Source organism: Schistocerca piceifrons, chromosome X (genome assembly GCF_021461385.2).
Source record: "Schistocerca piceifrons isolate TAMUIC-IGC-003096 chromosome X, iqSchPice1.1, whole genome shotgun sequence".
NCBI classification, from domain to species: domain Eukaryota; kingdom Metazoa; phylum Arthropoda; class Insecta; order Orthoptera; family Acrididae; genus Schistocerca; species Schistocerca piceifrons.
The window spans coordinates 532,252,340-532,524,077 of NC_060149.1; the positions used below are offsets into that span (position 1 = coordinate 532,252,340).

A 271,738-nucleotide genomic window follows, 5' to 3' on the forward strand; every position below is an offset into this window, starting at 1 on the left:
CTGTCCCCCCTCCCAGGATACTTACCACACACATTAGGAAGTTGTACAAGTAATATTCAAGGTCACCCTGGGGAAGCCCCACATCTGATGTGGTACAGAACATAATCCAATACTGGTCACGTGGTCATCTGACACTTGTGTGACTAAATATTGGTGGGAAACCCCTGTCCCTTTAAATCAATGGCAACAGATTAAAATGGCCTCTCTCTCCCCCCCCCCCCCCCACACACACACACAAACCAATAAGATTCAAGCCTCTCCCCCCTCTGTCACTTCTCATCTTTTACAATTAATTCATTTTCACAGACCCCTTCATTCGAGGTCTGTGTACCATAGAGAGAGGTTCAGGTCAGGTTGGGGTCGGGGTGTTGGGTATTTGTTATAAATAAAAAATAACACATTAATTATATTATGATTCGAATTACGTGAGTTTCGTGATTTTAGGCTCCATAGGGAGAGGCCCATCGTGTGCGTATTTGTTATAAATAATTACAAAATAAGTGCGTTGTTATTCCAATTACGCGAGTTTCGCCATTCGATGTATGTGCTCGTAGGGATTGGACCAGGATGTGGTTAATTGTTATAAATATCTAATTAATTCCAATTCAGATTAATTCCAATCACGCAATTTTCGTCATTCGATATGCCAGCAGAGACTAGCCACCACCCTCAAGCACAATAAGAAGATGTGTAAGTAATCTTATAATTAATTGCTATTTTGAGTAAATTAGTCGCAATTTTTACCCATTTTCTCCAAATACAAACATCTCTGTCCCAACTTCTATGTTGACAAATCACTGCAGCACATAATTTAATAACAAATACGCTCTTTCAAAGTCTTTAAACGTTAAAGAAATATCAAAGTGCGATACACAAACCAATAAACTCCTGCTAAGTCATCCGTACATTGCTATTGTGAGTATTTGTGTGTGTGTGTGTGTGTGTGTGTGTGTGTGACGCCACAGCATATGTATTAAAACGAGCATATTTTCCTATTTGCAGAAAAAAAATGATGTCACAGTATATTCCGCAAAATCCCAGTAAATGTCAACAAAATGTATGATGTCAGACAATAGTGTGCGTCGTCATACAAAAATTCTGTAAGTACTACATTTTTACCGATTTCGAAGACTGTCAGCCAAAGACGCACGTGAATACGATATGTATAAGAATTATCACAGTTATACATATACATACAGAAGCTGCTAGTGACAAGTGAAATATTTGTAAACTAGGCTACACTTCACACAGTCTAAAGTGTGCTGATTTTGGCCACAGCGACAGAATCAAATCGAGCAGCTTACGCCACGCTAGCCCACACTGCCATCAATGATAAGGAAATTTGCAATATTTAAGCAACAGATGTGTAATCGTTTCCGACGCGCCCGACCCGATTGCTGGCAAAAAATACACTGCTACTAAATCAGGCATTCAGGGAGTGCCATCCAGCCAACGCTAAAAACAGAAAACCTGTCCTAACCTGCCGGCGCCTACGTGTTCGCCAACGGATATCTTTGTACAGGTTTGCTAACACTTTAAGAGCCAAGCTCTTCCCTCCCCTCATGCTTTTCTCTCGGGACCAATAACTAACAAACTCCCCCTCCTCCCCAACTCCCCGCTTTTAATACTAGAGCTTATGCGTGGACAACGTTATTTTTGGTGAAACAGAGCTCCCAGGTAGAATAAAAGGACACCTAATTAGAATTAACTGTCGCTATTTACCAAATCCACATCACTCCTAACGTGTGACTCATAGCGTGTGTTAAAAAACGAGATTTGCTATATTTTAACGATATCACTACGTTTTCTGTTTGCACTACAAATTATGACCCACAATCAACATTCCAAAACACGTATGAGATGCTTGAATGTTTAATAAATTACGTAATGTATTGTTTAACAACAAGTACCCAGGTGCCAAATACCAAACATACATTTACCAGTCAGTTGAAGACGTCAAAAATAACATTGTTAATTACTGCACAAACAGCTCTGTCCATGACCATGTAACAAGAGCTAGACTCAACTTACATTTACCAAGAAAAAATAAACACAAAACTCAAAACAGCATTTTCTACCAAGGAATAAAACTGTACAATAAATTAACAAAAGAGATGAAAGAAATTACAAAAATACACTTATTTAAAGAGGCAGCTATAAAGTATCTGTTATGCAATACATTTTATACATTGAAGGATTACTTAGATAAAATAGAGTAGGGGTTTGGTAAAAAAAATTATACAAATAAATAATAATAATGCTTATAAAACATCCAAAATTCCACGTAACATCTTCACACTATGCTTTTTTCCTTGTTTTTTCCTTTTCCAGAAATACTCACCCCCAAGCTATGCATAGCACGATACTAACATCTCTTCCTCTATCTGAGCTCAACATTTCACTCATTATAGAGGGATGCTGACTCAGTTTTTCAGGATAGCAAAGGGGAAGTTGCGGTACCGAAAATGGCCCAGAGATCACCAGTGTGTGTGTGTTGGTATGTGCAGTGAGTGAAGTGCTATGAAACAATGTTTGTATAGTGTGTGCAGTGACTGATAGTGAGATATGAGTGAACAGTGTGACATTACGTTATTTAATAAGTTCTTTGTAAAAAAAAGTATTGTGTACCAGGAGTAAGTCTAATGATTGTCTCTATCTAGAAGCCTGTAAATGTATGTGTATACAAATTACCTTATTTTAAATTGGTCTAAACTTGTAAATATTTTCACATGTCCTATATCCATGTAAAAATAGATCTACGGATGAATAAAGCTACTGCAGCTACTACTACATCATCCCTGCAGTAACTGCTGGGGTACTCGTTATTCATAGTGCTTTAATGTTTCTCTTAATACAGATCGATAAAACGAATGTTGCACTAGACTAATAAGGGACTCCTATATCGAAAGGATACGTAAAATTCCGCTTTGAAAATCGTTTTGCTTGTAACCGGAACAAACCAACGTTTTCCGTTGACACTGGGCGGCACATGAAAAAAAAAAAAAAAAACAACCTAAAACTCAAATATCTGCTGAAACGTCAGAGGAAAAGTCCCTGTTAACTCTTTGGAGGGAACCCTGTATATAAAGTGCACATCAGCCTAATTTGGGAATATGTGAATAGCCTTCTCTCGTGGGAGCGAGTTTTGTACAGGGCCAGTGAAAAATTACCTATTTGCTGAGCTATACTGAGTATCTTGTCAGTACAAATACCACAAGGCAGCAGGAGCCAAGGTATCACGTTCCTGTGATAAAAGTAGATATGTGCTATTTGTTATCGGTTTATTGCGCTTTATCAGCGTCTCTTCGCGTAGTGCTCATAAGCTAAGAATACCGCAGGAAGTCACGCTGCCCAATAAGGAGTGGATGCTAAGAATCTTATCATTAGCAAGTTCTCTCGGTCTGCCATAGGAGGAAAAATATGGCTCCTGTATCATTAGATTTTCCAAATTCACATGGGCTAATGCTGGTGTTGTTTCTGTCTCCGCCTCAGAAACGTAACACACAAAAAGTTCAAACACGAATTCGCTTACACAGTCACGTACCCGATTTGTGAATCGATTGAAGGCTACGAAGCAAGTAGAATTCAGTACTTCATTGTTAACGGGCATAAATTTTCAGATATGAAAGTGAAGGTATAAGGCCGATGCTGTTCACGACATACATGGATGATATTTTGAATGACACTATGAGTTCTTGATACTGTTGACAGACGATGTTTTTCACATAAGTAAGCCTAACACATGAAAATTCGAGCAATATGCACGAATATTTGACTGTTTGACGCTTGGTATTCGGACTGACATTGATCCTTGCTATAAACAAATTAAATGTGTTGTGCTGAATAGGCAAAGATACGTTGGTATTGGATCATACAATTTGCGATCAATCACTGTTAGGAGCCATAAACTTTGAATAGCAAGAGTATGGATCCCTAACAGTTTAAATTGTAACAACTGTACAAAAATAGTTGTAGGAATAACAGATGACAGGTTCAGATTTATGGGATGAATCTTATGAAACTGTAATTCACTCATGTAAGTAGTAGTTCACAGAACTCTTTTTGAATGCTTCCTAACTTTCGTTCGTCAGTCTGTACTGTTTCGTTAGTAAGTACGAGTGCGTCATGGAGATGTGCATTCATCACTAGTGTCAAATGCTACAAGAGAGACGTCAAGTATGACAGAGAACTTACTTGTAACATTCTAAGAGCGTACGCCCCAAGAAGGGAAAAGTAACGTATTCCCTCTCACATCTCGTGAAATGACCATGACGTAGAATCAAAGCATATACAAAAAAAAGTCCTTCTTCCTGCGCACCTTTCGCGAGTAGAACAAGAAAGGTGGGAAATGTTGCGCACGAAATACTCTCCACCACACACCGTATAGCGACTTGTGCAGAATTGATGTAACTGTGATTGTAGAACAAAGTTTAAACTTTTCACACACAGACAGCGATCACGACTTTCATCATTTAGGAAAACTGATCTCTGTGGCTACAAGTAAGGTATAAAAATAGATGACGGCTGCTCATGATAGGCGAATCTTGTGACAGGTGGAATAAACAATCAATTGTGAGATGAAGAATGGAAGTGGGTGCAGGGAGAATTTGTCATTGTTTTTGTTCTGGTCATCAGTCCAAAGCCTGATTTGATGCAGCTTTCAACTCTTCTCTGTCCTGAGCGAACCTCATCATCTCTGCCGTACTGCTGCAACCTACATCTATTTGCACCTGATTACTGTAATCAAGTCTTAGTCTCCTTCCACAGTTTTTAGCCCACGCACTTCCCTCTGTTACCAATCCGACGTTTCCTTGATGCCTCAGGATATGTCCTATCAACCGGTCCCTATTTTCATTCAAGGTTTGCTGTAAATTTCTTTCTCCTCCAGTCGATTCAATATCTCCTCATTAGATCCATCCATCTAGTCTTCAGTATTCGTCTGTAATTGTACATTTCAAAAGATTCTATTCCCTTCTTGTCTGGACTGCTTATCTTGCACGTATAAGGCAACACCTCTCATCCAAAAAGTTCAGAGGCTGATTTTTTCTGTCGTACAAGCAACGTCAGCGCAGCGTCTACGGTGGCAGCTTGGACTAACAACTGTAAACAACAGATGTGCATCCCGTCAGTCAGTTGTGAACATACAGTGGTAAAAGCAGTAGACCCGCTGCCGTAGTATGTCAGTGTTCTTGTGTCACAAATTGCAATGGAGCAACATTTTTAAATCAAGTGTTCAACACATTCTCCAGAAATGTGTGGTAAGTTTGTCCCGCACACCTTGCCACCCCGAACAAAAACAATGATGCTTGGATGCTTTCGGCGACATGATTGAAATACAAAACGCGAATAGTTCTTTCCGGAAAAAACCATCACAGATGACGATCCTTGGTGTTATCAGTAAGAACCCACCAAGAAACGTCAAAACGCAGAAATTCGTATGAGGGGTGAGAAAACCCTATATTCAAACCAATGTCACGTGCGAGCTGAACAACATCCCAGAGATGTATTTTCGTGACCGTTTCACGTGGTTGTATGAATTTTCTGTGCTTTGGCAGGGGGGGAGGGGGCTATGTAGAAAACCTGAAGCAATAAAACCGCTATCCTAACTTTTCTCTATTTTTTTTAATTCAATTTTTGGGCTGACGGGTACACTCCAGACATTTCAGAAAATACTGATTCCTGTTTGTCAGAAACGTTTTCTTGCCGTAGCAGTCTGTATTTTACATCCTCTGTACTTCGGCCGTCATCAGTTGTTTCCGGCCCAAATAGCATAACTCTTCTATTGCTTTTTAGTGTCTCGTTTCCTAACCTAGTTCCCTCAGCATCGCCCGATTTAATTCGACTACACACAACTGCTAAAAGCGAGCAAACTAGGGTTACTAGTCAACGACGAGAGAACAAAGTATATGGTAGTCTCTCGTTGATAAAATTATATGGACGCCATTAGTACAGGCAGCAATAATTTAAAAAAAAATCGAAATATTCAAACAGCTGGGATCAATATTGGCGGATAAAAGTGAGACAGAGAAGGAAATTCGACAAAGAATAATAACTGGGAACCGGATGTATTACAGTTTAAACCACCTATACATTTCACGCATTGTATCCCAGGAAAGCAAGATACAGCTGTATATGCCATTAGTGAAACCAGTTGTATTGTATGGTTTTGAGACATGGACTGGTACATAGACAATGAAAGAGTCCGTCCTTGCATTTGAGAGGAAGATTTTAAGGAATATTTATGACCCGGTATACAGTACAGAAACTGGAAGACGGGAAAGAAGGCACAACGAAGATCTCTATCGGTGGTTTAAGAAATCTAATACTGGGACACTGACTGCAAAAAGAATACTACAATGAGCAGGGCATGTTCTCCGAGCAGAGGGTACTGTATCTAGCAAAGTATTAGCACTTTAGCCATTCGTATACGTCCAAGGCATTGTCCGCGAATGAGGTGGAAAGACAGAACAGAAGATGCTGGAAGAGGCAGATCCAACAGCATACGTGCAGGATGCCCGAGACAGAATTAAATGGCCAGACATATGTAATCAGTGTTTGTGATATTACAATTATATTTAGTCATGATTCATGGACTGGATGTGTTGAACATTTCATTCTGTTTCATGGCCGCGCGGGATTAGCCGGGCGGTCTCAGGCGCTGCAGTCATGGGGTGTCGTGGGGTTTCCTACCGTGGGGTTTGCTACTGGTGGCGCGCTAAACCTGCCAGAGGCCCGGGCTGGCAAGACAAATTGAGGCTCCCCTTTCTTCCCCCTCCCACCCTCCTCGTCATACAGGAGTTCTCCGAGAGTTTCAAACTTAAACGGAAGGAAGTCCCACATTGCTTATCATCTTCATTTTGTGTCGTGATAATTTACAAGGTATAATGTTATTTTCCGTAACACTGAAAGTGACTGCTCTCGTAATCTCGTTGCTGTTATTCAATAGCTATGTTGCCTCTTATACGACAGAAATCATTACATGATTTCTGTTGCTCGAATCTATTATTTATGTTTCGCAAGTAAGTCATGGACTGTGCGGCTGGTCCCGGCGGAGGTTCGAGTCCTCCCTCGGGCATGGATGTGTGTTTGTCCTTAGGATGATTTAGGTTAAGTAGTGTGTAAGCTTAGGGACTGATGACCTTAGCAGTTAAGTCCCGTAAGATTTCACACACATTTATTTATTTTATTTATCTGTTTCATGTTTATGTATTCGTATATTTTTGTCTTCTGCCATGGGCCTAAATGGTCTATTCATATGCAATAAACGATGATGACACTCATTTGCCCTTGTTTTATTTTTGTTGGTATTCACATAAAATCTCTTTTCGGGACGCTGTCCATTCCTTTCAGCTGCTCTTCTAAGTCCTTTGCCATCTCTGACAGAATTACGATATCATAGGCAAAGCGTAAAGCTTTTATTTCTTCTACACGAACTCTTTCGCCATATCGCGTGTGAACTGGTGCGTGCGCCTACTGGGTGTGGCGCTGCGGCTCTTTGTCACGGCAGTCACGTAACTACGGGCATCTGCCCCACAGCCGTCGCTTTGTCTGCTGTTTAGGTATTATATCACGACATCTATCCTGCATATCGCGTGCTTTTACAACTACTTCTGCTCAAGGATGTCTCTCTACGCTAACTTCTCTTATACATCGCAACTATCGTAAAACGAGTAGCTGTGTCGAGAACAGTTTCTCAAATAGTCTGTGACAACAGCGCAGCATCACGGTCACCTACTTAATAGCTTCATCTGTCTGACACATGGATCTTTTGTTTTTGAACGGCGACTAGGTGGTTACTGTCATCTGAGCTTGCGTTCAACAACATCCCAGACTTCTTCAATAAAATTATTGTTTGACGAAACCGGTTCTCTGAACATTTGAAATTCTTAACCGTTCTCTTCAAGACACGGTAACAGGATTGAAGAATGTGTCAAGTATAGTCTCATAACTAACTGCCCTGATGATATTCGGCTAAACCAGTAACTTACTTCATTTTCTACACAAGAACTGGACCAAATAATTTATCTGTATCGCCGGAACGAGGCAGGGTATTTACATGATGATGAGACACTCTTTCAGGAGAGCATGAATGTCTTCATTTTATTTAGGGACCCCTGGCGCTGAGATCTGATAACGATCCAAGCAACGTTTCTTACCAGTGCAACTTGTCCTGCTCGATTTACGTTCTCTCGTAATTGTTCAAAACAACCACCGTGTTGTACGAACATGGCCGTAGACAGCGGGAATTCCTGCTAGGATATAATCTTCATTATCGAAGTACTATTTAGATTTAACAATACGCGGCCAAAGAATATGTAAATAAGTACAAAAATAGACGTCTGAAAAGCTTTTTCATGATACTTATTTTAACAGTGGAGTAGTCAGTTCCATTAGGAAGAAAAGCATATCTTTGTGTTATTCGGCAGTAAGGAATGATGGCAAAAGCTAAAGACAGACGGTGAATATGTACTTTGTTCTAAGTCTTGTTGTTCTGCAAGATCTTTGATAAGCGTTGCTCCACAGCGGTGATATATTGAAAATTCATGTAACTGAAGATGGTCATACAAACTGAAACTGGTAATGGATAAAGTTGTTTAATTCAGCGCCTGAGGGCATTACTCACAATGTCATTCCTGTTGTTGTTCTGTTTGTACGAGGGCGTGCTGAAAAGTAGCTTATGTTCTCTTAAGCTTTTTAAATGAAACGGTCGTTATTAACAAACTAATCCTTTATTTATTTATTGCTTATTTGGCCTGACCAGATCAAGGTCTTTAGGGCCTCTCTTACATATGACAACACATACCAAAAATTACATAATAGTCATAATAATATTAATTTGCATTATTAACAAAAATAATATCTGGGAATAATAATAATAACAATAATAATATTACCACTAATGATGATGATAAAATAATGAAGGAATTAAGAATAATGTTAATTAGTTATCACACAACAAACTCAATAATAATAAGAATTTGCTTTATTAACATAATGATAATAATAATAATAAAATAAAGGTGTTGAGAATGATAGTGATTAGTTTAGCGCTTCTGAAGCCTTATTTCACATTAGAAGAAGTAAAATGGATAGTGGAAGTGTAGAGGACTGACAGAGTGACAATGGTTGCAAGGAAAGAAGAGAATTTCAATACAGAACTCCGCAGACAAGAGGAGGGAAAAGTGTTGGTAGAGGGATGGTTGGCGAGACTGAGCTGCAAGAAGAAATAGCTGTTTTGATATTTAGACCATTAACTGTCTTTTGCAGTTTGAAAGGATTTTAATGTCTCTAATATTTTGATGAAAATTTTTCCAAAGTCGGGTTCCTGATACAGAAAATGATTTAGAGAACATGGCAGTGTTGTGTAATGGGATACAGAGATTTCACTCTGTTGGGAACGAGTATTTCTGCTGTGTTTAGACGGTAGTGTAAGGTAAGGGGTGAAGATAAATAGAAAGGAGTGTAATGATTGAGAAGACGATACAGCAAATACAGGTGCGCTCATCGGCACGTACCATGATAACTGTTCATAGGCAGGAGTAACATGGTCGAAATAGCGTACATCACAAATGTATCGCACACAAGCATTCATCGCCAGTTCCAGTCGACGTGAGCTCTCACACGATAGTCCTTAAGAATAGGACCACCATAATCAAGGATGGGAAGTGTTTGTGACTCTACGAGTTTCTTTTTAAGCTCGAAGGAAATACTTTTTCCATATTTCTGTTATGAATGAAATAATGCTGACACCTTCTTACAGACTACAGTTGTGCGTTTAGTTCAGTCTAGGTGATGATTCAGAATTATCCCCAAATTCTTTACAGAAGAAGAAAAGGTGTTTTCTGTGCTGTCTAGGATTAAGAGTGGAAGAGATTCTCTGCATTGAGGAGTAATAAGTCTTTCGTGGGCCCCTAAGATTGCTCGCTTTTTAGATGGGTTCAGTTTCAAACCTATGTTCTGCGCCCATTCCGATCTAGCAAGTACCACAGCATTTACGTTCTGAATGGCTGTACGCAGATTTGTTGGGCTTGCACTTAGGTAAAAATGAAAGTCATCAGCGTACAAATGATTTTGCAATGGGAGATAATAGTCGACACATCATTAACATATCCTTCTGGGAATCCTGATACTACATTTTTCCATTGTGACCGCTTTGTTTCGAAAATTACACATTGTTGGCGGTATGAATGGTATGAGTGAAACCACTGTACAGCACTTGAAGAAAAGTTTTGACTTTTGAGTTCAGTAAGAATATCAATTGCTGAAACCTACAGAGTACTAATAATCGCCTCTTCTTTGCCCATAGGTTGTTTCATTTCTTAAGTCACTATCATAAGAGCAGTCGTCGTGCTGCGATTATTCCGGACGCCAGATTTGTATTCACGCAGAAGGTTATTTGAGGTTAAGTATATGGTAAGCTGATGGTGAACTACGTATTCTAAAGTCTTAGATAATGCTGGTAGAATGCAGATGGACCTGTAGTCAGAAGGTTCTTTGGCAGATTTGGAGAGAGATAAAATGAGTTCCTTTTTCCAGACCATTGGGAAGATGCTGGAGGTCAGAGAATGGTTAAAAATATACGTTATTATCGGCAGTAATGGATCGACGATGGAGCTGATCATTTGTATTATAATACTGTCATCTTCTGCAGCTGCAGAATAAATTTTCGCAGTTGAATTGGTGATTGTATTAAGGCTTAACGGCTGCAGAAAAAAATTTTCGTTTGTACCGACCTCATAGATTGAAAGGGATTCGATGCTTTGTGTCCTTGTGCCTTGGTCAAGAAGAGATTGTGGCGAAATACTCTTTTAGATTCTCAATAGAAACGAGAGGTTCAGCTGCAGATTGGGATTTGCCTACTCCTAGCCTTCGTAGACTTTTCCACACGACGGAAAACCTGTGACAGTCCTGAGTTAACGAGTGGGCGTACCTGGGTTTTACATTTCTCGCTGACTGGCTAACTCGTTGCATAGTCGCTTGTAGGCGAGACGATTCTTGAAGGTCAGGTAACGTTTTTATTTCGTGTGTGCTGCGACTCTGATTCTCATAAGGTGTTTGAGCTGATCGGTAAGCCATGGTGCAAGTTTTCTCCTGACTCTTGTAGTTTTTATGGGCGTGTGTTTATAGTAAAAATTATACGTTTAGAGTCTCTGAGTGAAATTAGATACTTCATAAATTATGTCAAAATTAATTCCCTGCGAAGAGATATCATAGACGCCAGCTGTCAGCTCAGACATATTCAAGCGCTTAAAATCTCTAAAAGTGGCCACTTGTAGTTTGTTCTATGGACATAACAACAAATAATTCGTGAATATTACATCATGAGCGGATAAGTCAGGTGCGGAAATTTGATCAGTACGAATTACTCTGTTTGGAGACTTGGTTGCAAAAATATCATAGTGTATTTTGTAGAACAAAGTAATATTTACGCTTTTAAAATGTTTCACGACACTTTTCCACTTGTCTCAATTCCCAAAAACGTATAAAATTTACGACATGATCTTGGTGAAGGCAGTCGTTGTTAATTTTGCTTTACCCCTTCGTAAGTTTGAAACATTTCGTCTCGCTAGATCACGAGCTAGATCACGGAGCTTCCATGACGTTGAGCAAAGTCACTCTTGTGTCCGTGGCCAGAATCTAAGTACTCTTGGCGATGTGCAAGCACGAGACCAATGTCTCTACGTATTGCTCCGTAGACTTCCTCAAAAACGTTTGTTGGCAGACCCGAATGTGACCAGATGAAACAACACTGAAGGAAAAAAATCGCAACACCAAGGAGGAGTTGTGCGACATAAACGAAAGCTGGTAGGCGTGTTTCTACATATGAAAGATGATGTCTGCTAACATTTCGCGCCAGTAGCATAATGTTGGCGCTAGTAGCGCCACTATGAGAATGCAAATCAGATTTGCTTTAAATACACGCAGTTACGGTTGTGAGCTTTAGTTACATTTCAGACTGCAGGTGGTGACTTTATGTTAATTAAGAATGCCTTTGAGGCGACAAAGACGCCATTTTCAACACCTCATTGAGTTTGAACGACGTCGAGTAATAGGGCTACGACAAGTGGATGTTCCTTCTGCAATACTGCAGAAAGACTTGGCAGGGCTGTAGCCACTGTACATGATTGCTGGTGGCGGTGGTAGCAAGAAGACCGGACCTCGGACGGCCACGTGGCAATACCGAGAGGGAAGACGACCGTGTTCGGCATATGGCTCTGGCGCACCGTACTGCATATGCAGGAGAAACCGGAGCAGCAGATGGAACCATAGTGACACAATAAACTGTTACAAATCGGTTACTTCAAGGACACATCAGAGCCAGACGCCCTATATCGTGCATTCCACTGACCCCAAACCACCCCCATTTGCGACTTCAGTGGTGTCAAGCGGGAGTTCAGTGGAGGTGATGGTGAAGATCAGTTGTGTTTTCTGATGAAAGCTGGTTCTCCTTCGGCGTCCGTCATGACCGTGTTGGTTAGGAGGCCAGTTGGGAGGGCCTGCACCCAACCTATCTTCGTGCTACGCACACCTGGAGTTGTCGTCTGGGGTGCGATTTCGTATGACAGCGGGAGTGTCATACACTCAGCCTGACTGCAAATTTGTACGTCAGTCTAGTGATTTCACCTGTTGTGCTGCCATTCATGAACAGTATTCCAACTAGTGTTTTCGAACAGGATAACGCTCGCCCACATACCACTGTGTAACCCAACATGCTCTACAGAGTGTCGACATATTGCCTTGGTCTGCTCCATCACCAGATCTGTCTCCAGTCGGGCACATATGGTCCATCATCCGACGGAAACTCCAGGTCATCCACAAAACAGCGTTAACCGTCTCTGTATTGTCCGACCAAGTGCAACAGGCGTGGAACTTCATCCCACAAACTGTACAACACAGGTCTCTCACGTTTGCATGCTCGTGTTCAACGTTCTGTCGATTACACCGGTTATTAATGTACCAGCGTTTCACATTTGCAATGGCTTATTTCGCGCTTACATTAAGCTGTGATCTTGCAGTGTTAATCACTTACATATGTTACCTACAGAAATGTATTCTCGAAATTTCATTACTCCTTTTTAATTATTTTTTGGTGTTGCGATCATTTTTCCGGAAGTGTACTTTCGTCCGGCCACAGCTGTGAGTTCTCTGACTGCTCTAGGAGAAGACGCATCAGACTAGAACACATGAAATATTAGTTCACTTTATTACACAAATGAATGGGAAATTTACTTAACTTTGACAAACATCTATGGCTCAGGAGTACTGAATAATTTACAACTGTCGTGGACTAGCAAAGCATCACTTATTGGACTAATTAACTGGCTGTTCCCTTGAGATACAATGTTCAACATTAATAAAGCGATAAGTTCATCTGAAACTTTAACGACTCATTGGTCGTACGTTATAATGTCTACTACTGTAGCTGAGGTCTAGAATTGGGCAAAGGTCTTACATCCTCTTCACTATATTGGCTTCAGCATAAGGGTGCTGCTGTTGCTTAAAGCGAGGGGATGTCTTCTTGAGTGCCCCCCATACATCGCTACGAATGGCAGCAAGCTCTTACTAATGCCTGTGGTATCGATTCACGTTGCCGACTTTGCTGTGGCACCACGATCTCTAGACGATACCACACCAGATTATTTCTGTGCACTGCTACACATACACTATCAAGCTAAATAAGGGTCGCCAGCCTCACTTCGTTCCTTGAGGCGGTGTCGAAATAGTCACTTCTCTGCCCCTTCTCACAAAACAGGAAAACAGCTGAGCTCTTCATACGCTTGCACCGGATGTGAACTGGCCAACTCTTAGTTTTCCATAGCAGAACATGTCCACTGATTACTAAGGATCACTCACTCTCGACTTCATACAAGCAACACATTCAAAACCACAATTCGTTTTCAAGCATTTTATACATGTTTTCAGCGTCTTTGAGCTTCCTACTCCACGAACTAGTACCAGGGGAAGTTGCAGAACATTCGCTGGGGTTCTGTGGATCAGCTACGATGGCACATCTTGGATCTTCCATCGCTGAAGACATTGAAACAATGTCTCCTACTGAGTGTAACCTGTTCTTCACTTCTGTCTACCAATTCACACGGTTTTTGGACACTATTCCACTAGCCCTTGCCATCTTTACATAAAAACACAAACAATATGCGAGAATTTTCTTAGTGTGTTCACCACACGCAAATAAACACTGAAGTCAGATATAAGCGGAAAACAAGGGAGCATCTTTTCCAAGCTGGCAAACAGTGAAGCTGCGAATATTTCACATAACACAAATTAACCACTGGAAACTAGCAGTCTTGAAATCACGATGAATGACTGGCATATCTCCAGTCGGCCATGGCAGGGAGAAAAAGTAAGCGCACCACTTCGGAAAACTGGTAAATGAAAATGGTTATGAATGGAGTACAACAACGTGCAAGACATCATTTGAAAGAGGAAGTCCCGTAGAATATTTTAAGACAATAAACAGATTCTCTGTTTTCATCGAAAATAGGATTCCATGTCCCCTCTCTGGACGATACCACACCATATTATTTCTGTGCACTGCTACACGTATACTATCAAGCTAAATACGGGTCACCAGCCTCACTTCGATCCTCAAGGCAGGGTTAAAATAGTTCTACATTAACAGTCAGTGCCCTGTTGTACTTTAGCTACGTCCAAAAGACTGTCAGATCCGACAATTGTATTGGAAAATAAGCAGAACATAGAGTTATTTCACCGTATTCAACTGGTTTATAGCATTTCCCCATCAAAACAAAAAAGCAGGTAAACAGTCTAAAATTAATAGGAAGATGGTCACACACAAAATCACCCCGAGTTTCCACTGGAACAAACGCAACTTATTGCCCTCTACAAGACCTCGCAAAGCGCAACTCGTTATTATCAAACTACCTCTTGTTAGCTGGTCTCCACGTCCTGATACGAGACCTCTATCCACCTATCTAGTGTTCGCTGACTGAGTCGCACCCTTTCTCAAAAAAACAGGAAAACAGCTGGGCCCTTCACAACTATGCACCAGAAATGCACTTTGCCAACTCTTTCAGTTTTCCGCAGAAGAACAACATCTCCACTGATTACTAAGGATCACAAGCTCTCGACTTCATACAAGCAACACATTCAAAACCACAATTCCGCCCCACAGAGTCAGTAACTTACATGTTACAAGTTCTGTCAGTTCTTCAATCGATCGAGTACCAGTGGTTTTCGCCTGAAACCATCATTTTATTATTATTATTATTATTATTATTATTATTATTGAAACACCACTACCTTTCGCATGAAACCACCGATTCTACTGCAAGCTAAGGACTTCTAGTGGTACACTGAGGTACTTCTACGAATGTAGTGCACTGTAGCAGTCACGGCGCTGAAAGCAACAGCCGGCGAGGAGATTGTGCTACGTGATTGTAGGAGATTCTAGCATGTGTTTTCCTATAGATGGCATATTGAGGAGATCATTGACAGTGAAAGTAAGTATATCTGAAGTTGCTGTAACGTGAATTTGAGTTTGTACCAATGCTTTTTTGAGCGGCTTCGAAATGAAACCACTGAGGCAGTACGTAATTTTGATACAAATTTGTTATATTTTAGACCCATTTTTGCTTGTTCTTTAGGACTATAATCTGTTTTAGACATTAAGAGTTCATGGAAGTTTCGAGATGTGGGATTATGCCTAGGAAAAATGCGAAATTGTCTTCAAATACACTCCAAGACAAAAAAAAAGAGGCTCAAAGAAGTAGTTATCCGAATGGGACGGAAATTGGTAGATGAGATGCACACGTACAGAGAAAATGATCACGATTTCCGAATAATTGGATGACTTATTCAATAGAAAGAGCTTCACAAATTGAGCAAGTCTGTAATAACTCGTTGGTCTACCTCTGGCCCTTACGCAAGCAGTTATTCGACTTGGCATTAATTGACAGAGTTGTTGGATGTCCTCCTGGGGAATATAATGGCAAATTCTATCCAATTGTAGCGTTAGATAGTCAGAATCCAGAGCTTGTTGGAGGGCTCTGCCTACAATGCTCCAAACGTTCTCGTTTAGGAGGAGATCGAGCGACCTTGCTGGGCAGGATAGGGTTTGGAAACCACGAAAACATGCAGTAGAAACTCTTGCCCTGTCCAGGCGGATACTATCTTGCTAAAAATGTAAGACTAGAATGGCTTTCTATGAAGGACAACAAATCGGGGGCTGGAATCTCATTTACTGGAGTAGAATTGTCTTTAGGTATGTGTCCCGTTTCGAATTGAGGTGTGTCTGGTGGGGCCCTGGACAGCGGGGGGATACTAAACTGACTGTTGCCCTGCCATACGGCCCGAAAACCGCGGGTGATGGTCTCGGGTGGCATTTGTTTTCATGGCAGCACTCCTTTGGTTGTCATCCGTGGCACCTTATAGCATATTGTTCGTTGACGATATTCTACGACCCGTTTTGTTTCCCTTCATGGTAAGCCATTTTGGGCTTGCATTTCGGTGAGATAATGCCAGCTCACACATGTCGAGAGTCTCTACTGCTTGTCTGCGTGCTTACCAAACACTACATTGGCCAGAAAAGTCGCCGGATCAATCCCCAGTTGAGAACGTCTGGAGCATAATGGGCAGGACCCTCCAAGCAGCTCGGGATTTTGACGACTTAATGTGTCAATTGGACAGAATCTGGAATGATATCCCTCAGCAGGACATCAGAGAACTCTATCAATCAATGTCATGTAGAATAACTGCTTGTATAAGGGCCAGATGAGGCCCAATGCGTTAGTGACTCACTCAGTATATGAAGCTCTATCTTTTGACCACCACATCCAGCTTTTCTGAACTTGTAATCGTTGGTTTGTCTGCACATGTACATTACATCTATCGATTTCCATCCCATTTGGATAATTTCTTCGCAGTGCGTGGAATTTTTTGTCTTAGTGTATATCTCATGAAATGATGAGTGGTTGAAAACACTATGTCGAAGTGGCTGAAAAGTGAAACCACCTCTTTAAAACAACTGACTGTTTTCTTTTTGCGAATTTTTTCTTCTATTCGTTGCTTACTATGATGCTGAAGATCAATTTAGTGAAAAATTTTAAAAATTAAAATTTTCTTTATGTTATTGGGACAAAAAACGGTTCAAATGGCTCTGAGCACTATGGGACTTAACATCTGAGGTCATCAGTCCCCTAGAACTTAGAACTACTTAAACCTAACTAACCTTAGGACATCACACAGATCCATGCCCGAGGCAGGATTCGAACCTGCGACCGTAGCGGTCGGACGGTTCCAGACTGAAGCGCCTAGAACCGCTCGGTCACACCGGGCGGCTATTATTGGGACACCAACCTTCAATTCTTACACCATTTTCCAAATTTCTGCCGGCCGCAGTGGCCGAGCGGTTCTAGGCGCTTCAGTATGGAGCTTGGCGACCGCTACGGTTCCAGGTTCGAATCCTGCCTCGGGCATGGATGTGTGTGATATCCTTAGGTTACTTAGGTTTCAGTAGTTCTAAGTTCTAGGGAACTGAAGACCTCCGATGTTAAGTCCCACAGTGCTCACAGCCATTTCAACCATTTGAACCAAATTTCTGAAAGATGGACGGTCCCTCTTAACCTCTCTTTCACGATTCAGTAGTGGGCTGCGCGAAGTTAGTGCTGTTGACGTAACATATAATCTGAACACAGCACCATTTTACTTCACCTGACGTTCCGTTGACGACTAGTGTGAATCGGCTTTAAACCATTGCCTTTATCATCAGTTTTGACCTCATATTAACGATGAATTTGCAGTTGACCCACAACGTAAATAAATGTAACATATTGGGCATAAATAGACGTAAACGGATCTGTCAGATCCATTGCTGTTTGATTATGCTATTGGTGATACATCACTGGAAATGGTACTACCGAAAAATACCTAGGAGTAACCATCTGGAACGACCAACAGCACTATTAACACTTAAAATTAGTTTTACGAATAGCAGATATCGGACGGAGATTCACTGGAACAATCCTAAACAAATTTTATTCATCCATGATAGAAGTGGCGTACAAAACACTCGTCCGATCACTCCTTGAGTACTACTATCCAATCTCAGACCCTTACCAGGTTGGATCAGTAGAAGATGAACTTCCAACCGAGAGTGACACGTTTCACTACGAGACCGTCTAGAAAGAATGAGAGCGTTACAGAAATGTTTATCAAATTCCAGTGGCAGACTCCACGGGAGACACGTTGCGCTTAGGGAAGAAATTTACTGTTACAATTGCGTAAGCAGACGTTCCGAGGACAGTCAGGAAATGAATTATTTTTCTCCTGCAAAAAATTGACGAAATTACACTTTTAGAAAATCAGAGAAATAAGAGCTCATGCGAAGGCCGAAAAGAAGTCTACCTGTATCAAACATCGGGCTTAATTTGAGCAAAAGAGTACTGAGAATGTACGTCTGGAGCGCATCATTGAGTGGAAGTGAACCACGGACTATGAGAAAACCAGGAACAAAGAAAATCAAAGAGTTTTAGATGTAATGCTACAGCAGGATGTTGAAATTTAAATGGAATTATAAGATAAAAATGAAGATGTTCTCCACACAACGTCGAGGAAAATAATATGTGGAAAATGCTGACAAGAAGAAGGGACACTCTGCTTTAGGCTTTGAGCCAGTCCTCATCAAAAGGACAGGATTATAGCACATGTGTTAAGTCATTATAATAATGCCTTTCATAGTAATAGAGAGAGTTGTAGAGGGTGAAAACTGTCGGGGAAGACCGAGATTTGTAATATATCCAAGAAATAATAGAGGAAGTCTTCGCGGGCGGCACCAGACTAGTCGTAAGACCGATGAAAAATTTGAAGGCTGTTGACAGTACTCTCTGCCACACACCGTACATGTGCATGTAGACGCTGTAACTTCGAATACCTCATAGTCTCCTCGAATAATTATCATACGGACTCACAAACGGCATCACTTCCTTGAAAATTTTTATATGTATCCCAAGTCTCTGCAAGCTCATTGGAATTCATATAGTTCTGCATAAAAGCCATGCTGCACCTTTATATCATGTAGCACGCGCTGGGAAAGACAACAATCTCTCTGTTCTTATCAAACACACGAGTGCATGGATTCGTGACTTTACCAGCTGTGAAGCGCGTGCTGCGCCAAGCAAAGACGTAAGCGCGCTGTGTGCCAGATGTTACGCCTCGCTGGCAGAGGTTACCGCAACCCATGTGCTTGGCAGGGCGCGCTTGTTGCGAGGAGAGAAAATAGTTTGCTGACTTCATTCAGAAGGACAGAGGGGCGCAGCTTCTGCATCACTGACCACACTTCTTCTCGCAGTGTTGATTTCAGCACGGCGTCTGGCCCAAGTCCTGGCAAGTGTTTAGGAAAATGAAAGACGAGCAGCCTTGACCACTGTTTATTCGTTAACTTCACTCTGAGCTTTCCTGCCAGTTTATTAGTGACGAAATACGCTACAGAATCGGCATGACTTTCCGAACCGCCCGTCTACATTTTTAACACAAACATTACTAAAATGTTTTTTCATCAGTTTGTCAATAATAATTATATAAAATGAATAACTTCCCAATATACATGGTACGTTCTCAAATATGTGACTACTTCGAACTCCGTACGTTGTCCCGGGAGGTGAGTGTTCACGACAGGTAAGGGTAATGCCAAGAGTGCCCCAGAGAAGCGTAATAGGAGCGATCCTGTTCCCCATGTACATATACGATTTATTGGATAGCGTGGGCAGTAATCCGAGTCTCTGTGATTTAGATCATTGCAAGAGTGTTATGGAAATGTTCCGAGAGCTTAGATGGGCATCCTTGGAGGAAAGAAAATAAACTTTTTGAGAAAAACTAAGAAGAGAGTTTAGAAAAGCAGTGTTTTCTAGGAATTGCAGAGCGATTCACTGTATGCACCATTAACCTTACGTAAGGGTCGTAAGGACAAAATAATGGGGATTAAGGCTGATACAGGGGCGTATAGGCAACCATTTTTCCCTTGGGCCATTTACAGAGTACTCTCCGCAATGCGACGGATGGTGGCTTGCGAAATCTGTGTGTAGACAGAGAAAATAGAATAATATGTGATCAAAAGCGTCTGGAAACCTATTCCTGAACATTAATGTCGGGGAACTCCACCCTTCACCTTTTGAGCTGTGTTGGGAATGCTTTCGTTGAGGTATCTGAATGCCTGTGGAGGAATAACAGCTCATTCTTACTCAAGAGCCGAAACAAGAGATGTTAGTGATGTTGAGGACTGTGGTCTGGAGCGAAGTCGATATTCTATCTCATCCCAAAGATCTTTTATTGGGGCAGACCAGTCCATTTCAAGGATATTATTGTCCATAGAAATTGCGTCACAGATGCTGCTTTATGACAGGAAGCATTGCCATGCTAACGCAAACAATAATTGTCTCCAAACTGTTCCTCTACTGTATACAGTACTCAACGCTGTGATGATGATGATGATGTTTGGTTTGTGGTGCGCTCAACTGCGCGGTCATCAGCGGCCGCACAAAGTCCCAATTGTTACACAATCAATTTTTTTTCAAAGTCCGATCTAGCAACTGTCACAAATGGTGATGAGGAGGACAACACAAACACCCAGTCCCCGAGCAGAGAAAATCCCCAACCCGGTTGGGAATCGAACTTCAGACCCCATGATCCAGAGGCACCAAGCTGCGGACATACACAACACTGTAGAATATTTTCATATTCTTCTGCATTTAGCGTTTTCCACACCCTAGCCACGGAAAACAGCCCCACACCTTAACACAACCTCCTCTGTACTTCACTCTATCAGAGCAATCAGAGCATGAGATCTGTTTGGTCTCGCTGTAGCTACAATTGTTCCTTCACCTCTCCACTTCACAATCACATTACCAACATTCGTCTTGGACAGCTTTAGAAGGGCTGCAATGTCCCTGATCACTTTGTTACTCAGGTGGTATCCAGTCAGTACGCTCACCTTGTAAGGTTTTGGGTTCAGAACAACATCTGTGTAATCTGTAAATATCTTCGGTTTAATGTTGCAATCTTATCACTGAAATACACTCATTTACACAGTTAACAATGTGACAATGCTACGACAGTTGTCAGACGAATGCATCTCATCCTCAGAAAGTGAAATAATCCTAAACAAAACAATAGTAAATTTTAACTAGCAGTTTCTTTACAAAATTATTCTTACGACTACATCATGATGTTGGCCAGTACTACGATAAATCATCCGATTCTGGGCCGGCCGTGGCGGCCGAGCGGTACTAGGCCCTACAGTCTGGAACCGCGCGACCGCTACGGTCGCAGGTTCGAATCCTGCCTCGGGCATGGATGTGTGTGATGTTCTTAGGTTAGTTAGGTTTAAGTAGTTCTAAGTTCTAGGGGACTGATGCCCTCGGATGTTGAGTACCATAGTGCTCAGAGACATTTGAACCATCCGATTCTGGTTTAAAGTTCGGTACTATTTAGGATGACAACCAAGTCTATGGAGAATGGTTAGTTTTGTGACAAGTTGAGCAAAAGATTACCCAAGGTCGCTCGAGTTTCCAGTGGATGCGCCGGCCGGAGTAGCCATGCGGCTCTAGGAGCTACTGTCTGGAACCGAGAGACCGCTACGGTCGCAGGTTCGAATCCTGCCTCGGGCATGGATGTGTGTGATGTCCTTAGTTAGGTTTAATTAGTTCTAAGTTCTAGGCGACTGATGACCACAGAAGTTAAGTCGCGTAGTGCTCAGAGCCATTTGAACCATTTCGAACAGTGGATGCAAGCTGGTGGACCAACAAGTTTACAACTCTGCCCTCGGTATTTACCTTAGCTGCGATGAGCTGTTGTCTGCATGGCTGCTATCGCCCACTGAAATTCCTATAAAAACTAATTAAGCCTTTGTTGATTTTTCCAGCAGAAGCTCTCCCTATGTTTCTCGTTATGCGATAAAACATGTTCTCAGTCCTAGTCTTGGAATATGGCGATATGCACAGACATGACAAGCAGTGTGCATATTAAAATGCCCTCTCAGTCCTCTCAAGGACAATTAACTAACTGGCTTGTTCGTTTCTCCACAGTTGGAGCTAAATGGCGCTACAGCTAATATCTAGCTGAATGTCAGCCGCAGAGAACGCAGTGTTCACTCAAATTTGTCCTCCGCGTCATACTTGACGCCAGTTCAGAGAAGAGTCCTCGAAAATTTTCCTCTCGTCTTTCTCGTAGCTGAACTGTCTCATCACCTGGATTCTTTCATTCTCCATGTCACGACTTTTTTCGACTAATAGGAGCGTTCCTCTTATTTTGTGAAAACTCTCTCTGCCAATCGCTAAGGCCCTACCATTGACTTGCGTCGAAATCTCGGCACTTTACTCCTTCCTAGTTCGTTTCCGCCAATCGGACGTTTTGTGCCCACTCCAGCCACCTAAAAGTTACATGCATACATCACATGTGTACCATTCGCTGTCACGCGATCAACTGCATCACTAGTTTTGTTCGTATCCATTTGGAATTCCGAAATGCAGTTTTCTAGAGCTTTCTTCTGTCCCACTTCTGGTGGCCCATTACTTGCTCTCAAGCATGCGTCACCTGTGGCTGACTCCCGCCGTGGGACGTCCCCTAAGAGCTTTTCGTGGTGCCTCCCGTGGTGCGGCGTCTGCTTCTGCCCGCGCCCGTTTCCACACAAAACGTTTCCTCTCGCTACTTGTTTGACCTTCTGCTCATTAACATGCATTGTATAGGAGCAGTGTGTTAACACCATCGATTGAGTGTCATCCCTTTTGCATTACGAGGGTAATCCCAAAAGTAAAGTCTCCTATTTTTTATAAGTACATAGACCTGTTTATTTCTACAGTTATTTACATCAGTTTACAGCTTGAACATTTAGCTAGTTTTCGACATAATCGCCATTTCAGTCGATGCATTTTTGTAGACGCTGTGGCAGTTTTTGTATGCCCATGTCATACCAGCTCGCCGCCATGCTGTTCAGAAAGTTATGAACCTCTTCTTTCACCTCGTCGTCGGAGCTGAATCGCTTTCTGGTCAAATGTTTTTTTAACCTAGAAAGCAGGTGATAGTCACTGGGCGCCAAGTCAGGACTATAGGGTGGGTGGGTGATTATGCTCCACTGAAACTACTGCAGGAGAGCAAAGGTTTCCCGAGCGATGTGTTGGCGAGCGTTGTTATGGAGAATGTGTACGCTCTTGCTCAAAATTCCTCTTCTCCGGTTCTGAATAGCGGTTTGAGTTTTTTCAGAGTCTCACAGCACCTGTAAACGTTAATTGTGGTCCCAGCGATTCAGCTCCGACGACGAGGTGAAAGAAGAAGTTCATAACTTTCTGAACAGCATAGCGGCGAGTATTACATGGGCATACAAAAACTGCCACAGCTTCTACAACAATGCATCGACAGAAATGGTGATTATGTCGAAAAATAGCTAAATGCTCAGGCTGTAAACTGATGTAAACCATTGTAGAAATAGTTGGGTCTACTTACTTATAAAAAATAGGAGACCTTATTTTTGGGATTACCCTCGTACATACTTATAGGCAAATCTGCTCATTACCGCTGAAGTAAGTTATGCGTCATATTCACCATCCCGTTACGATGTATAAAACTCTTACGTAAGATGCGAAATTCGCCTTCATTTATTCTGCCACCTTACAACCTGGCCGTGCGGTTCTGACGCTGCAGTCCGGAACCGCGGGACTGCTACGGTCGCAGGTTCGAATCCTGCCTCGGGCACGGGTGTGTGTGATGTCTTTAGGTTAGTTAGGTTTAAGTAGTTCTAAGTTCTAGGGGACTTATGACCTAAGATGTTGAGTCCCATAGTGCTCAGAGCCATTTGAACCATTTGAACCTTACAACCTGACCGACCCATTCTGCTGTTACTGGTTCTCTAGTGACAACAGAATACTGCCCGCCTCCATTTAAACAGGCGTGTAATGGTCAATTCCATATTACGTAAGGGTGTCCGGGTACTTCTGAGCGGATAGTGTAGTCATTACGGTTACTTGCGATGATTTAACGAAGAATGGCTGCAACTTCATGACAGAAAATACAAAATCATAATTAACAAAGTAAGACGTACTACTGAAATTTCAAAAAATGTTAATTTCAAATGTACAAAGGTGACTTAGAAGAGGGTTTTGACAGTTATGTGTCGTGGATTTAAATGCAATTTCACAAGGATCTTGTTCATCATTATTTACAACAACACATACAAGGGAATGGTTCAGATTTGTGTCGAAACCTGCCGTAATTTTTTGCCACTCGTAGTTATTGTCACATAAAATCCACCTTCAGAATTTCAGATTGCGACATGAACCGGAAGTTACTGAAAAACAACTACAAACTATGGCGTTTTTGTCATAATTCGTGCCCTTGACACTGCCTGGTGTAGAGTCTAGAATTCTATCGCTGCTTCCAATGGTTTACGATGCGAACGCTGAATCAGCGATTGAAGCAATCGTGATATAATTAAATATTCGCAGAGAAATACAAATAATTTATCCTTAACGCTCCTTCCGAGTTGGTATAGAGGATTCACAAATAAATGTAAGATTTCCAGTACGTCTACATTAATTTTATTCCTTGTAACGATATCAGAAATGTAAAATACTGGTGAAATATCACACACATATATTTTTGTGCAACATGGACGTACAATTAAAGACGACATCTGTCAATCCTTCGAGAAGCAGATAGTCGTTTTTAGACGAAACTGGACAGGAGTTAGGAGTAAATCCTGTCTAATATCGCTATATTTTGATTAGCGATATTCATTTTTAAATAGTTTCTGAAACCGCGAGGAAAATTCATACAGTACTAGTGACTACTTCTTGAGAATACTATCACGGTGGCAGATTGGAAATTGCGGTGGTTAGTCCATGATAATTTTGTCTCTCAATTATCATTAAAATGCCTCCTACTGATGAAAAATTCTCTGTCTAACGGTCAGTACATTCGTCGCACGCTATGGAATCTGAAGTATCGCTACTTCCTTGTGAGGGTGAATTCTAATTGCGGCTGTTGTGAATATGAACTTTTACGACCCGACCAGTAATTCAGAAAAACGGATTTGCTCCCACAAAACGGAAGAGAACGTGACGCATGAAAAATATAACGCTTTCATTTCCAATTTTTCCATATGCTGTCTGATGTGTATCTCCACAGCAAGCAGCAGAACATTCATAAAGGTCCCCATCGCTTGCGAGGTGAGACTAAACATGCGAAATATTTTTTGAAACTCCAACTAAGGACACAAAGACGTGTTTCCAAATACCTACAGACATTAGGAGAAAGAACCACAAAAAATGAATATTAGTTTCCCTTTCTTACAAAACCGTGAAGTGATAATACGATGGCCGCACTTCCCCGATCATGAACACAACGCCCCTAAAATATTAACTAGCGACATTTCTTAGTTGCAAGCACCAAGCAACGAACTACCCGTTTTCGTAATTTTTTAAAGTAACTTCGAGTTCATTTCGGGAGCATGTGGATTTTTACAACGTTAACTACAAGCTGAAAAAAAAACACACACACCGCAAAATTTCGACATGAAGCGTTTGATCATTCTTATGTTAGGCATATTGGCCTGTTCAGTCTCTTCACAATTAATGTCGCCACATTGTCTCAATGCTTTCCAAAGTTCCAAAGATCGTTTTCATTTGGTCTGCAGAGTGGTTACAGTCAAACTTTCGCTGTTTGAGCCATTGTAGACGGAAAACTGTGTCCCGTATGAGTACCAAACTTCATAGGAACCATATCCAGACTGTGCGATGCATCATTCCCGTTCTTAGTAGTGTTAGCCTCATGACTTACGTTAACCACCTGTACATTATTGAACCCTGCCCTCCTGAAGGGTAGGGTTTATCAATCGGACACCAAAACCCGTTGAGATGAGCATCAAGGGAGGTAGCCAATATCTCACCTGAGACTTTTCGGACAGCAGTGGAACAATCTCTAGTGCGGTTCCAGGCTGTCGTGGAAACAAACGGTCACAGCACTGAACAACGTTTGTAACCTGAAACGTAAACATGGTACACAATTAACAAATATTGCCCTGTCATATGGAACTTAGAATGTGTTTCTTTTTATTCAAAAATGGTTGAAATGGCTCTGAGCACTATGGGACTTAAAATCTGAGGTCATTAGTCCCCTAGAACTTAGAACTACTTAAACCTAACTAACCTAAGGACATCACACACATCCATGCTCGAGGCAGGATTCGAACCTGCGACCGTAGCAGTTGCCCGGTTCCGGACTGAAGCGCCTAGAACCGCTCGGCCACCGCGGCCGGCTTTCTTTTTATTATTTGTTGTTTCTCTTCCGCACGTCCTTACAAATGTTTCCGCAAAATTTCATTGTCCTACGACCATTCGTTTTTTATGGCTCGCTCACGTAGCGAAAGTTTAATTATAACCACCCTGCATATTGAGCTATGGCTTCAATTATTATCGCGTTTCCCATTTCGTTTAGTGTTCTTTCAATTATATTCAGTATTCCGATTTTATTTCCATAGTAGCCTAAATTATGTGTTATGAATGAATGTTTTCGTACTTTAAGTATCGTTTCTTCGTCTCATCTCCTGAAAACTCAATTTCACCGACAGATAGTCAAACTGGTAATGCCGTTACTTTATGAAATTTCAGTAGTATTCTGTTCTCCCCTATGTTACTTGTACAGTTGCTAAGAAATAATTAAAATAATTCAGGTTGTGGAGGTACACCTAACCTGTAAACCATTTGCTCTAGCAAGATGAACCTAAGGAAAGAGATCCCACTCCGTATAAACTCAGAAGTACCATAGTCGAACCTACTTACAGACATGAATCAAGCATTGATTAATGGATGTTAGTAATGAAGATACGGTGAACAGGAAGAGCCATACCACAATAATAACAAGGTAAAGAAACAAAATTTGACTCCATAACTGAAATATATCGTGCGTCAAAGATGTATGTTTACTTATACAAACAAATATTTTTTACCAATATTAGAGACAAGGTGTGTGTTAGCAACAATCATAAAGTTTCGCTGATTACCAAAGCATCAAATTAAAAAAGTTGCCAAATGGATATCTTTTGGTTATTTGGTTCCATTATCAATTATACGCCTCTATAATTTCACTTTGGTCAAGGAGCAACGATTTATAACCGGTGTCGCGCACTTTTTCTCCAAAAATGTAACCACGAAAAGACCTAGTCCGAAAAACGGGCTCGTTTAAATAACTTTCGGGGACCGACTGACAAGATAAGGTATGTTCAATTTTTGAGTGGCTGCTGGAGTTCTGAGGATCATCACATATTAATTAGCTTAGGAGGTGATGACAAGAACAGATATGAGAGCAATATGGCGCATCAGCTTTCTGGGTAAAGTTAATGTGGTTTCTTGTGCCGCAATTTGGAGTCTACGTGTGTGCCGCTATAACAACCTAACAGGTGGACCGAAAACTCACGTAAATTTGTTGAATATCACTCCCTAGCCGCGCCTGTGTGCTCGTCCTATCTCTTTTGTATATGTTACAGGGCCATTTTGCAATAGCTGGGAGAAGACCATTTTGCTCAACTCCGATTTGATGAGACTGTCTGTCTCTAATCTTCCTAAATTGGTAGTGGCCTGGGAATACAATACCGGGTCAAGGTCAAATGATCTGCCCACGGTACATGATGTTTTCCAAAACCTGTTGTAGACAAATTTCTAAAAGTCCCAGCAAGAAGCGCTGTAAGTGGGAGCAAGAAATGATCGATGAAAATGTTTACATTCCGTTCCTGACTCTGATCAACTGAAAGGCCTAAATGTGAAATAATTTCGTGGATCAGTTTGGAGCTTGCGAAACAGAGCAGTCGGCCGGCAGCCCTAGTGGGCTTGAGGTGGCAAGTCGCGGATCATGTGGGGTGGAGTTTGTGTTTTAAAGTGTTTATCATTTCAGAAGTCGAGGGTTAGTAATCCTGTGACCCCGAGGCTACTTTACCACTATGGAAAACATATTGACGAGTCTGCATCTGTGTGATTATGGATATATTAGATGGCGCTACGGCTGTAACTAATTTTGAATTACGAAACACCTTTTGATCTTATAATATTTTGTAACATTGATAAAACATATTTTCTCAGTGTGAGTTTACTGGTTTATTTCCATGTTTGTGGACCCATAGTTCTTATGTCATGTTTATTTATCTTCGTTTAATCTGAATACCTATGGCTTTTTATTTTCGACTTACTACTGAGAACATTGATTATCGTATGTAATTAATCTTATTTCCACTTGTTAGTCATCGAGAGAGAATTTTGATCTTAACAACATATAAAGCTGTTAAAAAAAACCTATAATTTATTGTTTCCAAAACTAATCGAGTATCCAAATTTAACATTGACGCTGTAAATTATTCTACATAGGCCTATACGTGATCTGCGAAGAACTATCAATATAAATCATATTCTGTGAACTATAGATGTAAAACTTTTGTATCTTTAGTTTATGTTACCTAACTGTAAGGAGTTCGTAGAGAATTGTGCAGGAGAGGAGTCGAAAATGTAATGCGGACTATATTGTCGATGTGACAAGAAATGTGGAAATATTGTTTTTTGGTTATTTGAAAGTGAAGAATAAATATTATATTAACTTCAATTGGTGTTTCATTTTAATAGAGTTACAGTTATATCTGATTACATAATTCTGAGGATACAACTGATCTGCACTATTGATGATTTTGTTGGATGAATTAATTACACCATAATACTGAGGGCACGAGGAAGATTAACATAGTGTTCTTAAACACTTTCAAGATCCATGCACTCTTCGGCGAAACCATACCCTATTTATTTTCAGGACAACGAGCAACAACAATAACTGCAGCAAGAATCAAAATATGAAGATTATTTTCTAGCATTGATCTTTCAAAACGTTAAGTGTGAACGAAATAGTTCTTGCACCCTTGCCCTGCAGTTAACTTAATCAATTCTATGTCTAGTGCCCACCGACAGAATTTAGACCGTTCTTTTATTACATCTTTTATTCAACAATATATTTATTATAGACAAGACAGGGTAGCATTAAACCCTACAAAGCATTCGACGGTGCGTTCTTGTGCGCCCTCACAGAATTCTGCTTGTGCCCTTTCGTGTTTTATAGACGAATTTTGTGGATTAAGAAGTGTGGTCTTATCCGTAGGAAGACACATCACAGGAAAGCATGGCGTCACTAGTTAAATGAAGTGGTACTAGATAAAAGTAACGGATTTGTCTAGGGTTAGCCAATGCCAACAAATTTCGTTTGTAAATTTTGAGAGTGATATTTTTATGCGACTGTCTTTTATCGACATGGAACTGGTTTTTTTTGTAGAGATTATCAGCGGACATTGTTAAGAGCTAGCTGGAGGCACTGTCGGATATGTAATGGTGTACGTGTTACAGTCCAATGTATCTGGAAATCTTTCTGAGAGTAGTTGGATTTAATTATTGACATTAAGCTGAGAAGCTTAAACACCTCTAGCGGAAAGTGAGGATGGTGAATCTTCTTTATACTGATTTTGTAAGTGCGGAATGGAGAAAATTGGTCAGGGTCAGGATTCCTGACTAAATGCGCGGAGCAGCACGATGCATAAATTTGTCGCACGCCCCGCACATGGCTGTTGTCAGTAGCCACGAGGGTCATTTCGCGCGATGCAATGGAAACACCGAAGTACAGGCGGCAGTAATGTTTCAAGGTCAAGCAAGAGAATGACAGTTGTCTGCAAAATCCTTTAAGATTAATTCAAAGCCTAATTTGTAGCGTGAAAAGACGGTCACTACAATTTTCTATCTTTCCGAAATTGTCTCAGTTATTCAGCACAACTTTTCGCATTCTGTTTGTCATGTATGATTAAAACTAGGTAGAAAATTTTAGTGACTGGAGTAAAATCAAAAAGGAAGTCACACAAGGTTCCATTTTGGGTCCACTATTATTCCTTATATATGTAAATGAACTTCCACTTAACATTAACAAGCAAATTTGGTACTTTTTGCAGGGGATATTACAGTTATAGCAAATCATATTAGAGAGAAAGCAACAGAAGAGTTAGTAAATGATTTTTCCGAAGAATTATTTAGTAGTTCTCTGAAAATCGACTCTCCCTAAATTAAGAAAAAATCTACATTCAGTTGTGTGCAACTAATAGAGTCATACCAACAATAGAGTCAGTCAATAGGGTATGATGCTCCAGAATTTTGGATATACATACTGATGAATCTTTGAAGTGGAAGAAGCATATTACAGTGCTTCTCAAACTGTTAAGTTCATCTACTTTTGCTCTTCGTATAATAGCTAATCTGGGAAATAAACGTATCAGCCTCCTGTCATATTTTGCATATTTTCACTCAATAATGTCGTACGAAATAATTTGCTGGGGTAAAAAAGCATTGACTGCACAAAAGCGAGCAGTAAGAATAATAAGTGATGATCACCCACGGTATCTCTTCAAGGAGCTAGGCATTTTAACTGCGCCGTCACAATACATATTTTCGCTAGTGAAATTCATCATAAATAATCCATCAAAATTTGCGAAGAACAGTGATGTATATACCTAGAACACTATATGAAAAAATGACCTTTATTATCCATTGTTAAAGCTATCATTGGGTCACAGTGGAGTTTAATGTGCAGCATAAAAAATTTTTGATCATTTGCCCGGTAACATAAAATGTCTGATAGGTCTCGAAGCAAGTCTTAAATCTAATTTAAAGTCGTTTATTCTGGACAACTCCAGCTATTGCATTGACGAATTTCTACTTAAAAACTGGTAGCTAGTTAAAAAAACTTTTTTAAAGTGCAGTTGCATGAGCAGGAATAAAGTGATTATGTGTTCATTAATGTTAACACTAACTGTGTATAAATATCTTGCACACTCACTCGTTCCAAATGACTTTGATTAAAAAAATCGTTCAAATGATCTATGGAACATTTTACTAACTAACTAACTATTCCAATTCTACGCTCGTCACAACGAGCGACATTAATCAGCACGCGTGCGTTTTTTTAAATACGAACCCCAATTTTTTATTACATATTCGTGTAGTAGGTAAAGAAATATGAATGTTTTAGTTGGACCACTTTTTTCGCTTTGTGATAGATGGCGCTGTAATAGTCACAAACGTATAAGTACGTGGTACCACGTAACATTCCGCCAATGCGGACGGTATTTGCCTTGTGATACATTACCAGTGTTATAATGGACCGTTTCATTTCTATTCCATTACATATGGAAACATTTCTATATGTCTTTCTTGCATTCACAGTGCCAAATTTGCATTTGGCCGTCAGAATTGGAAGTAATTTTTTTTCCAGTGTCAATCAAGTCCCACATTAACACATTAGAGTATGTACCAAATTTGGCTTCCATACGATAATTACAGCCCACACTGGACACCTGTGATTAGCTCCACAATACTTACAACAATCCGGTAGTAGGATAGCATAGGAGCATTCATTTATCTTAACAATCAAGACCACCCACAGATACTACATCAGTCCTCACATTTATATGAGGACACTGCGTCAGTGGGCCAGATGACAGCCACTGGCTGGCTGCTCAGAGTTCGCCATCAAACTTGAGCGCTTCAGCAGTGTGTTTGCAATTGCTGACCAGCCCTGGTATCCAACAGCCTAGGAACAACTTATGTCATACAAGGGACCGCCAGATGGCACATGAGCTGTTTTTATCGCCAGGAATGTGCTCTCATATCCTGGGAGTCGGGCAGCTCTTAGCAGGTCCAAAACAGAGCAGGAGCGAGTAACGTCGCAGTCCCGTGTTTGCTGCATCAAGGCTACTACGACCACACGATTCCAGTCACTAGCATCTCTAGTCTGCAGGATATGGCGATGCCATTTATAGTATACTACAACACAGGAAACCACTTAGACGGTTTTTCCATGACGGAGTTTCTATAATAGGCACAATCTACTATGCTGGAAGACTGCTAAATAAAATGAACTTAATGATCTGTTTTCAGCTGTTGTGGGAACTGTTTTTAACAATACACAGTGCCAAGCAGTCGATGACAACTGTCAAGCGAGGCGCAACGATTCTGCAGACTGCTATTCAGCTTTCACTCGGTGCACACATGATGTGAACGAAACGAAGTATGGTTCGATACTGTATATCCAGAAAGCATTCTAGAGCGATTAGAGTGATACAATTGTTTGTTAAGTTTTTGCAATGTAAACTGTAAGGAAAGAAGACGGAAAATGACAAAATCTGATGGATCAAACTGTATTTTTTACATTTACTGCCATGTTAAACATAGCGCAATGGACACTTTATTACTTCGACAGACATTGTCAACAAATGTAGCAAAGTTTCTGTCCCTTTTAATGAAATGTTTTCTACAAATAGCAGGTACAAATTCTAAAATATTCATTGTCTGACTAATGACTTACTGACACTCAAAATCTTCACGAAGCTTGTGGGCAAACTTTACTTTGTACAACAGTCATGTGATTTTGGAGACAGCTGGAGAATCTAAAATTGTGGCTGATTAACATGCAGTCAGACTTCAAGGGTATCAACACAGACGAGCGAAAACTCTATAATTACATGCTTAATAGGTAAATTTACGTGACACAGGCCTTTAGTGGGACTGCTGAACTCTGAGACATCAAATGATTACGAAACTTTCGTTCGATTCTGGTGCGAGTTTCCTTTATTTTGACAGAATGCTTGACAAACTCGAAGAGTTGGGAATGGTCGTCAGTGAAATGTGCTTCTTGGAGAGCAACACACGTTGCAGAATAGGAGGAACTTTGTAGAAATTTGTGTAAAAAATTATTGAATTTTGTGTTGAAATCTGAGGTCTTTATGAGAAAATTGGCTCATGTAAAAAGTCTCCATTGTGGCGTCAAGTCATTAGTGTATGCTGAGGCATCGACGCAACATGTATTTTTAATCGTGTGTTATATTATTTGAGAGCTGCTGATGATCGGTGCCACGTTTTATTTGACGGAACATCACTATGTGATTTTCAGTATTTTAACAATCCTGTACATCTAATAATGTTACAAGTTCCGATGATGACAGCGTAGATCTGTCGGAACCAATCACAGTAATAAAAATAGTTGCTAGCGATCTCGGCTAACTTGATTATTCATGAATAATATAACTTTCAGATGGCCCCAAACTGACACAATGTCAAACGAGTATAAGTATATATATGGTTATGATGGAAAGTCCAGGAGACAGATTTTCTGGTACACCTTCTCGCGTTTTCATACAACAGTAGACCATTACTGATCTCTTCTCTGGAGCATAATTTCTGATTACCTGTTAGGCACAGACTTGGTACTGTAGTTGTCATTACGTCTGCTATGTTATTGTGGTACTAATAAACAGTAATATCAGACTTTCAAAAAAGGCACATAGCAGACACTCATCACAAATCTACTAGTGGTATATAGTGGCGATACTGCTCCAAGTGTTATGGCAGTTACGTGGTTCATGGGGAAACTTCAGTTGCTAAATGTAAAATATGAAGAAAAAATTAGTTATAGACATAGAACTGAGTTATAGAAGACATGACTGACCTATGCCATGAAGGTTTGACTAGGTTTGATATGAATCTAGAGTATGACGTCAATGAAAACAATGGAACTGGAACTACAGAAAGCTTGAAGAAATGTATAGGGCAGTTTGTTGCAATTTTGCTCTAAGATAGCGACGTATGGAGCATTTTGTTACACTTTTGCTGTAACATGACAATATGTGAGGGAATCTGATACAATTTTGCTATCACACCACGACATATATGGCAATGTTTTACTAGTGTGGTCTAACATGGTGATGTATGGGGCAATTTGTTACAATTGTGCAGTTACATGCTGGTAACAGGGCAATCTGTTATAATTTTGCTGAAATGGTGTAATTTGTTACAATTTTGCTGTTACATGTCAGTGTATGGGGCAGTTTGTAACAATTTTGTTTTAACATAGCAATGTATCGATCACTACGTTACAACTTTACTTAACATGGTGATGCATATTGGAAATTTGATACAGTTTTAGTACAAAATGGCGATGTATGGGTAAAGTATCATGTAGTCTCCATTGGGAAACAATTATCATAAATCTGCTAGAGGTGTGTAGTGATATTGCATCTAGTGTTATGGCAGCATCTGTGATTCATGGGGAAACTTCTCATGTTATTTGAAATGAAACCAGTGAGACATTAACTGCAGAAATCACACATTAAGGATGAAAGAAAGTTGGTGTGCTAAAACTGGAGTAGTAGTTACACAAATGTATAAGTCTGTGTATGTGTGTTATATTTAAATTTGTTAGTATTGCTCCTGTAAACAGATGCACGTTGAGTTTAAAGCATATAAAAACAGTTATTGGTCAAATGTTGCAGAGTGGTGATTGCAGTTCACGTACAAAAAATAATGGCATTGTTTTGACAAAAGTGATTTATTTTCCACAGTGAGCAAAGTACAAAAATGTATGCTAACAGTTCATTTTATATGTCACAACTATTCCTTGATACCGAATTTATAGCAACAAAGATGCTCTTACTGCAGCCAGTATAGGATTCTGATATACAGCATGTGACAAAAGGGATGGTGCACATTCAACTTAATCAGCAATGTGTCTGTGTGAAAAGAATAGTATTCCCATGTCCTCATAAACACAAACAGGTGAGCATTATCGATAGCCCTCACAGTCATCCGCTGTTCAAATGACAAAGCACTTGCTGCTTTTGGGCTAACAGCTGTTGCATCTTCCAGATGATATCAACGAATTCTAATATTAGTTGGAACCTTTGGTATAATCAATACTTCTTTGTTATGGTATATAGTATCTACAAAATCTTTACCGTTCACAAGACCCACAAACAAACACTTGGAAAACCAAACAGTATGTTCAACCTATGGCTGGTGCATTCCATCCCAATCCTTCAAGCCTCAACAGTTTGAACTCTGTTACCAGCACAAAAGTATCAAGCTTCACTGAGTTTGTCAGGATGCTACTTCATAGCTAAAGACTAGCAACTGAAGAAAGCTAGCGTACCTCACATGTGCTGTGTTTGGGTTGAGCTAACCCTATGTAGGTGAAGAAGTTTCACACATCAAGATTTAAACTGCGCAGTGGTGTTGGTTCAGAAGATGAATGCAGACATATTTCTGTTCGGTACAGGCCACAAGTAACGTACGAAAACAGTTCAAAGTGTAACATTTGACTCACCAGATATAGTTGCTAGTCCTTCTCTAGCTCACCCCCAGACCTACCATACTTCCAAGTGTTTTCTCCCCCACCCTTTGGCATTCCAGCCCGAAATAACCCAACTGTACTAAGGTTAAAATGGCGGGAAAGTCAAAACAATCCACATCCCCTCTAAAATCATAGTTCACTCGTGCGAAAAATGGTGCAGGTTGCTTTGATGCCCCATTTCACATGCCATACTTCTGTCATAAAGTGTTGTCAGATTTCACCGAAGTTTTAAATGATGGAAAATCCAAGAAAGCAGTTCCGATTTGTGCTATTTGTGATGTCACTGCGGTCGGTACCCCACTGCTCTGAGATCCTGGCTAACTTGCGTGTAATTTCGATGCATGATTTTTATGTTGAAATCAATTAATTTTGTGTCAAAATAAGTAAATTTTGTATCTAATGCAGTGTATTTCGCGTTGAAAAAAGTGATTTTGTATTGAAATCATTGAATTTTGTGTCAAAATCGGTTTGTATAAAAGGTGCTTTTAGGATTTTCGATGGAGCATCCGTGTCTGAAATTCTAAGAAAAAATAAACATAGGCTATGGGGAAAGATGTGTAATAAACAGCATATATGAGTATCTACAGGGAATAATAAGAATATATTAGCAAGGGAGAAGTACACAGATTGAAAAAGGCGAAGGCAAATGACAGAGTTTGTTTATAAACAAAATATCTGCTACGAGTCACGATTTTCTTTTATTCATATTTTACAGGTCACGTTTTGGGAAATGACTCCCATTGTTTTCACATCGCCGGCTTTCATAGGATCATTTACAATGGACAAAATCAGAAGAGAGTCTTATGCTTTTACACCTATTATGCAGTAATCGTTGTTTCTAAGTTTCCTTACGATGGCTGTATACCATGGAGGAACCCTTCTATTACGAACTGTTCTACAGGTGCACGCATATCGACTGTAAACTCAACTATTCATTTTAAGTTGAAATGATGGAAGAAAGGTTGGGGAACATCCATACTAATGTTTTGTGTAACGTTTTCGGTTACATATGGGGAGCGAGTCTGGGGTGTTCCGATGCCGTTCGAACTTCGTAATGAACACATCGTGACAACAAACTGATACATAAAAACATTGTGTTTAGTTTCGGAACTCAGTCAGTTCTGTGTCGAAATAAATCAATTTTGTGTCTAAATTACCGAATTTTGTTTCGGAATCAGTAAATTTTATGTCGAAATTATTGAATTTTGTGTCGAAATCTGCGAACTTCGTATCGAACTCATAGAGTTAGAGTTCCATGAGAGCTATAGAGCTGAGCTCATACCTACCGTGACAGGTCCGTACAAGTTATGAGTCACTCACATACTGATTATCCTGATATGGGGCGATTAATAGTTGCAAAATTATAGCTTTCACCAATCTGTCAGTCACAGCACCCAACCATACCAATGCAGGACAGAATGCTAAAGTAAAATTAATCCCAACAACGCTGTCAGACTGACAATAATGATATACAAGGAAGTGAAAATCCATCTCTTCCTGTAGAAAAGATGCATGCAATGCAGGCGTGGATAAAATCTATGATCAAATGGACCGTGAAGAAAAATTAGTGAATGGAAAATCTCTAATGTAGAAGAAAGAAATTTCTGGTGTATTTAACAGTTATCTATGTGGTAAACTCTCGAAGTTCACCTCTGCGAGACACAGCGTCAAGACAAGAGTATCATTTCTCCTACACGGTCTTTACATCAAGAGAAGAACTAGAAAAAATCGGTAAGGAAGCATATAAGAATCCTATGCCTATATCATACAAAGCTGAACTGACTGGCGTTAAAATGGGTGTTCTGATGGGCCAACTATAGGTAATATTGCAGCAGACCTTTGTAGACAACTATTAACTTGTGGACCTGGATACTGTGTTAAGATTTTGCTGGTGTCTTTAACAAAATGGAGATATGTGATTACCCAGCATCAAACCACGATTGTGAATGCAATGGTACAGTCAAGGAAACAGCAGTGTTGTTATGCATTCCAGTCTGTTTAATTCTGTGGAATACCGTCTAACTGTATTAAATGCGGGGCAAACAGAATTTACAATGAGCTAGTCGCTTCTTTGGGGTGCAAACTACAGAACAGCTTTTGTGTTGTGTTTACCACATACAAAGTGCAGTCACATCTGCATTGCAAGAATATTTTCTACGAGAAGAGACGTATTTTCACTTCCGCTTATTTCATTAACAGCAGCCTGACAGCGTTGTTGGGTTGAATTTTACTGGAACATTCTTTTCTATATTTGTGCGGCTGTGAGTTCTGAAAGAGTAACAGCTGTTAATCGACTCGTATTAGCATTAAAAGTATGAGAGTCATGTGCAACTTGTACAGCGCTGTCGTAGTTGGTTTGTGGTCTGCCCTATAGCTCTCGTGGAACTTTACTTTTGTGTTTCCGTCTCAAAATTCACTGGCTTCAACATGAAATTCAATGATTCTGACCCAAAATTAAATATTCTCGACGCAAAATTCGCTGATTCCGTGGCTGTCTCTGTCACCCTTCGGAACTACAGCTACTAACTTCCTCCTGTTTTGCGATATGCGTTGGTCTCCAAGAATCATTTCATTGACGACTGCTCCTCGTCTCTTCGAGGTTGTCACGGATTCTGTCAAACTCATGGAAAACTGCAACTACTGTTCCGGAATCGGACGATAATTTCAGTATCATTTAATCCCCCCGAGCTCAGGAATACTACCAAAGGGCCCCTGTCACGTCGAATTGAAGCTGCATCGGGTGAAAAACATATACCAACATGCTATTATGTATGTAGTTATAAAGATTTGACTCGTCTATGTTGACACCCTTCAAGTGTGCTCTTTAATCTTGACTGCATGTTAACCATCCACATTTTTAGATTCCTCAACTGTCTCCAAAAACACATGACTATTGTAGAAGGTAAAGTTTCCCCTTAAGCGTCGTGAAGTTTTAAGTGTCATTATCCACAGGTTCAGACAGTCGGTAACTTAGAAATTGTATCTGATATTAGCAGGAAAACGTGCTATTTGCAGTAGATATTAATATAAAAGGGGTAGAAACTTCGCTATGTTTATTGACCATACCTCTTGAAGTAATAAAGCGTCTACAATCTGGGCCGTCACATTTTGTCAATTCTCGCCTTTTTTCCCGGAGAACTTCCATTGTAAAACCATTAACAAACAATTATATTACTGCAAATGCTCTAGAATATGTAGAAGAGTTCTAGTATCGAACAATATTTCATTTCGCTCACATCAAATGCACATACACTGAAAGTTGCAAAAGAGTCTGCACTTCACACTTGTCATCGACTGCTTGGCACTGTGTGTTGCTAAAAATAGTCCCACAACAATTAGAGACACATAATCGCATACAATTTATTTTACAATCGTCCAGCACAGTAGACTGCTGTCAACCATAGAAATAGTGTTATGCTAAAACTGTGCAGTGGTTTTCTATGTTGACATGTGCATAAACAGCATAAAAATACCCTGCAGAGTTAGATAAAATGGTTCAAATGGCTCTGAGCACTATGGGACTCAACGTCTGAGGTCATCAGTCCCCTAGAACTTAGAACTACTTAAACCTAACTAACCTAAGGACATCACACACATCTATGGCCGAGGCATAATTCGAACCTGCGACCGTAGCGGTCGTGCGGTTCCAGACTAAAGCGCCTAGAACCGCTCGGTCACACCGCCCGGCAGAATTAGTTATCCCAGTCGCTGTAATCATGTGGTCGTAGTGACTTTGACGTGGCGAACAGCGGGAAGTGCAACCAATGTGATGTCACAATGGCTCCTACACTGGGCTGGAGCTGCTAAGAGCTGCCCAACTCGCATGATACGTCAGCGCATACCGGACATTATAAACCGCTCCATTCGCCTTCATCTAACAGTGCATTGTACACTGAGTTGACAGAAGTCATGGGATAGTGATATGCCCATGAACAGATGACGGTAGCATGGCGCACACAAGGTATAAGTGCAGTGCATTAGCGGGGCTGTCATTTGTACTCAGGTGGTGCATGTGAAAACGAGTCCGACGTGATTGTGGGCGCACGACGGGAATTAAAAAGACTTTGAACTCGGAATGGTAGTTGGAGATAGATGCATGGGACGTTCCATTTCGGAAATCGTTAGGTAATTCAATATTCCGAGGTCTACAGTGTCAAGAGAATGCCGAGACTACCAAATTTCAGGCATTAACTCTCAACACGGACAGTACAGTGGTCGATGGCCTTCACTTAACGACCGAGAGCGTTTGCGTAGAGTTGTCAGGGCTAACAGACAAGCAACAGTGCATGAAGTAACTGCAGATATCAATATGGGAGTGCGACAAACGTGTCTGTTAGGACACTGATGCCAAATTCGGCGTTAATGGGCTATGGCAGCAGACGACCAACGCGAGTGCCTTTCCTAACTGCAAGACATCCCCTACAGCGCCTCTCGTGGGCTCGTTGCCATATCGGTTGGACCCTAGACGATTGGAAAACCTTGGCCTGGTCAGATGAGTCCAGATTTCAGTTGCTAAGAGCTGATTGTATGGTTCGAGTGTTGTACAGACCCCACGAAATCTTGGACCCAATTTGTCAACAAGGCACTGTGCAAGATGGTGGTGGCTCTACAATGGTGTGGGCTGTATTTGCATGGACTGGGTCTCCTGGTCCAACTGAATCGACCGTTGACTGGAAATGGTTATGTTCGGGTACCTTGAGACCTCTTCAGCCATTCATGGACTTTAAGCTCCCAAACAACAATTGAATTTTTATGGACGACGATGCGCCATGTCACTGGTCCACAGCAACTGATTTGAAGAACATTCTGGACAATTCGAGCGATCGATTTGGCCACCCACATCGCACGACGTGAATCCCACTGAACATTTATGGGGCATAATCGAGAGGCCAGTTTGTGCACAAAATCGTGCACTGGCAGCGCTTTTGCAGTTATGGACTGCTGTGGCAGTATGGCAGTATGGCAGTATGGCCCAAAATTTCTGCAGGAGACTTCTAACAACTTGTTGAGTCCATGCCACATACAGTTGTTGCACTATGCCGGGCACAAAGATGGTCCGACACGATGTCAGAAGGTATCCCATGACCTTTGTCACCTCAGTGTATGATATCAGTGGCTCGAAGGAGGCTGAGAGCCAGAGCTGGACGGCAGTTGCAGAAGCGCTCGGGTGTCGTGACGAGTTCTAAGTAACCATCCAGAGAATGGCATCTGGCGCCACGACCACGGTAGCCTTACATGAATGTTTCGACAAATAACCGTCCCTGTCTTATCCTACTACACGCACAAAGCAATGGCAATTGTTTTGGTTACACAGTTTTAAACTTAGGACAAATGGTCTTGTTCTGACAAACATGCAGATGCATCAGCGAGTTTTCTGCCATTTTAAACTTACGGTAAGTGGTCTTTTGATTGTTTGACTATTCCTAGATTTTAAGCTTAGATAACGGGGGATGAATCACCCATCTTGGATTCGAAACCTTAGCCCAGGTGATCTACTTCTGCTTAACTGTTTAATGTCTCTATCCTACCCTCACAGAGGTAATTGTTTAAACATTAAACAGCACAAGTGGGCGTTAAACTTATGGCAAAAAAGTTGTGGAAAACTGTTAAAACATTAAATATCAGCATAGTACGAGGGGGCTGGCAACTGAGGGGGGGGGGGGGGGGGGGAGGAATCTGGCAGTGTTGCGCGATGTCATTGGGTGATGTCGTGGCGACCTTCCCCATGCTTGTTGAAGTATGTAATGATTGTATTCCTGCAGCTATGCTTATCTCTGTGCAGTGAGCAGACATGATTTCTGTGTCTGTAGCGTGGAAGTGATTCATAAGGCTGCGCACTGGCCTTAGTTGTTAGCATTGGACTGGCGAATGATTTGTGGCACTAAGGCATGTCTATTGCTGCTGCAATCAACGGCTATTATCTGTGGTGTTCATCGGTAACAGCTGTCATCGACACCCGTATCGAGACGCTCATACTACACCCTTGACACGGTGGCAAGTGTGACGTACAGTGGCTACAAGAACTTGGAGATACGGGTGCGATCAAATGCGCTGACAGCGCCGACATTCTAGTCCTCCAACAAATAGTTCTATCGCATCTGCCGTCGCTGCATACATCTGCTCTCCCCAACTCAGCAACTACATGTAATACGATCGCTAATGAATGCAAGTAGTCATTACAGTGACTAATGACCATCATATAATTTTCCGGAAAGCTGAGTGAAATAACAGGATAGTCTTTAGGTGTGGAATAGCCATCCTCAAACAAAAACAATTGGATAAACAGAAATTTATGTCAAGTAATATGACCTGGAGGAGGGTGGAAATCTACGGGGCTATGTTACCAACATGATGGGATGCCGCGTGGTCTGGGGCGCCTTGTGAAAGTTCACGCGGCTCCCACCGTCGGAGGTTCGAGTCCTCCCTCGGGCATGGTTGTGTGCGTTGTCCTTAGCGTAAGTTAGATTAAGTAGTGTGTAAGCCTAAGGACCGATGACCTCAGCAGTTTGGTCCCATACGAACTTGCCACAAATTTCCAGTTTCAAACTTGATGGGCATTTTGGGAGCTGAGAACTCGGATGCAACTCATAATTTTCAGATGATCTCTCGATCTGTCACTGATGTTTCTTCCTTCAAGATGACGTGAAAGCTGATGACGTTAACTCAAGCTGAACGCGCTGAGATCATACTGATGATTGGAAAGACAAGCACCCTTGCTACCACAGGGGATTTCAGACCAACTATTACGCAAAGTGCTGTGCTGCAGCGAACAGTCTAAACTGACCACGGCTGAAGCAACATAAATGGCCATTCTGGCATCGTTCAGTAAGAGCCCAGATTGCAGTAGTTGTCGCATCACACATGCAAGTGGGGTCAGCCTTGTATGTGATCTGTGGTTACACAGAATGTGACAAAAAAAATGGTTCAAATGGTTCTGAGCACTATGCGACTTAACTTCTGAGGTCATCAGTCGCCTAGAACTTAGAACTAATTAAACCTAACTAACCTAAGGACATCACACACATCCATGCCCGAGGCAGGATTCGAACCTGCGACCGTAGCGGTCGCTCGGCTCCAGACTGCAGCGCCCAGAACCGCACGGCCACTCCGGCCGGCACAGAATGTGACACATCTCTAAACTGAATAAGACTATGCACAAAAGAAAGACACAGTTATTTAAATTGTGTAATTCTCTACCTATTTGATGTGTCACCATCCAAGATGGAGGTTTCCAAAACGGCCACCATGTTCGTAACACAGGCTCATAAGTTCATACCCTCTCCAATAGTATCAGACTTAAATTTCTGTTTACTCACCTGTTTATGTCATAGAAGGGTGGTTCTTTACCAGTGGACTACCCTGTACATCTAAAGAACTCAGCTCGAGTTCTCCGTTCGTTTTGCAGTCATCAGTAAAGATGTAACAGGCGAGTAATAAATGGAAGTGTCGAATGACTAAAACTGCCTCTAGTAATTTTGTTCAAAGTTTTTGTTTTAAGGAAGTCTGGCTCTTGTTTAAATGTTCAGTCATATGACCTGCTGTCCTAGTAAGAGACTACAAAACCTAGTGACGTGAAGGGTCCTGTATACAAACAGTTGGTTCGAAACTCACAGGTACAAGAAATTTTCACATCTGAGGTGAGAGGGCATAATACCCGATGGCTAGATGGTCCGCTAATGCCTTGATGAATGCCATGCCTCACATCAGTGTCACTTGTAAAGAGTGCATCTGTCCGTTAGACATAAAGGTTGCATTGCTGTTTGTCGAGTGGGCAGATTGTATTCCTTCCTAGGTATGATGGTTTCGTCTGATACAGAATAAAACGTGGTACTAAACATTGCCCGAGCAAGTATTGAAGTCCTTTATAGATACAGCTAAAAATCGTTCTCGGATCTAGTGAATCCCATGGCAAACTTTCTACACTAGCTCTTTCCTCTGAACAGCAAAACACGGAAAGTCTAAGTACTCTGTAAATGTAGGGTATAAAACTTTGCTTGATTGCTAGCAAGTCTATGATTATTTTTTTAAACTGTTGAGTTTTTAGCAAAAAATAGCTCATATTAGGATTAGTTTTTTGTGTTTGCAAAAGCTTGCAGTAATACTGCGTATGAGGCAAAAGATTCACGATATTCATACATCGCAACGCGTTTAAGTGTTTAATTTCCTACCTGCCGTCTCTGCCTATCACAAATAATACAACGTGACGACCGTCATCTAATGAGGTGTTGTTTGTAATTGAAACTGAATGTCCGACGTCATTAACCCTTCCTTTACTGATCTGCGAAGGACACATCCGCTACAAAGAATGCTCTGCAGAAGAAAAACAGGCTTATACAGTAAACAATAGGGGCTAAACTACGTACGACATACAGGATGGAATGTCAGCGTTTTATATAGATAGTTATAAAAATAACTGATACACATTTGTAGCTACCACACTCGTTGTTATCGGCATGAGAGCTTGTAAAACAATAGGGAAAGTGTTGTGAATCTGGCCGGGCAATTGGCCAGCTGCAGGTGTGACAAATGGGAGTGTCTTCTGACCTGTAAGGAAGACAAAGTGTTGCAGCGAGCCAAATTGGAGCAAGTATATCGAATACTGCCAGTCTGCTAGGAGTTCCAAAAGAAACTGCGTCAAGGTGTTGACAGCACGCTGATGCGTTGCCAGATATTGTCAATGAAGAGTAATGTTGAACGAAAATCGTTCTTCAATAACCAAAGTAGTGGATAACTGAAAATGATGGATGCCATAAAGCATGGAACTAAACCGTAACAGGTAACATCAGCATCTTGGTAGGACGGCTGTTTCAAAATGTCCACTGTCGATTTCCTACCCTGTACCTGTCTGGTCCGATTCAGTGCTCGTATCTAATGAAGTCGTCGTCGACAGCACGTCTATGAACACAATCCGATACGAGCAGAACAAACTGAGGAAAGGAAAGGAGATGACAAGGTCATTAGAGGGGAAACACAAGTTCAAATAGGACACGGACAGAAAAGGGAATCGGCGGTGTACTTCTCAAAAGAAACATGCAGACATTCGCCGTAGAGGATTTATGGAAACCAAGAGAATCTTAAATCTGGATGGCCGGCAGGAGATTTGAAGTACACGCCTCCTGAATGCGAATCCAGTGACTTAACCGTCGTGTACCCCGCACAGTTACAAGTTGAGGTTCTTATCACCACCATGAAATAAAAGGGTCCAAGACTACTCAGTATGGACAAAAGATGATTACAAGAGTGAAACATGGTTCACTGAATAATCCTTCGCCACGTTTCCAACCGACAGACGGGGGTCTATAAAGTGCATAACCGACTTTGAATGGAACCTGAACTATATTCTTCCTCTCGTTTAACATGGAGGTAGCTATGTGACTGTCTAGTCCGCTTGCAAGCTCCTTCCAGTTTTAAATCTTACTCATTACACATCATTGGATGATTTAGTGCCACAGAAGGAAGTCGTGCTTGAGGAAGAACCGTTAGATCTTCCTCACTGAGCCGGTGCACAAACTCTTTCTTTCCTCTTACCGGGCCGGCCGGTGTGGCCGAGCGATTCTAGGCGCTTCAGTCTGGAACCGCTGACCGCTACGGTCGCAGGTTCGAATCCTACCTCTGTCATGGATGTGTGTGATGTCCTTAGGTAAGTTAGTTCTAAGTTCTAGGGGACTAATAACCTCAGATGTTAAGTCCCATAGTGCTCAGAGCCATTTGAACCATTCCTCTTACCGGACGGTATCAGCTTTGTCGCTCTGGGCAGCTGCGCTGATCACAGGAAAAAACAAATTTGTGGCCTTAGCCAGAGCAGCGGTAAGCTATCACACGAATCATGTATATTGATCAGTGACAACTGCAATTACTCAGCACCAGATCCTGAGAGAATCTCCATAAAGTCCAAACACTGGCATTCCCACTCATTCACAATTAACTGTTCATTCAGACCTGACTCTGACATTTGAATCGTTACTTACTTGAGCACTAACTGTTAGGTCTTCTCTGAATGGCACTGTAATGTAAAGCTCTCCTTGTCGCGGTCGAGTTGTCAGGACCATCTCTCTGCAAAGGTGGTTAACCTTGTCAGTACCTCACACTTTGAACAACAGTTCGCACATCTTCGTTTACATTCGGTGATGGTCGCTCCCTATTACTAACGTCAGTTCTTTTCATTATCAGCGGTGTGTTAATGTTAACATTATACTGTGGCGTGGAAATTAGATAACAGACTTTCTGTGAGCTCTGTATCTAGTTCTCACACCTCCAGTTAGGCCTGAATCGATTAAGGATACTCAGAGGCTTTTGGACCATCTGTTGTTATCCGACGTGTGAACTGGATTTCAGAAACAGAGCGAGCTTCCTTCCTTGCCACTGTAGTTCCACGAGTTTGTATCAGAACGGAGGCGCTGAGGTTGTCTTCCTACTCATCGACCCGTTCTCTCTTATTGCAGCGTGCGTGAGTGTAAGGCTAGCCGTAACTTAGTACTGAAGTTCGAACGCACATTCTTAGTGTCGTAGTTGCGACATTACCTAATGGATATTCTACTGTGTAATACACTCCTGGAAATTGAAATAAGAACACCGTGAATTCATTGTCCCAGGAAGGGGAAACTTTATTGACACATTCCTGGGGTCAGATACATCACATGATCACACTGACAGAACCACAGGCACATAGACACAGGCAACAGAGCATGCACAATGTCGGCACTAGTACAGTGTATATCCACCTTTCGCAGCAATGCAGGCTGCTATTCTCCCATGGAGACGATCGTAGAGATGCTGGATGTAGTCCTGTGGAACGGCTTGCCATGCCATTTCCACCTGGCGCCTCAGATGGACCAGCGTTCGTGCTGGACGTGCAGATCGCGTGAGACGACGCTTCATCCAGTCCCAAACATGCTCAATGGGGGACAGATCCGGAGATCTTGCTGGCCAGGGTAGTTGACTTACACCTTCTAGAGCACGTTGGGTGGCACGGGATACATGCGGACGTGCATTGTCCTGTTGGAACAGCAAGTTCCCTTGCCGGTCTAGGAATGGTAGAACGATGGGTTCGATGACGGTTTGGATGTACCGTGCACTATTCAGTGCCCCCTCGACGATGACCAGTGGTGTACGGCCAGTGTAGGAGATCGCTCCCCACACCATGATGCCGGGTGTTGGCCCTGTGTGCCTCGGTCATATGCAGTCCTGATTGTGGCGCTCACCTGCACGGCGCCAAACACGCATACGACCATCATTGGCACCAAGGCAGAAGCGACTCTCATCGCTGAAGACGACACGTCTCCATTCGTCCCTCCATTCACGCCTGTCGCGACACCACTGGAGGCGGGCTGCACGATGTTGGGGCGTGAGCGGAAGACGGCCTAACGGTGTGCGGGACCGTAGCCCAGCTTCATGGAGACGGTTGCGAATGGTCCTCGCCGATACCCCAGGAGCAACAGTGTCCCTAATTTGCTGGGAAGTGGCAGTGCGGTCCCCTACGGCACTGCGTAGGATCCTACGGTCTTGGCGTGCATCCGTGCGTCGCTGCGGTCTGGTCCCAGGTCGACGGGCACGTGCACCTTCCGCCGACCACTGGCGACAACATCGATGTACTGTGGAGACCTCACGCCCCACGTGTTGAGCAATTCGGCGGTACGTCCACCCGGCCTCCCGCATGCCCACTATACGCCCTCGCTCAAAGTCCGTCAACTGCACATACGGTTCACGTCCACGCTGTCGCGGCATGCTACCAGTGTTAAAGACTGCGATGGAGCTCCGTATGCCACGGCAAACTGGCTGACACTGACGGCGGCGGTGCACAAATGCTGCGCAGCTAGCGCCATTCGGCGGCCAACACCGCGGTTCCTGGTGTGTCCGCTGTGCCGTGCGTGTGCTCATACCTTAAGTAACCAGGCTATGCACGGCTTTGTTTTAAAAAAGTAGCTCGATGATGTCGTAGACCCGAGCTGCGCATTTCTACAGTCACGCCCAGCAGCTAACTCGATGCAATTAATAACCTACAGTCAAATAGTCTACACGCTGGCTAGAAATGCGAATTAATAAAATAAATAGAAATAGTAAATAAAAGTTCGATGAATAATTATTAAAAATGATTCTACTCTAAAGTTTTTAATGATGTAGACGACACGAGAAAATTATATTGAATAGTGTTTATTCAAAAAGTAATCTTAAACAAACGGAATGCGGTCCTACGATGACCACCTGATATACGGACAGAATGACGACCTTATAAAATGCAATAAAGTTGCTTCGAAAGTGTTACAGGAATTCTGGCAGAATCTCCAAGCTAAACAGTTATCCAAGACGCGCGAAAACGAAATGCATTTCGTGATCACAATACACAAAATATCCGCCAGTTCAAATAATTCAGAGTTCAGTATGACAATCTACACAATAACATACGAGTGACAACGAGTAGAAAAAATGGTTCAAATGGCTCTGAGTACTATGAGACTTAACATCTGAGGTCATCAGTCCCCTAGAACTTAGAACTACTTAAACCTAACTAACCTAAGGACATCACAGACATCCATGCCCGAGGCAGGATTCGAACCTGCGACCGTAGCGGTCGCGCGGCTCCAGACTGAAGCGCCTAGAACCGCTCGGCCACACCGGCCGGCGATAACGAGTAGAATCTCATACTCTGTCTATTCACAGTTCCATAATGCAAGCAGGAAGTTTAAGCTCTGCAATGGATCACATCCAGACCTCACGAAAGTTAAAGTCCCTGCAAAAATTAAAGTATTGTAGCGGCCATTCACTGCCCAGAATCAGTCACCCACACAACTGAATAATTCTCATTACCTGAGATAGGTCTGACTTCCACCAGATCTCAACGTAAAGTGCCCAGAATCGCTCCCTTGAGCACACCACTCCAAAAATGTCTGTCTCCACTTGACTCCAACAGTATTCTGCCACTGCCTACTTCTTGATTGGCTGAAGTCCGTCCCCACCAAAAACACATCGTTCTTATGTACTACAGATATGATTCTGACTCAACATTACCACTTCCCGCACTAAACTAATATATTTTACCAAAATTTAAATTAAGAAATAAAAATCCTGTCACACTAAGGCCATTTACGATATATATAAATAAAGGTTTATTCATAAATACGAGGGTTGAACTTTAATAGTGGCAAATATTTATTTATAGCTCGTACAAAATAGATACGTGTTTCAAAGCTTTACTGACTGTCAAAGTAGTTTCTGCAGGACCTAACCATCATTTTGCAGGAAACTGCTCAAGCACGTACAGTGCAAGCTGTTACTCATTTGTTTGACTGATGTGGCTGCGAAGTGCTATACCACCTACTGCACTCCCCTGACTTGAGCCCTCGTGAGTTTAATACGATTTCTAAACTGAAGGAAACACTTCCCGGCATTCGCTTCAGAACTGCTACAAATTCGTCGGGAAATAGACCGCGCCACTCGAACTGTCAACACAACTGGCACTGCTAAGAGTATCCTACGACTTCCACATCGCTGGCAACGGGTTAAACACAATGCTGGTGACTACCTTGAAGGCCAGTAAAACTTTGAAACGCGTATCTATTTTGTACGAGCTGTAAATAAATATTTGCCACTATTAAAGTTCCAACCTTCGTAAATAAGCCATCATTTTTGTGCAAGCGTGTTCATATTAAATGGCAACAGAGCGTCGTTAAATATTGTGTAATAATTATTTAGGGCCGGCCGGTGTGGCCGAGCGGTTCTAGGCGCTTCATTTTGGAACCGCGCGACTGCTACGGTCGCAGGTTCGAATCCTGCCTCGGGCATGGTTGTGTGTGATGTCCTTAGGTTAGTTAGGTTTAAGTAGTTCTACGTTATAGGGGACTGATGACCTCAGATGTTAAGTCCCATAGTGCTCAGAGCCATCTGAACCAATTATTTAGGCCTGCTCAACAGAAGAGTCCTTTGACACTCTTTTCAGTAGTGGTGTCAGCTAACACATGCAATTCACCACTTCTTCAATCACCATGGCTTTTTAACATTGATTTTTAACATTTATAAATAATGTTACTGGCGAAATAGAAAAATATCCATCATATAACTCCATCAGGATGATAAGATATGAAATTTTTATGTTTCATTCAATTGCTGTGTTATTGTGGAGGATGCAATGTTCTGACAAACATTTGCATTGTGAAAAGGAAATAAAAATGTAAGAAATCTATAGATAAAAGCCAGCCATTGTGGCCGAGCGGTTCTAGGCGCTTCAGTCTGGAACCGTGCGACCGCTACGGTCGCACGTTCGAATCTTGCCTCGGGCATGGATGTGTGTTTTGTCCTTAGGTTAGTTAGGTTTAAGTAGTTTTAGGTTCTAGGGGACTGATGACCTCAGATGTTAAGTCCCACAGTGCTCAGAGCCATTTGAACCATAGTTAAAATAGTTACAGATACAGAACTTTCAGGGATGATAGTTGTAGTGCAATGCTATCATCTAACATATCGTTTTTTGAAACTGCATAAAGCCTTAATAAGTTGTTAATTATGAGGTTCATTGTGAAAATATTTAAGCACTGTAAAATATTAACTTCTGTAGTTTGTAAGATATTGAAATTATCATTGTTTCGTTAGATGGCTCTCATTTTTCTAAGATCACAGATGTATTCACAGTTTCTAAGAACTGTAAGTAGCCATATTTCAGACACCCTTACACTCCACAATTTCTGGCCTATCATGTATTCTTTTACAAAGTGAGCAATTGTTGTCCAAATTCCTTGCGCCGGGTTTTACCTGTTTATGCCCAAGCACTGCCTGACTTCGCACGTGGCCGGGACTGTATCTGTCGCTTCGGCTGGGCCAGGCCACGCCGACTAGTGTTTAGCTGCACAAACAAATATTCCCCTTACCTTCTACCAATTCTAGATAGTCGAATAACTCTCCTACATATGCTTAACATTAGTTAGTGTAGCAGTGACAGCGTGAAAATGACTGACTCGCGGGAACAGATGGGCTCTAACGAAGCAGTGTTTTGTGAAACTGTGGAGTGGTGATGAATACAACTGCAAATATGTTCCAAAAGGGGGAGAGTGATGTTTGGCAAAAGTTCACTACAGTTCATCCTCATGTCCTATTTTCTTATTCCATCGTCACGTATTTAGTAACATGTCGAAAGTGTGTGTGTGTTAACATAATTGTTAGACATTCCATGAATAGTTTTAAATATTAAAATAAATATACAGCAGACTTCGAAAAAGTTACAGAAATTTATTCTGCTAGTCATTGTATAGGTAAGTAGCAATCGATGTATCCAGTAGTTATGTTTACACGGTAATGCCATGAGGCCTCGGTTATGCTCGGTTTACTCACTCTCCTTGCTAAGCTGGTAGAGTCTACTTGTGCAGAACAACTGGAGCCATGAGTTTTTAGTTTAACTGACAGTGGCGGAGACTGGTACATCTACATCTACATCATCTGCAAGCCACCGTATGGAGCGTGGTGGAGGGTACCCTGTACCACTACTTCTCACTTCCTTTCCTGTTCCACTATCAAATAGAGCTAGGGAAAAACGACTGCCTATATGTCTCCACATGAGCCCTAATTTCTCATATCTTATCTTCGTGGGCCTTACGTGTCGTGTATGTTGGTGGCAGTAGAATCATTTGGCAGTCAGTTCCAAATGCCGGTTCTCTAAATTTCTCAATAGTGTATCTCGAAAAGAAAGTCGCCTTCCCTCCAGGGAGTCCCATTTGAGTCCACAAAGCATCTCTGTAACACTTACGTGATGTGCAAATCTTCCGGATCATATGGAGAAGGCAAGTTTGCAGATGACATCGTGAGTTTAAAGCGAGTATACAAAACTCAAATCTTTTGTTTAGCCTGGATACGCCATTATCCAGGAGAACGACTGCTCGAAACATTCACCACGCTATGAACACGGTCCGGTGGAGGCAGTATTATGTGATTGGAAACATTCACCTGTGTTTCCAAGGGATCTGTGGTAGCAATCGAAGGCACCATGACAGCTGTGGACAACATGAACATTATCGTCGATGTCTGCCCTGATGGCGATAGCATCTTCTAGTAGAATAAATGTAACAAAGCCAGAAGCAAGCCACAGTTGTTTGCAGAGCACGATAGTGCACCCACGTAGATGTCTTGGCTACCAAATTCACCTGATCTGCGTCCTATAGAACATACCTGGGACGTTATTGTGCACCACTACGTGCCCACAAACCACCCGCCCAAAATTTACGCGAATTGCGTGACCCCCGCATAGTCATCTATCGCCACAGACCTCCAGAAATCTACCAAATGCTTGCCAAATCCGTGCGACAAAAAATCACTGCTGTAATGCGTTCTAAAGGTGGACCACCACGCTATTAAGCAGGTAGTCATAATGTTTTGGCTCATGGGTATACATCTGACTTTAATGGATGAAGGAGGGTATGAACCTACTTTTGGGCCCATCTACGCCAGTTTCGTAAGAGTCTGACCTCTCCGCCTGAAGGTCACCTGCACCCCCTTGTCGCTACCTTCCCTCTCCTCCCACTTCCCATACCTCCTCCCTCCCCCATTCCATCACCTTCTCCCTCCCCACCCTCTATCCCCCCATGCAGCATAAATCTAAGACTGCTGATCTAGCCTCCTTGTGCAACTTCAAAAAAATTAAGACAGCTGAAATAGATGGTGAACTCTACCGTTTATTATTATTTATTTATAAATTATGACGCTGGAGCAGTCAGTCTCTACCCATGAAGCGCACAAACCTGGAGATAGATGTTGACTGAAGGCCCATGACATGCCTTAGGCAGCCCAGCCGGCTGACCACATGAGTAGGGATACCAAAGGTCTCCTACTACTGGTGGGGCCTATTTGCAGCGAATTCAGTAGCCCATCTATCTAATTTGTTTCAGAATTTGCCTGCTACTCAGCAGTTTGACTTCCCCACAGTATATTTTGTCTTTCGTGCGTCGTGCTGCTTATGTTTGTTATAATCTTGCTCTAACCTTCGATATATCGATACTAACTCTCCAGCAGCCTCTTTGCATGATCACTGCGACAAAATTAAGTCTTTGGAAAGTCGGCTTTGTTCTTGACCAATACCATGCATTCACAAATGTGCAACATATGATCTTGTTTGTCTGACAGTTGTTCCCTATTACTCGTGATCTGGAGTTGCTATTGGATAAATGAAGAGGCACTTTGTCCTGCGTTTCTGATGTTAAGAAGATAGCCATTTTTGTCGGCCATCATTGAGCAGACACTGCAGTGCATAAGGATTGTGTGAGACCAATCCAATTTATTTTTCTGTTATGAAGGTTAGCTTTAGGTGGTGAGATTAGCCTTGGAATGCTTGTTTGGAGCAGATGGTTATAATTAAACTGACGGTGTTCTGAGTGCTGCAGTGCAGACTGTATACATCATGCGATGCTGAAACATCTTAGGTATGTACAATAATAGGTGTGCGCATGCACCAGTTAATGAAGATACCTATGGCATTTCAGCGTACTGCGATGTATGCAGCCAACACTTCAGCACTCGGAACACCATCAGTTTAATTACAATCGTCTGGTATTACTTCGTATGTTGGTCACCGATTCTGTGATTCCACGCAGAGTAATGGGCGCCCAGAGGTAGCTGTGTCTAAATACTTGGGAGCTGGTTATTGGATCACTTATTACTTTATTCAATTCCGTGCTACTGTAAATTCATTTATGTTAACTGTTCATGGAGTGCAATATTAATTATTTTGATTAAGGAATGAGGACTACGTATTTTAGATGATGTTACCTCCGTTTGTAAAGTTGAATTAGTTTAGAATATCCCTGCAGGATACTAATTTGTTCTCTTGCCTTTACAGTCAATATACTCTTTGTTACATTCACGTCTTATGAAATCATTTTCCAGATTCACACCATTTCTTTGTACTTGATCTATTTGAGTGTGCCATACTGGTGGGCTGCCATCTTGTCATACTAAGAAAGTCAAATACCCAGTCGTAGTCACTCTGATGGTTCTCGCTTCCCTCGCCCGGGTTCCCGGGTTCGATTCCCGGCGGGGTCAGGGATTTTCTCTGCCTCGTGGTGACTGGGTGTTGTGTGATGTCCTTAGGTTAGTTAGGTTTAAGTAGTTCTAAGTTCTAGGGTACTGATGACCATAAATGTTAAGTCCCATAGTGCTCAGAGCCATTTGAACCATTTTTTTTCACTCTGATGAATCACCACTCAACTGCAGAGTGGTCACTGAGAATTATAAGTAATAATAATTATTATAACCTCTCTGAATGCTAATTGGGTTTCAAGTGTTGATTAAAAATGTACAGTGAGACATTTTATTGTGTCATCTCATTCATATAATGACCTGATATGTACGAAACGAATTTGGGTTGCAAGTGCCCGCACTGACAACTAACAATTTTCTGTACTCTGAATTTATGTGTACACAACAGGGTAGACTGCCCCACTACACAACTGGATGCTGTAAGTGGAAAGCTATCACATCTTCAAAGTAATCTATTGTATTCACGAACCTATTCATTCATGTGTTACATACACATCTTAGATACTGAGACCCTCATTTCTTTTTGTTCCGCCGAATTTATGAAAGTGTATGCTGTGTGATTCTTTTTACTTGTTTTCCAGTCAGATCACGTTACTAAATTTGTTCTTTTGGGCATTAGAAATTTATATTCTGCATGTCTTCAAACTATTAGGGCTTATTTTTCACTACCTTGAGAGTAATCTGTGCTTCTTTACATAACAACAACAACAAAAACAACAACACACACACACACACACACACACACATACACACACACAACTTTTAGCATCACTTCTTTTGTTTGCTGCTGTGTAGAAGTTGACTTCTGTTCGAAACATATGAGGGTTGATCTGGCACCTGGTAGAGAATGCAATGTTTTACTCGAACTGGAGCATACTCAATGGAATACGAACGCTGAGATGTAGTGTGACCAGTTGCGTAGCATGCAGGGTTACACTGTGGTTTCAAATTTTTTTTTTTTTTTTTTTTTTTTTTTTTTTTTTTTTTTTTTTTTTTTTTTTTTTTGCAAACTCATAACTATGTATCATTCACTTCCTATCTTGGATGCTATGCTACTAGATGATTTGAGGATTAGTGAGTCATTCTATATACCACATCTTTGACATCCACATATCTGTTGTGTGATGAAGGGAAACAAAGCAACTGAACCAACACCTTGTTCCCTCGACACCCTGCGACACGCTTTATGAGGAACACATCGGGTTCTATGCTTCTCTGTAATTCTTCAGTTTGGAAACTTCCTGCTACTTCATTACCTCTGCTGTTCTTTAGAATGTATGTCCCTGGATTTGTCTGCTGCACCTTGGATACTGCAAATATATGTGTTGATCAGCTTGGTAGGTATGACTTCATGAATGCAATATTTTATTTTGAGATATGTGCCAAATCACCCACATTTAAATCTTGTTTGTGTAGCTCCAGCATTTCAAAGTGAGTGTTTACAGTATTTAGAAGCTCATTACCATAGACATTAATTGGTTCATGTTCACTGTTTAGTGAAATGTTTGGTTATACTACTCAGTTATCTGTGAAAGAATAGTTATCCATTTGTATAATCCTTAAAGATTTTTAGCATTCTGTTCCAACGTTCCATGATAATTGTTTTCATCTGGGAGAACGGTGAACAGTGATGTATAACATACCAACCCAGTACTGCCCTAAAATATCTATTTTACAACTCATTGCCACGATCGGTTTGAAGGCTTACTGGAGAGCAATTCAACCCCATCATCAGCAGTTGGTCCACTGTCTGGCCAGCAGCCTTCTCCATCTTTGTTTTTGCAGGTAAAACCCAAGTGAATTTGGAATACGTATCAATGACCATTAAAATATATTTGAAACCATTATTATTCCATTAATATTGCTCCATACCTATAAGATCATCTTGCCATAAGTCATTCAAGCCTTGTATTCCCTATGTGGATGCTGTGGCCAGTCTTAAATATTCTGTTAATTCCTTGGGCTCATCATAAAATACATACATATATAAGAACATTGTATTCAGTATACCAGATGTTCTCTCAAATTCTCTATTCCCATTCCGTATTGTGTGCATCGTTACACTTACAAGTAATGCACTCAACAAATGTAGTTCTTCCATGCTAATTCCGTATGTTACATCTGTGTAGGCACTGCTGTGACATTTAATGCAATTTGTTCTGTCTGTTCTCCCTATCAAGTGACATGTGTTTGAATTTGCCTTTAGTGTATTGCATAATGGCATTATTATCCATTTTTTGCTATACATGTATTACTTTCCCAGCCTGTCTGTTGCTTTACTTTCAAGATTGTGTGTCAGTTTCGTGTGTTGCATCCGCATATTTAATAATTTGGTACAGATCTATAGAAATATTCATTGAATCAGCTGTGAGATTTACCTACATTTAAACTTTTTTTCAGGCAACTGTAAACAACAGAAATATATTCTGAGAAACGTACAACACCGTGTTGTACTATTTTCCTTCTTTATTACATCCTGTTTCGGTCCTGAAGCATCATCTAGGTAAGAAAGAAAAACAGACTTAATATGTTATACATAATTACACATACAAGGAACATCTCGAGTACTGTTACACTTATAGTGTACATCTAAAAGAACAAAATTTTCGTAAGTGAGACATTGTGACCCATTCAGTAGCAGAGGAATTACTGAATGTTGCGATTCCATGCACATCGAAAACAGGTGACAACTGTACTGAACTCTTTGTGGAGATCACGTAAATCATTTAATGCACTTACTGGACAAAGAAGAAACTAAACGTATGATAAGACAACTGGATAAACTTTACAAAAAAAATAATGTCACCCTCACGACGAATAGTCTGTATTACTCCTTTGCTTTTATTTCTTTTTATTTATTGTGAACTTCGTTCTCAATAAGCTTTTTAACACAACAAATCGCTACTTACTACAACCTCTTTAATGTATGTAAAAGTAAACCTGTGTTCTTAGTGCATTTCAGCAGAGTGCACTCGTCTGCAGTCATGAACGGTGCAGCGCAGACTGCGGACATTGTTCATTGTGACAGCATGTCTCAAAGAGTAATTTCAAGCATAGATTATGGGCAGACTGTCACTTTACAGTAAGACGGGTTGTCAGCACAGAAAGAGCCCAACAAATTGGCATTGGCCACAGCTACGTCATTCAGCAATTTTTAGGGGAAACGGTAGAACTGAGTCGACCTAGAAGTCATACATTAATCCACATATGATCAGTTTGGCCTCTAGGCTCTCGATACGGACAACAGTTCAAACTCCACATCCACAACAGTGGGGATCACGAAGAAGATAGGACCTGGATCAGTGACGCTGGTTCACTTCACCAAATAGTACAGGAGTTGTCTAACCACTGAGGATCGCCATAGAAGAGCATGGAAGCAGCCAGCTACCAATTCACGTCTCAGGCATGCAGTTTCATGGGTTCAGTAGGGAGGTGAGTTAGTCATGATTTCGCCATATCATGCACGGATGTCGGACGCTTCCCATCGATATAATGGATAATTTTAAGCCTGTGAAGTTATCAGGACAGGCTCCCCCTCCCCACTGTTGTCTAGCAACATCTTGGCGATGAGGTCTATCAAGACAATACTGCACGAGCGCACCACACCCATCTCATGCGCCTCTTCTCCAAATTGCATGATTCAAATGTAAGCGATGGTCTATCTAATGTCTTCATTTAAATTAAAGGTAATCGTTGTTCTGTTCAGTGCATGTTGACAGTTCCTCCCAGTAGCTGTGTGGACACTGAGCTTTTATAGTCTTCACGTACCACAGTATCAGGGCTACACCGTGAGTATTCGATTCCGGAAGAACTTTTATTTGTAGAATAAGCCACCATGGATAAATAGGAGTAAATGGCAAGGATAGCTATCGACTATCGTTATTTACAAAGGTGTATTGATAAAGGTACAATGGAGCAAATCAGAAGTCAATACAATACTAGACAACAATAACAGTAACCGGCCACATAACACAAGCAAGTGTACATCTGCTCTCCGCACGCTGCAAAGCATAGAGATTGGTATGGGCACTGGAACACAGTTGTGCTGCAGGTAGCTATACGCGGACGTCAGTATGACGGTATGAGGAAATGTACATAAGGTGATGCAGTCCTCTTGAAAACAAGGCACTGTTCACGTGGGTGTTTTGGTGGATGTTTAGATCTACATACGCATCTGTACTTCGCAAGCCACCTTATGAAGTGTGGCGGAGGGTTGTTTGTGTACCGCTGTCGTAGGAGGAAGCCATATATCGGTTGACTCTTCTAGAAACGCACAGTTTCCGAATTTTACCAGTAAACTACACCGTGATACGCATCGCTTCTCTTGTAGCATTTGCCACTAGAGTTGAATGAGCATCTCGGTGACGCTTTCGGGCTTACTAGATGAATTTCTGACGAAACGCGCCTCTCTTCGTGGATACTCTCTATTTCTTCTATTAGTTCTATCTAGTATGGAGCCCAGACTGACAAGCAGTATTCAAGTACTGGGCGAAAAATGGTTTTTTAAGTTGCCACCTTCGTGAGAGAACTGCACTTCCCGAGCATTCAAATGGTTCAAATGGCTCTGAGCACTATGGGACTTAACATCGATGGTCATCAGTCCCCTAGAACTTAGAACTACTTAAACCTAACTAACCTAAGGACAGCACACAACGCCCAGCCATCACGAGGCAAAGAAAATCCCTGACCCCGCCGGGAATTTCCCGAGCATTCTTCCAGTGAATCTCAGAGTCGCACCTACAATAGTTGCGATTAATTTTTCTGGTCTTTCCAATCTAAAACGCTCCGTACGCATATTCCGATGTATTTAATGGATGCGTCTGCCTCCAGCAATAGTTATGCCATCGTGTCATCATATAATAATGGATGTACACTCCTGGAAATGGAAAAAAGAACACATTGACACCGGTGTGTCAGACCCACCATACTTGCTCCGGACACTGCGAGAGGGCTGTACAAGCAATGATCACACGCACGGCACAGCGGACACACCAGGAACCGCGGTGTTGGCCGTCGAATGGCGCTAGCTGCGCAGCATTTGTGCACCGCCGCCGTCAGTGTCAGCCAGTTTGCCGTGGCATACGGAGCTCCATCGCAGTCTTTAACACTGGTAGCATGCCGCGACAGCGTGGACGTGAACCGTATGTGCAGTTGACGGACTTTGAGCGAGGGCGTATAGTGGGCATGCGGGAGGCCGGGTGGACGGACCGCCGAATTGCTCAACACGTGGGGCGTGAGGTCTCCACAGTACATCGATGTTGTCGCCAGTGGTCGGCGGAAGGTGCACGTGCCCGTCGACCTGGGACCGGACCGCAGCGACGCACGGATGCACGCCAAGACCGTAGGATCCTACGCAGTGCCGTAGGGGACCGCACCGCCACTTCCCAGCAAATTAGGGACACTGTTGCTCCTGGGGTATCGGCGAGGACCATTCGCAACCGTCTCCATGAAGCTGGGCAACGGTCCCGCACACCGTTAGGCCGTCTTCCGCTCACGCCCCAACATCGTGCAGCGCGCCTCCAGTGGTGTCGCGACAGGCGTGAATGGAGGGACGAATGGAGACGTGTCGTCTTCAGCGATGAGAGTCGCTTCTGCCTTGGTGCCAATGATGGTCGTATGCGTGTTTGGCGCCGTGCAGGTGAGCGCCACAATCAGGACTGCATACGACCGAGGCACACAGGGCCAACACCCGGCATCATGGTGTGGGGAGCGATCTCCTACACTGGCCGTACACCACTGGTCATCGTCGAGGGGACACTGAATAGTGCACGGTACATCCAAACCGTCATCGAACCCATCGTTCTACCATTCCTAGATCGGCAAGGGAACTTGCTGTTCCAACAGGACAATGCACGTCCGCATGTATCCCGTGCCACCCAACGTGCTCTAGAAGGTGTAAGTCAACTACCCTGGCCAGCAAGATCTCCGGATCTGTCCCCCATTGAGCATGTTTGGGACTGGATGAAGCGTCGTCTCACGCGGTCTGCACGTCCAGCACGAACGCTGGTCCAACTGAGGCGCCAGGTGGAAATGGCATGGCAAGACGATCCACAGGACTACATCCAGCATCTCTACGATCGTCTCCATGGGAGAATAGCAGCCTGCATTGCTGCGAAAGGTGGATATACACTGTACTAGTGCCGACATTGTGCATGCTCTGTTGCCTGTGTCTATGTGCCTGTGGTTCTGTCAGTGTGATCATGTGATGTATCTGACCCCAGGAATGTGTCAATAAAGTTTCCCCTTCCTGGGACAATGAATTCACGGTGTTCTTATTTCAATTTCCAGGAGTGAATGTGCATAACTTAATATTTGTTTCTGTTGAGGATCAACTCCATACCCCAACACAAAGCGTCCAACCTCAACAGGTTTTTTTTCCTACGCCTCGCTACAATTTTACAGCTTCACGTCTTCTCTTTATTATAACAGCATAGTCCGCGAAAAGCCTCATGGAACTTCCAGTGTTACCCACTTGATCATTTATATATACACTGAGGTGACAGAAGTCATGGTATACTTCCTAATATCGTGTCGGACCTCCTTTTGCCCGGCTTAGTGCAGCAACTCGACATGGCATTAACTCAACAAGTCGTTGGAGGTCCCCTGCACGAATATTGAGCCATGCTGCCTCTATAGCTGTTCATAATTGCGAAAGTGTTGCCGGTGCAGGATTCTGTGCACGAACTGACCTCTCAGTTACGTCCTACTCACGTCGGGCCATCAGGGTGACCAAATCATTCGCTCGAATTGTCCAGAATGTTCTTCAAATCAATCGTAAACCGTTGTGGCCCAGTGACATGGCGTCGTTTCTTAGGAACACGAGGTACATGGACTGCTGCGAGCGGTCTCCAAGTAGCTGAACATAACCATTTACATTCAGTGGTCGGTTCAGTTGGATCAGAGGACCCAGTACACTCCAAGTACACACCACACACCATTATGGAGCCACCACCACATGGGTCCATGGATAAGTGGGGGCTGCACAACACGCGAAAACTACCATCAGCTCTTACCAACTGAAATCGGGACTCATATGACAAAACCACGGTTTTACAGTCGTCTAGAGTCCAATCGATATTGTCACGATCCCAGGTGGGGCGTTGTAGGCGATGTCGTGCTGCTGCTGTTATCAAAGGCACTCGCGTCGGTCATCTACTGCCACAATTAATTAACGCAAAATTTTTTGCACTGCCCTAACGGACACGTTCACCGTACGCCCCACATTGATTTCTGCGGCTATTTCAGGCAGTGTTGCTTTTCTGTTAGAACCGACAACTCTACGCAAACACCACTGCTCTCGAAGGCCGTCGGTCACTGCGCTGTCCGTGGTGAGAGGTAATACCTGAAATCTTGTATTCTCGGCACACTCTTGACGCTGTAGATCTCGGAATATTGAATTCCCTAACGATATCTGAAATGGAATGTCCCGTGCATCTAGCTTCAACTACCACTCTGCGTTCAGTCTGTTAGCTCCCGTCATGTGGCCACAGTCACGTCGGAAACGTTTCCACATGAATCACTTGAGTACAAATGACAGCTCTGCCAATTAACTGTCCTTTTATACCTTGTGTACGCGATACTACAGCCAGCTGTATATGTACATATCGCTATGCTATGACTTTCGTCACCTCAGTGTATATTGTGAAAAGTAAATGGTCACGTATCACTCCTTCATGGTAGACTTGAAGTTAATTTTAATTCTGAAGATTTCTCTCCGTTAAGAATCATGTGCCGTCTTTCGTTTACTGGAATCTCTTCATTCCAGTCACACAGCCAGTCTGACATTCCATACTCTAGAATTTGTTCGTTAGGAGATAGTGAGGAACTGTTTCGGACGCCTTCTGGAAATCAAGGAACGCGCCATCTGCCTGACGTGTTGGTCTTGTGAATGAACAAAGTGAGTTGGTCTTCATAACGAGATGAAATGGAGTCCCTCATAAATTTGTTATCGTTTCTCAGTAGGTGACGCTAGATGAAACTACTGTCCGACTACGCGTGCCCGTTTCATCGCCTACAGCAGATCGCAGGTGACCTGCAATGTCAAAATGAACATGCACCACCCCATCCTTGACCAATTGTGTAAAAATGATTTCAGGAATATTTCACAGTTTTGAGAATGCTTGCATAGCCGCGCAGCTCATTTCTACCAAGCTTATTTGCGTCATCACTGAGCGAGATAGCGTAATTTTGGAGCAAGCCTTTGGGTGGCGTTTGACCCGTTTTGAACCATGTTGGCGTTTCAGTGCTTGGGGTCTCTCGTGGTGTCCAGCCGCAACGCCTAACGACGTCATCAACCTACATTGTGTTCTGCAATTGTATCTAATTCAATAGCAATGAGCGAATACGAAGAAATTTGCAGAATATATACGAACATTAATTCCCTTTATAATCTGACTTGGAACGATTTTTTTGTCAGTCAAGGCGGATCACACATTTGGTAACATTTGAATTTTGGTACAAAACCTGAGCTGATGAATTGCTCTAGAGTATAAAGATTTTGAAGACATAACATGTGCACTGCAAAAATATAATTTATATTTACGTAATAACAATATTCTGTGTTCATGTTGGTACCTTCTCGTTTATATAGCTGTAGAAGCAACCAGAGATCAAATATTTGTTGTTCATGCTCGCCCGCCTGGAAAATAACACTCAATGCGATATTGCAGTGCCTGTGTTATTCCGAATTACGATGTAATATTCTTTCGGACATGCATGTCCGAAAGAACGCTGCATTGTAATTCGAAATCATTTATCCGTCGACACCGGGCAAGCGACTTTCAAGTAAAATGTCTCCCCTTTATGGATATATACGTAATGGATGTACGAGTACAGGTTGTAGATACGTGGTTCAACATATGCAAGTTTGGGTCTGGTGGTTAGTCGTGTTCGGATAGCCTAACGGTAATGCGACCGCTCAAGGTAAGTGGGAAATCCGGGTCCGAGTCCCCGTCCTGTACAAATTTCCATTGTCCTCGTTCCATTACAGAGCTGATGGTTTTCCATAATCGCAACTGCTAATACATTTCTTGTATATAATAAAACTTAAGTTTACAACTGTTGAGGATGCTGAAATTTCCCGTCTCATATCTTTCAAACACTTTCAACGCGGCTATCTCTTCTCTTAGAACTTCCGCCTGGGAGATCTTGGACGATGCAAACAACTATTTACTGAAACTTCCTGGCAGATTAAAACTGTGTGCCGGACCGAGACTCGAACTCGGGACCTTTGCCTTTCGCGGGCAAGTGCTCTACCAACTGAGCTACCCAAGCACGACTCACGCCCCCTCCTCACAGCTTTACTTCTGTCAGTGCCTCGTCTCCTACTTTCCAAACTTTACAGAGGCTCTTCTGCGAAACTTGCAGAACTAGCACTCCTGAAAGAAAGGATATTGAGGAGACATGGCTTAGCCACAGCCGGGGGGATGTTTCCAGAATGAGATTTTCACTCTACAGCGGGGTATTCGAAACACTCCGCTTCTGGAAACACCCCCCAGGCTGTGGCTAAGCCATGTCTCCTCAATATCCTTTCTTTCAGGAGTGCTAGTTCTGCAAGTTTCGCAGAAGAGTTTCTGTAAAGTTTGGAAAGTAGGAGACGAGACACTGACAGAAGTAAAGCTGTGAGGACGGGGCATGAGTCGTGCTTGGGTAGCTCAGTTGGTAGAGCATCTGCCGGCGAAAGGCATAGGTCCCGATTTCGAGTCTCGGTCTGACACACAGTTTTAATCTGCCAGGAAAAAAATTTATACTGACGTTTCGTCTTCAGCTGCGAGAGACAACTTCTGAGATAAGAATGGCAGCTGCACTGAAAGCTCAAAGGATGCCAAATTCAAAGAAGCATTAAGGTCTCTATATAGGGTACCACCATTCGTGTTACAGAATACATAAATATCTCTTACAAGTGCCAAAATTCTTGATTAAAAGTTATCGATTGTAAGAATTATTCCCTCAGTGGAAAGTCGGCATCCTGATTTAATTAAACTGCCAGTATCAACTCAGAAGATGTTTCTTGCAGACTGTGACGGAACAACAGCAAATATGTCGACCTCAGCCTCTCAGCTCTGAAATCTTAACACTGTCCTTAAGAACATTCATCGTTTTATTAGTGCTATTTCTGTGCGTGCAGCCGTTGTCTAAATTCAGTTACCAGTTCTACCAGATGACAGCTCGTTTCAAGTCTGTTTCTACACTGAAACTTGCTTCGCATATTCACCCTTCTATTTCCTCGCCTTATTCCGTGTCTTCACGATGTCGACATTTTATTCTAGATTTTGGCAATGTTAGTGAATAGGAAAAAGAATCCCATAAAGTTGAATACTCCATCAGTAGTGTAGCGCTTGACACAGTCACGTCGATTGAATATTTGGGCTTAACATTGCAGAACGATATGAAGTGGGACAATCATGTAATGGCAGTTGTGGGGAAGGCGGATAGTCGTCTTCGTTTCATTGGTAGAATTTTGGGAAGATGTGGTTCATCTGTAAAGGAGACCGTTTATAAAACACTAATATGACCTATTCTTGAGTACTGCTCGAGCGTTTGGGATCCCTATCAGCTCGGATTAAGGGAGGACGTAGAAGCAATTCAGAGGCGGGCTGCTAGATTTGTTACTGGTAGGTTTGATCATCACGCGAGTGTTACGGAACTGCTTCAGGAACTCGGGTGGGAGGAGGAAAGGAGGCGTTCTTTTCGTGATTCGCTGCTGAGGAAATTTAGAGAACCAGCATTTGAGGCTGACTGCAGTACAATTTTACTGCCGCCAACTTATATTTCGCAGAAAGACCACAAAGATAAGATAAGAGAGATTAGGGCTCTTACAGAGGCATATAGGCAGTCATTTTTCCCTCGTTCTGTTTGGGGGTGGAACAGGGAGAGACGATGCTAGTTGTGGTACGAGGTACCCTCCGCCACGCACCGTATGGTGGATTGTGGAGTATGTATGTAGATGTAGAATGCTAGAGGGCAGCCAGATGCCCTTCCTGTCTCCTCCTCCCCCCCCCCCCCCCACCACCATCTCTCCCTCTTCCCTCCACCTCTCCCCTTCCACACCCGTATCTACCCTCTCTCCTCCTCCCGGCGCGGAATTTGTGTACCCCACGCGTCTGTGTTTAGTGTTGTACCATATGGAAGTGTGCGAAAGTTTCAGAAACTTTTGCGGATCCTGTAACTGAGGCGAGACGTGGGTACCAGCCCGGTATTCACCTATTCGGATGTAGGAAATCGCCTAAAAACGACATATAGGCCGACCACCGAGCGAGGTGGCGCAGTGGTTAGCACATTGGACTCGCATTCGGGAGGACGACGGTTCAATCCCGCGTTCGGCCATCCTGATTTGGGTTTTCCGTGATTTCCCTAAATTGTTCGAGGAAAATGCCGGGATGGTTCCTTTGAAAGGGCACGGCCGACTTACTTCCCCATCCTCCCCTAATCCAATGAGACCGATGACCTCGCTGTTTGGTCTCTTCCCCCAAACAACTCAACTATAGGCCGATCGGCACGCCAGCCCTCATATTTAATCCGGCGGGATGATCCGATCTGGTGCCGGCGCGCCTTTTCGAATGGCGGAAGGGCGTGCTAACGAACGCTGCTATCCGCGTGGGTGTCTCACTTGTTCATTAATTCATTATATTAACTGACAAACACATGGAGCAGCATATTCTGCTACACTGTCGTACTTAAATATGCGAGCGGCGAATTGACCAGTTTCAAACAAAACTTAATTTCGATCAGACGTATTTCGAAAAACAAGAAGTTGTGCGTTTTTTTGATGGCAGCTTCAAAAAAGAGTACACAAGAGAAAGAAGATTTTGTTTTAACGTCACGTCGACGACTAGTTCGTTAGAGACGGATGGAGGAATACACATTTACATAGATGCACAACTAACCACAAAATCAAATGTCAGTCAGGTTTAGTGACAGGAGTGATTAGGAAAATTTATGAATTTCCTTTGTTTTCTGTATGCTGGCAGCTTTTTACGAACCTGACGTCTTGGGCTGCATTAAGCTAAGTTCTAAGCTTGTGTGTGGGAGATATATTTAGTGTCGAAGCTCGTGCTGAAGTTCTGACATCTGCTGGCCTCTCGACCCAAATACTCCGGCATGCAGAATCAGGTCGCAGATCTCACGCTTTATCCACGAACTCTGTCACTTTGCCAAAGACAATAAATTTGTTTCAGGAGTTTCACTGCACAGTGCTATATTTACGGAGACGTAGAACAGCTGGGGGATATGGGAGTAATTCATTGGCTTCTCGTATTAGTGTCCTAGTAAGCGATTCCAGTCTGTGCCTCAATACTGACACTGCTCGAAGATCTGAAATTTTCTCTACCTAGCCGATTTTATTTGCATACTTAACCAGGTTTGCGACAGGAATGAAACCTTCGAGACGGGCTGGAAGCTGCACATTAAAGTGAATGGAGAGACATCTATAGACACTGAAATACTATCTAATGTTCCCTACTGTCCTGTAACAGCACTGTTGCTGTTCTTGTTATACCTTAACGACTTAGCAGGTACTATTGAGTACAATGTGATGCTTTGCACCGGCAAGTCAGATATCTACGACGAAATGCCATCCACTAAAAATTGTAGTAATATCCAGTTAGATGTCCACAAAACATAATATTTGCGCAATGATCAGCAACTAGCTTTTAACGTAGAGAAATACCAAATTATGCGCTTTAGCAAATGTAAAAGCATGGCATCCTTTGGCTATAGACTAATGAGTCGCAATTACAGTCAGCCATGTTTTATAAATATTTTAGGGTTGTTGTTGTTGTTGTGGTCTTCAGTCCTGAGACTGGTTTGATGCAGCTCTCCATGCTACTCTATCCTGTGCAAGCTTCTTCATCTCCCAGTACCTACTGCAACCTACATCCTTGTGAATCTGCTTAGTGTATTCATCTCTTGGTCTCCCTCTACGATTTTTACCCTCCACGCTGCCCTCCAATACTAAATTGGTGATCCCCTGATGCCTCAGAACATGTCCTACCAACCGACCCCTTCTTCTAGTCAAGTTGTGCCACAAACTCCTCTTCTCCCCAACTCTGTTCAATACCTCCTCATTAGTTATGTGATCTACCCACCTTATCTTCAGCATTCTTCTGTAGCACCACATTTCGAAAGCTTCTATTCTCTTCTTGTCCAAACTGGTTATCGTCCATGTTTAGGGTACCAATATGTAAAGATATGAAGTGCAACGATCACATAGGCTCAACTGTAGATAAATGATCATGGGGAGCTACCTTTCACTCAAACGTTTCTCAGTTGGCATCACGACTTTGAGTGCACTCTGTTCCAGTCCTCCCAACAACGAAAAAAAAAATACCTGGCAGTCTCAGGAATCGAACCCGGTTCCTCCATACAGAGGCCAGACACGAAGGCCACTTAGCTACGGAGGTTAGAAAGGTAATGCTTTTGCAAAGTTATTATTTATCAGTAGAGTAATTGGAAACTACAAAAGAGATTATAAATAAAACACTTGTACGACCCTTACTCAAATACTTCTCAAGTTAATGGGATATATATCAGTTCACATCAACAGGCTCAAAGAAGTATGGTAGGCACGGTCACAGTCTTGTTTGAATGGCAAAAGAGAGTAACGGAAATGCTGGAAAATCCTAACCCACGGACACTCGAAGAAAGACTCCTTGCATGTCCCAGAGATTGTGCTGATACAATTAGACGTCATCTCGCTCAGTGGCACACAGTCAGTCTTTCCATCCACTATCTGTGAATGACATGGAAAGAAACACTTGTATTTTTATAGTGAAAAGTATACTCTGCCACGTACTTCAGCAGGATTAACAGAGCATTGATGTAGGTGTAGTCTTTATTGATGGGTTTTAATCTACTCTTTTCAGCGTCTTGTGCAAAGTGCGTTAACTGACATTGTATAAAAACAAAACTACTCATTACGGATTTTGCCTGGATTCAGAACTTCTTAGAAGATATAATTGAACACGTTGTTCTTCACCTGCATAAATCGATATACGAGGGGGTTCAATAAGTAATGCAACACTTTTTTTCATCCAGTTTCTGGTGAAAAAATGCGAAATTTGTTGTGGGAGATAGTTGAATTTCAGCGTCGTAAGAGTTTATCGAACGAGGTGGCGCAGTGGTTAGCCCACTAGACTCGCATTCGGGAGGACGATGGTTAAAACTCACGCCGACCATCCTGATTTAGGTTCTCCGTGATTTCCCTAAATCGCTTCAGGCAAATGCCGGGATGGTTCCTTCGAAAGGGCGCGGCCAACTTCCTTCCCCATCCTTCCACAGTCCGATAGGACCGATGAACTCGCTGTTTGGTCCCCTCCCCCGAATCAATCAACCAAACCCATATAGTTTCATAAAGTTCCGGCAGTGGCAGCGATATACGTACGGTTCAAAATGGCTTCTGTAATGGAGGTGCGTTCCAAGAAGAGTGGTGTCATTGAGTTTCTTTTGGAGGAAAACTAGAGCATCGCAGATAAAATGGTTCAAATGGCTCTAAGCACTATGGGTCTGAGGTCATCAGTCACCTAGACTTAGAACTACTTAGGCCTAACTAACCTAAGGAAATCACACACATCTATGCCCGAGGCAGGATTCGAGCCTACAACCGTAGCAGCAGCGCGGTTCCAGACTAAAGCGCCTAGAACCGCTCGGCCACAGAGGCCGGCAGCATCGCAGATATTCATAGGCTCTTGTACAATGTCTACGGAGACCGGACAGTGAACAAAAGCTCGGCGAGTAGTTTGACGAGGCGTCTGTCATCATTGCAACAAGGTCGCGCAAACCTGTCCGACACCTCGCGTACCGGCCGGCCGCACGCAGCTGACTCCTGCAATGTTGGTACGTGCGGACACTGTCATTCGAGGTGATCGACAAGTCACAATCAGACACCTCGCTGCACAACTGGACGTCTCTGTTGGTAGTGCTGATACACACTTCCTCCAGTTGGGTACTCAAAGGTGTGTGCCCGCTGGGTTCCTAGCCGCCTAACAGAAGATCGTAAGGAGCAACGAAAGACCATTTGTGCGGAACTGACTGCGCGCTCCGAGGCCAATCGTGACTTTTTTTGTCGAACATCATCGCTGGCGATGAAACGGTTTCATCACTTCGAAACGCAAACCAAACGGCAATACATGGAGTGGCGCCCCACCACCTCTTCTCCGAAGAAAAATTTCAAAGCCGCACCCTCAGCCCGTAAAGTCATAACAACGGTCTTCTGGGACTCTGAAGGGGTTGTTGATGCAGCAAGACGTTGGCTCCGACGTCGACCAGTACAGTGGTACCACGCAGGCATACAAGACCTCCCAGTAAGATGGCGTAAGGCCGTCTCATGGAACGGAAATTGTGTTGAAAAATAGGGTTTTGTAATCAAAAGAGTTGGGGAATAATATGGTGCATTGGAATCCTGCATAAAATCAGTCTGCGTTCAGAAAGAAAAACATGTTGCATTACTTCTTGAATGACCCACGTATGTAACAATAAATTCTGTATATGGGGATAACGTCGGAAGCTCCATGAAGCAGTTCTCAGACGATGCTGCTATCTGCTGGAAGGTTCCAACTCTAGGAAATGCAAGAAGTCCTGCAGGGGATTGATGACTGGTGCAAAGACTGGCGGTTGATCCTCAACATAAATAAATGAAGACTATTGCGCAGAAATAGACGGGTAATCCATTACCGTTAGATTACACTAATGCTGATATACCACTGGAAACAGGACAAACCGTATACTACTTAGGAGTAAGAGTCTGAAGCGATCTAAAGTGCAATGATCATATGAAATAAGTTACAGGAAAGGGAGGTACCAGGTTCAGACTCACTGGTTGGAAATGCAATTCATGCGTGGAAGAAGTGGTTTACAGAACACTTGTTCGTCATATTCTACAGTACTGCTCATCAATCTGTGACCCTTTATAGATTGTATTAGTAGAAGAGATAGAGAAATCAGACATAAAATCAGAGGCACTAGATCTCATGCGGAGGTTTATTAACGGTCTTTCTTTCCATCCACTATCCGCAAATGGGACAGTGAAAGGGGAGGGGGCGTTTGAAAGTGGTACCACATGTGCCCCGGCCGGCCGTAGTAGCCGAGCGGTTCTAGGCGCTTCAGTCCGGAACCGCGCGACCGCTACGGTCGCAGGTTCGAACCCTGCCTCGGGCATGGATGTGTGTGATGTCTTTAGGTTAGTTAGGTTTAAGTGGTTCTAAGTTCTAGGGGACTGATGACCACAGCAGTTAAGTCCCATAGTGCTCAGAGCCATTTGAACCATTTGAACCATGTGCCGCAGACCTTAGGGTGACTTGCTGACTATAGATCGTACAGCAGAAGGCGGCTCCTTTTGAACTGCCTCATGCGCTGTGTAGTAGTTAACACGGTAGCACTCCATTTATGTTTACACATTTGCTTCAATAGTGGCGCATCCTGGTGAAAGCCAGTGCCTTCAGTTCACTGCAAACCGTTCAAATATATGTGAAATCTTATGGGACTTAACTGCTAAGGTCATCAGTCCCTAAGCTTACACACTACGTAACCTAAATTATCCTAAGGACAAACACACATACCCATGCCCGAGGGAGGACTCGAACCTCCGCCGGAACCAGCCGCGCAGTCCATGACTGCAGCGCCTTAGACCGCTCGGCTACTACAAACTGTCCTGTGTCAAGGATACCAGTGTTGTGGCTTATTCAACCAATGCTCGTAAGTTTGATAATTTCGCCCTCGAAATGACTGTTACTGAATTTCACATACTTTGGTTGCATCAGAGATATTTACTGTTTATTTATCTGTCATAAGCTAGGAACTGAGATTCTTTCCTCTTCCCAAGACAGAATAATTGGAATTTTAGAGTTTGCCGCAATTAAACACCACCGTCAAACTTTCTTGCCTTATTAGCAAACATTTCTTTAACACTGTGGTCCAAAATTAGGAGTGTAATGGAACCAATGTTGCTAATCATGAAATGCGTACAAAATATAAGTTCTCTGGATAAAATATAAACCTCCGTCAGAATAGGCCTCGGGAGGCCCAACGGTACTAACCGACAGCAGGGTCATCTTCAGTCGATAGGCGTCACTGGATGCGGATATAGAGGGACATAGGGGATCAGCACACTGCTCTCCCGTTTTCTTGACCAGACCGGCTACTTCTAAATCAAGTAACTCATCCAATTGGCATTACGAGGGGTGAGTGCTCCCGGCTGGTCAACAGCGCTGGGCAGACGCAGGCAGTCACCCATCTAAGTGCTAGCCAAGTCCGACAGCGCTCCACATCGTTGATCTGAAGGGAACCGGTGTTACCACTGCGGCAAGGCCGTTGGCGAATAAAATACAAGTCACCGTAATAAAAGCGCACTCGGCTCGTTTTGGAGTGCTATACATGGTATAACTGGAAACAGACGATCATGTGATGATGTGACTCTCCGCTGCTAGCGTAACTCGTAATCACGAAATGATATGTATAGACCAGTCACTTATATGGTATCAGCACAAGAAGATGGGTCGACATAGAGATGTGACATAACAACAGAAAGGACCTATCATATTTAGACATGTTCATCACCACACCGTGGACATATATGTGGTGTCTGTTGTTTCGGACATGTGTGAAAGAGCAGACATCATACATATAATTAAGACAAGAACGGTCAATGATCACTTCAGGGTGGACGCATACCACACTCGAACTCTTAAGGAAATCAGCGAAATGCCGCGAGTGACGAGGTTAATGGAGAAGGGGCACTACATTAGCAGTGTGTGGATAAGTTGAGAATTTGGGTCATATGGGAGGCGTGCTAGGGTAGTTCGTGCAGCTGCGATGACCACAGTGTCTGGATGGCGCAGTGGTCAACGCATCGCATCTGCCTAGCAATCAGTCTGGGTTCGAACCCCAGTCCGGCACAAATTTTCAACTTCCCCATCGATTTAAATCAAAGCCCTCCGGCAGCTAATGTCATTAATTCCTTTGTTCCTTGACACAGTGAATACACTGCCTGGTATCTTGGTGTATGAATGTGGACTGTCCATTGTGTCTACAAGGACAAGGACTGGTATACCACTCGCAGCCCTGTAACACAGCGTAAGAACAGTGGTCGCAAAAGATCCTAACCGACATGGACCAGAGTCGAGATTCACGCTTTGTGAATGACATTCGGTTTCAAACTAGACAGGAATTGCTGTTGTCAGCAAATGCAGGTCCATCCAATAGCTTCGCACTCTAATTTTCCCGCCGAACACACGAACACTCACTAAACCTCATCACTCGTCGCGGTAACTGGGAAACGATTAAGCTAAATTCCATGCCAACGCATACAAAACATTTGCAAGTTCTTGTTCGCTTTCCGTACGAACAGAATAACTTTATTGACCTTAGAGGATAACACTCTCCCGACTTCGTCCTGTCCTAAAACAATACTTCCATCCCACAGCGCCCACGACTTGCATTCTACACACGCGAGGCTTGCAACTTGCTCTCGAATTTCGATCCCCCAGTCACTCCACAAAACGGTTTTAACGTCCAAGCCTTCCAGCCAATCAACGTCAGAGGCGAGGTGTAAGTATTTTCATTGGCCATTTCCTGCTTCCATTAATTATACTCCTCTACAAAATGCTGCTTCCTCCCAGGTCTTTTCAAAACTTTAATTTCAACTTGGATTGGAAAACACCTGGTATAATGGGAAATTGCTAGCCTTAAGCAAGTAGGCCTCAACGAAAACCCATTTAGAATGATTGTTGAAAGACCAGCCCATCATCTCCAGGGTGGACAAAGCCCCCTTTCCCTAGATACTGGGAACGAACTGTAACGTCAACGATTGCCTGAAGAATGGGTCCACAGATCCGATCAGGAATGATATTGTTGCGCCATTGTCTGTCAGCTTGGTGGCTGTAGCCTGTGACCAAGCAAACAGAAAGCTGTCATTGTATTCGGATGCAAGAATCTGTTGAGATTCTGCGCTGACACGACAGGAATCTCTGTCCTTGCCCTACTGTGAGACTGCTTACCATGGGTCCAACCTCCATCGCTGCTAATGGAGCTGGAACACTGTTGACACAATGTAGAAAGGGGCCAGATTGTTGCAGTGGTGACCATTACATCTGAGCATGGTACTGCGTCTCTTCCGGGATCTGCTTGATCAGAAATGATATCCTGACACCACGTGGTGGCGCCCAGCAACCGCACCGTCCGCCCCCATTATGCAGTGTCTGTCGTCATCCACAGACTGCTCCGAGAGGCATCCCACAACAGTCTTCGACCTAATGTGAGTTACCCAGCCTACTTCTACTAGGCGTGGGAAAAAGGGAAGACTAGGTTAATGTCCCGTCGACATCGAGTTCATTAGAGACTGTGTCAAGGATTGGGAAGGAATTCACCTGTGCCCTTTCAAAGGAACCATCCCGACATTTTGCCTGGAGCGATTTAGGGACATCACGAAAAACCTTAATCTAGACGCCCAGACGCAGATTTTAACCGTCGTCCTGCCAAATGCAAGTCAGGTGGGCTAGCCGCTGCGCCACGTCGCTCGGTACTAGACGTCGCCTCTGCTAACTGCAGGTCAATGAGCTGCGCTTAGTCCTGACGCTAACTGCAGCTGAACAGCTGCCTTCCAGCTGGAAGCCATCTTGTGGCTGAATCCAAACGACTCGGGGCGCCTTTCCAGGAGCCCACGGTTTGCATCTGCACCTGACTTGCTGCTGAGCCGCCGCCTACCCTGTGTAAATGCAGGCTGCTACAACTGACTTGCGCCCATGGCCGCTGATGCTGTTTTCTACGCTGGGGCCCTTGGTTTGCCACCCCGCTCACGTGCTCCCTGCACAAGAAACTTCTCCGCCAAACGCCGTGACTGACTTACTACGGAGTCTGTTGTCGCTGCGCTTGCCGCTTACCCGGATTGACGCCGCCCTGCACTCGCCAAGGTACTGACCACTGAGCCCGCAAGAAAGTCAGGACACAGTGCGTACATCACAGCACGTGACACCGCAGGTACTACGAGTGCTAGCAGTCGTCTCCGACGGAGAGCGAATAACTGTTTCAGACGAGTTTAATAATTCTTAACTGCGAATTCAAATGCATGCAAGCTGTCGATAGCACACGACAATGTTAATACCTTTAGTGGTTCAAAATGGTTCAAATGGCTCTGAGCACTATGCGAATTAACTTCTGAGGTCATCAGTCGCCTAGAACTTAGAACTAATTAAACCTAACTAACCTAAGGACATCACACATATCCATGCCCGAGGCAGGATTCGAACCTGCGACCGTAGCGGTCGCTCGGCTCCAGACTGCAGCGCCTAGAACCGCACGGCCACTCCAGCCGGCAATACCTTTAGTGGTTACCTTTCCATTGACATATTGATTTCCAATGGGTCCTGCACGGAGTTGAGCGTTCGCGTAGTATGGCGGCAAGGCGGCTAGTGTGATGTCACAAGTTCCTTGTGGGGACCTGTATTTCTCGTTGGCCCCACTGACAATGTAACTTTTTGACTGCTGCCGCCTGTTTGTGTGGAGATGCAGTGTGCTGGCCACGTGCCGAGCTAAGCACGTATCACCGTCCTGGGCCAGCCTACTCCACTGCACACTGATCGCAGCAAGACGATGCTCTGACTACTGTGCTGCTTGTAATCAACAAAACTCGCTCTTGTTTCCTCACCGCTTCTATGACTTTATGATGGCCATCCATCTGGCTCTACGTGCCTGCTGACCCACCAGATATCCTCCATCATCATCGCAATCTGCAACGAGGACAATAAACATTCAAGCCATCCAAATCCCATTGCAGTTTCTTACCATTTCTTCCTAGAAAGATCTCTTAAGCAATAGAACATGCATAATTAAGAAAGGTAAGTATCTCTGTTTATGTAAATTATGAGGTATGTTGGTCACCAGACCTTTCAAGAAATCCTGTCATTAATTTTGATATCAGGCAATATCGATTGGACAGCCACGTGGGGACGAAATAAATTCTGTCCTTCGGAGGCCATAAATCCCAACAGCAGTTGCCTAACTCTTGAGCTGTAGCGACCTAAAATTTTGTGGCATGCAGAATCACTTGTATCTGATCGTGCACATGGGATAATCATGTGAGAATCCCTGACGGTAATTTCTCAGTCGTAAATAACAGACGTAATGACTTAGAACGTCATACTGTCTGATAAATGTAGGTTTCTCACTAGTCGCAGCGTATCCTGGATAAAGCCGACTTTATTGATAAGCGAATTTAGCAAACGACTATCGTACAGCGATTCCTATGACGTCAGAGGCCTCTTAAGATAGTCTTAATCTTAATGCCTTGAAAGATATGAATATCAGAGTGGTATTAAGCACATGGAGCTTATCTCAGTTTTCAACATAATAGCTCTTATACATGAGTCCTCCAGCAGAAGTAAGTAGTGATTACCCTCGACCATTGCTCTGGAAGAGCCAAATTCTTAATCCCGTCCGCATCCTTATTGGTGTTTTCAGCAGTTTCCTTAAATCAAATGAGGCGAATACCTCGATAGTACCTTACATGGGACCTCAAGCCATTTCCTCTCACGTCTTGTCCCGTCTAGATATGTGCTTCATCTCTGATGACCTTGATGTTATACTCTAACATTCTCTTCAGGAGTAAGTAATGAAATCATACCCTCTATTTTCTGGAATACAACCTAACGTTATACTATGTTCGTAACGTTTGAACAAATGAAATGTTCTACCATTATAAAAATCAGCTCGAATATGATCTATAGAACATGTAACCAAACAAATTATTTTCTGAAAAGAATACATATATTCTTGAATTCGATACAAGGAAAAATAGAAATAAAAGAGAGAAAATCGTGTAGAAGGTTTTATACGTTTGAGACAGCCTATCATACGACACAATTTTCTTTTGTCGGGTGGACATCAGTGTCTTTTGCAGGAAGATCTTAAACTACACTTCTGTTTTATTTTCAAATAAGTTTTTTTAAAACAAGTGTAGTGGCTATAACATTAAATTTAATCTTAATATTCTTTCAACAAAGAGAAGAGCTTTTGCGGCAAAACATATGCTATTATGCACAAGATACTGATTATTCTTACTTGATCTCAAACACGGTAAAGTTGCCTTAGTTTTGTTGACCTACAGTTTTTACATTACATTCTTGGAAGTAAGATAAAGATCTGTTTCGAAAGTGTTACTGAAAGGATAACGTATCACACTAATCTGATTTTGAAATGACATTGTTTATTATTTGAGGTTTTGGTAATCACGGAAAGCTATTATCATTATATCTTGAGCGATAAAACAAATACTTCCTTCATTTGTCGCTCAGAATCTACGTGATGACCAAATTTCAAGTTTCTGAGACTGATGGAAGCACGCTACGTTTTCGACTAAACTTATGAAAGTCCATTATTCTGGTGGACGTAGGACAGCGGCTGACAATATAAGTAATGGAAGTGGAACACCACAGCCGTATTTTCGAAGTATTTATTATTCAGAGGACTAGTTTGAACGGTACATTTGCGTCATGTTCAGGTCCTACTATAAACCAAATAAGTACTACCAGTCAATGGCTCATGTGATTTGCCCATGTGGTCTTATTGTGACTACACGTTCGAAATATACACTCCTGAAGAATAGCGGTCTACGGCACCTAGTTATTGTATGAGTTCTATGACTGTAAGTATTTATTTGGTTTATAGTACGACCTGAAGATGACGCAACTGTGACGTTGAAATTAGTCATGAATAACAAACACTTTGAAAATACGGCTGTCGTGTTCTACTTCCATTACTTTTTTGACTAATGTTCCCCATACGCAAGAAGGAGTGTCAATAGCAAATAGGCAAGAAATTAACAGAAACATACAATCTGTGGTTTTTCTCCTTGCTTCTGACTCAGATATTCCATACACTCTGAAGTAAATATTGTTGTTACTGGAAGAATGATACAATTTTAAATAGACGTTCATGCACCCGACTGACTGAGAACGTCCTCTCAAACACTGCTATCCTTAAAAAGAGATATTTTTTCTGATAGAATCCAATAGGCATTTTCCAGAACGGTCATTGTTACGACACCCACGAAATGTCAAACTGATCAGCTGCGCCCCTAGGCATAGAGAAGGTGACCCTGATTTCACCTAGTTTTCAGAACAAATTATTGCATTGAGTAGAAACTGTTAAGAAAATGAAAGAAGAGGATCTATGGCTGAGGAACCACCTGCAGCGATGTGAAAGTTCTCTTCCAGGATCATGTGCCAGCAAAGGCTGATTTTATACTAGAAAACACGTAGTTGCGATGGGTTCAACAGCCTCTGGACAGGTCGTTAAGCTGGAACACCAGCGCTGTGTTAAACAATTCTAGCATTCATTTCACGCTCATAATCCCTGCCGCTGGCGTTGGCCCCTGAACGGCAACACACAATCGTTCGACATCCCTGAAAGAAACTAATGGAACACCTTCCTTTGACGTATTTTCGTGTTTGCCATGTTAACCAGAGTCGAGCAGTTACTACAATTTTATCCTTAAAGTTTATTATAATCAGAACTCGTGTCGGCATTTTTGTTCGAATACCACTTTCGACTGGATAGACATTTTCAGTATAGCATGAATGAGTCTTCGTTTAAGGTTGCTTCGTAATACTATGATAAGACAAAACATTATGACCAAATGCTCAGGAGCCAGTTGGTCCAACGTTAGAATGCAGTACAGCAACTATTCTGCAATACATGGTTTCGAAAAGTGCTTCGTTGGCACCAGATTTCTGCGCTTATGCACGGGTCACAGGCTGGTGGTTTGCGAAGACGGAGATGACACGCAGTAGAATCCCAGATGTATTCCATTGGGTTCAGATCAGGCGAACTTCGTGGCCAAGTTTTCAACGTCATTTCACTGTCATGCTTCTCGAGCCACTGTACTACGATTCTGGTGTTGTGACATGGGCGTTTATCCTGTGGAAAATGCCATCCGGAAAGACATCAAACATAAGTGTATGCAGGTGGTTCACAATAAAGTTCACGTGGTCCACAGCTGTCATGGTGCCTTTGACTACTATCACAGGTCCCATTGAAACCCACGTGAACGTCATTCATAGCATTGTACCGTCTTCGCCGGCCTGCGTCCGTTTCGTGGTACATTTTTCGAGCAGTTTGCCTGGGTGATGGTGTATCTGGACGCGACCGTTGACATGGTGTAACAAGAAACATAATTCATAACACTAGGTGACCCGATTCCTTTGATCCACGGTCCATTCTCGATGATTCCACGTCCACTGAAAATGTAACCATCGACGTCATTGTGTCAACACGGAAATAAATAGGGACCGTCCGCTACGGTACTCCATGTTCAACAACGAACGGTGAACGGTGGGATCCGAAACACTCGTGCGAGCGCCAGCGTCGTACTTTGCCGTCAAATGTGTCACAGATGACTACCAGTCTTGCTTAAAAGGGCTAAACAGCCTCCGAATTCTACGTTTTAAATAAGTCGTGGATGTCCAACCAACACCTTCTCGCCATCGCGTCGTTTCACCCTCCTTGAACCACTTTCCATAGATGATCACGACAGTAGCACGCTAACAGCCGACCATACATGCCATTCTCGAGACGTCGTTTTCCAGCCACCGGGCCATAACGACCAGCTCTTTGTCGAAGTCGCTTATGTCAGTGTATTTCACTATTTGTGGAGCCTATGTTTCTCTAGAATGAATATCTATTCGTTTCTGCTCCGCTTATACAGTCACGTAAGACATAACACGCCTTTTCTTGCGTGAACGGTTCCAGATACCGAAACGAGCTTTTCGGCAAACGATAGTACCATAAGGGACACGTCTTTGGTGTCAGACACATAGTCTTAACTTTTGTATCTATCGGGTTATCGACACAGGTATTTTTTTCTTTTTAATGCATGATGTATTTCTAACGGTATCCGAGTGCGCTTGTTAATGTTGAGGTTTAAACTCTTGGAGAAAAAATGAGAAATTTTCTAAAATTGATAAAAAAGTCAGCTGGAATCGGCTACTGTGTTGTAAATATGCTCATGCCAGGGTACGTCATTCCATCAAGACTTAAGACTTTACTTGTCTATACTGCAGAACTAGCAATAATTGTGTCGTCCATCGGCAGGTCATTTCTGATTCAAGATTCTTTGCATGCAGATGTGAACATCAATGAGGAGAAGTTAGACACGCTCCTTTTATACAGCGTTCAGTGGCACGAGACGCATTGCCAAGGAATGTGGGGTCAGCCAAAGGAGTCCCATTCGCATCTTGCATCGACATAAATTCCACCCTTAACATCTGTCACTGCGTCAGGCACTCGGAAAACGTGATTTGAAAACCCCTATAGCATTTTGTTGGCTTGCTCTGTATCGCTTTGGAGACTACACTACGCTTTTCCAACGCGTGCTCTTTACCGCCGAAGCAACGTGCAGAACCATGTTAAAGTAAATTTGAGTAGCAAGTACTACTGGGCAGCTGAAAATCTACGATGCCTTCATCAGGTACAACAACAACGACCTTGAACCATAAACCGATGGTGTGGTGTCATAGGAAGTTTGACTGCGGGACCTTACTTCATTCCGGAGATATTAAATGGAAATACACATGCACACTTTCTTACGAACGTTCTATCCGTTCTTCTAGAAGAGGCGCCACTGAATAAGTGACAGTGCCACCAGACAACACTGAAGCTCGTTGTGGGCGGTGATGATAATGTTTTGGCTCATCAGTACATGAGCAGCAGCTGAACGGCGTCTCGCGGAGTCCTTGCCACTATGCGTCGTCTCTTTTGGGGTGACATTTAGTAAAAAAAAACTCATTTTCCAACACTGCTAGCCATTCAGATTGCAACATCATACAAATGGCATGCAACAAACTCCAGACTGGCATGAACTGTACTACATGCTTGGTTACACAAATGATCAGCATGTCAGTGCAAACGTATACATAAGGTATGAGTAAGGTCATGTACGTTTGGCATGGAGGAGAAGATCATAGGACTGGTTTCTCATTCAAAAATCGCATCTGAAAGTCCTTTTTTTAATGTCATGCTATGCCTCGTGTAAGAAGAAAATATGCAGCACCTGTCGCAATTCCACAGCCTCAAGTCTGCGGCCTGTCGAGATTGGTTTATTGTTCCTCAGTATTACTACTCGAGTTGGATGACATCCTACGACTGTCATACGAATATAGAATCGACTGATTCGGGAGGGCCATGCTAAACACCGTGCAGAATATCAGTGGCTCCACACGACTAGTATCTGTATTTTGAGACTGGAAATAAGTTATTTGCAGCAAGATAAGTATCCACACAGACAATGCGACGACGCCCGGAGTGTAACGGACAGTCATCATTGTCACGGTTGTTGCAGCTTCCTTTGACACGGAAGCAGATGCGTGTCCTGCACCAACCACTGTACACTGTAGTGGCATCACGTAATATTCTAGAATGAGTCCCGCTTCTGCGTATAGCATCACAATGGACTTCTCCGTGTCTGAAGGCTTCAAAGAGAACAAATGGTGCCAGATTTCATTCCTTATTGTCATATGGGCCAGCACGCGTGGCGTGATTAGTTTGGGGCGCCATTAGATACAGAATATGATCAGTTCTGGTTGACACAGCCGCTAATTTGGACAGTGGCAGTTACACTAACGACGTCTTAAAACCAGTAGCGAAACCATATCCTTAGGCCTCCGTGGCATTATCTTTAAACAAGATAACGCGAAATCTCATGATGGCTGGTGTCGCCTAACATAACTCGATACAGAGGGGGTTCTAATGTTTCCCTGGCCAACACATTATCCAGATCTCCCACCCATAGAAATGGTCATGGGTTACCAAAAGTCTAATATAAAACCATTTGCCACTCTTTTCACACGACTCTTAGTTCTTCGTTTAGATCATGGCGGACACATCAATTTATGGAGGCTCCGAGGAGAACGAACGTCTCTTGATTGCATTCTTCATCGTCATATGGGCCCACCACCTGCCATGATCTTACTGGATGCCATTGGGTGCATAATACGATCACCTACAGTTCGCATAGCAGGTAATTTGGGCAGAAGCCGCTACATATCTGGCGCGTTAAGACTGGTGGCTGTCTCCTTTCTTCGAAGTCTTTGTGACATCTTTCAACAAGATACCGCAAGACTGCATCTTGTTCATTCTCTCCTGGCTTACTTCGACACAAACGGTATTCGACTATTGCTATGGCCTGCATGTTTTACATCTCTCATCCATTGAAAATACACTACTGGCCATTAAAATTGCTTCACCACGAATATGACTTGCTACAGAAGCGAAATTTAACCGACAAGAAGAAGATGCTGTGATATGTAAATGATTAGCTTTTCAGAGCATTCACACAAGGTTGGCGCCGGAGGCGACACCTACAACGTGCTCACATGAGGAAAGTTTCCAACCGATTTCTCATACACAAACAGCAGTTCACCGGCGTTGCCTGGTGAAACGTTGTTATGATGCCCCGTGTAAGGAGAAGAAATGCGTACCATCACGTTTCCGACTTTGATAAAGGTCGGATTGTAGCCTATCGCGATTGAGGTTTATCGTATCTCGACATTGCTGCTCGCGTTGGTCGAGATCCAATGACTGTTAGCAGAATATGGAATCGGTGGGTTCAGGAGGGTAATACGGAACGCCGTGCTGGATCCCAACGGCCTCGTATCACTAACAGTTGAGATGACAGGCATCTTATCCGCATGGCTGTAATGGATCGTGCAGCCACGTCTCGATCCCTGAGTCAAGAGATGGGGACGTTTGCAAGACAACAACCATCAGCACGAACAGTTCGACGACGTTTGCAGCAGCATGGGCTATCAGCTCGGAGACCCTTGATGCTGCATCACAGACAGGAGCACCTGCGATGGTGTACTCAACGACGGACCTGGGTGTACGAATGGCAAAACGTCATCTTTTCGGATGAGTCCAGGTTCTTTTTACAGCATCATGATGATCGCATCCGTGTTTGGCGACATCGCGGTAAACGCACATTGGAAGCGTGTATTCGTCATCGCCATGCTGGCGTATCATCCGGCGTGATGGTATGGAGTGCCATTGGTTACACGTCTCGGTCACGTCTTGTTCGCATTGACGGCACTTTGAACAGTGGACGTTACATTTCAGATGTGTTACGACCCGTGGCTCTACCCTTCATTCGATCCCTGCGAAACCCTACATTTCGGTAGGATAATGCACGACCGCATGTAGCAGGTCCTGTACGGGCCTTTCTGGATACAGAAAATGTTCGACTGCTGCCCTGGCCAGCACGTTCTCCAGATCTCTCACCAATTTAAAACGTCTGGTCAATGGTGACCGAGCAACTGACTCGTCACAATACGCCAGTCAGTACTCTTGATGAACTGTGGTATCGTGTTGAAGCTGCATGGGCAGTTGTACCTGTACACGCCATCCAAGCTCTGTTTGACTCAATGCCCAGGCGTATCAAGGCCGTTATTACGGTCAGAGGTGGTAGTTCTGGGTACTGATTTCTCAGGATCTATGCACCCAAATCGCGTGAAAATGTAATCACATATCAGTTCCAGTATAATATATTTTTCCAACGAATACCCGTTCGTCATCTGCATTTCTTCTTGGTGTAGCAGTTTTAATGGCCAGTAGTGTATCTTGTTATACGTTGCCACCACCACTCGCCAGCCATTATGCCGAACTATGGTACAGAGTGGAATGAGGATGGAATGGCGTATCCCTGTCCGTCATCCAAGCTCAGTCTGGCCTGCTGCCGAGCCCGATTAAAGTCATTGTTGCCAGAGATGTACTAAATTTCACACCGAGTACACCCCGAAGTCACCCGAGTGGTGATGCATTGGTGAGACACTCCATTCTCATTGGTGACGACGGTGGTTCATGTCATCGACTAACCATCTAAATTAAGGTTTTCCACAGTTTCCTAACTCGTTTAAGGCAAATGCCAAGTAGGGATAGACAAATCCTATTTTCTTCGCCACTCTTCCAAAATACAAGCTTACGTTCCGTCTCTAATGACGTCAACGTGGCATTACATTATATTTTTTTTTTTTTTTCGTTTTTCCCCTCACAGTGGTGCAGTGGAGCACGTTCTCAGATCTGGGACAATAGATTGGTAAACATGGCGGCTTATACACTTCTGTATAAGAGATGAGGCAGAACATTCTAATCAATAAACTCCGTGAGGCTGAATGCTTCTGGTGGCGTTGTGGGCACATACCGCGGCAAGAAAAGTGTATAAATAAAAATGGCTCTGAGCACTATGGATCTTAACATCTTAGGTCATCAGTCCCCTAGAACTTAGAACTACTTAAACCTAACTAACCTAAGGACATCACACACATCCATGCCCGAGGCAGGATTCGAACGTGCGACCGTAGCAGTCCCGCGGTTTCGGACTGCAGCGCCTAGAACCGCACGGCCACCGTTGCCGGCAAAAGTGTATAAGTTGAACAGAAACGGATAGGGATTAATTCTAGTGAATATACGGGTCGCAGATGAGGAAATCCAGTGACATAAGGGGCTTTGACAAACAGCTGATTGTTATAACCCGATGCCTCGGAACGAGCATCTCGGTAATCGCGAAGCTGGCCGGAAGTCTGCAAGCTACTCGCCTGAATGTCTATGCAAATTGATTCAAAGACTGTGAAACGATGGCTAGGCAACAAGGTATTGGCTGGACATCCGCACCTCATTCACAACGTGAGTTCGGAGGCTTGATCGTCCTGTGACGCAAGATAGACGGCCATCTGTGGCACAACTGACGTCGGAGTATAATACTGGTGCAATCACAGATGTTTCGAACCACATCGTTCAGCGCACATTGCTGAACATAGAGCTCCCCAAAGCAGACGACACCTACGTGTCACAATGCTGATCCAACGACATCGTCAACTACGACTGCAGTGGGCACGGAGTCATCGAGACTGAAACATGGACCAAAGTAATCGTGTCACCTGTTCTGATAATAATTAATGTGATGTGCCTAAGGCCTCCCGCCGGGTAGACCGTTTGCCGGCTGCAAGTCTTTCGATTTGACGCCACTTCGGTGACTTGCGCGTCGATGGGGATGAAATGATGATGATTAGGACAACACAACACCCAGTCCCTGAGCGGAGAAAATCTCCGACCCAGCCGGGAATCGAACCCGGTCCCTTAGGAATGACATTCTGTAGCACTGACCACTCAGCTACCGGTTGCGGACACCTGTTCTGATGAAGCAAATTTCATGTTTATGTAAGGCCGATGAACGTGTCTGGATATGCCGTCATCCAGGAGAACGGTTTCTCGAGACTTGCAACACACCACGGACCTAGGTCGCTGGTGGCAGTATTACCCTATGGTGGACATCCATCTGCCATTCCAAGGGACGAATGATGATAATTGAAGACATCATGACAGCCGTGAATTACGTGAACATCTCTGATGTCCACTTGCAATCCGCCATGTTTAATGGCTTCCCTGATGGCGATGGTATCTTCCAACAGGATAACTACCCGTGTGACAAGGCTAGAATTATGCTACAGTGGTTTGAGAAGCATTGTAATGAACCTAAGTTGATATCTTGGCCGCCAAATTCACCTGATCTTATCCTGAATGAACACATATAAGATGTTATTGGGCGCCTGCTCCGCGCCCGCAAACAACCAACTCGTAATTTATGGGAACTGCGTGATCTGTGCCTAGAGATCTAGTGTCACATACCTGCAGAAACCTACTAAGAACTCGTCGAATCCATGGTACCCAGAATCGCTGGTGTATTAGTTTCGAAAGCTGGGCCAGTATGCTGTTATGCGGACTGTCGTGACGTTTTGATTCTCCCAGTGTAAACACTGCGAGCGGGTAAAAGCACGTGTTGTGTGATGAGTGGCTACACTTATTTACGTAAAGACAATGTACGCTCTGGGAGCGCGCGGGGCGAACGTGAGGGCAGCGAGGCGGCTACCTGTGGAGCTGCGCGGTCTGTTATTCCGGGCGGTCAGCCGGTCAGGCGGTGACCGCGCGCCCCGTGTCGGCTATTCCAATTGATTCCCTCAGCGGTGCGACTGGAGGCCCGCCAAGCGCCGGCGGACGCACGAGCACGAGCGCAGAGCCGCGACCGCTAATTTTAGTGGGCGTCGCGCGCGCGGGCTGCGAAGGTGCGCCGGATGAGCACGCCGGCTGGTCGCACACGGCTCCTCGCAACATGCTGCACGCCGTAAGTCGCCAGCTCCCTGCCTTGCTCTCTCACCGCACCCACAGCAGAGCGCATCGGTAACACATCGCGGACGAGTATCGCTCCATTAATCTCTTCCTACATCTTGCTTCATTTTTACTCTTACATTTTGAGGTGATTGTTGTTGTTGTTGTTGTTGTTGTCCACAGTCCGAAGACTGGTTTGAAGCAACTCTGCACTCTGCAGGCTAGTCTATCCATTGCAAGGCTTTTCATCTCTGCATAACTACTGCAATCTCCATCCATTTGAACCTGCTTGCTGTCTACTTCTACAATTTTACCGCCTTCCCCCTCCCCCTCTACTTCCATTTCCTACCATTACTAAACTCACGATCTCATGATGCCTCAGGATGTGTTCTATCAACTGATCTATTCTTTAAATCAAGTTGAGCCACAAATGCGGCTGATCCCGGCGGAGGTTCGAGTCCTCCCTCGGGCATGGGTGTGTGTGTTTGTCCTTAGGATAATTTAGGTTAAGTAGTGTGTAAGCTTAGGAACTGATGACCTTAGCAGTTAAGTCCCATAAGATTTCACACACATTTGAACATTTTTTTGAGTCACAAATTTCCTTTTTCCAGATTCCAGTCAGCACCTCCTCATTACTTATTAGATTTACATATCTAATTTTTGGCATCTCCTGTAGCAGCACACCTCAAAAGCTTCCATTGTCTTCTTTTTTGTGCTGTTTATCGCCCACGTTTCAATCCATATAAACACCTTCAGAAAAAAGACTTCTTAACAGTTAGATTATATTAGATGTTAACATATATTTCATTTTCAGACACGCTTTTCTTGTAAGTGCCTGCCTGCATTCGTATCCTCTCTACCTCCACCAGCGTCAGTTATGTTGTTGCCCAAATACCAAAACTCATCGACTACTTGTGGTGTCTCATTTCTAATTAGAATCAACTGATTTAATTCAGCTACTTCCCATTCCTCTCGTTTTACACTTGTTGATATTCGTCTTTCAATCTCTTTTCTCGACATTACACATGCCAATCAACTGATCTTGCAAGTCCGTCGTCGCCTCTGACAGAATTACAATATTATCGGTGAACATCAAAGTTTTTATTTCGTCTCTCTCAACTTTAATTCTTTTCCTAATGTAGGCCTAAGTCTTTGAAATTCTTGTCACAGTAATGTGTCTCCATTTCATCTTCCTCTAGTTACCCTTCCATTTTTCTAATATTGTCATCAAGTTTGTTTCCTTTGTAAAAGCCCTTTATATTTGTCTTCCACATTTCAGCCTTCCCTTAATTTCTTAGCACGGGTTTATCATCTCAGCTCTTAATATTCATACCGGTATTTTTTCTTTCTCCAAAGGCCTCTTTAATTTTCCTATAGGCGGCGTATGTCTTTCCTGTACACACCCATATTTCTACAGCCTTGGGTTTCACGTCTAGCCATTACTGCTTTGCCATTTTTGTACTTGGCCTCAGTCTCATTTTTAGACGTCTATATTCGCTTTTATACTTGATTTGCTGAATTTTTATATTTTCTCTTTTCACCAATTACAACGCTTGCAAAGGAGTTGAAATGTAAAATAGTTTACATCATATTGTTGTACTTTACGCTTAGGTCCCCCAGCGTTTGCTGTTCTATTGGCTATGTTCGCAACACAAATTATTTTATTTTACAGGCTGAACTCGAACTCCATCGACAAAATCTCGAAGGTTTTTCGGCGATGTTCTCTGAATATAATGGTATAAAGGACCTGTGGTTACCAGCGGCTCGTCACATTTATTTTGATTTCTTATCACCATTAACCTTTTTATCCGTATTGCACTGAAAGTATCTGCAGACAGAAGACTCTCGAGTTTTCATTCAGTACTGCTCTGTTCTGTCTCGGTTTTGTTTTTCCGGCATTGTTAATTGTATGTTAATATTGTTACACGGCAGTATGCATACGTTTACCGATGAATAGTTGGCCAATACGTACAGCAGCAGAATCCGCTGCGATGAAAAGCTTCGTGTTTCGTCTGAGGGTTAATGCAATACTTCGTGTTTGGTGATGGCATACTATTGGCATTGTCACTGTTGCACTGTTTTGGAGGTATTTTCAGAGAAAAAAAGCTAATTGAGCTATCAAACAAAATAACTTATAATCACGTTATTACTCTGTAACCAGCCACCGGAGTCCAGCGGTCCATTAAAGCAAAATACTCAAAGAATATCATTGAACAACCTCTGAAATTTTGTTGGTGGAGTTTAGTTCACCCTATACGTACATTATGAAATTACTGGGTCTCGCGGTTCTAGGCGCTCAGTCCGGAGCCGCGTAACTGCTACGGTCGCAGGTTCGAATCCTGCCTCGGGCATGGATGTGTGTGATGTCCTTAGGTTAGTTAGGTTTAAGTAGTTCTAAGTTCTAGGGGACTGATGACCACAGATGTTAAGTCCCATAGTGCTCAGAGCCATTTGAACCATTTTGAAATTACTGCAGTTTCCATTACAACTCTTTATTATTCCTTGATATACAAAATATCAGCGGGATATATACGTATATAAAATATCACGTTAAACACTAATCTCCTCCTCCTTCTCCTCAAACTTTCATATACTGTCAATTTTTCCATCAACTGAAGTTACTATTTATGATTTTTTTTTTAATTTTTAGTGATTTGATTGGTGTGAGCAACGAACGTTGATACAATACTGCTTCACTGTGATAAAACTTATTTCGTGTCTAGAAATGTTTGAACTGAGTCCTACCTGATACAGATATACGTAATCTTTCATAAGTAAATCAACGTAACGAAAGAATGTGTACGCAAAGCATAACAACGGGAGGGGGCCATTATTCTGCAGTTTTCTTACTAGTCGTTATTTTGATCACTTGGACGTAGCGATAATAATAGTTTTCTTAAGTGCAACGCGTACATATTTAACGAAGTTCTATAGTTTGTACAGCGAGAAATGCAGTGATGTAAGTTTTGTTAATTTTTACTGTGAAACTTTTCGGTGAAATTAACAGGGCAGCATACTAAAAGAGAAGCTGATTCCTGGTGGTACAACACCGCTACAACCCTATGCAGTGTTTACCTATCACAGGAAGTGGAACTGCGCTGTACCGCCAGTCTTTATCTGCCTTTACAGCCTTTATAAACTGCATCCTCATTCTTATGTTAAGTTTCACTCTTATCACTGACACATATAACACATATAACGAACAGCTGAATGCCGTTAAGAAAGTATATATACGATTTTAAACAACCATAGCTGATTAAATGGCTCTGAGCACTATGGGACTTAACTGCTAAGGTCATCAGTCCCCTAGAACTTAGAACTACTTAAACCTAACTAACCTACGGACATCACAAACATCCATGCCCGAGGCAGGATTCGAACCTGCGACCGTAGCGGTCGCGCGGTTCCAGACTGTAGCGCCTAGAACCGCTCGGCCACACCGGCCGGCGCTGATTAAATAATTCAGTAGATATAAAAGCTACTAACATTCATTTTACCTTGAAATGATCTTCCATTCGCATAGAACACCTTACCAGGAACCTAGTTTCTCTATCTTGAACGTACGAAATATTAATTGCTTCCTCTTCAAGTGGTCATGGGGTGATGGAGTGCGTGAAACGCACGAGGATGTTTACCTACCTGACGAAGTATCGCTGTTGACATTTTCTTCCGTTGCAGAAACTGAACTCACCAGGCGCTGTGTCTAATGGCAGCGTTATCATCGTATTTAATGACTCAGTAGACATGAACCCAATGTCTGCGTACAGTGTGTGCTACATAACGTGGAAAACATCGTATTTTATAAACACAAAAACAGGGAAATAAAACGTTTCGCAGATGTTAGTAGGCAAAGGGATTAGTATTTTGCAACTTGGTTAACGATCTATGTAATAGATTTCGTTTTTCGATGCAACTCGGCGTATAACTACTACTCATGGCACTACATTAAAGCCTTTTTATTTATCTTCTTGTCACAGGGCCAGTATCTAGCATAATGCTACGAAAATAAACAAGTAACTTCCATGTGCAGTATAAAAAGACAAATCAAAACTTTCGAAAATTAGTTTGTGAGAATGACGAATATCTTAAAAAAAAAGACTGTTTGCAGTTTTATATGTTTATGTTCAGTAGACAGTCACGGGTTCTAGAATATCCGTAATGGGTATGCTTGACAATCCGTAAGTTTTAAAACTTTTATCGATTATGGCTGTGAATTACTGCAATTGTGTTGAATAAAGATTTTCAGAAATGACCGCGATCAGTCGCCATTCATGATAGTGGGATTTTTTATTTACCTGTTACCGGGTTCAAGTCACCTAGTGACTCGTCATCGTATGGTACAGTTCATAGAGGATTGCGGAGGTCGTTGTGTAGCTGTGGCAGAACAGAGAAAAATCCAAACAAGTGTGCACTGAATGTGGCAAGTTACCTGAAGTTATTTACATAAAGTGATCATTACGGTAAGTGACGCTGTTCTCATCTACATGACTAGTCTGCAAGTCACACTTAAGTCCCTGACTGAGGGTTCTTCGAATCACCTTCAGACTATTTCTCTACCGTTCCACTCTCTAACAGCGCGTGGGAAATGGTTCAAATGGTTCTGAGCACTATGGGACTTAACATCTGAGGTCATCAGTCCCCTAGAACTTAGAACTACTTAAACTTAACTAACACAAGGACAAACACACATCGATGCCCGAGGCAGGATTCGAACCTGCGACCGTAGCGGTCGCGCGGTTCCAGACTGAAGTGCCTAGAACCGTTCGGCCACAGCGGCCGGCCGCGTGGGAAAAATGAACACTTAAATCTGTGTGTACGAGCCCTGATTTGTTTTGTTTTATCACGATGATCATTTCTCCATATACCGGTTGGCGATAATAAATTATTTTGACAGTGAGAGGAGAAAGTGTGTTCGTGAAATTTTGTGAAAGGATCACGCCGCAACGAAAAACGCCTTTGTTTTAATTATAGCCACCCCAACTTCCTTTCATACCCGTAAGTGATACTCTCTCCCGTATTAGGCGATAATACAAAACGAACTGCCCTTATCTGGACTTTTTCGATGTCCTCCATCAGTCCCGTCTGGTAAAGATCCCGTACTGCACAGCAGTATTCTAGTAGCCTACGGACAAGCGTAGTTAGTGTAAGCAGTCTCTTCAATAGATCTGTTGCATCTTCTAGGTGGTCTGCCAATAAAATACGGTCTTTGGTTTGCCCTTCCCACAACAACGTCTATGTAATCGTTCCAATCATTATCAAGCCGACTTTATAATTTATGATGTAAATAACTCTAGATAGTTCGCCACAAACCGTGTTTACTCGTTACCATCATGTTTTGTCTTTCCACAGCTACACAATGATCCCCACAATGCTATGAATGGTCACTGAGAAATATAACAACTGATGATGAGTCGTTAGATGACATGAAACCGGTAACGGGAAAACAGAAACTCCACCATGACGAAATGCGACTGGTTGCAGTCATGTCCGAAATCCTTAACTTTTTATGTACCAGTGTGTTAAAGTGATTACCATTTACTGTAACGTAATAAAGCACGCTCTGGCTCTTGAAAAATAAAATATGGTGACGTAGTGCTTGTTTGAGGCTGCGCTGAGACCTTCCACGAAAGTAGTCGGGGAAATGTTTCATGTGTGAAGTCAGCACACGCAGTGCTGCTACGGCTTTACATGTCATGTTTACATGTGAATGGAGGCGAAACGGTGCCGGCGCTATTGGCTTTCACTTTCAGACCATATCCCGGCTAGTTTCGTGAAAAATTTCACTTGAAACGTTCACATTGCCTTCTTTTCATTACCCGTCGAAAGCTGTTAAACGTACATAATTTATATAATTCTTTTCAAAACGAACTTTATAAAACATATGTACAAATAAAAAGTGATTCTAGTTATTAATTACAAAGCCAAAATCAGCTCTTTTCATACTATTGTTTCCCTATTGCGGACTTCGCTTCGATGTACAGAGTCGTTCCTAAAATACGAAAATCGATATTGCTCACTCGACTCGGACTTGTATTTTATCAACACAAAATATGTTTGTGTTTAAGAGGTAGTGGCAAACATTTCAAACGGAAAGTTCTGTTCCCAGCGCAAACTTTCTTCAGTTTGGATTACTATCCTCTACAGCGCTCAACACGTCAGCATAAAATAAAGATATATTAATGTGAAATCGAAATGACCAGTTAGTAACGAACACATCTCAATTTGAAAACAGAGGAATTAATTATATGAGAACGTAAGGGAAAGAAAAGGTTACTCGTGCAAAGATATTATTTAAATAGCCGTGCTCATTAGCTATTTATATCGAGAAAAAATAACACGCTGTGCATAACTGACACTTTCCCCAGACACAGGGTATTTGTTTTGGCAGCTGAACGAAAAGGGCAAGTGACGAAAAAATTAGGAAGCTTTCTCAGACGTAAACACGCCTATGCAACAACGGCAGCTACTCGTGTGTTTTCAGTCTGAGTCCTTTTGAAACCTTTAGCTATCTACGACTTAGAACAATAAAGAAAATTATTACAATGTTGAACAGGGCTGAGGTTCAGCAACCGTATTGTAGTTTTAATGCAGTACAAAACTAGCCAGCCGTTTGGCTGTCGCTGTAAACTGTCATCTTAAAATAATTTTTGAAATTATACCATAGATTTACCATCGAATTGTCATCTACAGCTGGTTGCCGAAATATGAGGTATAATAAGACATTTTACACGGATGAAGTGAAGGAAGCGCAACCTATAACAAGGATTAGACATTTTCCGTGCCATTTTGCGTGTTACTTACGAGAACTGCTTTCCAGCTTCGGGACGGAACCATTTCTAGCGACCACCTTGCCAGGCGTGTAGTCGATGACTACACGCTACCTTATCCTGTATGTCTGGAAAAATTCGTGTGCACCATAGATCTTTAACCGTGGATATGAGAACAAAACCGAATTTCAATTCTGAGTTCGCCTAAATGGTTCCATAGACAAGACACCAGCCTAACGCCTTCCCTTCTTTGACAACTTCCTACTAGTGCTATGTCTCCAGTGACCTCGAAATCGACGAGACGATAAACTGACTTTCCTCTACTCAATCCTAAATATGCACGAGACCAGCGGATTAGAAAGAACGTAGTTTACCCAGCATTTTAAAAAGGTTTTCGTTACATATTATTCCACCGAAGTATGCTTCTTTCCACGATACCCGCGTATCCTGTTAAGTCTAGTAGTACAATGTAAGGGCAGTCATGAAGGCGACTGTTCCCAGTTTGTAAGAAACTTAGCGATATTTCTGTTCCCTGTTTATATTTTTGTTCCGTGGTAAGAAGTGTAGTGTTGTGTTGTATAATAATTTGTATGTAGTTTCGTGTTCTTAAAAAATTTCTGTTCTCCACTTGAACAACCGAGCGATATGGTGCGGTCGTTAAGACACTAGATTCGCATTCGCCAGGCACGGTGTTCAAAACACAGTCCAATCATTCTGATTTAAGTTTTCAGTGCTTTCTATAAGTCGTCAAAAAACAAATCTAGGATGGTTCCTTGGAAATGCACATATTTCTGATCGTTGTTCAATCGGAACTCGGCTTCCCTCTTAGCTGAAAATTAATCTCTCTCTAGCTTTCACTCGGTCTAGCGATACGAAGGTTGTTTGTTATTTTCGCTACAATAATCAGAAGAATATGTTGATGATTGTAAGATAAAAGAGAAATTTAAAAAGTATATTTAATTTGCTGCCACATTGTTAATGTTAGAGATGTAACTTAATCAGCTGGAAGATGTCTGAATAGACCTTTAATTTATTGCAAGATTGAAACCCTAAATTTGGTCATGAAAAGACTCTGAAGTGTATGATTAAGGTATAAACTACGAAGCGAGTTCGAGTCGCGGTTCAGTAGATAATTCCAATATTAGTAGGGGCAAAATTAGCGAACATTCCGGTATTTAATGAAGCTTTTGAATGAAGAATGTAATCTTCACACAAGATCGAAGGTTACTTAATGAAGTGTCTGATGAATTTATGAACCATAACAGTCGCATTAATGTGACCACCTGTCAAAAGCCTGAACAAACACCTTTCCAGTGCATACAGGCAGGGAGAGGGTCAGTGAGGTTCTGGAAAGTAGTGACAGGGATGTGCAGCCGCATGACTCCAGTGTCGTGGCCAACTGCCCTAGGTTTCTCAGTTGAGGATCCATGGCACCAACAGCCCAAACGAAGTGGTCTCATCGATTCTCTATTGGGTTTAAATCGGGGGAGTTTGGTGACCAGGGCAGTACGGTAAACTCAACCTGGTGCTCTTCGAACCACGCGTGTACACTGCGAGCTGTGTGACACGTTGTATTATCCTGCTGGGCGATTCCAATGTGCCGAGGAAAAAGCGAACTGCATGTATGGATGGACATGGTCCCCAAGGACAGATGTATACGTGTGTTGATCTACTGCGCCTTCCAGAATGACAAGAACACCCAAGAAAACCTTCCACAGACCAATACTGGCTCCTGCGGCTCTGAACGTCCAATTGCGGTATATGCGTGCCAATTCAAGCCTTCGTCGCCGATGAACAGCAGTTAGCATGGGTGTATGAGCCGGCGCCTGCTGGTTGGTTTATTGATTTGGGGGGGGGGGGGGGGGGACCAAACAGCGAGATCATCGGTACCATTGGATTAGGAAGGATGGGGAAAGAAGTCGGCTGTGCCCTTTCAAAGGAACCATCCAAGCATTTACCTGAAGCGAATTAGGGAAATCACTGAAAACGTAAATCAGAATTGTCGGACACGGGTTTGAACCGTCGTCCTCCCGAATGCGAATTCAGTGTGCTAACCACTGCGCAACCTTGCTCTGTCAGGCGCCTGCTGTGGAGGCCCATACACAGCAACAGTCGCTGAACGGTCTTTGAGGAGACACTGTTGGTAGCCCATTGGTTCATCTGGGCGGTCAGCTGCTCAACAGTGCGCGTCTATTCGTCCGTACACATCTCGGCAGTCTTCGTTCACCCCTGTCATCTGTGGCCCCTGGTGCACAGTTGCCTCGGCGCTGGCTTTATATAGCCATGATATGATCATGCCCTTTTGGACATCAGACAAATCGCTCCGTTTCCTTGTTACGACAACGTCTGCATTGTTTTCCGCGTCCCCCCGACGCGCTTTAAGTATCCTCCACTACTAGTGCTGCCACTTGCCGTCTGTGAATGTTACTGTACGTTGACGTCGAGCATTGGCGGTGGTCACATTAATGAGACTGGATCGTGTGTTTCTAGAGTTGTTGAAAGACATCTAGGAAAACAGAGGACATAAACTGATTTATACTGCTGAAGACGTCATCGTCGTACAGTACTGGGTAAAAGAAGCAAATTAATACCGTTAGAAGATACTGAAATCTCATTCGGGAAGAATGCCGAGATAGTTCCTTTAAAAGGGAGCGGGAGACATTCTTCGCCAGCCATTGCCTATCGCATGTTTTGCCTCGTATATAACGACCTCATCGTCGTTAGGATGTAGATTCCTAATCTTCCTTTTCTCCTTTCTTTTTTTAGGGCATCAAAGTATGGATTACTATGGTCAATCACAAAAGCAGAATTCAAGACACAGAAATGAAGTCTTTGAGATGAATCAAAAGGTTCAGTAAACTGACTCACATTCGTAGTGAAGACAACAGAAGGGGATATAAATTGTTGAAGAATACAGGGAAAAATGGCTCAAACATGTCCTTCGGACGGATAGTCTATTGAACACCGACCGATGGGCAAAAGATGTTTGCGAAGACAAAGGAAGAGCTGGGCTGATGACTGGAACAGGACTCTAGGCTTAACACGTGAAGTAGGTGATGCTGATGATGATAATTACTACAGATTACGTAGATCACAATATGGAAATGATTTGCACTACGGAATTCTACTCCAAGATGCTACTCCAGACTGATATAAAATGAATGTGCGCAACGGAAAATACTGAACACGAAAATCAAGATTTGGCCCTGTCTGACTACCCCCTGAAGCAGGTCTTAGGATCTCTTAATTGTGATATTATTTCCTTCTTCTTGCTCTTACAAAACCTAACCCTAACCACAAATGAATGATTAAGGGAACTAGTAACTACTAAATGATAAATGTTGTTTCTGCTTATACATTTATTGTAGATTAAAAACCCCTTTGTATTAAAAATTTTTGTATTTCCTAACTAATATTATTGATCAACTCCCCAAATCTGCCCCTTTTTATGGCTACGCGATCTAATATAAATAACGCGAGATGATTGACATCACCTACACGTACGCACCAAACACTAGAAGGCACTACTTTCAAAGATGAACTACAGTAGTGTGCAACCTCAGTGGAAATAGAACTTACGTGATCACAGCTGTTTAGCCTTATAGCCCTAACAAACCGAAGCAATTAGCAATATCACCGTATGTACTGCATCCGGTGCGTCGGAGTGATGGTTCTCGTACATGTCTGCGACGATGGAAAAACTCCAGCCACAAAATAAACTCTTTCAAACACTAGGACGGCAGAAGGTGCTCCTCTGGCTAATATAATCTAATACTGTCTTCTCCTCTCAGTGTTCTACAGACAAGAAACGCCAACTCCCAGCCACAAGGACGGAATTCAAAAAAATGTTTCAAATGGCTCTGAGCGCTATGGGACTTAAATTCTGAGGTCATCAGTCCCCTAGAACTTAGAACTACTTAAACCTAACTAACCTAAGGACATCACACACATCCATGCCCGAGGCAGGATTCGAACCTGCGACCGTAGCGGTCGCGCGGTTCTAGACTGTAGCGCCTAGAACCGCTCGGCCACTCCGGCCGGCTGACGGAATGCAGATAACGTCTCTACGTGAGTATAGACAGAAGAAGGGCTCTCAATCACTGAACGCTGCGTACTCAACGATGACTTCCACACCGGAGGCGAAGTCTAGAATCGTATAAGTTCGCAACTTTATACTGCCTAACTGTTCTAACTATAAAATTTCCTGAGAGCAAAGGCAGCAAGTCGGTCTGTACCAACAAAGCTGATATTGAGCGACCGTCAAACACGGGCGCTCGAAACGGAAGACCTCCTTTTTTCCACCGCTAGCTACCCAGCAAAGCCCGGCTCCCCTCCCTCGTAACTGCAGCAGGCGAATCATATTCTCGAAACCACGGAATATTCTCCCTCTCTACAGATTCTTCCGAACGCCGACCAAACATATTTTAGTCCTTTGTCGTCCAACGCGGGAAGTTTGCAAGAAAATACCTATCCCCGTTAGTTAAGAATTCATACAATGGCACGCTTCTCAGATAAAAATCCTCGGAAATAACCCAGCCTGCGTGATTTCCGAAGTAACGCATACTTGTTCCTCTCTGCTGCGTCCAAGATTTTCAAAGTTTCCGACTATCCTTCCGGCTTAGCTACACAACCGGCCAACCGCCACTCTATTGTGCTTCAGCGCTCAGGTGCCCGACCGTCCGGCTAGGGCTACTTCCTCTGTTAAGCAGGACCAACACACCTGTGCGGGCTTTTCCACACAGGGCCGAAGTTACGCCTGGCGTTTCATTTCCACTGGCGTTCCAACCTCTACTAGTATAGGCAATCATTCATTATGTCCTTTTGATAATAAAGACACTCCATCACCTTTCATGCAATAAGCGTTAGCAACTATTTCCAGAGTGTACTTGACAATGTCAGTCTTCTTTAAATATTTATATATACAATGTACAACCTATTAAATGATATCTAATTCCGGTTGTAAATCACGGCAAAGTATGTAGATGAGAGCTTGTAAGGTGCGAAATTATAGCCACCTTACACTATATAAAATATGAATTGGAGAGTTTAGTGTAAAGGAGTTTTGCTATTTGGAGAGCAAAATAACTGATGATGGTCGAAGTAGAGAGGATATGAAATGTAGACTGGCAATGGCAAGGAAAGCGTTTCTGAAGAAGAAAAATTTGTTAACATCGAGTATAGAGTTAAGTGTCAGGAAGTCGTTTATGAAAGTATTTGTATGGAGTGTAGCCATGTATGGAAGTGAAACATGGACGATAAATAGTTTGGACAAGAAGAGAATATAAGCTTTCGAAATGTGGTGCTACAGAAGAATGCTGAAGATTAGATGGGTAGATCACATAACTAATGAGGAGGTATTGAACAGAGTTGGGGAGAAGAGGAGTTTGTGGCACAACTTGACTAGAAGAAGGGGTCGGTTGGTAGGACATGTTCTGAGGCATCAGGGGATCACCAATTTAGTATTGGAGGGCAGCGTTGAGGGTAAAAATCGTAGAGGGAGACCAAGAGATGAATACACTAAGCAGATTCAGAAGGATGTAGGCTGCAGTACGTAATGGGAGATGAAGCAGCTTGCACAGGATAGCGTAGCATGGAGAGGTGCATTTAACCAGTCTCAGGACTGAAGACCACAACAACAACAACAACAGTGTGGTATGAACCCATCAGGTGGTGTAATAAAAACTCTAAACGCTGTAGCATGGTATCAGAGGGTCGGCTGATATTCGTGGCGAATCTCCCACCAAGAATTTTATATACGAATGCACAAAGGATTGGTAACTGAACAACTGTGGCCCATCAGCCTCAGGAGCAGAATGCATACATTGTAACTGGTCATTTCTTCTCCCACTAATATCGTTTCTTTGTAAAGTGCTACTTTTGTGTGTTTGGTTGGTTGGATGATTTGGGGGAGGGGATCAAACAGCGAGGTCGACGGTGAAGGATGAGGAAGGAAGTCGGCAGTGCCCTTTCAATAGAACCATCCCGGCATTTGCCTAAAGCGATTTAGGGAAATCACGGAAAACCTAAATCAGGATGGCCAGACGCGGGTTGGAACTGTCGTCGTTTCGAGTGCGAGTCCAATGTGCTAACCACTGCGCCACCTCGCTCAATAGGGACTTTTCGCAAGTTTATTTTCAACATGTGCTGCGAAACATCTGCTGTTATTGGGAACTCAATAGCCACCCTAGCAGTATACGGCCATTGGTCTGAACTTGTGATTTCCTGCCAGAGAGGTCAGTATTTTGTGACAATCTGAGCAGCCCTCTCAGATTTTTACAGATCCTACTGTCGTTCGCCATCCAGCCATCAGAAGATCGAAAGATTGGTCTTAACTTGTGACTTCCTGCCAGAGAGGTCAGTATTTTGTGACAATCTGAGCAGCCCTCTCAGATTTTTACAGATCCTACTGTCGTTCGCCATCCAGTCATCAGATGATCGAAAGATTAGGTTGTGATTAACAAAAATTAACCCATCAACTCCAAACTATAAAAATTAGAAAGCCACCGGAAGCTGGCTGTGTGTCCCTAACAACCGAGAGGACGAACTACACTATGGTCTGGATTGACATGTTACAAGAAGTTCCTCACCCGTTCATAGCGACCATGTGGGCAAGATGGCCCAATATCCGCTCGTCACTATGGTGAAACCTATCTTCAGTTCGACATTCGTTTGTTTCTTCTTAAACAGCATTCTTTGTACATCACGAAATCTCACGATATGAGAAAAAAATGGTTCAAATGGCTCTGAGCACTATGGGACTTAACGTCTGAGGTCATCAGTCTCCTAGAACTTAGAACTACTTAAACCTAACTAACATAACGACATCACACACATCCATGCCCGAGGCAAGATTCGAACCTGCGACTGTAGCGGTCTCGCGGTTTCAGACTGTAGCGCCTAGAACCGCTCGGTCACTCCGGCCGGCCACGACATGAGAAACCAGTTTCCCAGAGACTGATAATTTTGCCCTGTTAACTCTTACAAGCTTATCGGACAGAATATTAGTTACCTCCTTATCAAAGCTCACAGCTTTGGATCGCTGTAGATGGCGTTGCAATGGTATCAGGCGGTCATGTGTCCCGCCACCACAGACGTAAGTCTTAACAACATTGTGGTGGGTACATGCGAGTCTTTTGTATGGAATGAGTGCCGTTAGATGGCTCAACTTTGAGACGTGACAGAACGGCTGAATGTCACCAGAATGTGTATATCAACACTCTCGGAGACCAAGTGTTGCCATTTCTCCAGCATCATGATAAGTATGCAGTGGGCACTCCCGTCTTCCAGGACGTCAACGTTTCGTTGTGCATCCAGAAGGGCTGTCGCACGTTTCTATAAGGAATGTTGCTCCATTAGCAGTAATGTAACACGGAATAAGAGCAGGGACTGGCGACGCGTATCACGCCTTGTCAATGAAAACCGATTTCCAAACCAAAACGAATTAGTGCTGTCGGTGACTGGAGGTCGTTTCCATTCAGTTTCTGAACTCTGCTTGCCGTGGACATGTGCGATACGGTTGCTCGCAAAAGACCATTTCTCAAAGCGCTACTTAACACATTTCGGACGAACCTGGGGCTCGGACAGCGGTAGTTAGTCAAGCGAACGGTGGCCAAGTCTTTCACCAGTTCTTGGACCGTGCAGACTTGGGCGACATTTTGCCGAAAAGATACCATCCAGTAAGAAAAAATCGATCTCACAAGTTTTTGCAAAGTAAAAGTCAGTAGCGAAAAATACCCAGAAAAGAAACGTCCTGGTCGTGTCCGGATTGTAATGTAGCTCTTTGTATGCTTGAGCTTTTCAAAACACACCATATTCGGGCAAATTATTTGTAAAAACGGCGTATACAAGCTATTTTGCAGAATAAAAATATGATTCAGTAAAAAAATGTATATATCCTAATGTTAATAGCACATAACAAGGTTTTTAAGAATGGACAAACCGGGTTCCACTGTTGCAAATGAAACGTCACACAGACTTATTGCATTCACTGTTAAAATCTATTATTTTCAAAATATCTGTTAAAAACAGCAGTCCAGCTGTCCCACTCAGGGTGACTGAGCCAGTCTCCAGTGTGTTAAGGCTGCCCGTCTTCAATGGTAGAAACAACACAGAAACTGGAGGTAGTAGCTGATTGATACTGCGTAGTGTCTCTTTTCAAACTAGGTAAATCATTGAGTGCACCGAATGCCCAATGACGTATTTAACCCACAGCATGTGACGGATGTAGTTCAACCCAGAAGTAATCCTGCGACGTGTTGGCGGTGTTTTTTGTACCATGACTTGGGCACTCTCATTGAAGTTACTAAGAATGTCAACACAATGTGTATATCAACACTATCGGAGACCAAGTGTTGACATTTCTCCAACATCATGATAAGTATGCAGTGGCCACTCCCGTCTTCCAGGATTTCAACAGCCATGTTCACAGAACTCCATGTATACTTTCCTGGTTTGACGAAAACTCTGGCGCCTTATCGCTCCTTGGCTTCCCCACTAAGTTACCCTACCTTAATCCTATAGAAAGTATCTGGCTCTAATTGGAACGCAGCAGTCATCATGCCGTCAGTTTGGTAGCTGTTCAGGATTTAATCATCAATGAGTGGCTTCAGCTAAAAATGGCATGCCTGAAGAAACGTATACTCTCTCTGCAAATGGCTTCCCTGAAGAAACGGATACTCTCTCTTTCTCACCGAATTCAGACCATTACATGGTATTTGCATCGTCATGTCTCCAGGAGGTGACTCATTTTTTGTCTGGTCCGGTTATATGCTCACTGTCTCGAGGGAATCACTACCGAATTTCCTTGATAGACCACATTGAAATTATTACAGTCAATATGCTATACAGATCCGTGTATTCTTTTGGTGTGTGTGTGTGTGTGTGTGTGTGTGTGTGTGTGTGTGTGTGTGTAGGAGAGAGAGAGAGACAGAGAGACAGACAGAGAGAGAGAGAGAGAGAGAGAGAGAGAGAGAGAGATAGAGATCAAATGCTGTCCTGCAATTCATCAAATATTCGTGGATGACGTTTCCGTTATGTTGTACTTGTTCTGTTTCAGTCTGAAGATGTAGCAGCATTACGAAAAAAAATTACGTCCGAAGCCATCGAAAATCTACATCTCAGCGTGGTACGGGGAAATATCCAGAATGTTAAAGACTGCCTGAAATCCGGTGAGTTGGAGACATTTATTCACTTTGGTTAGCTGTTTTGATCTGCAGAAAATCTGGAGCCATTTACTGCCTATCACTGTGAACAGCGTGACAAGCATTCTTTCTATTGTGTCTTAAGTAAGGCTACTGCCCATCGCATTCATGAATAGTAAGCCAGTGCTATAAAAGGTGTTAGTAGTATAAGTGCAGATATTGTGATCACTGGTGCCTTAATATGTATTCACTTCAGTATATTAGTTGTTTTATCTCTGCAACTAACAGTCGGGTCAGGGATTTTCTCTGCCTCGTGATGACTGGGTGTTGTGTGATATCCTTAGGTTAGTTAGGTTTAAGTAGTTCTAAGTCCTAGGAGACTGATGACCATAGATGTTAAGTCCCATAGTGCTCAGAGCCTTTTGAACCATTTGAACCAACTAACAGTCTTCCCACAAAGGTGTTACATGATTTACTACCTGATGTTTTCTGCACAGTCGTAAATGCACCACCAAGACTAACCGTTTGTCGTCCGCATGCCCACGCTTCAACACTTGACCTGCTGCCCAGGGGAAAATAAGCATTAATGGCTTGCTTTTGCCACATGTATGTGGAGGTCGTGACCAACCTAAAACATATCGCTCCTAATAGCTACAATTATTAGTCTGTAAACGAAGTAAATACTGACATAATGTTGTTCAGTAGACTGTTCTCATTCACCCAGTATGTCTCTGAGCAAATGATTATTAGTCTTTTTTTGTAATGCACAGTTCCTGATGGGACTGGTATGTAAGAAGTAAAACTAATTTCCTCAAACTGCATTCTGAAATTTTGTTTTCGAAGTCTGTACATAGACATCGAGAAAAAATCAGGATCGTTCACCGAGTGCCTGCCTCATTTATGTGAGACAAGTCAAACAAAGGTATGATCATCCAGCCTGCCCTTCTTTCGCTCTGTACAGGAAAAATGATCAGAATTGATGTGCCCATTGATAACAAACTCGTTAAAGAAGGAGAACTGTCAATGAGCTTTGAAACTGAAAACATCGCTCACGTGAAACCCAATTCGTGCTTTTCTCGCGTGACATTCTGAAAGTCCTGAATGAAGACCATCAGGCAGGGGCATATTACTTGAATTCCCAAAATCATCTGACTCAGTATGACACCAATGTTTGGTAATGAAGTTCATATGGGTTATCAAACAAAATTTTTGACTGGACTGAGGCATTGCTTGACTGGGACAAAGTAGCTTGTTGTCTTCGATGTAGAGTCATGGACAGATTTACTAGAAGTAACTTTACTCCTGCCCTAGGAACATATGTTGGGACCCTTGCTGTTCATGTGTGTATACGGCCAAGCAGATGGAAACGGTCAAGAGGCAGCACGGCTATACCAAAACAAATAGCGTCACAGACACCAACCACAGCACACAACACTTCAAGCCCTTTTTGGGGGGTTCGTGTGATCATGGGTCATTTCAGACAAACGGACATGCAGGGAGGTGGCGGACTGTGTCTACACCAGATTTGGAGGATCTGGTTCTATCTCTCGACCATTTCCATCTGCTTAGCTGTACATAAACACCCTCTTCGCTTGTTCCCGGCATGAACGCCAGACCATTCTGCTGTTTACAGTACTATGCGTCAATCACACAGCCTGTAGCACACAAGGAACACATGGGGAGAGGAACATCCATTCGTCAGTGCCATCTACCGTGGCGGCGATGCATTTCCGGACATATGTTCATAGGATCTTGTTTCCTCCACTTACAGTCAGGAATCCTTCCCTGTAGTTTGTCGGTTTTTCTAATGTTCACCGTATATAATATATATATTAGTTCTACTGCCGCGTTTTTCTGTCTTTTTGTGAAGGCTAATCTTAGGAACTTCTGTAGAGATTTTGATACGTTTTTCTCTCACAGAGAGACTGATTTACGAGGTTAGTTTGTGCACATAATTTATTACCGTTACACCAGAAAAGTACTCCGGCCGTAGATACTTAGTGTTACCCGTGAAAAACTGGGATAGGTCGTCCAGCTCATTTTCTTTGGTGTTTTGCAGATATGTACAATTACGTTATTTGGATGTGTTGCTGGAGTCAGCCCGAACAGATACTGCTCATCACGTTTTTCATGCGACTATCGGTGTAGACAGAAAGCATCGGTTCGTTTCCCACTACAAACGAATTAGTTTCAAAGCAGGACTCTTAGGAGGGATATCCTATATGGACATATGACTTAGCAGACATTAATAGTAACCTCAGACTTTATACAAATGATGCACTTATCTGTAATGAAGTGCCACCTGAAAATAGCTGATCAAACATTCAGGCAGATCTCGATAAGTTTTCAAAGTAGTCCGAAGGTTGTCAACTTGCATTCAATGTTCAGAAACGTAAAATTTTGCATTTCACTAAACGTAAAATCATGTCTCTTCTGACTGTAGTATCAGTGCGTTACAGTTGGGATCAGTAAACACAAACAAATACCTGGGCGTAACAATTTGTAGCGATGTGCTGTGAAACTATCGTAGGTAAATTAGGTGGTAAATTTCGCTTCATATTAGGGTACTGAGAAACTTCAACTCTTGTGCAGTTCATCCTAGAACATTGCTCAAGTGTTTGGGTCCCACATCAGATAGATCTAACTGCGAAACGAGAACGTATGCAAGGAAAGACAATGCGAATGATGGAACTTTTGTTTGACCTTCGGGAGAGTGTCACGGAAATACTGAAAAATCTGAACTGGCAGGCACCTGAAGACAGATCCACAATATCTCGCAATTCAAGAACCAATAATAAGTAGAGAGCCGTTTATCCAGCAGTGGGTGTCTAATATTGGTTGTTGTTGTTGTTGATGATGATGATGATCTATTGAAACATAACCAACATAGATTCAGAAAACATTCTTGTCAAACACAATTGGCACTTTATTCAAAGTAATGAGTGACATCCACAGATATTTCTAGATTTCCAGAAGGCTTTTGACACTGTTCATCACAATTGCTTGCCTATAGAGTATCGTGTTAGCTGTGCGACTGGATTCGTGATTTCCAATCAGATAGATTACAGCTGGTAGTAACTGAGGGCAAGTCATCTACTGAAACCTAAGTTATATCTCGGGTTCCCCAAGGAAGCATTATAGGCCCTCTATTTAAAGATTTAGTAGACGATGTGAACTGCTCTTTTTAGAGTGTTTGCAAAAGATACTGTGTTTTACCGTCTATAAAGCCATCAGGACATAAAAATAAAATCAGTCACAAAATGATTTTGACAAGATGTTTGCGGGTTGCCAAAAGTGGCAATTTCTCCTGAATAATAAAAACGTGAGTTCTTCTACGTGTGCACTAAAAGAATACTGGCAATCCTCGGCTGCACGATAAATCACTCAAATTTAAGCGTTATCTAGTCGACTAAATACCTATGGATTACAACTACCAACAATAGTGGTTAGACACTGGACTCGCATTCGGGAGGACGACGGTTCAATCCCGCGTCCGGCCATCCTGATTTAGGTTTTCCGTGATTTCCCTAAATCGCTCCAGGGCCGGCCGAAGTGGCCGTGCGTTTCTGGCACTGCGGTCTGGAGCCGCGAGATCGCTACGGTCGCAGGTTCGAATCCTGCCTCGGGCATGGATGTGTGTGATGTCTTTAGGTTAGTTAGGTTAAACTAGTTCTAGGGGACTAATGACCTCAGAAGTTGAGTCCCATAGTGCTCAGAGCCATTTGAACCATTTTAAATCGCTCCAGGCAAATGCGGGGATGGTTCCTTTCAAAGGGCACGGCCGACTTCCTTCCCCGTCCTTCCCTAATCCGATGAGACCGATGACCTCGCTGTCTGGTCTCCTTCTCCGAACAACCCAACCCCCCAACCAACAATAAATCGGAGCCATCAAATAAAAGGAGAATTATAGACTGTTTTTTATTGCCAGAATGCTTAAAAGGCGCATCACACCTACTGAAGAGACTGTCTGCGTTACGATTGTCCGCCCTCCTTTGCAGTCCTGCTGAGCGGTATGGATTCCTTACCATTTATAATTGACAAAGGACATTCAAAATGTTCAAAGAGCAGTTCGTTTTGCATAAGCGAGTTGAGGTGACTCTCAATAAAACAAGGGCGTTTTTCGTCGCAGCGAGATCTTTTCACGAAATTAGAATTACCAACTTTCTCCTAATAATGGTAAAATATTTTGTTGATTTCTACCTACAAAGGGAGAAATGATCATTGCACTAAAATAAGAGAACTCAAAGCTCGCCCGGAAAGATTTGGGTGCTCATTCTTCCCACGCGATATTCAAGATTAAGATGGTAGAGAAATAGTCTTAAACTGGTTATGTGAAATGTTGCCAAACACTTAACTGAGAAATGCGGAGTAAAATTATGTAATTGCAGATGAAGATGTAGATGATGATAATGATAATTATGACAGAATGGCTAGACAGCGAAAATAATCCATTGCTGAATGTCTCTTCAGGGTACTAAAAATACTATCCAACATAATTCTTGTGGAGGCCTTGGTGATAGAGGAAATGCTTAGCTCATCATGGAATGTCTAGCTGTAGTAAGATAGACTTAGAACTGTGTACTTGGAATGCCCATTCTTGTGGACTCATTGTGATTTCAGTAATCGCTCGATACATTTTCTTTAACCCGCGAGAGGCTAGCTAACACAACTTCCGTACACGAAATAGAAACAGTACTGTTTCTTAGTTACAGTGAATAAAAGAGAGGTAAATGTGATTAATCGATAGCAGCACATTTCATTCCTCTATAACTGCCAACGAAACATTTCCAAATATTTAGTCAACTAAACAATATTGATCCCACATATCCTTCTGTGGGCATGTCCTCATGATGTAGGAAAGAAATCTGAGCATATCAGAGGACAAGAGACTTATATCTACCCCAGATATGTGTCACACTGAAAAACTAATGGAGGCAAAGTAGATTAGTTGACGATAACACAGACTTCATCTGTAATGTATAAAGATTTGTTTGAGTTCAGAAATAGAAAGACGGACAGTCAAATTTCAAAACAAGCATGTACTATCAATATATTCCTCTAGTTATCGACCATAAATAGTGACATTTCAATAACAGCTACTAGAGAAGAAAGTTACGATGCTTAGCGATTCATACTGCAAAATTCTAAACCGCCTCATGGCTCCAGTTTGATTTCTTCTCACTAGAAACGGTATTTCAGTCAACGTAACGCAAATTATAAAATATATAGACTGAATTAACTAGCACGTACTTTCTAATACGAAATAACTCCGCCGCGTGAAGTAGCCGCGCGATGTGAGGCGCCTTGTCACGGTTCGCGCGGCTCCCCCAGTCGGAGGTTCGAGTCCTCCCTCGGGCATGGGTGTGTGTATGTTGTCCTTAGCGTAAGTTAGTTTAAGTTAGATTAAGTGGTTTGTAAGTCCAGGAACCTCAGCAGTTTGGTCCCATAGAAGCTTACCACAAATTTCCAAAAACAAAAAATAACTCCCACAATCAGAAAACGGATGCAACTTCGACTCCTCTTTGCCCATCTATGAAAATCTTAATTCTGTGAGGATACTGATATGTGATTAATCAGTTATGGAGAATAATGTAGTTTATCAGCTCCCCAACTGCTTAAAGAAGAAATTAAAATCTGCAGATCACTGGAATCACAGATTTATTAAGTTTATATATTTTCACTGAGAAAACGTATTATTTTTGTAAGCCAGTTAATGTGTTCCATAGCTAGATATAGTAATCACATAACAGAACTAGTCAGTTAATGAGGAGCTTTCTCCCAGGTAAAAGAAAAATACTAAGTAACTGGTTCAAATGGCTCTAAGCACAATGGGACTTAACATCTGATGTCATCAGTCCCCTAGACTCAGAACTACTTAAACCTAACTAACCTAAGGACATCACACACATCCATGCCCGAGGCAGGATTATAACCTGCGACCGTAGCAGTCGCGCGGTTCCGGACTGAAGCGCCTAGAACTGCTCGTCCACAGCGGCCGGCTACTAAGTAATTGTTCCAAATAGTGACGACTGAAGTCGATTTTAAGAAACGTTGTTAGAAACCCATTAATGGAAGACATACATTATTTCTAGTGAATCATAGGTTTCCTGAAATATTTTGAATTTATTTTCAGAGAAGTAAGACCCAGGTCACTGCGTGTTCATATACTACAACTAAGCGTTTACAGTAGATGTAAGTATTAAACACCTGAATGTGGAGTGGGGAGAAAGGAAATGAACTAATGACAACAGTTGTATCGGGGCTTCGTGTGGAGTCAGCGGCGACGAGCGAAAATGTGTGCCGGACAAGGACTCGAACATGGGATTTCCTGCTTACTAGGCAGCTGCGTTAACCACAGCGCCATCCGGATAGAGTGCTTAGGTCAAATGCGCGGACTATCTCGGCGTGATCCACGGCCGACCCACATTCCCGCCGAACACCACCTATCTGCAGTCCCCATCCATGTCCTCCATTTTGCGATAAACACTGTGTCCGAATGACACTAAATTTCCAAGTAAGCAGGAAATCACAAGTTCGAGTCCCGGTCCAGCACACAATTTCACTCGTCGCTGTTGACTCCGCACGAAGTCGTGAAACAGTTGATATCGTTGGTTCCTTCTCTTTTCTTTCCTTACTCCTCCACCTTCAGTTATATAATATTTATCGGACATGTCCGAAAGAACAGACACCATGCATCTTGTAATCAGGTGTAAGTCCCTAATGTATTATAGTTCAGCTTATTCATCATGCAATATTTGCCGTTGCAGTCCATTAGGAACAAACAATAAATTTTTGGTCATCGTCGCACAGCGTTCTTCCTGATTTCTAACTCGGATACGTCTCCCTTCTTAAAGTCAAATCAGGAGCATTCCATTACGGTTTACTGGTATACTTTCGTCAGTACTACTTGTGGGCCGGCCGCTGTGGCCGAGCGGTTCTAGGCGCTTCAGTCTGGAACCGCGCTGCTGCTACGGTCGCAGGTTCGGATCCTGCCTCGGGCATGGATGTGTGCTATGTCCTTAGGTTAGTTAGGTTTAAGTAGTTCTACGTCTAGGGGACTGGTGACCTCAGATGTTATGTCCCATAGTGCTTAGAGCCATCTGAACCATTTTGAACGACTTGTGGAATCTTCAAAGATTTTCGTGCCGTCCGTTTCATTTCCATAATCATAAAATATATCTGATGAACACCTTATAACAGTTATTAAGAGAGAAAACTCAAATGATGTAAATTACAGAGTGACATTGCGTCCGTGTGTTGAGTGCCCACTAAACAGCTTTAGGAGGTCCACAACAGACGAAAACAGGAAGTTGGACCACCTCTCGCGTTTTATAGAATTTTTGTGTTTTGTGAACAGACCCTCTAACTGTGAAATACTGAGTGCAAAAGACGAGAAGAGCAAGGAATGTTTTGGGTGACAGGAATGCGTCATATTTATTTTAGAAATATCTGTAGCTCCAGATGAATCTATATCCGAAGGTAATCAATGAGTTTTATAACAGAGATCCAACATCAGGGGCAGAGTCCACATAGCATGAAACACCTGTAGCTTACATATTTTATTCCCTCACTTCCTTCCCTTTAGATTAGCCTTCAGCAGAAAAGAAACATAAGTGAATGACTATCATTTTTGATCCCGAAATGTAAAAAGATTTGACAGTATCGCCTTGATTTCGGTACACTGGTCTTCGAGCACCACGGTCTCATCTTCTCTTGCGATTCCCAATTCTTGACAGAGAGATGGTCTGCCACTTCCTTCTTCACTATTCAGACTTGTCTGATTACACTGTGTCATACGATGCGCCGTTAGTGCTGAGTACTTTCACCAGCTAAGAAAGTATTGATGCAGCGTTGTTCCACTTCAAATGCAAATGAATTACTGCTAGGTACTCCACTTTATCAGTGGTCTGTTACTTGTTTTGGTCCCTCTTGCGCCGTGCTACTGTACCGTACTGTGGTGTGGGATTTAAGTGTGTCCTGGGACTGTAAACACGTACCTACCCTCAAAGAAAAAATGAATTACATAACTTTACTTTTTCTGCGAAATGCCAGTGTAAACCCTAAGTTGATCCGCACCAGTTGGTTCTACTCAAGTCGTAGCTTTTATAACCATAGGATAGAAAATTTTCCCTTGTCCCATCTGCCTTCCGCGAATTTGCTGACCATTGCACAATGCCCTCTGTAGACAGATCATTGCCAGGAGGCACACGTCGTGAACCGTCCATTATTGTAGGAGGTGAGTCGCCATAGGATATGTTTTTAGCATATACACTGGGTTCACGTGCTGACCTCTGCTCAAGGTCCCAGAGAACCTGCCTTGGGCGACCTGGGGCATCTCTGCCCTCAGTCGGCGTCCGGCTTTTAAGATGCCCAAAGGGTCCCATGGGAGCAGCACGGTATGGTGTGCCGGTCACTGTCCTGGCTTTCTGTTAACGCTGGCTGTTCAAGGCCTCGGCTTGTAAGCAAAAATACTACATTCATGCATCGATTCCCAGTTACCAGACAGAAAAGAGATTGATAAAGATGGCTTGACCTGTACTATCACTGTCATAATCCTCATTATTTACACAAAACATAATGAACAGGGCATGCTACACATGACTTTAATCGGTGTCAGATGTGATTTGCGTATCATTAAAATGGAAAGTTTCAGCCTGGAAATGACTTTACACTTTTCATCGCATCCAGACCGTCTTAAAAAAGTTGTGCACTTGGTGTTACACTAAAGATTATGGTGTCTGTGGTGTATGTTTTGTCTATCATGGACAGATACACTGAAAAGCGTTATACAAAAGAACCCAACTTGCTCTGAGAAATGTGATACATTTGCGTTCGCCACACAAGGTATGTGTATGTGGACACTGCCACATCAGTATCAGAAAAAACACAACACAAAAAGATGTTCAGTTGAAGGTGCATTCACTATGATACAGGTGCATGGCGGTAGCGTTCATAGTGGTAGGTAAGCTGATCAGAATGTCCTGTCATTGATTAGACCTCCCTCTCTCTGGGGAGGAGAGGTCCAGGCAAGGTCCACGGCGAAGTATGGTGGCTTCCATCAAGGTGGGAACAAGATACAGACTTCCTCTTCTGAACATCTCTGAGTTTCATCTGGGTTTCTTCATTGTTCAGGAAGAGAGCAAAGCTTTGTTTTTTACCGGCTCTGCATGGTGCAGAAGACCACATACAAGAATTTACGTCTTAGGTTGTGATTCTCCATTGCACTGATAAAAGCGAGATGCAAAACGAGTCGCTCAACAGAGCAAAGGAAAGAGTTGTCTATAGAGTACTGCTACAGTACATTATATTACTATCCAACTGCTTGATTCAGGAGTGCTTTTCACACTGCTTGAGCAGTGTGATAGCACATGAGAATTCTGGCTCAAATGGCTCTGAGCACATGAGAATTCTCTCAAAGAAAAAAACTTGTGGAAAGGTTTACGGCACAGTACTGCCCCGCATGACGGACTGGCCAGTCTCGTTGTCAGAAAATGGAACATGTGTGGCGTTTGATTCTGCATTGCCTTCATACATCAATATGTGCAGAGCTGCAGTTGAATGTCTCTTCTCTGCTGCTGCGGTGTGATAATGTTAACAAAATTACGTGTTGCAGTTGCATGTGTTGATAAAGTTAGCATTATAGGCGTCAGACGCCTGCTGATCTCCATGACGGCCCCTCGTGCAACGGCTCGCCATCAGTTGGTGGGTGCCCCAACTACCTTCCTTCAAGGTTGTCTCACCAGACCGCTCAGCGCTGAGGCGGCTCACTCACTCCACCGGAAGCGTGAGCGGAACTCGTTATTGTACACCCAGTATACTGCTAACTCTTTCTCTTCTGTCTCCTTCCCTTTGGTGTGTCTGCACACTGCTGCCAGCTGGGTTTCCAGGGAGGGCCACATCATCACATAGAACTCTCCGTTCACCTACAGCTGCCGACCAATGTCCACACCTTTCGCTTGCATTTGCCATTGGCCTCCTGCACAGAACTCAAAGTCCAGGAATTACAATGTTATCTTAACTTAGTTATTAATACTTTCAAAATTAGCTGCCCTTTGAATGATTTGTTCTCTAACTACATTTGCTTGCAATATACAATTTAATCAAAAAATTGCAAAAGTATTCTGATCGATCTATTTTACAATAATCCTCTTATTAATAAATTAATTATCTCTTACCCCTTCATTTTAACTCATCATGCTCTGTAAGTTTAAAGTAGCACTATATTCACATCATAAATTGACCCTCATATACAGAGTAGTTTGTTAGATTCATTGATCATTACTGAACACGTGTATCTCTCCTCCTTTCATCCATGCAACTCTTAGTTTATGTACATGTCTTAAAGTAATAATACCGCATCTGTTATTTTCAACACATCCTAATGCTATTAATAAAGTGAAGATGAACATGAAACCGTCGCCCATTCACTGTCATCTCTCTTTACTTCCTTGTGTATTCTTCCCTTCTTCCACTCCCTGTCATCTCTCTTATTCGTCAAGTCTCATTGATTATTCTCATTACTCTTTTGTCTTTTACATTTGGATGGCGTGCACATACAGCAAGTAGTTCATCTGTGAACATTAACGTTACACAGAAATTTACACACAACTCCTTCTCTTTTCAGTATAGGAATGTGGGGCAACAAAAAAGTCATAGAAATTATAATCATATCCATATTTTTATTAGAGTGCTTCCTCCACTTTTCCTTGTTTTTTCGTATTACAATACAGATTTTTTTCTGTACATTCTCATTTTTTATTCAAGACTCCGGTTTATGGTTCAAATGGCTCTAAGCCCTGTGGGACTTAACATCTGAGGTCATCAGTCCCCTAGACTTAGAACTACTTAAACCTAACTAACCTAAAGACATCATACACATACATGCCCGAGGCAGGATTCGAACCTGCGATCGTAGCAGCAGCGTGGTTCCAGCCTTGAACAGCTCGGCCACAGCGGCCAGCACTCCGGTTTATAGTCAATGTTTTCTTCTGACGTGTTCCTGCAATCTATATGATTCTACCTTCCTTCCTATTTTCTCGGCCTCCATTAGATCAATTTCTACTATTTAAACAGAAAAAACACAAACATTAAGTTTCAGTTGGCCTTCCACTCAAGACATAAGTTTCATGGTTACTAGTAAGGTTCGTTGTGGATGATTGGTTGTCTTAATGCAATATATGGGTACTCGATAATTTCAATTAGCAATTGCCCCTTCGAACCATACTTACTAAAACTGCAGTACCCACACAGTCTGGGTTAAAAGCCAAAAACGTAAATAAAAAAAGTCCCCAACTAACTTAGCACAAAGCCCCAGCGTACTCTCGATGTTGGACAAATTCACAACACCTCAACTCCCTTCTCAACTTGGTCGTGTCGTTTCCTTGGTGCTAAAATTAACTACCAAGGTTCCTGAAGTTCTTCTGCGTGGGAAAACTGTACACTACATCACTGTAACTCCTTCCACCAACTAAGGACAACTACAGACTCAAGCACAATTCAAATACCTGTCTCTATACTGTATTCTTTAAAAATAAAACCTTCTTCACAACTCAAATAACTCACCAACTCTTATTCTGTCATTATTGCTGCCGTCCACAACACTCATATATGGACCTTCATCTTGCTTCTAAGATCTCTTATATCATTCACTTGATTGGCAGACATTTTGCCACAACAGCATGTTACATAATTATACTTCTCTCACTACTGCTTTTATTTTTATTAATTATCTTTGCACAATGATCTATGGACAACATGTTGCCAGAACGTATGCTCCATTTTATGTAAGATAAAATAACCTAAATGTGAGTAGTAGAAAACTGCTAGGGTCTACTGATCAACAGTTACGATTCAACAACCTATCAGTTCCCTCTCTTTGTTTCTAATGCAGTATACAATGCCAGCAATTCAAACAACAATTGACACTTATTATTCTAAGCAGACACAAAATACCGAGAAACAAACATACCAGAAGTTAAACTAGCATTGCATCTTTAAAAAAATCCACATTGTCTCATCGTCTCTGCACTATTTCTGTTATGCATCATTTATTGCGACGTGCCATTTCCTGTATTTCCATTCCTTCTTGGATCAAGAGGTAGAATTTCAATAATTTCAGCCTGTGAGCTACTCGTCTCTGGTTCGTCCCAGTTGTGCCTGTATCTATTTCCACAGTCATTTCTATAATAGTTCCAGCCTCCTCGATTTCGCAGATATGCTCGAAATTTCCTGTTGCTCGAGGTCTGAAATCTGTTATTTCTGCGTTCATTAGAATAATGTTGCTGCCCAATAAATGATTCTCCTGTTCTCTTCTTCTTTCATATGGATTTTTCTCTTTTGAAGCAAGCTCCGATTTCTATAACACACTCTTAAATGCTTTTATGTCCGCACCACAATGTCCCACAAGGATTTGGGGGTACCATCTGGGCAGTTTCAGACAAGAGAACCCAATAACCTCAGATACACTGCATAGTGCATCGAGAAATTTGATTTTCTTGACCATTGCTTCAAAGAGCTACACAGAACTTCAGAATTCAAATGAATCTAAATTTATACTCATTATGATCTCTTGTTTAATTCGTTCTTGCATTGCCTTTGACCAATAACTTGTTATGGATGCCCCTCTAAACTCTTCGCGTGACGTGCAGTTTAATGCAATTGATCTCATTCTTGCTGCAGTTTCGCCTTCAAGGTAGCTGCAGAGAAATTCCAGCTTTTACCTTAATGATCACGGCATTCAAAGTGATTGGTTGAATTGCCCAATCCAAACCTTTGGTGCAAGGAGTTTCCATTGTGTCTGTAAGATTGGAATTGTAAATTGAGAGAAGGTTTTTATAATTAAATTCTTGTTCCTTTCGCCCTCTCAGCATGGCTTCTGCTGATGGGCTTCTACTTCCATCTATGCCTTGCGAACTGATTGAAAATTCTTGTCCAAAGTGCTTTCCATAATTGCTACTATATATCTCACGTACATTACTTCTTCTCGGTGGAGTGCAATGGAACTCGCCATTTGCCTCTTCCTGCCATCCTAACATTTACTCCACTTTTTCTTCTAACTCACCGTTATCTGTCGATAAAGTTTCATTCTTCTGTTTTTGATGATTATTTTGCACCGCCTGCTTTTCTTTAAATGTAAACAGCTCCTGTACTTCTGAGGATTCCGCAGTCAGTACAGGACACGTTCCATCTGAACCCTCACGTATTTTCCTGGCGTCTTCCTCCACAATTATTGTACAGTTGCTAATTGTTAATGTTTTGTGGCTTCGCATAGTTGCATTTCTATTTATTCTGGCAGCTTCAGGACTCCTTCCTCGATCTCACTGACACCTCTTTCTACCTTCTCAACTCGTTTTTGCAGCTCTCCTGGTCTCTTTTGGAACTTTCTGCCACCTTTCCGCAAAACAGGAATTTGTTCTAACTGTGCTGTTATTTCACCTACCTGTGTTGTTAATTTCTACAAATCTTTAAGTTTTTGCTTCATTGCCTCTCTTGCTTCCTTCCTCGTGTCTCTTATTTCCTGATCCATATCTTTTAGACATTTCTTCGTTTCTTCCCATCCTGTTCTGCGTTCTCATCAATCTTCGTTTCTTCCCTTGCTTTTCTTCCTCGTCATTTATCTTTTTAAAAATTTTTAGAATTGTGATGTTAATATCCTTCAGTTCCGATGGTCAACTTGCCGATGGGGTGGCCACACTCAACTGAGAAACTGTCTACGGTTTGTTCATTCTGACGCTAATCTCCACTTGTGACTGTCCACTTTGTGACTGTCGCTTCAACATGCTGTGATCCCATTCCTCATTAACGCTACCTCTACCTCTGTCTGTTTCTACACAGTCTGCTAATTCTGTCTCGGACACTCTGTCACTAAAGGATACCTGTTCAGTAAGAAACATCACCTGCTCTCTGTCTACTGCAATCTCTTCTCTACCCTGATCTGCCTCCATAATTGCTAACTGATTCTTTCTCGCTAGTATTTTTTGTAATCCGGCCTGACTTCTAGTTTTCATTCACTGACAAAAGACCGAACACATAAATTTTTTTACGTCGAAACTAATTAAAAAATAGCAACTAAAGATACAATATCCCAGTTTCACTGATATAAGAAGCCCTCCAAGATTTTCAACTCCGATGTCAGACCGTTAGATCAATATCAAGTGGAGGAGAATCCACAAAACCATTGTGAAAGCCGGAAAATAAAAACACGTATTAAATATTCGCTCCAGCAACTTAACTTAAACTCCTGATTACATATAATACTCGATGTTAAGCCTCAGTTTTAAAAAACGTGATCAAAATCTACATGAAAACGAAAGTTTACTTACTGCAGCACAGAATGTCCTAATAATAATTATCCTGGCAGCGTCGCGATTTTATGCGATGCACCAGTGTGAGGCCAAAGTTAATCTGCATCGGTTGAGCCTGCTGAGCGACAGCTCAAATGCTTAATAAAAGTCATGCAGTGGATCTAAGTAACGCAGTTAATGAAAGGTAGCCTTAACATTGAATACCAGGAACCGTTATTCCCATAATTTACTGTTAACTGACTTCAACAAAGGGATTTACTAATAACGAAATGAAAAGCAAAGGTAAATCCCAATATTACTAAAAATTATTCGTCTGATGAAGGACATTACAAGACTTTTAATGGAGAACACAACAAGAACATCAAAATGAGACATGAGACTTGTTCTTGTTGTTGTTGTGGTCTTCAGTCCTGAGACTGGTTTGATGCAGCTCTCCATGCTACTCTATCCTGTGCAAGCTTCTTCATCTCCCAGTACCTACTGCAACCTACATCCTTCTGAATCTGCTTGGTGTATTCATCTCTTGGTCTCCCTCTACGATTTTTACCCTCTACGCTGCCCTCCAGTACTAAATTGGTGATCCCTTGATGCCTCAGAACATGTCCTACCAACCGATCCCTTCTTCTAGTCAAGTTGTGCCACAAACTTCTCTTCTCCCCAATCCTATTCAACACCTCCTCGTTAGTTATGTGATCTACCCATCTAATCTTCAGCATTCTTCTGTAGCACCACATTTCGAAAGCTTATATTCTCTTCTTGTTTAAACTATTTATCATCCATGTTTCACTTCCATACATGGCTACACTCCATACAAATACTTTCATAAACGACTTCCTGACACTTAAATCTATACTCGATGTTAACAAATTTCTCTTCTTCAGAAACGCTTTCCTTGCCATTGCCAGTCTACATTTTATTTCCTCTCTACTTCGACCATCATCAGTTATTTTGCTCCCCAAATAGCAAAACTCCTTTACTACTTTAAGTGTCTCATTTGCTAATCTAATACCCTCAGCATCACCAGATTTAATTCGACTACATTCCATTATCCTCGTTTTGCTTTTGTTGATGTTCATCTTATATCCTCCTTTCAAGACACTATCCATTCCGTTCAACTACTCTTCCAAGTCGTTTGCTGTCTCTGACAGAATTACAATGTCATCGGCGAACCTCAAAGTTTTTATTTCTTCTCCATAGATTTTAATACCTACTCCGAAATTTTCTTTTGTTTCCTTCACTGCTTGCTCAATATACAGATTGAATAACATCGGGGAGAGGCTACAACCCTGTCTCACTCCCTTCTCAACCACTGCTTCCCTTTCATGCCCCTCAACTCTTATAACTGCCATTTGGTTTCTATACAAATTGTAAATAGCCTTTCTCTTCCTGTATTTTACCCCTGACACCTTCAGAATTTGAAAGAGAGTATTCCAGTCAACATTGTCAAAAGCTTTCTCTAAGTCTACAAATGCTAGAAACGTAGGTTTGCCTTTCGAGTCTCGGTCCGGCACACAGTTTTAATCTGCCAGGAAGTTTCATATCAGCGCACACTCCGCTGCAGAGTGAAAATCTCATTCTGGTTTCCTTAATCTAGCTTCTAAGATAAGTCGTAGGATCAGTATTGCTTCACGTGTTCCAATATTTCTACGGAATCCAAACTGATCTTCCCCTAGGTCGGCTTCTACTAGTTTTTCCATTCGTCTGTAAAGAATTTGCGTTAGTATTTTGCAGCTGTAACTTACTAAACTGATTGTTGGGTAATTTTCACATCTGTCAACACCTGCTTTCTTTGGGATTGGAATTATTATATTCTTCTTGAAGTCTGAGGGTATTTCGCCTGTTTCATACATCTTGCTCACTAGATTGTAGAGTTTTGTCAGGACTGGCTCTCCCAAGGCTGTCAGTAGTTCTAATGGAATGTTGTCTACTCCCGGGGCCTTGTTTCGACTGAGGTCTTTCAGTGCTCTGTCAAACTCTTCACGCAGTATCATATCTCCCATTTCATCTTCATCTACATCCTCTTCCATTTCCATAATATTGTCCTCAAGTACATCGCCCTTGTATAGACCCTCTATATGCTCCTTCCACCTTTCTGCTTTCCCTTCTTTGCTTAGAACTGGGTTTCCATCTGAGCTCTTAATATTCATACAAGTGGTTCTCTTTTCTCCAAAGGTCTCTTTAATTTTCCTGTAGGCGCTATCTATCTTACCCCTAGTGAGATAAGCCTCTGCATCCTTACATTTATCCTCTAGCCATCCCTGCTTAGCCATTTTGCACTTCCTGTCGATCTCATTTTTGAGACGTTTGTATTCCTTTTTGCCTGCTTCATTTACTGCATTTTTATATTTTCTCCTTTCATCAATTAAATTCAATATTTCTTCTGTTACCGAAGGATTTCTACTAGCCCTCGTCTTTTTACCTACTTGATCCTCTGCTGCCTTCACTACTTCATCCCTCAAAGCTACCCATTCTTCTTCTACTGTATTTGTTTCCCCCATTCCTGCCATTTGTTCCCTTACGCTCTCCCTGAAACTCTGTACAACCTCTGGTTTAGTCAGTTTATCCAGGTCCCATCTCCTTAAATTCCCCCCTTTTTGCAATTTCTTCAGTTTTAATCTACAGTTCATAACCAATAGATTGTGGCCAGAGTCCACATCTGCCCCTGGAAATGTCTTACAATTTAAAATCTGGTTCCTAAATCTCTGTCTTACCATTATATAATCTATCTGAAATCTGTCAGTATCTCCAGGCTTCTTCCATGTATAGAACCTTCTTTTATGATTCTTGAACCAAGTGTTAGTTATGATTATGTTGTGCTGTGTGCAAAATTCTACCAGGCGGCTTCCTCTTTCATTTCTTAGCCCCAATCCATATTCACCTACTACGTTTCCTTCTCTTCTTTTTCCTACTACCGAATTCCAGTCACCCATGACTATTAAATTTTCGTCTCCCTTCACTATCTGAATAATTTCTTTTATTTCGTCATACATTTCTTCAATTTCTTCGTCATCTGCAGAGCTAGTTGGCATATAAACTTGTAGTACTATAGTAGGCGTGGGCTTCGTGTCTATCTTGGCCACAATAATGCGTTCACTATGCTGTTTGTAGTAGCTTACCCGCATTCCTATTTTTTTATTCATTATTAAACTTACTCCTGCATTACCCCTATTTGACTTTGTATTTATAATCCTGTATTTGCCTGACCAAAAGTCTTGTTCCTCCTGCCACCGAACTTCACTAATTCCCACTATATCTAACTTTAACCTATCCATTTCCCTTTTTAAATTTTCTAACCTACCTGCCCGATTAAGGGATCTGACATTCCACGCTCCGATCCGTAGAACACCAGTTTTCTTTCTCCTGATAACGACATCCTCCTGAGTAGTCCCCGCCCGGAGATCCGAATGGGGGACTATTTTACCTCCGGAATATTTTACCCAAGAGGACGCCATCATCATTAACCATACAGTAGAGCTGCATGCCCTCGGGAAAAATTACGGCTGTAGTTTCCCCTTGCTTTCAACCTTTCGCAGTACCAGCACAGCGAGGCTGTTTTGGTTAGTGTTACAAGGCCAGATCAGTCAATCATCTAGACTGTTGCCCCTGCAACTACTGAAAAGGCTGCTGCCCCTCTTCAGGAACCAAGCGTTTGTCTGGCCTCTCAACAGATACCCCTCCGTTGTGGTTGCACCTACGGTACGGCTATCTGTATCGCTGAGGCACGCAAGCCTCCCCACCAACGGCAAGGTCCATGGTTCATGAGACTAATAACAGTAATAATAGGCAGTGGTACGGTTGGCTAAGATAATTTAACAGCGGGTCGTATTAATGCGTGGCTTCGAAATGAAACCAGCGATTGTATGGTCATTTCAGAAAGAGAAAATGAGATTATATGTGTCTGATCCTGCCCGCCTAGTCACGAAAAGCGAACGTGAATATATTGAAATATTAACAAACACATAACTCCGTTCCGCCCTAACCAACTGATGCCGCTAGATATTTTCACCATTATGTACGTGTTGTCGAGTAGATAGAGTACTGCAGATGGATGTCGACAAAGCTCGCCCGCCAAATCAACCTCCTCGCCAGCAGAAGAAATCTGAGTGCCATCTGACTCCGTTTAAGTCTCACCGCATCCTGCTCTGCAAGTGAACTCCATTTGTCTACTTCTGAGTCTTTCGTCCAACTGCCATCTGCTACCAGAAAGATATCTGCCGCTATTGTGATATCTTCAACGACAGTGAAAAGAGCATAAGTCTCCTGTCTTGCTCTTCTCAGAGTCTCCTTCGAAAAACATCACCCTGAAATGAGCAAAAAGCTCGCTTGGTGCTAGCCAGTAGTGCAATTTTTATGTTGTTAATGTCTCCTACTAGGAACTGAATAAAAATCGCTCTCTCGTCCCGAGAATTACAAGTCTAAGTCAGAGCCTCGAATCTCGTCTCGAAAATATTTTGAAAGAGGTCAGTGACTTTCAGTTCTTAGCTTTCTTCTTCAGACCGCCAAGTCGTAGCTTTTATGGTCGTGCAATAGAAAAATTTCCTCTCATCCCTCCTTCAAATGGTTCAAATGGCTCTGAGCGCTATGGGACTTAACATCTCAGGTCATCAGTCCACTAGAACTTACAACTACTTAAACCTAACTAACCTAAGGACACCACACACATCCATGCCCGAGGCAGGATTCGAACCTGCGACCGTAGCGGTCGCGCGGTTCCAGACTGAAGGGCCTAGAACCGCTCGGCCACCAGCGGCCGGCTCATCCCTCCTTCCTTTTGCGGACAATGCACAGTGCCCTCTGCAGAAAGTGCATTGTCGGAAGTGCCATGTCGTTAAATTTCCATTATTACGGGAGGCGAGTCGCCACGGAATATCTTTTTAGCGTATACACTGAGTCTACGAGCTGTTCTCTGCTTAAGGCGCTCCAGAAGGACAATGCAGTTGCAGAGACACCCTGCCTTGGGCGCCTATGCCCTCAATACTCTAAGGTGCAGCCTGATGGTTTTATCCTGAGTAGTTGCTCTCTAAACAGCATCCCATATGAGCAATCCTGCTGCGACTTTACCTGGGGTTGCTCGCACCTTAAGTAGTTGGCCTACTCACGGCTCTGTTTAAAAAAGAATAGGTCGATGTAGTCATAGGGTCGAGCCACACATGTCTGCTTTCATCCCCACCAGCTAGCTCGCTACTAACAATAATTTGTAGATGTGATTCTGCAGTCAAATAGCCTATTCTTTGGCTGTACTCATAAACTACACACAAATATTAGATAAAGAATAAATGAATAATTCAGTCACAAGGGTTCTATTCTAAAACCTATAATTGGTGTAGACGATAGAGAATTATGTTGAATAATGTTTATTCAAGAAAGAACATCTCAGATAAATGGAACGTGGGCCTACAATATCCAATTCGGACAGTAAATACCCCTATCAAATACAACAAAGTTGTTACATTGAGAGCGTTACGAGAAATGTAACAAAATCCCCAACTAAATAGCCATCAAAGATACATGAAAACTAAGTCCATTTCGTGATCACAATACACGAAATATGCACCAGCTGAAAACAATTTAGATTAAACATAATTATTTTTAAAGTAACACATGCGAGATAAAGAGTGGAATGGCTCTGAGCACTATGGGACTTAACATCTATGGTCATCAGTCCCCCAGAACTTAGAACTACTTAAACCTAACTAACCTAAGGACAGCACACAACACCCAGCCATCACGAGGCAGAGAAAATCCCTGACCCCGCCGGGAATCGAACCCGGGAACCCGGGCGTGGGAAGCGAGAACGCTACCGCACGACCACGAGATGCGGGCGATAAAGAGTGGAAACTAATACTGTGTGTATCCTCAATTCCGTAATGCAAACAGAAAATGTTAGAGTATCATAGTTGCCGTTAATCGCCCAGACTATCACCAACACAACCGAATATCACACGTTACCACAGGCAGGTCTGCCTTCCACCATATCTCACAAGGGGAAGGCCTCAGACACGGCCAACCGATTCGGCTCATATTTGGCAGGTCGCTTGTGTACAACCTAAAACGAAGGACTCTACGATATTTTTGGTCAACACCCCCACGTTTTTGAGAAAATCACCCCTAAAGTTTATGACGAGCAATCGACTTAAAATTGGCGGGATTGATAGATAATTGTAAATAGAACATTTTTCATCATCGGGTTTGGGGTCCTAAAACGCATACTTTTCCAGAATTCGAGGAAAGAAACTTTTCCAACTGCCACTTCTGTACCCACATGGTAAACGCATTTCGCCGCCGGCACCGATAGCGCATCGGCCAAGGTAGCTGGCTGGGAATTGTAGAACCCGGGTTCGAATCTCGAAGAAACCTAGCGGGTGTTCTTGTTTTCCTTTGTATTTTTCCATACGTCAATTGAAAGGAATAGGAGGGTTAGTAATGTAAGTAAATCAATAAGGAATGATAAGTATAAGGTAGGCAAATAAATTTCTCTAACCTCTTGGGATAGTAAACAACTAAAATGTTACTCCAGGTCACTTTACAATGGCTCTTCCAGTCACCGTTACGTGTCATTTTTCTTCGAACAACTAGATCGATGGTACTTGTCATATAACCATTCGAAACAAATATACTCACGGCCCCAAGAACATCTAATGAATGCAGTCTTTCGACAGCTACACTGTTTCTCCCGAAGAGTCTGCGGAAAACAAACTTGGTTTACATTTAAAAATGTCTTTTTCGGGAATTAATTTTGATGCATACCACGCATACGGTATCATTGCCTGAAAAATCGGTGCTGAAAGTTCGTTATGAATTATACCGTGAATAGTTATTGCATCCGTGCGGTTGTGCAGTTCCCGCTGGGTTTCCAGAAGCACACTGCAATTCTGATGCCTAGAAATAAAGTTTTTAACCTGGCGATAGAAATAAACATCACACGGCTGGCACATGGTGTGCAGTTTGGCGGTATTACTCTTACTGTGCACGTCGGCTGACCCTCGTCATCTAGAAACATTGTGTCATACATTGTAGTATTAATTTGTCCACTCCAGTAATCGAATATTAGACAAAACTTGTTATCAGAAACGTATGGTTTTAACTCATTCTAAAGAAATGTTCTGTAAATCACATTCGTCAGTGTCCCGGATTTGGAGCAGGTAATGCAAACATTTTTCAACGAGTAGGTTAAACCATTGACCTCTTCTATAACCCGAGGACCAAATGTAACATTCGTTTCTTGTAAACACAGGAAACCCTTAGGCAACACTTTTCCAGAGGCTGTGATGGCATATTGCGCCGTGTACGAATGTATTATTTTGTTTTCACTACCAACTGCGACAAGGGTTCGTTTTTCTCCCTTATGCGATAACATGCGTCGAATGTTCACCCGATACTCGCATCCTGTTTGATCGGTGTTGATCACGTAATCACGATTAAAACCGGTCATAAGCGACGCCGTTTGCGTGCTGAAAAGAGCCGCCACTTTCTGTATATCTTCTATATTTTGTACCTCCTTATAAGAGACGTATTTAGTGACGTGCCGTTGATGAATTTTATACTCCGATTTGAAATTTCTTGCCAAAGATAATGACGCAGCAAACGTAAAATCCTTGTTGGCCGTGTATTGAAGCGCTGCACCTGCGGCCCACTCCTGAAGTATTCTCGTCGTTGCATTCTCGTTACAACGAGATTCGACAAATCGGAAGAACACCGTATTCATTCACAAAACGTATTTAATTCGGCGCATTAACGATGGAAAAATCACTTATTTATCGCCTGGTATTTGCTGTAGCTTGTCCCTCCTTTAACGATATCACTTTCCCACAATTTCAAGTCCTTCTTCCTTTTCCGGGCTGTTGTTGCTGCATTCTTTTGCAGTGTTTGTAATTTCCAATTTGTATGATTCTTGGCAGTGTTTGTAAGCTCCATTTTGGATGATTCCTGGCTAGCGCTACCGCCTTTACTTTTACTTCAATGGGTATAGCGCCGTAGTTCAGTCGTTTAGTAACCTGTTCGTAGTACTCATCGGCAACAGATGAATCATATATTCCCAGTGACGTGGAGATTTCCGAAGTGTTATGACCATTTTGCGATTCACTAATCGGGATATCTTCCACTGAATCACCTTCTGCTTCGTCTTCATGGTATAGTACTTCAGTATCAACAAAAGTCATTTCGTTCGTCAGCTCCAAAAATCGCTCGACGATAGCCGCTCCTATCAATCTGGAACGCCGAGAAACAGAACTGCTTGCTTCCGGTAGAGCATTGATAATACATTTGTCTTTCAACACTTTTACAAACCAAAACACAGCGTCGGTAACTTCCCGCTTGCCACCGTCTGTGACAGGCTCCCAACTATATATTACAGCGCTAGTCGAAGGGTGTACATCTTCCATTATTCAGATTATGCACCTGAAAGATATGACACAACAAACACTAACTAGTTACTACGGCATAAACAGACGAGCTAATGACTACAAACTACATACAGTACTCGTCATATATTATTTACGGAAGAACACCATATTCATTCACAAAACGTATTTAATTCGGCGCATTAACGATGGAAAAATCACTACATGTATCCGCGAGGTTCGCGGCAGCCCAATGACGGAAAACAACTCTTTCCGATTGACTTCTATAAGGCTTGTGCTGGACACCTTCACTCTTCCAGGTTCACAACTATGATATGACGAAGAGGCAACCGGGACAACATAACTCTCCCCGCGTGCGTTCTGTGCCGTGCCTCGCTGTAAACAAGCGTCGCGCGGTTGGCTATCTGAGATCCCCCGTGAGGAATTCGCAGCACTCTTACACGGAGTTGTTTTCATGTGACAAGGCTTAAAAGTTTAATACTTTACTAACTTACTGCGTTTGGGAAATTAGTTTCCCTACCTTATTATTATCATTCCTTATTGATTTACTTACCTTATTAACCCTCCTATCCCTATCAGTTGAGATATGGAAAAATACAAAGGAAAAGAATAACATCCGCTAGGTTTCTTCGAGATTCGAACCCGGGTTTTCCGAATCCGAGCCAGTTACCGTGGCCGTTGCGCTATCGGCTCTGTCGGCGGAAAGCTTTCACCATGTGGGTACAGAAGGGGCAGTTGTAAAAGTTTCTTTCCTCGATTTCAGGAAAAGTATGCATTTGTGGACCCCATACCTGATGATGAAAAATGCTCTATTTACAATTATCTATCGATCCCTCCAATTTTGAGTCAATTGCTCGTCATAACCTTTAGGGGTGATTTTCTCAAAAACGCGGGGGTGTTGACCCAAAATATCTTAGAGTCCTTCATTTCAGTTTGTACACAAGCGACCTGCCAAATTTGAGCCGAATCGGTTGGCCGTGTCTGAGGCCTTCCCCTTGTCAGTCTAAATTGTCCTCCTTCTTCAAGGTCTAACCGTACAGTGTATTGAAAATTCAAGTCTTGTACCGGCCGTTCACTGCCCAGAATCTATCACCTACACTGCCAAGTTCCACATGATACCGCAGACATGTCTGCCTCCCACCAGATCTCCAAGCGAAGTCCCCAGAATTCCTCCCTTGAGTTCTTCAGCCGGCCGCGGTGGCCGTGCGGTTCTGACGCTGCAGTCTGGAACCGCGGGACTGCTACGATCGCAGGTTCGAATCCTGCCTCGGGCATGGGTGTGTGTGATGTCCTTAGGTTAGTTAGGTTTAAGTAGTTCTAAGTTTTAGGGGACTTATGACCTAAGATGTTGAGTACCATAGTGCTCAGAGCCAGTTGAACCATTTTGAGTTCTTCACTCGGAAAAGTATCTGTCTCCACTTAACTTCTGCAGTCTTCCGCCACTGTCCAGCTCTCATTGATTAAAGGCTATCTGCAATAAAACTGCATTGTTCTTAAATTCTACAGACATGACTCGACTCAACTTGACCACCTTCCGCACTAAACTAATATATTACAACAACATTTAACCAAAGGAACGTTATAAACATTCGGTTACACATCGGTCATGCACACTAAATACAAATAAAGATTTATTCATAAGTATTCTTGCGCAAGTTCACTCACATTTAATGGCAAAAGATTGTCGCTAAATATTGTTTAAACAACTAATCAGGCCTACTTGACAGAAGCGCCTTTTGGCACTCTTTACAGTAGTGGTGTCAGCTAACACAAGCCTTTGACCCCTTCAAAAATTTTCATGATTTTGTATTAGCAATTGTAATCAATATTTAAATAAAGGTACTGACAAAATAGTAAAATAATCATTAAGTAAATACCCAAGTATGACCAGATATGAGGTATTCATGCTGCAATCATTTGCTGCGACATCGTGGAAATCATTTGCGTAATAAAAAGATATAAAAGACGTCGTAACTCAATTAACGAAATACGCTGAAGAATCAGAGAAACTGGTACACCTTCCTAAAGTCGTGTAGGGCCCCCCGCGAGCATGCAGAAGTGCCGCAGCACGACGTGGCATGGACTCGACTAATGCCTGAAGTAGTGCTGGAGGGAACTGACACCATGAACCCTGTAGGGCTGTCCATCAATCTGTAAGAGTACAAGGGCCGCGCAGGATGGCCACGCGGTTAGAGGCGCCGTGTCACGGATTGCGCGACCCCTCCCGCCGGAGGTTCGACTCCTGCCTCGGGCGTAGTTTTGTGTGTTGTTCTCAGCATAAGTTAGTTCAAGTAGTGTGTCAGTCAAGGGACCGATGACCTCAGCAGTTTCGTCCCTTAGGAATTCACACACATTTGAACATGTGGACAAGAGTACGAGAAGGTGGAGATCTCTTCTGAACAGCACACTGCAAGGCGTCCCAAATATGTTCAATAATGTTCATGTCTGGGGAGTTTGGTGATCAGCAGAATTGTTTAAACTTTGAAGAGTGTTACTGGAGCCACTCTGCAGCAATTCTAGACGTGTGGGGTTTCGCATTGTCCTGCTGGAATAAACGATGGCCGCGCGGGATTAGCCGAGCGGTCTAGGCGCTGCAGCCATGGACTGTGCGGCTGATCCCGGCGGAGGTTCGAGTCCTCCCTCGGGTATGGGTGTGTGTGTTTGTCCTTAGGATAATTTAGATTAAGTAGTGTGTAAGCTTAGGGACTGGTGACCTTAGCAGTTAAGTCCCATAAGATTTCACACACATTTGAACATTTTGAATATACGATGGACATGAATAGATGCAGGTGGTCAGACATGTTGCTTACATACGTGTCACCTGTCAGAGTCGTATCTAGACGTATCACGGCTCCCATATAACTCCAACTGCACACGTCCCACACAATTACAGAGCCTCCACCAGCTGGAACAGTCCCCTGCCGACATGCATGGTCCGTTGCAGTCATCATCAAAATGTTCAAATGTGTGTGAAATATTATGGGACTTAACTGCTAAGGTCATCAGTCCCTAAGCTTACACACTACTTAACCTAAATTGGTCCCAGGCGAGACGTAAAGCTCTGTGTCGTGCAGTCATCAAGGGCACACGTGTGGACCTTCGGCTCTGAAAGCCCATATCGATGATATTTCGTTGAATGGTTCGTAAGCTGACATTTACTGATGACCCAGCACTGAAATCTGCACCAATTTGCGGAAGGGTTGCACTTCTGCCACGCTGAACTATTCTCTTCAGTCGTCGTTGGTCTCGTTCTTGCAGGATCTTTTTCCGGCCGCAACTATGTCTGAGATTTGATGTTTTACCGGATTCGTGATATTCACGATGCTCTCGTGAAATGGTCGTACTGGAAAGTTCCCACTTCATAACTAACTCGGAGATGCTGAGTCCCATCGCTCGTGCGCCGACTGTAACACCACATTCAAACTCACTTAAATCTTGATAACCTGCCACTGTAGCAGCAGTAACCGATCTATCAACTGCGCCAGACACTTGTCCACAGCGCCGTTTTCTGCCTTCTTACATATCTCTGTATTTGAGTACGCATGCCTTCCTTTGGTGCTTCATTGTAGATACATGTGAGTGGCTTTCAGGCATGATAGCTGTAGTGCAATGCTATCATCTGAGACATCGTTTGATGAAATCGCATGAATTGTTTAAAAGTTGTTGGTTGAGAGGTCCACAGTGTAAATGTTTAGTCACTGTAACATGTTAACGTCTGTACTATAAAAGATGTTGAAAACATCGTTGTGTTATTGAATGTATCTCATTTATCTGAGATCTCAGATGCATTCAGATTTGCTTTAATATCTGACTGTGATTTATCGTCGAATTTCGAAGAGCTGTAAGAACTCATCTTTCAGTTTGTCTGATACTTCGCCAAATTCCCCGTACCAGGATTTTCCCCCTTTTCCCAAGCCTTTGTACCCGTACTTAGCCTCGCAGCAACGTTCGCCGCGGCTGGACAGGCTGCGGCTCTTTGGCGGGCCGTCCGAGGTGGCCGAGCGGTTCTAGGCGCTTCAGTCTGGAACCGCGCGACCGCTACGGTCGCAGGTTCGAATCCTGCATCGGGCATAGATGTGTGTGATGTCCTTAGGTTAGCTAGGTTTAAGTAGTTCTAAGCTCTAGGGGACTGATGGCCTCAGATGCTAAGTCCCATAGTGCTCTGAGCCATTTGAGCCATTTGAACCTCTTTGGCAGCCCTGGGGCTGTCCACCAGCGTTTAGCCTCACGAGCAAATTCACCTCACCTCGTACCAATTCTAGGCAACCGTTTATCTGACTTATATACACGTAACGTTACAAAGTGTCCCACGGGAGCGGCACGTTAGGACGTGCCGGTCACTGCCTTAGCTTTCTGTTAATGCTGGCTGATTATCGCGTCGGCCTGTAAGAGAAAATACTACATTCATGGACGTATTCCCAGTTACCAGATAACAAAGAGATTAATAAAGATTCCTTTAACTATAAAATCACTGTCGCAATCCCCGTCACAAAAATAATGAGTTGCTCGGTCTACACATGTATTTAATCAGTATCATATGTGACTTGCAAATCAGAAAAATGAAAACTGTCAGGCTGGGAATTGCTTGACGCTTTTCATTTCGAGGAGATACTTAACCTTCGTGACTATCTTCGAAGCTCCGTATCAAGAAATGTCCTACAATGTGCATAATTTGTCTCTGTAATTTTTGTTATTAACTTGTAGTTTCCAAAGAAATTACTTATGCACGGAGCGCAACACGTAGTACATTAGCTCTGAAGACGAAAGGCGTAGTGATTTGAACGCTCTGTTCTGTGTTTTGTCTACAAGCCGTACTGAAGACCTTTATGTACCAGACTATTAATGACGCTTTCTGGTCAACTGTCAGCCGTAGTCAGATCACTGCTCTGTGTAGTTGTGAGTGCACTGTGTCGGAGCTAACTGAATTCGAACGTGGACAAATTGTTGGTGCTCTTATGGAGCATGCTTCCTTAGCCAACGGAGCAGAAGTGTGTGGTATTTCAGGAAGCGCCGTATCTAATACTTATACCGCATACAGGGAAAACGGAAAAACATCATCCGCTAAGTCACAACGCGGATGAAAGTGTGTGCTAAGTGATCGTGACAGACGGTCATTGAAGAAGATTGTGGAGAAAAATATGAGGACGACAGCCGTAATCGTCACTGAAGAACTGAATGTTGCACTCGTGAGCCCTGTCAGCACCGAAAGAACACGAAAGGCGCTCCAGAAGCAGATAACTGCAGGGCAAGCTGGAATTCCAAAACCACTCATCAGTGATACCAATTCCCGTAACAGGAAAACGTGGTGCGTACGTCATAAAACCTAGACTATGGAGCAATGGAAGAAAGTCATTTGGTCGGATGAGTCTTGTTTCACACGACTTCCAACTTCTGCCAAGAGTGAAACATAGTCGGAGTTCGGTGAAAATTTAGGCAGACATTTCGTGGGATTCCGTAGGCCCATGGTTATCCTGCAAGGTCACATTAGTGCCAAGGATTCTATGACGGTTTAGTCTGATCAGGTCCATCCCATGATACAATGTTTGTTCCCCAACACTGATGCTGTGTTGCAAGAGGACAGGGTCCCTGTTCACACAGCTCACGTCCTTCAAATGGCTCTATGCACTATGGGACTTAACATCTGAGGTCATCAGTCCCCTAGAATTAGAACTACTTAAACCTAACTTACCTAACGACATCACACACATCCATGCCCGAGGCAGGATTCGAACCTGCGTCCGTAGCAGCAGCGCGGTTCCGATCTGAAGCGCCTAGAACCGCTCGACCACAACGAGCGGCAGCTCACATCGTCCAGGACAGGTTTTGTGAGCACGAGGATGAATTGTCACATCTTCCCTGGCCACCACAGTCACCAAATTTCTTCATTATTGAACCTTTCTGGTCTACTTTGGAGAGAAAGGTGCGTGATCGCTATCCGTCTCCATTATCATTACCTGAACTTGTCACTATTTTTCATGGAGAGTGGTATAACATTCTCTTAACCCGCCAGGGTAGCCGAGAGCGCTAACGCGCTGCTTTGCTGGACTCGGGTAGGCGCGCCGGCCCCAGATGGAATGCGCCCGGCGGATTGACGACGAGGGCCGGTGTGCCGGCCAGCCTGGATGTGGTTCTTAGGCGGTTTTCCACATCCCCCTAGGTGAATACCGGGCTGGTCCCCACATTCCGCCTCAGCTACACAGCTGGCAGACATCTGAACACATTCACGCTATTTCATGGATTCCACTAGACGCAGACACTTGTGGTACACTCATTCCGTCCTGGGGAGGGGGGGGGGGGGTACAGGGTGGCGGCAGGAAGGGCATCCGGCCACCCCTTAAAATAAACATGCCAAATCCGATTAACGATGGCCGACCTTGCGTAACCGCGGGACAAGGCGCATGCGATAGGTATAAGATTCTCTTGGAAACCATACAGGATTTGTATTTATCCATTCCGAGATGACCGGAGGCTGTTTTGAACGCCAACGGTTTTCCCCCGCCGTGTTAGGCCTGATATTATGCTTTGATTTCGTGGTGTTTCCATATTTTTGTCCACAGCCTGAAGTTTGTGTATAATTGTCAACTACATCATTTCCTTTTCCCGTCACTAACGGTAGGCGAGAAAAACGAATGTTGGTAAGTTTCCGTGTGAGCTTGAATCTTTCTGATTTTACCTTCATGGAGATTTCGTGAGGTAAACGTAGGAGCAAGTAATATACTGGTTGATTCGTCTACGAACTTACGTTCACTGATTTTTAAAAGTAAACGACAAGATGCGCAGCGCATCTCTTGCTATGTCTGCCATTGGAGTTGCACGAGCATATCCTTGACGTTTTCGCACTTTCTGAACGAAGCTTGACGAAACGCGCTACTCTTTTTTGGACTTCTCTATTTCCTCTGTCAGTTCTTTTTGGAACGGGTCTCAGAAACCGGCAGTATTTAAGTATCGGTCGAACGAGCGCTTTGAATGTCAAAAATGGTTCAAATGGCTCTGAGCACTATGGGACTTAACTGCTGTGGTCATCAGTCCCCTAGAACTTAGAACTACTTAAACCCGACTAACCAAAGGACATCACACACATCCATGCCCGAGGCAGGACTCGAATCTGCGACCGTAGCGGTCGCGCGGTTCCAGACTGTAGCGCCTAGAACCGCCGGCTTTGAATGTCACCTCCTTCATGAGTGGTCTACATTTCCTGAGGATCATCCTTTCAGTCTCAGTCTCACATGTGCTTTTCTTGCGATTAGTTGTATGTGATCGTTCCACTTTAAAGTATTCCGTAAGCATATTCCCAGTTATTGCTTCCAGCGATTGTTTTGCAATCGAGTAGTTATACAATGGTGGGTCTTTCTTCTTGTTTATGCGCAATACGTTTCATATGTTTATGTTGTGAGCCAACTGCCAATTCCTGCAGAAAGCGTCGACTCTGAATGTCTCTCTGCATTTCGCTACAGTTTTTTAGCGTCACGACGTCTTTAAACACAACAATATTACCCGCGAACAACTTCATGGAACTTCCGACGTGATCCATTAGTTCATTTACAAACTGCATATTGTGAGTAGTAATGGCTCTGTAACACTCCGTTGGGTTACGCCCGTGCCTACTTTTACGTCTGCAGAGTAATGTGGAATGAAGTTTACGCGCCACTGCAGCCGTCTGTAGCTGCCAGATGGCCTGGAATTTCAGAGGCGATAACTTCCCGAGGTCAAGTTCGGAGAGCCGGCTGCGCAGACGAGAATATCTGGAGAGGCCTGCCGTGTCAAGTAGCGCACTCCGCCAGCTGCCATCACCACAGCTCTCGCCTCGGTCGTCGCACAAAGGGAGCTACGACTGTAAAAGGGACAGACAGCGAGGCAGCTCAGGGCAACTCGGAAGGTACAAATACCCGAATAACAGAACTCATTGCACCAAAACCATGAGCGAACTTTTGTTACAACTGTAGTTTCAACAATATATATCTACATCTACACGATTACTCCGCATTTCACACTTACGTGACTGACAGAAAGTGCATAAAAACACTCTTTGACTGTTTCTCTGTTGTTCCACTCTCGAAAAGGTCGAAAAATAAATATCTAAGTCATTCCGTGCGAGCTCTGGTTTCTCTTACATTATCACGATCGCCTCTCTCACTATATGGGTAGGAATCATTAAAGTATTTAGGCATTTGGCGGAGACATTTGGTGACTGCAATTTCGTGAAAAGATCATCTCGCCTCAACGGAAAAAAACCTTCCTTTTAATGATATTCACCCCGAATCGATTATCATATCCGTGACACTGTCTCTCCTGTTTCGTGACAGTACAAAACGAGCTGCCCCTCACTGAACTTATTTTTTTAATATATCTCGTCAGTCCTACCTGGTAAAGATTTCATGCGATGCAGAAATACGATAGAAGACTACGGACAAGCTTAGTGTAAGCAGTCCCTTTAGCAGATTTATTGCACCATCCAAGCTTTCCGCCAATAAAGTGCAAGCACTGGTTCGCCTTCCCCATGACAGTTTCTATGCGATAGCTTCAATTTAAGTTGAATAAATACTTCGCGTTAGATTCGACACCCTCGAGCTTTCCACAACTTCCTCCGACATCAACGTCAGGAGATACAATGAAGCGCCAAAGAAACGGGTATAGACATGCCTATTGAAATACAGAGGTATGTAAACAGGCAGAAAAGGCAGAGCTCGACAACCCCTATATAAGACAGCAAGTGTCTGGCCCAGTTGTTAGATCGGTTACTGCTGCTACAGTGGCTGGTTATCAAGATTTAAGTGAGTTTCAATGTGATGTTATACTCGGCGCACAAGCGGTGGGACGCATCATCTCCGAGGTAGCGGTGAAGTGGGGATTTTCCCGTACGACTATTTCACGAGTGTACCGTGAATATCACGAATCCGGTAAAACATCAAATCTCCGAAATAGTTGCGGCCGGAAAAAGATCCTGCAAGAACGGGAGCAACGACGACTGAAGAGAATCGTTCAACGTGATCGAAGTGCAATCTTTCCGCAAATTGATGCAGATTTCAGTGCTGGGTCATCAACAAGTGTCAGCGTACGAACCATTCAACGAAACATCATCGCTATGGGCTTTCGGAGACGAGGGCCCACTCGTGTACTCTTGATGACTGCACGACACAAAGCTTTACGCTTCGCCTGGGCCCGTCAACACCGACATTGGACTGTTGACGACTGGAGACATGTTGTCTGGTCGAATGAATCTCGTTTCAAACTGTATCGAACGGATGGACGTGTACGGGTATGGACCCTGCATGTCAGCGAGGGAGTGTTCAAGTTGGTGGACGTTCTGTAATGGTGTGGGCCGTGTGCAGTTGGAGTGATATGGGACCCCTGGAGTGTCTAGATACAATTCTGACAGATGACACGTACGTAAGCATCCTGCCTGATCACCTGCACCCATTCCTGTCCACTGTGCATTCCAACGGACTTGGGCAATTCCAGCAGGACAAGGCGACATCCTATACGGCCATAATTGCTACATAGTGGCTCCAGTAACATACTTCTGAGTTTAAACACTTCTGCTGGCCACATAACTCCCCAGACGTGAACATTATTAAGCATAACTGTGATGCCTTGCAGTGTGCTGTTCATAAGAGGTCTCCAGCCCCTTGTACTATTACGGATACATGGACAGCCCTGCAGGATTCATGGTGTCATTTTCCTCCAGCACAACTTCAGACATTAGTCGAGTCCGTGCCACGTCGTGTTGCGGCACTTCTGCGTGCTCGCGGGAGCCCTACACGATATTAGGCAGGTGTACCAGTTTCTTTGGCTCTTCAGTGTATTTCAGTAGGCCGTTCAGTACTTTAGTTGGCACAGTTATGTCATGGAGACTTAAAAGATGTATGTAAATTCCATAACCCACCAAAGGTAATGTCGATGTCTGTGACTGAAGAATAGTGGTAGTGTTGCTGATTTCGTTAGATAGTGGATGATTCAGATGATTTCTCTGCTGCCTTTCAGCATCAAATGCCCGTTTCCATGTACCACTAAGGATGTAGCCACTGTCTCGGTTAAAGTTGCTCTTACGCTTTCCGATTTCAAAGGCTTCTTTGATGATAGAACCAAGTAGGTAAATGCATGGTATCATATTTGCGATTCAGCAGACATAATCGTACGTTTCTTCATGAGGTTGTGTTCGGCAACAGGAGGTTCGTCGAAATCGCGATCTTTAATGCGGCGTTGCTAATGTGTGCAGCGTTCTGAAATCGTTCTATTGACTGACCAACATACCTGGTACCATATTCACAAGGTATTTTGCGAGGTCGTGCTGAAAAGTAATGCCTCTGAATTTTCAATGTGAAAACCCTCAAAGCCTTTTCAATAAAACAAACTTTGCGAACATTCTACATCTTTATTTTTCATGTATACATTCCTCATGTCTACATATTTGCAGTCCTCTGCCGCTAGAGGACACCGAATTCTAGCATGTAACATGGGGGTGTTTAACATAAATACGTCAGTGCGTGAGAAAGAGTGAGCTTCAATCGAGTTTCGAATTCGGAGCGTACGTCCACACATGGAGCACCCTCTCTTTCAGCATAACAATGCCAGACCGCACACAAGCTCTGCGACGTCTGCAACAATCCGACACTGTGGGTTCACTGTAATCGATCATCCTCCGTACAGTGCCGACTTGGCCACATCCGATTTTCATCCGTTTCCAAAACTTAAAGAACACCTTAGAGGACTTCATTTCGATAGTGATGAAGCTGTGTAAGCGAATGTGATGTGTCTCCTTCAGCAAAGTCAAACATTCCGTAGTGACGGTATCAACAAATTGTTCTCTCTTTGGGAGGCCTGCGTACGTCGCCAGGGTGACTATGTTGAGAAATGAATATGTAGGCATGAAGAGCAAAAATCTAGAATGTTAATAACGTTTCTTTTATTTAGAAAGCCTTACGAGTTTTCGCATAAAATATTCGGTGGCATTACTTCCCAGCACACCCTCATACATATTCCAGGTGCACCGAGTCCCAGGCTGCCTTATACAGGATCCAGCATCTCTCTAATTCTCCTAGGTAGTCGGAAAATGGTTTGAATATCTTGTGAATTGGTAGCAGTTACATTGGCCGATCAGTAACAACATCAGAACGCTGCACTTAGCACCGACGCCGTATTAAATATCTGCTGTTGCCTACCACAGCCTCTTGAACAAACATAGGATTGTGTTTTACGAAACGGTAATATTATCCCATGCATCTACCTACTGTACTTCTGTCATCAAAGGAGCCGTTCAAATCAGAATTTGCAACAACAGACTTTACCGAGGTAGTGCCTACGCCCTTAGTGATGTATGGAAACGGGCACTTAATGCTGCAAGGCAACATAAAAATCAGCGGAATCATCCGCAATCTACCGAAATCAGAATCACTACCAGTGTTCTTTAGCCACAAAAACCTACATTATCTCTGGCAGCATATGGAAGTTCCACGAGTCCGTGACGTCTCCATGAAATAATTCGACCAAATAAAGCACCTAATGGCCTATTGAGAGATCTCCTGACAGTGATGATGAAGGAAACGGACGAATCTAAGGCGGCAAGAAATCCCTGAAGCATTTATTCAAGAATGTCACAACGAAAAACTACGCTCTCCAGTTTGGGTTGTTCGTATTTTAACGACTAGATGCTTAGTCGAAACGAAAACCTTTAAATTTGTACGATTTATCCTGTAACCGAAATTTAACCTAAATATTTTTAGTGCTCATGTGGAGGACCTAACTTTTTTTTTCTTGCTCAGGAACAACTGCTACTTTTTGCACCTCCGAATATCTTGCCTGGATCATTCTGTGTTTAGATATTCTCATGACTTTACAAGACGGCTAACGACAGCATCATCAGCAAACAATCAAAGAGAGCTGCACAGATTGTCTTCTAAGTATTTTGGATAGATTAAGAACAACAGTCAGCCTGTAACGCCTCCTTGGGCAACACCAGGTTTACCTTCGGTTTCACCAGATGACTTCCTGGCAGTTTCCACAATCTTTGATCTTTCTGACAGGAAATCACGAATGCAGTCGCACAGCTGAGATGATACTCGACAAGCAAGCAATTTGATTAGATGCCGCTTGTGAGGAACGGTTTCGAAAGCCTACTGGATATCTCTAAATATGGAATCAACTTGCGATCCCCTGTCGATAACGATCATTGCTTCGTGCGAAAGAAGCACCAGTTATGTTCCACAAGAACGATGTTTTCTGAACCCGTGCTGGTTGTGTGTCAACAGATCGTTTTCTTCGAGGTATTTCTAATGTTGGAACACAGTATATTTAATAAAAAGATCTACATTACCATAATTGAAAGACTTTACACTGTGTGTCGACAAAGTGGAACGTCATTATTACTATCACACAGCCAGTGATGTACAGAATTTAAAAGCTAACAAAATTATCTTCTAATAAACTGAAATCAAATCTGCTACTCAAGAATTTCTGAACGTGTAAGAAACTGGAGCGTGTATGTGTGTGTCTGTGTATTGGAGAGAGAGAGATTTGAAAGTCCTTAAGTATATGTCACTGTATGAAACAAGGATAAGCAGTTAACTAACTGACAGACTACTGCAGAATTGCCGGCCTCGATGTTTCGTTTCGACAGTATTCCTTGCTAAAGAGAAAATCTGGAGCTGAAATTCGTGTTAAAATTCAGCATGCAGTGAGATGAATGCCTGGGCGCGATATGGTTCAAACACTTGATAGATGAGAACACTAATATGTCCTAGATGAGCCTCGTAATGTTCGTCCTCGAGCTGCCTCCATAGTACGCAACAAGAAAACTTTAATACTCTTGCTGGACTCGTACATCGGATCGAGATGATGCTCCAGCTTTGGCCATCCAGAGTTGTTCGGTTTCACTTCTTCTCTGCGGGCAAAATACACTGCCCGTCAGTTGGCAAGACACTATGGCGGCGTAACCTAGGAGGAAAGAGTGCGCTCGCTTGCTCTTCGTTTTTCTCTGGGCTTCCTATTTGTGGCTTCATCTGTACACTGCTAACGGTTCTTGGATTTCACCTTTCGGATTACCTTCGTTTTGCCTGTCGTATTTGTATAGTTTTGCCGTCGACCTCTCGGTCCTCTCGGCCATTCATTCGTTTTAGAGAAACCGACTCGTTGCACTCCATCGTCTGGGTAATGCGTTACTGGAGAAATAGATGAGGAGTTCATAAGAGAAATCAATCGTATCAATGTGGATGAATTTCTAAATACTTGCAATAGGACTTCATGCGATACAGGAAATTTATTCTAACTTGGGCTATCGAAATTTTTGTGCTCTTTGGGTCAAACGCTAATTGACCGGACACAAAGTTGAGAGAAGTGAGCTTTCGAAATGGAGAAGACGATTTTCGACGAGTATTGTGACACGTGATGACAGCTGGGTCCATCGTTACGAGCATGATACCTATGACGTGGCACAATTGAATTCATCATCAAAAATAAAGCAAGGGCAGTACTAGATACTGAAAAAATTATGGGATGTAGATATATTTCATTCTGGTTGATTTTCTCAAACTTGGACAGGCCATAATACACGGTCCAGTCATATTAATGTTACCACCACCTGTCTCCGAAGTCAACGTGCTGTAAAGAGAGACAGACAGCAGGTGGCAGCACTACCAATGGAGAGTATATGAAGCGTGTCTAGGGGACACGGGAAAACTGTGCAATCGTTGTCGCAATGCGGCAAAGGCGGTGATTTATCCGACGTCCAAAAGGGCGTGTTGATTGGCTTTCGGAAAAGGTTGGAAGCATTTTCGAAATGGTTAAATTTGTTAACTGTTCGTATGCCGCTGTGGTTACAGTATACTGTGCATGTCAAAATGGCTCGAAAACCGGCACCGAGGCAACTGTGGTACACCATGGGCCATAGATGACAGGGGTGAACGACAGCTGCGGATATTTGTACGAGCCAAGAGACGTTCAACTCTTGAGCAACTGCTCAGATGAACCAAGGGGCTACCAACAGCGTCTGTTCAAGTACCGTTCAGCGAACGTCGCCGCATATGGACGTCTGCAGGAGGCGCCTGATTCATGCACATATGCAGACTGCTGTTCATCGGCGACGAAGGCTGTAATTAGCACGCCAGTACCGCAACTGGACGTCCAGTGAGTGGCGGCAGGTGATCATTTCAGATGAATCTCGTTTTATGCTCCATCAGCTTGAAACGCCTGAAAGTAAACACCTTGCATCAATCGTCGGGAGCGTCCAGGCCGGAGGAGGGAGCGTTATAGTGTGATACTCACCTGGTCACCAAACTCCCCATATTTAAACCCATTTGAAAATCTGTGACCACGTCGATCGAGCTGTTCGCGTCATGGAGCCTCAACCGAGACACGTAGCGCAGCTTAGCACGGCGTGGCTCCACATCCCCGTCGGTACCTTCCAGAACCTCATTGATTCTCTAATTGCAGGTAAGGTAGCGGTCCGCGCTGCAAAAGGGAGCTATTGAGGCTTTTGACTTCTGGATATATTACTGTGACTGGACAGTGTAGTTACGCGCTACATCCAGACATTTTTGAAGCTGCGTTGTCCACTGCACGACAGACGCCCTGGGAATATCGTACTGCAGCATAATAACGCGCTGCCTCAGACTGCTTGTTTTTTGTCGGGAAAGTCATCGTAACCTTCTCTACGATCTCAGTCTGGTACCTTCCACTCCTATCTTTTGGGTTCTGTGCCGGCCGGGGTGGCCGAGCGGTTCTAGGCGCTACAGTCTGGGACCGCACGACCGCTACGGTCGCAGGTTCGAATCCTGCCTCGGGCATGAATGTGTGTGATGTCAGGTTAGTTAGGTTTAAGTAGTTCTAACTTCTAGGGGACTGATGACCTCAGAAGTTAAGTCCCATAGTGCTCAGAGCCATTTGAACCTTTTTTTTTTTTTGGGGGGGGGGGGGGGTTCTGTGCAACGGCAAATGCGATGACAACGCTTTAAGACGCCGGAAGGGATCCGAAGAGTGTCTTTGGGCAGCAAGAGCGGACTTCTATAACAACAAAATTTTCAAACTTACACAACAATGAAAAAAATGTGTACAAGTAAATGACGAACAAATGACAAAGTGACAGAAAATCTGATAATGTATTGTATAGGTTCAAATAACTTACGGGAATGCAGCCAGTTGACGTCTTTGACACCCTCCGATAATTCGAAAGGCGCACACCCTGTCATTTTCAAGCAAAAATGCAACGAGAAAATGCTGTGCAAGGGAAGTTCCTAACAGACTGTGCCTTGAAAATGGGCAGGGTTTACACCTTTCGAAATATCGACGGGCGTGAAATGCGTCACCTGGCTACATTCTTGTAAGTTGTTTCTAATCTTATACACCACGAGAAACTCAATTTTCACATGACGTATGTACCTTGTTTCTAAAAATTAATATCCGTAACAATGGGTTGCTCATTACTTTCAGCGTGGCACTCGTATAAGACTGCTATTCAGTACAGGAGTTGACAGAAAGAAACTTCAATCAATGAAAGCAGCTACATTCACCCTCTCCCTCCCCCCTGCAAAAAAGATAAAAGATATATGTCTTTAACGCCCACTCGTCTGTATTTGAAATATTCCGTAAAGATAAGCCCTCCGAGCCAAAATATTATGATGACGTGTCGCCCGGTCGAGTGAATCACGTTTTTTGGTACATCCGGTCGGCGATCGTGTCCGGATACGCCGTCATTCAGGCGAATGTCTGCTTGAAACATTCGCTGCATTACGGACGCATCCCGTTGGGGACAATGCTATATGATGGTGGACACTCACCTGGTTCCCATGAGATCTGTGGTAGTAATCGAAGGCACCAATGACAGCTGTGGACTACGTGAAAATTATTGCGGGCCACCTGTATTCCTTCATCGTTGTCGCTTTCCCTAGGGGCGATGGCATCTTCTAGTCGGATAATTCTCAGTTTCACAAGGCTAGAATTGAGCTGCAGTGATTTGAGGACCATGACAGTAAACTCACGTTGATGTCTTACCCATCAAACTCGCCGAATTGGAACCAGATCGAACACATCTGGGACGCTATAGGGCGCTAGCTCCGCGCCACGAATCGCGGCCTGTAATTTAGTGGAACTGCGAGATCTGTGCGTAGGCGTCTGGTGCTACATGCCTCCAGAATCCGACTAAAATCTTGTCGAATCCATACCACGCGTAATCGCTACTGAATCCCAAAGATGGACCAACTCGCTACTAAGCAGGTGATCATAACGTTTTGGTTCATCAGAAAATCTGAAGACGCCTTTATTGGTACATGTGTTAGGTAGCACGGTTGTTAATACAATGGACATGGATTCGGGAAGAGCTTGTTTCAAATCGACATCTGGTCATCGAAATTCAGGTTTTCGTTTGTTTTCTTAAATCGCTCAAGGCGAATGCTGTTGTTGTTCCTTTGAAAAGAGCTAGGCCGATCTTCTTCGCTCTACGCGTCCAAAACGAACAAGTGCCTTGTCTCTAATGACTTCGTCATAGCGAGACGTTAAATCCTAATCACCCTACTTCAGTTACATCAGTACTCCAGTAGCTATCGTACGATGTGTGTGGCGATGGGTACACAGTGTGATTTCCCTCCTCCATTCGCTGATGGTAAGCTGGAAGGAGGAATGTCGGTAGCCCTCTGTTTGAGCCCGATTTGTACAGCTACATCTATGGCTATTTTCTGTCAGCGACGTTATGATGTGAGGTAGAGGGTACTTTGTGCATCACTGTTAGTTCAAAAATGGTTCAAATGGCTATGGGACTTAACTTCTGAGGTCATCAGTCCCCTAGAACTTAGAACTACTTAAATCTAATTAACCTAAGGACATCACACACATCCATGCCCGCTGCAGGATTCGAACCTGCGACCGTAGCGGTTGCGCGGTTCCAGACTGTAGCGCATAGAACCGCTTGGCCACCCCGGCTGGCCCACTGTTAGTTACCACGTTTTAGTTTGTGACGAATTGTCCGCGTGAAGAAAGACTGTTGAAAGCTTCCGTGTGAGCTCTAATCTAATTTTATCTTTATCGTCTTTTCGCGAGGTGTACGTAGCAGGAAGCAATTATTGTTTGACTTTTCTGGAAACGTCTGCTCTCGAAAATTTGACAGTATACTACAAAATGATGCACAACGTCTCTCTTGTAACGCCAGCCACTAGAGTTGGATGAGCATCTCCGTAACGCTTTCGCGGTATATATATATTTTAGTACTTCTTAGCCAAGATGGCAATAAAACACTGTATTGTGGATAATCTGTTCCGGTAAAGTATGTTACCATCAAGATCTGTAACAACATTACAAAAGGTACTACAAACTGTTTAACGAATAACGCCAGATTAACCATAGAGGAATCAATGACAACATTCCTTCGTACAGGTTATTGTAAAAATCTTGTGCCAGATGTACACAAAATCTTTCCATTAAATCTTCAGATACACAACATATGACATGAATGATGTGTTGGCATGTCAAAAGTAAAAGTTAAAATTACTATGTACACAAATCGCCACAACATTGCATCCATACGATGACACGTCATGCCTACTAAGGCGCCACAAGACTGACTGTCAACAGCCAGTGCATGAGATGAGCTGATAACAAGTATGACAGGCGTCGCTGCAGTGCATAGTTTCTGCCATTAAAAGTCAAATACGTAATTGAAAACCAACCATGATTCCAAATATAAAAGTTCTAGAATGCTAAAAGAACTTCTTGTGATTTCTTCCTGACAAAACATAGTTAAGACATCCTATGCATCATATTTACGATAAACGCATTATACCATTACAAAACCGCAAGTACCTTTATGACAGCTTAGCTAAGTAAGTGCAAACATAAATACAAAAGAAAATTAAAATTTTTTAAACATTATAAAAAGAAGTTAGGCTGAACGTCAAAAAAACTTTAATGAAATTATCAAAATACAGCGGTGTTCAACCCGAAGTCTGGAGCTAGCGCAAATAATTTTAAAATTATACTATTATTGTGCAACACACCATGCTTAGAGCGCGGAAAGATTAGGCGGCGTGATTGCCTATATCAAGGATATAAATACTACGTGGCATGCCAACATAAAGCGATCAAAAATGGTTACAACTTGGTTCTAAGAGTGAGGACATGGACGTCTGTAACCAAATAATACTGAACAAAAAACAAAACGTGATCCTGAATCACAACCTTATGAAAGCTCATTCATTTTGTTACATGAGCATAAATTACGACCTAATATATAACGATGCCTAGGAACATTGTCATGTAGCCTTCATCCATCAACCTACTCAAAGGCAATCCAGTGTGGATGGAACTCTAAATACCTCACAGGATTCGCCAGAGATCCAGCATGGGTTCAAATAATTAATACTACCCTTAATAAATCGTTCTATTACGCAATTGTAGCTCGAAGTCCACGCACGTCACCATATAGTCGCAGGTACTAAAGAGCTAACCACACCAAATACTCGGCGCCTACTTGCAGCAAGGTAAAACTGTCTTCTACCCGAATAGTAGAAGGCTATAAATTTGCTAGACACCTATTATGAAATATATCATCGTTCATTCGACTTACATACGGCTACGTAGCTCGAGGACTCCGTTCAATTGTAGTGTGTTATTGCGATCTTGGTTAAGAAGTTTTTCTTCTCGTTCAAATGGTTCAAATGGCTCTGAGCACTATGGGACTCAACTGCTGTGGTCATCAGTCCCCTAGAACTTAGAACTACTTAAACCTAACTAACCTAACGACATCACACACATCCATGCCCGAGGCAGGATTCGAACCTGCGACCGTAGCAGTCGCACGGTTCCGGACTGCGCGCCTAGAACCGCGAGACCACCGCGGCCGGCTTTCTTCTCGTAAGAAAGTAAATACAGATCACGCCTTCATACTCAGTACGAGTAACCATATATATATATATATATATATATATATATATATATATATATATATATATATATATATATATATATGTGTGTGTGTGTGTGTGTGTGTGTGTGTGCGAGTGTTGTTGTGGTATTCAGTCCGAAGTCTTGTTTGATGCAGCTCTGCATTTTACTCTGTACTGTGCAAGCCTCTTCATCTCCCAATAACTTACTGCAGCTTACATTCTTTTGAAACTGCTTACTGTATTCATCTCTTGGTCTCGCTCTACAGTTTTGACACTCCGGATTTCCCCCAATACTAAATCGATGATAGGAATGTGTCCTATCAACTGATCCCTTACTTTAGTCAATGTGGGCCACAAATTTCTTTCCTCCCCAGTTCCATTGAATATCTCCTCATTAGTTACATGATTTACCCATCTAATCTTCAACATTCTTCCATTCTCTTATTGCCTGAACTTCGTACAAGGCTATACGCCAGACAAATACCTCCAGAAAAGATTTCCTAACATATAAATGTCTATTCGGAGTTAAAAAAATTCCCTTCTTCAGAAGCGCTTTCCTTTCCATTGCCATTCTATACTTTGTATCCTCTCTATTTCAACCATCATCAGTTATTTTACTGCCCAAATAGCAAAACTCATCTATCGCTTTCAGGATCTCGTTTCTTAATCTAATTGTCTTAGCATCACCTGATTTAATTGGACTACATACAGTTACTCTTGTTTTGATTTTATTGATGTTCGTCTTATTCCTCCTTCCCACATACTATCCTTCTGGTGTCTCCAGGTCTCTTCCACGTATACAACGTTTTTCCATGATTCTTAATCGAAGTATTAGCAACGACTAAATTATGTTGTGTGCAAAGTTCTACCAGACGACTTCCTCTCTCATTTCTTTTCCTAGTCCATATTGATCTACTATTTTTCCTTTTCTTCCTTTTCCTTTTATCGAATTCCATCAGCAACTCAATGAAATTTTTGTCTCCCTAAATCATCTGAATAATTTTTGTTATCTCACCCTAAATTTCTCCAGTCTCTTCATTCTCTGCGGAGCTAGGTGACATTTTACTATCGTGGATGTTGGCTTCCTGTCTATCATGGGTACGAGAATGGTTCACTATGTTCTTCATAGTACCTTACCAGCATTCCTATTTTCTTATTCACTTATTATCTCACTGCTGTCTGGGGCGTCTCCAGACCCGTCTCCGCTGGTCATCATGCCTCAGTTCGATGCAGGACTCATCACTTAAGACAATTCTACTCCAGTCAGCGAGATTCCAGACCCAGGACGTGTCTGGAGACACCCTGGACAGCGTTCAGATACCAACCTGACTGTCGCCCTCATGCGGCCTGACAACCAAGAGTGATGATCTGGAGTGCCATTAGTTTTCATAGCAGGACCCCTTTGGTTGTCATCCGTGACACCCTTACAGTTCAGCAGTACGTCTGCGATATTCTACGCCCCGTTTTGTTGCCCTTCATGGAAAGCCATCTCAGGCTTATATTTCAGCAAGATAATGTCCGCCCGCACACGGCAAGAGTTTCTAATACTTGTTTTCGTACTTGCTAAACCCCATCCTGGTCCTCAAGGATGTCGTACTTCTCACCAATTGAGAACGTTTGGAGCATTATAGGCAGAGCCCTCCAACCGTCTCGGGATTTTGACTATCTAATGCGCCAACTGGACAGAGTTTGATACGATATCCCTCAGGACTTCCAACAACTCTATTACTCAATTCCAAGCCAAATAGCAACTTGCATAAGGGCCAGACGTGGATTAATGCGTTATTGACTGGCTCAATTTGAGAAGCTCTTTCTCTTGAACAAAGATCCAAATTATTTCTGAAATTGTAATCATTTGTTTGTCTGTACATGTACACTACTGGCCATTAAAATTGCTACACCAAGAAGAAATGCAGATAATAAACGGGTATTCATTGGACAAATATATTATACTAGAACTGACATGTGATTACATTTGCACGCAATTTGGGTGCATAGATCCTGAGTAATCAGTACCCAGAACAACCACCTCTGGCCGTAATAACGGCCTTGATACGCCTGGGCATTGTGTCAAACAGAGCTTGGATGGCGTGTACAGGTACAGCTGCCCATGCAGCTTCAACACGATACCACAGTTCATCAAGAGTAGTGACTAGCGTATTGTGACGAGCCAGTTGCTCGGCCAACATTGACCATACGTTTTCAATTGGTGAGAGATCTGGAAAATGTGCTGGCCAGGGCAGCAGTCCAACATTTTCTGTATCTAGAAAGGCCCGTACAGAACCTGCAACATTCGGTCGTGCATTATCCTGCTGAAATGTAGGGTTTCACAGGGTTCGAATGAAGGGTAGAGCCACGGGTCGTAACACATCTGAAATGTAACGTCCACTGTTCAAAGTGCCGTCAATGCGAACAAGAAGTGACCGAGACGTGTAACCAATGGCACCCCGTACCATCACGCCGGGTGATAACGCCAGTATGGCGATGACGAATACACGCTTCCAATGTGCGTTCACCGCGATGACGCCAAACACGGATGCGACCATCATGATGCTGTAAACAGAACCTGGATTCATCCGAAAAAATGACGTTTTGCCATTCGTGCACCCAGGTTCGTCGTTGAGTACACCATCGCAGGCGCTCCTGTCTGTGATGCAGCGTCATGGGTAACCGCAGCCATGGTCTCCGAGCTTATAGTCCATGCTTCTGCAAACGTCGTCGAGCTGTTCGTGCAGATGGTTCTTGTCTTGCAAACGTCCTCATCTGTTGACACAGGGATCGAGACGTGGCTGCACGATCCGTTACAGCCATGCGGATAAGATGCCTGTTATCTCGACTGCTAGTGATACGAGGCCGTTGGGATCCGGCACGGCGTTCCGTATTACCCTCCTGAAACCACCGATTTCTCCTCCTTACACGAGGCACCACAACAACGTTTCACCAGGCAACGCCGGTCAACTGCTGTTTGTGTATGAGAAATCGGTTGGAAACTTTCCTCATGTTAGCACGTTGTAGGTGTCGCCACCGGCGCCAACCTTGTGTGAATGCTCTGAATAGCTAATCATTTGCATATCACAGCATCCTCTTCCTGTCGGTTAAATTTCGCGTCTGTAGCACATCTTCGTGGTGTAGCAATTTTAATGGCCAGTAGTGTACATCACACCTACCGATTTCCGTCCCATTTTTATAATTCATTCGTAGTGCGTCGTTCTTTTTTCTTCTGTCTTAGAGTGAACGTCCTAATTCTTCGTGTCTACATGTTTGCAGTCCTCTGCCGCTATAGGGCTCTGAATTGTATCGTGTAACATGGCGTTGTATAACGTAAGTAGACCAGTGCGTGAGTAACAGTTTTGAAATGAAGAACTCGTCTACACATAGAGCACCCTCTCCTTCAACGTGATGATGCCAGACCACACACGAGCGATGCGACATCTGCAACCAACGCCTTTGGTTCACAGTCATCTATCATACCCCATACAGTCCCGATTTGGCCCCATCCGATATTCATCTGTTTCCAGAGCTTAATAAACACCTTCGAGGACTTCACTTTGACGCTGATAAAGCGGCACAAGCAGAGGTGAGGTTGTGGCTCGGTCAACGAAGTAAAAAATGCTACAAAGACGGTGGCAACAAACTGGTCTCTCGTTGGTAGAAATGCGCTCGTCGCCAGGATGGCTATATAGAGAAATAAACAAGTACACATGAAGAAAAAATGTAAAATGTTAATAACGTCTATTTTGTTTAAAAATCTTTGAGAGTTTTCACATAAAAAACTTACTTCTCAGTACTCCCTCGTATAAACTTCTACTTGTCTGACTGGAACTTGCCACTGAATTTCACTCTCACATGGTTTTGATGGTGTTTCCAGTATAATATTAAAGATTTGTTCCCATATAATAAGCCTTGTCTTATCTGAAATACTTAATGCATTAATAACTCAAGACATTTTTCCAGAGAGAGTGAAATATGCCGTTGTTAAATCCCTCTTTGGGAAAGGCGATATTAACCTCTGCAGACCACAGTTTGGGTTTCAGCAGAGTTGCTCTACGGAGAATGCCATTTATATTTTCACTCGCCAAATTTTATAAGCTTTAAATAATAAAATTATACCGGTTGGTATTTTCTGCTACCTATCTAAGGCATTTGACTGCGTGAATCACAGTATTCACCAAGATAAATTGAAGTTTTATAGGATTAATGGTACAACCAATCAATGGATAATATCTCATCTAACCAAAGGAATACTGAATGTTATACTCAGTAATTCAGCCAATATAGTCCACGGATGTAATTCTGTCTTGGTTTCCGCAAGGCTCAACCTTAGGTCCACTATTGTTCCTAGTATCCAAAAAAACCGGAATTATTTTTTAAAAGCTATATATTTTCAAATTGCTTACAAAACAACTTTATCCCCTTCAAATACTCTCCATCACAACTAATACATTTGTCCCACAGGGGCTTCCACTGTTCGAAACATTTTTTGTAATCTTCTTTAGAAATGACTGCCAGCCCCTCCCTCGTTTTTTCTTGACTTCTTCAGTGTTTTCAAATGGGCGTCCTATCATGCCCCTTTTCATGGAAACAAGAGAAAGTCGTATGGAGCCAGGTCAGATGAGTAAGGTACGCGGGGCGGCGAAACCACACCATTTTTAGCCAAAAAACTGTCTAACAGCGATGGCTGTGTGTGCAGGAGCTTTGTCGTGGTGGAAGAACCAGTCTCCTATCTGCCACAAAGCGGGTCTTTTTTGACTAACACCGACCTCCAAGATAACCCACTAATCTCTGACAGCTGATCAATTTTCTGCCGACGGCCTGTGAGCACAAGCTGTCGAATTTGTTCAATATTTTCGTAGATTCGGGCAATTGACGGATATCCAGAACGAGGTTCGTCATCAGTCGACATGTCACTATTTTCAAATCGAGAAAATCACTCGTACACTTGAGTTTTTCCCATAGCGTCATCTTGGTAAGCTGTTTTCAACATTAAAACAATCTCAGCAGCATTTTTACCGAGTAGAAAACGAAAGTTCACAGCTGCACGTTGTTCACTTGAATTTTCCATCATAAAAATCGAAACAAGAACAGAACAGCGCTAGCAAAAACTATCACATCAGGTGAACACAACAAGCCAGGACGACAACACAGGCGGCACTGAACTGGCAATGAGTTGTCTATACACGCCTAGCGGCAGAAATGTGTACTACACAAGTTCCGCCCACGGCAATGCTATTCCGGTGTTTTTTTGGGCACCCCCTCGTATATATATGTAAACGATCTTCCGTCTAATATACGACAAGCAACATAGTTCTTTTGCATATGACACTAATATTGTGATTAATCCAGGCATACATACGGAGCCGGCCGGAGGGGCCGAGCGGTTCTAGGCGCTTCAGCCTGGAACCGCGCGACCGCTACGGTTGCAGGTTCGAATCCTGCCTTGGGCATGGATGTGTGTGACGTCCTTAGGTTAGATAGGTGTAGTTCTAAGTTCTAGGGGACTGATGACCTCAGATGTTAAGTCCCGTAGTGCTCAGAGCCCTTTGAACCATGCGTACAGAAACAGAAGAAATGGTAAACACGGTTCTTAAAAGTATCGTTGACAGCTTATCTGCGAATTTTGGAACTCCTAAAACAACTTACTCCAACCACATTTGCATTTAGAATCATTGCAAATCTTGGGGAGAGACATATCAATATGTTTACATATTTTGCGTATTTTCATTCAATAATGTCATATGGAATAATGTTGTGGGGTAACTCATCTTTAAGTAAGAAAGTCTTCACTACTCAAAAACATGTTGTAAGAATAATGTGTGGTGATCCATCTGTTTAAGGAGTTGGGCTTTCTGACTACTTGGTTCAAATGGCTCTGAGCACTATGGGACTTAACTGCTGAGGTCATCAGTCCCCTACAACTTAGAACTACTTAAACCTAACTAACCTGAGGACATCACACACATCCATACCCAAGGCGGGATTCGAACCTTCGACAGTAGCGGCCGCGCGGTTCCAGACTGTAGCGCCTAGAACCGCGCGGCCACTCTGTCCGGCTTTCTGACTACTGCTTCACTTTATATTTATTCCCTCATGACGTTTGTTGTAAATAATTCACTACAGTTCAAAAGGAACAATGATGTGTATAACTACAATACCAGAAGAAAAAATGACATTCATTACTCTACGCTAAAGTCGTCTTTAGCACAAAAAGGGATGCACAATGCTGCAAAAAAAAAAAAAAAATTTTTGATCACTTACCCAGTGATATAGAATGTCTGACAGACAGAAAAGTAAAATCTGAAAACAAACTGAATAAGTTTCTCCTAGACAACTCTTTTTATTCCATAGAAAAATTGCCATTATTATAATGTGTTGAGGGTGGTGGGTAGGAATTACTAACACTAGTATATTTAAAATAAATAAATAAGTAAAATAAAAAACTTATAAATGTTCAGCATGTAGCCATATTTACAAGTTAATTTGCGATGTAAATATAAAATGACTTATTCCCCACCATCACGATTTATCGTGCAAATAATGCATGGAACATGAAGCTAAGTAACTAATTGCCACTAATCTAACTTCAAACTATCGATTTCCCGTTTTAAATTTTCTAACCTGCCTGCAAGATTAAGGGATCTAATATTCCACGCTCTGACCCGCAGAATGCCAGTTTTGTTTCTCCCGATGATGACGTCTTCCTGAGTATTGCCGCCCTCCTCCTCTCGGGGATCCAAGTTGGGGACTGTTTTACCTCCTCAATGGTGCACCCAAGAGGGTGCCATCACCATTTAACCATATAACAGAGCTGTATGCCCCCGGGAAAAATTACGGCTGTAGTTTCTCCTTGCTTTCTGCCGTTCGCAGTACCAGCACAACAAGGCCTGTTGGCTAATGTTACAGGACCATATCAGTCAATTATTCGAACCGTCGCCCTGCAACTACTAAGAAGGCTGATGCCCCTCTTTAGGAATCGCACATTTATCTGGCCTCTCAACAGACACGCCTCCGTTGTGGTACATATATGGTGCTCTCTCTCTCTCTCTCTTTTTTTTTTTTTTTTTAGTGTCCGTGTTCCTACAGGCGATAGTGTTGGACAACACTAGAAAAGACGTCTAAGAAACTTATGTCCAAAAACAAATACATTTTGAGAGATATTGTTGTACTACACTCCATTATCAGCACAAGAGACATACTGGACGCACACTCACACTCTTCCATCATGGTAACAGCTCCACCAGAAGGACAGCAACAGCAAATGTAGAACAACGCAGAAACACAGCCACTGATGCTCTCTTAATAAAGTGAAGCGAAACGCTTCTGGCAAAGCAAAGATTGCCTTTATTCAGTTGCATGCAGGCTGTCCTAACATAAATTTCATTAATATAATAAAATAATTAACTAGTCATTTGCGACTATTAATTCTTTATCTAAAAGGTATCGATGCCTAAAAGAAATTGAGTTCACACTCTTAACTTAAAGTAACAAAATTTTCTAATGAGAACACTCTTGCTGATGACCAACTTCGAGCCATTATAAATTGAATATAACTTAACAGTCTTGACTGAAAAGGAAATCAAGGTTTCTCACCGGCAAGACCTGGTCCCAACGAAGTTTGTAATAAGTGAGCACAAAATAGAGAGAGTGAATAAATTCAACTTCTTTGGAAACACTTTCTCCTTTACAAACGAAAAAGATACCCTGAAAAAAGTTAAGTGCCCAGTTATATTAATGTGAGAAAAGAAACCTTAACAAAGTCCTACAAAAGAATGTACATTTTTTGGTAGTCAAACTTGGACAACAACATCTGGAAATGGATGAAGAATAAAAGCTGCGGAAATGAAGTTTTTAAGGACAAAAGATGCCCATAGACTACCTTATTTGATAAGAAATACATGAATGAGACAAGAACTAGGACTTAAAAGCATAAATGAATATATCAAGGAGCATGGAAATTAATGGAGAGATCATGTCACAGAAAAGAATTAAATAAAACACATAAAATAATAATGAATCATTGACCAATAGAGAAAAGAGTAATAGGTAGACGAAGAAAGAGGCGGAATAATCGTATAGAAACCAACCAACGTCAAAAGAGACACTGAGCAAGAGGATTAACAACCAAATGCCTACAGTTGAAGAAAGAACAAGAAGAAGAAGAAGAAGATCCAAAGAACTCAATTTACAATTCTCCAGCCGGCCGGTGTGGCCGATCGGTTCTAGCTGCTTCAGCCTGGAACCGCGCGACCGCTACGGTCGCAGGTTCGAATCCTGCGTCGGGGATGGATGTGTGTGATGTCCTTAGGTTAGTTAGGTTTAAGTAGTTCTAAGTTCTAGGGTACTGATGACCTCAGATGTTGAGTGCCATAAACGCGGTTCCAGACTGAAGCGCCTAGAACCTCTCGGCCACAGCGGCCGGCAGGAGTGCTTGCCATGAAAGGCAACAAAACAGGTTGTGAAATATCGTCTACGTATCGCTGTGCTGTAAGTGTACCGCGGATGACAACCAAAGGGTTCTGCTATGAGTTTAAATGGCAACTCAGTTCATCACTCCTGGTTGTCTGGCCCAATGGTGGGCGACATTCAGGTTGGTATCCACCGCTGTCCAGGGCGTCTCCAGACACGCCTTCGCTAGTCATCGGGGCTCAGTTCGAAGCGGGACTCATCACTGAAGACAATTCTACTCCAATCAGTGAGTTCCAGGCCGAATGTGCCCGACACCACTGCAAACAGGCTTGTTGGTGACAGAGGTCAATGTAGACGGCGAAAGGGGTGCCATAAGCTCAGCCGCCTTTCTTTGAGCTTCCTGTTAATGGTCCTTGTGTTCACTGAAGCACCAGTTGCACGTCGAATCGATTATAGTGGTGAATCCGGGGCTCTGAGTTCCTCTCTGACGAGTCCTCGGCCATCTTGTTCTGTCGTCTCTCTGGGTGTACAGTGTTCGGCAATGCTTCGCCCATTCCTGCCAACATAGTCGAATAGTGGAATCGCTCCTATTCAGATGTCGAGCGATTCGCCGATTACTCCAACCAGCTTCTATGAGCTCAATTACGCGACCTCTCTCAAATGTTGACGTCTACGTGTACTGAGGTTTGTTAACATCAGGAACTGCGTGCTCCACGACCATGTTAATAAGATCCAAGACAGGAGGAAGGACAGCATCGGTCGTAAAATTTTAGTCTGCTTAACGCAGATCGTTTTCAACTACTGTGTAGCTGTCTTCAGTGCAATTATATCCAAGTCATGATGTTTCATCGTAAATAAAATCGCACATGGTGTCACGTTTCCATTACAAATGACAATCTCTATAATGGCAAGGTGGTACCATGTGCGATTTTATTTACGATGAGTCGTCGTGACTTGGTTATAGTTGCACTGAAGATAGATATACAGTAGCTCAGATCTATATTTATTAAGTAGATTTAAAATTTATGACCGATTCTGCCCTCCCTCCTGTCTTGAATCTGCGTATATCGTTCGCGTGGCTGTCTGCGAGGCATAGTTACTGCTCGACTGAGTACACGGAATAAAATTCGCAAAGACTTTATGCCCTAGTATCAACATGCGCCGGCCGCGGTGGTCTTGCGGTCTAGGCGCTGCAGTCCGGAACCGTGGGACTGCTACGGTCGCAGGTTCGAATCCTGCCTCGGGCATGGATGTGTGTGATGTCCTTAGGTTAGTTAGGTTTAAGTAGTTCTAAGTTCTAGGGGACTGATGACCTAAGATGTTAAGTCCCATAGTGCTCAGAGCCATCAACATGTCCCCTGTTTACTTTCCTTGTCGGCTGCGCGGTGGAACTGCGCTGCAGCGTCATACATTCACCCATCGTCCGCTAAAGTTTATAGTTTTGCATTTGCCGTCGACAACTGTATGAATATCAATTTGTGACCGATTTCGATAACTCCTTGACAGTGCGTCTATTTTTTATTTGTTATTTTTTTTTCTCCCTCACTGTTAATACGGGAATGGAGCCGGGTCATGACTTCGACAACCGCCGATATTTCGACATTTCAAATGAAATGAGAATGTTGAAATATCGGCGGTTGTCTGAGACGTCACGGCTGCGTTTCCGTAACTTGTTCGATCGTTTCATACGCAGGGACAAACTCAAGTTTCAGATTTTAGGGCGTTGCAGTAAACGTCACAAGTAGATGTCGTGAAAGCAATATGTTTCATAAAACACGTTCTCATTAACATCTTAAAACTGCTGTTAAGTCACACTTTTCACAGCCTCTGGAGTTTTTTTTTCTTCTTTTTGTGCGCAATTCGTGTTGGACACCTCTCTTCTCTGCCACTCGTACTACCCAAAACTTTGATAAACTAACATTGTTTCACGCAAGTCAGACTTCTCCGCTCATGGTATGGAAATCACAGGTGTTCGGGCAAGTCTTTCACAGCTTTAATTAAAAGTTGTAAATTCAGGATTAAGTGTGCCAAGCAGGGATCATTATGTTATTAGTATCGTTCTCTTATTCTTGTCTCTCCACAGTAGTGCCTTAGTTACATTTATAATCATTTACTTAACGACATATTGTAGTTATGACAGCGTAAGATCAGTTAACTATAGCGATGCATTTCACTGTCAGCTTATATTGCATTTTATTATTGAAAGCAGTGACAAAGGATAGTTTTCATTTCATTCCATGGCCCAGTAAGAATGCTGCCATTTTATGATACCTGAACATGATTAGATCATCGAAACCGGTAGGAATAAAGATTTATTCCATCAACAGTTCTTGGCAGGTCAGAAATATGACTTTTTTCATTTTCTTGCCACTTATTTGCCCATCAAAGCTTGTGTTTATTTTTTACGTGCTCGCTATATTTCTTTGTTCGACACGGCATCAGTTTCCATTTTCTGTATGATACTATGTCACCACGTGTAGTCGACCAAAGGAAAGGACTGTGTCCCGAAATACAGCAAAATGAAGGCGAGTTTAAGGAACTAGTGACTCCGCAATAATTGTATTTGCCAGAGAAATGTAAGAGTTTAGGTTCAGTTGTTGGCAACAATAGCAACTGTACAATACTGAGAAGTAACGAGCCGAAGCCACCTACAGCGGAATGATACATAAAACTAATTGTAGGAAAAGCAGATGCCAAGCCGAGATACACTGGAAGAATCTTAAGGTAATGTAATTCATCCAAGAAAGAAATGGCTTACAAAACACTTGTCGCACGGATTCATGAGTATTGTCATCAGTCTGGGACTCTTATTACATAAGAGTAATAGAAGGGATGGATAAGATACAAGGTAGAGCGGTACGTTTCGTCACGGGATCGTTTCGTAAGCGCGAGAGCTTTACGGAAATGATTAAAAATCTCCAGTGGAAATCGCTGTAAGAGAGAGGCGTTGTGTATGACTGAGAGGTTTACTGTTTATATTCCGAAAGCGTACGTTTGAAGGGAGAAAATCGGAGAAATTAGAGCTTCTTTCCACACACGATTCACGGATGGAACAGGGAAGAGGGAAAATGAGAATGATTCCAGAAGCACGCTCCGCCACACACCCTAATGTGAGTTGTGGAGTACAGGTGTTCATGTAAAGTAGATCGACAATATCAAGGGCCTCGTGTAGATTTCTCAATTCACAAGAAATCATCAGAGGAATCTTCGATGTTATGCTGAAATGTAGGTCATGTTGCTCTAGACTAAAGAGAAACTATTGGCGCTAATCAATCAAGTTATGAAAACAGTTATTTGAGATGACATTACAAGAGATGTGTCCTGCGTCACACACAGGTTTGCTGTTACAATCCGGAAAGCGTACGTTTCAAGAGAAGTCAAGCAATATGTAGGGTAGACTGATAAAACTTCGGAGGTTTTCTTAGTATTTTCGAATAAGGGGTTCGTCAGAATGGCTCATTACAGAGTAGTAATTTAATTGTGAATTCTTTGGATTGTTATCCCTCTTACCTTTGTTCCTGTGCCAATACCTTCATAACAGTAAAAAATCGTATAATATATAATCACCAAAATGCATAATACAAAACGCAGAGTAACGCAAAAACACTCACACTAGCAAAATGTTTTCTGATATGGCTGCAGTAGCTGCGGGAACAGTTTAGGATAGCGTCTTCGTGCCACTCTTTCATTGCATACACTGAACCCATACACAAGCTGCATGTAGGCCAGCTCATCAGTAAATCTTTCCATACAGCTATGTATCACTGTTAACGTACTACTAACACTGCCTAAAAAAACGAGCCACAGACATAACCGAGCAAACTTGAGGGTAAAGAGTAAAGTGGGCGTTACTGTTGTCGACAGCATGTACCGTGAGTAAATGGAACCATTTTACTACCCACAAGACACCACTGCATACCTTCCATCAACATTTGAACTGTTGTGCAGATATTTACAGTGCAATACAGATGGGAAGATAAATGAGAGCAAGAAATCAAATGAATTGCAAGTACCTTCGTTATGCCTACCCACATAAAACTCTCAAAATGACCTTGACAGATAAATTAGAGAAGTTGTAATTCATAGTTTCTCGCTTTCCAAATGAACTACGCGTATTGCAAAGTTTAGGCTTTTATAATGTACAAATGATTTCCCGTACACTGTGCAACAAAATTAAGGTATCACTATTTCGGAACCCAGTAGTTGTCTCCAGCTGTGATGCGTAAGTTTGAATTTTGGCTCAAAGGTGCCTAATATTCCTCTGTAATGGTGCAATTGCGTGGCACCCTGTGACTTCAATCCCCCCCTCCCCGGCTCGGAGACGCTTCAAACAGAAAGATGTCGACACTTGTGAAAACAAGGCCACACGTCAGAATTTCATGCGAGCTGTAATATTTGGTTAATGATGTCACATTGCCACTAAATTTCACGACAATTCTGCTCATCGCCACCATAGACATGTTACAGGATAGTAAGGTCGTCACACCCCCTCTTACTCTCATTTCACCCCTTTCTTTTGACACCTCTGGGATGAAGGTCAGAACCGCAACACCTAGCATTCAAATCACGCGGTTTTCTTGTGGGTGACAGAGGAAAACATTTCAAACACGCCACCGCTCGGAATCGACACGAGAAGGTCAGAGGTTGTGACGTAAAGGGCGTCAATGAAACTACGTCTTTCCTTGAAGTGTTGAAACATTACGCCTTCGAAAACAATAGCTCGCAGTGTTATGAGCAACAGGACGACTTTCTTGACAAATTTGGCCACTGCTGCTACCCCCTGTGTATTTCATCCTTACTCTAAGGACACTGAAGGGCTAGAACCACACTGAACATGATGGCACCCCTTTGGAGTGCAGCGTGACAGCCGTTTTCGCTGTGTCATACAGGGTGGAACCACTAGGGGCCGTTCAAAACACTTCGATGAAATTTGTAACGTGAAGTAGAAGAGTGTTTTTATGCTTCTTCGTCCCTCTTGTTTCGCCCCCTCCTGTCGCGTGATCACAGGAGAGATCGACATTGGCATGTGCGTGAATAAAATGGCAAAGTGCCCTTCTAAGACCACCCAGTTCGGCAACACCCTCAGTGCCACCTACACATCTTTGGTGAGCGCGTTAAAATTATACCTGTCAAAAACTTCAACACCAATTCAGCTGCGAGGCTGCTCTAGAGCCTGAGCGTTATGCAACTCCTTCGACACCTTTAGGTGGAGGTATTAAAACTTCACGCATTATGATGCATTTTTCACACATCTCATTGTTTATGACGTCATAATTCCTAAACTATGATTATTTGGTGGTTCTTACTCCGACAACGACTGTTTCCTCGCAATAATGGATATGTGTACCAAGTTTGGTTGAAATCGGTCCAGTGGTGTAGGAGATGTGGGACATACGCACATACATACATTCATACACACATGCATTTTTATAATATGTAGGGATACAGAGGCTGATCGACAGTCGTCCTTTCCGTGCACTATTCACGGATGGAACAGGGAGGAGAAGAAGTGATAGTAGTATCCGCAGTACCAAAATCAACCATAGCACTCTCCATCACACATCATAAGGCAGTAAGTGAAGTGCAGATTAAGATATAGATGTGGACAGGTATCACTCCGGAATGCGAGAACAAGACCATCCTGAGTGCGCCACCTCGCTCGGTTGGAGCAGACGTTGAAGTTTATGGTGTTGTTTAATCCGCTATATACCGGAAATAATTAGTTAGAATTAATGTTTTCTTATCATGGATAAAACACGTGACAAATTAATATAAGTACGGGTGCCTGGGGAAAAAAATGTGTTCTAGTATTTCTTTTGAACGTGATTTCACAACGAAACCACCGGTAAACCTGAGATTGTTCACTTATTGTGGTATTCTGTCTAACAGTTGTTATTATTACTCACCCAGTGCCCAACTCCATATGCCTAACATATCTATTTTGTACAAAAATTAAACAATGGAAACTCCAAGTAGGAACATCAATAATGTAGGAAAAGACAGTTACTACTTACTGTAAAGAAGACACGTCAAAAAAGGCACTCATATATAACTTTCGGCCACAGCTTTCGTCAGTAAGGAGGCACACACACACTCTTGGTTGTGTGTGTGTGTGTGTGTGTGTGTGTGTGAATTTTGTCTGTGTGTGTGAATTTTGTGTCTGTGTGTGTGTCTCTTTACTGACGAAGGCTGTTGCCGAAAGCTATGTGTGAGTGTCTTTTAATCGTGTCTGTCTGCAACTTGTCGTGGCTTCTTTACGGTAAGAAGCAAACTGTCTTTTCCTACATTGTTGATATCTATTTTGTAGAATGGATGCGTCTAGCAGTGCTACACAATACACACTCTCTAGATTCTCTCTTTGCACGCATATGTGCTGCTTCATTTACCGATCTACCTAATGGAACGTGTGGTCTGTAACAGCCCGCGTTGTAGTGCTTTAACGCCGGCCGCTGTTACCGAGTGGTTCTAGGCGCTTCAGTCCGGAACCACGCTGCTGCTACGATCGCAGATTCGAATCCTGCCTCGGGAGTGGGTGTTAGTTAGGTTTGCATAGTCTTAGTCTACAGGATTCAAATGGTTCAAATGGCTCTGAGCACTATGGGACGTAACATCTGAGGTCATCAGTCCCCTAGACCTAGAACTACTTAAACCTAACTAACCTAAGGACAGCACACACATCCATCCCCGAGGCAGGATTCGAACCTGCGACCGTAGCAGCAGCGCGGTTCCGGACTGAAGCGCCTAGAACCGCTCGGTCAGAACGGCCGGCGTCTAGGGGACTGAAGACCTCAGATGTGAAGTCCCATGGTGCTTAGAGCCATTTCAGCCATTTTTTGTAGTTTATTTGTTCTTGTTGACGGCGAACTCATTGATACCCTAATAAGCCACGCAATGACAGCTTCTCTGAACTCCTTCAAACCATTTCTATCTTCTGCATTAATTTCGCTGAAGAAAAAAATATCGCACTTTGCGGTTCCACTACATCACTTTCATTGTTTTTAGAGGTTACTGGCTTCTAGTCACCTGGCGATTCAGCCAGTAGCTCATATTGCATGTCACTGGTGAGGTCAGCAGCTCGCACATTCGGCTATCTTGTTTAGTACGAAAGCTGTATCGTATTAACGACTTGCGATCTACACTTACGATTAACAAAAGCTGAAGTTCTCTGAAATGTCTAGTCATTAAACAGTAAAATTTATAGGATTTAAAAACTCCTTGATTGTAACATTTTCCTTTTGTTCTGTAATGTATCTTGGCTACAAGTTCTTTGTTCTATTTCTGCAAGACACACATCTGATAATGGTCGTGTAGATCGAAACCGGTTGTTTCTTTAGTCTTGATTCCGAAGACTGGTATGATGCCCCTCTCCATGCTAGTCTGTCCTGCGCAACTGAGCATCTTCGTCTCGGAATAACTACCGTAACCTACAGCCATTTAATCGTGCGTACAGTTTTTATCCCTTGGTCTCCATCTACCAATTTTATCTCTCACTTTTCCCTCCAATACCAAATTGACAACTCCACACTTACCATCGACAAAAACTGAAGTTCTCTGAACAGTAAAAAGCAAAATCTGTAGACTTTAATCCACTCTTTCACTGCATTTTTTTTAATCTTGTGGCGTATCTGACCTAGAAGTTTTTTTCATACAGACACATTTGATGATAGTGATATAGATCGGAAATGGTTATAAAATAAAAGAAAACAACTTGCGATCCAGGATTGTATTTAATTCTACAAACTGTAAACAATGGATCCTTGTGTCCTTCACTGCGATTATATCACATTTCATCGCAAAGTAGTAAATACTTGCAGGCAACGGAACATGAGCTACAACGGTATTCTCAAAGCCAGGGAAGGTGGGAAATGTGTATTATTCATCACCGAATCTGTAGCTGGGTGCTGGAGGTCAGCGTCTACCAGCAGACGTCATTGTTACGCTAGGACAGTGGCGGTGGTAGGCGGCCTTAAACGAAGATGGTCTCGCACACTAACCACTATCAAACAAGTTATTAGAATTAAGATTGCAGTAATTCATGTCATCAGGCATAGTGTTAGATGTACGCAATATGCTAAACAGTCACTCAAGAGAGCTATTTGTTTAGAATGTTGCTAAGACCAACGAGATTTATTACCGCAGAAGTTTCCGGTATACTAGATAGCAGAGAGAATAATACATTCCGTGAAGGAAGTCTAACTTAACGTTCTGTTATCGTAAATGATACTTAATGATTATGTTTCCTTCGTATGAATGACAATTGTTGTGCTTTTTGTTTTTCAGGTGTGTATGTCGACGAAAGACTGAAAGGAGAATGGAGCCCATTGATGTTTGCATGCTCCTTAGGCCATGCAGAAATAGTAGACTGCCTACTGCAATATGGCTCCAATCCCAACTTCCACAAAGGTATCGTCATACACAAATATTTTTCACTTAGACAAAATTTTCTCGACAAGATTTTGTTCATGCGCTGAGTCTTACATTTAAAAAAATAATGTTGTTAATTTACTCTTGTAATGACATTCTCTTCATTTATTTATGCGTCACGTTTCAGGACACTTTACACCATTGATGGCTACCTGCACTTCTACTAAAGACGAGAAGAAGCTCTTAGAATGTGTGAAGCTACTGGTGTACAGCGGAGCAAACGTAAACGCCATAGATCAGTTCCATCACACACCCATCATGTACGCGTCGAGGGAAGGCCATGCTGAGATAGTAGATTTTCTCGTTCAGAGGAACGCCAACGTCCACTCAAGAGATAACCAAGGGAGAACAGTAAGTGTTTTGTCGAGGATACGCTCGTAATCTGCCACCCATCAAGGTGGCTAGAGTTAACGCCCCCTTCCAGTCATCAAGATCTAGATTTTCCATGGTTTCCTTTAACTATCTAACGTAAATTCCTGGCTGGTTCCTTTGAAATGGTTCGGTCAATTACATTCCCCATTTTTCATCAGTTTAAACCAGTGCTCCGTGTCTAATGACCTAGTCGTCGACGGGACGCTAAACCGTATTTGTCCTTATTTCCTTTCTTAATACTACGTTCTGTGTGCGTTGCTCTTCTCGCCAGCTTTACCCGATTTTATGAAACGAATAAGAGAGGAGTAATTTCATGTCTGTATTTATTTTAGATTACGAAAAAATATGTGAAGAAACAGGCATTGGCTTTGGATATATTTTCCAAAAGTGACAGGATGGTGTAACATACATCAGTATAGGAAGGTTGGAAATAGAGATGTGCTGTATGAGTAATTAAACTATCAAACTTTTAACTGCATTTGGTTTTTCATTGAAGTCGCTTATCCACTGGAAACAATTACAGTTACAAAGTCGGAAATTCTAAGCTTGGTCTTGTTTTCCAGAAACATTTCTGGTGACCGACTCCAAAATACTCGTAAAATGTAGTGTGAATTCTCGCTTAGCTGCATTTCTCAATGCATGAGTTGTGTAATGTGGCTTCATACTGGGGCAGCGCGAGCCAGATGTTCTTAGTGCCAGATAATTGCCGCAAGGAGGTGACGCCAAAGAATTCAGTCCAAGTAGTATTTTCGGAAACTTAGCGCAGCAAATACTTTGGGGTTCGTCTACACCAGCATGTACTCTCTACAAGTCACCTAATGGTATGTAGCAGATGGTGCTTATCATATCACCACCGCCTCCCCCCACCTTTCTCCATCCACCAGTGGTGCGCAGGCAGAAAAAATCCGTAAACCTCCGTATTAGCTCTAATTCCCCTAATTTCCCTGTAGTGATTATTTCGCGAGAAGTATCTATGAGTAAATATTATGTTACTGGCCTTCTTGGAACGTGCTGTCTCTTAATTTTAACAGCAAACTTCTCTGCAAGGGCCGGCCAGAGTGGCCGTGCGGTTCTAGGTGCTACAATCTGGAACCGAGCGACCGCTACGGTCGCAGGTTCGAATCCTGCCTCGGGCATGGATGTGTGTGATGTCCTTAGGTTAGTTAGGTTTAATTAGTTCTAAGTTCTAGGCGACTGATGACCTCAGAAGTTAAGTAGCATGGTGCTCAGAGCCATTTGAATCAATCTCTGCAAAGCACAACGGTCGAAAGTAAATTGCTGACCCTAGCTGCTACATATCGTTGGCAGCGTAGTGTAAAGCGGATATACGGTGGTTAACCGCTTGGTGGCAGGAAAGTTAGTGGGCTGCACTGAATGGAGTCACTTAATATACATTCACAATACATCTTGTAGGATAGATGTCAATATGTCAGACGGAATGGGACTGATAATTTCAGCTCAAGAACAGTAATGTGCCGTAATGTATTGCGTGCGTGATGTTCAATTATCTGAAGTTCCAGAACTCCTACGTGCCATACTTCTGTAGTAGAGGGAGCCGATTTAAGCCCCTGAACCCTTTTAGATGGCGAGAGATCTGAGGCCGGGGTGATGCATTTGTGCGTCCCCCCCCCCCCCCCCCCCCCCACCCTGTGAAAACATTTCCAGCCGTCGATAGTAGAGGCACTGAAGTCGAGACTGTTGAATACATATTGGCAGAATGTTACTCTAGGGCCAGGCTCTTCAGAGTTGTAGGCAACTGATAGCTGCAGCTGTTGAGCTTCGTGTCAAGTTACACTCAATCCCATACCAGCAAGTATATTGATCAAATTTTTTGACCCAAACTACCTGTGAACGATGAGAGCCGCAGCTTATGGGACAGGTCATATGAACGATCGAGGGCGAATTGCAGCAATGGCAGCATGAGATACAGATAGCAGCTTATTTTCAGATTTCCGTTTTGCCCTTTTTCTCCATGAACTGCACTCCGTGAATACATGGAGCATACGAGGTACCATTTCCTCAGCCTCACTACATAATTTGTCAAAGTATAAAAACTGAATTTCCATGCGACGTTGGCACAGTTTCTTCGAAGATTATCGTAGCAGCTGTCTTCACAATTCTCTGCAGTTCTCCTTTTTCGTCTTTTGCAATTTGAACACATCATTCAAAATTTTTCACCTAAACTACGGAAGCACAGAACAGTTTTTCTGGTGCGAATTGTACTGAGAACAATGCGGTCCCAATATTTTTCTCTCATTCTATCGTTGATTGCCTTTATATGAGCTATTGTTCTCCAAACCTGCTCAAACAACTTGTCAATAAAGTAAGCTGAACTAGCGGTTGTTATTTCCCTCTATGTAACTGACAATCTCCTCCACTGATGGAGAAATTTCTTCATTTTCAGGGCGTCCGCTTTTTCTCGATGTAGCTACCGAGCTTATAAAGAACATTTTGTAGCAGTCCTAGTGATACTTTGCATCTGCAGTGTGTAGATTCCCAACAGAGCCGTGCGTCTGCGGATGGTGTTTCTCCACTCATTCTCACCCTTCTATGCACGAACTGTAATCATACTGTCGTAACTGAAGGATCGAGCATTGAAACCCTTTCGCCACAATTGTTCGGGTTTTTCCCACTGTCAGTTACGAAATTCGTCGTCAGCAGGTTCTGCACAAAGCAGACAATTAGTTTTAAAATCAAATTTCATCTCAGCTGAACGCAGACCTTGGACACTGTTGACGCTGAAGGCTGTTCCTCAGCAAGAACTTCTCTCAGCGTCAGCTCTGGTGTATTCTTTTGTGCAAGATGCATGAACATCGCCGGATTTTTTCCTGAAATCTTCAACTTTCGCATCTTGACTCAAATAACTTGCACTTACCAATCCACGTATCCCTTTCATACCAAGGTTAAAAAGGTCACTGCCAACATCACACTCACAAATTGAATACTTCTTAGTCATTGCATGTACAAACACGAGCCCAGTGAAGTTATTTTGTCTACCCAGGTAAAATAACTGTTCAGAAAATGCTCTGGAGATAGAGATGGAGGGGGGTCGAACAAAGGAAGAAAGCATTAGACCACATTCCGGTGACCTGCCTTCCCTCACGTTTCTACCCTCCATCCCACCTCTCTGCATGCTGTCACATCCACGGAACATCATTTATCCCTTAACACGACTCTACTGCTCTTACATGCGGTACAGACGTTTGCAATTTGGCCTTAATCGATTTCATTTAACAATAAACATTAATTTTATGCGATTGAAACATTGTTTTTATTAATCTGTGATTTTTCAATCCCTTGCATCAGGCAAAAAAGTAGTTCTAGAAAAAATGAATAGGACCTTTTTTTAAGAAAATTTGCAGATTACTTTTGTTCTCGGAGACGTTTTAGCTAGAGACTACGGTTTTCGAGTTGTTGCAGAGAAAGTGTTCTTCAAACGCACCACACCAACTGCCGCTCATCCTCACCTGTCAGGACCTTTAGTACATTGTTCACGTCGCTCCGTCCTACCACTGAACAAAACTTGCGGCTAAACGAATTATTTCCCCTATTCTTTGCTCTTCCTTAACTCGAACGATATCGTAGCCACCGTAATGCATTGTTAATATCGGCCTATGATAAGAGTAATGTTTATGATACTCTTACAAACACAATCTTCTGAAATTCTGCTGCGCGAATAATCCATTGTCGAGATTCTTGACCGTAACTTTAAAGACCCAGCTTCTTGTACGTTTCCATTCACGGCACTATTATTTTCTTTCAGTTAGTGTATCACCCGTTCCGAAACTTTCCTCTGTTCATTTGTTCGAATTTTTAGATGCTATATTCTGCTGTACTACACATTCGACAGCCATTCATAACCTCGATCAGTGGCAAACTCCGACGTAAACACTTCGTAAACGACTATGTATTGATTTTTCAAGGCAGCGGTATTAATGTCGATGTGGCTGGCAGTTTGTTAGGAAACAAGCAAATTACAAACATGTTCTTTTACCTCTCATGTATTGGTCATTCAAGTCCTCGTACTATCTGAAATATTTATTTCAGACCATTGGTTCCCTATCTCAAAATACTGAATTAGACATGTGTATCACATTCAGCGTCAAATACTGAAAGAGGACGACAAGCGGTCGTAGCACAGGTGTCAGGTCTGAGAGCATCATCCGCGTAAGCAGCTGGGAAATTCCGTTGCCTCTTAACTACGTATGCGATAAGCTCCTCCAATCAGATAATGTGGCTAGATATCTGAAAGCGAGCGATCGGGACGCAAGACGGTGGGCACGAATTCTCGAAGAAGATTGTGTGTCAGGCAAATTACTTAACAGAATTTCACTGAGAGAACCCTGGGATAGTGTAGTCTTCATGCAGAGGACATTTACGACGTCATTTCATAAGGCAATTGGGCGGACGCTTTGGGACAAGGAGGAGCCGTTTAAGAAAATTCATACGTGCGAAGAAGAGCTACAGGACTGCAGCAATATAGGCAGTAAAAAAATGTTTTCAAATACTCGAAGAGGAAAGCGTTCTTCTTCATCTTAAAAGCTACCTTTAACATTTGGATAATATGTTGCAATGTCCTTACAACAACATTACATTACAGCAGTCTCGAAATGGTAGTGTGAGGCCAATAGCGATCACATAACAGTCACGGACTAAAGAAAAATTAAAACTTAATCCCAGACAGAATTTTGTAAGCACATTTTTGGAATTCGTCAGCTATCCACTCTATCCACGAAAGGCAAAAATTAGGGTTCGAAAGATATGTATGGCACAACTTGACTAAAAGAAGAGATCGTTTGATAAGACACATCCTGAGGCATGGTGGAGCAATCGGTTTTGGTAATGGAATAAAATCTGTATGTGTGTTTGTGTGGAGGGATGGATTGTAGCAGGCTTAGCTACATTAAACAAGTTTAAGTCGATGTGGGCTGTAATAGGCAGAAATGAAGATTCTTGTATGAGAGAGATAACCGTGCTTCAAACCAGTCCTTGAATTGAAGACAACAACAACCTACAAAGTAAATGTTACAGTACTCAAACATTTGAGAAGATATATAAAATGTACGAGCGTTTCCCAGAAAGTAAGGCACCGCAATTTTTTTCTTCAACAATTCTTTATCGAATATAATGAGAACTACACACACGAACGAATGGAGTTTTATCTACACACCACATTTTTCCGTTCAATCGCCATCCCTTTCTATGGCCATCATCCAGCGCGAAACAAGGGCTTGTATGCCCTCTCGATGCCAATCCTTGTCCTGGTGACGGAGCCAGTGCTTCACTGTGTGAATCATCTCATCGTCCTCAAAATATCGTAATGCGTCTGTCCTCGCGAATGACATCAGCTCGGTGCAACATGTCAGGTGTGACACCCATGGATATTCTCCCCGACCGCTGCAAATCGTGAACATGTCAGGTGTGACACCCATGGATATTCTCCCCGACCGCTGCAAATCGTGGAGCTCCGCCGAACCACTTTCTGATGACCTCACCCTCCGTGCCCAGCGACTAACTGTACTTCTGTCGACAGCAGATGCTCCATGGACTTTGCACAAGCGTTTGTGAATATTACCCACAGTTTCTTTCTCTGCAGTGAGAAATTCAATGACAGCACGTTGCTTGTATCGTACATCACCCACAGACACCATTTTGAAACTATCCTGCAGCTACGCTATCTGTCGGAAGTGACGGAAACTTGGTGCGCTCCCTCAGGACTTCCAATAATACATACGTAACGTTTCGCATTATTAGCATTGTTTCCGCCTGAGAAAAAAATGCGGTGCATTACTTTCTGGGCAACGCTCGTAATTTATAGTTCAAGTTGAAACAGCACGAGTATATATAAGAACTCTGAACGTTCAGTTTTACATGTTATGTCCCCCCCAAACTCTATTGTTATTTATAACGATGTATTCAGACTTGCACAAAATTGAGTGAATTGTAGTTTCTTCTAAGTTAAATGGCATGCGATTTATCGAGAATCTACGAATTTTTAATTTACCGTTTTCTTTTCTTTTGGTAATCCTTTTCTGGATTGGATCTTGTTGCTTCCCTCATCAGTAAAGAGTGCTAATTCTGTTTTCTCAGTGTGAGATGGAAGGTCGGTTATAGATATAACAAGGGCGGTCCCTACGTTCAACCTTGTGGAACATCGATAGTAATTTATCCCCATTTAAAAGAGAAACCGTCAAGGAAAGTTCGTGAGCTATTTAAGATACTTCACTGCTTCTATCAGTTAAGTGTGAAGCGAACCACTCATTCACTGAACACAAAAACCATAAACTAAGTTATGTCAGAGGAATATTGTGATTCGCACAACAGACTGCCAGAGACCGATCACAAAAATTTCCATGAGATGAATTTTTGTTGTTTCTAAGAAATACACTGCCGGTAAAGTGATACATAGTATGCTCAGTGGAGAGAGCATTGTGGAATTCAAGTTGTGACTGACTCCAAACCTCATAACTGCGAATATGTTCAACGATTCTTAACTACATTACCTTTCCCAAAACCACTGTAATCATTGCCTGAATAGTCTCACAGATCTGTGGTTGAAAGGCACTAATGGCTATAATTTTTGTTTTCAGCTTTCTGTTTGGATACCCACATAATCGGGAACTATCGGAAAGGATAAGCACAATGCCCAAAGTCTCTCCGAAACTGAGCATTCGCCAAAGAAGGCCTGGATTTGGGCAGCGACGTGTCATACGTGGCTTCATCATACTGCAAACATCCAGACAACGGTTTTTCCGTCGTCCGTTTGATTTGCAAATATGTTCAGTATCTTCATATAAGCAGAAATTGTAATGCTACACAGAACGCTACGTGATCTCGTCCTGCTGAAATACACCATTCCAACATACAATGTTCTAAAAATAAATGGGTTCTTCATGCATTCACTGTGATTTTCATTGTCTCAGATACTTTAATTCTGTAACTAACATACCCCGCCAAGTTAGATAAAGCGTAATCCGTAACCCAAGAGTAGTCAAGACTGTTCATATTTTTTTGAAAAGTGTCCTGAGTAACCGGCAGACTCCCACCACTCTGATTGACAGGCTAAACCACGGGCGAATCACAGCATGATATCATGCGTTTCACGCATCCAATAGCAGATACATAGTATTTGTTTCTATGAGAGTCTATGCAGCCATTTCTTGGTGGATACCCATAGCTATTTATTCTGGATGGCATCCTCTCCATATTAAGATGCTCTTTCACATGTTCGTTCAGTAACGCTTCCTTGCTTCGAATTTTGGACTGCGCAACTCTCTTCAAACGTTTCCAGGAATAACTTTGCTGCTTCTGTCTACCAGAAGTACTGCGATAAATTATCCAATTTTTATTTTCGCTGAGCCACATGAACACTATAGTATCTGATAGAGAACCTCAATCAAATGACGTATCAAAATAGATTAGAAGCGGAGAGTCAGATAACAAATGGACAAGTCAGTAAAACTCCACTCTGCGGCACAATAAATTCACTACTCATTGTAGACACAGTAAAAATTTCGTTGCAACACCTGCTTTAAACGGAGAGGCTCCAAGGTCGGTACTGATTACGGCTTCCTGTATAATGTCTTCAGCCCGCTGACCATAAATTAGTTTAATTTTGGGCGTAGTACGAATGTGTTCAAATGATCAGTGCCGCCACGGCTCTTATGCTTCACGTTACAATAAATAATAAAAATATTACGTTCACAAGGGATTCCCTTTTTGTGGTCAATCCTTGCCGTCACATTTTTCTTGTGGGTACACATTTGTGTTCGTGAAAATTAAATAATTTGTTGGGCACTAGCTTCGTTTTCCAAGTATGCTTTTATTGTGCCACAATTCGCCGTCGCACAGCATTTAAGAAACAGAAGGGGAACTGAACTTCACAGCCCTCCCGAATTAGTTTAATATCTCTTCACCTAGCTCTGTGTATACGTAACCAGTCTGTATGATTCTTTTGTGATAAATGACCGAGTCGTTCGTTATTATTATATTCTAAGTAGTCGAAGATTTTTGTCTTTTATAACACTCGCTCTACAAATATTTTCCATTTTAGGCACTGTTTTGGGCCATAAACAACGGGAATACTGATGTTGTGAAAGTTCTGCTTAAAGCTGGTGCACTGAAAAGCATCAGCGATAAGGAATTCTTGCCCGCCGATCTTAGCGCCATTGCTACAGAGAAGGTGAGTTGTGTTCTGTATTTAAAGCACTTCAAATAAGATTTATTTCTGTTTGTTATTTCTACTGTGGGAACAGCAAACGCTCTATCATATTTGCCGCATGTCTAGTCATGTGAGTAACATTTCTCCTTTGTTGTTTTATTTTCCTTATATAGGTGTTTACAGCAAAGCGATATGATGTGAAACTCAGGAATCAAAAAAATAAATAAATAAATAAAATGAAATAAAATAAAAATAAAAAATAGGTCTTTATCCCAAAACTCTCGAGTCGTAAGTTTTGAGCTGAAACGGTTCCCAACAACACCCTTCAAGCATCGAATAGATGACTCCACAAAACTGATAACAATGGAAACACACATCGAAGCAACCTAACACACACAAGTTCAGGACAGCTGGAACTCATTCGTAATTATTGTTAAATTGGTGACAAGGCCTATAGCTACATAACTCTTTAGTAAATTCATTTTGCACACAAGCAGATAATATATTTTCTGCAAGTGTCGTGGGGTGCTTCAATTGAAAGTTTAAGTGAATATTTAAACGTGGTCCTGTACATCTAACATAAATGAGTTATTACCCAGCAAAACAATGATATAAGAATTCATCTGACTTCTAAATAAGACAAAGATCACAATTAACTCAGTTTGTTACATAAATGGAAAAGAAATGGTTTAACAATCATTGAAATAAATAAACTAAAGCCTTGATAAACCTGGATAAGGAATACAGAATGTCATTCAAATAAGTGGGTACTGGATAAATCATTTACATTTGCGCAAGTCTTACCCTGATTGCCTAGGGTTAGTGCATAGAGATAGGAAATACTACATAAGGATGTGCGTATACACCTATGGTCGGAGTTGAAAGCTTGTTGACCCTCAAATGCAAACAAGTCTTCAGAATGAAGACTGAAATTACTTAACACCTTTAAAAATGATTCGACTTTCCCTACAGTTGGCCTCGCTGTTGCGGCTGGATCTAAGCATATTCATAATCTTCAGGTGACGGCTGAAGTGTACGCTACATCAGTTAATGGCAGTTTATCAGCAACTTGCGTCTAAGTTCAGCTTATCCCGGTGAGAACCTCTCGTCTAAGATGAGCCTGAAGAAGTCGTCTAGAAGTAAAGTCTGCCCATCAAGATGCTGACTTAAGAAGAAACTTTCCACTGCGCACTTCCGACAAGGAAGAGTCTGCTTTGTGCGTTTTTCTGGCGTTGCACAATTTTGATTGGCTGAATGACAAATACTGTGAATGCCGACTAGTAAGATGTTTTCTTACAAGATGCTAGTCTCTCTCCTTTACTCGCATTTCAGTTGGTTAACTAGTTACAAAATTCGTTACATTTGGCTCTACTAATCTGTCTCCTACGCTCTCTCTCTCTCTCTCTCTCTCTCTCTGTCTACCTTCGTACACTACTGGCCATTAAAATTGCTACACCAAGAAGAAATGCAGATGATAAACGGGTATTCATTGGACAAATATATTATACTAGAACTGACATGTGATTACATTTTCACGCAATTTGGGTGCATAGATCCTGAGAAATCAGTACCCACAACAACCACCTCTGACCGTAATAACGGCCTTGATACGCCTGGGCATTGAGTGAAACCGAGCTTGGATGGCGTGTACAGGTACAGCTGCCCATGCAGCTTCAACACGATACCACAGTTCATCAAGGGTAGTGATTGGCGTCTTGTGACGAGCCAGTTGCTCGGCCACCATTGACCAGACGTTTTCAACTGGTGAGAGATCTGGAGAATGTGCTGGCCAGGGCATCAGGCGAACATTTTCTGTATCCAGAAAGGCCCGTACAGGACCTGCAACATGCGGTCGCGCATTATCCTGCTGAAATTTAGGGTTTCGCTGGGATCGAATGAAGGGTAGAGCCACGGGTCGCAGCACACCTGAATTGTAACGTCCACTGTTCAAAGTGCCGTCAATGCGAACAAGAGATGACCGAGACGTGTTACCAATGGCACTCCATACCATCACGCCGGGTGAGTCCACTGTTCAAAGTGCCGTCAATGCAAACAAGAGGTGACCGAGACGTGTAACCAATGGCACCCCATACCATCACGCCGGGTGAGTATGGCGATGGCGAATACACGTTTCCAATGTGCGTTCACTGCGATGTTGCCAAACACGGATGCGGCCATCATGATGCTGTAAACAAAACCAGGATTCATCCGATAAAATGACGTTTTGCCATTCGTGTACCCAGGTTCGTCGTTGAGTACACCATCGCAGGCGCTCCTGTCTGTGAGGCAGCGTCAAGGGTAACCGCAGCCATGGTCTCCGAGCTGATAGTCCATGCTGCTGCAAACGTCGTCGAACTGTTCTTGCAGATGGTTGTTGTCTTGGAAACGTCCCCATCTGTTGACTCAGGGATCGAGACGTGGCTGCACGATCCGTTACAGCCATACGGATAAGATTCCTGTCATTTCGACTGCTAGTGATACGAGGCCGTTGGTATCCAACACGGCGTTCCGTATTACCCTCCTGAACCCACCGATTCTATATTCTGCTAACAGTCATTGGATCTCGACCAACTCGAGCAGCAATGTCGCGATCGATAAACGGCAATCGCGATAGGCTACAATCCGACCTTTATCAAAGTCGGAAACGTGATGGTAATCATTTCTCCTCCTTACCCGAGGCATCACTACAACGTTTCACCAGGCAACGCCGGTCAACTGCTGTTTGTGTATGAGAAATCGGTTGGAAACTTTCCTCATGTCAGCACGTTGTAGGTGTCGCCACCTGCGCCAACCTTGTGTGAATGCTCTGAAAAGCTAATCATTTGCATATCACAGCATCTTATTCCTGTCAGTTAAATTTCGCGACTATAGCACGTCATTTTCGTGGTTTAGCAATTTTAATGGGCGGTAGTGTACGTATTAATGAAAGCGCAGTTACATTCCGCAACGCCTTCGGAAACCATACGTGAGATTTTCATATTCTGTCGCTCGCTATTCCCAAATTTTTCTACATTGACTTTCCTACAAAAATGTCCTGTGCATTTTTTCTGTAGGACTGATAAATCGCGTGTAGCGAGCAAGAGAATATGAAACTCTTGCACGTGGTATTTAAAGGCGTTGTGGGTTGCGTAAAACCCATGGGTAGGGACAGCTGAATCACCCTGCATAGTAACAAATGAAATTAGTGACAGGACTGAGGATTTCTTGCTAGGGAGAACACAGCATCGTGGCTAGTGAGTCATCGACAAACGAAGAACTACCATTGCATGAGCTGCAGGAAACTGTTCATTGAATATTAATGAGCTGGCAGATAATATTAATAGTAACCTCAGACATTTTGCAGTTGTTGCGGTGATCTGTAATGAAGTATTATCTGAAAGACAGCTGCACAAGTATTCAGTCAGATCTTGACAACATTTCGAAGTGGTGCAAAGCATGATAACTTGCTTTAAATGATCAGATATGTAAAATTGTTGTCTTCACAAAACGCAGTAACGTAGTATCCTATGCTTGTAATTTCAATAAGTCGAAGTTGGTGTTAGTCAAATCACACAAATACTTAGTTGCAATAATTTGTTGGAGTATCATATGTGTGATCACATAGGCTACGTGGTAGACAAAGCAGATGGCAGACTTCATTTCATTGGCAGTATACTGGGAAAATACAATTAGTTCGCAAAAGAGATCTAGCTGTGGTGTCACCGCCAGACACCACACTTGCTAGGTGGTAGCCTTTAAATCGGCCGCGGTCCGTTAGTATACGTCGGACCCGCGTGTCGCCACTATCAGTGATTGCATACCGAGCGCCGCCACACGGCAGGTATAGAGAGACTTTCTAGCACTCGCCCCAGTTATACAACCAACTTTGCTAGCGATGGTTCACTGACAAAATACGCTCGCATTTGTCGAGACGATAGTTAGCATAGCCTTCAGCTACGTCATTTGCTACGACCTAGCAAGGCGCCATTACCAGTTACTATTGATACCGAATCATGTACAATCACGAGCGACGTTCACCATTAATGGATTAATGTTAAGTATGCCACCAGCTACGTCCGTTTTTCTAAATTCTAATTTCCTTGTCCTGTTCCAGACCTCACGCCAGCCTGCGTGAGCTAAAACGCGTGCCTTTCGGCTTCCTCTAATATCACGGTGTTGGCTCTCCGTTCTGGCGCTACAGTCTGGAACCGCGCGACCGCTACGGTCGCAGGTTCGAATCCTGCCTCGGGCATGGATGTGTGTGTTGTCCTTAGGTTAGTTAGGTTTAAGTAGTTCTAAGTTCTAGGGGACTTATGACCTCAGCAGTTGAGTCCCATAGTGCTCAGAGCCATTTGAACCATTTGTTGGCTCTCCTGCCAACCCACAACATCTAGAATGCTTAAAAAACACTCATGGAATTCATGCCAAAGAGGACTACCAGAGGATATTAAACGGACGAAAAAAAAGGCAGCACGATTGATTAAAAGTTTGATAGAAATGCTGAAAAAGATGAATGGCAGACTCTTGAAGATAAGCGTCAAGTATCTTGCGTTTCAGGAACCACTATTAAGTGAGAAATCTGGGAATAAACCGCAGCCCCCTACTTATTGCTAGTGGCTAATAACCCGCAGGATTGTCTCCATTCTTTATCAGTGCATCTTTCATAATGCTATTTTCTCTAATTTTTTCTGGCTCTGTCGTTACAAATGTTGTTTTGTTCCTCATGGACAACTCATTTATCTCACACTCCTTCCCATCAGGTAACTTCCTATCTTTACTTATTTGTCAGATTTTCTGTGCTGGTAATCTATGACCATGGAATCAGCAGTTTCATATGTACCTTAATTTCCAGAAGTTTATCGTGTATTGTGTATGTAAACAGATGCAGAAGAATTTTGCGTATCAGTCGATAACGGGTAAGTTCAGAGTTCTGACGAAGTTCTAAATAGAATATGTGTTTTAAGTTCATTTTACTCATTTCTTTTGCAGTGCAGTATCACGATAATCTTACTTTGTTGTCCGCTTTATTATTTTAGAAAATGTAGCAGCGATGATCACAAATAGATTATTTATTTTGTACATTTCTTGTATAGAGCAAATTTGAAAATAATTTAAGAATTAATTGAGATCTTCTTTCAACAGATGGTTAAATTCTTCCATAATGACACCAACAACAACAACAATAAAAAGCTGAGCAGCAAACGAAATGGGTTGGTAACAATCAATAAGGAGCTTCCGGCCTTCCTCGAAAGTAACGAAGCGTTGGTGAAAGGTCGGAGTACGAATCTGACTGACTTGATGTAAGTATTGTTTGATGATTAGTGAAACAGCTTTTTGGTACTCTTGTAAAGTGTGTTCACATTCACTTGAGTTTGCTAACATTTCTAAACATTACAAATCGTTGACGGTTTATGGTGACTTTGTTACAATTTACTGAAACTAAAACTTCTAACGAGGCGAACAGTATGCGATTTCTGTTTGTGAAAAACAGTAGTTCACGTGTATATAGGCACAAATGATGGACAGAATTTAGGAATAAACTTCAAATTTTCTCAGATATGTGAGAATGGAGGTAGGAGAACTAAACCCGGCCCAAGGAGCGATTTGATTGCCTCTCGATGCTAGCCAAGCCATAGCACACTAAACCACCTAGTAACTGTATGAATGTAGACTCACCTGAGTGTAACACTGATGACAAGCTGTTGGCTTTCCAGTTGGGTGATAGTGATGGAATACTGCAACATCTCAATCAGTGTCATTTTCGTCAACTTCTGGCGAAGTCTGGTGACCACCACAAAAAGTTGTACTGCGCCTCTGCGAAAGCGTCAGTTTGCTGTTGTGGAATTCACAGGATGCAGGTCTGAGATGTAGCCCACATTACTGGATGCGATCACTCATTAGTATGGTTCAATGTGATATATATTAAAAAGAAACCTTTGAAGGCTAGCAGTATAGGGCAGACGGAAAAAGTGGCACAGCACGCCTTTGCAAAAAACCCTCTGCGACGGTTTAGGCCTGTAGGCGGATGGTAGGGCTTATGGTGGATTAGGATACCACCAGCGATGTTCATGCAAAGGTACAAGGATTGTTAGTAGTGGGTAAGTTACAGTTGTTGCTGGGCACGGACAACGTCTCCTGCGCCATCCGTAGCTGTCTCTGTGTTGTAAAATGTCAAAGTCCTCACCAGAGAGGTCAATTGCATTACAAATATCGGCCGCTCAGCATAAATTATCGCATCGGTGGACGAGCATTGTGCTCTTGAAGAATGGCATCACGTTACTGACACATACGAGGTTACACACGAAGATGACCAAGAGAGAGCATTGTGCCATCAAAGTTTATTCAGTCGCTACCAGGCATGAGCTGAAGTCATATGCAATGACCCCCACACCATTATTCTAGGAGTAACACCACTGTGCACCTCTAAAACTTTGGAAGAACGAGGCCCCTCGCCAGGTCACCAGCATACTCGTCAATGTGGTCACCAGGTTAGTGCAAAACTGTGAGTCATCGCTGAACACAGTGCGACGTTATTCATCAGCATTCCATGCTTCCCAAGCATAGCACCACTCCAAACACAGCCGTTTGTGTAGTGCTGTCAAAGACAGTCTTCGAATGGGACAGTAATTCCTAAGTCTGGCTGCTGCTAGTCTCTGACCAATGGTGCAGGATGACACAGAATGTTGGAGGCATACCTTTACATGATCTCGGATTGCAGCTGCAAGTGTGAAGCAGCTGAGGTATGCTTCTTGCACAATACAGCGACCCTTCCTTGTGGTGTATAGATGTATATGTGCATGTAGATGATGGTCAAACGTGTTCGACCAGGACCTAGACAATGAGTGTACCGACTCTCACGTGCCCATACAGTCCAACATCGGAGAACTGTCAGATCTGGATTCCCCTTAAAACTGGATATTGCAGATTCGACCAGCTGACCAAATGGAGGCCACTCTCAAATTCTGTCAGGTGCAGATAACCCCAGCTCACATTATTATGCAGTATCTACGTGTCCTTCACAGTAATCACTCAACATCTAATGCTGTTCACGTCCGTTATATACTCTACTAGGCCTGATAACAAGGCTAAACGCGAACAACCTGTCACAGAGAATGGCAGTACTAACCATTTACATACCCTCCAATGGTGTTCACACATCCGAAGATACATTGAAATCCGACCATGTCTTCTGGGGCCTTCACTTTTTTTTCAGACGTTGCATATTTCAGCCTTCCATAGGTGATCCATTTTCCCTATGGAAGAATGTTTTTCGTTTCTCATACTTCCACCCATAGTTGTGATCTAATCGAATGTCTCCAATTTCATGTAGCACTGAGGGCGAAATTCATTGTGCATGTGAACAGTGCTTGTGTACTGTGCAGTGCTACTTACGATTCATAGTACCTTGTCCTGCATGACTTGCATGTGCCGCAAAAATGTTTTCACTGCATATCTCCAGAGTGAGGATTGGTTAGTTGGCTGATTTGGGGGAGGGGACCAGACAGTGAGTTCATCGGTCCCATCGGATTAGGGAAGGATGGGGAAGGAAGTCAGCTGTGCCCTTTCAAAGGAACCATCGCAGCATTTGCCTAAAGCGATTTAGGGAAATCACGGAAAGCCTAAATCAGCATGGCTGAATGTGGGTTTGAACCATTGTCCTCCCAAATGCTTGTCCAGTGTGCTAATCTCCGTGTCACCTTGCTCGTTCAGACTGAGGATCTATATGAGTAAGTCATAAGTGGTTTAATAAGAGTCATATACATGGACCTAGCTACCCATCTACACTACTGGCCATTAAAATTCCTACACCAAGAAGAAATGCAGATGATAAACGCGTACTCATTGGACAAATATATTATACTAGAAGTGACATGTGTTTACATTTTCACACAATTTGGGTGCATAGATCCTGAGATATCAGTACCCACAACAATCTCCTCTGGCCGTAATAACGGCCTTGATACGCCTGGGCATTGAGTCAAAAAGAGAATGGATGGCGTGTACAGGTACAGCTGCCCACGCAGCTTCAACACGATACCACAGTTCATCAGGACTAGTGACTGGCGTATTGTGACGAGCCAGTTGCTTGGCCACCATTGACCAAAAGTTTTCAATTGCTGAGAGATTTGGAGAATGTGCTGGCCAGGGCAGCAGTCGAACATTTTCTGTATCCAGAAAGGCCTGTACAGGACCTGCAACACGCGGTCGTGCATTATCCTGCTCAAATGTAGGGTTTCGCAGGAATCGAATGAAGGGTAGAGCCACGGGTCGTAACACATCTGAAATATAGTGTCCACTGTTCAAAGTGCCGTCAATGTGAAGAAGAGGTAACCGAGACGTGTAACCAATAGCACCCCATACCATCAGGCCGGGTGATACGCCAGTATGGCGATGACGAATACGTGCTTCCAATGTGCGTTCACCGCGATGTTGCCAAACACGGATGCGACCATCATGATGCTGTAAACAGCACCTGGATTCATCCAAAAAACTGACGTTTTGCCATTCGTGCACCCAGGTTCGTCGTTGAGTACACCATCGCAGGCGCTCCTGTCTGTGAGGCAGCGTCAAGGGTAACCGCAGCCATGGTCTCCGAGCTGATAGTCCATGCTGCTGCAGACGTCGTCGAGCTGTTCGTGCAGATGGTTGTTGTCATTCAAACGTCCCCATGTGTTGACTCAAGGGTCGAGACGTGGCTGCACGATCCGTTATTGATAGTCCATGCTGCTGCAGACGTCGTCGAGCTGTTCGTGCAGATGGTTGTTGTCATTCAAACGTCCCCATGTGTTGACTCAAGGGTCGAGACGTGGCTGCACGATCCGTTACAGCCATGCGGATAAAATGTCTATCATCTCGAATGCTAGTGATACGAGGCCGCTGGGATCCAGCACGGCGTTCCGTATTACCCTCCTGAACTCACCGATTCCATATTCTGCTAACAGTCATTGGATCTCGCCCAACGCGAGCAGCAATGTCGCAATAAAATAAACCGCAATCGCGATAGGCTACAATCCGATCTTTATCAAAGTCGGAAACGTGGTGGTACGCATTTCTCCTCCTTACACGAGGCATCACAACAACGTTTCACCAGGCAACGCCGGTCAACTGCTGTTTGTGTATGAGAAATCGGTTGGAAACTTTCCTCATGTCAGCACGTTGTAGGTGTCGCCACCGGCGCCAACCTTGTGTGAATGCTCTGAAAAACTAATCATTTGCATATCACAGCATCTTCTTCCTGTCCGTTAAATTTCGCGTCTGTAGCACGTCATCTTCGTGGTGTAGCAATTTTAATGGCCAGTAGTGTATTTAGCGTGTTTTGCCTGTTAAGCGTTGAATAGAGTTCTTTGAGCATCGTGTTTGCTCGGTTGGCGACGTATTGTAGGTGATCCCTCAAGTCCGTTTCCAGTCCAGTCAGACACTGAGGTACCTGACTTTCTCACGGAAACATATTTTGCCAATACATTGCGAATGTCCCTCTATTTTAACGTGAGAGATGGCCCCCTTCCAACCTAGATGCGGGCTCTATGGTGTGAGCAGAAAGGGTGGGGTGGGAGTGGGGGGGGGGGGAGGGAAGAGACATGTGAGGAAATGAAGATGATACCACAGCTGTGGTCAAATGTGAATGGTACAAGTGTGTCGTGGGAGGAGAGGGATGTAATCACCCTAAAAGTGAGCAACTATTAAAAATAAAAAAAAAAACACAAAAAACCAATAGCAATGACTATCTTGTGCTACGAATGCATCTCGGCCTTGGTTCTACAGGAAAACGAAAGAATGTAATAGCATCACACAAATGTCGAAGAAGAAAAACTTCCACCAAAACAGTGCGTGTGTCTTCACCTCGATGTGTTTATACAGACTAAGTAACTTAGGACCAGCCTTACCTACCCTCCTATCTCCTCCCCTCCCTCCCTTTCCTTCCTCCACAGGTAGGGATACTGCTTTTCCATGCATGTTCTAACCTATCGGTGATAGTACTCAAAGAGATCCATCTGCTAGCAGTGCTCTGCTTTTGTCGGTGTAGGGTTGACAATGACACACTGTTTCAGGTCTGCAGAAATTAAAGGTATTTCTAGGAAATGCTATTCCTTGTAACAATACCGAACTACTCGACCATTCGTCACGAACAGCTCTCCACAAGAAGAACGGCCAACAGCATCCTACGGCCCTCGGCTACGTTTCGCGGTGGGAAGAGGCAGCTCTAGGGACTGCACTCGCGAGCGGGATGAGTGCCTTGACAAACGGCCGTAGTGGTCGCCTCGGGCGGTCACTCTGCACTACCCACGCTGCCGCCGGCCGCTTCCAGCAGCCTCCCTCAGTCCGTCCACTCTTCTAGCCTCTGAGAACTCAAAATTAGTGTCTGTGGCAGTCTTGTAAACAAATTGTCATGCATGTGGGTATTACATAAATTTCAGACTCACAAATATCAATACAGAACAGCGGCTTTCTCGCTCTCTATTCCCAAGTCGGAAAAAAACATAGTCACTCTTAGACCCTACAGCAAGCTACAATTCACATCCCCTTCCTCTCGTTATACCGTAACATCCCGCTGAGTAAGACCACGAACTCAGTCTACGATGTCGATAATTCATGAGCAAACTGCCGATGCCAGAGCCCTATAACAATCATTTTTGTCGTATTTTCCTCACTTTAACGTATTTTCCATCAATTTTCATAATTTTATCTCGTTTTCCGTAATTTCGACGCATTTTATTAGATTACTCGAGTTCCACACCACTGCTCTCGACGAGCTGTCATGTCAACAAGATATGTCATATCATCGATCTTACAATGCTATCAGCCAATAACATTGCAGCGTGGTTCTCAATTTCTGTACATTGCTAAACCTAGCCCTCCATTAGTTTGCGAGTACTATATACATGTGGCAGCACTCTACCCTCTATTTTAAAACGAACTGCCTCTTTGTTGAACCTATCGGCTAAGTATCCTGAGCTAAACTCTAGATGGTGCCTCTATGTGTCTTGTAACTATTCCTACGTCTTTAACCAAGCCTCCCTGCGACATTGTCTACGATTTAATTTGGAAATGACATGAAGTAGGAGGGCACTATACCCGCTACATTTGCCGGCCGGAGTGGCGGTGCGGTTCTAGGCGCTACAGTCTGGAACCGAGCGACCTACGGTCGCCGGTTCGAATCCGGCCTCGGGCATGGATGTGTGTGATGGCCTAAGGTTAGTTAGGTTTAATTAGTTCTTAGTTCTAGGCGACTGATGACCTCAGAAGTTAAGTCGCATAGTGCTCAGAGCCAACCCGCTACATTTGACGTCTCACGAAGGAACAGAATGAGCTAAGTTCCACATAATCAATACACTTCGATATTTTGCTTTCGGAAAGAGCATGACACGTGTTCCAAACTTGTACAACCGACTGACACTAATCACATAGACTGGCATTCTCATTCTAGGGCCGGGACTGCTGTTCTGTAAAGACTGTGGATACGAGCCTGATTCATTTGAGAGTGTCGTGGTGATATAATAACAGACGGTTAAGAAGAAGAAGAAACTTATGGCTTATGCATGATGGAGCTCCAGACAGAAGAAGTTTGAAACATTTTACGTAAATCACTTGTGCTACCAATTCGGGAGTACTGTTCTAGTGTTTGGAGTCCACACCAAGAACGTACTGGAAAGGGAGAAATGATCATAGAACACAAACACACACTCCCAAGGCTACATAATTCTGCACTTAAACATGGTATAATGTTAAAGCAGTGTGGTTTACGATATATTAGCCGTGGAATGCAATGCTGTTAATACCCCACTGCAAGAAATATATTTCCAAACCTGACATACATTCACCCTGCAATTTTTCTATTCCAATCACTATGGAGGCAAAATTCTATCGTCTACACCAAAGAGAAAAAAACATAGATTATTTGTCATACATGACTATATACTCGTAGGTTCCAGAGGTGTATAGCGCCTACTGTTTACATTCGATTGCGGTTCAGAAATTATGCTGTGCTCACATCAGTCCTATAAAATGATCGTCAAAAACGGAAAATGTAAGAAACAATTACATCTTATGAGGAAATAGACAAACGCATAGCAGCCGTGTTTGACATATGAAATTACACCCCAGACTGCACTAAAACATAGCCTCTTCCACTCACAACAACTTTCAAGCAAAGGTATACACAGGAATTTGCTTCGCTGTGGCGACTGGCCTCAGCATATTTAGAGTCTGCAAGTGACGGCTGCTGTGGCTGAAACATGAGTCATTGTCTCCTTTCCAATAACTCGTCTCTGTCAAAGTCTAAATTCAACCTCAGCCCGGTGAGATCCTCTCACCTCGGATGTGCGGAGAGGAGGTCTGGCATAGAGGCAGCATAGAAGTGAGTTTGGAAGTGAAGTGACGATCTGCAGAGTGTTTCCAAGGAAAAAAAACTTTTTAAGTTCTATGTTTTTCAGTATTGTGTAATTCTGATTGGTAGAATACTGATTGTTGTGAGTGCCGACCAGTAAGATGCCTTACAAGACGCTGGCCTCCCTTCCTTACTCGTATTCCACATGGTTAACTAGTTAAAAAACTTGTTATTCTTGCAGCTCCAAAAATATGTGTTTTACTCGCTCTCTCTGCCTTCCTTCGTGCACCGACCAATACGGTTACAGCTCTGCAAGCACAGTTGCACTCTCTTCTCCCTCTCCTTGATTGTTCATGTGAACTAATAGGAGCTGCCTTTACGTTTCTTTAAACATTCATTTACGTAGTTTGGCGTGGCCCGGTTATGTGTCGGCGTCTCATGCGCCACAGGGAACTCCCAACTTTCTGTTCCCGTTCCACTTTCTAAGATGCTATGTTAACGGAATTCCCGCTGAGTGCTCCTACAAAAGCAGTTTTTCCACGTCCCTGGGCGTTAGGCGACATGCATCCTGTGGACATGGCCTGTTAAAAACAAACGCTGTTGTCCTGCACATTCCCGTGATGTACTATGTGCTCCGCATTGTCTTCGGGGCTACTCTCTCTCTCCCTCTCTCTCTCCCAACTAAACAAAACACCACTCTGACCATTTTCAGAGCTGTCTCTTGTCTTTCTTCACACAGGGAGGCAAACGGATGGTTCTGCGAATGGCGAAGGGGGTAGACTCCCTGGGAGTTTCAAGACCTAGACCTTCTTACAAGCATTGATTTTGATTTTCCAGTGGCCTTTTATATAGCTATGCATGTAATTTAATGTATGAAGTCAAAATCCAATTGGTCATGTGTTGGAAATCAATAGTACTAATTCAGATTTTATTACCTGGTGGGGATTAATTTATTCCAATTTAACTTGACTATCCCTTACAGGTTTTTAACAAGTTACGGGACAGTTTGATTAAAACGGCCACCTAACAACTTCACCCATCATACGCACGTGGTCAGCTATCTAAATACTAACTGGGTTCAATGTAGGTTGAGTGATCGAGGAAAAACCGTTGTATTCTATGTGGCAAGGACGTTGGCAGCTGCATGTGAGAAATGTAGATTAATTGTTGAGGTCCCTGTCAGATAAGAAGAAATATTTGGTGTGTATAGAAATTTCAAGGTAGATTTCTTAATAGATTCTGACACGAGAAACTGATCATTTCCAACTCATGTGCAGCAATATAGCAGGACCCTAGTTGATAACACTTTTGTAGACAGTGCTCTAGATGAAACAATTAATTTTTACCAGACTGTTAATGGACTATTTGATCATGATGGACAATTAACGTAAATAAACAATGTAACTCCTCACATCTCTGAGGCAAGTTCATACAGTGACTTATTAATGAGAACAAGGTACAGTGTTTTAAGTACAAGTTAAAATAGGTGGAACGGGATTAAGCCAGTATGGAATGAAATGCTAATACGAAATTCAGTACATTCCACAGCAAATTTGTGTCAATATATGAAGGTAGCTTTCCTAAAAAGTTGTCCAGGAAGTCTATTAAAAATAAGTAAGCTGTGTGGGAATAATTAGAAAGTATTTTAACGTCAACTAACATATAACTTCATTTGTACAGAATGTCTGTAACATGGAAGTTACATAACATGTAATCCGAAGTTCACTCTTTGTGACTGATCTCCCGGCTTTCTTTTGTTGCGATCAAACTTCATCATTATGTTATTTAAGCTAGAGTTTCACCACTCTATCCACTGGAACGTTGTATATTTATCCACTGACTCGTTTTAAAGTCTTGGTGACGTACCAACCAGAATCCTATCAACTTTCCTGAAGGAAATTGTTCTTTACCCCAAATTCTTGTTACGTGTCAACCCCCTTTCATTTACTTACTGTAGTACGTTCGTCACCTATTTTGCGACTCTCAGCAGCAGTCTCCAAAAATGGTTGTGTGCCTGGCCCGTCTACTCAGCATCGTAAAACCCGCAAAAAAGAAGAAAAAGTTACCCCATGGCCCGCCCATAGTCGATCGACCAAGCCAGTCTCACTCTCTTAACGGCGTCAGAACTCTTCATCGCTGTCACTGCTAACATTCGAAAAACAACTTCTTATGTACAGCCGCTTCTCACTCTCAACGATAATACTGTGCACAACGCAGGAATACCAAACTTGCTCCAAAGAAGAAGTCATCCCGACTTATACTCGAAGAAGCAAAACTACTAATAAATTCTACTGGATTTTACACTACTATTAATGATGAGAATAAGACTAATCAGCTTAATGACGACTCCAGAAACAAGCCACATCAGTAACGAAATCTTCCAAGAACGTGACTGCAGTTATAAGTAAGGTCTACTCACCTTTCGCCAGCTTGACGATGCAGCTGTCATTGCAGCAATATCAGGCTGCGTCATACCTGGCCAAATCTTATGCCCCAAGCAAAGTTCCATAAAAAGGTATTTAATATCAGTGTCAGCTAAATTTAAAGATTCAGTGAAAGAAAAGTCAGCAGTCCAAGAAACCATTTCTGAACACTATGTTCCTTATTAATTGGTAAAACAATTCTGAACCAAAGTGTTAAACCGTTAATGGCCACTATTAGATGATTTCCCAGTAGTTCTGTGAAGTTACTGCCCTTTCCTCAGCGACAGGAAGTTATATTATAATAACTTGCTGACAGCTTTGTGGATGGGACTCTTCCCTGTGCAGACTGTATGCTACAATCCGATTTCACTCGTGTTTCTGGCCAGAGCCTCCAAACCTGTAGCCAACGTTTCGTCGTTGGTGGTGGCTGACGATGGCATGACATGCAAATGTCACTGTCAACAGTCCATCTGCGTCTCCCCAGCTGTTTCGTAGCGTCGCTTTCTCCAAGCCTTCTCGCACCAACGGACCACCCATTGGTCAGTTTTTTCGGCTTCCTGTTTCTTTACTACATTTAACCTTTCGCGTGGTTTAGAAAATAATATAGTTAGTATTTTAGATTCGAGTTTACCCTTCCCCTCTTTGTCAGTGTTAAATTAAACATTCGAAGTTTCGTTAGCTACTTTAGAAACATACTCTTTGAAACTCGTTCGCTAGCTCGCTACCAATGACAGACTTCTTGGCCGGCCGAAGTGGCCGTGCGGTTAAAGGCGCTGCAGTCTGGAACCGCAAGACCGCTACGGTCGCAGGTTCGAATCCTGCCTCGGGCATGGATGTTTGTGATGTCCTTAGGTTAGTTAGGTTTAACTAGTTCTAAGTTCTAGGGGACTAATGACCTCAGCAGTTGAGTCCCATAGTGCTCAGAGCCATTTGAACCATTTGACAGACTTCTTGCTTGTTGGTGGGGCCCTCGCCCATCCCTGCCTTTCACGATGCTACAGTAACTAAGGCGTTCGTTTTTGGCCCCTTGACGCCTTATCGGACAACTTTACTTAAACTTTCAAAACATTTCTCTTGGCCACGAATCACAACCGTTACACCTTCTCTAAGTATAAGTGTGAAGCGTCGTCTGTCGATATTTCACATTCTATATAAGCAGTTATAAATATCAATATATTGATCCACCATAGGGTTTCTACTGTATATAGCTGCATGCGTTCGCTGTCAATTTTTATAGTGTTGTTGCATTAACTCACAAGCTATGGACTTGGAGATACTTACTCATACAGTATCACGCAGGAGTAACACGTCGTCGCATGAATTTTGTGGCATACCGAAAGCACTGAGGAAACACCCTGGCTGATGACAGTTCAATGCAATCCAAAACTAGAATGCTCCTGTTTTATGGAATCTCAGATGTGCTCACTACGATTTACACCACGTAACATGAACGGCCACACAAGTACCCTCACCCCTGTAAAGTTTATTTCAAATGATTCCGTTATATTTCAGGAACAACGGCAAGGTAAGCGCAGGGTGTCAAGGCTGAAGTCTAAGGACCACACCACAAAAATTTAAGTAAAGAAGACTTAGTCTTAATTGTGTGGTGTTGGCCTTCTGTAATCATAACAGCCGTAGATGTAATTATTTTTTATAGACTTATTTCGCTGAATTTTTCAGTTCGCGGTTCATATGAGTTAAGTCAGCATTCGCCTCTGAAACACTGCGCTCCATCGCATCAAACTCCCCAGTGGCGCCATGTCCGACACGTGGCCCTGCAGTAGGCAAAATTGCTAATACTTTTGAGAGAACGGCTAACGGAATTTTTGTGATATGAAATGAGTTCCAACTCGCGCGAAGTAGATTTCCTGCATAAAATATTTTGGCAATATGAGGGCCTTACGTTGGGGTTTCACTCAGCCTTGTAGTGCACGCAGCAGCAAGGTGCTGCCTAAGTACCATGAGGTTTTCTGACTTTTTGGAAGAAATTTATGTACTTATCACAGCCTCAACTAACAGGTACAAAGTTCTAACCTATTGCTTGAAAAAGCAGGAACTGAAAAACCAATTCTCGTGTCTATAGGGAAGTAAAGAACGCATTTTTTGTAATTTTAGACGACATAGAAGAGTTAGAGAAATCATGTGTTACCTCTCAAGTTTTAGAGGACATAGAAGAGTTAGAAAAATCATGTGTTACCTCTCTAAGTTTGCGCAACAAAGTGTCAGAGATGTTATACTGATCATGTTTGCTGTGTTCTAGCACCAGTTGGAAGTATTAACCACTAATTCACTGTTATCCAGATGTCGAAAATGAAAACGTGGCTTTGTTTGGAATTTTGGGATGATATCTTGGGACTATTAAACAAACTAGTGAAACTCTGCAGAATACTCGACTGGACGTGATCACGGCTGCATTAGCACTGGCATCCGTAACAAGGCTCCTAGAATCAAAAAGGGATAACTTTGAATTATATGATGTGAAAGTTACTGAGTTAGCTCATTGGGCTTAGTAGAAAAGTCAAACACAACGCAAGTGCAAAACAAACGTGTGTTTATCAGCTCATGTTTGTGTCGGAGCACTTGGAAGTCGAAGTGACTTTACAAGAAAAATTACAAACCAAGACATTCCTTCCTGCCATAGAACGGTTTACACCTACACTGTGACAAAGGCTTGGGGCATACAAACTACTTGATTTCCATATTTGGTTTCTCTACAACGAAGAAATCATTGCAGTAGCTCACATTTTAGTCTAGATATATAACAATGCATTAATTTCTTAGACGATAAAATAGAAAATAACTTATTTAGTTCAAGGTTTTCTACCACAAATTTCAAAAATACGACGAGGAAAATGAAAAACTAATTAGTCAGTAGAGGTGGATGTACAAACCCTTCCTCAACAAGAAAAAGTCTAATGTTGTTTCTCTAATATCGAAGCCGCTTTAAGGATTTGTCTGCGACATAGGTCAAAAACAGCAGTCAATAGCCATTTTCAGAATTAAAGTTGATCACAAACAGACTTCGAATCTCCATGTCAGAAGATAGACTCAATGTTGTTTCTTCGCTTAGAATCGATAGTTATATTTTAAGCCAACTAAGCTATGGAGATGTTATAAGTAAGTTGGGTTGGTTTGTGGAATTAAAGGGACCAGACTGCTACGGTCTTCGGTCCCTTGATGTTATAAGTAGCTTCATCAGTATTAAATGTAGGCGCATATGCAGTAACCAATAAGATTATTTGAAACTTTCATTTTAGGGCTCATTGTTTGGGAAAGTACTGTATTTGAGGTAAGTATAATTAAAATATTCTTGGTTGTTATAGTCCATCTGATAACTTTCATTTGCCTAACAAACATGCTTGCTTATAATTACAGTATGTTATTTTAAACTGAAATACCGATTTTTGGGTGGACATGAATCCCAACATTTTCTTTAAAAAAAAGTATAATTGTTCATAATGATGTTAACAAATCATGTTGAATACCTTAATGATACCGGTTCGTTAATTTTTTAACTTCATCAGTTCATTAACACGTAAACTGTGTACCAAAATTTTATATACGATTATTTAAATAACAAATGTTAAACAGTGCGTTACAGTCATTTAGTTCTAAAATTAGGGTCTGAGTTAAGAGATTGTCTGTTGTGTTGCGGAAATAGCCTGTGAGATACTTCAAGTGAACAAGTGGATGAACATTATTTGAGATTAGGTTCCTGCGTCTTTCGCCGATGAGTATCGATGTCAGAAATTTTAGTAACCCCATTACATTGTATGTAATACCTCTACCATACACCTGAATAGCACCCATAGTTCAGATAATAACATTCCTGTAATAGCTTCATCTGACGATGAGGTTGCAGTGGCTCGAGAACTAGTTAATAGCGCCATAAATCGTATTAAGTTCAACAAGCGACCGGATGAGTACCATACCTACATAAAAGTCAGTATCTGTAATTCCGTCGTCACTGGAGGAAGTACTATGTCATTTCTTTTTCCTGATGTTCTAAATCGCCATTTAGCTTAACAGTGATGAATGTTAAACGTATCTAATTTTACAGACTGAAGGATGGCCTCAGCAAGATAGAAGAACTGAAAAGGAGGTTCTATCAGCAGTACGAAACTATCTACTACCTGCGGTTGAGGCTAGACAGTGTACCAAAGCAGCATCAGCCCGTTTCAAAAATGCCCATTACAAAGAAGTTGGCTACACAAGCTAGAGAGGCTATGACGGCAGCTGAGTGTGTTTATCACAACCTCAGGTTTCTCCATCACTTTACAGTTCAGGTAAGAATAATACTTGCCTAAAAAAAGACAGTTTATAAATTGTAAAGTCAGTTGTACCAAAAACATGTGAGTGGTGTTATAAATTAACTTGAAAATGTATGTACGCAATCACGTTCAGAGAACCAGGTGTTGCTGAGCAGCCGATGTGTCTTCATCTGCCAATTGGCGTCGTTGGATATGGTACAGAGAGACATAGAGTCAGAACACCGCTCTCCTTGCCGTTAGTAGCTTTCCAGACTTTAGAGCCGTTACTTTCCATTTAAGTAGGCTGAGAGTACTCCATTTCAGTCATCTACAAAAAGAAAAATTTCTAGCAGCATCGGTAACTGAACCTGAGTCTTCCACACGTCAGTCTGGCGCGTTGACCGCTCAGATATGGAGACGTACATGTAAATTATGATGGTAGTATTATCTTGGAACCCCAGTTACGATAGATCCCTTAATATACACTGGGAACACCAGCCAGACCGAACGTCTTCACCCTCAAGAGCTCGGCAAGGAAGTGACAGAATCTGAAAGTTCAACAGTCTTACTCTCTGAACTGCAAAACAGCTCTTACAGTTGGTCAGTCATGGGGCATTGTATACCCAGCAAGACTTTTCTTACATTTGTTTCACAAACAATCCATAACTTACTGAAACTGAGGTTGCTATCTTATACTGGCGACAGAGAGTACTTAATGTTTTCGTGTTATGTGTTGTTACCAGGCATGGTAGGGTATTTGTATAACGAGTGTCAGATGCTGAGTGATCACTGTGAGCGATGATTATCGTCAGCGCGTATGACGACGACCTGTGAAGAGGTCATAGTCTTACAATGTTTTTCAGAGGCATCATGATCTGGGTTACGATTGGAGGTCATGGCCGGTAGTGTTTGAGGGAATTATGACGGCGCAGCGGCACATCACAGACGTCCTGCGTCCTCAAAGTTCTGATCGACCACTTCTGATCATTACTAGGAGGATCGCCCTACTGTACATCTGGCACATCGCAACCTCTCATGCGGCAGTATAGCACTACCATTTTTCAAAAGCGCCATGGACGTTCACAAATGACACGTGTACATTAAATGTATTCGAAATTGCGAATAATAACAACCATCAGCTGTAGACTGGAATGAGGACAATGAAAATTTGTGCCGCACTGGAACTCGAACCCGGATTTCCAGCTTATCGCGAGCGGTCGTCTTACAATTTGGCTACCCGTGCACGACTCATAGCACGACCCAAACATCCATATGTCGTCAACAATGTGTCTACGATCTGTATTCGTACATACATTATTTATATTCCAGTACAGGCCAGACGTTGTACATGCCCGGTATCGGCAGATATACACATCATAGCAGTGCCTGTGTTATTTTGATTACAAAGGAATGGCAAGTGTGTCTAGGAAGTGTGTGTGTGATGTTGAGGGACTCCTGTGGCCAGCAAGACCTCCAGATCCGTCCCCAATAGAACACGTGTGCGAGAAGCTCGAACATAATCTCTGTCCCAGTGCCAGTGTCCAGGATATCAAGGACCAGTTACAACATTTGCGAACCAATTTTCTTCGGGAGAGGATACAACGGCTTTATGACACCCTTCCCAATCGAATCAGTGTAAGGTCATACTAATAAGTGGGCTAATACTATCATGTTCTTTGTAAATGTGATTCTGTTTCATGACCACCGAAATAACATCACACACCCTTTCAGCTATGGAGTTTCTTTCCGTTTCTTCTTCTTCTTCTTCTTCTATGTGCTTCACTTTTTTGTCAGGTAGTGTATATTTGAAAATAACTCTTTTTTAGTTACAAGGAAAGGACAGCTTACACAATTCTGCAGAAGTAAAGTCGTATCGAAAGACAGTACGGAAAGCTTTCATTGTACAAGTTTCTGAGAGTTTCCTGTGAGACCGTGGAATCTTTTCTGAACATTAAATTTGCAAAATTTGGCCACGAGCTGAAGAGTGGCTATTAGCTACGGAGGCCAACAAGAGGCCTAAACGCTCAAGAAATTTAGAGTACTGCTCGAAACTCGCACAATCTGGGTATCGGTCACGGCCTCGCGTAGAGGGGCAGAGAAACGCCCTGTTTCTGTGTGTCTGAATATCCAGTTGCCGATACTGCAAGGGATTTTTCTTTGACGGGACGAGTGGAATGAGGAGCAATCAGCCTCGTTGTGTCGACTGAGGAGCTCCTTAAGTGAGAAGTAGCGGCTCCAATGTCTGAGAAACTGACGACGGCCGGGAGAGTGGTGTGCTTACCGCGTGCCTCTCTTTACCGCATCCGAATGACGGCATTGACAGAGGATGACACGTCGGCCGGTCGGTACCAAATAACCCGTCAGTGTCAGTACACGGAACTGGATTCGTAACCATGGATTCGGATAGTTCCTACAATTCCGATACTGGTCTTGTTCAGAAAGAGATCCGGACTTCTGCTGCTCTATTCACAACGCATCACAATTTATTCATAGACTACTTCCCGCAGCAATTGACAGGATGCTTCAGTGAATGTCGAGTGTTAGCGCAATTTCAGATGCAGTATGTCCTATGCGACAATACCTATTCTGATAACAAGCTAGAGCTATCGTTAGTCAATATTCGTAGAACCAGAACAGAAAACTACAAGTGTAAATCAAATGACAGAGCCATATCCAACCTCAGATACCATGATATCGTGTTACTAGGAGCTTCATTTACTACAGTAGCGAAGCGCGCCTCCTTTCTAAAGCAGCTCCACAGAGGTTATAGCTCTCCTAACGCTTGGAACGTAGCTTTTTTTTAAAAAAAATCTTCCACTGTTAGTACAATGATTGCTAATATTCCTGATCACGGGGTGGCCCATGGTTGTGTAACCAGCCTTCTACAATAAAACACCACTTGCATTTATGGTAGGTTTGCTGCCCAGAGCAACCTACCGCCCTCTGTAAGTATAGTTTCTACACATTCCTGTATCACTCGTACCCCGTGCGCTGCACAACTCTCTTTGGTGCGAAAGAAAACAGACTAAGCTATAATCCTACAACGTTCATCATTTTCGCATTATGAGAGACGGGATTCTTACTGTATTAAACTTAGGCGAAGCCTTTAGAAACATTATTATTATCAATAAGTTATGGTAAAGAAAAGTATTTAAGCAAGTCGTGGAGAGGGCAAACATTTACATAATACGCTATACTACAAGTTATCTCACTAGAGGCCGCGTTCTCCGCTGGTGCCTCTGCACGAGATCAGATGTTGCCGGTTTGGGGCACTGGTAACGTCTCTACTTACAATTCCGAACAGACATCTGCGTCGGAGGCAAGGCCGGTTTGAGGCCCAAGCCACCCGAGCCACCGCTTGGGGCGACAAGCGGAGATGGGCGCCCGAGGTACTCAACTACAAGATTTGTATGCGGTGCGTACCACAATTACTAGTGAACACTGACACGGGTGGAAGTGTAGAAGGAGAAAGGGAGGAGGTGGGCGCCAAATGATGACTCGATTGAATAAAAAAATGTTCTCGAACCGGCCCTGGTCTGAGCACACTTTCATGCAAAATTCTATACTTCACATCGTCTTGTCGTTAGCTGATTATTTCTCTTCAGTCGGTGTTAAGGGGACCTGGACGTGAAAATTACTGAAAAATAGAAAAAAAAATTATCTTCATCTGAAAGACAAATTTCTACCGTTTCCGAAAATGTGTGCATTATCAACTTTCAAATTGTTTATTTGTTCTTAAACGCTCTTTGAGCAAAAGCCTGTACAGCAGCCACGTCCCCTTTCAGTTCACTGTCGCACTGCCACAGTCTTGCAAACAGTTAAGTCAATACACAGGAATTGCTGATACAAAATTATTTATCAGATCTCTACAAGACCACACACAGAATCATAATAAGAGTTTCAACAGTTGTGGGTGGCAACAAGTACCAAAAACAGTGTTTGTTGGAAGGACGGTACTCAAAATTGGTGTGATGGATGCTGTCATCTGTTTCAATGATGCTGCAATTAGCAGAACAAAAATAACGTACAAATTGGTCATCTAACCAGGAAATAATATGATAGTTCCTCCGACTGCCAAAGATCGTCAGCGAGTAGTTGAAGCTGAAAGGCTGCGGAGGCCACTGCTGAAGAGTTCAGAGTAAGGAAAGGACTCCTGAAAAAGTGTAGGGGATAAAGATACAGCTAGCCAGCAAGAATATGCTGCTGGAATGTTCTGAAAGAGGCATTTGGTGAGTCAAAAGTACTGTGAAATGTCTTTCCTCATTTTCTCGAAACTACATTTTCCGAACTTTAGGTACATATATCTTCACTATGGTTTCAGCTATGTTCACCAAATTTCTCCCAAGTGAAGAATGGTATAGTCTCATTGCAAGTCTCATTGCAGAAAATTTCTGTGTTTGTCATTCTGCATATAATTTTAGCGGTAATTTCTGAGCAAAATAATTATGTGGTGTAATAAAGATTTTTGTGTTTCCTTAGGTGCACTACAAACTACAAAACGAGAGGCATAATGTGTTCCTATGAATGTTGACAGCAGCCTGCCACAGTATGAATGCTGTTAGACTGATGATGCACCAGAAAATAGTACCAGAAATGAAACGAGTGTTAGAAAACCATTTATTAGAGGAAATGTTGTAATTCTTGAACTATAACTGACAATTTAGTAAATTTTCTTGTACAGCTTCAGTTAATGTCATTCAGTGTTGGTACAAAACCGCAGCTTACTCCGCATTTCGGGTCACGGGTAACGCGCACCGAAAGCGAAGCATAAAAACACAGGCCGTTCACGTCCACGTCCCCTTAAGTTAAGCGGTCGATTCACATTTGACGAATCGGAACGGAACTTCACAATGCATTTCAAATGACGAAATTCACAGAGGCTGTTAACGCAACGGAACGGCACAGGACGTCAGCGTCAAGGTTTCTCGGGAAGTATAGACTTACAGAAGCGTTTTTGGGGCCTATCCGGCCGCTGTGGCCGAGCGATTCTAGGCGCTTCAGTCCGAAACCACGTGGCTGCTACGGTCGCAGGTTCGAATCCTGCCTCGCGTACGGATGTGTGTGATGTCCTTAGGTTAGTTAGGTTTAAGTAGTTCTAAGTCTAGGCGACTGATGACCTCTGATGTTAAGTCCCATAGTGCTTGGAGCCATTTTTTTGATCAATAAAGTTTACCTTTACTAGTTCCTTAACTCTGATCCTATATTCCGAATTTTTGTATCACGAATGGTATCTCACTACCTCACTTTCACCGATCAGTGCTGGGCTGGGCGAAGTGACGTTGTACTGACGTTCCGTCTAGTGCAGACACAGCACCATTTGCGGTGCCATCGCCTGCCTTTCTGTTCCATGCACGTTTAGTACTTTATTTTTAATTTATTGACTTGCACGACGTTCCCATTGAGGCATCTCAACAGCGTACTGTCATTTCTGACGATACGAACGTAAGGATAATACTACACTAAATCCCCGAACGTAGAAAAATCCCCTCCAAGGCTGGTAATCGAACCCGGGGCCCTTAGGTTAGGAATCCACAGTGCTGACCGTGCAGCTACCGAGGCGGACTTGCACGTTTAGTATGAGTCTTCCTTAAACAGTTACGTGAGACATTTGCGTACACTCAAACTGTCCATTGGTGATCTCATTTTATGGTACCACTTCACCCTATCTATCTCAAAACTTTTTTTTATCTCGAAGTACATGTAAATGGATGTGATTCGTAAGTGAGTCTCAGTTTTATAAACGATCATGCACTTTTTATCATTTCAGTTGTCGGAAACGGATGACTTGGAGCCAGAAAACGATCCTGCCGAGAAGACTGACAACGAATCCTCCCAGAAATGGAGTTCTTTAATGGTCACCATTGGAATTATCGCCGTCACTCTATTCAAAACAAAAGTGTTTGGTTTTCTCAGATAGGATCCCAAGTACTAACCACGTAGCTTTGAAATTGCACATACTATTGACTGATGTCGATCTCAAAATTATTTATGGACTAGAAATTCCCAAATTATGTACCGTATAAAATATCACACAAAAGTTGTAAATGTATTACACAATTAACGAACTGTATATAGAAGTTGTTTAGTACAAATCATTTTGTAATAAAAGATTTCTCTTAGCTTACAGAGCATTCTCAAGATGAACTGAACATGAAGACCAATTGAAAAGCTTTATGCTGTGTCCAATAGGAATGACATACTGTGATTCTTCTGGTAAGCATCTAGGGGCTGATTTTACAGCATCGTTCCACAAAAGGCTACTCTGATTACATTAAATTCTTGTCATTTTATTTGCAGTGAGAAACACGTTGTTGCTCATGCTTGAAAATGCATAACTTGCCGATAGTTAAATTGGTTCTCATTAGCGATTTTTTAAAGAATGAAATAGGTGGCCTCAAACAGTACACGATAGAAAGTACTTTCAAAATGAGGATCATACCAAGTTACAGCAGATAACAGGGCTTCAGTTAACAACTTGCACGCCGGCCGATGTGACCCAGCGGTTCTAGGCGCTTCAGTCCGGAACTGCGCAGCTGCTACGGTCGCAGGTTCGAATCCTGCCTCGTGCATGGATGTGTGTGATGTCCTTAGTTAGGTTTAAGTAGTTCTAAGTCTAGGGGACTCAGATGTTAAGTCCCATAGTGCTTAGAGCCATTTGAATCACTTTGAACACCTTGCACTCTCCGGCAATTTAAGCTCTGTGTCAGACAGCTTCGCTGATTTGAACGGTAATGGGTCTGCAACACAGAAAATAGCACAGAACAAAACAATTAGAAAAATAAAGAGTAGATGTGGACTGTTGTTTCAGGGAAAAAATACGTTACTGGTTTAACATAATACAGACAGGGATACGGGCTGTATTTCTGCATCTGATTACATACTTCCCAAGCTACTGTGCAGTGAACAGCAGGAGGTGCTTACAGACAGTACCGTTTCTTCTCATCATTTTCCAGTCGTATATGTGTAGGAAGAGCTGTGACCAGCTGTATTCTCATGCAAACGTCTTTTTCTTTGTCTTTTACAATAAAATGAATATCCTATTTTGTGCATTTTAGTGCGCCCTCTCGACGTTAAAGACGAACCAATTCGAGCGAGTTTGATAAAGCAAATTTATCTGGCATTTCTAAGGAACCATTCCCACGCTATACCGAAAGCGACTAAAGTCTAAATCAATCTGCTCGGATAATTATTTAATAATGGTTCCATATACGTCGACATCTGCACTCCGAAAGCTTATTTATGGTGCGTGGCGAAGGGTATTTTAGATATCATTGTCACTTCCTCCCATCCCTGCTCGAGTAGTGAATGAAAAGAAAGACTGCTGATAATACTTCGTATGTGATCGAATCTCTCTAACGTTATTCCATAGTCCTTTCTAGAGATATACGGAGGAAGAAAAAAGTATACTGAATGACTCTTTCAGCCGGCCGCGGTGGCCAAGCGGTTCTAGGTGCGGTAGTCCGGAATCGCGCGACCGCTACGGTCGCAGGTTCGAATCCTGCCTCGGGCATGGATGTGTGTGATGTCCTTAGGTTAGTTAGGTTTAAGTAGTTCTAAGTCTTATGGGACTGATGACCTCAGATGTTAAGTCCCATAGTGCTCAGAGTCATTTGAACCATTTGACTCTTTCAGAACCGTATACTATCTGATTAAAAGTATCCGGACTCCCTTATGTAATGTGGAATCGACCACTAGATGATACGATGGGCGGACCAGTCAGTATAAAATTAGTCGGGGAGTATTGGGTTGTCAGTAGAGAAGCAGTAACAGCAGAATGGGTCGGTCAGGAGAGGTCACTGACTATGAACGTGGAGTAGGCATCGAATGTCCCCTGAGTAGCAAATCCATCAGCGACATTTCAACCCTTCTAAACATGCCCATGTCGGCTGTTGGTGATATATGATTGTGAACTGGATATGCGAAGGAACCTCGAAAGCTAAACCAAGATCAGGCAGACCTCGTGTATTGACGGACAGCGAAAATCGAGCATTCTGGAGGACGGTTGCAGAAAGCCGCATAAAATCAGAGGAAGGAATAACTTGTGATTTCCAAAATGCTACTAGCAGTCAAGCTAACACAATGACTGTGCGTAGATAGGTAAGAAGAATGGGACACAGTGGTCAAGCAGACCCTCGTAAGGCATACGTTTATGTAGTCAGTACTGCGGGACAATTGAATTGGTGTAAAGAGAGACGCCACTCGGCAGTGGATAATTGGAAATTAATGTTTGGAAGTGATTAATCACGCTATACCCTGTGACAATCCAAAAGGAGGATTTGGGATTGACGAACGTCGTGAGAACGTTACCTGTCATAGTGTGTAGTGCCAACAGTGAAGAACGGAGGAGATGGTCTTATAGAGTATGGGGGCGTTTTTGTGATTAGGGTGTGGTCCCCTCATTGCTCCTAATAAAACACAAAATGTGGAAGGATCTGAACAAATTTCACAGCGCTGTGAACTGTTGTGTACAGCAGGGGAACAGTTCAGAGACTATGACTGCAGAATCGATCACCGTGTCGTAACGCATCATCTGTGAAGCCATGGCTTGTAGACAGTAACATTCCCGAATGGACTGTCCTCCTCAGAGACTTTCAATCTGAGTCTGATGGAACATCTTTGGGATGAGTTAGAACGTTGACATCGCTCCATTTCACAGTGTCCAACATCACTACCTTCTCTGGTTTCGGCCCTTTGATTAAGAATGGATTGCCATCCTTAAAAGACAGTCAGAAAACTCACTAAAAGTGTCGCTAGCAGAGTTCAATCTGTCATAAATACGTATATTAATGTCCACTAGTGGGTGTCCAAAGACTTTTGATCAGATAGTGTACGGTCTCAAAATTTTAACAGCTAACCACACTTTGAATCACAATGCTTCTCTTTCAACGTCTGCCACTGTAGTTCAGTGATCATCTCTGTGAGACTACTGTGCTCACCAAAAAAAACCTGTGACGAATCGGGCTGCTCTTCTTTGGCATTTCTCCATTTCACCTATCAATCTCATGTGGTAAGTGTCTTTGACTGTCGAGTAATACTCAGGTTTCCATCGAACGATGGTTTTGTAAGCTACCTTCTTCGTGAGTGGATTACACTACCCAAAGATTCTTCATGTGAACTTTTCAGTCTGGCATCCCTCTTTCCTACAATTAGTTTTATGTAGTCTTATCGCACCTCCCTCCTTAACAGCTGTGCGTGTTAAAGCGCTGCTTCCAGGACGGGATAATGTGATGGCCAGCCTGGACGTCGTTTTTAGGCAGTTTTCCATATTCCACTAGGTGAACATCGGGGTGGTACCCAAGTCCCAACGATTCGGAAAAATTTTGCACACTTTCACTAGAATACCACTGCATGCAGATAGCTGCGGTACACATATTTCGTCCTGGGGAGTAACGGGGGCCGATAGGAAGGGCATCCGGCTAGCCTTCAAACTAACCACGCCAAATCCGTTGATAACCACCCCAACCCTGCGCCAGTTTGAGACAAAGGTACAAGAAAAAGAAGTTTAAAAAGTGGTCCGTACCACTTTAAATCGCTCCGTATGTCTACGCGCGGATATTAAGCTGATGTGACCGTTTCCACTGGTTGTTCGGCAATCATTCGACCAAGCGTCGACACTCTGCGGGTCTTCCTGCAATTCGTTTCCTCTACTAGTAAAGTCCGCAGCTAGTGTAGTGGCTAGCGTTGTTGCCTGTGGATCACGGGGTCCCGGGTTCGATTTCCAGCCAGGATGGGGATTTTCTACTCTCGGGGACTGGGTGTTTACGTTGTCCTCATCATTTCATCATCATTCATGGAAGTGGCGAGACTGGACTGAGTAAAGATGGGAATTTGTACGGGTGCTGATAACCGCGCAGGTGAGCGCCCCACAAGCCATACAGCATCATCATCTACTAACAGACTGATCCTCTGCTTTACAAAACAGTACACAACAGTGTGAAATGTGCTCATATCCTTTCGCATTTAGTGTTTTCTTAAGAACAATAAGGGCACCGCACCATAATCACGAAGGTACCCCCAAGCTCTGTAACATCATCTCCTCCGTGCCTCACTGTTGGCACTACACATGATGGCTGATAACGTTCTCCAGGTATTAGCCAATTTCAAACACTTCTGTTGGATATACAGAGTGGGGCACCTAACTTTTTCACCTCAAATTACTTTTTACCCGTTAAAGACGAACATAATATGGTTTTGTCGACACTAACAGTGAAAAAGCACTCATGAAACAAACAATAATGTGTTTTCGCAACTTGATTAACAACCGTGATACAGCATCAACTACATTTTTGTAAATGGAATTGTGCTGTTTTTTGCCAACGTAATAGCAGATCTCGTCGAAACAAATTCAGTGATACAGCTCTTTTGTAGATCTAATAATAAATCATGGGCTAAAAATACATTGAACAAAGGGGTTTCTGTGATGTTGCCGCCATCGGATGGATCACCACCAGGAAGTTCACGCATCCAAGGAAACGGGCATTGCCGAGGCAACAGGTAAGTCATGTTTACGCAACTCTCGATGGAAATCTGCGTCGTCGTCAGTTATGTTTTACCCTTCGGAGGAATTAAATGAAGTGCACTGAAAGTACTGTGTACGTATTTTAGGTTTGTAATGAGTAGTGCTGCAGTTCATTTACAGTGTGGTGCTTGTAAAACATCCACATAGTCTCATCGGCGGTAAGGCATTAACAGTTTCCAGAAAAAATCAGTTTCATTTACTTACAAATAATTGGTCGATATGCTCATAATTTATGGCGAATGTCACTAAAATGCGTCAAGAGCAGCAGAGCTGTGTACAGCATGATTCACAGGTACATCTGTCCAACATGCACTACTTTCGTTAATACCATAAAACGACTTTGTGAGACTGGAAGTCTCACCCAGAGAAAATGTATACAACGGAAGACTGCTAACAACGAAGCTGCATAACTAGCGGTTCTTGTAGCTGCACCGAGCGAGGTGGCGCAGTGGTTAGCACACTGGACTCGCATTCGGGAGGACGACGGTTCAATCCCGTCTCCAACCATCATGATTTAGGTTTTCCGTGATTTCCCTAAATCGTTTCAGGCAAATGCTGGGATGGTTCCTTTCAAAGGGCACGGCCGATTTCCTTCCCCATCCTTCCCTAACCCGAGCTAGCGCTCCGTCTCTAATGACCTCGTTGTCGACGGGACGTTAAACAACACTAACCTAACCTAACCTTGTAGCTGCAGCAGTTAATCTGCATGTCAGTCCTCTTCAACTACAAAGAGAGGTTACTATCAGTCAAAGAAGCGTTTTGCGTGCCCTTCATAGACTTAAATATCACCCGTTCGCTATTTTTCTACATCAAAAGCTAATGGCAGGGATTTTCAAACTCGTTTTGAGTTTTTTCAGTGGGTTCTCCAGCAAGTTGTGGAAAAAACTATTATTTACTGATAAGGCCACTTTTACAAATCACGGAAATGTACATCTGAGAGACAACCAGTTACAGTTAACGGAAAACGCGTATTGGTTCCGTCAGGCGTTCATCCAAAGACAGTGCAGTGTGCATGAATGGTGTAGCATAATCGGACAACACGTAATCATCCCTTATTTCCCTGACGGTGTGTTGGAAGGTAAAAAAATATATGCATTTTCTGTTAAATACATTACCCTTGTTGGCCGGCCGTTGTGGCCGAGCGGTTCTAGGCGCTTCAGTCCGGAACCGCGCGGCTGCTACGGTTGCAAGTTCGAATCCTGCCTCGGGCATGGATGTGTGTGATGTCCTTTGGTTAGTTAGGTTTAAGTAGTTCTAAGTCTAGGGGACTGCTGAACTCCTATGTTAAGTTCCATAGTGCTTAGAACCATTTGAACCATTTATCCTTGTTATTAGAATATATGCCTTTTAAAACTCGTCAAATGATGTCCAAACATTATGGATGTCCTGTCCATAATTCTTTAGTACCAAGAGATGCATTGAACCGCTTATATCCAAACTGATGGATAGGAAGAGGCCGTTCAACTCAGACGTACCCAGCATGATCGCCTGACTTAACGCCAATAGACTTCTTATTCAGGGACCATTTAAAGCAAGGGGTGTTCAAGGGAGGTTCCAACTACAGGGTGAGCCAGAAGTTACGCAGTCCTAAATTCCAAAAAATAGTATGGTGGGAAACTGAGTTTCTTGCCGGCGGAAATGTTTGTGTTGCCAACGGATGATCTTGTGGGAGACGCAAAGAACGTGATATTCAATCAGGTTTCGCCCTTTTGATGTTAGATTGAGTAAGCTATGAGCGAGCAAACATGAGTTTCTCCAGGCTAAACGTAAGTTCGTTCTTGAAAGTTACTTCAAATCTCAATCTTTCTTCAAATCACAAGAGGACTTTAGGATAGCTTTTCCTGAAACAAGGTGCCTAACACATCAACTCTTTCGTGCGTTAGACAAACTGGTAGTGTGAATGAATGTATATGTCCCCGATGACCTACCGTGTTAACTGAAGCCACATTGGAAAATATGCGCAAATCTTCGCTACCTTCACCAAGAAAGTCGATACGAAAATGTCAGCAAACTGAAATGTGTTACAGAAGTGTTTGCAGAGCCACAAAAAAGCTGAAATTCAGTCCACATTGCACTCACGTGGTGCATGAGCATCGATAACCTGATAGAGGAAAAAGGCTGTATTACTGTTAATCGTTTTTTACGTTTCATTCTTGTTCCGGTGTTGGATTATGTTTTCTGCTCTGATAAAGCACGCTTTCATCTAAGTGGCTGTGTAAACAGCCAGAACGACTGATATTGGAGTTCAAAAAATCCTCACGCTTTCCATGAGACCCCACTGCATTCACAAAAGTTTGGAGTTCGGTGTACAATTTCGCGCAAAAGAATTTTAGGCCCAATAATTTTCTCGAAAACGATAACAGCTGAAAATTACCAGCACGTTGTCATGCAACTGACTGCAGCAAAGTGGTGCAACAGTGCACATGACGAATGGTACCATGATAATGTTGCGAGTTCTTTGGGGAACACATCATTTCACGCGACTTGTGGCCACCTGTTCCCCTAGATTTAACTCCCCCAGGCTTTTTCTTTGGGGGCGTCTGACTGATAACCTCACACCAACGACCATCAGAACCACAACATCGAAGACGAAATAACTAACATAAGTGTAACGGCTATTCAAAAAATAGCAGCTAACATAAAGAAACGTGCTGAGGCGTGTGTTGTACCCCATAGAGTACATTTCCAGCATCTTTTGTGCGTCAATATAATTATACTGAGAGTGTGTATATTATCAGTACATGTTCAAAAATGTTCCAATGTGCGTGAAATCTTATGGGACTTAACTGCTAAGGTCATCAGTCCCTAAGCTTACACACTACTTAACCTAAATTATCCTAAGGACAAACACACACACCCATGCCCGAGGGAGGACTCGAACCTCCGCCGGGACCAGCGCCTATACCGCTCGGATAATCCCGCGCGGCATCAGTACATGAATAAGAATTTTAATTTATTTGAATTTAGAGTTGTGTAAATTCTAGCTCACACTGTACGTCCACATCTGTACTCTCCGAATGACTAAGTACATGGCAAAGCGTACGCCCCCACAATACCAATTATTAGGATTTTTTCCTCTTCCACTCACGTATCGAGAGCGGGAAGAAATATATTTTCAATGTCTCGGTGTGTGCCCTAACTGATCTACAGGGTGGCGCACGAAATGTGTTACCATTTTGTTTTTGACTATAAACTTTATTGTCAATACAATCTGAAAGGAACATATACTACAATGAAGAGCTGTCCATGGAAATTTGTTCTAACTCAGCACATGCTCAATATGTCCACCATTTCGTTTCCTAACTTCCTTCAAACGCACACAGAAGTTAGTGATTACCCAACGGCCCATGCCTTCCGTAATTTCACTGCAACCTTGAAGAATAAGTCTTCTGAGCTCCATTAAATCACGTGGACGTTTCGGGAAAATTTTTTCCTTTAGGTACCCCCAAAGAAAAAAGTCACATGGATTGAGGTCTGGACTATTGGGGGACCAATTTTGTCTGTCATTGAAGCGACCTGGAAACCTGAGTGAAATGATCCGCATGTCGAAATGCTCGTGTAAAAACTCCAACACAGTGTTTGCAGTATGTGGCCTTGCTCCATCGTACAACCTGTGAATGATCTTCTTGAAAGTGACCCATCGTGTGATAAACTAATGTCGAAAACGCCTCTGAGTCACAACAAGGCTTTTCGTTTCATGACAAAGTAGCACAATTGCCGATCGTTGCTGTGTCGTCAGTCTTCCATTGTCAGCCAGTGCTGCTTACAAGTCTCCTAGCGGCAGTATCGTGAATTACACGACATTTCGTAACTCATTTGTTTTTCCAAGCTCTGCTGGTACTGCTGTAGAGATTCCAGCGGGATATCTAATGTGCGTCGTAAATTGTGAAAGAAACAATTGGTAACACATTTCGTGCGCCACCCTGTTATATTGTCCTGACGATTCTTATGGGAACGATACTTAGGGGATTGTACTATATCCCTCGAATCATGATTTAAAGCCGTTTCTTGCAACTTCAGTTCTGCAGTGTCTCTGTGACATTGTCCCATGGATCATACAAACATGTGACTATCGCGCTGCCCTCCTCTGCGTACGGTCAATAAATATCCCCTTTATTTGGTATGGGTCCCATACACTTGAACAATCCTGTAGGATGGGTCGCACGAGTAGTTTGTAAACTATCTCCTTTTTAGAATGATTGTATTTCCGGAGTATTATTCCAATAAACCGAAGTCTACCATGTGTTCTACCCACAACTGAGCCTATGTGATCATTTCATTTCTTATCCCTCCAGTGTGTTACATCCATGGTGTATGAGTTAACCGATTCTAACAATGTCTCAGTGGTATTATAGGATACTACGTTTTCTCGTTTTGTGAAGTGCACAATTTTACATTTCTAAACATTTAAAGCACGTTGCCAAACGGAAACCTTTATCAAGACCTGACTGAATATTCATGCAGCTTTTTTAGACAGAACTTCATTATAGATAACGGCATCATCTGCAAAAAGTCTGAAATTACTATTAATGTTGTGTTCAAGGTCATTAATGTACAACATAAACAGCAAGGGTCCGAACAAACTTCCCTGGGGCACACCTGAAGTTACTCCTACATCTACCGATGACTCTCCATGCGAGATAACTTGCTGTGTCCTCCTTATAAAAAAGCCCTTAATCCTATCGCAAATTTCACTTGATACCACATGCCATCGTACTTTTTATAATAAGCGTAGATCTGATACTGAGTCAAATGCTTTTCGGAAATCAAGAAATTCTGGATCTGTCTGACTGCCTTGATTGGAAAAGTGCGAGTTAGGTTTCACATGAGCAATGTTTTCGGAATTCATGCTGATTGGCATGTAGGAGGTCATTCTGTTCCAGATACCTAATTATGTTTGAGTTCAGAACATTTTGTAAGATTCTACAACAAATCTATGACAAGGATATTGGAGGGTAGTTCTGTGGATCACTTCTACCATCCTTCTTGTAAACAGGTGTGACTTGAGATCCCTTCCAGCTAGTGGGTACCGTTTTCTGTTCGAGGGATCTACGATAGGTTATAGTTAAAAGAGTGGCTAACTCACCAGCAAATTCAGTGTAGAATCTGGTAGGGATTCTACCGGTCCCTGGAGCTTTGTAGTATTCTCCAGTTTTAACGATTTCGGCTGTTTCTTAACACTGGTGACGCTAATATCTATTTCACCCATCTTTTCAGTGGTACGAGAATAAAACTGGGGCGATTCTCCTGGGTTTTCCTTTGTAAAGAAACTTTTGAAAATGAAGTTAAGCATTTGTGCTTTTGCTTTGCTACCCTCAGTTTAAGTTCCAGTCTCATCAGCGAGTGACTGGACACTAACTTTGGTGCCACCAGCAGCCTTTACACACGACCAGAATTTTGTAGATCGCCACTCCGTACTGTTTACTGGTTTACGCTTGATTATCACTTGCTATAGTCTGGCTGGTTGGAAAATTAGGCACTGGACATTCGTGAGTAGCCAGTTTTGGAAGGCGAATTTACTCTCATGATACATGCGTGATAACTGAAGTTCTGACTGTGAACTTACGAAGCACGCTCTATCTATTCCTCCACACTGTTCTATAACTCCTTGCCTTCCAAATTATTCTAAAAATAATGAAGAGGTTGTAATATATGAACACCTTCGTACGACACAGTTGATTTATTTCTCCTTAAATTCATGTATAATGTCCCTACTTGATGTGATCGCACTCACACTACAGTTACAGTCACTTACGTATCACGAACTTATATGAGATTACCATTCCCGATTCCTTACTGTACGATCGCCTTTTAATTATATAACAACTCACGCGGTACGAAATTAACCCTGAGCTTCAAAATTATTATTTTAATCATGACTACCGTGACAAGTATAATGGCGTCGCGTCAACTGCTTGGTGCAAACGGGCTGGAGAGCCAGGGGAGCCTCAACACGTGACTCGTTATTATCGGTGCAAAGCAGGATGACACCTTGGTGAACCGCAAGGGAGTGCCGACGGGCAAAATATTGTCGAACCACCGAACTATGAATCTGTCTGGTTAACACGGCCAACCACTGAGGATGTAGTGCAACAGAATGTGCAAATTAGGATCCGTTGCTGTGGCCTGGGCAATTTGCCAGTGAATAAACTGAAAGCTGTGCAAAGCATGCGTGTCTTGTGCATCAGTGCAGCAACAGGAAGCAGAGGACTAGAATGTTGGATCAGTGATAACACGGGGGCAAGAAGGTGCATCTGCGTTGGCACGCTTAGAAGTGCGCTGATACACGGCCTCATATAGGTAATTACTCAAACGAAGAACCCACCGTTGTAGCTTCTGCGCTGTGCGAATTGGGACTGACTGAGAAGGGCTAAACAAAGATTATAGAGGTTTATGGACAGTCACCAAGTAAAATTTTCTGCCAAAAAGATACTGGCGAAACTTAGTGACACCATAGAAAATGGCGAGAGACTCACTTTCAATCTACGAATACATGCGTTGAGCTTTGTTTAACAGCTTCGAAGTAAAGGCAATCGGCCTGTCAACACAACCAATTTTATGCGACAAAACTGCACAGGTACGGTAAGAGAAAGCATCCACAGCCAAGACCACAGGTTTGGCTGGATCAAAACGAACAAGGCATCGATCACCAACGAAAGCATCCTTCACCTTCTGGAAAGCAGACTGATACTCTTGCGATCAAACTAAAGAAACATTCTTCCTGCGCAAGCGATGCAAGGGAGAAGCGATTTCAGCAGCGTTAGAAATAAATCGGATGTAATACGTGAGCTCCCGTAACACAGACTGCAATACGCGCACATTGTTAGTGGGATAGCAAGCAAATGTGATTGCAATGGCTAAACACCCTGACTGTCGATGACATGTCTTAAGAACTCAAGTTCTGTCCGAAAAAAAAATGCATTTTTCTGTTACATTTGAGACCAGCTGAAGGCAACACTTGAAACAGGGTGCGAAGATTGCTAGTGTGTTCTTCATGAGAGCGATCTGAGACGACAATGTCATCTAAATACCTCGAGCGAAAAGGAACTTTGGCAGTCAGCTGCTATAGAAACGGCAGAAATATGGTGGGAGCAGAAGCGCTGCCAAACGGCAGCCGTAAAAATTTGAGAGACCCAGATGGGTGTTGATGACTCTCTTGCAACTGCTCATTCAGAGGTATTTGCAAGTAAGCGTCGCGCAAATTGCTTTTGGGAAAGTAATGACCGGCGCCAATTTATCCATCAGTTCTTCCGGGCGCGGCAAGGGGTAGCTGTCAACGACTGTTTGAGGATTCAGAGTTTTTTTTTTTTTTTTAAATCCGCTCACAGCCGGAGACTGCCGGAGGGTTTCCTTAGAATAACAAGAGGGGATGCCCACTGATTGGCAGTAACGGGTGCTACAACCCCACTGTCTTATAGAGCAGTAATTTCCTGAGCCACCTGTTCTCGAAGAGCCTGTGGGACAGGACAAGCTCTAACAAGATGTGGCTGTGCATTGTCCTTTGTTGTGACATGCCTAAACCCTCAGAAAACAAATGCTGAAATTCTGCATATAACTTATTCCCGAGGATCAAAGGAAGAAACAGAAAGTACGTTCCTCTGAATACTTAACCCAAACAAATCTAAATAGTCTAGAACAAAAATATTATCACTGTCTCGGGAGGAAAGCACTGTAAATGCCACTGTCTTCGTCAAATTTCGGAAGGTTGCAGAAAGGCTACAAATGTCTAAGACAGGAATGTCTTGGCCGTTATACGCCGTCAACGTATGACGTGATGCGCACAATTCAGGTTTGCCAACCAATTCGTAAGTGCTACGGTTGAGCAAAGTCACTGCTGTGCCAGTGTCAAGTTGCAAACAGACTGATTGTCCAACAGTTGTAAGAGACAATAGAAGCATTCGTCTCCACATAGCACTGCAAATGAGTCATGAGCCTTTCCTGCAGGTTATTACACCGTTGATTTGCACCAACGACACTGTGGGGCTTTGAAACACACTGCACACTGTTTGTGACTTACAAGGGGAGGCCGCCAATTGTGAAATTCAGATTCGATTCATACTGCGCATAATAAAAGCCCATGGCCAGAGGTGTAATGTGGCAAAGCACCAAGATGCACTTCTCAGCCGTTATCGAGAAAATCGAGTTACAAGAAACCGTTGCGATGAAATACTCTCTACGATTAATAATTCTCTACAGCGTCGTGGCTCAGCGGATGCCGGCACGGCTCAGCGTGTTCGGTCAGAGGGTTAGCTGCCCTCTGTAATAAAAAAACTGAGTTAATGGATCAACAACGAACTGAAACGGGTGTCTTTCGATGTCCGCGCCGAGCAGATACAACGAACTAAAATGAACAACATGAGATTAAAAAAAGTGATGAAAAAAATATAAAAAAAAAGCGGTAAGCGCTCGGGTTCGTAATCCGAAGGTCGCCGGATCGAATCTCGCGCCATGCAACTTTTTTATTAGTTTTTTGTAACATAAACTATTAATGAATTGCTTATGCATGTTGGTGAAGGCGGATCGCTCTCCAATTGTACCGCCTCCATTTTTCCGTTTGTTTAACAGGATGTACCAAAGCTCTCCCGTTCGCACTGATTTTCGACGATGTTATAAGTTGCGCTAGGTACCGCATCTACCTTCTTTCGAAGTTAGCAGGCAACTACGCTGTTATGCGGCTGCTCGTCTCGGCCCATTCAACATCTGTCCTTCAAGTGTAACGAGCGAGTAACGGAGTTTATATTTCATACCTGCCACAGCAAATTTGTGTTCGTGGGGTCTCTGTTCTAATTCGAACGTTTGACTTACGCTACACGTATTCGTTTCGGAATATCGTTTCTACGTCTTCCGTTAACTATACGTGGTTAATATTATGAAGACAATTAATAACATTTGTGAAATACAACTTTGTTTGCGGAAAACATAATGATGTTCCAAGTCGCCAGTTTTTCCATGAGAAACGAGTTTCAACAACTTATTATATGCATAGTTGTTGCAACTGATTGCTGGGAATTTTTATATATATATATATATATATATATATATATATATATATATATATATATATATATATATATATATATATCTGTGTGTGTGTATACACATTAAAATTACAAAAAACAAATACTAAAAAAAAAAAAGGTTGCATGGCGCGAGATTCGATCCGGCGACCTCCGGATTATGAACCCGAGCGCTTACCGCTGCGCCACGACGACGTAGAAAAATTATTAATCGTAGAGAATATGTCACTGCAACGGTTTCTTTTAACTGTCGATTTTCTCGACAACGGCTGAGAAGTGCATCTTGGTGCTTTGCCACATTACACCTCTGGCCATGGGCTTTTATTATGCGCAGTATGAATCGAATCTGAATTTCACAATTAGCGGCCTCCCCTTGTTAGACTTGCATGATGGAATAGGAGAAGTGGTTGTCTTACGGTTTTGTAAGCACACAGGCTGTACATGTCCCTGTCTACCGCAGAAAAAGTAAGTAGCTTCACGCAAGGTGCAAGATCAGCGAACACGTGCCGTATTACAGAGAGGGCACTACTTCGCACCTTGTGCCAAATGTGACACGTGTTTACGTGGGCGCTGTGGCTGTGGCCGGCGGGGACGCTGTTTGTCGCAGGTATCTACAGAACTAACAGGAGCAACCTAAAAACTGCCTGCTGCACTTTCGCAAGAATAGTGATATCTATAATCTGCAGAACTCGTTGCAAGTAAGGGTCCGGGTGTTTAAGAATCTGTTCCCGAATTCGACAGTCAGCTATGTTGGGCGTGACGTCATCATGAATCATTGCATCACTGTAGTATTTGCCACAGTCACATTTGAATCTACGCTGTCTAGTAAGGCCTTGCAATTCAGTCAGCCACTGACGACGTGTCTGTCCTTGTTTTTTACACAACTTAAGGAATGTGTAACGGGCAACCTCTACTTGTACCCCGTCCTCACAATTCTTCGCAAGCGCCTGCAGTGGTTGCTCATATTGTACTACTTCCGGGGGAAACATGGGGAAAAAGTTTGGTGTAAAACTGATAAATAGTCACTCCCGCTGTAACCAAGAAATAAGAATGTTTGTCAGTACCCTGTAAGTGATGTACTGTGATGTTTGCGTTGAACTGTGAGAGGTACTCTGTCCAGTCTCCCTCTGCCTTGCCGAACTCACGAAATGGTGGCACATACACAGGTAGTGCGGGTGGTGGTGCTTCCTTTGGGTCCGTCGTCTTGATTGAAATCATCTTGCGCTGCCATGAAGCGATTCATCACTTCAAGCGTAGTTGCACCACTTGTTGGTTCTGAAACCGCATAAACTGAGATCAACTGCAGGCGGCGTAGAAGAAGGCGATTGCGGCGCTGTAGCCATTATCAAGTAACCAATGCACAAATGCAAGCAGCAAAAAGAAAAGAATAGCACAGAGACAGAAAACGGGGTGGTGCAAAAGCTGCAACCTCGGAATCTAGAACATAAATAGCACAAGCAAGGCAAACACTTGGTACCCAGAAGACAAGCAAGAACAGCAAAAACCAATCAAAAAGACGAAATGTGTTCAAATATATGTGAAATCTTATGGGACTTAACTGCTAAGGTCATCAGTCCCTAAGCTTACACACAACTTAACCTAAATTATCCTAAGGACAAACACACATACCCATGCCCGAGGAAGGACTCGAACCTCCGCCGGGACCAGCCGCACAGTCCATGACTGCAGCGCCTCAGACCGCTCGACTAATCCCGCGCCAAAAAGACAAAAGAACAGGAAGAAAGTAACTAGACGTGACTGTCACACGTAGCCACGATGATTCGTCGCCAGGCATGTTGTGGACGGCTTCGTACACAACATTAAGGAGCGGTGGGCTACGGAGTGGTGTGGCAACTGTCGTCGTAGGAAAGCTGGACAGGAGCAGAAATGATTGGCAAACAAGCTAACACAGTAAACCGAGGATCTACTTAACCTGTATTTCTCCAAGTGTATGAAGACTCATTTCAAATAATGCAACAAGATACAGAATCCATCTCTCAATGTCAACAAGGAAAAGCCTCCCTGCACTACAGCACGAATGATGGTTTATGCATTTATTTATTTATTCCTCATAATTACAACATATTATCTGAACAGCTGAAATAGGCCCTACAAATCACATTTCCTTGGATAGTAATTAATTTATATACTAACTATTTATTTCTGTTATTTAACTTTCCAAATACTACTTCTAGTACTACAAAACGACAGTAAAATCCTTAACCAGTTACGCAACTGCTAATACTGCTATAAGCCCTACACAATCTGTTCTCCGTTTGGTCATTTGTTTTAGTGCATTTAGCTTTTAGATGTTTGTTTCCGCTATTGGATCCGCCCTCATACTAACCGGGTCAACAGTCATTATCTGCTGGATTCCTTGGGCGTCGGGCTGCACGTCAGCAGCGTTCCCACGATAGCAAGCAATTCCATCCACCAGTGTTACATCTTGAAGTCCACACTTCCATGATCACTTGCACCAACACAGTGTAGGTTCTTGGGAAACCATTTCATTCGGTGGTCACCGAACTCAGTTATATTCTCTCCACATGCAGAGTATGTTGTCTTCCTGCTGACTTATAGTTGAGTGCCTCGTGATGCCTGCCTTAGCCGTCCTGAATACTGCGGCTGCAGTATAGTCCAAGATGCGCCAGGTCGACCCGCTCCTTAGTGTTGCTTTGAGATCCAACATCTTTAATAACTGCCGACCCCACCGCATCTCCATAGAGCTCGCAGACCCGTAATGTGTGTTTTGATGTCCCCACACTGCCGCGGGCGCAGCTATCATTCATTTGTCGATTGATTTTGTATATACACGTAGCATACTGGCCATGGCCAGTCAGGTAATGTATCAATCCACTCGACGAGTTAAGAAACCTCATTGTTATCTCTCCCTGACTTTAGGGAAAAATTTGTATGTTCCTCTGCAATGAGTCCCGTTCATTTTGCTACAGTTTAATATGCGATCTTTTATTACCTTTTCGAATTAGCCTCAGTTTCAAGCACCACCGTTCATACTTCCAATTGATTGCCTTTATTTTAACCAGTAAAATGCTTCCCTTTTCAAAAAAATGTTCAAATGTGTGTGAATTCCTAAGGGACCAAACTGCTGTGGTCATCGGTCCCTAGACTTACACACTACTTAAACTAGCTTATGCTAGAACAACACACACACCCATGCCCAAGAGAGGACTCGAACCTCCGGCGGGAGGGGCCGCGCATTCTGCTTCCCTTTTCCTAATTTCCATGTCGAGTGGGCATAATCCTAGAATTACTAACAAAGCATCATTTGGGGGTAGTGCAGTAGGCTCCCGTTAATCTTAGTAGCACTCCTCGTTGAAATCTCCTCACTAATGAGACTGGCTTCACTAGCTGCAATCGATGAGCCGAAACGCTGGCTCCATATTCTACGGCCGATGCTAATATATACTGGTGTTACAGTTTGATTGTTTACAAGGAAAGCCGACATTGCCTATTTGCAATGGCTATAATTTTATCCATCACGTGTGTCCCTTTTTTGCCTACCTCCTCTGTATGATGTCCAAAGTTACGACATTCGTCCATAAATACCCCTTATATCTCGTTACTGCGCTTCTCCTAATCGTCTCTCTCTCTTCTCAGAGATCACAGGCCCTGTACACCACGCCCTGCATCAACGATCTGCTTCCACCGCCTTTTATCTCTCGCAGCCTCTCTCCAGCCTGCGGAAATTCCTAATGTTGCGACGTCCTTCTCTATGTCATCTTTCCACCTTGTACGAGGTCAGCCCAATGGTCTTGTTGCCTGGAGAGTTCCTTCAAATGCTTTCTTCGTGATTCTGTTGTTTTCCATTCTGGCCACATGTCCAGCCCATTGCAGTCTCCTACTTTTTAATTTCTGGATGATAGTGGGTTGTGATAGTGGGTTTCCAAAAAAGGCAGCTAATTACAAACTCCAGTTGACTTTCAAATATCTCCGATTCCTACAGTCTTAATTCGCTGCTGATCCCTCCATTTACAAAAGCAGATAGACGTTGATGGTTTCTGTCAAGCTACACTGCAGTGCATCTACGCGACTGACAACAGACATTTTCTGAATACTTCTATATCTGTAATACATATAGTAAGGTCAGTTAGTTGAGGCCGGCACGAGTGGCCGAGCAGTTCTAGGCGCTACAGTCTGGAACCGCGCGACCGCTACGGTCGCAAGTTCGAATCTTGCCTCGGGCATGGATGTGTGTGATGTCCTTAGGTTAGTTAGGTTTAAGTAGTTCTAAGTTCTTGAGGACTGATAACCACATCAGTTAAGTCCCATAGTGCTCAGAGCCATTTGAATCATTTAGTTAGTTGAGGGGAGCTGTGGCGGCTTCCGGCTTCTCCATAACACAGTGCGCAGACCGTCCTGGTTGCCCCCTACCGCACAGATGTGCGCCTCACCACTGCCGCGCACGATCCGCCCTCACATATTTACTCTACCAGTACCTCATCTTCTACCTTCCAAACTTCATTTTACGTATTATTTTAATCTACGACTTTTCGGTGTATAAATGACAGCATATGTAAACAGATCGAAGAGATTATTTAACATTCATTTAAACAGTATATTTTGTTCTGCAACTTTTTATAATTTTGTATCTAACAAATATTTCTTTGCGATCATACGATGTTCTCATGGAATATGGCATTTTCTAGAATTCTGTGGTGGTAAAAACGTCAATCATCTAGTCTTAATGCCGTCTGAAAGACTCACCAGCTATATAAGATCTTCTTTGATACGGAACAGTTCACAAGAGCAGGGTGACAAGAAGTCCGTTAACATTTGGAAATTCAATACTTCATGGAATAATGTAGGTGGAGAAGTAAATTGACACACTTGCTTGAAATGACATGGGTTTTTATTTAAATCAAAAAATTTGCACAAAATGACCAATTGATGACGCTTCATATGATACAAAAGCAATACTTAGTATAACAATTGATTTTTACCAAAGACGATGTTCTTTACAACAAATGCTTAACATGTCGGCTGTCATTCATCAACATTATCTGTAGTCGAGGGACTACGTTGCGAACAGCACTGCACAGCATATCAGTAAGTATGGTGAGACATTGCAGCTGGATATTGTCTTTTTGCAGTTCTAATGAGGTCGCACGATCATGGTAGACTTGCGGCTTCAGGTAACCCTACAACCAATAATCACACGGACGGAGGTCTAGGGACCTGGGAGGCTCAAATCTTGGTAGCACTCCTCGTTGAAATCTTCGCACTAATGAGACTGGCTTCACTAGCTGCAATCTATGAGCCCAAACGCTCGCTCCATATTCTACGACCAATGCTAATATACACTGGTGTTACAGTTTGATTGTTTTCAAGGAATACCGAAATTGCCTATTTGCAAAATGGTTCAAATGGCTCTAAGCACTATGGGACTTAACTTCTGAGGTCATCAGTCCCCTAGAACTTAGAACTACTTAAACCTAGCTAACCTAAGGACAGCACACACATCCATGCCCGAGGCAGGACTCTAACCTGTGACCGCAGGACCTGGGAGGCCATGCACGATGGACGTGGAGGCTCAGCGCGCGATCCTCACCAGATGATGTGTGCAAGAGATCTTTCACACGTGTAGAAATATGGGGTGGAGGGCCAACCTGCATAACAGTCGTATCTTTCAGCAAATGTTTATAATCCAGCATAGAGATTATCTGACTCCCTCTCTCACTCACTACAGCTCATTTTATACAAGATTCTCATGCGGATTCAATGATGTATTGCTGTCCAGCACCATTTGTTGGCAAGTTTTTACATTCGTTTTCGGTTTCAATAGAACCCCGTGTCATTTGAGGCATGTCTGTTCATTTTTACTTCTTTACCTACATTTTCAAATGTTATTTAAACAATAAATATTGTCATGCAACTTGTTATAATTTTGCATCTATTGAGTTTTCTTGGAGAGTGGCGTAAACTTTCGGGCGGCGGGCCATTCAACGGTCGCAACAGTAGCGCAATTTATTTGTACTCCGTGACTTCTTGTTAGATTCATAAAAGAGTTATATCACTGAATTTTGCTCATTGAGATCTACTATTCCAGCAGCATGTAAATGCATCATTTTAATGCAAATTAAAACAGCCATCAATGACCGTAAATGAATGGCAACTTCAATAGCATCCTTACCAGTCTACAGAAATCAAATAATACGAGTATATTTTAATATACATGTACAAAATTTATTAACAAATCAGTAGACAAGATAGAGGCCGTGTGAACTTGTTATTGGTGAGTGTTAATAAACATAGTTTTAATAAAGGCAGTTTGATTTAGTAAAATGTCATCTGCAAAACGAAAATACTTGCAAAGCATATATTTGAGTGATCAAAGATTATGACGTAATCTGAGCAATAAAGAAAATAATTTCACATATATAACTGTAAATAACAGAAATATTTGCAAAACTGGCTGAAAATGTGAGGAATATACTCATAGAACTACTGTACAAGAGAAGTATTCTGTAATTCACGCATATGATAGCAGTCGAACGACTATGAAAGTGTCCTACATAAAGACAAAGAAACACAAGGCATCATCTACCCTTTACAATACTGGTAAGTATTAAGCTCATATCGTAAACACGATGCAAAATGCTTATGATGATAGTGAAGTTAATGTTAAATGTTACTCAGTGCATTATCGCTTGGGGATTTGTTGGACTCCCGTTGGTAGATCAAGGGTGCACTACACAAAGGAAGCAGCTACTCGGCTATCAGAGTACTTGTGGAGTTTTTTTAGACAGCGTACAGAATAAAGACACTTCGACTGTCAAAAGCCGGCCGAAGTGGCCGTGCGGTTAAAGGCGCTGCAGTCTGGAACCGCAAGACCGCTACGGTCGCAGGTTCGAATCCTGCCTCGGGCATGGATGTTTGTGATGTCCTTAGGTTAGTTAGGTTTAACTAGTTCTAAGTTCTAGGGGACTAATGACCTCAGCAGTTGAGTCCCATAGTGCTCAGAGCCATTTGAACCATTTGAACTGTCAAAATTTTATCAGTAAACTGTCGAAGTATTGGCAACAAAGTTCCCGAATTTATTGCTCTCCAGAAAAGTTCTCGCCCTCACATTATTCTCGGGTCCGATAATTGGCTGAAAGCTGAAGTGATTAGCTCTGAGATATTTGGTGAGTCGTGGAACGGATATCGGAAGGACAGATTAGAGGCCATAGGAGGGGGAGTATTAATTGCAGTTGACAAAAATATTGGCTCTACTGAGGTTGAAGTTGAGTGTGACAGTGAAGTTATCTGGTCGCCGATAATAGGTCTAGGTGAAACCGAGCTAATTGTTGGATGTTTTACCGGCCGCCCGATCCTGCTCTAATAGTTCTAGACCCATCCAAAGAACGTCTGCGGTCAGTAGCGCGTAAATACCCAGATCATGCATTACTATTTGGAAGCGACCTGACCTACCGAGTATGGACTGAGATGTCTATGGAATCGTTGCAGGGGGTGCAGACAGACATTCATGCAAAATAATTTTGAACACGTTTTCTGAAAACTGTCTTGCGCAGTTCGATAGCCCGCGTGCATAGGAAATATCTTAAGCCTTGTAGCTACAAACAGATCGGACCTTATCGACAACGTCAGTATAGAAAACGGGATTAGCAATCATGACATCATTACAGCAACCATGGTTACTAAATCAGTTAAGAAGGCTAAGAGAGTTTTTCTGCTAGAAAGAACAGATAAGTAGTTATTAGCATCTCATTTAGACAGTGAACTGACATTACATAGTTTCAGTAAGATGGACGTAGAGGAATTATGGGAAAAGTTTAAGCAGATTGTAAATCTTGGTCTGTAGAGTTACGTGCCTAGTAAACGGATTAAGGACGGAAAAGATCTATCGTGGTTTGATAACAAGATTCGGAAAATGCTGAGGAAGCGGAGGCTATTGCACTCTCGGTTCAAAAGAGAACGCGCAAATGACGTCAAGCGAAGGTTAGTAGAGATTCGGTCGTCTATGAAAATATGTATGCGTGAAGCATACTAACCACCGTCATACCTTAGCAAAAGATCTCGCAGAGAACACGATGGGCTATGTACAATCGCTTAGTGGGGCTAAGGTTTCCATCCACTCACTTGTTGACCAGTTGTGTGTGGCAGGTGAAGATAGCAAAACGAAAGCCGAAGTTTTAAATTTCACGTTCAAAAAATTGTTCACACAGGAGAATCGTACAAATATATCTTCATTTGACCATCGAACAGACTCCCATATGAACGACATAGTAATAAGCATCCCTGGTGCAGGGAAACAACTGAAGGAGTTGAAAACAAATAAGTCACCAGGTCCGGATGAAATCTCAATTCGCTGTTTCAAAGCTCTAGGGCACTGACCTCTTACTTAGCTTGCATTTATCGTAAATCTCTAGCCTAGCACAAAATCTCAAGCGAATGGAAAAAAACGCAGCTGATTCCTGTGTATAAGAAGAGCAAAGGCACTGACTTGCAAAATTACAGACCAGTACCCCTAACATCGGTTTGCTCCAGTATCCGAAAAAAGCGCAGCTGATTCCTGTGTATAAGAAGAGCAAAGGCACTGACTTGCAAAATTGCAGACCAGTACCCCTAACATCGGTTTGCTCCAGTATCCTTGAGAATATTCTCTGTTCGAATACAATAAATTTTCTTGAGATCGAGAAGTTTATGTCCACGAGTAAGCATGGTTTTAGAAAGCATTGCCCGTGCGAAATTCAGCTTGCCCTTTTCTCACATGATATATTGCGAACAATGGATGAAGGGCAACAGGCAGATTCCATATTTCTAGATTTCCGGAAAGCGTTTGACACGGTGCCCTATTGCAAGCTGTTAAACAAGGTACGAGCGTATGGAATAGGTCCACAGATATGTGAGTGGCTCGAAGATTTCTTAAGTTTTAGAACCCAGCATGTTGTCGTCGATGGTGAGTGTTCATAAGAGACAAGGGTATCGTCAGGAGTGCCTCAGGGAAATGTCATAGGACCGCTCTTATTCTCAATATACATAAATGATTTGGCGGACAGGGTGCGTAGCAACCTGCGGTTGTTTGCTGATGATGCTAAGATGTATGGTAAAGGGTCGAAGTTCAGTGACTGTAGGAGGATACAAGATGACTTAAACAAAATTTATAGTTGGTGTGATGAATGGTTCAAATGGTTCAAATGGCTCTGAGCACTATGGGACTCAACTGCTGAGGTCATTAGTCCCCTAGAACTTAGAACTAGTTAAACCTAACTAACCTAAGGACATCACAAACATCCATGCCCGAGGCAGGATTCGAACCTGCGACCGTAGCGGTCTTGCGGTTCCAGACTGCAGCGCCTTTAAGCGCACGGCCACTTCGGCCGGCTGTGATGAATGGCAGCTAGCTCTAAATGTAGGGAAAAAAATGTAAGCTAGTGCGGATGAGTAGGGAAAACAAAACCGTAATGTTCGAATACAGCATTGTTAGAGTCCTGCTTGACAGTCACGTCGTTTCAATATCTGGGCGTAACATTGCAAAGCGATATGAAATGGAACGAGCATGTGAGGACTGTGGTAAGAAAGGCAAATGATCGACTTCAGTTTATTTGGAGAATTCTAGGAGAGTGTTCAAATGGTTCAAATGGCTCTGAACACAATGGGACTTAACATCTGAAGTCATCAGTCCCCTAAAATTTAGAACTACTTAAACCTAACTAACCTAAGGACATCACACACATACATGCCCGAGGTAGGATTCGAACCTGCGACCGTAGTGGTCACGCGGTTCCAGACTGAAGTGCCTAGAACCTCTCGGCCACTCCGGTCGGCTAGGAGAGTGTGGTTCATCTGGAAAGGTGATCCGCATATAGGACGCTAGTGCGAACTATTCTTGATCACTGCTCCAGTGTTACGGATCCGTACCAGGTCGGATTAATGGAAGACACCGAAGTAATGCAGAGGCGGGGTGCTACGTTTGTTGCTGATAGTTTCTAACAACACGCAAGCGTAACGGAGATGCTTGGGGAACTCAAATGGGAATCCTTGGTGGGAAGACGACTTTCTTTCCGAGGAACACTATTGAGAAAATTTAGAGAACCGGCGTTTGAAGCTGACTGCCGAACGATCTACTGCCGCCAACACACATTGCGAGTAGGAACCACGAAATTAGGGCTCATACGGAAGCATATGGACAGTCGTTTTTCCCTCGTTCTGTTTGCGATTGGAACAGGAATGGAAATAACTAGTAGTGGTAAGGGGTACCCTCCACCACGCTTGGATTGCGGAGTGTCGATGTACTGTAGATCTAGAAGAGATGATCTATACTACACATGGCGTTTACAGTAGTCAACATGAATACGTAGTTAAAAAAGAAAAACATACGTAGCAACAGTAGCCGGCCGCTGTTACAGTTCTAGGCGCTTCAGTCCGGAACCGTGCTGCTGCTATGTTCGCAGGTTCGAATCCTGCTTCGGGCATGGATGTGTGTGATGTCCTTAGGTTTAAGTAGTTCTAATTCTAGAGGACTGATGACCTCAGATGTTAACTACCATAGTGCTTAGAGCCATTTGTACCATTTGAGCAACAGCGTTGTGGATCTCTATTATAGAGCACCTTCATACATGCTTGGGACAATTTATTAATAATTCTTGCACTTATTTTTATCGAAACCTTGAATCATTCGTGAACAATCTTTTTCGAGCAGACCATTTTTTATATCACTCGACAACTTATTTGTTGAGATAAATGACACACGTTCTGATTATCACTGCACAACCTATATTCTGAGATGAATGACACACGCAAAATTCATGTTGGTTTACGAAGCGATACGTTGACAGCTGATCTGCGAAGCATGCGCAGTGTGGCGATGTTGACTGGTCGACGTCGTTGGATGTTTGTAGCTGTCGACCGCTGACACCACCAAAGGGAAGAGGGCAGCGTGGTACAATGACCCAGTTTATTGTTTACTCCGTAGTGGACTGGAACTTAAGGAATCTGAACCAGCTACGGCATACCTCCGCGACGACGCTGTTGCATCAGATCTTTGGTATGTCGCTTTCGGGGACGCGTGTGCGCTCAAATACATGAAAATAGACAAAATGATACCGGCAGTAATTTACACAAGAAAACACATGCCGTCACATAATTTAAATGAGTCTCTCTTCCTTAGAGTTCTTCCTGCTAAAGCACTTGTTTTAGTAAGTTCACGCAGAAAAATGTAGTTCATATAAACTGCACAGCTGCGATGTCTCCGTCAGGTCAGTCACTGTCTGTAGAATGGAGAAAATGCAGATCCATGGAACTGTCTGTTCATACGAGAAACTCTACACGTGCGTTTCCAGATAATCTCTTTTGTGGTACAGTTTAATAGTCTCTGCATGCTGTTATCCATAATATAAACCTGCGCTGGCCGGCCGGAGTGGCCGAGCGGTTAAAGGCGCTACAGTCTGGAACCGCACGACCGCTACGGTCGCAGGTTCGAATCCTGCCTCGGGCATGGATGTGTGTGATGTCCTTTGGTTAGTTAGGTTTAAGTAGTTCTAAGTTCTAGGGGACTTATGACCACAGCAGTTGAGTCCCATAGTGCTCAGAGCCATTTGAACCATTAACCTGCGCTCATGTATTGCACTTCAATGCAATAAGGATGCACAATCTTTCTAATTCTGAAGGGGCCAACATATTAATGATTAAATTTCTCAATATCATCTTTGGCCTTAGAAGATTTCTTATGATATTTGACGGGAATCCTATCATTCACCGTATATATTAAAGCCTTCACTAATTTATCGCGCTTCTGTTTGCCAACATTAGCTTTCTTATTAATGTGGTCTAGCACTTGATGCAACATGTCATCACGTGAGACTTCGATTTTTTGTGGGTACATCACGTAATGTTCGAAAATACTTGATTTCCTTTGATTGAATAAAACTGAGCATGGTGGCATACAGGTGCTGTCATGACTTAAACTGTTCATCAGTGTTCGCAGTTTTGAAGTTTTGTGGACCGGCGCCTACGGTGTCTGCCATAATACGCACGAAATAATATTTTTCTAATTTTTGAGCATTAACAGGTTTACGCAAAGGATAAAGACGAACGTATCTTGAAAAGAGTTGCAGAATTCCTTTAATTTACTTTATTCACAACTTCATGTTTTGCTGAAGAAATAATATACGGCCTCCTTCTAAAAAACAGTAGCTTATGCTCGTTAATATGTAACTTGCATTCACAGCCCTTCAATAACACAGGTTTATTAAAAAAACAACATATGACTATTTTACATGGTACAGTAATATTACACTAACCACCGCCTGTGTTCGACATCAACATGTAACAACCACTCGCAGATGGCAGGTGGCAACACTAGCAGTGGAGTTTATGTAAAGCGTGTCAGGGTGCCGCGGAAAACAGTGCAGTTGTTGTCGTAATATGGAAACGGAGCGATTTATATGAAGTCCAAAAGGACATGATCATTGGTTTTCGACCAACAGTCGAAGAATTTCCGATACCACAAAGTTCTTAAAATGCTCGCGTGCCGCATTGGTTAAAGTGTGTCACGCATGCTAAAACTGCGCTACCCAAAATCGGCGCCGAGGCAACTGTGGTGTAGCACGGGCCATAGCTGACAGAGGTGAACGACGGCCCGGAGATGTGTACAGGCAAATTGACGTGCAATTGTTGAGCAACTGACCATCCGGATGAATCAAGACCCTACCAACAGTGTGTCCTCAACGACCGTTCAGCGAAGTGTGTACGGCGTGAAACATCTGAAAGCAAATCACCGCACCAACCAGGAGGGAGCGTTATGGCCTGGGGAATGTGATTTCGCCATTCAAGATGGCACAATGGATCAACACAAGTATGCTTGTATCCTTGGGGGCCATGTCCACCCCAACATGCAGATTGCTTTACCTCGGCACGATGGCATGTACCAGGAGGGGCAATGCAAAGTGTCACAAATGGTTCAAATGGCTCTGAGCACTATGGGACTTAACATCTGAGGTCATCAGTCCCCTGGAACTTAGAACTACTTAAACCTAACTAACCTAAGGACATCACACACACCCATGCCCGAGGCAGAATTCGAACCTGCGAGCGTAGCTGTCGCGCGGTTCCAGACTGAAGCGCCTACACCCACTCGGCCACAGCGGCCGGCCAATGTGTCACACAGCTTGCACTGTATGTGCGTGGTTCACAAAAGTGTGTTGTGAGAAATGCATAGTGCTGCAGAACACCTAAAAAGTTGACGAAAATTATCAATGTCTAACCCAGAAAAACAACGATGTGCTAACAGACGGCATTTCCCGATGTAAGCGGGAAAGCAGCCAAAAAATCACCGTAAGTACAAACCAACCTATTCTTAACGAGCTGTTTTTCGATCTAAAAAGCAAATCAAAATATAAATTAACTTAATTACAGAGCTCTGATGATGCTTTACCTCAATAAAGTGAAACGCGTCTGGTGAAAAAATAACGCATTTTTGTAGTTGCAATTACGCATCTAAAATACCCTCATGCATTATAAAGAAACTACGAACACTATGGCCACACAAATGAAGAATTGAACAATGAAATATTCGACTAAGCATTTATCGACAAAAATTTTTATGAACAACACTCCCGTCCCGATTGTGACGGTACAAACCCCCGTTACTATATGAATATTTCTAGTATGCAAGGATTGCTTTGTGGAGAGCGAGCGCGCTACATGCGTGATTCGCGGAAGCGCGTGGCGTGCCCGCGCGAGATTTGCAACGGTCGGTGTGATGTCTCCGCCCGGGGGGCGGCCACGTGGCCTGCAGCTTGGGGCATTGTTTGGTTTTTCGCGCATTACGCGAAAACTATGTAACTTACGGTGAAGAGCGATGCGGCAGTGGATTGTGGTCAGCAATATGCACCTTCTGAGAGATCGATCTTTATTTCAAGTCACGAGACGCAAAAGTTATAGTAACGTCAAAATCGGTTATTATCACGAATACTGAAAGATTAATAAAAATAGTAAATACCAACTTACAGGGGTGAGCGAGCACTCATTAAAAACGTTTCGTCATAGCGGATCGAGTGCCGTAGTCATATGTTAAGATTCATAAATAATGAAGCCCGTAAAGAGCAATAAACAAAGTTTGAGGGAAAATTATTTATAAAATTCAATAGAAAACTCATGACGTAAAGAACGGCACTATATAGTATTTGGGTGGCATCACACGTATTTTAAACTAGTTTAGTTATGCTATACACTTAACTTGCAATAGTTTTCATTGTTTGCAAATTATTATTAAGTTTCATCGCCTATAATTAATTAATTATTATAGCTGCGAAGATTTTGAGCAGCGCAATGTGTATATCGCTATAGATTACGTGTAAAAACGGTGTTATATGCAGTTCTATGTTAAAATTTTGCAGCACAGATGTCAACAAACAAATTTGCGCTAAGTGGCGAAATTGTGCAAAAACTAACGGGCAATAGAATAATCCTAGAAATTAATGTAAAATAGTATATGATATGTACGTTTTAGCGCAGTTCCGATGGTTTACTTATTTCTGTCGAGGGACGTATGTTTCAAAATTTGTAACCTTAACTGGTGAGGCTGGTACTTGCATAACCAGGGGGTTGACGTCCGAGCTTATATAAGCTAGCGGCCATCTTGGCCAGGGGTCAGTCGTTGGTCAGTCGTTTTGGAGGGTGAGTGGCGAGCAAACCCCACTTGAGGGTGGCCCATGTGGTCGTTTAAGTAAGAATTTTTCGCGCCGATTTATTTCGACAAAGAGTATTGTTTAACAGTGCAAGTGTGCAAGCATATATTTGGTGAACTGGAAGTGCTACTATTATTTGTGTGAGTACGATTTACGAGTAAGTGAACATGTGGCGAACTGTGATTTCGCGCCAAAACTGTTAGAACAAAGAGGACAGTGAGAGTTGTGGTTCTGTTCGAATTGACTGAAAAGCTTTCGGTTATAGCAGCCTACATTACTGCTATTGGGGGCTCGGAGCCAAATTATTATTAAAGTAAAACTGTAAACCGTCTCACCAGTGATAATTTCATTGTGTGAAAGAAAAGGACAACGCCAATGAATAGTGATTGAACTGTGTCGTGAAAAACTGATTTTAATATAATAATCGCCTATTCTTGTTTCCTAGCATAAACTATACTTATGTCTGAGTGAATAATTAATTCAAAAAGTATAACAAATACGCGAGTGTGGAAGTGTGCTAATGCACCAAGTGTGGAAATCATCCTCTGAGACTCACGTGAGCGCCAAAATTTGCAATAACATTGTTTTAGCCAGCATTTGTATATGCGCATTCGTGTGAAAACGCTGCAACCGCACTTCTTCTTCATTATATTTGCCGCCCCGTCGCACGACGCAGCACCTGCATGACAGAATAAGGAGCAGTGCCTGAAGCCCTCACAAACGGAAAACCTCAACCTGCCAGAAATATTCTCTTGTTCTGTGACTCTGAACGCGACTGAAAATTATTCACGACATACTTTGTATTCACGATCTCCTGTACAACCTCAACAATGCGGGAACCTCCGTGGTATTCCTCCGGACGTAGATCCATGTAGGCATTCAGGGCAATGACCATGCTGATACATTAGCTAAGGAATCCTTTACGATGGATCTGCTACTAGCTAATACAAATCCCAGAAGCTGACTTACGGGTGTATCTGAGATACAATATTTTACAAGAATAGGGAGAAGAGTGGTTCAAATGGTTCAAATGGCTCTGAGCACTATGGAACTTAACAGCTGTGGTCATCAGTCCCCTAGAACTTAGAACTACTTAAACCTAACTAACCTAAGGACATCACACACATCCAAGCCCGAGGCAGGATTCGAACCTGCGACCGTAGCAGTCGCGCGGTTCTGGACTGCGCGCCTAGAACCGCGAGACCACCGCGGCCGGCGGAGAAGAATGGGTGGCCCATATGTGGCCCAACAAATACGCAAGAATAAACGCTTCCACCAAGACGTGGTGAAAGTCACTTCGCCCTTCTCGAAGAGACGCTGTAGTCCTACGCCTGCATCCGTATTGCTTACAGTTACCTAGCGAACGGGCGTGCACGCGTGCACACTTAGCTGCGTACTATGGCAGAGCATACTATACTACATACTATACAGAATCCTCCTCTGTGTATATACAGAATGACTCTGACAATCCAGAAGATCCTTGATATTGTACCCCACTGGATAAAAACACAAATTATTATTTACACTCACGATAGGCGAGTCCAGTTACATGGTGCTTGGAGTAATGTTCAGGCAGGTGCGTAACACGTTCACAAATGGAACAGGGCAAATCCTGCAATTTTCAAGCCGTTAAATTTCAGAACGAATGCCGAGTCTGTCGTAAGCAATATGGAAACAGTGCCAGTTGTATCCACATAGAAATCCAATTCCACAGAGACGTCATTAACACGATACGTCAATGGCGCATTACAGAGTGCTTCATTTACAGTATACGAACTGGTCTCCAGCCACGGTGTACGCTTATTCAAAGTGACCAAGAGACTAATGGGTTTGTCCCTTCTAAAAAGGGGAACATCAGACCTGTTAATCAAGGATTTTGATGTGTTGTAGAGGGACCAGTTGCGAGTACCTGGCTAGCGGCTTTTCGTGCGACGGTCCTAGTATCCGTGAAAATCGACGTAAATTTTATTCGTGCCTCCTATACCCATAACGTTAGTCACGTAACACAGCGGCTAAAGTGAACTCTGACTTCGGCTGGAGAGCGGAGAGGAGGTATTGTTTGCGTCCCACGCGCAGAGTCGCAAGCGCGCATAGTCTGTTTACTTCCTCGTCGCAACAAGAACTCGAGTCCGTTGACATTGAGACGCAATGGCTTATTCTTACAGAAAACCCACAATCAAGATCAGCTTCATCCCACCCACAAAAGACCATGAACCTTCGAAATCAAATACTTTATCTGTGACAAAGTTCAAACAGAACCACAGTGCATCGTCAGTAACCGGCCGCGGTGGCCGAGCGGTTCTAGGCGCTTCAGCCCGGAACTGCAACCACGCGGCTGCTACGGTCGCAGGTTCGAATCCTGCCTCGGGCATGGATGTGTGTGATGTCCTTAGGTTAGTTAGGTGTAAGTAGTTCTAAGTTCTAGGGGACTGATGGCCTCAGATGTTAAGTCCCATAGTGCTCAGAGCCATTTGAACCATTTTGAACCATCGTCAGTATCCACCTATCCGTCACAAGTAGCGCCGTCTACGTCAAGATGGTCGATGACGCGATATGTAAGGCTGTTGTGAGCAGATGCGCAAAAACTCGTAAGTTCAAACATTCCGATGGCCACATCGGGGCGGTTATTGTCGACCATGTGGAACTAGTATTATGCAGTCTACGAGTCTCAGAACGGGGCTTTCCAACTGTATGAGACGGTAATCAGCCATGTGGCAGAAAAATGGAACATCTTCGAGGTGTACCCGATCCTCAACGGCGTATGACAAGTTAAAATTGAATTAACAAAACACGTGCCATCCTACCTAATTACACGTGGATGCCAGGCAGTCGTGACGTACAATGGATATCGACATACATGTTCCAGTTGTGGCTAGAAGATCATGTACGTTCAGTATGTATTTAATGTCAACTTACACAGATCCCTTTAAGTGAATCGGCACCGCCCCCTACGAAAACGGCTAACCCCCCTCAATTACGCAGGGGTGACATGGTCGATCATCATGGCAGTCGGAGGACCACGTGGAAGACAGGGAACGCCAGACCACACACTCGTAGCAAGTTTGGGATTTACTGACATCACGACACAGTCGTCACAGATTGAGGGGCGGCCGCCCATCGACTGCGCAGGGAGATTCAGATGAGCGAAGGGAACTCGATACTAAGGTTGCAGCAACCTCTGCTTTTGTCCCTGAAGGTGGTGTTGTGAAGGAACCACAGATTCATTCGTACACGTAAACCATCGTCTGCAAACAGAGATCGCTGAGGAAACATAAAAAGCGACGACGTACACCCTGCGGACGTCTTCCCCTGTTGACGACTGGACGCCCTACTCCACAGGAAACATGGATGACACAGGATCTCCCTCACCTGTTGCTCTCCCTGACAGCCCTTTCCAGTCTCTCAGGCAAACATTTAATGGGGACAGCGCCCGTCACCGATACACAACAGGAAACGACTGTGGGTTCAACTTTGATCACCTGACTTGCAAGTGCGCTACCGCAGCCACTGTTAATTCACGGACCTTGAGGGTGGTCGACATCGAAGAATATTCTATGCCCACTGTGGTGGATGAGGAGAGAGGTGTCTCCTCACATGCATCAATCCCTCCAGAGTAGCAGCAGAGGACGGAGCGGACACAACGTGCAGATGACAGGCCACATCATTTACGGCGACGCTGACGGCGGTCCCCATTACAGGAGATGATCTACAGACATATCGCTTAGCGACTATCAACATTAACACTCTTCGGACATGTACGAAGTTGTCGCTGCTCCAAGACATGTTCACTGCAGCAGACATCGATATTGACTTTCTCCAAGGGATGTACGTCGACCTATTTCACGGCTATGTACAGTTGTGTGTCCCACGCCTCGCCAACTAACAGCAGTATTGCAGTTCTCGTCAGGGAGGGCCCCGAAGCTGACGAAGTACGGTATCTCCCGTCGCTAGAGGAATGGCTGTAACGGTGGTAGGCGTCCAGTTTATAAATGTATACGCTCCTACCGGAACGAATCTACGTCTCGAACAATCGCTCTTATTCGCGGAAGGAGTGGCACCACTCTTTCAGGGCAGGCACGTCGACTTGGTGTTAGAGGGCGATTTCAATACCGTCCATGCGCCTCACGATCAGCTGCCACGCAATTCACTGTGCCCCAAACTTGGGGCACTTAGCAGCTATCTCCAGCTGGTAGATACATTGGAACATGCCCACGTCAATCGGCCGGAATTGAATCATTTTACGAGTCAATCGTTGTATCTCATTGACAGGATTTATGTCTCCCATTACCTCGTGACAACAGCGAGCGACTCGGGGGTGTCGCCTGTAGCCTTCTCTAATCACGCGGCCTAGATAAGCCTATGTGCCGCCACCTTTCGTTCCCAATGGGTGTGGGGCAGGAGAAATCCCTAAAAGTTAAACCTCGCTCATCTCGTTCCTCCGGATTGTGGGCGCGCCATCTAGGCCACATGGAGTTCGTGCATCCGTCAACTCCCAGTGTATCCTAAATCGATCAGTTGGTGGTTAAACTGCACCAAACCAGCACTACGAAGAACCTTGAGTGCTGCTTGGTGACGGCGCACCCTAGATTTTTATTTCACCGTCCTTCGCGAATGTACCTCCCTAGCACTGAAGTCGGAACGACAGACGACAGTACACCAAGCGAAGGCACAGATCGTAGCCCATATGCGCCGAAACCTCGAAAGAATGATCATCCGAACGCGAATAGCACCGGAACGACCCACCATGAACCGCATCGTTCGAGAACGTAAAATAAGACGAAGGTCGCTGATACAAGCTTTGCAGGCGGCCGTCGCCTCATCACGAAACGCGGCGTTGGTGCAGCCTTCTTCGACCATTACACACTACTTTATTCGGTTCAGTGTTCCAACCTGACGACTGTGACTCGAGTTTCGCGACTGGTTTATGGCGCTGTTCCCCGGGACTTACAAACTGAATTACTGGACGAAATTACGGAACAAGATGTTACCGGTGCCATGGGTATAGGAGGAACGAACACGTCTCGCGGTCCCAACGGACTCTCTGTGGAGTTTTATAAAACTTTCCAGTATTTACTGGCTGCTAAGTTGACGGACATCTGTCGGGAGTTTATGTCTTCCGAGGTGCCGCTCCCCACAGCCATCGTCGAAGGAATTATTAGACATTCGACAAAGCGAGAGGTGACGCTCGATTACATGATTACCGACCACTGACACTCCTCAGCTGCGACATGAAGATATTCACCAGACTGTTACCGACTCGTCTACGGCCGACCACACCTCAAGTCATCGCACCAGATCAGGCTTCTCTGGAGGAGATCAATAACATACATACAGCACTGCGTCGATACCGTGACATAATAGCCCTAGCGAAGGTACGCCGCAGCCTGGGGGCGTTAGCATCACTAGATTTTAGCCAAACTTTTGATCGGGTGGATCACGTGTACCTGAAGTCCGTTCTACAACACTTGCAGTACCCACAGCAATTTATAGACATCGTGATGCGCCACCTCCGAGGGGCAATCTCCAAGGCGCTCGTCAACGGGCGTCTGCCTCAAACCCTACCGATTTTCTGATCGGTGCGTCAACGTCGGCGACCTTACTCTACGCCCCGGCATTGGAACCACTCCTCTGCGGCCTCCGTCAACGCCTCACCGGACTGACGTTACGTGGCGTCACACTTCGCTGCTCAGCATATTCAGACGACCTGGTTCTCGTGCTCCGCAGCGGTGACAATGTAGCCAGAGCACTAGAACGGACTGACACATACTTTGTGGCTTCCGGCAGATGCCTCAGTGTCACCAAATCAGTCGCCGTTATCACAGAAGACGGCTTGGCCCCAACGTGTGTCGACCCGCTATAGCTATGTGGTATTGTCAGATGCCTCGGTGTAGAGTTTCACAACGACATACGGCGCACTACAGCCCTTAACTACCGCCGCTTGTTAGAGCAAATTCAATTCAAGGTCACCAACCTTCGTCTGCGGACGCTCGACATTTTTCAAAGGACACACTTAGTCAATATTTACCTAGCATCACGCATTCCATACACAGTGCATGTACTTCCAGTACCGTTACTGATGGCTTAACATATATAAGCGGCATTTGGAGACTACGTCAGTACAGGCATGCTCCTGAAAATCAGATATGAATCGCTAAACCTTACCCCAGACAGAGGTGGTCTTGGCCTGTCCAAAACCACGACAGAGCGGTGGCCCTGTTTGCCATCTCGCATATCAAGCAGTGGCTCCACCACCCTGAAAGTTTGGCAGGTTTGCTGCTGTAGTCCCTGGTTCCCCTCTCCCCTTCGCCACCACTGACGACGCAAGACATGCACCTGCCTTTTACTACTTTGGTCAATTTTCCCTCAAATATAGTTATGCCCGTATCGCACTACCAACGACGAAACAGGCGGCGGCACGAGGGATATATCGCGTCCTACAACGGAGGCGTCCACCAAACGTCGTGGAGGCCAAGAACCACACGTTAGTTTGAATGTGGTGTGGCGGACGATATTCGCAGTTACACTGGATACAGACGTCCGATCAACATCGTACATTACAGTCAACGATAAACGGGTCGTCTGATCACGCCTTCGCACGGTACACTTGACGGACTCACCTCTATGTGTGTACTGCGGTGTATCAGACACGGGCGAAACAGAAGACATATGAAGCTTGGTGTGACAAATTTTTGTGTACTTTCTACGAGTTACCCCGGAACATATCGCACGTCGGCTCCTACTTTTTCCGGATGAACTGTATCCCACGCACCAAAAAAAAAATGCAGTCATGCGAGTCTGCGAGCATGCGGTGAACAATTTATTTTACGATGGACCTAAAAATGTATTGCAGTTCTGGAAGTACCTACAAGAACGTCATTGTAAGACTGTCCGGAACCCAAAGTACAGGCAATATTTTTGTAATTCCTTAGGTAATGCCTTACGTGACCCTCCACGCAGCTGGATCATCAACCGGTAGGAGGAGATACCCACTGACTGAGCTGACGACAACACGACCGGATACCTGTGGAATAACCTACGACATGCGTGAAGACATAGATGGATTTTCAAGCGTAAGGAGAGCAGCGGCGCACTCTTCTGCATCGTTCTACGAAGCATACTTTCTGTCTCCCCATATACAGAGTGATTTTTACAAATGTGTACAAACTATAGAGATTGATCTATCAGAGGATACGGAACAAAAAAGGCCTAATGAACTTATGTCCACAAATTCATAGGTTCCATGCTAGAGACCATTTATTCAATCATACATTGTTACAGAGACTGCAGCCTAATACGCGCAGTACCATGCAGCCACAGTTAAAGTATGTTCTGAAAATGGTTTCCATGCATGTACGCACCGTAGCATGTTATGTCTCACACGTTCACATCGGCCTGGCTGCACCCAAACAGTTTCAAAGGCTGCATGAATCCCCTGCTCCAGTGTCTCCACATCTGGAGTGGGCTCTGCACACAAGGTACTTTTGAGATGGCCGATTACCAGAAATCGCACGGGATGACATCCGATGAACGAACAGACCATGCAACTGGATCCCCTCGTCCGATTCTTTGACCAGGGAAAAGAGAAGTGAGATGCGTCCGGACATTAGCGGCGAAATGGGCTGGAGTACCATCATGTAGCAGCCACATTACCCTTCGAATCATCAATGGCACTTCTTCCAGTAGGTGAGGCAAAGTCACCCGCAAGAAACGCCGATAGTTACGGTCTGTTAGGCGACGTGGAAGGAAGAAGGAAGGCTGGCCCCAAAGTACCGTCGCCACTTATCCCGGTCCACATTTTCCGACTGCTCCGATGCTGACTGGTTACGAAAGTTGAAAATACCACTCCGCGTAAAGGTGGCCTCATCTGTGTATAGGATGGATGACACAAATCCCGGAATTGTGGTTACCTGGTAAAGAAACCAGTGACAACGCTGTTCCCGATATGTAAAGTATGCCGCTAGTAAACCCTGCGCACCTTGTAAGTGATAAGACAAGCGGAGAAACACTGTTGCAAACATTGAATGCTGTGGTTGTTGTCGGCGGGTATAGGTCTCCTGATTAAACCCTGCTGCCCGCCGCCCGTTGCCTTTTGCCTTTCTGTTAAGTAAACACCATGTTCGCAAGCTCTCGATTCGAATACGGAACCATTGTATACAACGCTGTATCACATCCACTACATGGTGAGTCAGCACACAACATTAACAATTACTACGGCAGGAGAGTGCGCTAAGGTATGACGTATGAGAAACAGTTCCACCCTCTAGGAGGAAATCATGCATACTGTAACTGTGGCTCCATGGTACAGCGCTTATTAGACCGCAGTCTCTGTAACAAGATTTGATTGAATAAATGGTCTCTAGCACGGAAACCATGCATTTGCAAACACACGTTCATTAGACCTTTCTTGTCCCTTATCCTGTCATCGATCAATCGGTAAAGTTGGCTGCACGGTGGAAAAAATCACCCTGTATAATGCCTCGGCCTAGGAAAATCCGGGATTATTTGTTTTGTTTACTTAGTGCAGGATGCGGTGCTAGTTCTACGTATTCTAGGTGTGGTATAAAAGAAAATAAAAAGAAAAAAGAAAATAAGAAAAATAAAAGAAAGGTCCCACTGTCTGATCTTCTCTCAGCACTCCTAATCCCGTGACGGCGAGGGAGACACCGCGGCCAGCCCTCGGGTTACGACCCCTGCCCACTCTGCCCTCCACACCCTCCTTCCCGAGCATATATACATATTTAATTTCATCGTACAGAATATCATAAGACAGTATATGTCATACAAAATTAGTCAAAAATAGTCATTTTGGTTCAAATGGCTCTGAGCACTATGGGACTTAACACCTATGGCCATCAGTCCCCTAGAACAGGGCTTCACAACATACGTGCTCGCAGAGCAAGCTGTGAGCAGCAAGGCGCGAGCACGGAACAGCGCGAGCACGCTACCCCCACTACCGGACCAGAGCGGAGAGTGGGGAGAGTCACGTGGGGCACACAACAGCTGCCGCCAGTCAATGTAAATCCGCGGCCACCTGCAGGGATATCACTCACGAATTATTACTGTGACAAATGAAACAAATAAAGGAGAATGTACACGTGCCACATAATTTTATTAGCTTAGTGAATGCCTCTACATTCGTATTAATTTGTGAACTGTTACACAATAAAAGGTGTCACTGAAGTGTGGGATTCTCTGTTATCTTGTACTTTTTGCCCTTTACAATTGCGTCTATGTTCGGAGTAATTGTTCTTGTGCATCGTAGGCGCAGGGTGCAGTTTAAATTTCGATCAGACGATGCGTTTCTCAGGCGCGTCTTGTCACATTTCATTGCAGAGAACAGTTATTCACAAACATACATGGAACCGAACATTGATATTATTGTAGCCGCCAGTTTGTACAAATGAGGACATCTATCCTGACGGAAGTGTCAGTAAAATTCCAAAATGTTTTTCTTGTTCTGAAATTTGTCTCTGTATTCTCTGTCACACTGCAGGTCAATAATTTCTAGTTGCAGTTCAGGGCGAATTGAAAGAGTACAGTACCGCCCGACATTGTAAATAGGTACAACATACTTCATTATTTTTGTCAGAAGAACACATTTTTTTGTAAAATAACTCAATTTCAATTAATACAGCGGAGCCGGATACCAGTGTGGGAAAGAATGTCAATTTATTTATTTAACTGATCACCGTTGCACTCCCACAAAGTAAATCCCTACATCCAGTTTGGTGAGATCTGTGAAATGAATGAATGTATGGTCGTCTGCTAACCGCAGATAGTGAATGTGAACATATGATCATCTTTGATTCGATCCTTTGGCCACCTTTGGTGGGACCAAAGAGATGAAATTTGCCTGAGCTTTGAGCACCTGAAATGTGGCTGACCAATGCGTTAGAAAGGTGCTCCCCCACTTCGACAGAGGTGGGAGAGAATCTCAAGAACAGCCATGTTTCAGCACTCTGCCGCTGGATCTTGTACTGTTAAGACCTGTTCTAGTTGTGCTCCGTAATGACGAAAGAGTGGAGACATGGTATGCATGTGGAATATTTAAGAGTAGTTTGAAATACACTGCTGGAAATTGAAATAAGAACACCGTGAATTCATTGTCCCAGGAAGGGGAAACTTTATTGACACATTCCTGGGGTCAGATACATCACATGATCACACTGACAGAACCACAGGCACATAGACACAGGCAACAGAGCATGCACAATGTCGGCACTAGTACAGTGTATATCCACCTTTCGCAGCAATGCAGGCTGCTATTTTCCCATGGAGACGATCGTAGAGATGCTGGATGTAGTCCTGTGGAACGGCTTGCCATGCCATTTCCACCTGGCGCCTCAGTTGGGCCAGCGTTCGTGCTGGACGTGCAGACCGCGTGAGACGACGCTTCATCCAGTCCCAAACATGCTCAATGGGGGACAGATCCGGAGATCTTGCTGGCCAGGGTAGTTGACTTACACCTTCTAGAGCACGTTGGGTGGCACGGGATACATGCGGACGTGCATTGTCCTGTTGGAACAGCAAGTTCCCTTGCCGGTCTAGGAATGGTAGAACGATGGGTTCGATGACGGTTTGGATGTACCGTGCACTATTCAGTGTCCCCTCGACGATCACCAGTGGTGTACGACCAATGTAGGAGATCGCTCCCCACACCATGATGCCGGGTGTTGGCCCTGTGTGCCTCGGTCGTATGCAGTCCTGATTGTGGCGCTCACCTGCACGGCGCCAAACACGCATACGGCCATCATTGGCACCAAGGCAGAAGCGACTCTCATCGCTGAAGACGACACGTCTCCATTCGTCCCTCCATTCACGCCTGTCGCGACACCACTGGAGGCGGGCTGCACGATGTTGGGGCGTGAGCGGAAGACGGCCTAACGGTGTGCGGGACCGTAGCCCAGCTTTATGGAGACGGTTGCGAATGGTCCTCGCCGATACCCCAGGAGCAACAGTGTCCCTAATTTGCTGGGAAGTGGCGGTGCGGTCCCCTACGGCACTGCGTAGGATCCTACGGTCTTGGCGTGCATCCGTGCGTCGCTGCGGTCCGGTCCCAGGTCGATGGGCACGTGCACCTTCCGCCGACCACTGGCGACAACATCGATGTACTGTGGAGACCTCACGCCCCACGTGTTGAGCAATTCGGCGGTACGTCTACCCGGCCTCCCGCATGCCCACTATACGCCCTCGCTCAAAGTCCGTCAACTGCACATACGGTTCACGTCCACGCTGTCGCGGCATGCTACCAGTGTTAAAGACTGCGATGGAGCTCCGTATGCCACGGAAAACTGGCTGACACTGACGGCGGCGGTGCACAAATGCTGCGCAGCTAGCGCCATTCGACGGCCAACACCGCGGTTCCTGGTGTGTCCGCTGTGCCGTGCGTGTGATCATTGCTTGTACAGCCCTCTCGCAGTGTCCGGAGCAAGTATGGTGGGTCTAACACACCGGTGTCAATGTGTTCTTTTTTCCATTTCCAGGAGTGTATTAATTTCTCTATTTCAGGAACTTTTGTGGGGAGATGTAAATGTCAGGCAGGTAATATTAATGGGATTGTAGGAATCTTCCAAAGTGACCAACGGTCACAATGAAACCACGTGTAGCATTAAGTTGAAATACTTCCGTGTGCTTAAGTTAAGCTGAATTACTATCGTGTGTACAATAAGTTGAAATATTTAAGAAATAGCGTGTGTACCATAAGTTGAAATATTTAAGAAATGGCGTGTGCAGGACTTGAAATTAGAGACGAGTACTTCCACGTGGTGAGTACTGTGTGAGTCTCAAACTGTGTATGAGACAAAAGATAAAGAGAAGTACTCGTCCATGGTATCAGTTGAGGACTCGCGTGTGTGATGAATACGTTCTTAATATTACTTTGCGTGATATGATTCCGTGTGACGCTAGATTCAAACTCTGAGAGAGAAGCAAGGTGAGTCGGCCGTCTATCCAGCAACGCCACTTGGCTTGCATTGCACAGGAAGACGTGCAAATATCTCCAGAGTGCATAGTAGGAAAGTAGAATTATGAAGTGAGGCAGTGTCGTGTGAAACTGGGATAAATATTAATTGAAGTGGGAAAGCTGAAAGTGATAATGTTGTGACTATTCTCTGTGTAGTATTTCATGTTGTTGTGTGGTGTATGTCATGTAATTTGGGTATGTGTGGTTTGCATGGGAGAGTAGCGAGGTAGTTTCAAAAGATTAGTGGGTTATGCTTGTTCCTTCGGTACCGCTCGGTCTGGAGGAAAGTTTAGTGATGATGATTGTGAGAGTCGATGCGTGAGGTATAATAAAAGATCCACCATCCTATCCAGAAAGTGCACTGTAGCGTTAAAAGTAATTACGAGACCATAATATAGAGATTCACCATTGTAAAGCCATGCCCACTGGGCGGAATTTCTTATGTGTTATTGTTGTAGGTTGTAGAATTTGTGTGTTTAGGTTAGAGAATTTATCGGAATAAATAAGATAGTGAAAAGAAAAATATTGGTGGACTTTTCCTTCCAAGTGTATGTTGTCGTAACGTCCCGAATTTATAGTGTGTGCGCCATTCATATTCTGTGCGGTGGCCAGGTGTTGACAAAAGCCGTTAAATAAAAGACAAAAAGAAAATGTGGTATTGCCAGTGCGTAGTTACAGTCAGAGTTCTGTAAATTACTGATAGTCAGATGCATGTTTCCGTTGCGTATTAATCATATAGGAGGATAACTTGTAACTTAAGTGTGAGTACTAGAGTTCATGTTACTATATAAGTAAGAATGAATCCACTCGCTTGGCAGACCACTCATCTTGCAGGCCTGACTGCTTGATGCCACAGTATGAGCAAGGCATGTGGGTGCCTCTCAGAATCTCTTCAATATTCGCTGAATATGGAGAGGAGAACAGATCAGAATCACTGTCTAGTGCTGTCAGATCTTGAAAGCGTTGATCAAATTCTTCCTTAAGGGCAACTAAACTACGTGAATAACGATCACAGTCTTTGTGGACATCTTGCATGGATGATAATTCAGGAAAATGAGCTAGATTTCCTGTTTCCAGCTGACTCACCCAACGTGTCAATTTCATTTTAAAAGCTCGTACTCGATCTATGAAATGAGTAATTAGCAGATCTTTACCTTGTAGTGAAATGTTCAAAGCATCCAGATGGCTAGTTAAATCTGCTAAGAACGCGAGATCACATTTCCATGAAGGCTCTTTCAATTCAGGAACACACATGTTATTTATTTCCATGAACATATTTATCTCATCTAATAGGCAAAAATTCAATTTAATAATTCGCCACGACTAAGCCAGCGGACCTCGCTGTAATAAGGCAGGCTACCATACTGGCTTTCTACATCCTCAAGAAAGCTTTTAAATTGTCTGTGTTGTAGCCCATGCTTCCTTATATAATTGGTTGTACGAACAACAACACTTATCAAATTTTTTAGAGTGATACTCTTTGCACATAAGTTTTCCTGGTGGATCACACAGTGAACGCCCCTTATTTCATTCGGCACGGTCAGTTTTTGCATTTTCTCCTTCAACAGCGCAACGAAACCTAATTTTTTCCCTGTCATCGTTGGTGCACCGTCTGTAGACACTGAAACTAAAGAATTCCACGACAATCCTATATTTTCAACACTTTCTTCAACACTACTTAAAATATCACCTCCGGCTGTAGTGTTCTTCATGGCTACTACATCGAGGAGCTCCTTCCTCACCTGAAGATCTCTGTTAAATATGGAAAGCTGCGCTGTTCCAGTGATATCAACACTTTCGTCCAGAGCTAGAGAATACGCCATAAAATCTTTATAGATATTTGCAAGCTGGCTCTGGACGTTGTCTGCCATGTACTGTATGCGACGCATAATGGTCATGTCAGATAATGGCACAATCCGAAACTGTTCAACTTGAGATGGACACAAATGTGCCGCTGCAACTACCAAACATCTTTTATTAAATCGCCATCAGTGAAGGGGCGCAGGGATTTTGCTAAAAACAAAGCAATTTTGTAGCTCACTCTGAGAGCTGCCTCAGTTGATTTTTCTTCGTCATCCAAATCTTCTTCGGATAGCTCCCTTTTAAGTTTAATAACTTCCTGTGCACGATCTGGTCCATCACATTTTCCACTTCCGTAGTCTTTCGCGTGGTACGACATATAATGTCGCTGCAAATTAAATTTCCTAAAAGAATTCAGCGTTTTGTGACATACTAAACATTTTGCAACACCATCTTTTTCTATAAACAGATACAATTCCTCCCAATGGGGGTTGAACTGCGAAAGCATGGTTGGGGTTACACAACGGCGACTTGACATGATTCTTAACCAGCGAAGCGACTGTTAGAGCTGATCGTAGTGCTTTTAACGTTACACAGTCGGCGCGAATTCAATAGGCACGCTGCGGTCCTATTCATACGTGCGCGCGCATTTCCCCTCCCTCCCCTCCCACCCTACTCCGCGACCTTGCACCTGCTCGCGAGCACGTGCCTGAGCAGACGCGAGTACTCGCGCTCAAAACCGGCCAGTTTTTAAGCCCTGCCCTAGAACTCAGAACTACTTAAACCTAACTAACCTAAGGACAGCACACAACACCCCGTCATCACGAGGCAGAGAAAAATAGTCATTTTGCCGTAGTAATTTCATTAATAGAACAATCATTACAGCAAACTTTCTTCAACTATGTATTCCGTTCGTTACAGATCGTCTTATTCGTTATCCTTTGCAGTGCAAGAACAGAATTTGGATGGTATTTATCGTAGGAGCAACCGAAATACGCATTCGTAGAGCACCACGCACATTTAATGAAATCTACTGCCTTGCAGGCACACCGATTTTTCAGAAGCGACCGTGGAAAACACAATTCGTTTGAAGAGAAAAAGATTGTTCTTTCTGCGATCATCTTTGATGCAAATCACGCGTATTTCGTTATTCATGAGAAATCTGGAGCACTAAACTGATGCAGAATGAAAGAATATATCTTTCTCGAATCTTCCCTCGAAGTGATTTCTCTGTTAGTCTTTTTTAGCAACTCGGGAGCATTTTGAATTTTTTTCGTGAACATTTTAGCCAGCCTGTAAAAATAAACACCACATGGTTGGCAAAGTGGAGTACATTTTGGTGGGATAATTTTTACAGTACAGGTGCATCCTTTCTTTCATCTACAAAGATTTGATCGTAAAGTGTCTGGTCTGTCTGCCCTCCCCACGAATCAATATTGTAAGGAAACATGTCTTGTCCCACGTGCGAAAGAATGACAGATTTAAAAACTCTTCGTACAGCACTTTTGCGAACCTCCCTGATTCCGTGGAAGTTACAATCACATTTTTCAATTGATGAGTCAACTCGTCAACTCTTTTCTGAACAATTCGATCAAATTTCCCGAATGGTTTTTGCTCACACAAGAAAACGTAAGAGAATAGCTTTCCTGATGCAGTTATAGTATACTGCGGTGTGAAGGAATGACTAATCTTGTTCAAATCTCTTTTCCGCCCAGGAATGGTTTTCGATCCTTGATCCCCAAGGGACCTAGTGTACGTCGATTGGTACTGGCAGCCAGTCTGATCGGTATTAATTACATAATGGAGGTCAAAACCGGGACTGAGTGCTTTCACCCGCATCTGGAAACCTTCCACATCTGCTATTACTTCGTCCATCGTCGCGAATTCTTTGGAACTGATACATTCTGTGATTTTCCTGTGCGTGACTGTATGACTTTTTCTTTAATCGCTCACCGCAGATCGAGATTGCCTCGAAACTGAAACTGTCCAATGAAAATGGCGAACCAGAACTCATTGTCCATTACTGCAGAGTCCACATTGTTACCTGATCATGGAAAAAACTGATGCTATTTTCACAAGCTATTCTCTTTTTTACAGTATGTGTGAAGTACACTATATTGTTAATATTATTTACCTGCTGCAAATTCTGCCTATATTCGACGAATCGTTCGTACGTCTTACGATCAATAGTTTTCCAGGGTTCGTCCTTGTTTAACGTGATCTTTCCATTGATAGAGAACTGCTTTGTGTTTCAATCGAGAGACTCCCTATGACTGCAGACTCTTCGAGCATCTTCTTGGATGAGCTGCTGTGCTAGTGTCTGCGCTTGTTTTCTTAGATAAATGTGCATAATCCGCCGGTTCCCGTGCTAATTCTTCTGCGACGAAGTTGTCATCCACCCTTTTTTAATTTATCCGGAGGAAAGAAAACTACAAAAAAGTAGAACTTAAGGCGTCATATTCTTGCAATCTGTCTTTTGCACCAAAATCCGTTAAATCATCCGTGGCTGTGACTCGTCTTTCGGCGAACTGATCTTCCATTTCGCTCGATATCGCATTTCCAATACCTATGGAGTTAGCAGAAATCATGTTGCCATTCGACCGCTCATCACACGACTCTGTTTCCGATGGATCTTTTTCTGGCTGCCCTGTAGAAACGTTTGCTTCTTCCACTTCACTGTACCCTGTTCTGGCGACGCACTGAGAACAGCTGATGCTGGTTACAAATGCTAGCTGGCGGTTTACAGGGCAAGCGAATTCCGTAACGCGTCTGAGGGAGAGGAGGAAAACAGGAGGCAAGGTCACATCTAGTAATCGCAGGAAGCGATCGTTGTCCAAATATTTGGAATTTTAACTACGAACCACGAACGAAATACACATTTGAAGAAAGTTTGCTGTAATGTTTGACTTATTAATGAAATTACTAAGGGAAAATTGATTATTTTTGAATAATTTTCCACGACATACAATGTGAAACTTAAAATTTTTCCGGTGGATTAAATGGTAGAACAGACTGTGGGACTGCAGCCGGTCGTGGTAAACCTCTCTACATGATATTTCGACTGGACACCTGAAAGTCATCTTCAGGTGAGCTGCCCCATCTACACTCCTGGAAATGGAAAAAAGAACACATTGACACCGGTGTGTCAGACCCACCATACTTGCTCCGGACACTGCGAGAGGGCTGTACAAGCAATGATCACACGCACGGCACAGCGGACACACCAGGAACCGCGGTGTTGGCCGTCGAATGGCGCTAGCTGCGCAGCATTTGTGCACCGCCGCCGTCAGTGTCAGCCAGTTTTCCGTGGCATACGGAGCTCCATCGCAGTCTTTAACACTGGTAGCATGCCGCGACAGCGTGGACGTGAACCGTATGTGCAGTTGACGGACTTTGAGCGAGGGCGTATAGTGGGCATGCGGGAGGCCGGGTAGACGTACCTCCGAATTGCTCAACACGTGGGGCGTGAGGTCTCCACAGTACATCGATGTTGTCGCCAGTGGTCGGTGGAAGGTGCACGTGCCCGTCGACCTGGGACCGGACCGCAGCGACGCACGGATGCACGCCAAGACCGTAGGATACTACGCAGTGCCGTAGGGGACCGCACCGCCACTTCCCAGCAAATTAGGGACACTGTGGCTCCTGGGGTATCGGCGAGGACCATTCGCAACCGTCTCCATGAAGCTGGGCTACGGTCCCGCACACCGTTAGGCCGTCTTCCGCTCACGCCCCAACATCGTGCAGCCCGCCTCCAGTGGTGTCGCGACAGGCGTGAATGGAGGGACGAATGGAGACGTGTCGTCTTCAGCGATGAGAGTCGCTTCTGCCTTGGTGCCAATGATGGTCGTATGCGTGTTTGACGCCGTGCAGGTGAGCGCCACAATCAGGACTGCATATGACCGAGGCACACAGGGCCAACACCCGGCATCATGGTGTGGGGAGCGATCTCCTACACTGGCCGTACACCACTGGTGATCGTCGAGGGGGCACTGAATAGTGCACGGTACATCCAAACCGTCATCGAACCCATCGTTCTACCATTCCTAGACCGGCAAGGGAACTTGCTGTTCCAACAGGACAATGCACGTCCGCATGTATCCCGTGCCACCCAACGTGCTCTAGAAGGTGTAAGTCAACTACCCTGGCCAGCAAGATCTCCGGATCTGTCCCCCATTGAGCATGTTTGGGACTGGATGAAGCGTCATCTCACGCGGTCTGCACGTCCAGCACGAACGCTGGTCCAACTGAGGCGCCAGGTGGAAATGGCATGGCAAGCCGTTCCACAGGACTACATCCAGCATCTCTACGATCGTCTCCATGGGAGAATAGCAGCCTGCATTGCTGCGAAAGGTGGATATACACTGTACTAGTGCCGACATTGTGCATGCTCTGTTGCCTGTGTCTATGTGCCTGTGGTTCTGTCAGTGTGATCATGTGATGTATCTGACCCCAGGAATGTGTCAATAAAGTTTCCCCTTCCTGGGACAATGAATTCACGGTGTTCTTATTTCAATTTCCAGGAGTGTATGTAAGGCGCTGAGAGTATTGCCGCGCATGCGTCAGTCATGTTGATTGATGGACCACAACGCCCGGTGGCAGCGCCCTCGCTGGTGGAACTGCGAATATGTGCTGCCTTCGACGTTGCCGCTCGCCGCAGCCACCGGAGTATCCTGGCGTCTTCGTCTTGAGCAAATCTCGGAGATGACGGGATTGCACACATTATCCAGTTGGTAACCGCTGTCACGGTTCATTACATTTCAACAGATTCTCTTGTAATGAAGTCCCAAAAAGGCGTTGCTTTGTCCAAAATTAATGTTATGTCATACTTCAACCTATGTGCGTTGGAGATATAAGGTTCCACAATTGCAGACTTGTTGGGTTGTAAAAGGATAGTGAAACGTTTATGTTCTGTGCAGCGTTCTTTCACTGTGCGTATTGTTTGTTCTACATAGGTCATACCACAATGGCAAGGTATTTTCTAAATTCCCACCTTCCGCAATAACAAATTATCCTTCACTGATCCCAGCAGGTCCGAAATCTTCGATGGTGGGAGGAAAACCCCTTTCACCCGAAAATTACTAAGGATTCTTTCTACTTAGAAGGAAATATTTCCAACGAAGGAAATTAAGGTAGGGACTTTGCTGGCGCGTTCTCCTCTTTATCCACGTCCCAGTTCTTGGATTTAGCTGAGAATGCTCTGTCAATTTGCCACGTAGAGTTCCACTGTCTCTGAACACTGTCTTTAAATGAGAAAGCTATTTAGGCAAACTACACTGGTGTCCAAAATTAGACCAAAAAACTGCTATTTCCCCGTCCTGTGTCTAATTCACTGTATAATCATACAAACTGTCAACAGATGCCGTTACGGTCGTGTTCTACACAGAAGATAGCACCCTGATCAACGGCCAACCACGCCATCAATTACGTCAGGGCACCTATCAAGAGGGGTAGTATTTTGCAGGGTAGTCACACATCAGCAATCGCCGTGTGCACGGTCAGAGACGGTGCAGTATGGCACAGAGAAGACGCCTACAGACTCTCTGCTGTGGAGGGCCGTAGGAAGAATGGAAGCAAGGGAGTCGTAAACTGATATGGCCCGATGGCTTAATGTGAATAGTTCTATTATTTCTCGGATGAGACGACAGTTTATGGAGACCGAAACTGTATCCTGGAGACCAGGACATCAGAGAGGGTGACCGTTATTGGGCTATAAGGGCACGACGGTACAGCCTCAGTACTGCACTACAACTGGTATCTGACCTCGCAGAACCCCCTGAACGTCTTGTATCGAGGCAAACGATGTATAGAAGCCTTCAGCAGAGTGGCCTTTAAATTTGGAGATGTTTACCTCCGGCGTGTCTTCACGGAAGGAAACGTCTAGAGTGGAACCGTCAACATACCACCTAGACAGTCGAACAGTGGGTCAATGTTCTTTTCACAGACGAGTCCCGATGTTGTCTGGAGAGTGATTCTCGACGGATTCGCATCTGGAGGGCACGTGGAACACGATTTCGAGTCCCAAACATTGTGGAAAGAGACCGATATCGAAGAGGATCCCTAATGGTGTGGGCAGGGATTATGTTGACCACACGAACACCTCTTCAGGATCAAACAAATTTCGGGCTTCCAGCCGGTCGTCGTTCAATACTTCGCACGATATTTCAACTGGAGACCTGCCAGTCATCTTCAGGTGAGCCGTCGCAGACTGGCGAAAACGTTTTTTTTTTTTTTTCTTTATTGTATTTCAATTCCCCATCGGGGCGGGCTGGCAGCAGCATATGCGCTGCTCTTCAGCCGAAAGACATAGAGCAAAACAATAGAAGACATTTAAAAACAGCAAAGGAGAGAAGAAGGCGAACATAGATATAAAAAAGGGAGAACATCATGGAAGGCAATATACAAAAAACGGGGTGACTGTAAAATGGAGATAAAAAAACTGTTTAAAAGTAGCACACACAAAAAGCCACACACTGCGACGATTAAAAGAACACAAGGCGCAGTATGACTGGAGCATAAAGGTGTTGACGGATGGCGTAGCACACAACGTAACACTGACGGCGAACCTCAAGGCAGTACACAATTGAAATCACACCTCTTGACACACACGAGAAACAGCACTAAACACAACACTGACGTGGCACACCGATGATGATCAATACAGAGGATCTGCCAGGTTCAAGGAGATGAGGGAGACCTGAAGAAGGGAGGGAGGGGAAGAGATGGGGAAGGGGAATGGGGGCGCACGGAAGAGGGCCAGGTAGGGAGGGATGTGGGAAGGAGAGAGGCAAGTATGGGGTGCAGGGTCTCAGGGGAGGGGGGGATGGAGGAAAATCCGCTCTGGGAGAAGGAGGAAAGAGGAGAAGGGGCCCTGGGGAGGGGGGGGGGGAACAAGGCCGGGTTATAGTTGGAAGGAAGGGTATATGTCACGGCGAAGTTCGTCATCTGGGAGAAAATGCGGCGAAAACGTCCTCCGTTCCGCAATATATAGCGTACTGTAACTATTCTGCGCATGCGTCGAAAACTTGTTGAACCACACTGCCCGCCGGCAGCGCCCTCGCTGGTGGAATAGCGGAACTCAGTCGCCCTCTGCGTTGCTGTTTGCCACGGCCGTCGACGCACTCTGTCGTCTTCGATTTGAGCAAATCGTGGAGATGATGGGATTCCATGCACTGTCCAGCTGGTAGCCGCTGTCACGGTTTAACAGATTTTCCGCCAGTCGTATTTCTACGGATTCTTTAATAATGGAGTCCCAGAAAGACGTTGCTGTGGACAAAATCATTGTTTTGTCATACTCCATTGAATGTCCAGTAGAAATACAATGTTCAGCAATAGCGGACTTGCTTGTCTGCAAAAGGCGGGTGTAACGTTGATGTTCAGTGCAGCGTTCTTTCACGGTGCGTGTGGTTTGACCTATGTAAGCCATACCACATTGGCACGGTATCTTGTAAATTCCGGCCTTTCGAAGTAACAGATTGTCCTTAACTGATCCCACAAGGTCCGCAATCTTCGATGGTGGGCGGAAAACCACTTTTACCTGAAATTTTCGGAGGATTCTTGCTATTTTAAACGAAGTGTTGCCAACGAAAGGAAGAAAAGCTAAAGATTGTTCCGGCATGTTCTCCTCTTTATTCACTTCCTGCTTCTTAGTTTTAACTGTTAGTGCCCTGTTAATCTGCAGGATGGAATATCCATTTTCGCTGAATACTGTCTTTAGATGGGCGAGTTCTTGAGGTAAGCTATTTAGATCTGAGACAGTATGAGCTCTATGAACAAGTGTTTTAAGCAAACTCATGGTTTGTGATGGGTGATGGCAACTCGATGCTTGCAGGTACAAATCAGTATGAGTGGGTTTCCGGTAAACTGAATGCCCTAGAGAACCATCATTCTTCCTTCGAACCAGGACATCCAAGAAAGGCAAACAACCATCTTTCTCTATTTCCATGGAGAACAGGATGTTGCTATGAATGGAGTTGAGGTGATGTAGAAACTCCATTAATTTATCTTCTCCATGAGGCCACACTATGAAAGTGTCATCCACATACCGCCAAAAAACTGTTGGCTTCAGGGCAGTTGATTCAAGCGCTCTCTCTTCAATAAATAAACAAAGAGGAGAACATGCCGGAACAATCTTTAGCTTTTCTTCCTTTTGTTGGCAACACTTCGTTTAAAATAGCAAGAATCCTTCGAAAATTTCAGCTAAAAGTGGTTTTCCGCCCATCATCGAAGATTGCGGACCTTGTGGGATCAGTTAAGGACAATCTGTTTCTTCGAAAGGCCGGAATTTACAAGATACCGTGCCAATGTGGTATGGCTTACATAGGTCAAACCACACGCACCGTGAAAGAACGCTGCACTGAACATCAACGTTACACCCGCCTTTTGCAGACAAGCAAGTCCGCTATTGCTGAACATTGTATTTCTACTGGACATTCAATGGAGTATGACAAAACAATGATTTTGTCCACAGCAACGTCTTTCTGGGACTCCATTATTAAAGAATCCGTAGAAATACGACTGGCGGAAAATCTGTTAAACCGTGACAGCGGCTACCAGCTGGACAGTGCATGGAATCCCATCATCTCCACGATTTGCTCAAATCGAAGACGACAGAGTGCGTCGACGGCCGTGGCAAACAGCAACGCAGAGGGCGACTGAGTTCCGCTATTCCACCAGCGAGGGCGCTGCCGGCGGGCAGTGTGGTTCAACAAGTTTTCGACGCATGCGCAGAATAGTTACAGTACGCTATATATTGCGGAACGGAGGACGTTTTCGCCAGTCAGTGACGGCTCACCTAAAGTTGACTGGCAGGTGTCCAGTTGAAATATCGTGCGAAGTATTGAACGACGACCGGCTGCAAGCCCGAAATTTGTTTGAACAGTCAATTCGCCGGGAAAATTTTACAATTCACACCTCTACATGAAATTTTATGGGAGAAACAGCAGGATTTAACAGCTGTCAGATACCGTGAGGAGATCTTGGGATCTCCTGAGCGATTGTTGCGAGAAACTTCGTTCTGATGGACGATAATGCTCGACGTCATAGAGCACGGGTGGTTGATGTTTCTTTGGAAACGGAAGATATTGCACACGTAGAGTGGCCTGCTCATCTCCCGATTTGAACCCCATAGAGCATATCTGGGATGCACTAGGGAGACGGGTTGCGTCACATCAGCATCCACCAACCACTCTCCAAGACTTGTGAGCAGCTCTGCAGAAGGAAAGGGTGTTATTGACTCAACATGAGATTGATGACATCATTCACAGCACATCCCGTCGTTGTCAGAGCTTTATTGGTGCCTGAGGTGGTCACACTCCGTACTGAGCACACTGACCAGTTGTCAGAATGTATGTGGAAATCTGTTAAGTTGAAAAAAAAAGAAGAACATTTTTGTCTACCGTTATGCCTGTTGCAGTTCATTACGTTCTGTATTCTTTACATTTTTTTCTACTTTACTGTCACCTGTCTATACTGTGTTGTGGCAAAATAAACGAAACCTTGCAAATTTTCCGTTTGTTGTTTCTATTTTGGACACCAGTGTATCTGCGTCCGACACTGTACGGGTTCTGTGTACAAGGATTTTAAGACAGTCATGCTCAGGGATGGGATTGGGACCTCGAAGAGTGTAAGTACAAATCAGTGTGAGTGGGCTTACGATAAACAGATTGCCCCAGGGAGCCGTCACTCATCCATCTAATCAAAGCATCCAGAAATGAGAGACAACCATATTTCTCTAATTCCGTAGTAAATCGAATTTTCTCATGAATGGAGTTAAAACTATGTAAAAACTCGATTAACTAGTGCAGTAGGTGTAAGCGCCAGTCATACTATTGTTAAGAAGAGGATTTGTTATACGGGACGAAGATTGGACGCCGTTTCAGAAGAAATGTTCCACCTACATCAGAAGGTTGTAGCCCTTCTATCTCCCGCATCATGGGATTGGGTTGATCGAGTGACTACAGTCAAGTTTGATTGGATATATAAGGATACAAGTTATCAACAGATGTCAAAATTTGATCGTTTGGTGCCACAACACCCGTCGCCACAGAGAATTACTGCACGACGTTCCGTTGTCAACTTGACAGAGAAGAATTTGGACCATATGATGCTGTCTGTATTGGGCACTAGCTTTGATAAGTTTTATGGGTGGTGTTGAAGAAGCTTCCAAGATGCTACTCCAGGCGGGTGTAAAATGAATGTACGCAACGGAAAACACTGAATGCGAAAATAAAGATTTGGCCATGTCTGACTACCCCCTGAAGCAGATCTTAGGATCTCTTAATTGTGATATTATTTACTCCTTCTTGCTCTTTAACATATAAATTACAACCTAAACATAAATGAATGATTAAGGAAACTACTAAATGACAAATGTTGTTTCTGCTTATACATTTATTGTAGATTAAAAACCCCTTTATACTACACAAAGTTTATATTACCTAACTAATATTACTGATCGATTGCCCAAATCTGCCCCTTTTTATGGCTACGCGATCTACACTACTGGCCATTAAAATTGCTACACCAAGAAGAAATGCAGATGATAAACGGGTATTCGTTGGGCAAATGTATTATACTAGAACTGACATGTGATTACATTTTCACGTAATTTTGGTACATAGATGCTGAAAAATCAGTACCCAGGACAACCATCTCTGGCCGTAATAACGGCCTTGATAAGCCTGGGCATTGAGTGAAACCGAGCTTGGATGGCGTGTACAGGTACAGCTGCCCATGCAGCTTCAACACGATACCACAGTTCATCAAGGGTAGTGATTGGCGTATTGTGACGAGCCAGTTGCTCGGCCACCATTGACCAGACGTTTTCAATTGGAGAGAGATCTGGAGAATGTGCTGGCCAGGGCAGCAGTCGAACATTTTCTGTATCCAGAAAAGCCCGTACAGGACCTGCAACATGCGGTTGTCCTTTATCCTATTGAAATGCAGGGTTTCGCAGGGATCAAATGAAGGGTAGAGCCACGGGTCGTAACACATCTGAAATGTAACGTCCACTGTTCAAAGTGCCGTCAATGCGAACAAGAGGTGACCGAGACGTGTAACCAATGGCACCCTATACCATCACGCCGGGTGATACGCCAGTATGGCGATGAGGAATACACGCTTCCAATGTGCGTTTACCACGAGACGTGTAACCAATGGCACCCTATACCATCACGCCGGGTGATACGCCAGTATGGCGATGAGGAATACACGCTTCCAATGTGCGTTTACCGCGATGTCGCCAAACACGTTTGCGACCATCATGAGTCTGTAAACAGAACCTGGATTCATCCGAAAAACTCACGTTTTGCCATTCGTGCACCCAGGTTCGTCGTTGAGTACACCATCGCAGGCTCTCCTGTCTGTGATGCAGCGTCAAGGGTAACCGCAGCCATGGTCTCCGAGCTGATAGTCCATCCTGCTGCAAACGTCGTCGAACTGTTCGAGCAGATGGTTGTTGTCTTCCAAACGTCCCCATCTGTTGACTCAGGGATCGAGACGTGGCTGCACGATCCGTTACAGCCATGCGGATAAAATGCCTGACATCTCGACTGCTAGTGATACGAGACCGTTGGGATCCAGCACGGCGTTCCATATTACCCTCCTTCACCCACCGATTCCACATTCTGCTAACAGTCATTGGATCTCGACCAACGCGAGCAGCAATGTCGCGATACGATAAACCGCAATCGCGATAGGCTACAATCCGACCTTTATCAAAGATCTTCCTGTCGGTTAAATTTCGCGACTGTAGCACGTCATTTTCGCGGTGTAGCAATTTTAATGGCCAGTAGTGTAATATAAATAACCCGAGATGAATGACACCATCTACGTACCAAGACTCTACTTTCAAAGATGATCTACAGTGGTGTGCAATCTCAGTGGAAATAAAACTTACGTGATCATAGCTGCTTAGCCTTATAGCCCCAATAAGCCAAAGCAATTAGCAATATCACCGTATGTACTGTGTCCGATGCGTCGGAGTGATGGTTCTCGTACATATCTGTGACTCTTTCAAACACTAGGCCGGCAGCAGGCGGTCCTCTGACTAGTATTATTTAGTACTGTCTTCTCCTCTCTGTGTTCTACAGACAAGAAACACGAACTCCCAACCACAAGGACGGAATTCAGATAACATCTCTACGTGAGTATAGACAGAAGAAGTGCTCTCAATCACTGAACACTGCGTACTCAATGACGACTCCCTACCCGGAGCCGAAGTCCAGAATCGTATAAGTTGGCAACAGTACAGTACCTAACCGTTCTAACTATAAAATCCCCTGAGAGCATAGACAGCAAGTCCGTCTGTACCAAAGAAAGCTGATACTGCGTGACTGTCAAACACGGGCGCTCAAGCGGAAGACCACTTTCTCTCCACCGCTGGCTTCCCAGTAAAGCTTGGCTCCCCTCCCTCTTAACTACAGAAGACAAGTCATATGCTCGAAACCACGGAATATTTTCCCTCTCTACAGATTCTTCCAAACGCCGCCCAACCATATTTTAGTCTTTTTTCGCCCAGTGCTGAAAATTTGTGAGGAAATACCTATCGCCGTTAATTAGGAATTCATATAATGGCATGCTTCTCAGAGCTAAAAGCCTCGGAAATAACCCAGCCTGCGTGATTTCTGAAGTAACGCTTCCTGGTTTCACTCTGCTGCGTCCAAGATTTTCAGAGTTTCCGGTTATCCTTCCAGCCTAGCTCCATACCAGTACTCTATTGTGCTTCAGCGCTCAGGTGCCGCGACCGTTCGGCTAGGGCTACTTCATCTGTTAAGCATGACAAACACACCTGTGCGGGTTTTTCCACCCAGGGCCTCAGTTACACCTGCCGTTTCATTTCCATTGGTGTTCCAACCTCTACTAGTATAGGCATAATTCATTATGCTGTTTTGATAGTAAAGACACTCCGTCACCTTTCTTGCAATAAGCGTTAACAACTATTTACAAGGTGTACGTGACAATGTCATTCTTCTTTAAATATTCATATACACGATGTACAATGTACAACCTATAAAATGATACCAAATTTCTGTTGTAAATCACGGCAAAGTATGTAGATGAGTGCTTGTAAGGTGCGAAATTACAGCCACCTTACAATACCCCCACCTAATGAACTATTTTCTACTAGGATAGGGTAATTCTTATAGTATTATCTCATGCAGTACAAAATAATAAAACGTTCAATTGTCTGTACAAGTGAAATAATAAGAAAACGAGAGCAAAGGAACAATTGAATCATGATATGTTCTTCTACATTCTGCGTTCATTCATGTGCTTACTGCCATAAATTTATGTACTACATGTTTATTATTTAATCTGTCTGCTCCTTACGTTTGCAACAATTTTTCGAGACATGACAATTGTAATACACAATAACACGCAAAATAACCCATGTTAACTAACATTACAGATTTTTTTATGTTCTTTCAAAACTGACAGTTCCCATCTTTCTTTAGGCTTACAGCCTAAGACATATGTTGAGGCAAGAAATATTTATGCTCTTGGCTTAAAAAAAAAAAAAAAAAAAAAAAAAAAAAAAACAACTGATTGTCCGAGTCTAGTGTTTCTAGTGTTTCCCCAACGTTTCTACTCTTTAAACATTTCACACACAAATCTTATGTTGTAGAGCGTTCTTTGACAGACTGCATTTACATTTACTGTGCTGTGACAACAAATTTTTTAGTAATAGTGTGGATCGACCACCAATTTTAACTAATCTTCTTGTTCACAGTGTATAAAAATGTAATACTTTAAAACGTTGAAAACCCATAGTACCATTATCAAAGAAAATGACAAAATATAATTTTACATAAATAAATACACAAATATTTAGAAACTTTGAAGCATATAGCATCATTATCAAAGAGAATGACAAACAATAATTTTACATGCATAAATACACAAATATTTTTTTAAGACTACCCTGAAAAATAAGTACAAGATTCTCAAATAACGTCCGGGAATTCAGCCAGGTAACACTTTCAGCGACCGCCGATGTTTCGGCGGGAGAACACCCCGCCATTTTCAAGGCAAACTGCAACGGACAGGCGGCATACATGCAAATTTAAAACCTTGGTTCTCTGACTGAAGCAGGAAGGATAACACACACACTGAACACTAGTGCCACCAAAGATGACCAAAGTCAGAGCTATCGATAGTGAGACTATGAATTCGCAGGCGAGGTAGCATTGACTCTGTCTCTCTGTTTTTTGACAAGGGAGAGAGCCGGATTCCAAACAGAGTTTAAACAGAAACCTCCATCCCTATTAACGAGGTTGCTCGCTAATTTAATCTCAACTGCCTCCCTAGTAACGCTGTCCCAATAGCTGGACGTGCATGCCAATATCTCTGTGTTATTATATAACATGGGGTGACCAGTATCCAAGCAATGTTCGAGAATAGCAGATCTACTTGGCTGCTGTAATCGTGTGTGCCTTTTATGCTCAGTACATCGGTCCTCCACGGGCCTGATAGTTTGAACAATGTATGCCATGCCGCAGCTACAAGGAATACGATATTCACACGCCTTACGCAGTCCAAGATCATCCTTAACGGAACTCAAAATTGCTCTAATGTTAGATGGAGGTCGGTAAACACATTTCACATCGTATTTCCGTAAAATACGACCGATCTTGTTGGACGTGTTTCCTACGTAAGGCAAAAAGGCAGTGGACTTGGGTGTTGACTCAGAATTGTCATCAAACACCCGATGTACAGTTGGTCGACAGCACAACGCACGTTCAGTCTGTCTATCACTATAACCATTTTGACAAAATGTAACTTCAAGATGGGACAGCTCAGCTCGTGAAGTCTCAGTGTCAGGAACGACATGTGCCCTGTGTGGCAAAAAGGCAGTGGACTTAGGTGTTGACTCAGAATCATCATCAATCACCCGATGTACAGTTGGTCGATAGCACAATGCACATTCAGTCTGTCTATCACTATAACCATTTTGACGAAATGTAACTTCAAGATGGGACAACTCAGCTGGTGAAGTCTCAGCGTCAGGAACGACATGTGCCCTGTGTACCAAGGTACGAAGTATCCCTTCACGCTGAGCCGGATGGTGACAACTATTAGCCTGTAAGTACAAGTCGGTGTGAGTACGTTTCCTGTAGACTGCATGTCCCAATGATCCATCATCCTTCCTCCTAACCAACACGTCAAGAAAGGGATGGCAACCATCCTCTTCCACCTCCATCGTAAAACGAATGTTCGGGTGGATCGAGTTCAGATGTTCTAGAAAGACATTCAAATTCTCCCTGCCATGAGGCCAAGCAACGAAGGTATCGTCAACGTATCTAACGAAACAGGCGGGTCTCAAAGGCGTCGACTCCAATCCACGCTCCTCGAAGTCTTCCATAAACAAATTTGCGATCACAGGAGAGAACGGACTACTCATCGCAACTCCATCTGTCTGCTCGTAATACTGGTCATTAAATTAAAAGTAAGTGGATGTCAACACATGCCGAAAGAGATTAATTAATTCAGCACCAAACCTGGCCACAATTAACCGCAACGAATCAGACAGAGGAACACGAGTGAAGAGAGAGACCACATCGAAACTCACTAAAATATCAGAGTCATTCAACCGCAGTCCCCCCAAACGACGTAAAAAATCAGCTGAGTTCCTGATATGATGTTCACACCGACCTACTCGTGGACTCAACAGAGAAGCAAGATGCTTGGCTACGCGATATGTCGGAGAGCCGATGTTACTCACTATAGGACGGAAAGGAACCCCTTCTTTGTGAACCTTCGAAAGGCCATATAACCTAGAGGGAACAGCACTATCGGTGTTAATAGTGTCCTGCGGCAAACCACTTTTCTTCAGGAGGCTGTTGGTCTTTCTCTCAACACTTTTTGTGGGGTCAGCATCGATTCTGCGATTCGCTGAATCAGATAGTAAACGATGCATCTTTTGTACATAATCATGTTTATTTAAAACAACGGTGGCATTGCCCTTGGCCGCAGGTAAAATAACAATATCAGGATCAACTTTGAGAGAGCGTAAAGCAGTCCTCTCTGCTGCTGTTACATTACTCTAGGGTGGACGAGCTCTAGTCAGAACACGGCATGCCTCCCTCCTAACCTCCTCTGCAGCGTCAGGAGGTAGTTTACAAACTGCCTGTTCAATTGAACTAATAAAATCAACTATCGGCAAACTCTTCGGAGTGGGCGCAAAATTTAAACCCTTCCGTAGCACGGATAAGGTTGCGTCGTCAAAAGATTTCTCTGTGAGATTTATCACAGAACGTCGAGATATAACATCCGACTCCGCGCGATGAAAACGTCCAAACTTTGCCAAATGCCGGGAAGTGACGGAGTTGTATTCCCAGTCAGCTTGAGTCCATGAGGCACCGTCCAACCAATCCCAAGTGAAATCAGACACTTCAGATGCAACCATTAAATGAAAACGATACTACTCTTTGGAAACAGAATCCAAACGTCGACGGGTAAAACGAATCCTTTCGCGAACAAGAGCCAAGCCAGCACGTTGCTTGATGCGATTGGCGGCACGAGAATTAATATGGTGCACAACCTTGGCAAATGTTGGGACATGATTTTCATCACGACACCTCAATAAAAACGACAAAGCGCATTGCAGTCTAACTTGACAGCTACGAAGTTTATCCAACTTACGTAAACACCGATATATTCCCTCCCCGTAGAGGTAAACAATGTGAGTTCTGAGTTTCTCCTGGCGTATACAACTTTCAAATAACTTCCGGGAATTCAGCCAGGTAACATTTTCAGCGACCGCCGATATTTCGGCGGGAGAACACCCCACCACTTTTAAGGCAAACTGCAACGGACAGGCGGTGAAGGGGTACTTCGTACCTTGGTACATAGGGCACATGTCGTTTCTGACGCTGAGACTTTGCCAGCTGAGCTGTCCCATCTTGAAGTTACATTTCGTCAAAATGGTTATAGAGATAGACAGATTGAACGTGCGTTGCGCTATCGACCAACTGTACATCGGGTGATTGATGATAATTCTGAATTAACACCTAAGTCTACTGCCTTTTTGCCTTACGTAGGAAACACGTCCAACAAGATCGGTCGTATTTTACGGAAATACGATGTGAAATGTGTTTTCCGACCTCTATTTAAAATTAGAGAATTTTTGAGTTCCGTGAAGGATGATCTTGGACTGCGTAAGGCGGGTGTATATCGTATTCCTTGTAGCTGCGGCATGGCATATATTGGTCAAACTATCAGGACCGTGGAGGACCGATGTACTGAGCATAAACGGCACACACGATTACAGCAGCCAAGTAGATATGCTATTGCCGAACATTGCTTGGATACTGGTCACCCCATGTTATATAATAACAAAGAGATATTGACATGCACGTCCAGCTATTGGAACAGTGTTATTAGGGAGGCAGTTGAGATCAAATTAGCGAGCAACCTCGTTAACATGGATGGAGGTTTCCGTTTAAACTCTGTTTGGAATCCGGCTCTCTCCCTTGTCAAAAAACAGAGAGACAGAGTCAATGCTACCTCACCTGCGAATTCATAGTCTCACTATCGATAGGTCTGACTTTGGTCATCTTTCGTGGCACTAGTGTTCAGTATGTGTGTTATCCTTCCTGCTTCAGTCTGAGAACCGAGGTTTTAAATTTGCATGTATGCCGCCTGTCCGTTGCAGTTTGCCTTGAAAATGGCGGGGTGTTCTCCCGCCGAAACATCGGCGGTCGCTGAAAGTGTTACCTGGCTGAATTCCCGGAAGTTATTTGAAAGTTGTATACGCCAGGAGAAACTCAGGTCTCACATAAGTACAAGGTTTTTACAAAAATGATAAATATTTCGGAAACTGTTTGTTTGTGGGTGTAACTTTTCAGTATTCATGAAATTATACGGCTTTTTTTTTTATATCCGGAGTCACACACTGATTCGAATTTCCCAACACACTTTCTTCTTCATTTGTGTACGGGGATGGAAGCTACAGTTTTTTTTTTTTTGTGAAGTTTAGGAAGCGAAGAATGGTTCAAAAACTGTTTGAGATCGGTCATGGTGGCTTTTCAAGTCTGTCTTTGGACCCTCAGCCCATTGTTGATCCCGTCAGGTTACAAGTCTCTCGCAGAGTTGATGATGTGGATGATCCTCAGAATATACCGCAAGGTAAGTGGGTGTATGTTTTGAAGCAGCCAAGTTTTCGTCGAATTTGCACACGGTATGAAGGAGGTACAGTCAGGTAGGATCTTTATAGGTGACCTAAAATCCTTCTGCGTCTGTTAAGAGAAGTGTAATGGTACCTAGTCTTCAGTTCTTTGTGTTTCTTCTTTTTACTATGTTTGTGTTCCTACTTTTCTGTTCTTCGCGTCGCTTCTTTCTCTGGAGATAAATTTTGTATTTTGGATAAGGATATCGGTAACTGTGTCACTTGCTCCAAAAAGTGCGCGCTTACGGTCTATCCGATGACATATGCTGTTATATAGAAAGTTTTCTAACAGACAGGTAGCAGTATGTCGTCCTGAACGGAGTGACTTCAACAGAAACAAGCGTAACTTCAGGTGTGCGCCAGGGCAGCGTAATACGTCTGCTGCTTTTTACGATTTACATGAACGGTCTGGTTAATGGTACTGACAGCGGCATTACACTGTTTGCCGATGATGCTGTAGTCTACAGGAAAGTACACTACTGGCCATTAAAATTGCTACACCACGAAGGTGACGTGCTACAGATGCGAAATTTAACCGACAGGAAGAAGATGCTGTGATATGGAAATGATTAGCTTTTCAGAACATTCGCACAAGGTTGGCGCCGGTGGCGACACCTACAACGTGCTCACATGAGGAAAGTTTCCAACCGATTTCTCATACACAAAACAGCAGTTGACCGGCGTTGCCTGGTGAAACGTTGTTGTGATGCCTCGTGTTAGGAGGAGAAATGCGTACCCTCACGTTTCCGACTCTGATAAAGGTCGGAGTGTAGCCTATCGCGATTGCGGTTTATCGTATCGCGACATTGCTGCTCGCGTTGGTCGAGATCCAATGACTGTTAGCAGAATATGGAATCGGTGGGTTCAGGAGGGTAATACGGAACACCGTGCTGGATCCCAACGGCCTCGTATCACTAGCAGTCGAGGTGACAGGCATCTTATCCGCATGGCTGTAACGGATCGTGCAGCCACGTCTCGATCCCGGAGTCAACAGATGGGGACGTTTGGAAGACAACAACCATCTGCTCGAACAGTTCGACGACGTTTGCAGCAGGATGGACTATCAGCTCGGAGACCATGACTGCGGTTACCCTTGACGCTGCATCACAGACAGGAGCGCCTGCGATGGAGTACTCAACGACGAACCTCGGTGCACCAATGGCAAAACGTCATTTTTTCTGATGAACCCAGGTTCTGCTTACAGCATCATGATGGTCGTATCCGTGTTTGGCGACATCACGGTGAACGCACGTTGGAAGCGTGTATTCGTCATCGCCGTACTGGCGTATCACCCGGCCTGATGGTATGGGGTGCCATTGGTTACACGTCTCGGTCACCTCGTGTTCACATTGATGGCAGTTTGAACAGTGGGCGTTACATTTCAGATGTGCTAGGACCCGTGGCTCTACCCTTCATTCGATCCCTGCGAAACCCTACATTTCATCAGGATAATGCACCAGCGCATGCTGCAGGTCGTGTACGGGCTTTTCTGGATACAGAAAATGTTCGACTGCTGCCCTGGCCAGCACATTCTCTAGATCTCTCATCAATTGAAAACGTCTGGTCAATGGTGGCCAAGCAACTGGCTCGTCACAATACGCCAGTCACTACTCTTGATGAACTGTGGCATCGTGTTGAAGCTGCATGGGCAGCTGTACCTGTACACGCCATCCAAGCTTTTTTTGACTCAATGCCCAGGCGTATCAAGGCCGTTATTACGGCCAGAGGAGGTTGTTCTGGGTACTGAATTCTCAGGATCTATGCACCAAAATTGCGTGAAAATGTAATCACAAGTCAGTTCTAATACAATATATTTGTCCAATGAATACCCGTTTGTCATCTGCATTTCTTTTTGGTGTTGCAATTTTAATGGCCAGTAGCGTAATTCCCTCACCATTACCTTATTTAATTCGACAGCATTCCATTATCCTCATTTTGCTTTTGTTAATGTTCATCTGATATCCTCCTTTCAAGACACTGTCCATCCCGTGCAACTGCTCTTGCAAGTCGCTTGCTATCTCTGACAGAATTAACATGTCGTCGGTAAACCTCGAAGTTTTTTCTTCTTCGTCCTGGATTTTAATTCCTGCTCCAAATTTTTCTTTTGTTTCCTTTACTACTTGCTCAATATACAGATTGAGTAACATCGGGGATAGGCTACAACCATGTCTCACCTTCTTCTCAACCACTGCTTCCCTTTCGTGTCCCTCGACTCTTCAAACTGCCATCTGGTTTCTGCACAAGTTGTAAACAGCCTTTTGCTTCTAGTATCACATAAACGTCACTAGAGACTACCATAAGCAGTTTCCGCCACTTTCTACAGTTTTTGTTGTTATTAGACGTATGGTTGTGTTTTGCGCAGTAATTGTAAAAATTTCGCGTTGCGCACATTTAAGTGTTATGTAATACAGGATATTAAATGTAGTTGAAATATATTGTTAAGCTTTCAGGCCCAGATCAGTAAAATGCTATATACACACATCAAAAAAACGTTTTGCATCACCTCGGTTCCGAGAGTTCCGGAACCTGTACAGAAAACTGAAATAGAGATCAACTTAAACATCATTTCCGCCATTTTTATTGCTCGTGAAAATCACACATTGCATGTTGTACCACCATACAGCGAGACCTTCAGAGGTGGTGGTCTAGATTGCTGTACACACCGGTACCTCTAATACCCAGTACCACGTCTTCTTGCATTGATACGTGCCTGTATTCGTCGTGGCACACTATCCACAATCTCATCAAGGCGCTGTTGGTCCAGATTGTCCCACTCCTCAACGGCCATTCGGCGTAGATCCCTCAGAGTGGTTGATGGGTCACGTCGTCCATAAACAGCCCTTTTCGATCTGTCCCAGGTATGTTCGACAGGGTTCATGTCTGCAGAACATGCTGGCCACTCTAGTCGAGCGATGTCGTTATTCTGAAGGAGCTCATTCACAAGATGTGCACGATGGGGGTGCGAATTGTCGTCCATGAAGACGAATGCCTCGCCAATATGCTGCCGATATGGACGCACTATCGGTCTGAGGATGGCATTCACGTATCGTATAGCCGTTACGGTGCCTACCATGACCACCAGAGGCGTACGTCGGCCCCACAGAATGCCCCCCCCCCCCCCAAATAGCAAGGAACCTCCACCTTGCTGTACTCGCTGGACAGTGTGTCTGAGGCGTTCAGCCCGACCAGGTTGCCTCCAAACACATCTCCGACGATTGTCTGGCTGAAGGCATATGTGACACTCATCGGTGAAGAGAACGTGATGCCATTCCTGAGCGGACCATTTGGCATGTTGTCTGGCCCATCTGTACCGCGCTGCATGGGGTCGTGGTTGCAAAGATGGACCTCGCCGTGGACGTCGGGAGTGAAGTTGCGCATCATGCGGCCTATTGTGCACAGTTTGAGTCGTAACACGACGTCCTGTGGCTGAACGAAAACATTATTAAACATGGTGGCGTTGCTGTCAGGGTTCCTCCGTGACATAATCCGTAGATAGCGGTCATCCACTGCAGTAGTAGCTCTTGGGCAGCCTGAGCGAGACATGTCATCGACAGCTCCTGTCTCTCTGTATCTCCTCCACATCCGAACAACGTCGCTTTGGTTCACTCCGAGACGCCTGGACACTTCCCTTGTTGAGAGCCCTTCTTGGCACAAAGTAACAACGCGGATGCCATCAAACCGCGATATTGGCCGTCTAGGCATGGTTGAACTACAGACAACACAAGCCGTGTACCTCCTTCCTGGTGGAATGACTGGAACTGATCGGCTGTCGGACCCCCTCCGCCTAATAGGCGCTGCTCATGCTTGGTTGTTTACATCTTTGGGCGGGTTTAGTGACATCTCTGAACATTCAAAGGGACTGTGTCTGTGATACAATATCCACAGTCAACGTCTATCTTCAGGAGTTCTGGGAACTGGGTACTGCAAAACTTTTTTTGATGTGTGTACTTTAGAGCTGTTTATGTAACATGTTGACAGTTAACACTTAACTTCGTCGGTCGTGCACCATCTTGTCCCTTGAAAACAGAAGAAGGTCATTTACAATGGAACACACATCTGTTTTTATCGTGACGTTCCTAAAATTCACACAGTGCCAATCTCGGTTAAATTCAAACACTGAAGCGAGAACACTTACCAGCCTACACAGCACCAGAATCGGATCCCCATCACCACGAAAAACTCTGCGTCTCTTATCAGTCTGCATGTTGTCAACGACGGAGCCTCTATCCACTCTTCACCAGCCTCAGTTTCTTAATTTATACCTCTGCAGCCTCCGACCTCGAATGTCTTCTCCATCAAAATCGGTTCCTGAACACTTTCTGAACTTTTCGGCTCTCTAATTCTGGAGTCTCCCCAAAATGACGACCGCCAAAACCCGCATCAGCCAACCAGGGCTCATGGTTATTTTTTGACCTATCAGAGAAGGGAAAATAATCCCATCCTCTCTTCTGATGAGTGCCAGAGAAGTCCTTCGCAATATACTAGCCATCAATCGGAGCTCTAGTCTTGTCTTTAGCCTTCGAGATAAGAGGAAATGCTCGCGACTTACAGTTCCATTCGGAATATTTTCGAAACATCTTAACTGCGTCAAGAAGAAGAGCGCGCATACCCATGGGTCAGAGGCAACCACCACCGAGGCAGACGTGGGAGGTATCCCAGCGTCAATCACAAGGCTGTCTTCTCTAGCTCATTTTATCGTGACGGACTACTGCCATCCCTGAATAGAGTGCGCGAGCAACCGTCCGACTCAGTGTTGCCTGTATACACTATGTGAAGGGAGTCACCAATGTCTGAAGAACACACAGGCCGTTCTGCCCAGGAGACACACGTCTCCAGTGAGAATCTTATCAGGCGAAGCATTACTCCAGACGAAAATACTATTATTTTAAGAAAATCTGATCCGTTTATTCCTTACCATGTTTAGATTACCATCGAATTAGATATATAAATGGGGCTGAAAAGGGATCTAGCTACTGAAACTAGATTAAGCTCCGTCCGAAGAAACCGCGGAAGGCCACACGGTACCGACCGAGCAATGTGTCATCCTCAGCCGATAGAAGTCACTGGATACGGTTATGGAGGGGCATGTGGTCAGCACACCGCTCTCCCGGCCATTATTAGTTTTCGTGACTGGAGCCACCACTTCTGACTCAAGTGGCTCCTCAATTGACCTCATAAGGGCTGAGTGTAGGCCGCTTAACAACAGCACTCGGCAGACCCGCATAGTGACCCGTACAAGTGTTAGCCAAGCCCGACAGCGCCTAACTTCGGTAATCTGACGGGAACCGGTGTTCCGCTGCGGCATCGTTATTAGCACTTCTACTAGGCTGTTTGCAGTTACTTCTACTCTACTTACACTTACGTTGAAAAAACTGGCGGAAATTACACAACTTTTCATTACAGTAGGGGTAAGTGTCACTCGGAATAGTGGGACATACTCCAGCATCTTTCTATGTCCCCTAATCAATTATTTATCTTTCTTATCTGTTCTCCGAATGAATTTCCTTATTAGCTGGCTCGCGAAAGGAGTAAGGGCTCCCATCATTCTTTCTTTATCGTGAAAACCTAAAGAATACAATGACATTCTTCCTTCGAGAGCCTGATAACACTCGCAAATTAGCAGCGAAAGACATTAGTAAATGAACAGTCAACAAAGGCAGAAACATATGAGAGGGATCTAATGTACATCAGTCAATTTCCTCAGTTGGAACGCATTTGAATTAGAATCGAATATTTGTTGCTTTTACATTACCATGTTGTACCTAAGAATCTGTTTTCACATTTGGAAAAACCTTAACTTTCCAAGACAATTTTTGTAATTTCAGAAAAGACCATAACATCTAAAAAGGGAATTCCATCATGTAAATCTGGAATAAGAAAATATATTAAAATTCTATTCAGGGCTGGCTAGAGGCGAAAGTTTGAAAAGTGTACCAAGGTGCAACACTCTCTCCTAATAAGGGAACGAGTCATATGCTGTATATCATAAATCGGTATCATGGGGTTGGTAATAACGACGGGAAGTTTGATCCTAAAGGTAACGTAATCCAGTGGTATTCATACAGAAATGTAGGCGTTGGGTACTAAGTAATTATACGGAACCGGAAAAAATTCGCCTGTTTGAGCAGAGTCTTGCTGGAGGTGCTCGAGGTTGGGCAGTTAAAGCACTGGAAGGATGCGATACTTTCAAAGAGTAAGTTAAGCTGTTTAAACCTAAATACTTGTCGAAAGATCGAAAAAGAAAGCAACGAAATTCTCGCGATTCCACGAAGGAATATTGTGTTAGATTGACTAGCATTTTGGATCTCATTGACCCACCGATGTATGAGGGAGAATTAATTTGGTCCATACACCAAAGGTTACCAAGAAAAATGCAAAAACACGTTAGTGTAACATACATTGACTTTGATCCGTTTTTGAGTCGAGTAAATGGGGTAGATACGTGGTATAGTAAGGAACAAAACCGGCATTATTGGGAAGGAGCGAGAGATAGAGACTGGAGACAGGATAATGAGTTTGGAATAAGATCAGTTTAGATGACTAGAGGGTGTTGTACAGAACTGAGACGATAAAGAGATCGAGGATATGACTGAGGTGGTAGACAATACAATGCGGAAAACAATTCATCGGTAAGGGACTCAACTGGGGCAGAAATCCACCAGCGGCCTAATAACGTTTACAGCCAATGTGTACTGATAAAGAGAAGGAGCAGATTAAAAAATCCCAACACTAAGAAAAAATTAACGTAGAGTAATGAAATTTCAGGAATACATTTGTCTACGCAACATATTTAAGTGATCTACGCTGCAAGATCACAGGTTCATGTAAGCGCGAGAAAATCCATTGCAAATGTAAAATGGTGACATATTAATAACCGGTGTAAAAGACAACATGTTGAATGCAAGAATGCAAACGTGCATGCATTGTGTCACACAGGTGCCGGATGTTAGTTTGTGGGATGGCGTTCCATGCCTGTTGCACTTGGTCGGTCAGTACAGGGACGGTCAATGCTGCTTGTGGATGACCTGAGGTTCGTCGGATGATGTCCCACACGAGATTGATTGGAGAAAGTTCTGCTGATCGATGAGGCCAAGGCACCATGTCGACACACTGTAGAGCATGTTGACACACAACAGCGGTACGTGGAAAGCTGTTCATGAATGGCAGCACAACGGATAGAATCACCAGATTGACGTACAAATATGTTGTCAGGGTGCGTGCGATAACAACGAGAGTGCTCCTGCTGTTATACGAAATCGCACCCCAGACCACAGCTCCAGATGTAGGCCCAATGTGTCTAGGCCGCCGACAAGTTGGTCGCATGCGCTCGCCTGGCCTCCTTCCCACCACCACACGACCATCACTGGCACCGAGGCAGAGCTGACTTTCATTTGAAAACACAACAGACCTCCGCTCCACCCTCCAATGAACTCCCGCTTGATTCCACTGAAGTTGCAAGAGGCGGTGGTTTTCGATCAGTTGCGTCTGGCTCGGAGCTGTCCTTGAAGTAACCGTTGGTTGACACCATGAGAGGGAAAAATTGGAGAGGTTTGGAAATTATCAAACAAACAAGAGTACTGAGAGATCAAGTCGTACAAAGGAATCATGAGGAAATGTCCCTAGTGCAGAGATAAATGAAAGTAATCGATATGAGATGTTAGAAAATGGTCTACTAGAAGAGGAAATTATGGAGGAAGAGCTGAATATATGTCAACCCGTAATTAATATAAAGGTATACAGCAAAGCAGACCATGAGTTAGTCGACTCAGCTAGTGAAATATCAAATATTCAGGACCTCTCTATGAAATTTTGAAAGACCAAGCAAACTTAACAGAAATGCTGGTAATCAATATCATCGTCACGGGGGTGACAGGAAAATTGAGTAAGCCCATTATGAACAGATATTGCTGGAGTTTGGACTAGGAGAACTGAGTTTTTTGCGTGAATTTTTAGTCATCCCTCTGTTGAATATGAATGTTACGTTAGGAAAGAACTGGATGCTCAGTACAAAGCACAAATTAACTGTGAGATCGGCTGTTTACAAGTTGAAGAGTAGGAAGGAGTAGCTGGGTGGATTTTAAATAAATAATAGTAAAAACAGAAGAATGAAAAAGAGTACAGTCGCTGAAATTATTGTCCATAAATTGAGGAAATGAAGATGTTTTAGAGTCGCAAAAAAATGAAACCTCTGCTCGACCCCACGAGCAATACTAGAGTCGAAGGCTGGGGTTCATCACTTAAAGGATCTCTCATTGCAACACCCAAGTCTGAGCACTATAGGACTTAACATCTGAGGTCATCAGTCCCCTAGAACTTAGAACTACGTAAACCTAACTAACCTAAGGACATCACACACATCCATGCTCGAGGCAGGATTCGAACCTGCGACCGTAGCGGTCGCGCGGTTCCAGAACGTAGCGCCTAGAACCGCTCGGCCACTCTGGCCGGCGGCCAGAACCAACAATCAACTATACCAAATAAGTCATTCACCCTTTACCGTTCTGGAAGACTTGAGATCATATGTGTTTCACCACGTACTTAGAAATGCATCCCTGGTCAGCTTCAAATACGCTGAAGTATAACCTCATATGGAGACCAAGAACTACATACAGCAAGTGACCCGCTTTAACCATCACCGGACGTATCAGACATTAGCTCCACCTCAATTTAGAATATTCTTAAGGCCTTAAACATGAAGTGCGCAACCACTGCTATGTTAAAAAGCGAAAAGCAATCGCAACAATACTAACACTACAACATACGTCATCTCTAGCTGGATACACCAGTGACTGTCCTGCTTAACAACTTCGAAAACTAGAGATCTCCAGATAAAACTAACTGGAAAGCCACTGAAGCACAAATAATTACTCCAACTTAGTGATAAAACAATAAATATGAGCAGCTGAACCTAGTGATATATTAGAAAAATTTGTTGAACTAAGCCCACTCAACTCTGCGTGTGCTGCAATATAACACAGAGAAATGTTACCCCATTAATGTTTACTAACATGCTATTTAAGAAAATACTTGCGACCAAAGGCAAACCCCTTCAATGGATGTACTTATACAGGAATTGAACCCGCTTTTCATGAATATTTCTAACACCAAGATGGACTCGTACATGGTAAAATGATGATGACGTATCAGCAGCACACCACACTTGATATGTACCAGAATAATCGGTACAGCACTTAAAACTATATAAATATTTAAATAACAACTATACTAATGCAAACCACAGATTAACAAATAACAAATGAATTCCTCTCAAGGAAAAATACAAAAGCACAACAACATATCACCAAGAGTGACAAATTATTAGAACAACATCTAACGCCAACAGAAAAACATAAGTTCATTGAACTCACAAACTTCAATGGCTGGAAGCTAAATAAGGCAGTCAGCGATCTCTAACTACACAGTTTTTCAAGACCATCAACCAAAAAACCAAACCACTTGTAGCAACTCTCAAAGACGACAACACGTCGATGGCCTACCACACACACCACTGCGAAGGCTCCGTCGAACTCAACTGGCTCCTCGGCAGGCCCCCGCCAGCGCTCCCCTGATTATTGCTGGAGGGTTTGAGAGGTGGCATGAGCCCCCTCTCATATTTCTATCTTACTCTGAGTAATTCGATTTTCCTCTCTAAATGCATGCGGTGAAAAGTTGCTATTCCTTCACACGCGGACTTCCCACACAGCGTCTCTCGTCACCCGGGTGGTCCGGTGACAGGCGGGTTCTGCTGATCTTGACAGGTCGACAGGTGTGAGGGAGTCGGGTGGATGCTTTCCAGACGCTGACATTGTCATAAGAGCGGGGGTGACATGCCCACAGTGGCCTGACGGAGTGGCTGGGCTAGAGACTCCGTTACTTCGCAGAAACTTAGTGAAAACACTTTCTGGCGGGCTACCAGCGAGGCGTGGGAATGACTTGTGTTCCCAGGCAGTCTCGGCGGGCAAATTCCCGCGTTTGCTGCAAAATCATAACTGTGATTGGCTTGCTCAGGGGATAGCTCCGTGACGTAGCAAAATCGGCGCAGAAATTGGCGCCAAGTATCTCCATTGGTGGCATAGTAGTGCGTCAGCAATAGAGTGGAATTTTCCGCCGGTTTTCGAATTGCTGATTGGAACGTTTAACCACGGCCACTGTCATGGGGGCGGGAATGTTCTGTGTTCGGCTTGTACGAGTGCTCTTGAGGGTGTCGGTTCTCGCCTTTCGGTCGGAGTAGGTTACAAGACAGCTCTCGCTGCTCTGGACAGCCTGCCTTCCCTTGGCTGTCTAATATACTTTCATTTAATTGTTACTGTTTGACGGAGTTGCTAAAGTTTCGACTTCAACGTAACTTTCCGAGTACAGTTGGCAATTGAGTGTTCTGCGTACAAGCGGCCTATGTTGTCTGTCTTGAGCAGTTTTGGCTAAAGTTGACTGTATCAGAGCTACTGTGTGACTTCGCTTGTTAAAATCAATCTCTGTACCGTCAGTGATTGTGTGGCGAGCCTTCTTCGTCTCCCTCAGAGGCGCATTTGTATTGAAAGGAAGTCTTTAGTCTGGATAATTTGTTTCAGGCTATATTCGTGACATTATCATCACCACGACTGGACGTCGAAGGAACCAGCCATCGCTTCTGGTACGCCAGATCGTGTCCTTGCAGTTAAGAAGACAGCTTGGTAATGTACGTCTGCAGCACCGGCAGATTAGGGAATTTTGCTCTGTGATAATCAGAGCTCAGCAGAGCGCGCCTGTTCCCATCTTTTCTTACGTGGTTCTGTCTTGGGTGTTGATTGTCTGAGTTCTCACTACTGTAACAGCAATTAATGTTGGGTTGGCTGGGTGTTTCTCTTAAGATTTGAGTTGCAAGGAATTGGCTCCACATACCACTTGGTCATAAACGTCACAAGCTAGTTTACCGACAATTTCACCTTCACCGCATTTATTTGAGTATCCAATTTGACGTATTGTAAATGTTTCATGTGTTGTGTTTATTATTTTGAGTTTAGTCATAATAAATCAAATTGTTATGTTGGACAGAACTTCCATTCTGTAGATCGGTAGAGCAACCAGTTCATTTCTCACCACGTTAATGAAACTTATTTATCAAATTAATTTCTATCAAATTAAATTACTGCAGGTGACAAACTCTTTTCTACTCCACTTGCAGGGTCGATTACAGTCAGTTCGCGTTTCTTCTTAATCCAGGTGCAACAGCAAAAGTCGGAGTTAGAAAAGGGGGGGGGGGCTTAGAGCATCATTTCCATATGAAGATTCTAGAAGAATTTAGTGTTAAATACACTACTAGCCCCGGCACCTCGCAGGTTTTGCCTTCTTACCTGTTACACAAGATGTTGAAGCAGTAGGAAACACGTGGTCTAGGACAGCCGGCACGGTAGCTCAGTGTGTTCAGAGGGTTAGTTACCCCCTGTAATAAAGGACTGAGTGAATGGCTCAACGAAGAACCTGAACGGATGTCATCGGAAGTCCGCCCTGAGCGAATTCAACGATCAATTTGGAACAAAATGAGATGAAAAAAAGGGGTAGCGTCTTTGATTCATAATCAAAACGTCTTCGGTCCCGGGTCGAATCCCATAGGGGCTTACATTTTGATTAATAATCAGCATTGGCGGCCGAAGACTTCCGGAATAAGAAGTCACCCTTACACTCCGTCAACGGCCTTGTCAAATAGGGCGGAGAAGCGGACAGGGGTTCAGGGCACTCTCTTGTCCTATGGGTGGGAAACTGCCCCTAATGGCGAAAGAATCAACAATGATCAACGGCATGAGGATTCAGCAGGCAATGGAAACCACTGCATTAAAGACACGTAACGTGTATCCACAGGACATGTGGCCTGTAACAGAAGAAGTGTCATGATGTTCTCTCCATTGGCAAAAGATTCCGAAATAGTGCCCCATTCGGATCTCCGGGAGGAAGTTACCATGTAGAAAAAGATTGAATAATCAACGGGAGCTTGAACGTGGTAGGGAAACTAGAAAATCTGAAAAGGGAAACGCAAAGACTCAATCTAGATATAGTAGGGGTCAGTGAAGTGGAAAGAAGACAAGGATTTCTCGTCAGATGAGTATAGGGTAATATCAACAGCAGCAGAAAATGGTGTAACAGGAGTAGGATTCGTTATGAATAGGAAGGTAGGTCAGAGAATGTGTTTCTGTGAACAGTTCAGCAAAACTAACACTGACAACGATAGTTCAGGTATATATGCCGACGTCGCAAGCTGAAGATGAAGAGATAGAGAAAGTGTATGAGGATATTCAAAGGGTAATACTACATCGTAGTTCATTACATGGCCACGGTGGCGCGTCGAGTAGTCCCCCGTTCGAAATGCCGGAGCATTACAATGTTGCCAATTGGGTTTTCAATTAGAAGTTATGAAATATTATCCGGTCCTACCCTCGCAGCATGGCAGTTGGGTCCCTCGTGCCACTGGATATTGAAGGACCATTGAGTAGCATGTCGTAAATTACTGTTGTGTACACATTTCCTCTAATTACAGCGCCATCTGTGGTGTAACGAAGAAAATGCTCCAGACAAAATGCATGTACATTTTGTCATAGAATCGTAATCTGCAATAAAAAACGTGGGTTCTAATTGAAGATTTCAAAGTTGCCCCCCTCCAACCACGTACGGGGTGGGGTGGGTGGATCGAGTGTGGTATCGTATTTTCTCCTCCGAGACAAACAAATTAGAATTATAACTATTTTTGATCTGATGTGTAGTTTTCAGTGCCTTCAATTAAAATAAACACCCTGTATAAGTAGTCTATTTGGTTCCAGTCTAGTAGCCTGTATGAAGATGTATGAAAGCAAGGATTAATTTCTTTACTTAAACAAGAGACAGTTTCCAATTAATAAGTGAAATCTTAAAAAATTCTATAGAATTTACCACTGAAGCAGTGACATGCGAAAACTCATAAAATAATGTCACAATATATGGACAGTGTATGAGCTTCTGTGTAACATATGGTATGGACGCTGTGTTACATGGTGCCATCAGCAAAACAGACGGTATATATGTATGTGTAGATTTACATTTATTAGTTCAAATGATGATAATTGTTCTAACAATAGTACTTATAGAATTCTTCGTGACCAGTAGGTGATTCAACGTGTTAGAATAACATGCCAATGTGAGACGTGAATCATCCGTAGTGTAACTGATAAACAGATGACAGAGCCGGCCGGGGTGGCCGAGCGGTTCTAGGCGCTACAGTCTGGAACCGCTCGACCACTACGGTCGCAGGTTCGAAGCCTACCTTGAGCATGGATGTGTGTGATGTCCGTAGGTTAGTTAGGTTTAAGTAGTTCTACGTTCTAGGGGACTGATGACCTCAGAAGTTAAGTCCCATAGTGCTCAGAGCCATTTGAACATATGACAGAGTAATAGTCAGTACAGGCGTTCCTTGAGCCTGCAGGTGCATCTCTTCGTATATGTTTTGAATTTTTCATCTCATGCTTTGTTAGCGGTAGGACGTGTCATAATATATTACTGGTGAGATGAAAACAATGATGTCCTAAGTATTACTACATGCATTTTTAATGACCAGAACAGTAGTCAAATCTGTAAGTATTAGGGTAGTGTTCATAAAAACAAGACACAGGGCCATACAGATCGAAAATCAAAAATTATATTTTGTTCACAAGGAATTTTGCATATAATGTGAATACATCTATTCACAAAAGATCCGTAGGGGCAGAAGAGACAATATTCGTTCCCATGTGAAATGAAAATGCGGGACGTGAAATAAAACGCTAAATATGTGCGATGAGAATCCAGTGGTAAAGTAACAAAATGTTCAAATGTGTGTGAAATCTGAAGGGACTTAACTGCTAAGGTCATTAGTCCCTAAGCTTACACACTACTTAACCTAAATTATCCTAAGGACAAACACACACACCCATGCCCGGGGGAGGGCTCGAACCTCCGCCGGGACCAGCTAAAGTAACAGTACCGCTGTTTACTGAACTGGACAGTTGAGGTCGTATCACGAACGACATTAACAAGACGTGATACGTAATCTTTGAACATAAGGAAGTAAGCAATTTACCTTACTCAAGCTTCGCTTGCAGCGTAGTCGTGTGATTCATCCAATGACAGCCTCTGCTTTGGATGAACTCGGGATACTCTATGACACACGAGCATATGTACACACGAGACAGTGAACGAATTCGGCAATTGATCCCTTTGGTGTGCGACAATACCAGCTGCATCACACTTAATTGTCGTCTCCAAAAAACTGTATGCATGTGTTCCACAAAAATTTCAAAAAGTGTGATGAAACAATTAATGACTATCTCTTCAGAGACATGTGTAATGAGCATTTAATTTCACCGAGCGAGATGGTGCAGTGATAACACACTGGCCTCGCGTTCGGGAGGACGACGGTTCAAACCCACGTCCGGCCATCCTGATTTAGGTTTTCCGTGATTTCCCTAAAGCACTTCAGACAAATTCCGGGATGGTTCCTTTGAAAGGACACGGCAGTCTTCCTTCCCCATCCTTTCCTAAATCGATGGGACCGATGACCTCGCTGTTTGGTCTCTTTCCCCAAACAACCCAACCCCAACTCAAAGCAGAGCAATGACAACTATAAACAAAGCAACAACGGTTGCCGAAGTTGACATTTCGTCAGAAAGGAACGCAAGGAATTTTGCTGAGTCAGAAAGAAATGGCAGATTAAATATTACCGTTCCTGTAAGATGAATCAGTAAACTGTGTTGGATGTAACATGTCAACGTAACTGTCTTTCACGTCTGTGACATATTACCCAGTCCATTTGCACGTCTTCATCAAATTTAATGGTTGGTTGGTTTGGAGGAGGGGACCTGATTGGTCCGATTTTAAAGCTGTCGCACAATAAGAAACCCTGGCAAATGAAGTAGGAATGAAAATAACGTCCCCCAGTCTAACAAGGATGAGTCTAATATCCATGATCAATCAGTCATTTTTAATGTATTTCATAGAAAGTTGAACATAATAACAAATATTTATTTCAGAACCAATTACATTAAGCTAAATATTATGCATCCCTGATGTTGAAGGACAAAGTTTTCCTGTACAATGCTGATGGGCTGCCTGACGTCACTATGAATTTTCGACAACCCTGTCCTCCACTAGCGTATGCATCGCCTAGAGCCACGCCCTTCCATCGAGGGTCCTGAGATCGATTACCATCGAGCCCTCGCCGTAGGTCCACCTCACCTCATCACACCTAACACCACATGTCAGCAGAAGCCAAAAAATTATTTCAATACATTGTTAAATAGCACTCATTTGAAATCAGCCGCAAAGTTTTTATTATGAAATTAAGCATTTTTATGAATTTCTTTATCCACAAAACTCTGTACATGAACATGAAAGCTTTTATAAATTGTATCAATGAACTATCAACACCAACAAAGAAATATACATTTACCATATCTATTTCAATACATATAATACACTACTGGCCATTAAAATTGCTACACCACGAAGACGACGTGCTACAGAAGCGAAATTTAACGGACAGGAAGAAGATGCTGTGATATGCAAATGGTTAGCTTTTCAGAGCATTCACACAATGTTGGTGCCGGTGGCGACACCTACAACGTGCTCACATGAGGAAAGTTTCCAACCGATTTCTCATACACAAAACAGCAGTTGACCGGCGTTGCCTGGTGAAACGTTGTTGTGATGCCTCCTGTAAGGAGAGGAAATGCGTACCACCACGTTTCCGACTTTGATAAAGGTCGGATTGTAGCCTATCGTGATTGCGGTTTATCGTATCACGACACTGCTGCTCGCGTTGGTCGAGATCCAATGACTGTTAGCAGAATATGGAATCGGTGGGTTCAGGAGGGTAATATGGAACGCCGTGCTGGATCCCAACGGCCTCGTATCACTAGCAGTCGAGATGACAGGCATCTTATCCGCATGGCTGTAACGGATCGTGCAGCCACGTCTCGATCCCTGAGTCAACAGATGGGGACGTTTGCAAGACAACAACCATCTGCACGAACAGTTCGACGACGTTTGCAGCAGTATGGACTATCAGCTCGGAGACTATGGCTGCGGTTACCCTTGACGCTGCATCACAGACAGGAGCGCCTGCGATGGAGTACTCAACGACGAACCTGGGTGCACGAATGGCAAAACGTCATTTTTTCGGATGAATCCAGGTTATGTTTACAGCATCATGATGGTCGTATCCGTTGTTTGGTGATATCGCGGTGAACGCACATTGGAAGCGTGTATTCGTCATCGCCATACTGGCGTATCACCCGGCGTGATGGTATGGGGTGCCATTGGTTACATGTCTCGGTCACGTCTTGTTCGCATTGACGGCACTTTGCACAGTGGACGTCACATTTCAGATGTGTTACGATCCGTGGCTGTACCCTTCATTCGATCCCTGCGAAACCCTACATTTGAGCAGGATAATGCACGACCGCATGTTGCAGGTGCCGTACGGGCGTTTCTGGATACAGAAAATGTTCGACTGCTGCCCTGGCCAGCACATACTCCAGATCTCTCTCCAATTGAAAACGTCTGGTCAATAGTGGCCGAGCAACTGGCTCGTCTGAATACGCCAGTCACTACTGTTGATGAACTGTGGTTTCGTGTTGAAGCTGCATGGGCAGCTGTACCTGTACACGCCATCCAAGCTCTGTTTGACTCAATGCCCAGGCGTATCAAGGCCGTAATTACGGCCAGAGTTGGTTGTTCTGGGTACTGATTTCTCAGGATCTATGCACCCAAATTGCGTGAAAATGTAATTGCATGTCAGTAATAGTATAATATATTTGTGCAATGAATATCCGTTTATCATCTGCATTTCTTCTTGGTGTAGGAAAGTTAATGGCCAGTAGTGTAATTAATTCGATAAACATTAATTCAAAGTTCATCCAATGTTCATCCAGAGTATATCAGTTCCGCCATAGCCAATCCCAAGCCCGGATGAGAAAGGAGGTGGTGGAGGAGTAAAACCTCGTTAAAAAACCTTGTCTCACATGGGCCAGGTGATAGTAACTCGTGAAGGACCGTTGCCGGGGTAACGGTGAAGACTTCAACGGCAGTGAAGACGAGGTTGAATATCATCGGTACGGCGGATCTGGCGGATGAGGCAACTTTGCAATCCAAGGTCCACGTCATAGGGGATGGTCAGCTGGCGAACTGAGTAGGCTGGTACCGCACAGCAGCGAGCATCAGTATCGACTTGATGCACAGAGCAAATGATACTTTAGATGGATTAAGATCAAAAACTCATAGGCGAAACCAATCATAGACTGGTTCTTCGGCCGTGATACAGCGATGTGGAAAGGAAATGTAAATACTACCACATTATTATATTTCCTGAACGTCGAAAGACAGAGAATGATAATGGCAGTTCCTGGAATAAGAAATTCCGGAGGTAAAGCTATGACAAATGTCCACGAGAGGCGCCGTATATCCAGTGTCCCGTAAGCGATTGCCGAGTTAGCAGACGCGCACCCAGCTGCGTACGTGAGACGCTGCTCGGTGCACCGCCACTATTACGCCGTTCGGCTTTCCACGTGGGGAATGCCATCAAAAGAGATATCTATTTTAGCATCTCCAGGTGGGGAGTACTTCAGCGGGTGTCATCAAAAGAGATGGCTATTTTAATTTTGGGATCGGGACACGGAACGTTAAGAACACTTCGAACAGCAGGAAAACTGGAAAATCTGAAGAGACAAATGGACAAAGGTGAAGTGAACATGATGGGTTTAAGTGAAGTAAGGTGGACAGATGGTTGTAAATGGTGTTCGGTAATTACGCAGTGTTTTATTACAGCGCAGAAAGTTTTGAATGTGGGGTAGGAATAGCGATGGGAAATCATGTAGTCCAAAGTGTGACTTAAGTTGGGTGCCATGTTTGTGAAAATAATTGCAGAACCAGTGGACTTTGTGATAGTTCAAGTGTACAGGGCAACATCAGACCATGATGACGAAGAAGTGGAGAAAATGTACGATGAAATAGAAGACATCATCCACTCTGAAGGCAGAGGAAGATAATCGTGGGCGACTGGAACTGTGTGGTTTGACAAGGCAGTCAAGCAAACATTGCGGGTCAATATGGGTCAGGAAGAAGAAACGGCAGAGGAGGGATGATAGTGGAATTCTCTCAGCGAAGTAAATTGGTGGTAATGAACATTTGGTTCAAGAAAAGGAAGTGTAACTTGTACACATGGAAGAGTCCAGGAAACATTAACAGATATCAGGTAGACTACATACTCGTGAAACAGAGATTTTGGGGGCAGCGTGAAAGATGCAACCTTTTGGCTGCACACATCAGTACAAGCCTGAAGAAGATCCAACATTATGAGAGAAGAAAGCAGGGACGGGACCTGGAAAAGCTAAGCGAGAACAATGAGGCAGTACGAGAGTCCTTGTAGCAACAATTAAGTGAACTGAGAGATGAGTGGAGTTGGGAGGGAACCAAAGAGAGCGTGGAAACCCTGGATCACCAATGAGACGCTGGAGAAGATGGGGGAAAGAAGAAAATGTAAAAATGTTAACGAAGAAGAATACAAAACACTTAACAACGCACTCAGGAGAGAAACGGACAAAGTGAAGGAAAAGTACATAGAATAAATGTGCTAAGAAATAGAGGAACTGAAGAGAAGAGAGAGGTAGGACCTCATGCACCAGAAAACGAAGGAACTGGGAGGGAGCGGGAACAAAGGAGTAAGGCCCTTTGGAATAGAGGTCTCTAGAGAACAAAAGGTTACTGAGCAGGCGGAGGTGCTGAAAATATGGAAATAATACGTAAATGAATTCTACGATAAGGAACAACGTCCGCAAGCCATCGAATTAGAGATAGAGGAGACTATGGACAAAGACGAAAAAGAGCCCAACATACTGACAATGGAAGTAGAGAAGGTGATCAAGGACGTAAAAGAGGAGGAAAGCTACCGGAGACTATGACGTACCGGTGGATTTGCTGAAAGAAATCGGAAACGAAGGTTTGAAGACGTTCACGCCACTCATCAACACAGTCTACGAAACTGGAGAATGGTCTGAGGACTTTCTGAACGTCACAATGGTTGTTCTTGCAAAGAAACAACAAGCCAAGAAATGTTGTGATTACAGAACAGTTAGTCTGATCTCTCATGTGGCGAAGCTCATCGCAAGAATACTCAACAGACGGCTGGAACACAAAACTGAAGAAGTAATGAGAGAGGACCAATTTGGTTTTAGGAAAGGAAAAGGAACCAGAGTAGCCATCGGCATGATGAAGATTTTGTCGGAGAGAGTTTTGGTTGCTAACGAAGAAATTTGGGCTCGTTTTAGAGACTGGCAAAAGGCTTTCGACATTTGGACAGAATTGATGAATGATGAATATCCTCAAGGAGATAGGAATCAACTGGAGAGACCGGAGACTAATTCTCAACTTGTACCCGGGACAAGAGTAAAGGCGCGGTTGAAATACGGAGACAAAAACAGCGTGGAAATAGAAAGAGGCTAAGGATGTTGTCTATC

The 271,738-nt window shown here is 43.4% G+C and overlaps 1 protein-coding gene across 1 annotated transcript; it reads left to right on the forward strand.

Annotated features, from left to right (window-relative positions):
* The first annotated feature begins 74,535 nt into the window (after positions 1-74,535).
* LOC124722495 (inversin-like) lies at positions 74,536-192,257 on the forward strand. Its single transcript, XM_047247649.1, has 9 exons — positions 74,536-74,593; positions 84,165-84,379; positions 100,186-100,297; positions 158,480-158,602; positions 158,751-158,974; positions 167,049-167,177; positions 172,278-172,435; positions 185,944-186,169; positions 191,901-192,257. The coding sequence occupies exons 1-9, from the start codon at positions 74,536-74,538 to the stop codon at positions 192,048-192,050; spliced, it is 1,395 nt and encodes a 464-aa protein (XP_047103605.1). The 3' UTR covers positions 192,051-192,257.
* The last annotated feature ends 79,481 nt before the right edge of the window (positions 192,258-271,738 follow it).

Coding starts and splice junctions, on each gene's coding strand:
- LOC124722495 (XM_047247649.1), top strand. CDS start 74,536: ATGGAGCTTATCTCAGTTTTCAACATAATAGCTCTTATACATGAGTCC. Junction 100,298..158,479: donor TAAAGACTGCCTGAAATCCG/GTGAGTTGGAGA, acceptor TTTGTTTTTCAG/GTGTGTATGTCGACGAAAGA. Junction 186,170..191,900: donor TCCATCACTTTACAGTTCAG/GTAAGAATAATA, acceptor TTATCATTTCAG/TTGTCGGAAACGGATGACTT.